The following is a 213,662-nucleotide window of genomic DNA, read 5'->3' as shown; positions in this document are numbered from 1 at the left end:
CACAAAAAATTTAAAATGGGAATGTCCCATCGTGTTCACGTTCAAGCATGTCTGATGTGTCTGTAATGTTACACCCTGTCATAGCCACAGCAGAAATTCTATTTGATTCTGGTTTTAAAAAAAAAAAGTTTAGTTATATAACGTCAATCACAACAGCAGTCACCTGAAGGCAAATCTGAGCTGGTTCTTCAGTTCTTTAAATCTCATCTTTGACCTTTTGTTTAATCTTTAGGAAGTTTATTTTTTTGTTTTCTTTGTTCATTTTGAATTTAATTTAAGAAGTTTGCAGTGCAGTAAAAAAAGTGCAGGCTTTTGTTATTTTTCCTGTGGAGACGTTTGTACATTGCCATGTGAGGTCAAAGGTCAATGTGACATGACATATAAATGCAAACTATAATGTGATCTGTGATGTTTAAAATCCACCCAAAATCCATCCATTTTTAAAACATTTTGCCAACACACAAAGGCAGCAGAATTTTAAACATAGATTTAAATATAAGACATTTTATGTACATTCAGTCATACTTGACCTTGAAGAAGAAGTCAGAGGTCTAAAGTTCTTTGACTTTTAGAATCCCCATCATTTCTATATTCCAATATCATGTCAGTACAAACAATGGCAGTAAGAAACATAGTTTTAAGTAGCATTATGTAGCATTATTATTACTTTGACCTTCAAACAAATCTATTGGCCTTGAAGGAGAGGTCAGATGTCAAATGTGACACGATCTTTTAAATAGTTTGGTATCTTTCTATATGTTGACAATACAAACCAAACCTGTCCGAATCATAGTTTCTATGGCTTTTTGTCAATTTTTGACCAATAAATCATTAAGTTGACTTTGAAGGTGGATGTAAGGCAAATTTTAATGGACTGTTAACATGTCATGAACTGAAGGAATGGATTCAAATGCAGACACCAAGTATAGCTATTTACAGAAGTGTTTATTTGAAAACAGAAAATGTATAGAAGAGTGTGATTCAAGTTAATAATGGCAACGGGGAAATGGCGACAGAAGCAGGGAAGGATTGAAGGAGGTCATGGCAGGAGGAGTGCAGGTGAGGTGCTGTAGACTGCCACTGGTGGAAGAACTCCCAGACACTCCCACAGACCATGACACCTACAAAGCTTTATTAATATTAATTCAAAATTTTTCCAATTATCATGTTTACATAAGGAATGACACACATGCAAACACTACCAAAAACTCCTTGGTGGAGTCTAAGGAGCTTGGAAAGAAAAGCGTCTGGACTTCTTTAAGTTGCTTGAAGACGTTTCACCTCTAATCTGAGAAGCTTCTTCAGTTCTAAGGGTCAAATGGTGGAGAGTCCCAGATTTAAACCCAGTGGGAGTTTCCCCCCAAAGAGGGACAAAGGACCCCCTGATGATCCTCTACCTAATCACATGAGCCATGGTGTGAAAACGGGTGTGCGACACAATCAGCCAGGGTTTCGGGTGAGCTCATTGTGAAACCTGGCCCCACCCTATCATGTGATTTCCTGAGGTCAGATGGCCCAGGATGTGAGTGGGCGTTATTGTTACATTCGTATGTGTGGAGGACTGCACTGGCAGCATAGATTGGATAGGTCAGCTGGTCATAGTTGGATATTCTTAAAGGTTACTGGCAGGTTTCCTTGACTCCAAGAGCCTCTGACATTTCTGCATTCGTCACTCCTGATCATTTTATGCAGTACACTTTCGTGGCATTTGGACTGAAAAACACTCCTGCTACATTTCAGCATTTGATGCATGCGGTGTTGGGGGATGTGCCCCAATATAATGTGTATCTGGACGATGTGGTAATATGCACACATTCATAGTGCACATAGATCGCTTCTTCATTCCTCTTTCAAACCATCTGTCTTCTCTGTCCAAAATGTGAACTTTGGCATTCTCGAAAGAGTGACCTTTGACCTTTAGGTGCAGACGCACAGCTGAGTCTTGTCCTGTCGAGGTGGCTCTTCTATGTTGTGCCATGCCTTTATGAAGTGGCTGTTTGCTTTCTCCAATGAAGATGTCTGAGCACTCCTCACTGCACTGCACAACATAAACTAAGTTGCTAAGTTTGTGTTTAGGAGTTTTGTCTTTGGGATGAACCAGTTTCTGTCTGAATGTGTGGCTGGGTCTGAAGTACACTGGGAGAAGACTTTCCTGAGTTTTGTCTGACAGACCTGCTACATAAAGGATGACAATGTTGTTCCATTTGTCCTTCTGATTCTCCCTAGTTGGTGTCTGATCTTCTTTACTGTGATGAAAGCCCAGTTGGAATAACCACGTGTTCCTTCTTTTTCCCTTCTGGCTTAGAGGGAATGTTTTCTGCCCGGTGTTGCAGGATCCTGATCACTCCAAGTTTGTGTTCCAGAGGGTCGTGGGTGTCAAAGAGTAGGTACTGGTCTGTGTTTGTGGGCTTCCAATAAACTTGAATAAGTCAGTGGAGTTTTTGACATGACTGGGTGTGTTCCCCACAAGGAGTGCTAGGATGGTGGCTGAGTTTATACTGCAAGCAATGGGTCTGAGTGGGACTCTTCTCTGTGGATCCATAAATACAGGGTATAGCATCCCCTGGTGGTATATGGTACGGTCAATGACTTTATCCTTTAAGTTCTTGTAGGCAACTGATAACTTTCTTTTTGTACTTGCTTGTGGGTAGGGGTGGATTTTGATTATCGAATAAAATCGATTCTAACTTGGATAACGTAAAATCGATTCATTAAAATCCTGAATTGATTTTTTAATATAAATTTATTTTGCCCAAAACTCCAGAATCTCAGGTTAAACCTCACAAAATTTCAACAACCGCCAAACAGCTAAAAGAGTAAATGAGAGCAGGTACACGGATTCTGCACAAAGACATAAACACAAAGCGCGGATCAGAATCAGTGAGATGTCGCCTTTCTCACCCAACGGCAGGGACACGGTCGGGGCTGGAAGCCGACGGCTCACTGATTCTGATGTTTCGGCGGGTCCGCGCTTTGTGTTTACGCCCTTTTTGTGCTAGACTCAGAAGCTGTAGGTTTTATCTCTCTCCAAACAATATTGACTGAACCAGCAGCAAAAGAAGATCCAAACTACGCTTCACATAAACATTGTCATTAATTCCCTCTGACTTTTGCTGTTTAGCTTCCACCACGATAAAATCACACTTCATGCACAGCGCTCTCTCTCTCTCTCTCAGTATACTTCAAAAACAGTTTCCAATCTAAAAATCTGTTTTCTGCATTATTCGCTTGCTTATTACGCACAAGTCTACTGTTGTTTACAGCGCTGTCGGTCGCTGTTTTTTTCCTTTTACTCACTTCTGAAAAGAAAGCCTCATTTCTGCTGTTCAATACTGAACAAATTTTTTAAAATTATGCAAAATTGCAAAACGCTTAGCTGTGTCTCTAAGAAAACCTCTAACTTTGCTCTGCTTCACTCCAGCAGCATCAGGTAATGTTCATATGTTGATTAATGGTTTTCTTTCATTTTTGATCTACTGCAGAATATTTTTTATAAAATACCAGGCCAGGATAATCGCCTTCATGTTTTTCTGTGTTTTATCCTCAGTTACTTTGACACAAAGGAATCTGCTGTGATGCTTACACCTTTGATAAAGTCTGGCAAGTGTCAGAAGCTTCTTGCATGAGAGGTGAAATGTGTTAAAGAAACTCAAGAAGTCCAGTCGCTTTTCTTTTCAAGGTCCTTAGATTACCATGACCTGAATGACTGAGAGACCTACACAGACGTAAAGCGACAGTTACACACTTAGGTAAGCAGGTTGGCTTTGGACAGGTTCATCTAGTGAAGGCCAAAGTCGCTGTAATGCTAAACTATCCAGTTCCAACAACTTTGCGGGAACTAAAACGGTTTCTAGGGATGACTGGATATACATCCATGCCTCTTATCTGAAGAGTGCCAATGTGCATTTGAGTTGGCAAAGTCCCTACTCTGTAGTGCCCCTGTTCTGGCTGCTCCTGACTTCTCTCACCCTTTCAAACTAGATGTTGATGCCAGCACCACAAGGGCTGGCGCCATGTTACTCCAGGATGTAGAAGGTGCGCCACCCTGTCAGCTATTTCTCAGTGAAGTTTAAACCCCATCAACGAAACTTCACCACTGTAGAAAAGGAGACACTGTCCTCGCTTCTTGAGCGACAGGTATTTTGTAGTCTATGTTGCCTCTAGCTCTCCCTCAGTAACAGCGTTCACAGACCACAACACTCTTGTTACTGGATGTTCAATCTGAACCAGCGACTAATGCGCTGGGCATTGTTGGCACAGAATTACAACCTTGTGATCAAACATAATAAAGGTGCTGACAATGTAGTAGCAGATGAGCTTTCATGCATCTAACAAAGTGCCGATGACTACCTGATAGTGCTCCCTCATTACCTGTACCTCCTGGGTCATGTATGTCTTCCTTCCAAAACATAAATTATGTATAAGAGAGGGAGCTGGGTAGGTCTACATGTGTGTGGTGCTACTCTCCCTTCTGCTCTCTCTTTCCCCCTTTGAGACTGCCGCTCGTTATCCCCGGTCGGCACCTAGGCTCCCTCAACAGTTAACTCTGACACTGTACAGAGTGAGGACATGGGAGCGGTGTGGATTTTGTTTTGTCAGTGAGTAGTGTGAGCATGTAGGTTGTTGCTTGTGGTTTCCATCCCTTTAGATAGGTGAATTTGTGTTGTAGGCTCTCTTTTTGTTTATTGACATAGCGGCGTTGCTGTGTCTTTGTAATTTCATAAGAATAAAGTTAATAATTTAACTATTTCTGCATTGTTTTGCTTTGACACACAGTATTGTAATATCTATATAAAGCCATTTTAAAGAGGCTGCTTTAGATATGTGATGTTTGTCTCTGTAAATAAAGATACTTGACTTGTTGTTCTAATGACAAAAGTGTCACTTTAAGATGGCTTAAGTTTTTTTCTGGCAATGACATGTTAACATATAAAAAAAGAAAAATGTCAAAGCATTTAAAAAGCACACTTATCTCAGCGCTTCTGACTACAAAAAGTTCAGCGGTTAGTGAATATTTTTTGAACTTCTGCTTTTTGGTGAACCCAGAGACTTCTTAAAGGAAGTGGCTAACTGCTACTGCAAACAATGGGAATGATGAAAGGTCATATGGAGGCAGTAAACACCAGTGACAAATTAACACACTGTATGGGGTTATGTTAAAATGCCACATTAGCGCTCACTGGAGTCATGCTTCCAACCAGCTACTGCGAAATTCTGGCACAAAAACCACCTAGTACACCAACGCTAAGTTCCTTTTTTTTTTTGGAGAGCAGCAAGTGTAAAGTGGATAAAAAAAGAGGTGAAATAATGTTTTTTAAAAATAGCTCTGTAGAACTCAGCAATAAAAGGCCCTGCAGAGGTGGATGATAATCTGTTTGCTACTTTGAAAAACTTCTTTGTTCGTTCACATTTTTCATCCAATCATCGGTTTAAAAACAGTGACCAGTGCGACGCTAAAAGATGGATAGAAGGATTAACATGGAGGCTAGAAAATCTCAGAAAGCACGAATAATCAGAATTAATAGGAAGATAAGCAGCTCTTTGACATGTTTATAGTCCAGTGCTTTTGTGTTGTATGACTAATCTGACTTTTTAGCTCAAGGGTTTTTTTTCGACACTTGACAGAGCATTGTATGTAAATTTTAGGTGTTAGACTTCTTCCCCTGTTCATCAAAAGCAGAAGGACTCTTTAAAGGCTCCTTTCACTTCTTTAAACTTTGTCCTTTAAGAGCCACAGGGCAGTCTCTATCAGACTTAACCTCAGTGCTAAGCAGTCGTACTGTGATACACTGGAAAAAGAGGAAATGAGCTGAAGCACAAACAACCAATAGCAGCTTTTCACTTACAAAAACTTTGAGGGTAGTTAGCGTTACCGCTTGCCACAAGCTTGTTATGGCACTTTTGGTTGTTATATCCACTAGTTATTTCCACGAACATTACAATTGCAGTTCATTGAATGACCTCAACTGAATAATGACACAAAGACACGTGTAGAGAGGAAAGTTCCTTTGATTTTTTTTCTTTAGAAAAGCAGAGGAAAATAAGCAGTTTTGTTGAAGAAGCTTAGAAAGAGAAAAGCAGTTGATCCCCCGAGCCAAATTACAGAGACCAAGCCAGACAAACCCATCGATAAGCCCCTCCCCCCAAAAGACAAGAATCAATTAAAAAACATGGAGACACATGATAGAAAAAAAACAAACAAATGAGAAAAGGATTGCAAAGTGAAGCATCACTCCTATGAAGACTACACGCCTAAAGCAATATTACACTACATGCAGCTACAAAAGGTTAGAGCTCAAATCCCCAACTAACTGCTGAATAACTCTGTCCTGAACTCGACGTGGACACAAGGCAGGCAGTGATTTGTGATCAGAAATGTAGCAAAATTATATCACACATACAGACATCAACTGGCCTACTGGTTAGCTCCCCTAAGAATACAGACACCAAAAGATGCAGGAAGGAGTAAATTATTTTTCATGTGTACACCAAAGTACGGTGCACATCTTCATCTTTAGTCTTTATAATGGATAACTTTGGTCATCTCCCTGCAGCAGGATAATGGATGCTAAAGTGTCGGGAGCACTACGTTATCTAGGTGTCTACATTCCTGTCACTTACAAGCCAATCAGCTGACTGTTGTGAGAATCTAATTTTGTCCTAATGTTTGTTTTTAAAGGGCTGAAGTGATGGAAGTGGCCCTGGTTGTCATTACAGTTAAGGTTTGTGTGGCTGTGGTTGAAGCTCCTAACGAGCCTTTGACCAAACACTTCCAGTTGTTTGATTGTCAGGAGCAGCAGTGCAGTGAGGCAGATTTAAAACAATATGTTGTGCTCCTATTTACAACAAAAGGTGCTAGACTGCATAATTATAATTATTCAAGAGAAATAATTTCAGCTATATAAATGTTCATAGTCTAGATTGCACTGTTTTTAGGTTGTGAGTAGCAACATTCGCAGTCAGCTGGGAGGTGATGGCATCATTAATGGCAGAGTGTTTTCCTTAATATAGTGCTGACATGGTCAGTACATATTAATCAGAATTAATCAGGAATTAAAAAGCTACAGCCCGATTATTTGTTAAAATGGTTACAATCATCAAAAGGACTCAACTCACCACCAATGTGATGTGTAAGTCAACAACAGTGGTGTCCTTTTTGCTTTTCTCCTTAGGTTTAGGGTTTAGAGCTGATAATGACTTAGACTTCAGAAGGCTAAAGCAAATACTTTTTAAAAATTCAAAGTGTTTGGTTTTTATGAACTAGATAATTAATATAGTCTGATAGCACAGCGAAGGCATCGAGGTTTTAAGACCTCCGAGCACTGAATATTGCACAAATACAATATTTATCAGGACTAAAAATCCAAATTTGCAATAATAATTTTTCTCCTCTACAAACATGTAAATACGAGTCTTTTGGTGAATAAGCCAAAACCTTTACTTGAGACAGGTTGATGCATTAAAATTTTAAGACTTTGAATTGATTCTGAATTTTATTTTTTACCTGTATGTCCGTCTCAGAACACCGTACCATTTATCCTTTTCATCCAGAGGTAATGAAAAGTAAATGGGCTCAGTTTCAATCTCCTATCAAAGTCTGGTAGTGAGATGTACCAAAACACCTCCAAAAACCATATTCATCCTTAGTTTAGAATATCTGTCGGTTTATTTTCTGCACATCACTGTTTCATATTAACACTTAACTCTGGGAGACATTAGCATTGTTTTTACAGTCTGTTCTAATATCAAATGAAAATAGGCGCATGAAGTGACTTTAGAAAGTACTATACTTGTTCAATTTGTTTTTATAAAGGATTTGATCTTTGGTTGTTTCAATTCCCTATTGTAATTATTACTACTCATTTATTTATTTGATGTCTGCTAATTTCCACATTTTTGGAGTTTCGAGATCATGGGTTTTATCTTCCAGTTAAATTTGAAAATGTGTTTTTAATGTTCAGGAAATTTGATCTGGAAGTAGGACGTGGAGTTGGGGGAGAGGAATTTATTGACTTGTAATAATAATTTTGTGTGATGTTAGAAGAACCGCTCATACTGATGACCCACAAAAAAGGATCTACTTCTAATCACTACAACAGAGATCTTGTCACCAGCATATATCTTCCATCAGTTTTGGAAGATAAAGTGGACATGTGCTATTTGTCCATCTTTATATACAGTCAGCGGTTGCAAGCTGTAGTCAGTGTGCCTGCCCAGCACCAAACAGCGGACCAGTTTAAGAGCATTAAAGTGGCCCAGAAATTGAATTTAATGCCACTTAAATTGAACCACACTTGAGCATTTTTCTCTTCACCAGCCTAACAAACTGCTTAGAAAGAGTTCACAGGAATACACAACAGGATGAGTTCATATTTGCCTCCAACTGCTAAGTTTACGTATGAGTGACTGAAAAGTCACCCAACTGCAAACCTGAGGCTTGGTATAAACCCTCAACACCCGCACAAACCAACACTCTCCTTTGAACTTTAAATCAGAAATATTAAAAATAACACAGAAGAATTAGCAAAACAAAATAAAATCCAAATATAATATCAAAAACCTTCACAGTCCAGCTTTAAAATAAGACGTGTTACACTGTTTGTCTGTCCATTCTTACAAATGAACTGTTCGGCAGTATTCAGATTTTATGCAATAAATACAACAGTTGAAAAATAAAGGTTTATAAATAAATGTTTACATTGGCTAACACAGTACTTCTCCAAACCTTTAATTTATTTATACCTCATAGCAGATGCTCACCGTGGCACCTTTCCTTTACTCATATAGTGTATTTACATGACTATTTACCAAGTGCTCTTGGGTGTGTGATGTTACCCTAAGCAAAGCAATGATTATTCTCAAATTCACCTGACTTTGTCTCAGAAAAATCAAATAAAAAGGAACACGGTGAAGCACAGACTTGGTAAAAAGAAGAACGTGTCAGTCATAATAATACCATGAGTAATATAGAGAGTCAAATGACAGATGGACTCATACTGTATGCAAAACTGTAAGCTGAACATACATAACAGGATGACTGACAAGTCCTGTGCACACACACGCACACACATGCACACACACTCACAACAGACTGCTGATACCATGCCTGTAAACATACTATAGTGCACTGGCCACCCTGGGTTATCATTCAGCACAGTTTTTATTCAGAGAAATGCCAGCTAGCACTTTTTAACTGGGGGGAAAATACCACATGAAGTTGCCCCAACATATTCATATTTGCACTGATGCTGAAAGTGATGCTTGAAGTGAAACGTTTCCTCTGAAGTGATTACGAGACAGGTAGAAAGGTCACAAAACTGTTGTAAACATTGTTTACCCTGCAGATCATGGTATACAGACAGTATCTGCAAACTTAACTATCACCGTAAAGCATGTTTTGTTCAGAGCGAGAGGTGTTACGGCCCATATTGACCGATGGCAGTATGGGTGTAGTTCCTGGATTAACAGAATGGTAGAAGATTAATCTGGAGTTTACTGCATTTACTGTTTACAGGTTAGCATGTGTGGTGCTACACAACAGGTACTGTGGAGAAAATACGAATCTAGCATTTGGATGCAAACTTGACTTGGCTTGATATGACCATTAGCTTGTGATGGCTAATGTTTGCCTATTTTATATTCAAGGTATTTGCTGTATGAATGACAGTTGTAGTTTTTCCAAGCAGAACTGTTTAATTTGGCAGCATCTCATTTAAGAATACTGATAGTTTAAAAACTGCTTCCTCGTTTCTGAAAGTTCAAGGTAACAAGGTCACTCGCCCACAGCACTCTGAGTTCACAGCACCACAGCTGCATGTCTGGGGGGTATTTAAGGACAGTTTAAGTAAGCACATGTCTCTAAACACTTCTCAAAGTTCCAGCTCCTGTTTGATACCATGGTCTGTTTGGCTCTGTAACACACAGAGAGTTGGTGTAATGGCTTTATAATGATTTAGTATTTCAAAATTGTCCAGCCAGTTTCTCCACATTGTAACACAGTACAGCAGAAATCTGAAGGTGCATTTAGGCTGAAGGTAAAGCAGTTGGTGGGAATTTGACTGAATTTGCACAAACAGCTAAAATACTTGGGATTTTTTTTTCATTAAAGAGAAAAAGTCTCAAATGGGCTTTCAGTCTGAACACACCTTCAGTTATGTTTTGTTTTTTCACTTCTACACTTCTCCATTTAAAAAGAAAAATGAAATCCAGGAAATTATAGAACATTTACTGGCAAATCATTCCCAGGAATTTGTGCTGCAATAAAAACAAACAAACAACAACAACAACAACAACAACCAGAACATGTCCTGCTTTTTGAAAATATTGGATACATTGTAAAAAAACCCCAGGATAGTTTCTGTTATTTAAAGGTATTTGTGAAAAAAGTGAAAAAAGAAGCGTTTGATGCAATAAAATCTGAATTCTGTGTCTTCTTGGTCGGTCTGTGCTAATCTTTGGGACTGTTTTGAACTTTATATTGAGTTTACGTGGCATATTGCACAGCCTGTAGGTGTTTAAAATGTTACAGAACAATGAGGTTTTGCAGTTGCGTCGCAATATGGCTGTCAACGTAATAATCCACTGGACAACTTGCTGTGCTAATAACTGGGCTTCATGCTGGAATTTACCGAGTGAACCAAACAGATGTGCTCACAATACAGTGATGGTTTGCCAACCAGATAGCTACTACGGTTTGTTTGCTAACAAGTTGACAATATCTAGTCTTTCAAAAAGATCGCCATGTTTCGTGTTGGACACGTGAAGAGGTCCAATTTGGCTGCCAGAGGGTTTGTTACATCCACTGAAAGCCCTCCTTATGTCATGTGTGTAGCTGTGTGCCTGCATTAGGTAAATCCTCTGTATGTGTGTTATTAGCATTAGCATGCACAAATGCCACACAGACACGCAGGTATGTTTTTGAGAGCCAAAATGCCCCTTCAGGCATCCAGACTCGTATAAGTATGTGTCAAGCCTTTATATGAATGTTGTAAACTAACACCATTTCCCATCATGCATCAGCAAAGCTTCGCCAATGGTTTCACCAAACATGGCTGAGAAAACATGCTGTAGCGTCGCATCGCATTCAACCGACAACGTTTTCTCTCCAGTTTCATGTCCCTTTAAACAATACCTCTTTATAGAAACATACCACATAATATTAAACAGGCATTTCAACTCCTTATAAAAATTGGTGCGGCCATAATAGAAATTGTACATTGATTTCATCCTTTTAGAAAGACTTGGTTTTTTTTAGAAAAGAAAAGACACTTGTTGAGGTTCCTGGGACTGACTGTGAGAGCAGTAAGGTGAATAACTGACCAAAAGCCTTTCAGCAAGGAACACGACACAAAGACACAGACGGTCAGTGTAAAGGCCAGTCTGTAGCTGTACGCTTCTCCCCAATAATGTGTTTGTCCCTTCTGTCCCTGAAGGTAGAATAATAATAACAATAATTATAATTAAAAAAAGAAATCATACTAACACTACGGCTAAAACAGATCTGATAAAAGGAGTGTGTGTATTGGCTACATGAAACCATTCACTGAAAATAAAACCCTTTGGACTCAGTTCCAGAGGGAGCGTCGGAGGAGAGGCCAGGCGATACTCAACAGTCGAGAAGTCGATCTCTTGTGGGTGGTGCTGTATTTAATGTGTGTGACTGAGTGGGTGATTTACCCAGGAAGATGAAAATCTTTCTGGTTTCCTAAACTGAATTCCCCTGCTTATCTCTCCCACTCAGAGTCTCTCAGAGTCTCTCTCCCCTCTGGTGGTCCTCTTCTCTACCTTCATTAATCCTCCTTCGTTCATTCATCCATCTATTTGCTGCCCCATCAATCTTTCCTTGAGCACCTCCTTATCTGTAACATCTTCTTCTCATCCTGGCTGTCTGCTCTTCTCCATGGCAGTATTTAAATAAAAAGCTCAGGTGATGAGTCTAAGGCTCCTCTTCCCCAGTGGAAACAGCCAAGCGCATGGCCACAGACAGGTGGTCGGTGAGGCCGGCCAGCTGGGTGACGAAGCTGAACTCCTCGATTTCCTGCAGGATGAAGAGTAGAAGAGAGCATCGTCAGATCATGAAGGCGTCACAAAGCTCACAGTTAATTCTGCAGCAACTTTCAACCAAACCCGCCCTAACCTGTAGAGGGTTAGGGCGGGTTTGGTTTTTGTTTTCAGAAAGTAAAAGACGTTTCAAATAAAGTCACGTGCATTAATTTTGGCATTGCTGGTTTTCTGTTACAAGCTTTTCAGTTTAGGAGTGATAGTTAGGAGTGTTGGGAATCAGTGTCTTACAGCCTTGTTTTAGATAAGAGGAAGCACCACTGCACATGACATCTTCGGGCAGCCTATAATATTACCAAAACCAACATCCTCCAGTATAAAGCAAGCATTAGTGTAATCACTGAAATGCTGAAATCTTTAGTTAGATGTTAAAAGAGAAATTACTTTACCACAAGCTAATGAGGCAGCTCTCTGCTGGTGCTTTTCAATTTGGTATCGGAGCATTTGTTCCCCTCTGAAGGGGTTTATTCATTAACCATAATCTCAATAACTGAGAGTCCAAAATATCCCACATTTTTAAGTATACATTTTACAGAAAGAGGCCATCTAGATTCATCATAGCTGCTTGGTGCTTTTTGAATATGAGGGGCTCCCTCTCCTGAAAAAAAAATCAGCTTTATGAATGGTGACATTGTCATGTTGGAGCAGGAAGGGCCTTCCTGCCAGCTGCTGTCACTAAATGTCACTGGAACTCTGGGGACTTGTCCAAAACCATGATAAACAACCCTGACCAAAAGTATGTGGACTGTAATGTCAATAGAAGGTACTTTCCACAGACAACAACTGCTAATGTAGCTGCAAGTACTACTAAAACCTTTGTCGTGACCATCAATAAGAGTTCATTTAATAAAGTTGATATGTTTTATCAATAGTGCAGTTTTAAGATGAGATGTGACAATTTATGAAATTTTTTAATAGTACTTTGTACAATCTAATTGACAGGAAACTTACATTTGAAAATGAAACATTCTTTTAGTATAGATTTGTATGTTAGTTTACATTTTTATGGTAGCGTCTTTTTAGCAAAAAAACCCCAACATTTTACAAAATGTATAAAATCTTTTTTCTTTTTTTGGTGTAAGAGATAAACAGAGAGAAATCAACATCTCTACAAATAAATCCTCCCTCTGTACAAAATCCATTCACTGAAACTAGTTAAAAGCAATATTTAGTATGTAAATTAGGTCATACTTTGATATATCGACTCATTTAAAACGTAATTGTCTTCATTAAGGTAATCCGCTAATCTCCTTCCGCTAGTTGTGTCTCCACTAAATAATTATTGCAGGACAATCTAAACCTAAGAGCGGAAACATTTTTATCCAAGTATGTTCTTCAAAAAATAATTTAAAGTAACATGAAGAGATAAAGAGAAACAATACAAGATTAAGGTAAACATGTAAATAAATGAGACCCTTCAAGTGACGGGAGGTTAGCGACATGCTTGATCAGCTCCACTTAAGGGAAATGATGTTACAGTAACTGTACTTTGACAGAAGGTGGCGTCAGGCGGCTGCCTTCAGAGAGCTAATAGAAAGAGTCAGACAGAGAGACGGAAAGGAAGGAGAGAGGTGTAAATAGTATGATTTGGTTTTCCAATCCTCTCCAGTCCCTCACACAGACAGCCCTGCCCTCATTCCTTTTCTTCCCCACTTTTTTTTGTTGTTGTTTTTGCTGTGTTTCATTGTTCACCTCTCCAGATTTTAGTCAAACATTCTCCCGTGGTGTGACATAATTTCGCTGGCAGCCAGCCCTGCTTCACATGGCTCGGGAAAATGAGCTTTTTAGCTTTGTTGCTAGGAAATTAATCAGAGGAGAATTAAACATATCACCTCCCTGCTGATAAGAAAATGCCACAATTCTGTGCCCCCTGTTAGCAAACTCTTTTGTGTTGGTGTTTTAAGCATGTAATATTTGGAGATGCTTTCACACATCCAACGCAGTAGGAACACCGATTTAAAACATGTGTTGCCTTTTTTCAGTGAGCGATAAACCCTTTTGACATGCCAGTGTATCTGAATGAACGCTGCATTACCTAAGGAAGGTTTCGCTTTTGTCCACTTAATGGAAGGGTCGCTCTTAGTGTTATTAATCACACCTGTCCTTCTCGTGCTGTGATAAATCTGAATGTCTGCTGTGAAAAACGTGCACTGTGTACTGAGTCTGTGTACCGTGTAAGACGTCACATTGTTATTCTCAGCTTCTTGTATAATCAAAACTTTATTGATTCCTGCAGGGAAAAAGTGTTGCTCAAGATTATGGAAGTTGTAAAATTATATTAGAAATACAATACTTTGAGGATACAAAAAGCACCAGGTGTACACAGTCCCTACGATAGCTGCATGTTCAAATGGTGATCTGTGAAAGGTACCTTTGTCCCTCTTTGGGGGGATACTCCCACTGGGTTTAAATCTGGGACTCTCGGCCATTTGACCTTAGAACTGAAGAAGCTTCTCGGATGAGAGGTGAAACGTCTTCAAGCAACTTTAAGAAGTCCAGACGCTTTTCTTTGCTAACTCCTTTGACTACGATGACCTGGATGACTGAGAACCTTCACAGACATGTGAAAGGTACCGTTTCTTTTCCCTTTATTTCTTTTCCATGTAACGCTAAATGTGACGACACTGAAATCTGGGAACACCTTTGTAGTTCTGTATTGGTAAATTTGAATTTCCTGAGTAAAGGTGAAAGACTGGCCTGTGTGTGTGTGTGTGGGTGTGTGTGTGCAGAAAGCTAACATGTTTGCAAGCTAAAGAACACAATCAGAAAGGACTTCCACTGGCGACCTCTCCAGGAGATACCCCACCTCTTGTCTCATGACTGCTGCGATACACCCCCACCTCCTGTGACTCCACCTTGGATAAGTGCTTAAGAAAATTGTAAAATGAATGGAATTGGTTTCCCTAGCGCAGCATTCCCAAACCTTTTCTGCGCCACAGACCAGTTTAATGTCAGACAATATTTTCACGGACCGGCGTTTAAGGTGTCGCTGATAAATACAACAAACTAAAATGATACGACCAAGACAGAAACTGTGGTGTTTTGTAAATATAATAATAAACGCGAATTCACTGTATAATTGTGTAACTTTATTAGCAGTGTCCTCCTGAAATGCGCCAACAACACTGAGAGTAACATCCTCCTCTCTGTCCCTTAATGCTCTCTGGTCGCTATGGTAATGCGTAAATATTTCTTTCAAAATAAGATACAACTACAACACGGGAAAAGACCCAGGGAAACCGAGTTAATTATAAAAACCCTGAAAACCATAAATGTCAAACTCAAGCCTCAACTCTTGCAGCCTGGTACCAAATGACTCACGGAGCGGTACCGGTCCATGGCCTAGGGGGTTGGGGACCGCTGCCCTAGACAGCAGTGTGAAAGGTTTTGGGTAGCTGGTTAACATTAGCATGCAGCTGATTAGCTTAAAACAAAGTATTGGCTACAGTAGGTTAGCACTGCTTAGATAGCTAACATCAGTTAGCTCAAAGCAGTGCTGAATGGTAGAGCACCCAAATGAGCTGTTGGATTTTGAATATAGGAAAGGATGACGTCACTTCACGTCAGTGTTAGCTGTGGGGTTTACGTCTGTGAGCCCGAACTGTCTGAAAGCGCTTGTACATGCGTGATTCAAAGGAATTTCTTGTAGTCTTATCTATATGACATAAATAAATGGGCAGTTGTGAGCATAAAAGTTCACATTTCAGAAACTCACTAATTGACAACACTTTGCGTTGACACCATCGTTGAACAATGATTTGCCAGTCTGCAGTTATGGAAGTCTGGACTTCCATAAAGACTCATAAAACAAATGAAAGGCACAAAATTAAAATCATAGATTTATCTGCTTGTAATATGTTGTTATTACTGTGAATTTGTGGTTGAAATAATCCCTTCAGAATACAATAAAAATGGCATGTTTTTAATAACGTTTCAATTATGACTTGACCGCTAGCATGACCTCATTTAAATAATGCTTTCAATATAGCCATCTACTCTATGACTGCATTCAAACAACGTAATTAAAATTTAAACTGGTTATGGTCAATGGAGCGAATTAGAGGACCTCTTAAAAGCACTTAGATGTCCGGTCAAAAGTTTACACTCATCATGGGAATACACTTCTTAGTATAATATTGGACTTAATTTTATGAACTGTTGTTTTTCTGAGGCTGACTGAGTAAACAGCATATATCTTTAAGATTAAAAATAAATAAATACTTTGAGGCTTTGTAAATTACTAAGCACATTGCAAGCTAATTAGTTCAAACACAAATAAAAGGACAGGTTATTAAGAGGTGTTGCCAGTTTTCTAAGGTCTAAAAAAGTCTCAAAGTGTCACAGTTAGCTGAGGTGACGTTCAGATGGTCAAAAACAACCAGGAAACCAGGTCCAACATCTTCAACCTGATGTTTGTAGCTGTTATCATGGTCAAGAATGTGGCTTCTGGATCAAAGTTTTATGGTTTTATGGTCAGGAAAAGGTTTGTTGTGAGGAGTAAAGAGAAGACAGCCGAGCACAGTACATGTAACATACTGGGCTGTTTTGCCGTGAGTGGCACATTTAACAGAGTGATTGGAAATTTTTTACACAAATTGACAATAAAAATATGACACTGAGTGTTGAGAGCGTCATCCAGCAAGACAACAAAACCATACCAGTTTCCAGTCCTGTTGGAGGCCCTCGTCGCTGTAAAGGATGTAGTCAATACGGCGTCCGTTGCCCTTCAGCGGGATTTTCCTTCCCTTCTGACTGCTGGCAGGACACTGGCTCTTACTGGGAGGAAACACCAGGTACTCCTTCCTTCCCTCTTCGTTCTCCATAAGTCTGAAAACAACACACAACATACTGAAGTTTAGATGCTGTGTTGTATCCAAATGCATATAGTTAATTGGAATTCTGTCAGGACCACTATAACCAAAAAGATTATTATTTCAGTCTACAGTCATTTATATTTAGGGATATTGGCTCTGTTCTCCAACCTCTATAGACTTCTGTGTGCATACGTGGAAAGTGAAGAGAGTATTAACAAGACTCCAGAGCAGGCACTGAAGATAAATATGTCAGACATTGAATGATAACGAGCAGTTGGGGTGGAGATGGTTTGCAGGGTATCAGCTGAGCAACGATCAAGTGTGGGTTTGCACTCCCATCATCTAAATTTGCTGAGATTAGGGCTTATCTTGACTTCGTGGCCTGCCTGGTGATGTCATGACGATGCTTCATTGAAACACATGGTTTCCGAAGAAATTATAGTAATTACAGCAAATTGCAAACATGAGCACTGGGTCAATGGTAATTTCAGAGCTTTAAATCTCAGATATGTTTTGGTACACATATATTATGGGTACACTCGTAAGATTTGGGAGCAAAAGTTAGACCGCTGTGATTTATGATTGACATGCGAATATAAGGAGAGGTAATTTGATTTTTCAGGGGATGAGACTCACTTTTGTAAACTTTCCGGTGAACTGACATCTTCATCATAAAGGCCACTGGGATCCAGCAGAGTACCTGTTTAAAGACACATTACAATGCATTAAAGTGGAGACGTGCACAAGTAATTTCAGCCTGCATTTCTCTCCTTCCCTCCCCCTCGTTCTCCCTCAACCTTGTAGTATCAGTCGATGGCTCAGTCTTTTAGCTAGCATCATCACATATTTTCATAATGGACTACTTAGCACATCCATTCATTCACATTGATGTGTTTACATTAGCAAATAGGTTGTAGAAAATGACTTCTATTGTAACCGTTTTCAATTTGACTATGGGACAGCTGAGCAGTCTGTCCAGTCGTCCAGTTTAGCTGCAGAGTTTTTAAAGAATATAGCTTGTGTGGATGAAAATGCTGTGTAAGCATCCCTTGATGGAGGTGCCTAATAGAGAAAAAAGGTAATTCTCACAGCCAGTCATTTTCATGTTTGATTTTTAGACACACACACACACACACACGCACACACACACACACACACACACACACACACTTTTGTTCTAAGTGGTATATATGTATATACCACTTAGAACAAAAGTCATCATATGACCGCCAAGAGATTGAATGCTGCTTATTTTTGACTGTGAGGCCTTTTTGTCTTTTTGGTTAGTTTTAGGCATTAAATAATGTGGCTTAGACACGGAGACTACTTAGATACTTAGATTTAGGGAAAAATAAAATACAACTTTCACAAGATTAAAACATTTCAGTCAAACATCTAATATCTCCACTATTCTTGGTTTCCATGATTAAGTCCTTGACTACAGTTAACACACCAGCAGAGTGCTTCTGCTTGTGCTTATGGTCCAGGTCAGGTGTTAAATCCTATCAGACTAACCTGGTGAAAAATCTCAGTAAAAGAGTGCCCAGTGCATTGTAATAGAACACCTACATGTCCTGATTAAGCATCATTATGTGAGCAGGGAGTGAGAAAAGGTTCAGGTGGTTCATTTCCATGTTTACTTTAGGCGAGAATGAAAAATGATTTATGCAAAAACATTTTTTGGGAAGGCAGCGCAGAGCTTGCACTTTCTACCCTGATACTGAAGGTATGAAGGTACGGAGTGATACAAGTTAGCATGATCCACAGGTACATACACTGATGGAGGTCAGGTTTAGAAGAAAAAAAAGAGGAAAAATAGGATTACCTTTTAATTGCTGGCTGAGCTTTTTTTCCTTCTCTGAATTCATGAAGCGTCACTTTCATGAAATGTGTCAGCAGGAGATTATCAGTGTGCATGATGCTTTTATAAAGTGCACAATGCTCATATGACTCTGCAGTTGGAGGGCAACAAAAGCTCTTAATGGAAGGTTAAAATAACACAATGAATTTAGATGTTTGTCTCAAATCATTAGACTAGAAAAAGTTGTCCATCTCTCAGCGTTTGGAGTGGTACTTAAATACTTTTTTCTACTCTGAGAACTCAAAGTGCTTTCTTACTACATTTTCTATGACTAAGCAGGTTTAACCTAACAACCACACACTCATACTCTGATGGATGAGTTAAAGCACCAATCTTAAAATGACTAGACAGTCTGCTCTTGCTCCTGAGCTGCAGCCTTTGTTCATCTAATTTACCCATTTCAAATGTTATCAGATAATGGGAACCAGCTCAGAAGGTACCCGATAGGCAATTTGGTGGTTTGACCCCTGACTGCTACAGTCTGCGTGCCTAAATATCCTTGGACAAGATACTGAACCCCAAGTTGCTCTTCGAGATGGAAAAGATCCAGGTTTAGAAAAAAGTACTGGCATGACTGGGTGTGAATAAAGCTGAATAAAGTGCTTTGAGTGTTTAAGTAAAGTGGAAATGTGCTATCTAAGAACCAGTCCATTTACCAGTCACTGAACAAAAGTTATCACTTCTCTATACATCATCAGCTGGCGCCAATTTCATGTTCATAAAATAATATCCTATTGTAGCTTTAGAAGAAGAATAGTCTCCTTTTATAATCATATCTTTGGTGGAGGGTACTGTGGTTTGTCCCAGTCTTAAACTTTTAATGACAATTTTGTACTTTAATACACAGGACCAAAAATGTACAAGCTACAGGAGTTTCCATTAATAGATTTTATATAAATTTATTTTTGTTCACTAAGTCATTAAAACCATTGGTGATGGCCCTAACCTAAGAACAAAATATATTATAGTATATATAGTATATAGTATATATACTAGTATAGTATATATATTAGTATATATATTATATATAGTTAGGGATGTGTACCGATTAGAATGACTGAACAATTTTCACAACACTCTAATGGCATAAAATTCAGGTTAGGCTCATCGCTCATGATTTGTTAGTGGATTAATGTACTTCTGCTTGTGCTTCCCTTGTGCTTTTCTATTCTTACTGACCTCTTAAAGGTTTATCTACCTGTGACCAATGAATTGACGTTCATCCTCCTGACAGGCATGTCTCTGGGCACTGGGAGGACATTGGCGCAGCTGAAAATAAACAACCAGACTTCTTGCTATTTGGTAAATCTCTGTTTTTCATTGTTTTGCCCTTTGTAGACTGAAACTTGTGAGCATGAATCGAATTATTTCAATTAGCTTAAATAAAGATGAAAACAGCAAAACACCAGTATCTGATTAAAATCTGGCTCGTGAAAAATATTCATACAAGTGCACCAATGATTCATCTCCACTCTGTGTATTTCATTTGCAGTGACATACTGCAGAAACCATTTCTGCTCACGCTTTATTGATGTAGTTTACACTGTACAGTCCTCCCCCTCACTATGTCAAATAACATCTAGCTTCCAGTATAGCTATTCTAAAGGGTCAGAAACCCTCTCCGCCTTTCTAATCCTCAGACTACAATCTACTGTCATAAACCAGTGGAATAAAACAGCAAGAGAGAGAGAAGCACTCAGAGATGCTTTTGAGAATGAGGATTCAAGGCCGTGGGCTGGATAATGCGTTTAAAATGCTCCGCATGACGAGCGCAGCACTCTGAAGTTACTCCAGTCAATTCATGAGTGTTGGGAGCCCTTATGAAGAGTAGGCGTCTGATGCGCGGACAGTGTTTTTCACAATTCTAAGAGCAGGTTTTAGATCAGTGAAAATAAAGATGGCGGGGTGTCCGGTGGGCATACTCCGCTACACTGCTGCCGTTTTTAGCCAACCCATTCTCACTCGGTCAGGACCTGTAGGTGTCGCCCACTGGGTACGCTGTTAGCAGCTCGACAGAGTCGGTGGGAGTCCCTCAAAGTCAGAAATAACCACAGAGAGACTTCAAGAAAAAAAGTGCTGCTGATGTCATCAGTACCATGGGACACCATGGTAACCAAGGATGCTGAGCACGGCCACTGTGTGGAGTCGGGTTGTTCGCCCTGTACTGGTGCAGAATTTGTCCAGGAGCTCCAACTCCCCATAAGAAATGCCAAAGCTAATGCAACCAAACCTGGCCAAGTCAAACAAAACAAAACTTCCACATCTTTTGCTAATCAACTTTCCTTAACTCAGATAGCTCAAGGAAAGACATGAAGGAGAAGTCAGAAAGAGAGGACTGTGGTACTATATATGTATATCTGACAACACTTACACAACGAGGCTGTTGATGTGGATCCTCGAGATAGATAAGAAAACACATCGTATGTACTAAGGCTACTCCAGGCTGTATAAACATGGACTAAAATATAATTTCACTGCCAAGGCTGGAGTTAAAAACGGAAGGGTGCAGGCAGTCTCAACAGTAAAATGAAACATAATCTTGCTAACCCTTCTGTCAACTCACATTTTCTTTTCCTGCTACAGAGATGATCCGCTTTAACTCTTGCTTTTATTATCATCATTCAAGTCAAATAAATTCATGAGACTATACTATACAGTGGTTTGGCAATACAGTCAACATCAAAATGAGCACATAGCCAATGCAAACAGAGTTAGACTACAGCCTTCGCTTCACTTTGATTACTTTAATACAGCTCATAGCAGATTTTAACAAAGCAGCATGAGATTGTTTGCCTGAGGCATTAAAAAGTCGCTGAAAGTTCAAAACAAATCAGTGTATTAGTGAGTTGTGACATTAGAGGCAAGCAGAACTGATAACTGAACAACTCTAAATCTTAAGACTTTCACTACGTAGTAAGATAAAGGTTAAGGAAACAAGGAAAGGAGAAGTCTGCCTTTCTACTGGGTGTTTGACATAATGAAAGTCTGCATTTAAGCTAACTGTATGGCAACACCAATGGTAAGGTCAAAAAAACGAGTTAAATGAATCTGCTTTTGTCTTCTGGGTTAGGCTCACCCCCACCTGGTGACCCAGATAGACTTAGATTTCATGGTATTTTTGCCCATTTGGCACAACCAAATGGAAATGCTTCTAAATACTACAGGGCCAAATTCCATGCATGTGGCTAAAACACCAACAAACCTTAACCCTAACCTTAAATTAGTTTCCAGACACCTGTCAAATGTAGGATTTTGTTACTCCTCCTCTTGGAAATCAACACTAAATGCCACCCCTGAAATGGAAAAACACACTAATGTGTTTAAATATAAAAGGAAGGAGTTCCTGAGCATGAGCACGTGTTGGGTTGGGAGTGAGAATGTGTTGCTTCAGCTCGCTTGGGAAAGTACAGATATGCACCAGCTTCCCTGTTTTGAGTGGTTAACATGACCTCAGTTTTCTGGTCTCATAAATTCTGAAAACACCAACAAGCTGTGAAGGGAACAAAATAAATATTCTTTCACACCAACTCTGGCCACAGCTCCAAAAATACACCGAAGACCACAGTGAGTGTACTTGCTGGCTTTGGCGGTTGTTTAATCTGCCCTCTAACATGAACTAAAACGCATCATGAAAAGAGACGTGACATTTATGAGTGGGGGAGATTTTTCTTTTTTTGCTGAAACTTCAGTCGTGTGAACATATTGCCACGGCTTTTTATGCCAAGTTGGTCTCATGCTTTTCCTTCTTTTCCAAAAGATTTAAAAGCAGTATGAAATCCTGCCGTTTGCCACCAGAAGAGTCAGGAAATTACTGCACACTCTGTCAGTACAACATCTGACAAAATCTGGCAGCTTCAGCTCTCTAGCTGTGACTATTGTATCCATTCAGGTCTAATCTTCTTTGGATAAGCTTTATGAAATGGGATAATCTTCTTTCCCTTTCTTTCATTGATTCATTGATCAGTTTTTTCTTTCCCCTCCAACCCCCCTATGTCTAATAACAGCGAAACAGGCAGTGCCAATCTGTTTCCCTGGCTTGCAGTGGAAAATATGCCTGTCCAAATAAATAAGCCCTTCTCTAAACAAGCCCTTTCACTCGGTCCTGCCCACACTGTCCCTGAAATACCGCTGGCCTAAAAAACGCTCCATATCCAGACCAAAACCCTCCAGTCTTCTGCGTCACTAATGCCCATGTATCAGCCTGCTGTACTGGGTGCATTCTGACTTAGCCAGCCTGAGCCAGATTAATGCCTGCTGCACTCTGCAGACACCGCATGTATCCTTGGTGCACGCAGCAACACCTGCATTTTACAGTCAGATTGTAACCGAAGCCGGTGGTGAACATTTTACTACAGTGCGTATGACGCGACCCTAGAGGAAGATGTGCGTGGGCATGTGTTGGGTTGTGTGTTGTTACCCAGAGCCCATGGTTTGTCCTCCCCTGGCCCCAGGCGACATGGGTCCTTGTATTGAGTAAAAAGTGCGTGCTGCTGCTCCAGCTTGTCCTCTGGAAAAATACAAGTGTGCACACATACACAGTGGAAGGTTATACACACAGTCAGGAAAGTCAGTTTTACTCCAAACACGGCAGAAAAGTCACACATTACTGATTCTTCTTTAGGAGGTCATAGTTGCTAAGCTGCTAGCATGCTGTGGAGGACAAAAAATGAGTTAAGTATAATAAAATAAATCAGTTTCATTATTATTTATTCATTCATTTCCCCTTTACCCTCCACAGCTCTACACTTTTTTTTTTTCTGTTCATTCTCTTTACAGACCTTTTCCCCTCCCTGAGCCTGCTTGTGTGGACTCTTTCTGTTAAAAAGGGAGTTCTTCCTCCCCACCGTTGCCAAGGACTTGACCTTTAGTGCTTGCTATTTCTGATACCAACTGCAGCTGGTTTAGTTATCATGCTTGTGTTTGTGAGATAGCTCTTTTGTATGAATGCTTTTTATTATTGTGGTCTAGCATTTATCTAATTTAATGCAAAAATTAAATGTGGTGAATAGTTAGTCTTATATAGTTATTAATTAGCTACTAAAAATCAATTGTTCCATTCTTTTATTTTTCATACCTTTTCTCCCACTCTATCCTTCTTTTTAATCCACTGCGTTGCTTTTTATCGCTAAGTCTGCTTTACAACACAAACACTTTTTTGCACTGGGATTTAAGGGATAAAGAGACAGCAATGCTTCTTTCTGTCTTTTATGTTGGTGCTGTTGATGGTGGTTATATAAATAACACCAGTGCAGAGCTCTGGTTAAAGCTGTGGGTATACAGGAGGCCTTCAGGTACAGTACTGAGCTGCTATTCAGTCTTACTGAAGCATTCAGAGCTTAATTCACATTTTATTTTTGCATGTACAATTGCAGTGTGAAGTACAAAGATCTGTGAGCTGAGCCATGAGCTTTACTGACACACTGTCATAGAGGTTCACTGTTTCAAGGCTGTTTTGATTAATTATAACATGCATCGTGGTCACATTCAATGCCTCATTACGGAAAGCTTTCAAAGAAGAATTTAACAATATGACTAATAAGAACAATCAATTGTCTATTTGACAGCAGGAGCCTATCGAGTTAGTACATTAGTCAGTTAAACAATGGTTTTCTTTTGGAATTAAAAATTGCAGCTTTGTTCTTTACACACTATTATTACAAAGCAAAGAACTAAAGCTGCAGTTTTGGGTAATTAGTCGAACCTCAGATTGTTTATAACTGAATCATAAGGTCAAATGCATTTTAAAACACAAAGTGCATGATTTTCAGAATTTTCCGAGTGCTAAATGGGAGACTCGATGTTAACAGCAAGTTAGAGAACATGTTGACATTTTGAGAAATGACCTATTTCAATATCTACATCAGTGCATATCCAAAATTCAACCCCACTGTACAGCTTTTCTCCAGTTCAGCATGCAATCAAATTTTGAGGTGGGTGGAGAACATCCCAGCTACCCCTGTGTTTATCCTGGCAATATCAATTTAGACATACCTGAAGAGCAGTTGTCAAAGTTGAGGTCTCCCAGGATGACGTCAAAGGCCACCAGGTCTTCCAGCACCTTCTCTCCTTCCGGTGGTATGGATGATGACTGGCGAAACTCAGCCCCCCACTGAAGCAACCGGTCCAGCTGCTCACACCGTACTGATGCATCACCTGAGATAATGCAGTGAAATGAGTAGCAGATTATTACTGAAAATCACTAAAATATGCAGAAATGGGTGTAATCAGAGCATAACATCACAGATTAATTCAGCATTAGTACTGTGGGTTAGAACCTGAATGTGAAAATTTGCATCGTGTAGATTACAACGTAATATGACACCAAAGAATGAGCTACAAATTGGTAAGCTAATGAAGTTGTAAAAGGCTATCTTAAACCTATAAGTTAATTTGGGGGCTGGCCCCTCTGGTGATTGCCTTCCACTATTTACATTGCTTCAGCCTGCCTGCAGTTTCTTCTGCCTCTGCAAGCCGCTCTGTAACCCACCGCCACCCCAGCTCTTCCATTTCATGTTGTTTCTGACTTAATCTGTGCTCTGTGAGAAGGTCTTGCTTTTGCCATCTGTCACCCACTGTGTCTAATACTGTAACTACGGAGCAGTTATTACAATCCTGCTTAAAAAAGTCCAGTCCCTTTAAGTAATTTCTGGTGCTGTTTTGCTTTGGCAGCATTTGTGTCTGTCCGCTGCTGCCAGTACATCTGATAAATTGGCGTTAGTTATGGATCGGAGGGAGGAGGTGAATAGAAGGAGGCGGTGGGTGAAAGCATGCGATAGAAATATCAGCTGAATAGTGGAGAGTGCGAGAAACAAAGAGGTGTCAAGATATTGGTGGGTGAGTAGGTGGCTTTGGCTTTGATTACTCTCAGCTTCAGCTCAAGTACATGTGAAATGCTATTTCTTTTCTTTTTGTGTGACTGCATCTCTTAGAGATGGATGGATCTGGGAGGGGGGACGTGGGGGAGCGTTTGCCTGCGTATGTGCATGAAAACTAAATGTTTCTTCAGATCAAAATAATATAATGATTTGTATGCTTTTATCAGAAAAAAGGAACAATCAGGTAAATAGTCTCACTCTGAAGGGGCCATACATACACAGAGAAATTAGCAAGAACTAGTGGATGTCCATAGCAAACAATCATCAGGTTTAAGGTGATGCAACAAACAAATCCTTTGATGTGTAGACAAAGTTTAACCTTTTAAAATCCACCAGGCGACTCAAAAAGAGTAATGTTTGAGTTTGGCTAATGTTAAGAAATGTGCTTATTTAGCATGTGTCTAAAACCAAACCGAACTTATCCCTCTCATAACTAGATGGGTAAGTGCAGACCTGGTGCATATAGAGATGTTTCACCCAGGTGAGTAATGCAGCCGTTTATGCGGGATGCACCACCCTCCTTAGTTTCCAGGCACTGTCAGAGCTTTAAAACGTGGTCTTTGTGAAGTTTACGAGCAGGAAGTAATGATGGTAAATACCAGCGGGGAATTTGGAACTTCAACTGAGCTGTACCTCAGGATAGTTCAGAGTAATTGAATCTCTGTTAATTTGCAAAGAGATTAGTTTTGTTCTGAGTTGGGTAAGGGACTAAAACTAACAACACAACTATATTTAAGCCTCTCAAAGGGGTTTTATTTTAGGCAGGTGGTCCAGGTCTCTGTAGTCACCTCAGTTCCAGCTACTCCTTTCATACATTTTTATTGATTCTTTACAGAAATATGGTTGAAATAGATATTTTTGTTTAACGGTTAAAAATATAAACGTTAGGGGTAAATGAAAAAGATATCATTATTATCAGTTTTACACAATCCATATGCTCTATGGTGCTGTGCACTCTGCAAAGATACATTCTTTGTCCAGTGCAATCAGTGTTTTACCAAAAATATTAATGCTGAGATCAAATTATTTTTATCCTTGAAATGGAAACACGGGACAGAGATGCCCAAGTAAAAACTGAGTACATGTATATGCATCTCGACCGCTTGTGACACCGGCTGTGATGCAGCAATATTAGAGCAGACAACAAATCAGTGAATTGAGGTCTCAACAGTTTGGCTGCTGGCTGCAATTCTTCTTTCAACAACAGCCTAAATGAGGCTCTATAAAACATTAAATCTTATTTTTTTTGGGTGTGAGTGAAGTAGCAACAGCAATAGAAAACTGGTGCCTTTTGTGGTCGTCACTTTAGTTCATTCAGTCATAAAGTGATTATATATATGTCCCTCACAGCAAGAAGGTTTGGGTTACTTAGTACTTTGGGTATTCTGGTTTCATCTCATAGTCCAAGCACATGCATGTTGAGGTAACTGTGTTTGTTCTCTCTGTAACAGATTGGTAACGTGTCCATTGGCTTTTGGCCTAGGACCTCCATCCTCACCAAGCTGGCAACAAGTCAAAGAGGAACAAAAATAAGGGCACATTGAACTGAACTGCACTGAAATGGAACAAAGCCAAGAGATGAGGTAGCCACTGCATTACTGAGTTCAGTATGTACTGTATATCTATATGCTGACAGTCCCGCTGCATCATGAATTGAGCACTCAGCCTGGAAAGATTTCTCATATAGTTCTCAGAGAATCAGGTCTCTGCACTCCTCCCCTGTTTCTTCCTCTCTGTTCTCCCTGACTTACCCCACCAGCCCAGCCCCCTTAACCTCCAAAGGCTTTGTGTTTGATGTATCTTTAGAAACAGCCCTGCCACTGCTATATTTAGGTCTGAGAGAAGCGTAGGAGAAGCCCAGAATAGCAGGCGAAAAGAGGTGGGGAGGGTATGTCTATGGTAAAAAATGAGGGTGACATCGACCAGGGGCTTTAAATAGGGCTGTGACGCCTTAAACAGCTTGAGGCAGTCACCATGGGAACAGCAGGAGGAGGCATGCTCGGGTTTTGATGTGCCCATTTATCTAAGTATCTGGACAGAGAAGCGCGCGCACACACACACACACACACACACACACACACACACGCACACACACACACACACACACGCACACACACACACACACACACACACACACACACACACACACACATAAAACTGTCTTTGCAGATCTTCTAGAGAAAGACAATCACATTGGGACCTGACATGTTTTCCATCCTGCTTAAGAAACAACCCTTCAAAAAAAGGCATCATGGGATCCTTACTAATACACTCATGTGTGCATGTGCAGAGACAGAAATGACAAAAGACAGAAAGAGAGAGTTGTAGAACATATAACCCTACCTTCTATGGCGTGGAGATGCGTACATGTGACGTATCCCACCACCCTCTGCTCTTGGTGTGAGGTGCCCACGTGAACCTGTTGGGGAGGGGGGCGGGACCAGAGACAAACATGTCACTCCACCGTGTTCAAACAGGCAGCATCAAAGCCCATTTAACGAGTGTGTTTGTGTATGAGAAACAAGCCAGGTAACAACCGCAGCAATTAGATCATACAAGGCAAGGTGAAACTTTATTGATCCCTGTGGGAAAACGGAGTCATTACGCTGTAATTCGATCACTGCACTTAGGGTGTGCAACATAACAGCAGTGGGGCAGAGAGCCCATGAAAACCTAAAGAAGGCATCATTGTGTAATGTCATTATGAAATATTGGTGCATGTCATGGATATAACAGAAATGTGAGATAATAATTCATGATTATAAGATCTGTAAGCCTAATAAAACAGTATGTAACAGTTACGTAATGGAATAATGATGAGCTCTACATCTTTGTAATTAGGAGACTGTTTTTCATCCTAACATGTTGAAAGAGCCGCAGTTATGATCATATCTCTCTTATTTGGCATGTAGTGCACCACTGCCATTTCAATCATTCAGAAAAGAAGAAGAACGACTGCCTCTCACCAGGGTAACCTATCTAACGTCAAGGCAATTTTTCAGAAACTATATGATGTGACATTTCTCAAAAAATGTTCGCATTATAATGTTTTTAATACAGCTTCTCCATTTGGATGTTTAACAACAAGAATAAAAATAAACATCTGGTAGCCAGTGACCCACAGAGTTAGGGTTAGAGTTGGGTGATACATAATAACCTCAAGAGTTTAACATACAACACTTTTTAAATGTCATTTTTCCCTATTTGAAAAGGCATATATATATATATATGGATCTACTTTTGAAAGGAAACATTTTGTAGTTTCTGAAAATGCATATATCTAGCAAACCCTAACCCTACTAACCCTAAACACATGTCTGGTTCCCTACTGGATGTTAAAAGGTTAGCTGATAATCAATGGTGCTAATGATTAGTGCTTGAGCACACCCTTCTGGTTATTCATGGTTATGTCAGACAGTTTATAAGAGAAAGACATGACACTCACATAAACCTCAGCAGAGGTCTATGGAACAGTTCTGTAATGGAAAAGATTGTTGCTGTTCCACCTCTGGACTCAAGAGCCAAAGATGCTGTTGCTCTGATATCTGACACAGTTTCACCTGTGTGGTGTTTGAAGCAAGTAGATGTTATTCATTTTATTTCCAGTTATGTAGGCGATCCATTACATTACATAATCCAAAATGGCTTTTTCATAGTTGTTTGTCGGATGAGCCAGAAGCCGCATTGAGGTTGGCACGCCACATTGAGTCATTAATGAAGCTGTACAAATTGTTATATAAAAGAAAAAAAATTGTATGTTCAATAAGAAGCTCTGCAATCACTCATCTGCCTGCTTTGCTGTGTGTTTAGTCTTCTAGTCTGTTCTTTACATCACTTCCTCTTTCCCACGCTGTCAAACTCAATACTGACATCATTACTCAAGTCCAATCATTTTCTTGCCCGTGTTCTGTGAGCCAATCAGCCTCTGCTCAATGTGCTTTAATGTGAGCGCTCTCTTCTCATTCTGCCTTTCAGACTCTAATTCTCCTCCCCATCTCTGCCTCATCCTGGTCACTGGAGTCCCATTCAAGCCTCCACCTTCATCATCATCAGCAACATCAGCACCTAGACTCGGGGGTCCTGTCCTTATTCCTATCACTGCTGGGATAGGAATTATACTCCACTGTGCTATGATGGTTCTTTAAAGTTTTACCTCCTAACAGCTTATCAGCTGAATTCTGCATCCCAATAAATCATTTTCCAAATTACCTCTCCTTATTCAATTACGATCGTCTGTAGTAATATGTAACCAGCAGTTTAACTAATAAGCTAACTTTGCTTTACTTGACAACCATCCCAATGTTTGTAAAAGGATTTCATTTGAAAAAAATCATCATTCCTTTCATAAAGGTTAGCGAGTAATTTTATTGCCTAAACTTACCCAAAGAGTGAATGAAAATTAATTTTAAAAGTGGTCCCACACCTGTGGACTTCATGATGGATGAGCAGAGGATGGAGGATATAACAGTTTAGAGCCAGGACTTGTTGCTCATGAGTGTGAAGAAAATGATACGTATATGTAGCATATAAAAACTCATATTATAATTGTGTACGTGACTAAAAACTAACTGGACTGCAAAGTGAGCCTGTTTTAAAGCGCTCCTCTTTCCGTGCAGAGGTTATGCTCTGATAGCTGATCTAATTGCAGGCTTATGCAGTTGGAGCTTTAGCATGTATTTCTCTGCAGCTGACTGATGTAGCTAAAAAAAGCTGAGACTCAATGAGCATTGCTTGAAACCCGCTGTCTACTGTGAGTCTTGTTGGCTCGACTACATCCGGATCCACTATTTATCTCTTGTGTTCAGTTTCAGACTTTGTGGTGCAAACATGAGTGGGTTGGATCATAAATATACTGCAGGTTCAACTGACGCAGCGTTTTGTCTCAGTATACGTCAGAAAAACCTATGAAAAGAAATATGCTTTTAAGGAACCGTGGAGCCTTACGTCCTAAATTTAATCTAACGTTTTGATTCATTTAGCAGCCAAACAACATGTGGCATTCGGTCTACAATGGAAATGAATCATTGTTTGGAAAGTTCTTTACAACACTGTTGCAGACGCTGCCACAAATGTGTTGCACTTGTTGGATGCTTTGTTTTCACCCTTCTGTTCAGTTCATCTTGGAATACAATTTAAGCCTGAAGACTGTGTGGCTAACTACCATAACCTTCTCCAGTCATTTGCTCCCTTTTTGTTAACGTTTTGATATCCCTATAGACTGCTACATCCCACAGTACAGTGTTTTCCTAGTAGTGGACCATAGATTGCAGATAGTGTAGTTACTGTCTTTAACTTCCATTGCTGCAGGAAGACTGTAAGTTCAATTCTTGCATATTCCCTGAAAAAGGCCTGTTTTCTATTACATCTAAATGCCTTTTCACTTATTGGTGACCTTTGGTTTATAATTGCACTTCCATTTTCTGCAGTAAGTGCACACTCCTGTGGTTTTTCTATCTTCCACAGATATTTTAAGAGGTTTTGCTTAAACACTCCTGTCTAGACGCACTGTTATGATCAACCACTAATACCCAGTTCTTCTTTTGCATGTGGATGAAATACAAGCTCATCATTTGGAGGGATGGCAATGTTCCACTGTGAGCTTTTCACGTAAGCTTCTAAGACTAATATGAATATGTCTTGAAATGTGGTGTGGTATAAGATATGGCATGGCATACATGTTACAGATTTAGCATTATAACCATTGGCATCCTTATTTTTGGAGCCAGAAGTGAACATGTCAGAACAAATGGAGTCAGCTAATGTTAGAAATGGTAAATGGCCTGTATTTGTATAGCGCTTTACTAGTCCCTAAGGACCCCAAAGCGCTTTACACATCCAGTTACCCACCCATTCACACACACATTCACACACTGGTGATGGCAAGCTACATTGAAAGAGAAGCTGGATCCATAGAGTGCATGGGTGCACACACTGCTAATCACTGAAGTATATACTTATTGGGCACTCTGTACCACAAAGCTGGCAGATTATTCAATTTAAAATCTTTTACTGACAGGAGAAAGTGGCTCAAATTAGCAAACATACGTTATTGGCTCCACCATTTTATCCCTTTTTTCTTTTCCAGTAAGTCATAAAACAATTCTGAGAGGCATTTTAAATTCTGAATGCTTTATAAAACTCAACAACTACAGCAGTTCAGACCCCAACTCTAATTATGATCCTAATGGTAACCTTAGGCAATTAGAAAATGCAACGTCTGCCTTTCAGGAACACCTGTTGATCAAAACTGCCAGTCCTATAACCAAACATACGAGTTAGAAAATAGTACAGCTGTTAAGAAGAGGGCAAGAGGTGGGGCTACACACTCACCAGAGTGGAAAACACGAGGAACGATAACGAACGTTGCGACAAAGAGGAAGGAGAAAACCGAGGCTATAAATACACAACGGCTAATTGAGGGAATGTGGAACAGGTGGGTAAACAAACAGATGCAAACATTTAAAAGATAACAAGATAAAGGAAGCAAAACTAAATGCAAGGCACTGAGAGCTGGAAGGATATGGGGAACACTGCAGGGTCAAATGAAACTTAAGAACTGAGTCAACCAGAAAGTAACCGACCCACAATAATTCAACAACAACTCAAAACACCATGAATACAATTGAACTAAAAATAAATGCAAAATTCAAAACCCAGGGCCCTAACAGTAGATTCTGCAAACTCCACCTGGAATGTCCTCAGGCTAGGCTAATCCCTAACCCAGGACCTTCTTGCTGTCAGGCGATAGTAACCTCTGCAACACTGTATCACAAACTTTATCTTGATGCATTATCTAAATATTAGGAAATTAGGAAATAAGCAACAAACATGGTGCTATTCTATATTTGAAAAGGTTTTTGCCCTCCCCCACCGCAGCAACAGCAGTCCTGACATTGTGCAGTATTTTGAATGGTCTGTCATGTCCCAGGAGGGTAAAACATTTATTATCAGAAGGAAAAACACATCAGCTATTGATCACTGTAAACACATTAGAAGAAAGAGACACCAGACTTCTTCACTTTTACAGAAAATAATATTTTTTGTCACTATTACAAGTTTCCGTACGGTGTTACAGGCACAGAGTCTAACATTTTCCACGTGGGTTGGAGTTACGTTAGAGCATTTTCATCAAGAGAATCAAGCACGACTACGAGTGAGCGATGTTCTGTTCAAGAGGTAGGCTTATTCGATCAATGTGAAGCCTAAAACAGTGCTGAGGATATTATTTTTTCAGCATGTCTTCATATGCTTCATACATATTTTACTACTTCTTACATCAATTTCTCCATTCCTGAAGCATGAGACAGGGAGCAGAGCAGCAATAACAAAAGCTCACTTGAGATTTAATAAGACACCTTTAACATCAGTGTTGAAGGAGTCCTCCGGCAGCACAGAAACGAGGCACGGAGCGAGGTGGACGCTGGCAGCTCTGAAGAGTTGGTGGGTGGATGCAGACTGATGAGGAGGAGGATGAATAAAGGGTTGCAGAGAAGGAGGATGGTGATTGTGAGGTGGTTAGTTTGAAGTGGGAATGAATATGGGTGGAGTAGATCTATAACGAGACAAACACCCCTGCTAGGGGCCAGATAAGAGATAGTCCAAGGCTGGAGTGGTACATAAATCGTTCTCCAGCCTCAGAATTATATTTATAGCACTGCTTGTTAGTATACAACTTAGATTAAACAGCCATACACAATGTAGTTATTTTTAACATAGATATAAACTAACATGACTGTTGTCACATAACAGTGAATCAGCATGCTGTCAGTTCTGTTAATAACAGTTTCTACTTTTGCCCTTCTAAAAGCTCACTGTCTGGCTCAGTTTTCATTGGAATAATCCAGGGAAATGATACTTTCACCACTCAGTTATTTATTTACTTATTTCCTTTTGAACATGGTATCCTGTCACTGCACCTGCATTGGACGTCTGTTTTGCTTCCAAGCAGTCCAGCAGGGTTTGGAAGTGTGGTGGGTTCCTTCAGGTGACCCAGTCCATGTGACCTTAAATAAGGTTGTATGAATAACAATGCAGGTTATCAAAACTACAAAGAGGTGATGACTGTCAAGCTTCCAGCTTGTTGCTAATGAACCTTTTCTGCCTTTTTGATCACATGTTGTGTTCGTGTATTTTGAACTATTCCAATGTTGACCCTTCACCTTTTGAGTTCGATGTCGTTGTCGGTGACGACCCCAGCACTAACTGTAATCGGCTGGGCCACAGTTATCAATAGGCTATCAGAAAATGTCATTTCTGCTGTTAGTAAACAGTTGTCTTAAGTTTTGCAACATATCACTGTCGCCAGTTTCACTGTGTGACTGCAACAATTTTAGCAACTTTCAGTTTTTATACAATGAAAGCCTGTCCACAGTATAATCATTAAAACATAAATACAGTGTTTATACATCTGAACTCATCATAAAAGGTTGTACAGATAAAAATCAGGAACTATAAAGGAACAAAGTAAGATAAATGTCTCTCTCTAGTATGACTTAAACACCCCGTTAGCTGCTTCTGATATTTCTACTCCTGGACTCAAAAACAAAATTGCTACATGACCTTTCCTTCAACTAAGATGTGTGTTGTTTATAGGAAATCATGCTGTAATCCAGAAAGAAAAAAGATTTTCCCTGTGCCAAATAAACAGCATTAGAGCACCCAACCTAGGAGCGACAGACTAGAATGGATATGAACGGCCAATAAAGTGATGGCTGTTTTGGCTTGGTATCCGTGCAGAGCCAATAATAAGACATTCTAAAAGCCACAATAAAGCATTAGGCTGATTAGCCTGACTTTAATACCAAACACAAAGCTCACGTTGTAGGCTGAAATACAGTAAATACACTTCACAGCAAGGGCCATAGATTTCCCTCTGAATATTCGGGGGACTAATTGAATTACTCTTAATGGAATGAGTGTTTTGTGGGAGAGTTAGAGAAACAGAAAAGACTGGTCCAATTTTACTAAATGCACTATCTGATGGTACATTAACTTTTCTAATAATGTTGCATAAGCTGTGCATCAGTGAACATTTGGGATGTTGTATTGGTTTTCTAAGGACTACCACCTGATCCAGGAATGCACCTGAAATCCAATTTGCAAATTTTTCCTCTTTTTGCTAATTTAGTGATCTTCAGTTAAAGGCGATAGTTCAACAGCTTTAGGTTTTTCTTGACATTTAATTTTGGATGATTGATATCCCTCATATTACTCTGCTAACATAACTCGCTTTAGTCCAGCTGAGGTTAATGTAAAGTAATGTAAACTTAACGTATAGTCATGTGAAAAATTAAGCAAGCTCCTACTACTTTCATAACAATTAAATCAGTAATTAGCAGCCAGATGCTGCTAATTACTCGCGCAAGTGTGCAAGTATGAGCACCTGTATGAAAGCAGATGTTTTGGCAGTTTGCTGATCGAGTGCGTTCAGGTGTTTGTTAATGCCAAGAAAGAAAGACAGCCATAATCTCAATGAAGACACTGCTAGAAAGGAAAGGTTGCCAGGAGAAAGCCTGTTCTCTCTACAAAGGACATGGCAGTGCGGTTTAGGTTTTCAAAGTTGCGTCTGAACAAATCACAGAACTTCTGTGTTTTTCGGACCGATGAAACCAACTGGGTCACATCAGCAAATCTACTACAGAATGTGTGAAAAAGAAAGGAATCAAAGTGTTGCAACGGCCCGCTCAAAGCCAAGATCTCAGTCTGATGACTGAGTCTTAAATACTGTGGTAGGACCTTAAGAGAGCTGTGCATAAACCCATGCACGCAAACCTCAATGAAGTGAAGAAATACTGCAAAGGAGAGTGGGTCCAAATTCCTGCACAACAATGTGAGAGACTGATAGAGTCATACAGGAAGCCATTACTTCAAGTTATTACTGTTAAAAGTGCTTCTACAAGCTACTGATTAATGGAATGAACGGGATATACCACATCTGGGCTTGTAATACACATCTGCCACTGACATTTTACTCAGTGTGCCCTAACAGGTTGCTATAAAAATAACAGTTCTGTTGTTACTAACGTGTTACTAATGTAATTACATGATTAAAAAAATCTCCTTTTTATTAATTAACACAATTACTTGCTTTGCAGGTTTTACCTATCCTCACATCTGTCAGAAATTCAAAAAACCCTTTTTTTTTTAATAGAAAAAAGATTTAATATCTGATATCTTAATACCACATTATTGCTCTCAAAACTGCCTTAAAAGTAAGTGTGTGTATGTGAGGGGAGGTCTCGTTATTGCCCATGAAATCAAGCTTTCATGTCAGTAGAAGCTCATTTGGGATCTTGTTAATTTGTAAAAACTGAGCAGTTTCATTAATGGAACATTTCTCAATCTTCCAAAATAAATTACCTTTAAATTTAGAAAATGAGAAAAGGATTCTAGATACTCAGAAAAACGTTTTAGCAATCACCAAGTCACCAGCGACCTCAAAGTATTCTTCTGCTGAAAGCTTTTTTAGATGCTTCTAAGCAGGAGAACAGTCTATAAACAGGAGGTGTAAATAAACTGAACCCAAAGCACACCCCCATATAAGTCTGCTATGAACCTGAATTATAGCTCCAAAAATCACACAACAGAGCTACAGAGCATCAACTTGTTCTGTATGTAAATTCTCCAAAAGATGAAATTGGAGCAGATGTAATGACCACAGCACATCTGCAATGTTCAACTCGGACAGTAGCTTAAATATGTTAATATGCTATATAATCCTGGCAGCTTCGACATTTTAAACTCAGTTTTTAATGCAGAATATCTCCAAAAAGCAGTCAATGAATTGTGATATTTATTTTAAGATTATATTATAACAACCAGTGCAGCAACTGCATGTATATAGTGGTTCTATAAACGAAAGGCAAAAATCCGCAAATGACCACTTCTAAGGTTCATTAATCATGTTTCTAATCTGCACACATACTTCAAGTTCTTTTAATGGAGCCCATAACTTCTTAAAAAGCACATAAAAGCAGAACTTACTATATTTGCACTTTTTTTTTGCCATAGCAGGGTTGTTCACAAATGAGAACTTCATCAGCAACTGAACAACAATATATTTTTAGCAGTTATTTCACATTATGAATCACTTGAGTTTCCTATTATGACATTATTGCCTTCATTAACAAATGAAAGTAAAAGCATTTAGTGAAGAAATGACCTGTGATTTTCCATGCAAATAAAAAAAAAGAAATGATCTTGTTCTGCTGTAGCATACATCCACGTCTTACCATAGACCCAAAGGTACCTGCTGTAATAAACAAATAAATGTTAATAACTGCAACCTAATCAGCTTAATCCACCGTATTAACATTTGTAAAAGTGAGACTAATTATTTTTGCTACTATTAAATTTTTGTTGCTCGAATGAATTTTATCGATAAACTTTTAATCCAGACAGCTCATTCTTTCTTTTGTGTCACCTGCCTCACTCTGTCCTCCTTTCTTTTATTTGTGTCTCCTTCTGTCTTCCACTCTGCTCTATCTCAGTGCCACACTGTGTATTAATATTTCAGGGGCTTATGTATGCTTGAATAGGTGTGTGCACACCCTGAAACTGACAGGAGACCTTAGGGGAGTCTAGTGTATGTGTGCACACTCGTGCATATAAGAAAGAGTGGACTTTTAACATGTTTCCACAGACCTCAGATGATGCCAGCACAAACTGGAGTCTCTGCAGAGATGCAGGAAAACCTTGACTAGAAGCAATTATGCCCCCCCCCCCCCTTTGTGCTCTGTGTGAATAAAAATAACATGTAATGAAATTAACTGAATTTCTTTTAAAATTAAAAAACAAATGAGTCAGAACATGCAGGATATGAGATGCTAAAACTTCCCAAGACTTCCTCTCATTACAGAGCACTGAGACAAAACAGAGCGGAAACTGAAACGAGCTGCGAGAGACGATTTCACACTGGGAGCCAACCGAACCAGGCTCGTCTCATTATGAAGGCTCTGAGGCTGCTGTATCTAATTGTCCTAACTTTAAAATCAGATGAGGAGCCCACATTTCATCTTGCATTACTCGCATAAGTTTGATCGCTTCACTCAAAGACAACAGCAGAAAGCAGAAAGCTGTGGTCTTCTTCCATTTGCCTTACCAGATGAACCAAAACATGCATATTGTTTCATATCAGGGTCTTTTAGTTACAAGTCTGCATGCTTGATGCTCTTTTTAGGAAATATTGTGTGTTTTGTTACTGTTTCGATTTGTGCAACATATTAAAACCAATCAGTCATACATAAACCTTGAAATCAAACAATGTAAAAAAAATATGTGTTCCATTTGGACTTTGCTATGCCATGCACTACCTGTGTGTACAACCTTTCCACAATGCAATAATGCCTAAAGTGCAGTGTTGCCTTTTCTCATGCATGATAGTAACAAGTGACAAGTTGACCGTTAGACACAACAGACCCTTTGATCTGAGGTATTTTATAGCTATAGAAGAATTATAAAAAAAGAAAGTCTAATAACATATAACAACTTTTATAACATAACACTTTTTTTTTTTAACTTACGGGTCTTTAGCTGGTATCTGTGAATTTATAGTCAGTATATTCCTTTGTAGTCAAATGTGCATATGATTAAGAACATCATGCTTCATGCTTGAAGTTCCAGTTAAACTCCCCCACTGTCTCTTGTGTGTTTTCACATGTACCCATTTCTGAATCAAGCAAAAAAGTCAAGGTTTTAGGCAGCTGAGATAAAACTGGGTCAAGACTTAAGCCATTCAGTGTTAAGTAAGTCAAGGCATGTTTTACTCATATCTCAAAGGAGAAGAGTCACAAATCAATTGAGAGTCAAGCTGTGAGTTTGTCAATATCAGCTTAAGCTAATTCAGCAGTCAGATTAGTTTAAAGTCTTTACAAGTCTACATCACGTCTTGAATTGAGATATGATGTTGAGGAGTTCAGACAGAGACAAGTGAGGCAATGATAGCTATCTGGAGTTAAGATCAAACAAAATCTTGATTGAAACTGCTAATCAAGATACTTGGGAGTGTTATTTATTAAATGGCTAATAAATAAAACAGCCACAGGTAAAGTGATGTTTTGAGACAATTAAAGTCAAGTCTCAAACATTTAAGTCAAGTTCAAGCCAACTTTCAATTCAGCTATGACAAATAAGAGTCAAACCAGACGTTAAGAGAGTTTAGGTCAAGTTACAAACAAATTTCTATCACATAACGTCTTGTGACTTCATTCAGTACTGTGCTGCTAAGTACAAGGTTTTATTGAATCTGGGCAGGTTTCAGTCCTGCTTCCAGTTAATTGTCATAGTTCCTGTAGAATGGCCTGCCATTTATACAAAACATAAAACCCTTTATTACATGCACTTTGTGTGTCTCATATTCATACCTATTCATGTTTAATTTATCACCAATTAAGCAAACATCGAATTTTAGATTGTGGAAGTAAGCTGGAGTACCCAAAAAATCTCTCGCAGTCACAGGAAGAACATGGAGACTGCATGTAGAAAGGCCCCAGCTGACCTAAGATTACAACCAAGCTTCGAGTAGCACCTGTATAAATCAAGATATACCGATTTCAGTTCTTACAAACAAGAACATTCAGGTCAAATGTAAAAACACTGAGCGAGTCCATTTTGGGTTCTGAGTTAATCAAAACAGATCCATCCTTGTTCTCATGGGGAATTCTACATTCAGATTCTTGGAAAGTGAAATCGCGGGTCTTAAAAGTGGAACACTTGCAGCTGAGCACTGCATTTAAATGATCTCCCATCAATTCTGTTAATCTCAAAAATCATCAGCAAGTTTGTCAAACTGGCTCAAGTCTAAGGCTGTGTAATCGAATTAATCTGTTAACTATTGGACAAGTCTGGCGATTACAAGCCCACAGTTAAAGAAGTGTATGAATAAAATAAATACAAGCTATATTTTGTGAATCTTGGTCAATTAACAAAGGACCATTGATTGAAATATGAATACTACAAATGTCTGGCAAAGATGAGATGAGCTGAGACCTCTGCCACCTTCTGTTTGGCATGTAGAGATGGGATGAAATTCCTTTGACCTGGATAGGAAATCAGTTTATGTCAGTGAATTGGTTGACCTTCATAGTGGCGAGGTTTCCTTTTGGTCATTACAGATCAGGGATGGATTTGGGGAATTCTCCCATTGATCTTCATTCTATTCAATCCAGATTTGAGCAGGTTCCTATTTTAAAGCCTAATCCGTAGTAATGCATTCAGACTGCGTATCTGCACACTCACAAACACACACACACTCACAAACACACACGCAGACACATGACTTTTCAACCATGCACTTAGCAGCTTGAAATAATTGTAAGAGGGGATAAATGTTGAGACTGAAAAGCTTTAATTATGGAGCCAGCCCTGGCTCTCTCTTTAGGGAAACATTTTTAATTAATATTCTATCTCTTCCTCTCTCCCTGCCTTTCTCTTCCGAGTGCGTCACTTCTCCACAAGGGATAATTCAGATTTATGTTGCTGACCTGTCGCGGTTTTCCAGGTAAGTATCCATTGGGAAATAACGAGAATAAGTGTGTTCTTCGAGGTACATTTGTCTGAGTCTAAATTTATACAAGAAATAATTGATAATTAATAATCGATGTAATTGAAATAAACGTGTCTGGAAACAATAGCAGAGGATGGCTGGGGACAGATTACTGATATAATGGCCTCATTTTGTACAGAGCAAAAAAAAAAACAACTCATAAATCACGGGCTTGACAGTTTCACCCAAAGTAAATGGAATTGAAATGATAATATAAACCAGTCACTGTAATATGTTGCCAGAAAAATGAGACCAACCTGATTGCCAGACTAAAATGCCAAAACTAATTATGCAAAATCATGAATAATGTTAACTCGGAATTAAAAATTTCCACCTCCTCCACATCTATGAATGTTATGAAAATGCTAGGCTATGGTAGGTGTTAGCGGTAATGTCGCCTACCTTTAACATCTCTATACGTTTAAACATAAGTATGCCTGTTACCTCTAAGTTAACAGAATTTAGATTTAGTAATTAGTCTGAAGTGTGATGGCATGCTTTGTAAATATATTATTGAATTAAGTTTACTGACGCTGAGAAATTACATTAATTCCACTTTTGATTCTAAAATAATTTGAATAAACTGTTTAATCAGCTGTTGCTTTTACATTTTTTTATGCAAAGAGTTGGTGTTTTTACCAGTATTTTCACAAACATAGTATGAGAAAACTCCTGCAAACCAATTATTTGCAATAATTTCTTATTTATCAGCTTTACTAAAAATAAAAATATTAAAAACATATTATTTAACCTGTAACAACTTGCAATGCAGAACAAAAACGATAGTAGTTTGCTTAAAAGTCAATGTTTGAAACAATCAAAAGGACTTTAACCTCCTAAGACCCGAACTCTTTCATGGCATGCATTTTTAATTTCTCTTTGCTATTTGGGCTGATTGGGACCTGATGAATGTAAAAACAAAGAATTACCAGATTTTTTATTTGTTTTATTTTTACTTGATATTTGTTTCTGAGAAAAATGAGATCCACATATGAGGACATTCGTTTTAATTTTTGATAGGACAGTGGCAGAATAACGTCCTCATAAGTGGATATCAGGCATTTGTAGAGCAAAATTTAGTATTTTGGTCTAGACAACCCAAAATGTGATGTCCACATATGTGGACGCCAGGTCCTAGGAGGTTAAAATAAACACAGTATTTAGCAGCTGAATGTCTTACACTGTGTGCTATTTATATAGTCTTTTGCACATTTCTATTGCACTGTCTTGTGTCTGTATCGTTCTGTTCTGTCTGGTGTTGCGCTGTCTTTGTTTTGTTTTGTTGCACTTTTTGCACATTACACTTTCGTTGATAGTCTGTTATATGTAGCACCATGGTCTTGGAGTAAGGTTGTCTCATTTCACTGTGTACTGCACGACTGCACTTGGTAGAACGACAATAAAGCCACTTGACTTGGCAAGGAAGAGCTGACTGGAAGGTTTCACATGTTCAGACATATAGAAGACAGAAGAACTGATGTGCTTATCTTGCAGCCAGTGACATGATGAAAAATAAAGACCATCCAGCTACAAGCAAAGTAGCTCTAGGAAATACAACACTTATATATGAAAAATAGGGAAACCCGAGCTCTGGATATTTATGGTAGATGGTGTTACTGCACTGCCCACAATGTTTTGACTGACAGAAAATGTGAAGAAAATAAAGTGTAGAAGCCCAAGAATAACAAGAATGTAGTATCAAGCCTCACAAAATGCAAAAAGCAGAGATGCTAAGAATCACCTGTTTAAGAAAGACTTCAGACTTAGCATCCTGCTTTTTGTTTGATATGAAAGAAACACGATAATGTGTATGGAGAAACGCAGTGTGAACATCAGGTAGATCAAATGATGTGCGCCTAATGAGATGCGTCCCAGCTGGCGGCGAAATGAGCTGCAGTGTTGAGTAGTAATGAATGAGAATGGCCAAAGGTTCGTGGAGGGGAAGCGAAGGTTGCCAACAAGATTCTGCCTTGGAAAGCTGCCAAGATGTCTGGAGGTAGGAGAAGCGCGAGGATTAAACAGCAGGCACCTCAAAGCCTGCAGCAGCCTGAGAGACAGACAGGATGGGCAACAGCAAAATGTGATTTGGTTACCCAAACTGATTGTAATAACAAGTCCTAATTAGTATGTATTCTGATATAGCTGATGATAGGAGAGGTTTTAACTGGCAACATATTCTTTATCTTAATATCTACATTTTACAGTTGGAGAGGAAAGGAGCAGCCAGAATGGATTTGTGAATGTCAGGTTACAAGTTGGACCCAAACAACAATAAACGCTAAAAGAAAACATCTGACTGATGGCGCTAACAAATATTACCAGGTGTAAAAAGTGACTCTTACACGTGGTAAAAACTGCAGGGAAACATCTGTGAAACAGAAATGAATGAGCCTTTAAAAATAGACAGCAGCAGCAGTCCACAAGGAAGTGAGTGGACAGCCAAAGAAAGATCAAGGCGGGCATTCACATGTGACACACCCACTAATTATGACCATGAAATCCAGAAAAAGGAATAGGTGGACTTTGATTTGAGGTTATTCAACCCAGTGTTAGAGAAAAATGTTGATCCACTGCACAAATATGATCGAGTTTCCCAACAGAGGCTCTGAAACTGTGACGGTCAGTTTGTTTTTGTCCTGTTGTTTTACTGATTAAGTTTCTTTCTCATTGCAAACAGGAAAAAAAAAAGTAAGGAAGAATAAGTTTTTTGTTATATTTTAATAATTTTTTCATGCTTTTCATTTCATTTCATTCTTTGGTTGCAGTAGTTTAAATAGCCTATGTTTTGGTTTATTTTATAATTCAGTGAAAATGGTTTCCATCCATTACTCATACATCTGGGGACATATGCTTTCTAGATGCAAAAAATACTGCATGCATCTATGGTCATGAATTTCAAAAATCCTACGTGACCTTGTGAAAGTTAGAGCATTAACAACATTTTCAGACACTTGACCTTTGACCTTGAGATCAAGATAACTAAGATTCAAACTCATCTGAGACTTTTAGTAGATGCACCAATTTGAAACTCCTACGTTGCTTCGTTCTCAAGTTCTCACATTTACAAACTTGGATGTTCCCAACCCCGAGCAAAAAATGAGCAAGAATATTTCTCATAGACGCAGCTGTCCAAAGTTAAAGCCTGAATTCACTGGGTAAAAAAAACAATAAAAAGAGTTCTCAGGTAAGGAATGTTTCCTGGCGTCTTGGGCCAATTATGAATTCACCAGGTACTCAGCAAATGTCTTTACTTTTATTCTTTTTTATTCAATATAGAAAGAGGTTACTACAAATTGTGATTGCTGTTTAAAAGTCGCATTTTGCTATCGGAGGGTGAAGCAGGGGGTGTATCACAACAATATCCATAAAACTAATCAATAATAATTAAAAAAACAAACAAAAACAATCCAAGGTAATTTCCCTCCATCGATGGGCTGCTTTTAGTGCAGCTGATATTTTTAGATTGTCTATTTTTTGGTACTTCAGACACGGCACAGTTTCTTAAGTGAATCCATGGGATTTACTTAAAGGGAACATTGTTGTTTATTATTGTTTGTTTTTTGTCAGCTGGGAGTGTTAGCAGCTTGCTGCCAGCTGGCTAACAGCCAGCTTGTCATGAGACCTGGAGTGACCTCCTGCGCACTGAGGTGGTGAAACAGGAATGTGAAGGCAGCTTGTAAGCTGCAGCGACAGTCAGCAGGCAGCAGGACTAACAGGATGCGACTGTCAGTAGGCAAGCTGTGACAGCATGTGTCTTTATTAGATCTTGCAGATGTAAGGGCATAGGTGGACATAAACAAATACATCCATGTAGCATCGGGCCACATAAAGCAGACCCGGGAACTGGATCAGATCCAGACTCCTGATAGTTACAGTATGAGGCTGATTAATGAATTCACATACTCACAACACACATCATCACAAACATGCACACAAAAAATGGCACATATGCACCTGACTGTTGTACTGCCTTTTCTCTCCCAACATTCTGTGTGTTTGGTTATGATGCAGAATAAAAAAAGCCAAAACAAAGGAAGAAGGACATCAGCAGCTACTATAGCAACCCGATCGCTCGTCATGTGCTCGCATTAGTACATTAGTAACCATGTCATAAACCCATACAACTTCCTGCTCTTGCATGTATGCATTAAGAGAACACATAGTCATGTAATGTCTTATTAGCTGCTGCCTAATGGACTCTCCAACTTTGCACTTATGGAGTAGAGGAAAGGAGTCGACAGAATCATGGGCGCTCTGTTGGGAGGTGAAACAACTCCCCATAAATAATGTGCAATGCAATAAAGTGCACTAGAGAAACAAATATTAGCAAAGGCAATGTCCCACTGCAATACAGCCCATTCAGCGCAGTGCTGAGCTGTTTCCCGAGCCACCGAGCAGACACCCCAACAGGCAGCTGAGCAAACCAATCAACTGCACTTGTTCTGATCATAAACACACCAAAATGTTGTAACAGCTGTGCCAGATATGAAGGCATTTTGCAGGGTTCCATTTGCAGCAGTGTGTTTTGTTTCCAGCTTTTTTATAAATGACTTGAGTAAAGATATTAAAGCAAAACTACGCCTTTATGCTGATGATGAAGTCATTCTCACACATACATCCTCTATAGTAATGGCAGGGAAAGAACTTTGAATCCTAAATGCTCTGCTGAGTTTAAACCACAGGGCAAGCTACAGAGCTGAAAAATGAATCTTTGCAGAAGTGGCAAAAATCCCATCTGAGGCTGGCTCCAAAAGACCTTCAAGTGAGTACCAAACATGTCCAGATTTACAGCATTAGGAAGCTTGTTTGCAGCCTGGGAAAGATACAAGTTTGGCCTCTCTTGCATAGTTTCCCCCCTCATAAAAACTCTGAGTGGGGTGATTTTTTTTTAAACTGAGTTGAAGATGTGGCTGTTTGATTGACAGGTGTGCCATCACAGGAGTTGATCTCAGTGGAACTTTCTGGTAAAATAAAGTAATGGAATAAATTTCTTTTTGATGTGAGTTTTTTTTAAAAATTTTTTATCACAAGTCATCCTCAAAAACTTGTCCTTGTGTTTTGACATATAGATATTTCACAGTGGAAAATTAAAACAGCCATTTTCTATATTTTATACATTCAAATGCGGGTTAATTGGAAATACATTATGCATGTTAACTGAAAATGAGCATACTAATTGCAGTCCTAACGGAATATAAAATTGTAGAGTGTATTGTTGTTCTTTCTCACATTTTGGCAATAAGTAATCTCAGCAGATGAGGCTTACAGGCTTTGCTGATAGCAAATCCATTATCAGGTCAAAACTAATGATATCAGCCAATAAAACCAACCAAACAAAAAAAATAGAAGAACAAAGGTTGTATGTTTCCTTTGCTTGCTAGGATGCGGGTTTTAGCATTTGGCCAATTTTCTATTTAGAATTTTTTATATTATCCATATCTGTTTGTTACATTTTATAATTGTTTGCAATCAATACATTTTTGCTTTTTATGTTCTTGATTTCCTACTGACTCAACTGTTTTTGATTTCATATTAAACGCCCCTTAAAACCTATGTAAAACTATGCAAAACTATGTAAAACTATGTAAAACTATGCAAAATCAGGATCTGGAAAGACTCAGTAATTGCAAAAGAATTCATACAATTATACAAGTGCAGCCCACAGTGATTGGTAGTTGTATTAAATTACCAACACATGAAAAATGTGATTTGGCAGTGTTTAAAAAAATTGAATTACATTTGTAAACAATGCTTTCTCTCGTTAATTACCAAAGCCATATCATTATGCTTATCGTTATCATATCTTCACTGAAAAACAAACATTATGATAATTCTTCAACAAACATTAATAAAAAAGAAAACAAAATCTCGAAAGCATGTGACGCCTTTTTGTCGACACTACAGTGATCGATGAGGAAAGGCTGAGTGATCACTAATTACTGCGGTGCATTCACTCATCACCGTGACAGATGTTTGATGTGTGAATGAGTGTGGGTGTAAGCAAATGCATTTAGTAAGTACTTTAATTTGTGTTTTCTACCTCAGTGCAGCATTGTTGCAAATTTGTAGAAAACGTGTGTGAGTTGCATCACACATGGGTTATGCAAAGTTTGTTACACCTGGAAGAATAACAGAAACATTTCAAAAATGTTCCCCATACAATCGCTACGATGCCACAATACTGAGATCTATAATTAATGTACATAACTGACAGGTCATTTTAGATCTGATTCTCTGGCCTTCTTTCACACTCTCTTTCACAAATGTATAATAAGTTAATTTAGTTTAAATAGACATAATGGGCAGATTCAATTACTGCCATGCCAAAGTCCCAGAGCAGCATCAGTGATGACAGGATTACAGCTGAAGTAGCGCCAAGCAGTTGTCAGAGCAGAGACACGTCTCTGCTGCGAGAAATATTAGGTCTGCAAGTGAATTTCAGTTCAGATGCAAAAAAAATGCTATGTGGGTGGGAAAATGATTCCAGGAAAAGAGGTGGAGAGATTCTAAGACTCCCAATCAGAGAAAAAAAGGATTGCTGAGGCACCGTTCAGGATAAAAATATGTATCAAGTTTATTCTTGGAGGAGTTCAGCAAGTAAAATAGACCCTGATGAAGACTTGGAGTTGATTTACTTTGGCCTATTTTGCTTGCCGAATTGCTCCAAGAATAAACATGTTACATGATTTTATCCTCAGCAATCCTCTTTTTTTTAAATATTGAGCTTGTGTTTGCTATACTGATGGTGGATAAGCCAGTTCTGATTAACTCCCAATAATACCTTATTAGAATCAAAGACTAATTTGTAAGATAGTGACAACAAAATGGTCAGCTGGTGGGTTCTGCTTTTATCCTGATGCATTTAGCCAACTAAAAGAACTCTTAAATGCTGCTGATAATAACACCTAAAACCAAATGCTCTGCCTCCTGGAAGGAGTCTAAATGTCCTCAAAGGGAAGTGAAAAGCATTTCAAGAAAGGTCAAATACATGAAATATTAGAGGATCTCTTGAAGAGTAAACCGTCCTCTCAGAAACCAAACCAGTGGTCACGACTCTGAAGCTGAAAATCTGCTACTTCACACAGCTCAGCAGACCAACTAAAGAGAAACCTGTGCCTCATAACAGTAACAACAAAGCAGAAAAAGAGAGAGATAATGAAGTCAAACCTTGGCAAACAGCGCCCCCTTGGCCGCCAGTGCATCTTCCCCTCTGCCATTGGGGTAGCACTCGTATCGTGCATCCAGGATTGGGTAGCGGCTTGCCAGCATGAGCCCACTGTTCAGGAATTTGAACCTGGAGCAGCAGCCTTTCCAGCCATACCGCCCAACATCGCTCAGGATGTAGGGAAAATAGCGATGCAGCTGGCGCCGTAGTCTAGTGGTCGATCCATGGTCAAATACCTCCTGTAGAGCCAGGAAATCCAAGTTGGCAGGGAAAAAGGCAGAGATCTCATGGTCGAATGTTTCATCTCCGTGGCGGCGTTTTCGACCTGGGCGCTTGAATATTGATGTGCGTGGGACATGAGAGAGAGTATTGTTGGAGGATATCCCTATCCCGCCGTCACTTCCATGGTAACGAGCAAGGGACTCACGAGAAGCAGTCATGCTGCCTGTGTCTGCCCCTCCGTGCTCTCCAGGCCGGTGGTTCCCTGTCTCCGCCTCCTCTTCCTGGGGGTCCGGCTCTGGAGCACTGATGCTAATTTGAACCCCTGAGGTGTGAAGCGGACAGTCTGTTGCGGGTTTTGGCTGGGTCCCATCCCCATGCATGGGACAGTCATGATGACCAGGAGCACTCTGAGCTACTGTGGAATGCACGGGGCAGTCTGGAGCCTCCCCTGAGGTGTGAATGGGACAGTCTGAGCTGCTTTTAGTCCCCCCTTGGTGGAGAGGGCATTCTGCTGTAGTATCTGCCCCATCAGGGTGCACAGGGCATTCAGCAGAGCCCTGGTCATTCACAGAGGGGTGAACGGGGCAGTCAGTGGCACCTGAGGGGTGAATCGGGCACTCGGTGGCAGGTTCAGTTTCGGTGTCGGCTGGGCCATTGGTTGTGTGTGTTTGGTCTGGACGTTGGCCCAACGATGAGGTACGACGGAAACCTGTGGCAAGGCTGCTGAAGGACGTCGCACTGATAAACATAACAGAAACAATATGAACATAGAGGCATTTACTGCAGATACGCGCAGAAGGAAGTTTGGATTGATCTCTTCATACCTGATAGAAGTGTTGGTAGGTGAGTCAATGTAGATTTTAATCTGAGGTCGGCTGGCACCATTGCGGATCCTCTTCCCTACCTCCCGTGCTCTCCGGTGGGTGTCTGACAGGTTGTTAAACCTTGCTAGGGAGTCAGGCAGAAGGCAAACATTGGCACTGCAGAAACAGAAGCTTCTGCCCTGTGGCCTCCATTCCCCAATTCCAGCACCTGCTTGACCTTGTTCAGCCTGGTGTTTGTCTGGCCTAGACAAGACAGAAAGAGAAAAAAACACCTTTAAATGCAAATATAATACCAGAAGAAAAATAGGGGATTAGGAGCAAAAGCATTTTTTTAAAAGAAGCAAGGTAATTCTTCCCAGATTTCTTTTTTCAAAAGATATACTTAGAGAACCATTTTATTCTACCTTCATCTTGAGCCTACACTCATTGAGAGTAATATCATACTGGTCATCTAACTCTGAGCAATATTAAAGAAATCCAGATACTTCAAACACAGGATCCTATAGCCATAAGGAGGCTAATCAAATGCAAATACTTTTTTAAGCAGAATCTCTCAAAGCAATTAGCTGCTGAGCAGTTTTGAGGTTTCTGCTTATTAACCTTATTATCTCAGTAATGTAGTCTAAAGAAATAGATTACATTTCTGCCACTTTGTCTTTTTTGACTTAAAGAGATGTGTCTACATAGACATATGCAGTTAGGACCATTTGTATTTGGGTATTAAAACAGTTTTTAAAATTTTGTATCTGTGCACAAGCACAGTGAATTTAATAAATAAATAATAAAATAAATAATTTCAGAACCTGAACCATTTACTTTAGTTTTTTCTTCAGTAACTGTAAAGCTTCTCTGTTGAGTTCTGATCAGTTGGCTGACTTGTCATTCAAGAATATCCAATTTATTTGCCTTGAGAAACTCTTGGGTTTGTTTTGCATAACACATTGGGTCAATATCCATTCGGACTGTGAGGCAACATCTGATGAGTTTTGCAGCAGATAGCTGAACCTGCGCAAAACCTATGGTTCTCACTATGTATGCCACTTAAACACCGCCTTAAGTTTTTTTTTTATTTATTTTTTTTTTATAAACCTGTCCCGTTTGGTTCTTTTGCCATCAGAATTATTGTCTAAAGGCGAAGAAAGATGCCCAACGGATTTACTTTACCAAATGGACCATCCCAGCCTTGCCGTAATGGTCCATTTGATTTACCTTTTATTGTTCATTTTATTTTATTTTTTTTTTTACTTGCTAGATACGGGACAGGGGAAAAGAAAAGGGAGAAAGAAAGAGGGGGGAAAAAACAAAACAAACAAAAAAAAAAAAACAGCGGAGAAGAGGGACGGGGATAAAGGGCAAAAAACAAAAACCAACAAAATAAGCAGACAAAAAATACATATATCGATCACCTGGATCACCTGTTGAGAAAGAAAAAAGAAAACAAGCAGAAGAAAACGAGAGTAATAGAATAAACAACATCACAATGATATATGGGAATATAACACTACATACTTAATATTAAACATTATTGTGCAGCACGTAAGATCGACAGCGCACAGTGTGCTTTGAGGTAGGAGCCAAAAAGGGTGTAATTTGTGTGTGTGATCACCTGTGTGTACACCTGTGAGCATGAGCGCGCTTGTATTTAAAAGGTTCCTTAATGTAATGATCTGCTAGAGGGTGTGGGGGGCCACAGTCCCATCCTCCAGGGCATGAAGCAGGTATGGAGGAGATCAAAACTCCAGACATCCAGAGGCCCCCAGAACACAAGAGACCAAGGAAGACCAACAGAGGGGCAGCCGCGCCACTGTCCCAGAAAGAGCTGAGGAGAGTCCCAGATGAGGGGTCACTCAGCAGCCGCGGAGCAGAAGCCAGGGGGGGTTGCAGTGACGTGCCCGTGAGCTCCGCCGGCAGCCAGCTGTGCCTGAGTGACCGAGCCCCAGGCCGAGAGGCCGAGGGCACCCCACCCCCGAAGTGGCCCGAGCGAGCCCCAGGTTCCAGGCCCCGATAAGCAGTCACCAAGGAGTGAGCCGGTGTGTACCCGGACGCCCACCCCCGGACACAAAGAACCACCAACGCATCGATGTCTGAGGGCGTCTGCCACCGGCAGGGGAAGTGGTGGGGGGAGATAGGCCTCCAAACCTTGGAGGGCCTGAGATGTCCCCAGAGAGGTGGCGTCTGATACCCAACCTGACATATAGACACAGACATACAGGCACACTCAAATACAAACATCCATTCCCACCCTCATGCTCTCATAGGCAATTACTCCACACTCAACCAACGTGGAGACAGACATAAAGAGACGCTGTACACACAATCACACTCCCCAAGCGTACTCTAAGAACCGGGTCTAGGTACCCTTGCCCCTGGAGGGGGAAACTGCACCCAGACCCAGGTGGTGTTACCCTTTTCCCTGCAGTGGGGAGAAGCAGACTGCCCCGACTCCGCAGCAGCAGGGAGGCCCCACACCCCAGACCCCAGTCGGACGGCCAACTCCTCCTCCTAGCCCCCCCGCTCCAGCAGGCCGCAGAGACCGGGGGTGTGAGAAGACTCCAAACCTCCCTCTACCCGCTCATATGTAGTGTTGATGTATATGTGTTCTAAGGTGCAATTAAAACCCAGGAGGGCATGGAGCTACCTGCCAGAGAGCAGCAGGTAAGCGCATAGCCCCTCCTGATAGCCCTCAATGTCTACGTGTATTTAAAATTGAGAGGTGGGCAACGACGCCAGGGGTGAGGTGTACACCCTGATGGTAATTTGGAGTCCGTGTTGTGAGCCCACCCCCAAGATCCTATATGTATGTGTTATGAGAGTGTGAGTAATGTGAATGTCTAAGTTGTGAGATAAAATTGAGGCAGAGGCAGCCAGAAGGGGACAGAGGGGGGGGATGCCTCCTCTGCACCCTGGTGACACACCCCTACCCCAAGGCCCTGCATGTGTGGGTGATTGTGGTGGAGCGGGAAGAGGGAGGCAGCTGGAGATGGGGAGGGAAGAAAGGGAGGGGCAAGTGACCCCTCCCTGGGGCCAGCTCCCCCGCTGACCCCAGTAGGCACCCCCATGTTCTGCAACCCGCCAGGGAAAGGGGGCCCAGGCCCATCCGGACCAGGGCCCAGTGCAGCAGCGCCGCCCGGCCCCACAGAGCCCGGGACAGCCCACCCGACCCCACTACAGAGAAAACTGCACCCACCCCATCATCCACTCATCTTCCAGACTACACAAGACAATAGACGCCCAGGCTGAGATCTTCCTCCACCTCTCCTATATCTCCCCCTCCTGCAGAGAGAATTCCTGAGGAGAGGAAAGCTCCTGCAAGATGTGACAACCTCCCCCACCAGTTGAAGAGTCCCCCAGGTGGCTCGATGCACTGGCGGCGCCCTGCGCCAGGACTGGGCCCCCATATACCCACCCGCCCACAACCCCAGCAACACACCAACCAGGACCCGAGCCCCCGAGGCCCGGCCAGGGCCCCAGCCCAGAGACGGAGCGCCCCCAGAACCTCACGCCCGTCCCGGACCCACCCAGGGGCAGCCAGGCTACCAGGTCAGTAACCCACGTCCGTCAGCACAGACCCTCCCCTAGCCCCGCTGCACGCAGCCACGAGGAAACCGTCACCTAAGAGCCAACAGAGCCCTTAATTGGCCATGACCGCTACCCCGGGTTGAGCCCCCCAAGGAAGATGCTCCTGGGGAACCCCCCGACGCCCTAAGCCTGTCCCTACCCCCACACCAATCACAACAGTAAAGGTGGGACCAAACTATGACCCCCCACCCCCACTAGGTGATGGAGCTGATCAAAGGAGCCCAGAGCAATTGATCTGATGTGGTGGCAGAGGCTGTATCAAGACTAATGTAATCTAATAGATAATTTCTATACTGGTTAGAATTAAGATTATTTTTATTTTTCCAGTTCATGAGGACTGTTTTCTTGGCTATGCATAGGGCAGTGAAAACCATGTGGGCTATATTCTTTTCCGTAGTGACATTATCTAAGCTGCCCAACAAACATACTAAAGGAGAAGTTGGAATGTTACATTTCAGACACTTCGATAAGTCTTCACATATCTCACGCCAAAACTTCTGAACTGGTGGACAGAACCAAAGAGCGTGGATATAATTGTCCAGTGAATTGGTTTGGCAGTGTGAGCAGTTGTTGGTAGACGTAAAGCCCATCTTGAACATCCGATGACCTGTATAGTGCACTCTATGTAGTATTTTGTATTGAATTAATTGAAGACTGGGATTTCTAATTAGATGAAAGGTTTTTAAGCAAATCTGAGACCAGAAGTTTTGGTCTAAGTTAACTGATAAATCCGCTTCCCATTTTGCAATAAACCGCCTGAAGTTTTGAAATCATACACTATCTGAAGAACTTCTCCACTTGTGCTTGAGCCGTAGTAGTTGACTCCATGATACTAAGTTTTATTCTAACACGATCAACATTTTAAAAGTGATCTATTTAACCCAGACCAGGTAGTTTTGGTGCCTAAAGCACAGCTGGTGTCATTAGTTTGTGGGAGCATATCAGTGAAGACCTGAACACAGATGCTAAAAGCAAACTAACTGAGCTGCAAACAAAACTTTTATTAGGTTGATGCGATGTCCAGAAATGTAAAGATCCACAAGAAAAGAAACAGCAGGAAAGGAGCAGACAAGAACAGAGAAGCAAAAGAGACACTAAGAGAAAGACTGAGTGGAAACATTGGACTGTTTATTCACAGTAAGGGTAACTGGGAGGGTGGAAACCAAAGGGTAATGAGACACAGCTGAAGGAAGTCTAGACAATGGAACAAAGCGAGACAGTGTACCACACAGAGACAATTAACTGCCAAATTAAAGCAATGAAACTGAAACAAGGACAGAAATGAACCTTAACCCTAATCTTGAATGTTCATGTAAGACAAAAGTGCCACAGTGCACATAAGCTCCATAAACACAATCAGTAACTTAAACTGACAAGAACTGAAGGCTCATAATCAACAATGTTAGCTACGAGTAAAACTAAAAACTAAGAAAACCTAAAACAACCAAACAGACCAGAAACAGATAAAAAAATTTCGATTCACATCTTCTTCTTAAACGGTCCTTTGTTGTCAATTTTTCAGCAGGTGTTTGTGGGGGTGTGATGAGTAGAATTATACTCATGTGCTTTTAAAAATCTTTTCTATTTGGAATTTATTTTTCCCCAATTCTCCAAAGGTCTCACCAACATCAGAGTGTGAAAGTTTTAGATCTATGAGCAGATGTTAACTTAAACTTAACATCTGCCCTTCCTGGGGGGAAAAACTCATCAAATAATAGGAAATTAAGACAAAAAGTTTAGTTACTGTACATATTTCCTCACATTGTGCCAAACTGTTTATTTGTTAATTGGTAGAATAAACGTATAGCATTCTTGATCATATCTAACTCTGTTAAGGTAGAAAAATAGTGCATCCAAGTTGGATTTAAGTAGATTCTTTTTTGTTGTTGTATCTTGAAACCCTTTGCTGGTGAGATGGGGTTATAATACTACTACTACACTACCAGTCCAAAGTTTGGACACATCAAACCATCCAAACTTATATTGGTGCTGTATACTTTGATGCAATGAAATGTTGAATTGTAGAGCCTGGTCTTTGATGAGTGTTATGAAAATACTGTTGAGACAAACTTCTTTTCATGCAGAAATCTTTCAGGAGTTGTCAGTAGCATGAAATACAAATACATTTATTATGTGAGATGTTTTTGCAGCATATCAAGAATAACAAAGCTATAAAGTAAATTCAGTAAGTTCTTAGGATGTCGTGTTATCCAATTTTCTTTTTACCATCTTTCAGATAAGAACACAGTGAATTCTGTACTATCACCAAGCAGCTAGGCTGTCCTTGAGACTCTGTGGAGAAAAATAAACTGTATCAAACAGTTATGTCAGTGTACCCCACAAGGTGCAACCAGGCCTTACAACTTTTAGCCCTTCTCATAATAATAGTGCGATTTTAATTATAGAGGGTTTAGGAATAAAAACAGACATGCACACATCATAGCAGACTGTCTGTTTTTTGTTTTTCTTTATCTGTTTTACTCTCAAATGATTATTATGTGATGTACACATGCTATGTATTACATTTTCTATTTTCACTCTACCATTTCTACTCTACCCCCTCTTTATGCTTATGGCCCTGAACTCTACTGCCGTCGGTGCTTTTTACCTTTTTAAAGATATTATCCATGAATATACAATAAACTGTTACTAGGTGACTGTTGAAACAATACTTAAAATACTAGAAACTCACATTTTACATTTGCCATCTCTAAACTGCTAAATTATAGGAAGATCGTGCTGCTGTCCCACAGCAAACAGAGCTAAATACTGTATTTCCCATTATGTGGTTATGGCGGGTTGCCACTTGGGTGGGTGTTTGGATAACAAAACACCCACTGAGAGCCGATGGAGTCTTGCAGCTGGAAAGCAGACCCATGAGCAAACTATTTACACAAGATAATGACTTCATTTTCTCCTTCTTGAAATATCCAACCCCTGTGAACAACTGGCTTTTTAGATAAAAAATGAAGCATGACTCTACAACTGCTCGGCCCATTTTTCACTTTACATTGATCCAGGGTCTCATTTTCATTCACAGTTTAGTTGAAAGCCAGTCTAAAATGTGTAAACCAGTATAAAGTGCGTTCATCCAGTCATCTTTAAACTGAACCACTGCAAGGACAAAGAAATGCCTACATGGTTGGCTGTAGGTCTGCCCTCCTCACCTGTAGAAACCTTAAGCAGGAAAAGAGGTTATTCAGATTGTGTTACCTTAAAACAGTTAGGTCACTCTACATAATACTGTCTAAAGATGGTCTAAAGTAAAAGACACTACATCCTTACAAAATCAGATATTATGTACAGTGCTGTGAAAAAGCATTTTTGCAGTTTTGTCACACTTACATGTTTCAGATTAAACAAATAAAATATAAAACAGAAGTAAATACAAAAGGCAGTTTTTAAATGGTGATTTGATTTGTTAATGGAAAAAAAACAACCCAGCCTACCTGGACCTATGTGAAAAAGTAATTCCACCTAAATCTAATAACTGGTTATGCCACCCTTGGCAGCAAGAACTAGTATTAAGCATTTGTAATAAGTTCAAATAAGTCTTTCATATCTCTGTGGACCTGTTTTAAGGTCATGCCAAAGCATCTCAATTTGGCCAGGCCATTATGAAACTTTCACTCTTGGAGTAATTTTGCTAGGCCGGCCACTCCTTCACTACTATTCCAATTATTTTTTTACATAGGGCTAGGTAAGGTTGGATAGCATTTTTTTCCTTTAATAAATGAAATCATCTAAAAACTGTACTATGTACTTGTTTGGGTAACTTTGTCTATTAGGATTTGATTAATGATCTAAAACATTTAAATGTTTAAATCAAGTTTGGTAAAAATACTTTTTCAGAGCCCTGTAAATTCACAGAAACAGCAGTAGTAATAAATAATATAGCCAGGTTGGCACTAACCTGCAGTAGGTGTACAGGTAGGGCTGGCGGATTGCCTGCAGGGGAGCCCAGATGATGAAGCCCAGCAGAGCAAAGGGCAAGGAGGCGAGGAGGAGGAGCAGGTAAAGGGGTGCGGAGATCAGCACACATAACGTGAGGAAGGAGCAGGGGTCCTGGGAGCGCTGTCGCTTCTCCAGCGAGGTGGCCACACAGGACGCCAGGAGCCGGTCCAGGAACCAGTAGCAGGGAAACACCAGGCTCCACGACAAGCCATCCAAGAAGTGCAGACAGGCACTGGAATACGGGGTGATGTGGAGGACCATCTCTTTCCTTCTTTCTCTCTCTTTCTGTCTGTCACTTTCTCCTCACCTTGCACGTCCACGCCCACATACACTATAATCAGTCACAAAATCTCTTCCACTAATTACATAAGCAGAAATAAATGAAAAAAGATCAGACTCAAATGTAGACCCTCCCCCATTCCTTGGAGAAAGGAACACTACATGGTTTGGATGATTTCTATCTTCACAGGAAAGCTTATCTCAGTCTCGCTGCCCCTCCCTCAGTAATTACACCCTCCACAGGAGGGGTCAAGGAGCGCAGTCTCGAGGTAGGCAGTTGTCATGATGAAAGCTATTCCCTTGATGGCGGATCTATGATTGCGAGGACTCAAACCACCTCTGGAGGGGGTATCCACTCAACATCAGCATTTCCTCCAAACCTGAAGAAAGAAGCACATCGATAGAGGAAAGGCGGGAGAGAAGGAAAAAGAAGCAGGGGATCAGTAATTGACTTTATTCCACTGGGAGTGAAACTCATACATGTCAGAATGACTGTAATTGCATAATAACTGCACATCCCCACAGAGGCTTGTAAGCCTGCAGGCAAAATTATTTACTGTAGTTTGTCTCGTCTTACAAGAAGAAAGAATAGAGATAGTCAATTTGATGTGCAGAAGGAGCAATCGGCTGATGTGGGTTGGCACTAAAATCAGCTGATTTGCATGGATGGCAGCTAAACTTGACTTTGTAGCCTGCTTACACTTAAGTTGCATCTACACTGGAAGTGATTTCTTTATCGGACATTGCTCTGAAGCTACCGCCAGGTCGCTTACCGACATTCCAGTTACCTAGAAAACAACTTTATGTATTTACTACCACGTCATGAGCCAATCAATGGCATTTGTCATTCTCACTGGTAGCTGTTCCAGTCACTTGCCTGCAAGTTTAGAAAAGTTTATCTCAGGTCTGGCCCACTTTCCTTGTTAGCAGTGCTGCTGTAACAGGTCCACTTAAAAGTGTTGTGTTTGATTGTGAAAAGATAACACATTTATATTCCTCATGGAAAAGTAAGTATATACAAAAAAAGGAGAAAAGGTGACTTGCATTTGAGTATTTCTCAGAACATAAATATTATATAAACTAAAGAGTTGAAAGATACGATGATATTAATGACTACAAAGCTCCTGAAGGTGAAACAAAGAGATTTCTTAGTGCACGAGCACACACAAATCCACTACCACGGAAATTTTTAGCCCGCAGTGTTTAAATAATTTAAAGTCTATGTTTAAATAGGAGAAGGGCTGCAGAAACAGCTCATCGTGGAATCAGTAATTGTTGTTACAAAAGGGTATCACAAAGGAAAGGACATTAACCACGTCGTTCTTCCTGCCCGCAGATGACTTAACCAGAAATTCCAACCCTAAATGCTTTTTAACCAACTTTAATATCAGCATAGGCAACAGAGGGAAGAGAATCAATCCCACCGACATGAATAAGTAATGACTAGATTAATTCATTCATGTCAACAGACGAGTTTAGGAAGACAAAGAGAGTGCTGACCTTGGTGTAACATCATATGCCCAGCAGAGAAGGGCAGTGGAACAACCCATGCTTTTGAATGAACCTTGTCTCATTTGCTATGCAACAAGACAACTATAAACTTGCTGAAACCGTGGAGAAATGCTGCGTGCATATTATACTCACAACCCATATTAAAGCAGAAAGTAGGTAAAGCAATTCTGACAAAGCTCACTAAATGAATGAAACTTTTTATTCTGTATTTGGACTGTATAATCACACCTCCACAGTGGTCCAAAGACAGCGCAGGCTGTCACGTATTCATCTTTCTTTTTGTCAAGGGCCTGCTTTTTTAAATCTATTTAGGATAGAAGACTTTCCAGCAAAACATGTCTGTGGGAGCTGTTTGTCACCACTGTCTACTATTTTCTCCCCAAATGAAGCTCTTTTGTCAGACAGGCTCATTCTCTGAATAGGACATCTCTCTCAGAATTACCACCTCCTCCATCCTTGTAATCTTCTTGTGTAGGGTCGAAACCTTTGTATACTGTAATGATTCATATTATGACAGAGGAGCTGCCTGTGCTACTACTTGCTGACTTCCTGCTGCGATGGTTGACCTGAAAAGATATAAAGAGATGACCTGCTGACTCACCAGTGGGCATAAGGGGCATATGACGGCAGTGTTTTACTGACTGTCTTTAAGTCTAACATGTGGAGGTCCACACTTCAATTCTCACTGGACATATGGAGAAAAGAGGTAGCACTTTTTGGGATTAAACTTTGAAGCACTTTTTAAAAAATCTTTGGTCGGCCATAAACTAAGCATTAGATCTTAAAACTGTAAGCTAACCTGTCCATAGGCTGAATGGCACCGGTGAGGCAGACTTTAGCCATTATTTGCTAGGCCTCACCTAGTCACTGAACAGGACCCATCTTCCTTGGTTTTGTTTTTGATGAAATTATGTGATAAATAACGTGACCTTCAGTGCTATAGAGCATATTTTTAGTATTTTTGTATTGTGGGTGTGACATCCCTTGGCATCTTGTATGTCTGGTTAAGTATGGTTTAAAGTGAGTTTATATGATTATATTTTGAAATAACAAGCAAAATAAAAAACATTTATTATGCTCCAAATACTAGATTTCCATATCTATTTTTAGATCACTTTCTCAAAAAAGCAAGCAGACAGAAGATAGCACCCTCACCCCTTTTCATCCATCCATCATTCATCCATCTATCATCATCCATCCACCCATTCATTATTTATCCATCTATCATCCACTGATCCTTCATTTATCTATTTTTCTAGCCATTGATCCATCCATGGACTGGTAAATGGTAAATGTTTCTTATAATGACAAATGATTCTTATATAGAGCTTTTCTACTCTCATGGAGTACTCACAGCCCTCTATACAACACGCTGTATTCACCCATACACACAGACACTGTTGTCTATACCAGTGGTCCCCAACCCCCGGGCCTCGGACCGGTACCGGTCCGTGAGTCGTTTGGTACCGGGCCGCGAGAGTTGAGGCTCAGGTGTGAAATGTATGGTTTTCAGGGTTTTTATCGGTTTTCAGCGTTATTTTGTTATCGTTTTTATCGTTAACTCTGTTTTCCTGGGTCTTTTCACGTGTGTTATGAATAAATCTTCTTCTTTTTCGGTACCGGTACTAGTTTTATTTTGTTGTATTTATCCGCGACACCTTAAAGACCGGTCCGTGAAAATATTGTCGGGCATAAACCGGTCCGTGGCGCAAAAAAGGTTGGGGACCGCTGGTCTATACTTTTCAGTGCTTTCTAACTAACATTCATACACATTTATACTTCGATGGATGCATCCTTGAGCAAGTGGGGGTTAGTATCTTGCCCAAGGATATTTGGCATGCAGACTGGGGAGCCAGGGATTGAACCACCAACCTTCTGATCAGCAGCTGGCCTCCTCTACCCCCTGAGCTACAGCCACTCAAACCCATCCATCCATCCATCCATCCATCCATCCATTATTCAGCCATTGATTCATCCATCCATCCTTCATTTATCATTCTCTAGCCATTGATTCATTCATCATTCACCCATCTCTCTGTCCGTTCATCCATCCATCCATCCATTCATCCATGACCTCATCGACTCATTGAAGAGGTATGATTTTAGTCACCAAACTTTTTAAACCTTGTAATGTTACAGCACACATTACAACACTGTTTACTGTATTTTTAAGATACACGACAGAAGGTAATTATTTCATTGTTCTCAAATATCGATGAAACTCTGATATGCATTTAGAATAAGCAGAAGGAAGAGCAAGCAGAGAGTGAATTAACAAAAAGGAAGCAAACAGACAGCTTACCCCCTGCACATAAACTCTAATCCAGACAAATTCACTCACTGCACTGACTCCATGCCGCCTGGCATTTAAGCTGCAATTTGCAGCCGCTGCTCATTAAAATGTGCTATTTCTGGCTGCTCGTTTTAGGTTTCAGGAAGAAAAAAATACATAGATAATTCAAAACTCACTCATGCAAGAAAATCCTCCCACTACTGTCTGCCAGACTTGCTCATGTTCAAATTCAGATTCATCAGCCTCTCACTGGCATAAGCAAGTCAATATTAGCAGGTTTAAGTATCATAACTCAACTCCAAACAATTCAATATTAACAGTTTCATAATAAAACTCAAGCAGCACAGCTAGGAAGAGAGGTGCAAGTACGACAATCACACAGAGAAAGTTACAGTCTACAGCAGTTTATATGAAGAGATGCTGGTGTGCCAATACAATGAACACAGAAATCATAACATTCAAAAACCCCATCAGTAAATTATGATGATAGTGCTGTGTAATGATGATTAGAACAGGTATTTTCTGGCTTTAAGTTTGTATCATAATTATACCTCACACAGATGAAGACAATGTGATTTTATGTAAAAATAGTGTTATTATCACCTGTGGGGAGATTAATGCTCTTTCGATTGGATCCAACAGAGCACCGGGATCTTAAAAAAAAAAGGAAGAGAAAATGAGCAAATGCCAGCTAAAAACGCTCATTCATTTCAAAGAAGGACGTTTTTGTACTGCATATTTTCATTTGTTTGTTTCTAATTTTCACATTTTCTTTTCCTGCTGCAAAATGACCTTGATGGTTGCTTGATGGTGATTACAGCTCACAAAGTAGAAAATGATATATTATAGGCACATCTTCTTAGTGTATGTGTGTCTATATGTCTGTATGTACCTTCTCTCCTCAAACACTGTCACACATACAGCGATTATCAACATCTACTTTTTTTTCAAAAACATTTATTATAAATATCAATCATTTTGATTTCCCTTCATATTATGCTTATTTCATTCCCTGTAAATGCAATTTTAGATTCTCTGGTTGCATTTTTTTTTTCCCTACGTCACTTAATGAGCACCCAAAATTTGAACCAGCAACACAACTTTATTCAATGAATTATATAATGACTTGAGAAAGCGCTGGAAGTCTGGCAAAAGCTTCCATAAGGTGGGTTTGAGATTGATAAGTAAAGACTTAAATGAACACCATAAGAATTAGTTTTTGTCCATAACTAAAGTATCCACACTGGCTTGATTATCAACCTTTAACTCTGCTGCAGTCTTTGCTCATTGTATTCATCTTTTTTTGCCCCTTTAAGCATTAAAATCCTCGATCCCATGGCCTTTAAAAGCTTCCACTTTCCTCAGCTTCAGTGGAGAGTTTACCTTTTGAAAGCTGCATCAAGGACCACACCCAGAAAAACAAACCTCAGTCACAGCTGATAGAGCAACGAGCACAAACCATCACATTTGGCCTTATCAGGGGAAGCTCAGCGGTGCATAATTTATAGCCAAATACGTCGCCTTGCAGAAAGAGACAGAAATACAGCGACGGAAAAAGAACAGCGACAACGTCAGCAGACACACACACGTTGGAAACACACACATGTTAAGGTACAGGCACACAATATTTAAAAAAAAAAAGGTATACATATGCAGAGTTAGATATTCTGTACATGTAGTAAGTCAGCTTGTACTGCAGATAAATCCTTTGTTAGGGGAGCTGATGTCTGCTAATTAGCACTTCTGTTTGTTTCTAAAATCCTGCTGCCGCCGAGATTTCACCAGAGAATCAATGTCGACTAATGAGGACAAATATTATATCTGTATTTTTATCTCTCGCACAGGAAAGCTTGAATTTACACAACCCCCCTTGTGTTTAATGACACTGCTCAACTCTCACTTAAATAAAATCTAGAAAATCATTTCTTGCTCCATAACAGGCTGCAGAGGCAGGTGGCACAGGTCAGGTGGCCAAGCAGCTGAAACATTTTAATTGATCAGCGTTGCACAGATATTTTTGTGCTGTGGGCCAGAACAATATGAAGTAAACCAGGGATCAGTAATAAAGCCTTCAGTCCAGCTTTGTTTTAGAGGTGCTTCAAGTAAGAAGCTGTCTGTGAGGTGCAAACCAGGGATAGCAGAAAGAGATGCAAGCCGCTGATGACAGATCATTTCCTGTTCTTCTTCAGACTCTGAATTTTAAACTGTGCTTGAAGGAACAGAAACAGCACTCAAATCACAACTTATGTTTATATTTTCACCATACGGCTGCCTTTCACAGACCTGTACATGAGTTTCGTGATACAGGCTCTGAAATTATGAGCTTGTGGCTTTTTTTTTTCTGAGTCGCTTGATGGTCATGTTTTTTTTTTCTATATGTATTTTGAATAAAGCCACATTAGTAGGTGAACTGGTAAAATTGCATTTTCAACCACTATTTGGTTGGTTTCAGTAACTGTGTGGTACCATTATCTCCACAGATTATTATTTTTGCAACATTAACTAAGTGGAGAATATTAGCGTCAGCCTGCATTCACTAAAATGCGACTGACAAAGTTTAAATGAAGATTTCTTGTTTCTCTTTAAGAATTTGGCAGTTTCAATCAGTAGAGCGAAAGTCTAGCATTATAAACTGATGGAGACTGGGAGATGTGGAAAATCTAACATGACAGGGAGTGCAGGAGTTTTCTATAGAAGAGCTGCTTCGTTATCAAATAAAATCTATTTATAAAAAGTACAAAAACCAATAAATACTGTTAAAAGTCGAGCAATCTGCATGTTAATAAACACCACTTTGTTCGTGCTGCTATTTTTTGTGCTTATTCTGTTTGCAGTGTGAGTCAAACACAGGAATTTGATCCACAGCCAGGTGTGACCAGCAAACAAACAGCTTCTGCACAGTTGTTTTTGTTTTTAGACGTTATAATAGACACTTTAACAGCAATAAACATGCTGCACTTTAAAAGCTAATTCCCCGTTTGGCTAGGTTACCAAAATATTTTAGTTTTATGATGTTGTTTGTAAAAATCGAATGTTTTGCGATGTGGAGTTGCTCCGCTATTAAACATGTCACTGTGGCAGTGATCTGCTTTCTGTCATTCAGTATCGGGTTTATATGAGGTACACATACGCTTTTATGATGGCAGCTGAATTTGTGGGTCAGATAACCAAAACAAGCACTAAAAAAGTCTAACAAACAGATGATCATTACTGTTGACGTCTTTTGTGTTAAATTAACCTGCTTTTTAATGTAAAAATGTGCACTAATGCACCTTTAAAATCTGACCGCAATATCCAGCTGAAAATATGAACTGTCGTAGCAAACACACAAGTTATGGTTATTTTCATAACAGTAACCATTTAAAATGACTTTATTAATTTCTGTGCCAAAGGATAAACTATGTGACCTCGATTATTTTTTTTACTAAAGTGGCTTTTTAAACTATTTAGCGCCTCCTGCCATTAATGAATCATCGGCGAGTGCCCTGTTTTACATTAGAGAGATGAAAACTTGCAGCAAGAGTGCAATGTCAACACAACGCGCTGAGTGGTGCTTTAATCAGAGAGCAGTGTGGGAGTTTATCCCTTAATGAGACAAAAACAATGACACTTCAAAATTACCTTCACTCATTTACATACTTAATCATCAGTGCCATTAAAATAAGGCAAAATACCATTTATGACGCAATGTGGGGGATACTTGGAAGAATATCAGGACTAAATTTTGATATTTTCTTTGTTGTTTTCATCTCCCTGGCTTCACAAAGCCAATATGATGAAGGAAAAGCAACACTGTATAGTAATGTAGCTTTGGAGTACAGCTCAAGCTAACAATTTCTTCAATCACACGCTCAAACAATCACCTAATAGGATGCGCACCTCGCTGTACTGTGAGCTCATTAGGACGCTCTGATTGACAGCCAGGATGTCAGTGATAAATGAATATGTCAGCTTGGGACCTGCAGTTTGCTAAAGTTCACTCAGAGAGCTTCCTTTCAGAGAATTCCCCCCTCAGCCCCGATCAATATCGTCTGTCTGGATAAACAGGAGAAAAACTGTGTGCGAGCGCCAGCAGTTTGCGTGGACAATATGGAAGGTCAATAATGTCGTGTTCACTTGTGATTGCTCGAACTCATCAGCAGTATGTGCGCGTGACGTGTCGTGCATGTGTTCTGTGTGAGGCACAACCCACTGTGCTTTTGTTGTTTGAGTGACACACACAAAAGTGTGTGTTTAAGCATTTCTCATGTGATACCCGCTGCAATAACAATTATTTGTAGTCATTTCTGCAGTGTTCGGATTGGAATACCAAATATAGTCCCCCCTTAGTTTGGAGAGTATATCCTTTGAAATTTAGGAACTATTCAAGATTCAATTCCCAATCCACTTTTACATACTGTAGCACCAATTCATTACAAAAGTCTTGTCATTTATCTTTATATTACAAGGTGATGAGAGAAAATCTTCAACAATGAGATGACCCACAAAGCAACCACATTACCCGCCTTCACAACATTAAGCCTGGATGATGAAAAGTGATGCTTGCATTTCCAGGTGACCCTCAGTGACGAGTTGAGAGTAAAATGCGCCTCGCTTTTCCCATAAACTTGATACTTGAATCTAAAGGGTACCCTGTGCATGCCGGAGACATGACCAACCCTTGACAGAACCTTGTCAGCATTTGACATCCAGGGTGTCAGACCGGGCTGACACAAAAGAAGATGCCACTTACTGCCATGGACAGTATAGATGAATGGGGCTGCTGTTTAGACTAAAGATTTTGATCCCAGGTTGTAAGACCAGCCTACCCTGTAGCTATAATTCTCCCTTGTGAAGCATAGTATGACCAGGATTTAAATGAAACTTGGTATGAACCAAAATGAGTGACTGAGACCACAAACTCAGCAGCAAAGTGTTTACATATGTAAAGTCAGAGAGCCATTTTCTCAAACTTCTATAGGAAATCATTTTGGAACCACAGCTGTTGCCCCTGGTGGCCATTAAATGGGATTAATTAGATTTAACAGACTTTTCAGACCCAGAAACTACGTGCAACTTTTATTCTACCTATGATTACTGCAAAGACACAAAAAGGAGACACGAAATATTGATAAATGGGTACAATATGACCTATATTTTACCCAAAGTGACCTAAATTGACACATGAAGCATCAAAAACAGATGTAAAACACACAATCTGAACGATATGGAATATGAGCAGCAAAAAGAAAGAAGACAAATGATAACAAACAAATAAAATGACAAAAAAAATGTGACGAAAAGATGTAAAACAGTCCAAAGTTTTGCCCTCAAACCCACTGTAATGACCTAAAATATTAAATCAAACCAAAATCTGAACAAACTGAAGCAAAACCTCTGAAAAACAAACTGTTTATGACACACAGAGGTACAAACAGACATCACTGGTCGTTGTGCTGTGCAGGTCTTACAAGCAGGACTGTTTTTTTACACGTCTGTGCTCATTTGAGACGGTTATTTTCTAATCCACCCGTGATTGTTGGGCAGCACGGTGTGGTGCAGCAGCTGAATGGAGCCTATCAGTGATAAATGCCCTTTTGATATTTAGGAGAAAGAACAGAGCTCTGAGTGACACACAAGGACAACACACACACACGCACATCCACTACACAAACAGCTCAGGGGTCTGTAGTGAAGAAATAGTGATAGGAGCAATAAAGCCATCTGGCAGAAACTAAAATAGTGTTGGAGTGCACATCAGAGCGATTACACCCTTCGTGCATCTACGCATCTTTTAATTTTCCTCGCTGTCAATCGTTTGTCTCATCTTTGTCTTCTGTGCTCATTTCCTGCTTCTGGTTCTCACACACAGCAGCCTGTGCAGGACCAGCACTCGATTCAGCGAGTGCCACACGAACGCAGACACACAGGAGCGTGCAAAGGCCAGTGACGTCGCTCTGCTCACAGCATGCTCCAGGGAGTGCTGTTGTCATGGTGACCTAGTCACATGCACTTAGTAACTGTACTACTGTGGCTGCCTGTCACTGTACAGGGAGCACAGATATGACACAGCTTTCACTCTCACATACATGCTGAAGCCTCTTATATAATGCAGGGGGGTTGGTGTGTCAGTTTATTTGCTCATGTTTCATGGCCCATCAGGCGCTATAATAGATGCAAGTAATACCCCAGTCACACGTTTTGCCCTGGATGATTGTTTTCCAATCAATTAAGAACTGCGGCTACATGTTTCCATCAACAGCAAAGCAATCTAGGCTGAAATCGGGCCTTTGGGAAGAGTTGGGGAGAACAACAACTCCCATGAGCGCCCTGACTTTTCTTCTGGACTCGATAAACCGTCAAATTATTTATAATCAGCGGGAGGAGAGCCTGCAGCTGATAACCTCAATAATTCAGAGTATAGCTGATCTCAGGAACTTCACATGTGTGCCTTTGTGTGACACATATATGTAGAGAACAGTGAGAAAAGCTTTTACTTCTTGAAGTTAAGTGTTTTCAAAATAAGGCTGTGAATATAAGATTGCAATACTATGAATGTGGAACTGGTGTTGGACTTATGTTTGGACATAGTTTGGGGAAGGATTTTACAGTACTTTAAAGCTAACTTTTACCTTCTTTCTGGCAAATTTAGAACCATTTTAAACTATTTTGGGGTGATTTACACTGTTTTTGGCAAGTTTGGTTTTTTTAATTTGCACAGTTTGGGGTTTTGCTTTCAGACAGGGTTTCAGAAAGGACTTAAGTGGTTTCCAGAGTGTAGAATCAATTGGCAAAATTTCAGAATACTTTCAGGCTGATTTTGCACTGGTGTTAATGTGGTTTGGGACTTGATTTCAGACTGTTTAGATTGGGTTTTGGACTTGATTTGCACCACTTTTAGGCTGGATTTGGAGATGGTTTCAGAATGGATTTAATTGATTGTCCCGTCACTATTAGACTGGCTTTGGACATAAAATATGGGTATTTCAGAAAGTTTGACTTGTTTATGAATTACTGCACTTGATTGTCCACTGATGCTGTGTAAGGATCACATGTACGTCTGGTCCGGTATTGCACTTTGTCCCTTGACTGCCTGTTACACAGATATTAGTGATAAGTGATAAAGGTTTAATTTTCCCACTTTCTGTCTTGTCAAATTGAAAACAAATCCTGCACTTCAGAAATCTATGATTATCTTAAGCTATAGAGAGATCACTCCCTCCTCTTCTCATTCCGTTGTTGCGTCTCTTTTTTCAGTGCGATTGTGCTGCTGTAACATGGTTAGTTGGAGACATATAATACCATCACTATGAGGTACACTAGAATCAGCAGGGTAATTTGATCAGGGCCCGCTGCCACCTGCTCTTGAGCAACATTTCAGCTCTCATGATAGCAAATGAACTGAGCAAGGCTGGCTCAGATCAGGAGGTTTGTTTTTGATTTGTAATTCTGAACATTCAGCTTCTGGCATTGGAAACGCTGCAAACATGAGATATGAGGGGGACAGTAACTGTTCAGATTCATACAAAAGCTTCTGAAAGCACCACTGCAGGCAGCCAACGGTCCACACTTTCAACAACAGCTTGGACCAAAAATGAAAGCAAACAGAATATTCATTGTGATGGATGACAATTGCATAAAAAAGTCTGCTTTTGGAAACACTCAGCAGTAACATAAACATATATCATTTGGAGTAAATGGGTTGGAACATCACCACGATGGTCCTTCAGCAGAGTGACACTATAGCTTTTATTTTAACCCGTGACCTTTTGTTTCATGTCGCCCTCTCCTTCATGTCTGGCTCTCCCACATTTACCGTCTCTCTTTGCAGTAGATGATCTAATAAATCGCTGTGCAGAGCAGCGCACACTCACCTCTGGACTTTTACATAACACAAAGGCTGCTATTAGAGCCTCTCTGCCATTAACCTGCTTTTGATTTAGGGCCCACGTCAGTGTGTCATCAACTGTGTATGACAGCAACTGTGACTTGTAAGCACAGAAGAGTACTATGCAGTGAAGTACAGTGATATTTTTACTTGCTACAAACTGCATCCACATTGTAAAATTTGTTTTCAATGCTAAAGTTTAAAAATGCATTTTTATGAGGATTATAGAAATTGCCCCTGTTAACATTTTATGACTGTCACACTCATCGAAACTCTTTTAATGTTTTAAGCGCTGCCAAAACGAATGAGCAAACAACAAAAATGTACAGAAGGATGAAAGTTCGTAGAGCGATCATTATTCTGACTGACATCTAACACATACAGTGTAGGTAAGGTCGAATCCAGTCAGCCACAACAATGATTAACAGCAACGTTTTTGCTATAACATCACTGATCAGTTTCTGTGGTTTTGCAGGAATTTCCATTCCTCACAGCTCGTGTACTGACAGAGTTGTTGGTCTGCCCTTTATTGAGGCATTCAGAGAATTACTGGCCCACTTTTTAATGTCCCAGATGCCAGTGTCCATCTCTGTGCATGGCAAAAAGTTTATTTTCATTTCAGCCTCTTTTAAATTAGTTCTACTACGTCATACGCTTGACCTGATCAGGCTGCAGGGTTCCTGAACTGCAGCATCATAAACTAGCAGGTTTATTATATAACAGTGTGCTCACATGTCATGCATTTCCATTCACACCTTTTGTACGTGGGCTTTGTTATTTAGATCACAAATCTGACTGAGGTTTTGTCTTTGTTTCACCAGTTAAATGTAAAACAGGGCTGCTATCCACCAAAAAGCAGGTAAAGTGCACCTGAAACAGTTTTAACTGACATTACCAAGAACAGGAGAATGACATAGTTATAAAATCGCAATTAAATGCATACAATAAATAAAATATTGACTACAATTTACTCTTCTGAACCATATAATCAATTTGCCAATGACGTAATGTGCTGAAAAAATATAACCAAGTAGTCAGTGGTGTCTGGCTAACTGCAGCTATCTCAGGCCTTAGCTCAAACTAGTTTCTCTGCATATTTCCAGATTTATTATCTTTAAAGGTTTCATGACTGAAAAACTAGAAACAACTTTGTTGACTTTTTGTAAACAAACAAAAGGAGAATCAATTTGTATTAGAGATAAAAAGTAGTCCTAAAAGATCGCTAGCTAAGCTTAACAGCAAATCTTCTGGAAATATGTGTGTTTATCCTTATTTAAGTTAAAATCCTAAATTTAAATGAATTAAAACAATTATTTACACTGATACTTGACACATTACCTTTAATAAATATTAATAATATAATATTAATATATAAAGAAACTAATATATATTTGTTATATATGTTATATATTTTGGTTAAGATTTATGAAACTACAGTCTTATGGATGAGGTCAAATACTGTAGACAATGTTCTTGGGAGCTATTTTGAACAGTTCATTTTAAAGCATCTTTTAGATGCTCCTGAAATGTAATAATCATGCAGATGCATGCATACAAATATAAACACACGGTGTTTGAGCAGTTTGCAGGAAGTGAAGTAAGCTAATGTTTGCTTAGGCGAAAGGAAGAAGTAAGCTAGTACTAGCAGCCTTCTTTCCTTGCAGGTTAACATCCACTTGCCTGTGCACAATGTATTGTTTAAATGCCAGACACAGTCAATATACAGTCATTCACTTTCTAGATCAGTTTTAAAAAGCACTGCATCATCTATTTCCACCTAGCTTTTTATGTCTTCCATCAGAGAGAGAAGGTGCAGTGGAGCGCCACCGTCTGCATAACCAGCTAGTATTTCTGGTGCTGACCAATGTTCCCTCTAATTTTTCATGTGTCTAAGCAAACACACAAACTCCCTGAGCGATCCCTTGGACCACTGTGAGCAACATTAGACGTGTGCACTGTGGTCACGCCAGCATCGAATCCATCCAAGTTACATGGTTTATTAAAATAATCAAATTACAGCATTTACATTTATGTTAGACTACTTTTAATTAACTGCTTTATCCCACTTACAATGAAAATTTTAAAAAAATCTTGTTCATGACCTGTGTAGTATGTTAACACTATTGGAAGTAAAAATAACTTGAACTCCAATTTTGAAAACACAACTTTCTTTTTCTTTTTCTTTTTTAAATAACGCTCTGACTTGTATTATGACTCTGAGTCTGTGGTCTGGGAGAGAGTCCTGTAACTCTCTGTCTGCAAAATACAGTATATAATGACCAGTGTTGGGCAATTAATTATATGGTATCTTCTTCAAAAAAGTAACTGAGTTTTGCAAACAACTACGTTTTTTGCAGCTATTTACCTAAAAATGCAGCCAAGGTGTTTTTTTTAAATAAACATTTCAAACTATTTACAGAACAATCAGCTGTTCTGCATCAAATTTGATGCCACACAAATTATTTGTGCCACTCCAAAAAATAATTACTAACTACACAACACACTAACTTTAGACTCCAAACATGCTAAACGTCGCAAATCTCTTGCATCTCAAAACACCGCCGTCACTCCTAAAACTTCCCCCTTCCTAAACAACTAAATGCCATGTTGCCATATCATTTTTTGATTGGTCGACATGGTACATTTTTCCACCAATAGGAAAGGGTCGGGATTTTTTGGTTTTGTCTTTGCTCACAGGTGGAGAGTGCTTTCGAGCGCTTTCCTTATAAAATGCCATGTTTACCGTTTCTTCCCGCAGTAAATATAAACAACGATAGTATTCAGGAAAAAAACAAACAAACATATATTTTTTTATCATAACTCTGGTTTTACGTGGCCTATCAACACAATTTAAAAACTTGCACAGCTTAGAGGGAACATTGGTGCTGACTACAGAGGGGAGCAATGTTAATGTGTTTAGTAGTTATGTACATCCCCAAATATAACCTTAACACATGAATGAATAAATCAAAAGCTTTATGGTCCTCACACGCCGCTCACTCATTATAAAACAGAATTTTGCACTTCAGACTTTAGTTCATGTGAGATCTTAGATACGATCCATGTGAAAGAGGCTCCAGTTCTCACACAGATAATTTTCATGCTCTTTTTTGTTTTTATTTCCTCCAACTGCCTCTTTTAGAAACAAAGTTTTTCATAAAGATGGACGTGCTTGTGAGGACGAGGAGAAAAGCTCAGACAATGATTTTCTTTGCACTCTGTTCTGTTCTTTACTGACTGTTTAACACTAATTGGCGATGCAGTTGAGCAAGAAGGTTTAAAAAGTAGCCTATGTACAGTAAGGTACACAGTTAAGCCACTCAGCTACTCTAATGACTTACTAATGTCTTCCTTTCTGCAAATCATCTCTCACCTCAGTCACAGCTGCACTTTTATCTGACAGCCATTGTAAGGCAGTTCATTCAGACCTATACACTGCGAAACGTGGGTCTATTAGCTACATTCAGATTCAGTGGATTACAGTCATGACTTGCAATTACCCAGCAGCCCTCTGGGCACTCATCCATGTGGGTTCAGGGTAGGGGGCAATGGAGCTCGGTCAAAAAATGTGCGTGCATGTTTTCTGCGCATGCCTATATGTACATTTGCATGCGTGAGCTGCTGCTGGGTGTGCTCGCTCTCTAATCCAGGGCAGCCAGTTTGTAGTGGATCAATACCTCAGTCTGATGGAGGTCAGTGTAGCAGTCTACTCAGTATAACAGGAGATAAGGCAGCACTCCACACTGCAAAAACTCCCTTACTAAAAACATCCGAAAATACTATGTTAATAATATGTATATGTGTTAACTTCAAATAAAAAAACAAACAAACAATGCTATGCTAGTAAATAAAAACACCCCATCCATAATCACAGCTGAACCAGGGCCAAAAACTGCAGTTCCTCTAATGGCCAATTGAGGCTGGTTCCACAAGCGGGTCATTCCCCATAGACTCCACTGTAAAATAAGTTTTGTAGCATTAAAAGCATGTTTAATGCCTGCTGCAAAAAATAAATAAATGTCTTTACGGGTAATTTTTAAATTCAGAACTATCATACAGTGGCTCAATTTGACTGACGGGTGTGCGGACACAGCCAAATTTGAGCTGGTCGCCATCACCTCTGCTAAATGAAGTCACTGAAATGGACCTCTCGACCATGTTTGCTTTATTGTTGCTTTTTAGAGCATTTTAATGGAATTATGTGACAAACAGGCTGTCCGAGCAGTTCATGCTTTACTTCTGAAGCAGATTCTTAGCCAGGCTTTCTAGTATTAGCTAATTACTCTCATCCCACAATCTCATCCTAACAAAGTAATTTTTTACCTCAAAAAAACTAACCAAAATACTCACACTGAAGTCCACTGAGCCCAGAAACCAATGGGTGATGTCACCATCTTTTAGGAAAAAGAAAAAATACGTATAGAAATGAATGATACCAGCAGACGAAGAGCTCCAGCCACACTCATATTTTTTAAATCTTACTCACCCTTTCTCTGCATTCACTCCTCTCCTCCCTTCTCTGTTTCCTTCCACCCACATCACTGCAAACAGCATAGACTCTTTCACATAATGCTATCGCAGGCATGGAGGCAGACACACGAGAGCTTTCATGTTCGGTACATTAAGTCATCAATACATAACCGGAACACTGAGAAGCATATTAAACACTCACATGTGCATCCAACACAAACACACACTGTGCTTTCCCCTTTGGCCCTGCTGCAGACAAAGCAGCACAGCTTACTCAGCTGTGTGCTGATCCACCGTCAACACACAATCATGTAAAAAGAGTTTCACTCCCTTTAAACCACCAAAGTACATCTAATGTTAGGACTGCTGCACTCTCTCCCGAACACGTTGTGGTGTTTCTGATGATCTAAGACTTTAATTATGTTTGGGTTCCTGCCCAAAGCAGCCTGTGGTCATCTCCCCACCACGCTCCCAGTAGCAAGGTCATATTTTCTGATCCCTCTCAAAAACCCAGTAGAGAAGATCAGCTTTGCCATGCTTTAGAAACACTGTGGGAAATTCACACAGAAAAGCATGGTCCTAACTTCTACGACAGGTTGCTGAAAACATTCACACGGACACTCAAAGCTGAAAATAAGTTTCAGCCTGGCCTTGGCTGCGCTTTGAGGGGAAATGTATGTTTGCCTAAGCCGAGCAGCTAGAAAAATGACTGTCTTTGAACTCAAATTAGAACGGCAGACAGCCTCGAATGGAAGAGGAACAAAAAGAGAAGAAGGGGAAATGTGCTAGCAGCCCAAAGGAGCTGATGTGTATTAGCAGGAATTCACAGTCAGTTTCCACAAGCAGATCAGATTACTGGCTCCGAAAACAGTTTAGTGTCTGTGCTTTAGTCAGTCGGTCAGTCACACTACATCCATTGTAATTTGGCTGACTCTCCTCCTAATGGACATGTGTGAAGGACATGCAAGCAAGCCAGTCCCTTATAACGAGTGAAAATGAAACTCTGTGCTCTCGCGTGCCATCTGAACGCACAACATTTTTAGCGAGACAAAACCTGCCAGAAGACAAAGGGGGTGTGTATACAAGCACGTTTTTTCCCCCAGCTGAAAACACTGGACGCTCTCTTGTAAATGCCCAGCTGGGAGTGTTTGAGAGCGCTTCGAAAGCACAGCATTTTTTTTTCTTCAGCTGCGATGCTTTGGTTGCTATGATACAGAATATTCATGGAAAAAATGTATTGCAAGCTCAGTGGTTTTCAAACTGTGGGGTGCACTCTACTGGTGGGACACAGACAACCAGTGGAAAAGTATGACGTGAAATCAGTTTGAATGATTATGATTTTTATCATTAGTTGTTATTCTTAACTTAACTGGTACACCAGCAGTAAACAAAATGTTTTTTCAAGCAATAATTTTCATATCGGTTTTGGTTGTTTGGGCGATTTCATTTGGTAAAGACACAAATGCTTGGATAGCAGCCGAATTAAACTCAGCTCTGTTGTTTTTCAGCACTTGGTTGGTCTTCCATTTGGCATCCTCTTACACTGTAATTGGATGGCCGGGTAAACAGCAGCCACACTGTTGGCATTTGCGGTAAAATTGTGGCGCTGCTACTGAAAATGACTAAAAAAATAACAACGATGCTTTGGTGTACAAACCCACAACCTCTTGTAAAGGTGCCGGCTACACATGAGGCTAACATGCACTGTGCCTGCAGTGATATACCACCAAAACCCTGGTTGGTGTGGGGTTTTTATACATGTGAACATCTGCTTACAGAATAATAGACGATCTATTTTTGCAAAAGAGAAATAAAACAAAAGTTAACCTGTCTTTTTGTAACCGCAGGGCCACATGTGCATACACATTAAAGGCAACGACACTGGTCGTCTTCCGATTCTCATCTATATATGTTATCCCAGCTCTACAAGCTGTTCATTCTCGTTTACATGCCCCTCCCTCCCCTTTTCAATTCTTTAACTTCTTCACTTCTATTTAGCACATGGGGATCCGCCAGGCCCAGGAACCGCCGCCAGTCCCCTTCGAGGCCTTCCCCAAACTGCAGCTCAATTCATGTCCAAGCCATTCACCTATCTACTAAAATGCTGTCAAACCTAAAATGAGGACGTGGGCCCAGCGAGTAAACAGTCTATTAAACCCTCTTCGCCTAACACTAAGAAACAAAAGAGTGCAGAGGAAGATTTAGACAAATCTGAAGAAAAGTAACATGAAAATTATTGGTTTGCTGAGATAAAAAGCAAGTAGCATGAATTCTGATTGAAATTAAACCATTAGAGAGAAGATAAGAAAGGAATCAGAATAATAAAAACTCTGTTAAAAAGCTTCAGCAGACATTTAAGTAACTGCTAAGGGCAACATATAATGACCCCTTTTCCATTTTACTTTGTTGCTTTTTTTTTACTTTTATTGATATGCCAACTTTTCTATCTGAGCAGGATACAAAGGCTGCTCTTCGTTACTTCTCATTTGTGTTAATTATGTTTTTCTTTTCAAGCCATCCCGCGTCTTTGTGGTTTTTCTGAATCTCCATGTGTGGCCTTTTCCTGACAGTCTGTGATCTTCTGCAGTTACTTGATTTGATTCACTTTTCGACAAAAGCACAGTTAGCACAGCTGCCTCAGAAAATGGATTTGAATTCCCTCCAGGCGTATGGGGAATGTGTGGTGTGGGGTTCTCTGCATGTCTTTGTGGGTTTTGTTCATATCCCAAAAAACATGCATGTATTAAGAAATATCCCTGCCTTTGCCACTGAGCTAGAACTTGAGGACAGGAACCATGTTGTAGCCTCCCTGCATGCTGATACTGCCTGTACCGGGCTTGTGCATCATTTCTGCCTAAGTCATGTCACATCATATTCTGTTTTTGTGTTTGCATCCTCGTGGAGAGCAGTGCAAAGGCATCAGCTGCAACTCTGGGTCTGAATAATCTCCCTGGTGATTTTTTTTTCTTCTCCTCAACTTTCAGGGTGAGCTTGGTGAGAACCACTAACCCGTTACAAATAAACCTGAGGTGGGTAGACGCTCTCATCCAGTCTAACTGTATAGATGCTTAGGGGGAGGATGTTGGAAAGGAAGGAGAGGCGGCGAATGCTGAAAAATGACACAAGGAAATGACCGCAGCTGGCTGTCACCATCATTAAGTGCGATGAATGTTGCTATGGAAACAGCCCAAAGTTCAGGCCCCGGCAAACACAGGTGAACGTCTGTGTGAGAGAGAAAGAGTAAGAGACTTCAAATGAGATGACCTTTTGAATTTTCGTCTTGTGCTGAACATTTGAAGAAGTTTTTTTCTTAATTAACAAAAACTGAGACTCCAATACTTTTTCTTTGAAAACCGAGTAGATACACTATGCTAATAACATGAAGGGTGGATCCTGTGGTGGCACGCTTATGAAGAAGGAAACCCAAATTAAGTTTTTACTTTAATGAATGAAAACATGATTTTTTTATTCACTTAGGGTTTTTTGTCAAGTATTAAAATTTGTTACAAGATCTCAAATGTGACAAATATGCAAAAAAAAACAACAACTAGGAAATCTGGAAGGTGATGAATATTTGTTCACAGCACTAAACATAAAGTACTTTGAATACATGATAAGCATAATAGAAAGATGACATTCATTGCACTTTGTGTTCCACTGGCATTGCTTTTACCATGCACCATGGTTTTATGTTCAGTATTCTTTCAGCTTTATTTACACAGCACAAATTCATAACAATTGTAATATCAATGCACTTTCTAAAGCACTTTAAGGGACTATATGATAGACAGAAACTTAGCAATCCAATAATCCGGTTCCCTGTGCTTGTATGGATGCTCTGGCTTCCTCCCACAGTCCAAAGGCAAGCATGTGAGGTTAAGAGGTGCTTCTAAATTAGCTGTAGGTGTGAATGTGAGTGTAAATGGTTCCCTGTCTCTATGTGTTAACGCTGTGATGGACCTGCGACCTGAATAAGTACATACTACACAAAGAAAGCATAGTTATTTTACAAATGTTAAAATAAGTTACTCCTCTAACACAGACACATTAAAAAATGCAGTTTTGATTTCGAGTGTGAGACTCCACATTGTACCAATGCTGCTCAGGCACTAAAGCTGTTTAATTTTATGTGCTTACTTTATTTCCAATACAAATTTCCCTGTTGGTCTCATAAAGTGATCTTAAGTTATGAATCTTGTGGTGCTTTGTTATCCTTGCTTTCAAAGGAAATGTTAACAGGGACCTATTGCTGATATTTTCTGTCATGTATGTGTGGCAGCACTGTGATCACCGGTCTGTATTCTGTGTTTCACAGCTGGAACTCTGGGTGAGAGTTTCTTAGTAATTCAAAGCTTTATTGCTTTATTTATTTGTAGAGGTGATATCAGATGTAGGCTATGAGAGCACTGCACCATGGGAATAATCTGTGAGTCAGTTTTTAACAGAAAGCTGTGATTCATTAAATCATCAGTACATTTAAAATTCATCGTATCCTAAAGCACACACGTAGTACTATTACTTGTTCTGCCTGGGTCATTGTTTAATGATTGAAAGCTTGATTTAATTATGAGTGACAGATTACTACTTGGCTTCAGGTCAGGATGGAGCTCTCACTATAAATCACTGGAGGCTTTGCAATATGATCCTCTTTATGGTCGGAGGCGAAGGTAGAAAATGTAAAATGTCAACTAGAGAAAATAAACTCATTTAAATATCGTGTGTTTATGTGTGAGTATATGAAATGCCCATTTTTGAGGTCCTAGCACTTAACAGCATTTAGTTTTTGAACTGTGGCTCTTTCAGGCTTGTGCTTTAGAGAAGATGGATGTGTTACTGTGGCCTAACATGTGTTTTGGTTTTGCTGACTTGAGTTCAATGGTTTGGATAGAAGGTTGAAATTGTCAGAGTTTATGTAACATATAATCCTCTTGGTTCTGCTGGTGATTTACTGGTAGGTGCCCTGTATTTTTCCTGGTCCCGCATGATTGTTTACATATGTGTGATATTAGGTACTGTCTTAGAGCAAGGCTGGGAGATGGAGCTCAGTAGCTCTAGCAGCTTCTGCTGGTTTGTAACATAAATATTTTGAGTTTTCATGGTCTTCTGCCCCGAATTTGCCCTTGACTATTTAACCAGTAAAACCAATCCAACAGCTATATTTTTATTTTAAATCCTAGTGAGGTTCAGTATTGGCCTGATGTTTTATAGCACCACAGTGTTGGACAAATATAGTTTAATTTGGAAGCATTTAATCAGTGGAAAAAGCTATTTAAGGGACACGTTCAGTTCATTTCTAGTTCCTTACTTTTATTTTATACCCGGCTAGAGTAGCTTTGCATGATATATAGTTAAACAAAATTATATATTTCTCTTGCTGAAGCTTGTTGCAGCCCCTCAGTTCATAAACTGTTTGAAACAAGCTCCCTTCCCTCTCCCTTTAAGAAAGCTGTTTCTCGATTGGAAGCCCGTCGTAAACAAACCAGCCATTTGAAGCTTGAGCTTATGACTCATAACTCTGTACTTACACAAAGAACTTCTGGTTACATTCAGCCCCTATTATCTGCCAACACCAGACAAAATAATTGGGAATTTAATTTGATTCCACTGTTTGTTGATGACAATAACCTCTATCTTTCAGCAGACATTATAAACCTCTCCATTCTTACAAACCGTTTAAAAAAATGACTGTCTGCTAATTTGCACCCAGTCCTCCTTTGGTCCTTTGTCATGCTATTCAATACTAACCTTGCTTTTGAGAAATATACAAACAATGCTGCACACTCCTGCTACAACCATGTAAGGATATTTGAAAGGACATCATTTCATTTCATTTCATTTATTTATTTATTTCACACTTGGTACAACAGTACAAACAAACCAACCACACTTTCTATCAAAAAGCACTACAACCATGTGTGAAAAGGAGCAGGAAGAAGAAATATTCTTATTAAACCCTGCCCCCTATCTACAATCCAACTTATATTACAAGTGGGCACCAAAAATCAAGGAACAAACTAACATTAACATTTATCTCCGGTCCTAACCCAAACCAAACAACACATTTACAATCAAAATATACAAATTTACAATCAGAATATACCACTCCACATAATAACAAGGAGAAAAATAAAATTAAAATAAATAAAACAAAAAAAAAAATTATAATGGATCCTTTTTCAATGAACCCCAATTTCATTCACATTCTTCATATTGAGTTATCGTTTTAAGCATGTAACACTTTTTAAAACAATGTAAATTCATACAATTCTTTAAATTATAATGAAGAGAGTTCCACAATCGTATACCCCTAACCGTTGGACTCATTAATCTTTGTGTAGTCCTAGCTAACTGATGCTTAAAATAAAATTTCCTTCTACTATCTTCTCTCCCTGAACACAATAAAAATACTCTTTGTAACTTAAAGGGCAAAATATTATTTTTAGCCTTAAACATAATTAATAGTGTCCGTAATTTCACTAAATCTCCTAATTTTAATAATTTCGATTTTATAAATAATTTATTTGTATGTTCTCTATATTTAACATTATGAATCATTCGTATCACTTTCTTCTGTAATAAGTTTAAAGGTTTTATAGTATTCTCATATGTATTCCCCCAGATTTCAACACAATAACTAAAATATGAGAAAAACAATGAAAAATATAAAATGCGCATTGTTTTATAGTCTAATAAATCTCTTACATTACCCAAAATATAAATGTTTTTAACCATCTTCTTTCTAATATACTCAATATGTGATTTCCATGTCAAATTTTCATCTACTATTACACCCAAAAAACGAAATTCAGTAACTCTTTCAATCAATTCTCCATCAATGGACATAATGACTTCATCCTCCTTTACACGATTGCCAAATATCATGAATTTCGTTTTTGTCAAATTCAAGGATAATTTATTTACATCAAACCATTTTTTTAATCTTAACATCTCAGAAGTCATAATTTCAACCAAATCTTTCAAATTCTCTCCAGAGCAATAAAAATTTGTGTCATCTGCAAATAAAATAGAATTTAAGCTTTTGGATACATCACAGATATCATTAATATATAAATTAAAAAGTTTAGGTCCCAAAATAGAACCTTGAGGAACGCCACATACAATCTTCAATCTTTCAGAGGTGTTACCAAGATAATGTACATATTGCGATCTATTTTCTAAATAACTCCTTAACCAATTCAATGCCACTCCTCTCACACCATAATTATACAATTTAGAAATCAAAATAGAATGTTGTAAGGTATCAAAAGCTTTCTTTAAATCAACAAATACCCCAACTGTATATTTATTATTATGGGTTGCCGATGAAATATCATCAATGAAAGTCAACAATGCTAATGCCGTTGATCTATTTTTACGAAATCCAAATTGATTTTCATTTATTAGTTGATATTTTTCAATAAAACTATCAAGTCTTTGCGCAAAAAGTTTTTCAAGCACTTTTGAAAACTGTGACAAAAGAGACACTGGCCTATAATTGTTAAAACTATGCTTATCTCCTGATTTATATAAGGGTATCACTTTTGCCACTTTCATTTGATCAGGAAATACTCCTGATTGTAACGAGAGATTAAAAATATAGCACAGAGGAATACTTATACAATCTAAAGTCTTTTTAATTACAACCATGTCTATACCATCACAGTCAGTTGATTTTTTATTTTTACAATTTTCTACAATTGCTACTATTTCTTTTATGGTAGTATCAGCCAAGAATATAGAATTAACCATTCTATTTTCTCCTTTCCAGGCTTCCTCATATTCTGGGTCGTCATTTTTTCTAATTAAATTTGCTAAAGTGGGTCCAACATTTACAAAAAAAGAATTGAATTCGTTTACTACTTCAGTCTTGTCTTCGACAACTTGATTATTCTTAATGAAATAATTAGGCCGATCTAAGGGTGCGTTCTTGTTACCCAATACCTCCTTAAAAATATTCCAAATGCCCTTAATATTATTCTTGTTTTCCTGAAAAAGTTTATTATAATAGTCTTTCTTGGCTTTCCTCAATATTAATACCAACTTATTTTTATAAACTTTGTATTTCATTTCCGCATTCTTAGTTCTCTGTGTTATATAATCCCTGTATAAATTATTTTTCTTTTTACATGCATTTGCAAGACCCTTAGTTATCCAAGGTTTCATATTCTTATTCTTTTTCTTATACTTAAATGATACCACTGGACAATGTTTATCATACAAGGCCAAGTAAGTTTTTAAAAAAGCTCCATATGCAACGTTGACCTCATTTACATAAACTTCCTTCCAGTCCACTTCCATGAGATCTTGTCTAAACTTATTAATTGCCTCGTTATTTCTTAACCTCCTATGACTCACGAAACCAACTTCTTCCTTTCTTTTCATATTTAAATCAAAAGTAAAAAAGACTGGTAGATGATCGCTTATATCATTTATGATGAGGCCACTCATAATATTACTCTCCAAACTATTAATGAAAATATGATCAATTAATGTTTCTGATTTATCCGTTATTCTACTCGGCTTCATAATTAAAGGATAAAATCCTTTACCAAGTAATAATTCAAAAAAATCTGACGCAGCCTTATCATTTGCCTCTTTACAAAGATCAATATTGTAATCACCACACAAACATAAAGTCTTATTTCCCTTAGCCTTACTCAATAAGTCTTCTACTGCCTCTGTAAATAACTCAATCTGTGACCCCGGTTTCCTATATATACACGTTACAATTATATTACTTCTTCTTTCTATGTCCAGTTCCACTGTCACAGACTCCATTAAATCGTCTATAGCCACAGACATACATTCAACTTTTTTACATTTCAAATCACAATTAACAAAAAGTGCCACCCCTCCTGCCTTTTTCTTAATTCTATTTACAAAGTATAAATCGTACCCTTCGATACAAAAATGACAACCCCTCTTCTCATCTAACCATGTTTCAGACAGAGCAATTATTTGAAACCTGCCTCTCAAACTATACAAGAAATCTTTAATCGAAGCAAAACTTCTATAAAGACTTCTGCAATTAATATGAATTAATGAAAATGTATTAACTATTTCAACCGTATCCCTGAATTGCTCCTCTGTATAATATTCACATGTGACATTAATTGTATTAAGCACATTCCTTTCAGGGTCAATACCTACTTCAAAATCATATGATTTATAATCTGAGTCGTCGAGCATTATACATAATTATTCTAAAACTATCTGTTAACCTCAAAAAAGACAGGAATCCTTAGCAATTGCACATTCATTTATCGACATATTTTAAAGTCCGTTGATCTTGTTTTCTTCCATGTCCGATTTACGATTTCCTTTTGTCCTTTTCCACCTGAAGTAGCATCTGTTCTTGTAAAGGATGAACTAATTGTTTTTAGGCTCATAGCCATGATTGGTCGTAACCGTTTGCCTACCTTGATAATGTTATCTTGAATAAATGTCCAATTCCTCAAGATCTTTAATCGTTATAACCTTAGCTTCTTCTGGCGTTCCATTCAGTTTAATCATCACTTTACAGTTCCTGGTCCAGGTTGCTTGAATCTTTTTCTCCTTCCGTAAAATGCGAGCTTGTCTAGCAATATCTGCATTTCTTTTTGTAAGATGTTCATTCAAATATACTCCACTTCCTTTCAAAAGGCTAGACCGCCTCAGCAAATCAACTTTGTGTTTACGGTTTACAAATCTCACTACAATTGCTGGAGGAGCCTTAGTGTGCCTTCTAGGAAGGGTATAGCATGCAGATATATTATTACTATGCAGGGGAAGTTTTTTATTCGAAAAGAATTCCACAACCTGCCGTTCCAACGTCTGTAGCTCCTCCATCGGGGGCTCGTCTTCTCCTCTTTTTGCACCGGTCCCAGACTCGGCGACTCTCGCATAACTCCTGTGTTTAGTTTCCAGACCCGTAATAATCACTTCCTCAAGTCGAGCCTGCTGTTCTAGATCGTCCACCTTCCTTTCCAAAAACTGGATTGTCTTATCTTTCTCCTTAATCAGGTTTTTTAGGTCTTTGATTTGGTCCATCATCGACATTAATATTCCTTGTTGCTTATTTACTTTTTCAATTTCCGACGTCAGCGAGTTAAGTGAATGTTTAATCTCCTCCAGATCTTCTTCGACTTTCTTCATCTTTGCCATTTTGTCTCTTATAAATGTCAATCTTAGTTTATTTATTTGCCCAAACGAAGTCTATATCTGAAATTGTTTTGGAGTTTTAACACCAAACATCACAACACCACCGCGAGGACGCCAATCCGGCTGTAATCACGCCCGCCATGTTGAATCATGAGGGTAGAGGTGCAGCACCAGAATCCACTCTGACTGGATTCTGGATGCTGGTGCAACTCAACATTGAGTTGCTGAAACTCAATGTTGAGTTTCAGCAACATTCAGACAATCGATCATGGTTTAATTTCCTCTTGGTTATATTATTGAAAGGTCTTTTAAACAGGTATCAATCAGTCAATTAACATACTTTGGATGATTAAAAATCCAACAGAAAGGCTTTTTATGGGACTAGTATAATAATGTTTTTTTAAGGCTGGAGCTGCTAACGGCCAGACGGTGTGCTGGGACGGCCCCATGTGCAACAACCTGCAGCTTCTTTGTCAACATCTTCACCCCTATCTGACATAAATTAATATTTAAAAGTAGCTTAAAAAGACTTATTTACCCTTACAGAGCTTATTTTTCTTATAACTTTATTATAATTATTATTATGATATGCTAAAACTCCCATCCAAGCTTTACAACCATCTGGCATGAACTTTCTATAGAACCCTGGTTCCTTTAAGTTCTTAATGACCGAGGAAAGTGTAAAGTTTAAGTTCACAGGGTAAGCGACCTCTCCAGCATCAGCCACTTACAGGTTGAGGACAGCAGGTTTAGCTCCCGTCCGTCTCTGCTCCTTCCGCTACAGAATCTGCTTGCAGCAACTAAATTGATGCTGCCAGATGCACTGGTTCGTCTTTAATGCTGCATTTAGAATCTACTCAGCCAAACTAACTCTTAGAATTTACCACATGGCAGGCTGAAAATAGAAGGAGAATTAGGAGGAAGTTGAAAATCAGGTTAGCATGCAGCACAGAGCCACAGCCCACCCAACCTCAATGTCATCTTTAACCTCAGGTCCTTGCTAATTACCGTACATGGCTGCCTCTCATCCTCTCCCCACCCCACCCCTTCTGACATCACACTCACACACACACTCATCGAGGTCAGAATGTGGCCTGTAGTCCCTGCAGGTAATGAGAGGCCGTTGTGCGTAGCTGCCTCACATGCACTTGTTTGTTTGAGCTGGTTCCCTCTGTTATCAGCATGTGGTCGCTTTTTCATGAATCGCTAAAGCCACATGCTTTGACTGCATCAACCACATCTGACACACACACGCAGCTCCACCCAAAGCACCTCTTTCCAACCTCACACAAAAAGTAGATTAAGGCCTTTGGGCACAGTGGAGCACCTCTTGGGCAGACAGAGTGGCAGCACAGCCACAGCTGCAGCTAACATGATTGCTTGTGTTTAAGAATACATAAAGCACTATCAACACAGCTAAACGTCTGAATGATGTGGGTGTGATTTTATCAGTTAACCGCTTGGATGACTGACAGCACACACTCACGTGGTTTCCAAATATAAACCTCAGACTAAAAGATTAACTGAACCAAACCCAAATCCGGCTCTGTGCTACCTCTCAGCAGAGGTAACCAGCGGTGGAAACATAATCTCTCCGTGTTCACCCAGTCTGTTCACAATGACCTGCCAACAGCAGCAGGCAGGCAACCAACCCCCTCCTCAGCCCCAAACACACACTCACTAGTCACTGCACAGCTGTCCACTCTAAATGTTGCTTTAGAGAGATGCAAATATTCCAACCAAATGAGTGTAATCCAGAGTAAATGTCATCCAGCCAATCTAATTCAGATGGATTATAAAGGGGAACCATTCCCTTTCCTCAGTCTTTCACCTAAAAAACTCAACTTGACCACGCTGATGCTATTTATAACCTTTTGGGAAGTTCAGTTCAGAGTGCCAAATGTCACTTACCAAAGCCTGGGTAAAGGCTGACTATAATTAAACATAAAAATTAATATAATGCAAGAAGCTCTTTATAACCATCTGTGTGACTTTCAAATAATAGTTCTATTTTTTTTTGTTTCCCTGCTGAGTCAACAGACATGCAGGCTTTTCTGCATTAGCTTTGAGTTTTTGTGGTTATGATGTGGTTATCAGCACTTTCAGATTGTGATCTGCATTCATACAGAAAACATCCACATGTTTCAGGACCTGGACCTGCAAACCATGACCTCCTCCTGACCCAAAAGTACCCTCACATGGTCTCTGGTGTCTGTGTAAAAGGTTTATGCATTTGTATTTGTAGCCCAGTTCCCTAAATACTGGCTCAGTGGTACAGATCTGTGTGTGGAAGAACAGGTGGTAGCTGTCAGAGGCAGGCAGCATGCATATTTAAACATTTTAAAACAGATAAAGGAAACAGTATGAGTTGGCAACCCGGTGGCAACTTCTGGCCACTATAGGGAAAAGTATGCTACTAGAGATGTTGGCTGCTGCTCAGAGAATTCAGGTGCAAATAGGATACTGCAACAAATCCTCAATGCTGCAGCATTGAATAACAGTTCAGAATCAACTGCCAGCAACCACCAGGTAAGGGTCCCTGTAGCTCAGGAAGTAGAGCAAGCCATCTACTAATTGGACAGTTGGGGGTTTGCTCCCTGGCTGCTCAAGTCTGCAGGCAAGATACTGAGCCCCAACTTGCTCTCTGATGCATCCATCGACATGTAAATGTTAGATAGAAAGCACTTAGGTAGAAATAGCATAGCATCGGTGATCGAGGCATGTTGTATAAAGCTTTGTGTGCTAAGCTGGAATAGAAAAGTGCAATATAAGAACCAGCTCATTTACTTATCAACTATTGGTGAAATACCCATTTTTCCCTGGTGAACAATGGTTACTCTGGGGTCACTCACACCCTACATGAACTTGTGACCTGGGGCTTAATAAAATAGCTCAACCACTCTATGGTTAAAGTATGGACAAATATCAGGATTGGTCCCTGATTGGTCATTTTTTATTTGTAATATATGTTGTATTCAGCTTAATTTTTTTTTAAATAGCATTGTCTTGTAAGCCTGTTCACAACAACAAAATAATTTCAAATCTATCTCATTTGACACTGATGTGTCCCAGGAGGACATCTGGACTAAGTAGCAGACAATAGATGAATGTTTCCATTCATGTAAATAGGAAACTATAGTAATTTATAGGGACCGATGTTCAACAAAAAGTAATCCATGCACATCCTCCTCGTGTTGTGAGGCAGGTGCAGAGCTGAAAATCATGGGAGATGCCCAGATTCCAGATGCCCATCCTGATGTGACACCAAAGAAGAGTTATGTCTGTGGGTGAAATTGAACCAATGTCTATTTGCATGCTAAACAAATGTGTGAACCACTACACTACTATATTACATCTTTTAATTTGTCAATAAGGACAAATCAAATACCCTTCTTTAAGTAATACCTGAATAAAATATGAAATATAAATGGTAACACTATGAGTAATAATGTTTTTACAGTCCCTAAAATGTGCAACAACCTGTGAGATACTGTCACTGCTGTGGTGGATTTTAGTTCTGTACAGTCAGCTCCACTGATCTGTCTTGTATTTTAATCCTGCCTCTGTTTTTTTTATCAGCAAATGTTGGAAATCTTTCATAACCAGTGAACAAGAATGACGGTTGATTTACGGCTCAAACATTTTCTGTGACAATATGATCAAACTTTTTGGATATCTTCCAAAGAGCTTTCCATTCTCAGCAATCCATCAAAGAGTCGTCATGTTTCAGTCAAAACATTCAGAGAAGTGTGGTGTAAAATAATGCTGAAGATACACAGGAGCAACAGGAAGAAAATGAAAAGGTAACAAGGTAACAAGGAAGGAGGGACGCGATTTCAACCAGTAGTTGTAGTAACATCTCTCCTTTCCTCTCTGCTCCTCAATTACATTTCAGATTAGGACAACAGAACGATTTATAATACAGGCTGAGGAGAAGCGAGAGCAGTGTGTGTGTGTGTGTGCTACTATTTATGACGCACAAGATGATTTATATAATCTCCTTTGTGTGTCACAGAGCACAAGTGAGGTTAATGTGTATCTGAGCTCCGAGTGTGTGGTAAGTCATCGTCCCTGCAGCCCATCTTGGGTCTGTTCTTTCTCTTTCGCTCTTCTGCGACCCTTCGTGTTACCCCAAATTCCCACTGACAGTATTTTCACCTGAACTCCAAATCTGCTGTGATGATGGCCTTTTAAAATGCTTGGTAGTGTAATACAAGTAATGCGAATATTCACATGACCTGTTTAGTGTGATGAGCTGTGTTGCAGCTACCGCCCACCGTCATGCTGGACGTCTGTTGACCTCTGTCATGTTTATTTTCTCAAACAGGAGGGAAAGATAAGAGAGCCACAAACCAGTGATGACCTGAGCGAGATGATTCAGGTATGATGGTTCTGTGCCAGCAGCTTGAGTCACTGAAAGTATGATTTTTATACTGCAGCATGCGAAGCACCCACCGGTGATGTGCACGGCATTCTAGAGTAATCAGAGCTTTTCAGTGGATATTTAAAAAACCTCTAGTATGTCTTTGATTTTGGGATAAAAAATATTTGATTTGTCTTGGCCTGCCTGATGTACCAAAGCTTTAGAGTGGCTAAATCCCAGAAAACACCACAAAATGAATGTTTCTAAAAAATCTGGTTGGTGTTAAAGCTTGGAGTCTCTTTCCAGTCATTTTAATGTCTTAACCTTCTGAGGTCTAAGTAAAGGTCATCAAAATGTAACTCTTTTGGGAAAAAAATGTAAGTTTGGGGTTGTTGCCTGTGATGACTCAGTCAGGCCTGAGGCAAACCATGAAGGAGCAAGGTTAGGGTTCAATTTTGTTTTGGCCTCATGCTAAATAGCCAAGCTTTAAAAAGCTAACGATGTTACATTTTATATGCTGTCCCATCATTTTGTCAGTAAGGGTTTTCTAAACATGTTAACCACACACGTTACATGATCACCAATGGTGTGGTGTTTCTTTAGGAGGCTAAATCCCTGCAATTGCAAGAAGTGAGGGGAGTCTCCTGATTCTCCACAATCTGCCACCATCCATCCATCCATCCATCCATCCATCCATCCATCCATCCATCCATCCATCCATCCATCTTCTTCTGCTTGTCCAATACAGAATTGTGGTTGGGCTAGACACTGTCCAAGATGTCACTAGGTAAGAGGCAGGGTACAACCTGGTCAGGATGCCAGTCTTGATAGGCAATCATTCATACTCACATTCACACATAAGGTCAATTTAGAATCACCAGTTAACCTAACATGCATGTATTTGGACTGTTGGAGGATGCTAGAGTGCCTGGAGTGAACCCACGCAGGCACACAGAACCTGCAAATTCTGCACGAAAAGGCACAGCCCGCTGATGCACTGGCACCCAGGACCTTCCTGCAGTCAGGCAACACTGCTGTTCGCCACGCTCTGTGCCACCCCACATCTGTATAGATCACAGTGTTTTTAAAAAACAACACTGAGCAATTACAGAAGATGAAAGTAAATCTACCAGCAAAGGAGTGTGCTGAACAAGTGCCACCTGACAGACTCAATTCGTTTTTCTTGAATCTCCAAGCTCTCTAACAGTGACATTTTAATTTCTTAACCGCCCACTATCCAGATGGATGTTGTAAAGCCAAAGCTTATTATCATATATTATGACATAAACAGTAGATCCTGAAATAAAGTAACTTGCTGAGTGGGGATTTTCTACAAAGAGAATGTCGTGTCTTTGTAATAGAGATGCTTTCCTGTTTCAGATTCCTGCTACAATGGACTGGAGGGTTTGCTTCAAAGCTTGCATGCGACCATGAATTCTGAGACACCAAATTTAAAATATCATGAGAACAGGGCTTCAAGCCGGGTTCCTTTTAGCATTATACTTTTCCTTTTTGGACAGTGCACAACCAAAAGCAGTAGAGTTTAGCAGACATCCCACCCGTGCTGGCATGCTGGCATACAAACCTGCCAGCATGGATGTAGGGAAGGAGATAGACAGATGGAGGGTACAGAGAAGACGGGAGGATGGCAGACATACAAGAGTGAAAGGGGGAGAGAGAGAGATGTAATGGACACACGGCCACATGAAGGTAGGACGAAAACATGAAGCCCAATCAGTCTGGGCAGAAATGAAAGAGAAGAGAGTTGAGAGGGTGGAGGAAAGATTGGTGAGTGAACGGTTATACATGGTCTGGTCTCTAATCAGCTTTGCAGGGTCTAATTACTGCAGTAATCATATAGTTTACCTATACTATAAAATAGTGCCTGTTAAACACAGCCTACATCTTCTGGTTCAGGGTGGATACACTCCCTGACCCTCAAATCTATCTAAGTAAAGCCTTAAGGTTTAGGCTGAATTTGAAGCTTTCACCTGGAAAAAAAAAAACCCACAAACTGTAACAAATATTTGGTAGAACTTTGAAATACCGCAAACCTCCGCGTTGCATTCAACAGGTCAGAGTGAGTTTTGACAAACTCCAGCAAAAGTTGTATTTTTCTTCTGTATAAGGATCAAAGAGTAAATATTTGCCTCATAAAGCTTTGGAACAGTTTCAATAACACTGACTAACATCACCAAATATAGCTTTACAAAATTGGATACAAGAAATATGAAGCACAACAAATTCCCACATCAATTTTAATTATAGTACCATGGGTCAGGGGCACATGTTTTTTGATCCATTACAATACAAAGATAAGACATAATCCAGTATCACTAATGCATTTTCCAGTGTTTCCCATCCATTTAGATTTAGATCACTGGCTGCTGCTGCAGATTCTGCTTGGAGTCACTAAAACAGCGAATCTGCAGAGCAGGAGACAGAGTACCATCGCTAGCTGCAGTCCTGGACCATCAGGTATGGATGTGTCCAACTGTGGACGAGGCTGAGGAAGCAGCTAATTGATATGGAGGACCACTACAACAGCAACCTAGCCTGCAAGCCAGCTGGTAGGGAAAATAGGAGAGGGACATAAGCAACTGAACTTTCACAAGAAGAGCGAGAAGATTGTCACTAGTAAATAAATGTCAGAGGGTGTCGTTCTAACACATGAAGAAGAAGAAGAAGCTACTTTCGGCAGAGTCACCAAGTATACCTTAATTTTCCTTGGTCATTAAAATACTTTAATAAACCAGTACTTTGCAACACATAAATAAGTCATTTTTTGATCATTTTTCTTTCCACTGAGTTTCTCACCCAAACGATGCAGTCTTAGACTTTAGCTGCACATGACCAATGGGAGAACTGCTCGCTCTGGGTTCATGAACCAGGTCTCCACCTACTGCGTGTTCCAAATTCGGTCAGCAAGCTCACGAGTGATTTCCAGGCACAAAAAAGGGCTCGCGAGGACAGTCACACAAGTCAGTAATCCAGTGAGCCGAACTCTGTGAAGAGCCAGGGCAGCTAGCTGGCTGCTACTGGACTTTCAACATAAAAGCAAGGAGACTGTCAGCTAGTGAAACAATAGTTGATGTTTTTGGTCTGACAAAATAAAACAAAAAAATGAGTCGCCAAATATACCTGGTGGCAATAAAAATCCCTTTTTTGCGCCACGGACCAGTTTAATGTCAGACAATATTTTCACGGACCGGCCTTTAAGGTGCCGCGGATAAATACAACAAAATAAAATGATTCGACCAAGACAAAAACTGTGCTATTTTCACGTGAATTCACTGTGTAATTGTGTAACTTTATTAGCAGCGTCCTCATGAAATGCGCCAACAACATTGAGAGTAACATCCTCCTCCTTGCCCCTTAATGCCCTCTTGTCACTATGGTAACGCATAAATATTTCTTTCAAAATAAGACACACAACTACAACACGGGAAAAGACCCCGGGAAACCGAGTTAACGATAAAAACCCTGAAAACCATAAATTTCACACCCGAGCCTCAAATCTCGCGGCCAGGTACCAAACGACTCACGGACTGGTACCGGTCCGCGGCCCGGGGATTGGGGACCGCTGAAATAAGACATCATTGTTGGGGAATATCATTGTTAAAAACCTTCAGAGAAGTTTAATATGCCAAGGCTTGAACTCAGTATTCTGAATTGTTCACTCAGTTGCGCACTAACAAAGGTCGGTGCCAATCTCTTCATCTAACTTTCAGACAGAAAACAAACGGGGAAAACGTTCCTCAAGCTCGACACAGTTTCGCAATCACATTTACCCAGCAGACTTACTATTTATGTCCTGCTATGAATAATGAATTATTTTAACTGCATTATCTGGATGTTGTGCAGGTTCAAAAAGATTCAAGGAAAATTCAGTTGCTTTGTTGTTGTGAAAGAAAAACAGGCCATAGGACTAACGGAAGTAAACAGTGGCTGTAGCATAGCTTTGTTTGGAACCTTGTCCTGACCACATAGACCTCATGTTATATAGGTTAAACAGCTTTTTTAGCACTCCTGCATAGCATCACACTGACCAGATGTGGCCTTTAAGTAGGCCATGCTAACAAAACATTAGAGGATCAGGTTGACAATCCTGTGAAATAGCTAATCCCACAGGCTTTCAATGAGTGGCTGCCTGTGTGATCTGCTGCAGCGCACAGACGCCACATCACCAATCCATGTGTGCGGTATATTGGCAGGCAGTGAAAAATGGTCCTCTGAGAGTCTGCAACCTGAAAACCTGGCAGGGGTTTTTTAATCTTGCTCACCATAAGGTGCAAGTCTGCTGAAAAATATGTGGTAACCAGTCACACCTGCCTTCAGACACTCACACACTCGAAACTTCTGCGTCTATATATAAATAAAAGGCTCTCAGCTTGGATGTTCAAGCTAAAAGACTGCCAGTAAAACATATCTCCATTCTCCTCTGTCTCGTTCAGAAATAAAAGCGCTCGCAGTCCTTTTGTCCGAGTCATGTGTGTCTTTGTGCATCTGTGTGTGTATTCGATTGCTGTGCTAAAGGCGCAACAATAGATAATGCTTTTCCCATATGGAAAAGATATATATAAATCTTATAAAGTTTGTATCTGTCTTGTGTGAAACTTGTATGAAAAGCATACAACAGTGAAAACACATATAAGATCCCTTGAAAAATTATATAATGAAACTTGTATGTTTTGGATACTTACTAAAAAAATATATGAAAGTAATGAGAAAGTGGCCACTTTCATGAGTAAATCATGTAAGCCTTATATGATTTACTCATGAAAGTGGCCACTTTCATGAGTAAATCATATAAGTTTTTACTATTTCTTTTCCATATGGGTTAGCACAACCTAAAATACCATAGGTTAGCTGAACAGAGCAGTGGAAAAGCTACAACGTAAGTGGCAAACATATGTTGATTCTAAACTTATTCCACAAAACAAAAATCCCCTGAATCATAATTAAGAATGCCTTTCTTAATTATGTGCTGCAGCCCACTCAGGCACAGGGAGAGCATGCAAGCACCACACATAAAGGCCCAGTGGATCTGAACCCAGGCACTTCCTACTGTGCAGCAATGCTAACCACTGCATCCAAAATGTTCTCTCTTATTTAGACAAATTATGATTCATTGCTGTGTTTAATAAACAAACAAAAGCTAAATGAATAAACCTGCTATACTGCAAAAACAGCAGTCTCCAATGGAGCTGCTAATGTAAAGACGTTGATCCTCTCACCTTATTTTTGCACCTTATGATCAAATCATCAACATATATTGTATTTTAAAGTACAATATACTGTGCTACCAGTGCCAGTAAGGTCTGCTGTAATAAAGAGTGAGCCATGGCAGCCACGTTTCACACCACGATTCCATCCTCATGGTTTGAAATTGACAGCATAAGCCCACAGGTATCACACGTCCTACAAGGATCTCAGTGGCTAATTCAAAAGACAGCAGGCCTCCACTTGACTGTCAACAACAAGCCTCTAATCTCTGCTGCAGACCACTCACTGCTGCACAAGGACAGATAAAGATTCCAGTTTTAAAATGAGATTTGGAAAGAGAAGGAAAGTGTACAAGCTACAGTCGAGGCTTCCTTTGTGTGTTTACTTTGGCTGCTTGCTGGATCTGCCACCGGTGGCTGTGGGGATACGCTGTATTCAGGGTCATATGAGAGTAGCCGGTAGAGGCAGGGGAACCGACAGACGTATGAGAACTGTGAAGTCTCAGCCCAACACATTAAAAACAAAAAGGAAGGACGTCTCAAAATCACGTTTACATCTCAATTTTGATTATAATTGTGCAGGGCGCAGTCGGCTCATGGAGACGTAACGTGCAGCATCTTTTGACCTGGCAAGATGAAAAAATTGGACTTGAGTGGAAAAAAAAGCAATTGCATCATCGCTAAAAATAAAGCAGCAAATCTGGCAGCCCAAAAATGACCTGAATGAAAAACTGTAAAGCAAAAGCTAGTCGGGATAAAGCTAGTATGGGAACAGATTAATGAGCAATGGAAGGAGGATGGAGATGTTCGACTTTTACCTCCTGTGCCACTGCAAGGTTTAATTTTAGTGCAGTTCATGATAAAATACATTTTTACTCTGAGCAAGAGAGAAACACTTGGCAGCACTTTATAAAATGTTGCACGTTTTAAATAAATAGAATTTCATTGTGTTCTATTTGAAATTACAATGTAATTATTTTTACATAAAAAGGTAGATAAAGTAGAATAAGGAGGTAACAAGTCAGGTTATTACAGAATGTACACTGTGTACTTCTGACAGGTTGCTGCTTCAAAACGTTTTGCACGTTTGGGCTCATGTGAAGCTTTCGAACGTGTAACAAGCTGCTAATGGTTCAGAGATACACTCACAAGTAGGGATGGGTACCGGTTTCCGGTGCCATCATGGCACCGGTTCTGACATAAACGGTAGCAACCAGACCGAAAAGCAGCGCACATTTCGGTGCTTTATTTCGGTGCTTTTTTTTTTCCTGAGATGTCATACACTTTAGATTCTAGCCAATCATTTTACGTTTCCGAGGATAGTAGGCGGGCCCGGGTACGTACGTTCTTTTAGAGCAGAGCTACAGATAAAAAAATGCCCAAGGCGAAGCGGTCAAAAGTCTGGCTGTACTTCACAGCAAAAGATGCAAACTTAGCAGCCTGCAACAAGTGCTTTAAGATGATACTGTGCAAATGAGGTAAAACCTCGAATCTGATGAAATACCTGGCGACGCATAGCGTTTTTTTAAAAGCCGAGACATGCACCGTATTTGATAGCTTGCTGCGAGACCTAACACCGAGCACATCTACTGCGGGTGTGTTGCCTGTTATCGGTGGTGCACGTTATTAAATTAATGCATGTAAGGTGAACTAGCAAACACCGTCGTAGTTACATGCGCCTGTCTTCTTGTTTGATGACAGATACTCCCTTCACCCTGGCCAAAAAGGCTAAAATGACCAAAGAAAAATTGGAAAACAGTTAAACATGAGAGGTTTTTGGACAAAGTTTGTGTTTTTTCCATTGATTAAGCACTGCTTCCAGCCAAGAGTGATACCATATATGCCCTATAGCTGCAGAAAAGGCTAACATTGTTATCTTTTTACAAAAAAACAGCTGAACATGAGAGGTTTTTGGACCAATTTTGTGTTCTCCATTCTTTAAGCACCGGTTTGAGCACCGTTTAAGCACCGGCACCGTTTCAAAAGTACCGGTTTGGTACTGGTATCGGATAAAACCTAAACGATACCCATCCCTACTCACAAGGCATCCCTTCTTGATTCCCCCATAAAGATGACATTTGATACCCTTAATGACGAGTTTATATATCAATAAAGACGTGGTTTGGCGAGCACTAGAGCAGTTTCTGGATAGGCAGAGACCCCCCTCTCTAACTTCTGATGCAAAGCCAGTGATTTTGCTCTATAAGCAGACCTGAAACCACCCAGTTTAGAAAAGAGCTTCATGGGTTAGTCCTAGTAGGCTTTCACGGAGTAAAGAGTGAACAGAGCCCGACAACCAGCTGCAGCAGATGATCAGCTCAAGTCTTAGCTTCTGTAATGATAAACATCCATCTTAGTCATGTTTTTCACCGAGATGACCTCTGACCTCCTTGAGGCAATTTAGAGCAGGTGGATTGTTCCATTCACTGTGAGAACCAAATATTATTCCATCTATTAACGAGTATTTATGATCTCTCTGTACCTGCCTGCAGGGAAAGAAACCGGATCCTGCACTATCAAGTATCTCTGAACTCCCATGAGAGACCCCCACACCTCCCTCTGCTATTGACCAGCCGGGTCCGCTCAATCACCTGCTTTGCCTGTCAGGAACAGATAGCCCAGACTGATGGACACCCAGGGCCATGACTAGTTGAACTTCTTCTCTTCACATTTTCTGCCAGTAACAGAAAGGCCACTGGAAGAGGGGGGAGTCCTAGTTAGCTTTTTCGGGGGATTTTTGAACACGCAGCAAATCGGGCCATCGAACTGAGCGCAGATCACGCCTCCGGCCTCGTTCTGAGATGTTAATCATCAAAGCTCTCAGCATCCACTGAATTTAATAAAGACATCAGGACATTTGTTTGAAAGATTACACATCTAAAACCACAATTAGAAAAAAAAAACATTAACAGGCACTCACCAAAGAGGGTTATGACTCACAGTTTTCATTTCTAAATATCAAACAGAAGGTGATGATTTAAGCAATCAAACTGGCAAACGCGGAGATGTTGTGCAAGCCAGACTGAAGATGTTAGTCTCGGGATTGTGTTTAAAGATGCAGGCATATTGTGAAGACTTCTGCTGCGCTGGCAACCACGGGCCCCATTAAATGTGTGACAGAACTGAAAGCAGACATGGTGTTTTGACTAAAGGCACAGGATTACTCTAATTCTGAGATAACTGGGGAACTACAAAAAGAGGCGGGCTACGAGAACAGATCTAAATGCAAAGAGATGCAAAGAGAGGGCTTAAACTGCTTTCTGTGTACCTATATTTACATCCACATGAATGCAGAAGTATACGTTATACAGCACTCTCATATTGTCAGAAAATACAAAGAACATTTTCCAAACTTACCTGGCTATGTAGGTCATTTCCCCCCTAACCCTAATAACTGGTTGTGCTCCGCTTGGCAGCAAGAACTGTAATCAAGTGTTTGCGATAATTGGAAATGAATCTTTCATGTGCTGTGGAGGATTTTTGTCCTAGTCTTCTTTGCACGAAAAGCCACATTGGAGAGTTTTCTACCATGAATGGTGCCTTTAAGGTCATGCCAAAGCATCTCAATCTGATTTGAGTCCAGACTTTGACTTGGCCACTCCAAATGTAAAACATATACTTAAAAAAATGACAAAAAAAGGCAAAAAAAAAAAAAAAGCAGGAAGGCGGAAAAATGCTTTTTCACAGCACTGCATGTAGAACCTCAAACATGTGCAGGTCTACAGGAAGAAGAGCAAAAACAACAATCTGTACAGTTAGAAGAAACTGTACAGATTAAACACATAGTGTGCAATATAAAGCATCACTGCTGGAGCCAGTGTAGAAATGTGTATGTGTGTGTGCATCTAACTATAGTACAACATCATGCTGTGTCAATGTTTGAATGTGACTTCCGGCAAAGTACTTTGAGTGAGACTAAAAAAACGAATAAAATTAAAATCCTTTTAAAGTCTGGACACAAAGAGAAAAGCCATCTGTTTCAGTTAACAGACCTATAAGTATCACCACGCCATCATCACAAAACAGGAGGATCTAACCACATCCATCCTTAACGTAGACCTCGACAGGTCTCCACTTAAAATCAGCAGTTTACCTGAACATGCCACAGTCAGCCAGGACATCTGCTCCCTGTCAGCACAGCTAGCTGTTAAGAAGCTTTACTTGTTGCATTGATATAAAGTTAACAAATGCAACATTTAGGCACCCTGTTTTACGACTATATATTCCTATTTTAAGCCTTTAAGAACAATGAAGTGGCTTTAAAATTGCCTGAGGCCAACAAATGTTAGAAAAGAACAAATAACAAAATTGTTCCCAAGAATCTATACTTCTTGTAGGTATTCCTAAAGGAAAGACAAAGGCTATAGATGGCTGAGAGGGATCGTTGAAGATCATTGATGCTTTTTTTTTCCAGGAAATTGATTGCTTCTTTTTTTCTGAAGCAGGTTAGGTCTGCAGCATAAGTTACCATGGCGATGTGCCCTGGTAAGAAGTGAACAACATTTGTAAGCGTGAAAACCCAGGGTTAAACCTGCCTCATAGCACAGGCAGTACAGCAGAGTGACAGAAAAACAGATGGATGAATAAACAGCTACTGTAACCAAATGATTTTCTCACACAGCATCTGTTTCTTTACATTTCATTTTTCCAGCAGCTGCAAAGCACAAGTCCTGATTCCCAGCAGTCATAAAGATTTGGAACACAGCACGTCCTCACATCTGTGATGCAAGCAGTGTTTAAAATACATTTTAATGGGCTATATTTCTGTAAACATGAGGTCTTGGTGATTCCTGTGACACCACATGTGTTTATTGAAAGGGAGTGATGCAGTGTGGCAAGTCCTTAAAGGGATCTTTCCAAATTTGGATAAAAAGATGATGTCACAGTGGCGTGATCAGGGTCATTATCTTGATTTAGGAAGTAAAAATAAGCACCCCTCAGCTTCTGAACTTTCAAATTGGACCCTTTTTGAAAATGATCTTAAAGCTTTAATGAGGAGATACAGAAAATGGGCAAACTAGATGGAAAATGAGTCCTAATGGGAAAAAAAGGTTTCAGACTTTGATGTCTTCTACAGGGCCGCTGTCACATTGGATGGTGTTTATGCTGCAAGGAGAGCAAAATCAAAAAGACAGTAGAGCTGACTGCCGGTTGCTTTACTTTGGATGTGCATATGTGTGGAGGCTGCACTCCCTTTCACCACATCAGCAATGCCAATAAAAAACTGAGAGGAGAGGAGAAGAGTGGAAAGACCAAGCTATAGAAAAAAGATGCGAGAGAAGAGGATGAAAGGAAATATGATGAGATAAGGCAAGACTAGAATAAATGTCGACCGAGAGAAAAAGAGAAGAGGTGGGAAGAAAAGTTGCAGGACAGCAAAGGAAGAGAAGAAATGGAGAGAAAAAGAAACAATGTGGGGTAAGCTAAGAAAAGAAGAGAAGGAAAGAAAGGCAGGGAGGAAAGTAAAATAACAGGAGAGAACAAAAAGGGGGAGATTAGAGCCAAATGGGGGTACAAGAGGGCATGATATTGATTTAAAAAAAAGAAGGAAACAGAAGAAAAAAAAAAGTGGGCGATAAAGCAATACTGCAGAGGAAGTGAAAGATTAAGATAAAAGAAGGAAGGTGGGAAAGAGAAGAGGAAAGGAAACAATATGAGATAAATGAAAGAAACACATGTGAGACAAAAAAAGGAGAGGAGAAAGTGAAGGAAGGAAAGGAGAGAACACAAAGCGGCAAAGGGTGTAGGCAAGGACAAGTAAGGCAAAAGAAGTAAAGGAAGGAGGAAACAAAAGACACTAAGAGATGATAAAACAGTGAGAGATGAAAGGAAGAAATGAATAGGAAAGGATGTAGTGGAAAAAAGTGGGAAGAAAAAAGAAAGACCAGATTACAAGAAAGAGGGAGAAGGGGAGGAGCAAAAAGGGGAGGACAGAGGACGTACAAGAAAAGGATAAGATGGATGAGAAGGGAGGAAAGGAGAGGTAAAAAAAGAAATAAAAAGAAGATAAGAGAGACCTGATGAGGAAGAGGAAATTAAATGTCTGACAACTTAAGACACCACAGATGGAAAAGACAAGACGAAGAAATATTAAAAGAGGGAGGGAAAAAAATCCATGATGAGAAGAGTGTTGGAGAAAAGAAGAGGAAAGGAGGACGAAACAAAAGACTGAAGATAAAACAAGCTATCAGACTGATGAGGGCATAAAGAGGAAAAAAGAAAGAAGGAGAAGGAAGAAGCAGGGGCAGGAAACTGAGGGAAGGAGGTGAAAAAGAAGAACCCATAAAAGGAAATGAGGAGAGGAGAGGAGACCGGCCAGGCCACACCTAAACATATACTCTGGAATGAAATACACACACACACACACACACACACACACATACACACACCTCACTAACAGAGAGTCTGGTGCACTTTCTGCCACACACTGTGATGCTGTATCAGCTATCAGAAGACACAGCAGCAGGCCTGCCCACTAAAATACCAGTCCTCCCAGTAAGATGCCTGCTGGTGTAAACCACTCAAACCACAAAACCACTGCATCAGGCGGCAGCTTTATGAAAAAGCACAGTCAGCCAGTGAAGTGAACACCACGTTTAAGTCCAGCTGAAAACATCAGAGTTACCGTTCCAGTCGTGTAGCTCACTGAAACAGCGAGTACGAGGGGGAGACTTTCCATTCACTTGCACCGCATCTCATCCCAGACATCCAGGCAAGGAAAACAGTGTGCATGTGTGAGAGAGCCACACATACACACACACACACACACACACACGGAGAGAGAGAGAGACAAAGAGAGAGAGACAGAGCATGTCTGACCATTGGTTCATGCAAATGTGAGTCAAATGTTTTACCCCGGGCAGGCACACAGACTAAGATTTAGGCGCGGCTGGAACACACACACACACACACACACACACACACACACACACACACACACACACACACACACACACACACACACACACGTGCTGCTGTTACAAAAGGATCACTCGCGATTTACCAACATCTCTAGCCCCGTATAAAAGTATTAGTCCCTGCTACTACTGCTGCTGCTGAGGAAAGAGCCGACTTACTTGTTGGAAATCGCTCCCACATGGGCTTCTCCTCCTTCTCTGTCCTCCTGCACTACGCGCTAATGAACGCTCTTCAGGGCGGTGAAATCCAGCGTCCCCGGACCAGCTGCTGGCCGCGGAACAACCGACCTAGAGCCGAGCGAGCGAACGAGCGAGCAGGCGTCTGGCTGCCTGACTGAGCGGCCGGGAGAGTTGTCTTTTCAGCACCACACCACTTTGAACAGCTCCCGCTGACGTCACTGCCTGGTTACGACGCCACGCCCACTTCCCTAGCGACTGAAAGAGAGAGAGAGAGAGAGAGAGAGAGAGAGAGAGAGAGAGAGAGAGTGGCTATAGGTGTTTGATTTATTGATCAATTAACATCTATTAAAGTACAGTGAAGTCGGTTTTTGGGTTACTCCAAGCATTTTAACACCTGGTTGGGTCATGCATTGCATTTTTTTGAGGGGACAGTTTCAATGGAGGACGGTGCATTTAAAAATGTATTTTAAAATAGAGACTTTACCTTATTCTTGTTTTATTACAGGATCAAATTACAGTCAAGGTGACGTTGGACAGTTTCTGAAGTGAAATCTATGTGAGAATTCTGCAATAGCAAAGATGGGGTACAAACACAATATTCAGATATGTTTATATTATATTTTGGCATAAAGTCAGCAATTTTTGAAAGATTTCATTTGTTGAATCTATGCATGTATATTTTGGCATATGTAGTCTGCACCGGTAAAAGGACTTTGTGCCTCAAACCTGATTACTGCCAGACATGCTGAGTACAAGAAATCACTTAAATACAACCTGTCGACTAAGTGAAGCAAAAAAAAAATCTCAAAAAGCAACAGCTCATGCCACAATCTAAAGAAATACCTGAAAAGTCAATGACAACTATCTGGAAAGGGGCACAACACTATTTCTAAGGCTTTAGGAGTTCAAAAGCCTTAAATAAGAGCCGTTATCCACAAATGGAAAGAGCTTGGAACAGTGGTGAATCTTTCCAGTCTACCAAAATTCCTCAAAAAGCACACGGACGACTAATCCAGGAGGTCTCAAAAGAAGCCAGTGTCATATTTAGGAATGTAACAAAAATGAGAACCCAAATGCAGAACAACACTGGAGAGCAGACAGGCTTAAAAACTGTATGACACAACAAGGAGCACAAAGGTAAACTAAGGCTACTTATACAGACAATAATGAGTGAGTGAGAAAGGACAACTAAAAGAAAGAATGCATCACTAAACAGAAACTAGGTGGCAAAACTAATAAACTCAAATACAGGATTACTAAAAATAATAACCCCAACATAAAAATAAACCCTGGAAACTTTGAGTTCATGATTCAACAATAAGTCAGAGACGGGGCTAAAATAGCATTAACGGGAGAGTTCAGGGAGAAAACCACTGCTGACAAAAATAACTCAGTGGCTCGTCTCACATTTGCACAAAACATCTTCATAATCCCCAACTCTTTTGAGAAGATATTTTTTTGGATGACAAGACAAAGGTTGCACTTTTTGGAAGGTCTGATTCCTGATATGTCCACCGGGAAACTAACACAACATTTCATTACGAGAACATCAGACCAGCAGTCAAACATGGTGGTAGTAGTGAGATGGTCTGGGGCTGCTTTGCTGCTTCAGGACTGGGATGACTTGCCTCAATTGGTGGAACCATGAATTTTGTTTAGGAGAATGTATGGACATCAGCTCAAGCCCTGGTGCTTAAACACACTTGGGTTATGCATCAAGAAAATGACCAGAGACACACCAGTAAGTCCATCTCTGAGTCTAAACTGATTGTCGTTCTTGCAAGTAGAGTATAGCTCGACCAGTTATTAGGATCAGGGAGCGCACAGGTAGGTGTGGATAGTTTTTTCCCCTAATAAATGAAATATCAATTTGAAATGCATTATTGTATCTTTGTGTAATATTAAAAGACTGTTACTCTGAGTAAAGATGGCCTTTCTTAGCATGAAATCATGGCTGGAGGCAGTACATGCAGCTCTACAGCTCTGGATCGGTTGTATCCAAAGCACAAACCTGAGAGACATGATTCAGAGACATGATTTGGACATGCAGCCTTGAAGAACTATCTGAAGATCAAAGAGGATCAAGAAGTGTTGATTGTCATGAACTTTGTCCCTCATTCATTTGACCACAACCCCACCGAACATTTACAGAGTCAACTGAAGACTGAGAAAGCCAAAGATTTCAGATTTTCTAAGAAGCTCCTTGTCGAACGTCTGTTATTGTTTTAAGATTAAATATCAGAGACTTTGTGGAATCTCAGTCTCTTATTGAACCAACTCCCCTGCTGTATCGTTTAGCTGTTTTGATACAAAGTGAGGCTGACTTATCAGAAAGATGGATTAAATCACAAGACAGACACTTCAACTCATACTTGCCCGTAAATATATAATTTTCTGTATTCAAACTGTTGTTTTGAGGCAATGTGTGTCAGGAAAAGATACAAGTCTCGTCAGTCATAGGCTGCTACTTCATTTTGCACCTCAAATGTGGTCTGTTCACTGGATGCCAGAGGATTTACAGAGTTTGGTTGCAAATCAAATGAAATATAGAAATTGTGTCACTTGCTCTCAGGTGTAAAATATAAATCCTACAAATGGTGGCTGTGAAACTTTCTGGAAAAATATGATGCAGCAGAAATGTTGTCTCACCAGAGACACAAATCACAGAAACAAAGAGAAAATGTTAGCAGTCAGAGCCGGGAGGCAGATGATTGGTACTGAAAGAGAGAGAAAAACACAAAAAACCCGGAATATATTCTTCTTTAACAGGGCCTGTAAAATTATATATTTATAACACAAGTCAAAAAGACTGCTTGACATCTCTCACATTTTATTGTGTTATGCATTTGGCCCTCTGTAAATACACCGCATAGACACTTTGCATCGCCACAGGGTTTCAACTTCACTGACACTTTAAAACATCAAGAAAGTTTGTGCAAAAGACACAAATTGATCCAAAATCTGATGCAAATACATGCTCGAGCAAGCTGAAAACACACTTTTCCACAGTTTTTGGAAAACACTGGTATTTGTGCAAGAAATGCAGAGCTGAACATTCCCAAATTTTTGGTCTTCTAACGCAGCTCACCACAGGCTTCATACACCTGCAGTACATTAAATGGTATTTTCCTATTTTAGTCAGTTACATGTACAGACTCTTTACTAGAAACAAAATCCTCTCCATGAGCTTATACATTATATAAAAACACAGATATCAAAAATGGAGAAGCATTTCTCAGACAGAATCGTGCACTTCTGTAAAAATATATTTGTGGAGTTCACATTTATCTGTTAGAAAAACAGCAGCAATGAGAACTGACTAATCAAAAAGAAAAACACTCAAAACTTTCATAGAAAGTGCCTGATGGTGGGGGTTTTTGTACTACATCAATTATGTGTTGTCTTTCATTTTGTTGTTCTTCTTCTTTGTTTCACTGAACTGAATTCTGTTTTTCTTATCTCGTTCATTTTATGCCAAAAAAAAAAGGAACCTACGAAAGAAGCTGTGAGATGCAGGTGAGGATAACAGGAAAGGAGGGAAAAGCCCAAAAGCAGATCTTTGTGTTGTGTTGTTTTCCACTCCAGTGGCAGTAGGAATGAGTGTGTGAGCCTCCTACACACTGTCGGGTTTATCCCCAAATGAGATGCAGCTGCTGCCAGTAAAATCACTGCCCATCAGGCAGCGTTAGATACTCCCACAGGTGCCTTCATTTCCCCTTACTGAAAGTTGTCACGTTTAAAATGTCATGAATGACAATTTTAAGGACAGAAAGACAGCAGCAGGGGAAAACAAAACAAAACAAAGACATTAGTTGTTTAAAGCCCTCTAGATTTCTGGACTTTTCCTTTTCTCAAGGCCAGACTAACTGCTATAGATAACAAATGTTAGCTTCCAGGTTTAACACATAAAAATACAACAAAAAAATTCAGCAGTTTTATTGTGTGCCAGGGAAAGGCTGAGTGTAGAGTCGCTGCTACTCCAATGAAAAGAGCCAGCTGGGGTGGTTCGGCATTTATTAAGGAAGCATCCTGCATGCTACTGAGGTAATGTGTTTCTGGTACGTCCACCTCAGAGCAGACCACCTTGGAGAGATTGAGGCTCTTGGCTGCCTTGGGAATCCTTCAGCGTTCCCACAGAAGAGCTGGGGAGAAGGAGGTGTAGTAATGGTTGGACTGATACCTCACAGCCTGGGCTCAGATGAGGAGCAGGGGTGGATGGATAAATGGAATTTTATTGTGCTGATACGTTTTATCTGAATCTTAAAAACAGTTTGACCCCTCATTGTGGAAAAGTGCATTATGAATAAAGATTTTAACAAAGAGCCAACCCAAATTCTTTTGACACATTTGTTGACGCCATGATCAGGACAGATCAGTTTTGAAAGAAGCCCACTGACTCCTTTCATTCACTTTCATTTTATATACTGTAGTTTACCACTTACTGTACTGGAAACATGATAAAAATGTTTTCATGCTTACATCATTGCAAATTGGCACTGGAGCCAATGACTGGTGTAGTCACTGAGTCATTTAACCTGGGAATGAACAATGTACCCTTTCCCACTGAGGCAAAAGCCTAGCGATGTTAGCATGTGCTGGTGGCCTTTTTTTGTTGAGTATCAAAGGGGCTTAAGAGACCCTCCACAGCTGCAAGCGTACCTCCACAGTGAGTAAAGGGGCATATAGGCCATATTGGAATTGGGCCTGAGTGTGTTGTGGTACTCGGCTTTTTGAGTGTCCTCAGTCTACCACCAGGCTCATCTTATTTGCACATTCATACATAACCAGTCCGTCTGAGGATCCACCACAAGCATGCTAACTAGATTAGCATGCACTTGTTGGTGGTGAGTGGCGTGCTTGATTTGGGTTACTTAACGTGCTCGTTGTGATGAGAGGATGACTACTTTCTCTTATTAATGTATCACAATTGCCTGTGGTTACAATTTATGTGGCAACAAAGTAATCAAACTGAAATTCTTGACTGAAATTTTTTATTTAATGCACCAAATCTGTGCATCAGTTCACGGTTGGGGTTTATGAAAAAATGTTTTAATCTGAAACACAATGCTAGAAAGAAAAAAGAAAAAAAGAGCTTTGTTAAAGCATATTTTTGTGCTTCGCATAAAATACTCTCTTTGTATGATTCACAATTTATCAACTTTGATAACATGCAGGTTTAAAAAGCACAGTTAGTCATTGTTTATAAAAATAAATTCAATAATCCTGATGTGGTTTTGTTTATGCTTCAGATCCAATAGTTGAAAAAAGGATAGTTAATCATGAATAAGTGTTTGATAACATGGATTTCTTAAACTCAATAAGAAATTGCGCTTGTTTTAATGCATCTGCATCTGCAAAAGTATAACAAACTGTTAATTTGCCTACAGTTCAATCCTAATAGTAGTTAAAAGTGAACGTATTAATAGATTTATTAACTTTAGTGAAGCATAATTAATTGTTGATAAATGAATAGATGGCTTCTAATAAAGTATGTGTTCACCTCAATAAAGAAACAACAAATCTCAGTGAAGATTTAACAACTTTAAATGTGCCACTTCTTACTTCTTATAATGGCTCACTTGCTGAATCTGCATTTATATCAGATGAAGCACAGACGTTATTGCTCAGCTTTTTCAAGTAAGGCTCATTAATGTGAGTTCACCGTTAATGTGTAGTCAGTGATATATTTAAAACTCACTGGCTTTTCAGTGAATCTAATGTGGCATGAATGGGACATAATTACTTCCCCATACGATCTGGCAATGAAAATGAACACATGTTAATCAAAATGTTCTGACTGGTTGGCTTTGCAGTACATCTCACATTTATTTCAAACCCAAACGATCTCTGTCTTAACTCGGGATGAAGCGTCTTCGCTTGAGAGGTTAGACGGGTCCGGCTCTGACGTCTGAATGAAGTGAGGATTTATTGGTTACATACAGAGAGGAGAAGACAGAAGCCTTAAGACTTTGTTGCTACGTGATATTTGAGCTGTGAGCTAAGAGCGTGACCTCTAGAGTCCTCAGCAGGCCTGCAGAGACAGAAGCAAGGGAGATTAGAGAAGGCTGAGGAAGAGAGCTGTAACAATGAATTTGGGACATGGGGGATTGTGGGAGCTTACATCAGGGTGGTTGGGCGATCTGTGAGTCAGATAGCATCTAAAGTGATTTGCCATGCGGTATGCGAGCCGCACCTGGCTTCAGTCAATGGCAGAGGGCACAATAATCCTTTGCAACAGAATTCATTTTGCTAGTGAAAATCATTTTGCTAAAAATGACTGAGCAAGGAAAAGATGTTACACATGTTCAAACATTCAATTTTTAGAACACCACAGTATTTTATTTCTTGACAGAGTGAAGCACATGAAAATCATTTACATTTGTTCCAACGAAGAATTCAGTTTATTTTCCTCCAAAACACGAGATTATCGTTACTTCTCATCAACCTTGATGGTTTAGATCCCACAGGGTTTAGTGGGATCTCAGATACCTGTTTGAGTACTGCCTCCCCATAGTGGTCAAAACTCTTTAAGAGCAGTGTTGAGGGGTCACCAGAATGTTTTGGCCTCTAAGTGGATATAACTTGATCATTAGTCAGGATTATTAGTCAGTTTTTGGCTATATATAGGTTCCCGAAGAGGAATAATAAAATATGACACTTTTAAGAGTGATCCTGAAATTTCTCTTAGTCTCTATCTTCACAGTAGAGAGGAGACATCAAACTTGGTTTAATGACACAGGCAGCGGAACAGGTGCAGTTATCACTTTTTAGTGTCACGTGGCTGTGTGCAGGCAGGCAGTATGGAGGACCCAAAGTGCAGACACTCGGAGGCAAAATGTGAACTCAAAAGTAAAACTGAAAATACAAAATCAATTTACGCAGGCAGGCAGAACACACAGCATAGGATGAGGGAGATCGCAACACAGACCGAAGAAAACCCAGGGCTTAAATGCACAGAGGGAGTGATCAGGGAATGGGAGACAGGAGGGAAACACAGCTGGGACAAATCAGGGCTAACGAGACAAGGGAAGCAAAACCAGATACATTAACATGAGACACAGACTTTCAAAGTAAAACAGGAAACATAACACAGACACACGAACTTGACAAGGGGATACAGCTGACAGGGGAGACAGAGCAACCATGGAACACAGAGACAAAATCAACGTTCAGTTCAGTTCAGTTCAGTTCATTTTTATTTCAAACATATACATTCACCAACATTTCATAAAATCATTCCATGCAGTTGTTTGAAAAGGAGTAGGCTGAAGTATATACTTATTTAGCCCTACCCCCTCAGGTTTACATCCTCATCATCTAAATTTGAACAACAAAACGTTTACAATGCCTTCAACTTAGAACATAATAACATCACAAAAAAATAAAATAAAAAAAAATTGTCATGTTCAACAAGAAAATCAAGAAAATAAACATCAGTTTGACTGCTGTCTTGGGTTAATTGCATTTTCTTCATTCTTATACTTATTTAAAATTTCTTTTTTGAGTTTTATTTTAAACTGGTTTATATCACTACTGACCTTTATTTCTTCTTTTAACTCATTCCAAAATTTAACTCCCGCTATTGAAATAGACATCCTTTTCAATGTTGTTCTTACTTTTTGTAATTTTAAATTCCACTTCCCTCTAAAATTATACCTCCCTTCTCTTTCTAAGAACCATTTACTTATTTCGATTGGGAGCATCCCTTTCCTTGCCTTATATATTATTTGCACTGTTTTAAACTTCACCAGATCCTGGAATTTTATAGCTTGCGTCTTAATAAAGAGCGGGTTTGTGTGAGCCCTATACCCCTCCTGATTTATTAGTCTAATAGCCCTTTTCTGCATTATAATTATAGTCTGAATATTACTTTTATATGTATTTCCCCAAACCTCTACACAACAACTCATGTATGGTAATAGTAAAGCACAATATAACATATACAATGTTTTCCTATCCAAAAATTGTTTTACTTTCCCCAAGACAGCAATGCCCCATGCTAACTTTCCCCTCACATAAGTGATGTGTGATTTCCAACAGGCCTTATGATCAATGATCACACCAAGAAATTTTATGGTATTAACCCTTTCTAGATATACATTATCAACACAAATTTCAATATTAATGTTTTTCTTATAGTTTCCAAATAACATAAATTTTGTTTTATTTAAATTTAAGGACAATTTGTTTCTATCAAACCACTTCTTTAACATCTTTAACTCCTGTGTGATCACCTCCAAAACCTGTTGAAATTCCACACCTGAACAAAGTATATTGGTATCATCTGCAAAAATTACAAACTTTAGTATCTTCGATACTTTACAAATATCATTTATATACATAATAAACATTTTTGGTCCCAATACTGATCCTTGAGGTACTCCACATTCAATATCCATCAGTTTAGATTTAAACTCATTTATTTGTACATATTGCTGTCGATTCATCACATAGCTTTTTATCCAATCTAATACCACACCCCTAAACCCATATTTTTCCAGTTTGATTATTAGAATTTTGTGGTCAACAGTATCAAATGCTTTTTTTAGATCTAGAAAGACTCCAAGTACATACTTCTTCTTATCCATACATTCAGTTATTTCTTCCATTAAATCCATCAATGCCAAAACTGTTGATCTGTTATTTCTAAACCCATACTGGCAATTTGCCAACAATTCATGTTTATCCACATGTTCAGTAATAATGTAAAACTGAAAACTCTGGGTCGACGACCCAGGCAACCTAACATTTAGATTAGCATCTGCGAGAAATCATGTGGTTAACCAAATCTGCAAAGTTCAAACAGCTGTTCTGACAGATATTGTTTTAAAACGTCTCCCACCACTCTCTGTTTCCAATTAACAGTAAATAAAAAGAAGAAGCCAAACGATAATACAGTACAAAGAAGAAGAACCAGAATGGCGAAGACGTCTGTGCAGAGTGCAGCAAGCTGTGGAAAGCTGTCAGAATACTGAAGAGACTAAATGACAGGCAGCACAAAACAATGTTTTTATGTGGTCCACGTCCACTTGATAGCTGTTCAGGGGACTAAAAATTATTCTTCACCATGAACCTCTAGCAGGTATTGATGCCAACAGTTTTTAGTTAAATTTTCTATAGTGGTCGTCTCACTTTATTGATGGTGGCCACCGAGCACAGAACTTTCCTCAACCATTCAGTTTTTCCCTGTTTGTCAGCCGTGCACAGCGAGGACCTAAAGCAGGATTTGCTGAGGTAACTGTAAGGCCAGATGTAGCAATACTCTATTTGTATTATGAAGTTCAGTGGAAAGACTGTGATCAGCTGATACTGTTTTTTGTGGATTTAATGAAACAAATTAAACTACATACCCGTGGAGTTAAATGGGCTACGAGCTAATATCTCCATCACATCAGCTGGAAAGAACATCAGGCAGCAGCATATGGAAAATGAGCTGCCTTGATATTATTATGTGTTGAATTGTTTGTCAGATTTAATTACTCATTAGCTGAAGGTCCCAGAAAGCCATTCTGTTTACAGATGTAAACACGATAACAAAAAAGAGGAACAATGTAGCTGGTGCGGCCAGGCAGAACTGTGAAAATGAGTACAGTTAGAATTATATATACGCTGCTTTGTTTGCTGTGTACATTGACCTGGTGGTAATTACATTACACTGCCCCTGTTTTTGACCTGAGAATCAAATGCTACATTTTTACAGACAAACCTACCGAGTATATAATATATATAGCAATAAAATACAATATAATAGCAGTATATAAATAATAAAAATCATCTCCACCTGCTGCATTAAAACACGTAACGCTGATTCAGCGGTAACAATAATCCAACAACAATTCAGGTGTAAAAAGGTTTTTTTTCTGTGTTTAGGCTTTTCAAGTGTATTTTAATCTAAAATTTACTTAGGCTACGTCCACACGTACACGGGTATTTTTGAAAACGGAGATTTTCCGTTTTCGTTTTAAAAAATAATCCCGTCCACACGTAAACGCAGAAATGAAGGAAAACGCTGCTAGGAACATGCCAAAGCAACAGGTGGCGATATATTTCTAACCTGTAGAAATGTTGGCCAATCAGAAGTCTAGAAGCCTCGGTGGGAAATAGTAAACAAAGATGGGGCAAAGAAACAGAACCGAGTCGTATGTGTGGAGGGACAGTAACTGTGTGTGTATATGTAAGCATTTAAACACTGCAGAGAGTACAATTAACAGTAACAGTATTGTAGAAATTAATTTCACCGAAACAATAACGTGGCGCACAGTGTGACGTCAAAAAAGGCGCACACCTTTGACGCTGCGTTTTCTCCGTTTTTCTCGTCCACACGTAAATGCAAAAACGGAGTTTTCGAAAATATCCACCCTCGCAGGCGTTTTTAGAAATCTCCGTTTTCAGTGACCAAAAACGCCGTTTACGTGTGGAAGAAAGGTGCAAACGCATAGAAAATCTGTGTTTTCAAAAATACCCGGGTTCGTGTGGACGTAGCCTTAATCTAGGATTATTTTACTTGTCATGTTTCACCAGTTTGCACTTATTTGATATAAAATGATCCTTGAATACTAGTAGCACAGATACTTTTCAGGTAATATCATGAAATTCAAAATTATCCGTTTTTAAAAATAGAATTTTTTTAATCAGATATTTTTCTTGATCCTGCCTATTTTTTTAAAAAAAGTCCTGGATCCGAGTCGCTAATATGCTGCATTTCATTAATGCATTAAAACTAAATAGATTCTTTCAGTCTGTTACCATTTCAACCAAACAGATTACTTTCTCCAATATCAGATGCTTACATACTTTTGCAGAATCAATCGTGTCAATGAGTCTAATCAGAATCTTTTTTTCAGGCTAACAGTGTAACAGCATCTTCATCGCTCTGTGTCAGCCTGCTGCTGTCTTTGGCATGAGACACAACCTGCTGTGTGCAGCTTTCTGTACAGGAACATTTGCAGCAGCCAGAGATTAAAGTCTGAAAATAAACCCACTGCTAAAACAAGAAATACTATTAGATGTGACGACAAAACAAAGCTGAGGAGTCACCTGAGTGACCTGGCAATGATGCATGCTGGGTACTTCATTCAGCATGCGTAGTGCAAAGTTCAAAATAATTTGTGGGGGTGGGAGGATTTGTAAATGTCAGACAATGTGCAACATAATGATGACTGGGAGCTCTTTACTTTTATGTGTTGGGAGGTTACAGTTCAACATCAGTCACCTGCCCACTCCTGCACAGCTCTGGCCAGTGAGAGTGTAGGTATTGTCTGATGGGAAACTCTTTACTGTTTAAAGCATCCATCTGGCTCAGAATCAAACTGACACTTCCAGTTAATTTCCAAATCCTCCACCCAGCATGACGTCTAGCTCAAAACAGTTTTTTGCAGCTGTGGCGTTCCAACTGGGGGAGCACCACAGAGTGCTTTTAGATGATTTTATGATTGCTTTTTAAATGCAAATACTCTTTGAAGAGACCGGACAGAGGCACAGGTACAAGCTGAATAATGATGAACTCGAGTTGCAGGCATTCAGATGAATTACGTAAAGTAGTCCAAAAGCCGCCTCTTGTCCCGTGAGCCCATTATCCATGACAGTAATTCCTGCTCCTGCCAAGACCAGCTCCTTGGTGTGTCTGAGTGGGGATAAAGTTGGCAAGCACATATTTGCTGAGTAGCTCATATTCAGGACACCAAATGGAGGCCTGTTACTCTCTGACTGATGATCAGAAGAAGCGCAGCGCAGAATCAAAATGAGGGAGTCAAATTTAACTGCTTGGAGACTCTGCTTTGTTTTGTACATGTGCGCGTGCACAGTCTTGTATAGCTGGCATTGTAAGAACCAGCTTGACTTTTAAAGAATGAGGAGTGCAGCTTGTCAGCCTATCAACAAGGGCAAAATGGTAGAATTAGAAGTGAGTGCTGCAGAGGCAGAAATAAAACTGGACATCAACACTGGCTGCAGCAGATGCTGTACAGAGAAGTACTGTGCATCACTGTAAATCACAGGGTTGAGCCAATGCCTCAAGTACAGCACATTTTTTTATTACACCCCCAAACCACAAGAACTTTAGATACTCTTTTAATCTATTGTAGACAGATAATAACTTTTTTTGTCCAACAAAATCATCAGAGCATGTAAATGTACTCCAATGCTTACTTTTGCAGCAAGCAAGGCTTGACAAGGTTGCTAACTGATTTGAAACAAACAAATGGATCATTTGGAAAAGACAAACCACTCGTTGCTGCAACAGATGTTTTTGGTCACTGTCATTTTTTGCAGTAGAATCAGATGTTAATTTATTCAGATGAAAGGGCGGCGTGCTAAGTTACTCTCTAACGTTAGCAAACTCGGTTGTCAAACTGCAGCCGTTAAACTGTACAGGTGCAATGCACAGATACAAATACATATAATTTATTATACCATGATCCAATGCAAGTTTTATTCCAAAGCTGCCCTAAATTAAAAGTAATAAAATTATTGATAATGATCAAAATAACTGTTTCATGTTTCTGGTTAATCCACCAGCATGTACAAGCTCTTTAACTGAAATTATATGTTTAATGCAAAAATATAATTATTGTTGTTATCTATGAATTTCCAAATGTATGGTTTTACAAATAAGGTACATAAACATAATAAAGCACATTATAATATTTTAAGATGACAAATTATAATTATTTACTTTTTCTGCTTATTTTCTCATTTGAATGGTATTCTTCATTAATTTGTGATTAGTCAAGAAAGGGCAGTGTGCTGATCAAATACATATGAATTACTTATGAAAATGTGAATTATTTCAAACAAGTTTTTTGTTTTTAACAGATTTTTGAAAAAAAGAAAAGGATCAAAACTGTGTTACTGTCTATTTATAATGACAGGGGATTTAATAAATTTAATATGCAGTGTATATGGTAACCAGATATGAACATATTCAGATGAGAGAGCAAAGTGCTAAGTTATTTACTACTGTTAGCAGCTTGGTAGTCAAGCTGCAGCCATAAACCATACAGATGCAGTGCAAAGATACAAATATCTGTTATATATATATAACAGATATATATATATATATATATATATATATATATATAAGGTAAATAAGAAGAATTTTACTCATTAAAATGTCTTGGACTGCCATGTTCATATTCATCAAGACATATATGAGCTGTTACATAATTCTGTAAAAATGCTTCAAAGGTTACCAAATATAAAGATTCGGTTCAGCTGCTTAGCAGTAAGCTCAATATAATGAACTAAAATAGCAGGTAAAATATTTGGCTAAGAAATGGATAGCTACAATTAAAAGGCTCCTTATACAACAGCTATACCAGACAGATAATTTGATTATATAACAGTGTTCCAGTAGTGCTTGCATTGGGTATGACCTAATTTTGCCTTCCAAATGTGCAGGTATTAATCTGCCTAACGTGTTTTCCCCAGTTAGTTGAGGAATACTCATTGTATCAACTCCAACATTTTGGAAAAGTGTCTTGATGCATGCTCAATCATCCAGGTAAGAAAATCTGAAAAAGTTGAATGTTTGGGATTTCGGAAAAGTGTGCATGACATCACATGAGAAATCCCAATAAAGTATTTCTTTACTAAAAGAGAAACAATGAATGACGTTAGTGGTTCTTCATAACGTGGTTGTCGTATTCCCTCTTTGATGTTCTCCTAAGAACATGACGTGAGTCTGTGATACATGGTGATAGGTGGATGGTTCATCCAATCACCAGCCAGGTGTACTTCTTTTGAAATTTCTTGCCTTTTTCCAAACAGTTTCCAGGGTTTCACATGGTTCTTATGACAAACCATCTGGCATGGTAATAACCACCAGGTCATGACTAATGAGCTCTTTCACAGTCTCAGACTGTCATTAGTCCTTCATTGTTCATTACTGCTATGACTTTCCTGAGAGATGCAAACATAAAGACATGCTTGTGAAGAACAGATACACACAAACTTGCACAAACAGTATCACCTTGTCTTGTCTCGTGTGCTATGTGAGCTGACTGGAGCCAAAACTACACTTACTGTATTGTCTATCTCACGTCACTTCTCATTACTGGTAATAGCAGTGCCTCTGGTTTCCTTTGTCTGTATCTATTTCTCTTCTTCCCCTAAACACTCAGCTTTACTTTGCTTCACTCCATCATTTGTTCTGCCCTTCTTTCCATTTCCCCTTCTTCTATTGAGAAACTTTGGCCTAAGTCTTTGGGAGCTTTCATATTCTCCTCCAGTTACGACCTAAAGCAAAACTGTGAGTCCTCACTAGCTTCTGTTCAAATGCCTTCTGTAAGCCAATGTAATATTTCATCATCTCAAGATCTCTTTCATTACAAGTATTCAAATGTTTTAGAGTGTTTAGAAACCTGCAGTGGAAATACAGTTTGATGGCAAGACCGATAATAAACTCCGATGTCACGTTTTCCCACCGTTACAATGCTTCAGCTTTAGCTAAAAGTCAATTGGGCTGCCATGAAATTCTGACTCTGTGTCGAGAGTAAGAGGATTTGATGGATGATTTCAGAATTTTCGAGCAACAGGTCAATAAAAATGTGATGCTCCTTTGCACCTCTCAGCATACTAAGCTCCAACTCAGCAGGAATGAAAGGCAGTTATCCCCTCAGCACCATTTCAGCAGTTCAGACTTACATCAGCTCTCAGCTGTTAAGAACAGAAGTGTGTTTGTCGGCAGAAAAGCCTGAGCTGCCGTTACGCAGGAGTTTGTCTCGGTGAAGTCTGTCTACCTGATGTGCTCTTATCTCTCCAGGCAGTCATTTGGTCCACAAAGCTGCTGTCAGTGCCCGGCTGCTGGCTGCTCTCCTTAATGAGGCCCGTTGATCCTCTTATACACAAACTCGACTACACACACGAGCAGCTGTTTTTCCTTCACTTCAGAGGACACTACAAAGGTTTACATACATACATACAGAGACTTTTAAAATTTGAGGTGCTCAAACACACACTTTCATTAGGAAATTTTATATTTAGGCTGTGGTCTGCACTACAAAGCAAGTTCAACCTACTCAGGTAATCGTTTCCAGATCTGGCTTCTCTGAACCTAACATCAGCAATCAGACTGAGCGATCGCACAAAGGTGGTTATCAACTCAGTAAGTCAACAAAGACTTTCCCAATGGCCAGTTCACATGAAAGCGGCAGAGTCGGCGGCATAAAAACAATCCACAAGCACGTCTGCTAGCAGAAAAGTGGTATAATTTATATCAGATTAAACTATATTATTAGAAAAATATGAAAAGATTTACACGTAATACAGGTAATACAGGTTTTTCATTCCTGGCACCAGGGAGGAGACGGGTGAATGAAGCTACTGTAATGTTTTTTAAATGATGCATAAATGTGAACTTTATGCACTTTGACTGGACATGCATTGTATTTATTTACATAGTGCTTTTCTAGTCTTAATGATCAGTCAAAGGACTTCAATGACTTGTGATATTTTAACCGCACATTCATGCACCACTGCAATCTAAACAGTGCAAAGTGCTACACTAAGCTGTGCAAGATAATAGAGTTGTCAGTTCTATGAGGACAGTTCGTGAGTACTCAGTCCAATTAACTTACATGTGTTCATGGTGTGTAAGACAGTTTCAGCCACTTTGTTTTAGGTCCAGTCCTGTTGGTTTTCTTCGGTCTGAGAGTAAGAGAGACAATAATATATAAAATAAGATATATAGTGTTTCAGACCAGTAAGTAGGCATACTGGCAAATGTCATATAAGGTCAACAAACATAAGGCTTTGGTTTAATTTTAAAAGTTTTTAAGTTGCTCAAACCCATAATGGAGAAAAACAAGGAAGAAGTACAATTGTTGTGTGTCTCTAAAAACTACAGGAATGCTTTAACCAGAAACTAAGTAAGTGGTGGTTTTGTTAATACCTTATCTAGAACATCACCTGCCCTGGAACAGGTTACTTCTGTAGTACAGGTTACCATGGTGATGTATTTAGTTAAGAATTGAACCACCTTTGTAACTGTGAAAACCCACAGGTTGACCTGAAGTTACTTCTCTAAACAGCTCTAATCTTTACATATTGCCCAGCCCGACACCATCACGCTTCCTGCTTACTTTAATTCAATCAGGTCTTCACTTCACATATTGTCTGATCATATGTATGAACTGGGGGGTTCAAACAGTTAGAAAAGTGCAGCTAAAGACTGCAAAAGCTTGTCTAAGATCATGTAATTTGAGAATGAATGGAATAAAAAACTAAAATTGAATTGATTTAAAGATTTAGTGCTACACATAGAAAAACAAAAGAAAGTGGCATGTGCTCTTCATCCATAATAATACTGTTGCTATTACCATGAATAATAATAATAATAATAATAATAATAATAATAATAATAATAACAATAATAATAAACATATAGGTTGGCATTTTTACTCGTTTAACCACAAAGAATTAATTATAAAGACCCTCTCACAGTCTGTCTCACTCAGACTAAATCTGTGAATGAACAATGCGTCTGTGGTAATCATCTTCACCGATTACCACAGACTAGCTATTGGCTGATAGATGTCCTCATCAATGAGAGCAATGATATGCCGCTGACCTCGGGGGTGCTGCAGACATCTAATAGGACCAAATGATGACTGTAATTTGATTGGATAGGATTGGATTGTGTTTAACTGTTTTCTTATTAGAAAGCAGAGCCGGGGATTGACGGTCATGAGACACGACAGAAACAAGAGAAACATCTTCTCTGCGTTAGTCGCCTAAATGGTTTAATTAAGTCCAACACAATTCATTTTTGATGAGGAATCCAGCTGGAGGTTGTTGGCTGATATTTGGCTTTTTCTGTCAGCCTAGCGCATCATTTTGTGTAAAGTGCACATGTGTGATCACTGCTGTCAACTGACTGTCGATGCATGTTGGAGTGATTGTAATAGGCAGAAAGGAGCAGGGGCAGCGTGGCGTTTTCCTCTAGGGCTAAAACCAGCTAACAAGAGCTACTCTATTAAAGATTATAAGATTAAAGAGGCTTTGAGCTGATCCACTCCCTAAGTGCTTTCACTCTTCTGCCTGCTTTAGCTTATCATGCATAACTGACCCTCGCTGGTTTGAAAAGCCTTTGGCAATGGATGCTGGCAGTATTTTGAATGCTGATTATACTGCATATTTACTACATTGTTAATGGTTTCTCATCTGCCTAATTATCTGTGCTTTATACACTGTTTTTTGCATCACACAGTGCTATCAAACTGTCTGTCAGCCATTCCCAGTTTTGGAAATGGTGTGACCTTTAAATGCCCACTTCCAGCCCACCAGACAACCACAAATGACTGCAATATGGTTTTGTTATAATAAGATACTAAATGATTACATACCATGACATAATATTGTATATTACTGTATATTATCTAATACCAATAATATGGTGATTATTATGTTTCCTGGAGCCACTCTTCCAGCTTCAGGGTTTTAGCTCCTCTGTTGTTTACCACTGTGGACTTTAAATTATGCTCCAGTTGTTCCTTCAGCCTCTGGTATGTCTCGATTTTCTTGTGCTTCTGATGTTTCTTTCCTCTGGGATTGCTACATCTATAAAACTGCCCTCTTCTGCTTTTTGTCAACCACCAAAAAGCTTGTGCGGTTTCTTCAGCAGGTGCTTGTCTGTTTTAACCTTGGAGTGCTGCAGGAACTTAGCCTGTAGCCTTTGCTGGTGTCTCCCATCAGGACTTGGGGACTTCTAGTCTGTGTGTGGCAGAGATGTTCTTGTACACTGTGCCAGGTACTTGGATGAGCTTTTCAGTATACAGTATGTGGCCCCAACTTTATTCTTATATCCTGTTACTATGTGCTGGACTTCTTTCACCTTTACACAGATTTACTGATCTGGTCTTGTGATCTTATGCTGCCATGATCAGCTCCTCCAGCTGGCCTTTTCTAGCCACTGGTCGGATTCAGTATTTGATATCTTACATTAATTCATATACACACTCACACTCCAATGGATACATTGGGGGCAGCTGGTTTGGTATCTTTCCCAAGGATACAGGGACAGGAGATCAGTCCACTGACCTGCTGATGGGTAACACCTGAAGCACAGTCTCCCCACTTTGCAATGATACAGCCCATGCAGGGGCTTGGTCCTCCATGACAGTTCCTCCTTCTTTCTCCTGCTGGAGCGCTGCAGTTAATGAGTCAGCAGAGTGTTCACAACTCTTGTGCACTGTGTGCCTCAGCACTACGGTCTGTAACTTTGCGCGGCCTGCCACTTAGTGTCTGAATGGCTGTGGTTTCTAAACATTTTCATTTTGAAATATCACTACTTACATATGATCATGGAATATCGAGGAAAGAAATTTCACAAACTAACATTGTACCAGTGACATCCTATTACCAAACTCGACTTCAGTGAGCTCTCTATAATGATCTATTCTTTCACAAATTTTTGTAAAAGCAGACTGAATGGAGAAGAGCTTAAGTTTATATATAACTGTCACAGTGGGACTGAAAATACCTGAATACAACGATTAAGAGGATTTTAATTACTAGCACAGCTGCTACATGTATTACCCTCAAGCAGTGTGTGCCAGGAACTCCAATAACATTAATAATAATACTTAATTTTGATATCTCAAAATTAGATATCAAAAGGCTGGTGTAGGCTTTTCTAGGTATCAAAATAACTGCCCAAATAATCGCCCAGCATGGTTGGTCTCCTCGCGGGCTATTTTGATTCGCTAGTGCTAGGAATGTTACTAGCTAGCTAACCACTTTGAGTTAATCATCACAAGGAACAGTCTCAGGGACATTTGTGAAATAGTCCCCAACTTTTCTCTGCTCATTCATGTTCCTGGTCCTTTTTATTTATTTATTTATTTATTTTGAACGACCTGGGTGATCCAAACAAATCACAAGACATCTGGAAGAATGTAAAACTGGACAGACAAGAACGATCCATAGCACCACATTTACAGAGTGTAGAGAACCTTCGGTGGAGCAAAATCAGAAGTACCTTAAAATCACCAAATATGGTCACATCTGGTTAAAACAAACAGATGTCAAAGCGATGCCACACTTTGTTTAATCAACAGTCTGTGAACAGTATTCTAGCTTTGATTCATTTAAACCTTACTTAAGAGCTTAATAATTTGTGTTTAGTTGCCTTTTGTATAAGTTCCAAAGACATCTTTATAAATGATGATCATCCTGAATTCCCGAATAGTAGATTTTCAAAATACATTAACTTCCAGTATGATGGCGCCTGTGTTTGGCTCTGCTCTGTTATCTAAAAAACTCGATTTTTTATTCCTGACTGAGACCTGGCAGCGGGATGTAGACTACTCGTCACTTATTGAACTCTGCCCGGATGGCTATACTTTTATTACCCAGCCTCGGTTGTCTGGTCGGGGTGGTGGGCTTGCCGTGGCTTTCCAGGACCGTTTCTCCTGCCGCTCCGTGAAAACTGGACTTTTTCGCTCGTTTGAGCTGCAGCTGCTTAAAATTGGTAACAAGGATCCTTTCTACTGTGCTGTGGTGTATCGTCCACCTGGATATAACAGGTTATTTTTATCGGAGCTCAGCGACTTCTTATCCGCTACTGTGAAGCTGTCTAGGGTGCTTATAGTTGGGGACTTTAACATTCACGTTGATGATGACTCGGACCCATTCACCAGAGACTTTATGAGCATTATGGATTCTTTTCATTTGACTCAGCATGTGTCCGGTCCTACACACAGCAAAGGCCACACACTGGACCTTGTTTTTTCTTTCGGTTTGAATATTGATTTTATTTGCTCTGAGGACATTTTTATTTCTGATAACTATGTTATTGTTTTTAACTTGTCTTTTAATGAGCCTTTGTCCCCTGTCAGACGGATGGTTAGCTCTCGCATCTTAAACTCCTCCACAGCAGAGAAAATTGTGGATGCTTTTAACTTACAGCTATCTCCTCAAAATGGTGTTGATTTCTCAACCAGTCTTTTTAATAATTATTGCCGTTTTATTTTAGATGAAATCTGTCCGGTTAAGACGAGGAGTGTTTCTGCCTCCAAATCTTCTCCTTGGCTAAATGACAGTATTCATTGTCTAAAACGTGATTGTCGTAAAGCGGAGCGCAGGTGGAGGAAAACTCATCTAAATGTTCACCTCCTCTATCTTAAGGACCTTTTAGCTTCTTTTAATAATGCGATCAGAGATGCGAGGGCTGCCCATTTCTCACACTTGGTTACAAAGAGCAGAGGCAATCCTAAGGTGCTATTCAACACTATTAGTGACATTGTTACTCCTGCTCTGCCTGCGGCCCCTATTTTTTCTAACGAGGACTGTGAAAATTTTCTCTCTTTTCTGCTTGCAAAAATTCATAATGTGAGAATGAGTTTTACATACTCAGCACCTGTTATCTCAGTCTCTACCCCATCCCGGCCCATTGTCTTGGATACTTTCTCTCCGGTTTCACTACCTGAGCTAGTGAAATTAGTGAATTCAGTGAAAGCATCCTCCTGCTCACTTGACATTATACCTGCATCATTATTCAAAAATGTCTTCCAGTCTATTGGCCCATGTGTGCTCACTTTAATCAACTCTTCACTGGGATCTGGTATAGTTCCGGTTTATTTTAAAAACGCTGCTATTCTCCCACTTTTAAAAAAACCTCAGCTTGACCCCTCTCTTTGGAGCAGCTACAGACCCATCTCTAAATTACCGTTAATCGCTAAGCTTCTAGAAAAGGTTGTGGCTAAGCTGCTTATGGCAGCTCTAGATAAACATGGCATTTACGATAAGTTTCAGTCCGGTTTTCGTCAATTTCACTCCACGGAGACAGCTCTTCTTAGGGTCTCAAGTGATATCTTGATGGATAATGATGCAGGAAAATGCTCTGTTCTACTCATGTTGGATCTCACATCAGCTTTCGACACAGTTGACCATCACATCCTCATTGAAAGGCTGAAAAAATGGGTTGGTGTATCTGGAACTGCATTAGAGTGGTTCTCCTCTTATCTCCATCATCGATCCTTTTCTGTGGCAGTCTCCGATTTTAGGTCATCCTCTACCTCCCTTACTTATGGTGTCCCTCAAGGGTCAGTTTTGGGGCCTTTATTGTTTTTAATTTATCTTCTCCCCCTCCAGCATATAATGGGCTCTTTTGAGGACATTTCTTATCATTGTTATGCTGATGATATTCAGTTGTACGTTTCTTTTATGCCCGAGGATTTATCTAAGCTTCAGCGTCTGAATGATTGCTTAGATTTGATCAAATGTTGGATGGCTGCAAATTTCCTCCAACACAACGAGGGGAAAACCGAAGTCCTCGTATGCGCCCCTGATAGATTTCTATCGCAGATAGGGAAAGCCCTTGGTCCTCTCTCACTCTATGTTAAATCCTCTATCAGGAATTTAGGTGTCACCTTTGACTCGAGTCTCACATTGGATGGGCATGTCAATTCTCTGGTTCGGTCTTGTTTTTATCATTTAAGAAATGTGGCTAGGCTAAGCCCGATTTTATCTCACTCTGAACTGGAGATTGCTATACATGCATTTATTTCGTCACGCTTGGATTATTGTAATTCGCTGTTTATGTGTCTAAGCAAAGGTTCTCTGGATCGTCTGCAGGTTGTGCAAAACGCTGCAGCTAGGCTTTTGACAAAATCCTCCAAGTACTTGGAGGATTTTGTCAACAACTGAGATAACTGAGATAACAACACCGTTGTTAAATTTAGAGTCGATTTTAAGATCCTGGTCTTGACCTACAGAGCTGTGCACGGACTGGCACCTGCCTACATCTTTGATCTGCTACAGCCCTATGTCCCTAGCAGGTCTTTGAGGTCATCTGATCAGGGCTTACTTGCTATAAAAAATACTAAGAGGAGGACTAAGGGTGATAGAGCTTTTGCCACTGTGGCCCCTAGACTGTGGAACTCTCTCCCCCAAGCATTAAGAACTGTGGACTCAGTAGCTGTTTTTAAAAAACAACTCAAAACTCACCTTTTTAAAACTGCTTTTGGTTAATTTTTTGCCTGTTTTATTTTCTCTTTTTAAATCTTTTTATGACTTGTAATCTTATGTGCAGCACTTTGTGATTCTGTCTTGAAAGGTGGTATATAAATAAAAATGTATTTATTTATTTATTTACTTTTTAAACCTCGAACAGCTGAAATAGCTATTCATGCTGCAGAAATCCTCTGGAGTAGGAGAAGGCCACTAGCAATGATGCAAATGGTAAATGGCCTGTACTTGTATAGCGCTTTACTTAGTCCCTATGGACCCCAAAGCGCTTTACACTACATTCAGTCATTCACTCATTCACACACTGGTGATGGCAAGCTACATTGTAGCCACAGCCACCCTGGGGCGCATTGACAGAGGCAAGGCTGACGAACACTGGCGCCACCGGGCCCTCTGACCACCACCAGTAGGCAACGGATGAAGTGTCTTGCCCAAGGACACAACGACCGAGACTGTCGGAGCCGGGGCTCGAACCGGCAACCTTACAATTACAAGATGAACTGTCAACTCTTGAGCCACGATCGTCCCCTCACTGTAATTGGTAGAAATTGTGTCATTGTGGATAACAAATGTCAAAACTACAAATGTTAAAACTACAAATGTTAAAACTACAAATGGAAATGCTAATGTGAATCTGCTAAATGTCATCATTGCAGTAAGATGCTTACCTTCAGCATCACTGATACAGTTTCAAGATAATGTAAGTCTGAAGTATGGAGGAAAATCAGGAGAAGCAGACTGAAAGCAGGGGTGAATGTGACCATACAAAATGAACAGAAATATTTGCGCCAACAGGCAAATAGTTTCTGGTAAAGAGTGAAAAAGACTGCACATTTATGAATCTGCAAAATTCAAGAATATAAACACAAAAAAAATGTTTGCTGAAGGAAGTTCTGTCACACCAAGGTAAATAAATAAATAAATGGGAATTCTTGTGTCTCAGTAAAACGGCTCCTCTGTCTAAATGTGGTGTATGTTATTTTACCAATTTACTGCAAGCCCTGCCCAGTCTTGTGTCAACATAAGACCAACATCAGGGCCAGCATTTGGTCAGCAGAAATGCTGGCTTTGACTTATGGGCTAAACTCAGTGTTTGAGACTACTGTAGCTCCTTACAAGACATGTAAGACAACACATTCTGAACATAAATCAAGTGCAATTATACAGTATGGGATCGTGTGTGTGTTTAATGGGTGTTCAACATGAGAAACATCTGTGACACAGTAGTACAATGTGGAGCAAAGAACAAGTTCAACAGTAAAACTGTCCACCCAGTGTGTGAATTAACTGGCTCTGAAACACACAAACACACACTCCCACCCACACTCCCACCCACACTCCCTTTCCATCCACCCTGTCATTTCAGGACAGGGTGGTGGACTGAACAGCTCTTTAAGAAACATATTTATATCTTCAAACTCTCGGATGCCTTGTCATTAGACCGCTTTATATAGCTGCGAGGATGGTTCCACCCATCGCAGCTCTACTCCCACACCACTTTTTATATCTCCATTTCTCATCAAGGCCGGCACCTTTGTGGTTTTAGTTTAACAGGACCAGCACAAAAGTCTCAGAACATTTTTAGCAGGAGCAAACATCTGGCTGTGCCACTGTAAGATAATAGGTGGCCAACTTTTCCATCAAGTTCCTGCTTTCTCCTTTTTGATTCCCCTCAGGGAGTCTTAGCATCTGAACATGCACCATGTAACTGGTTAACCGATTTAAGATTAGGGTTAGGAGCTTTGTTTGTAAATGTTGTTTTTTCACAATAGTCTAAATTTAAGCTTCGAAGTAATGCCAAAATTGACGTAAGCGATATAATAACGTGATTTAAAAAACAAAACAAAACAAAAAACACCCTAAACTTGGAGTTTGAGTCTTTATATTTAATTTTGATATCTCAAAACTAGATATGGTCTGGGCTTTTCTAGGTACCAAAATAAAAAATAATCGCCCAGCATGGTTGGTCTCTTTGTGGGCTATTTTGATTCACTAGTGCTAGGAATGTTACTAGCTGGCTACCCACTTTGAGGTAATCATTACAAAGAACTCAGTGTTACAAGAAGCAGTCTCAGGAACATTTGTGAAATAGTCACAAAATTTTCTCCGCTCATTCATGTTCCTCGTCTTGTTTTTGTTTGACCACCCGGGTGATCTGAACATATCACAAGACTTCTGGAACAATGCCAAATTGGACCAACAAGACCGATGCATAGCACCACATGTAGTGAAAACTAAACATAACATATCAGTTCATACGCTTCATGCTAACTGTCAGCAGGCTAATATAGACCTACTGGTTTGGTCCTGTTTTGCAGCCACAGGACCTGGGCAGCTTGCAGTCAGTGAATGACCATGAATTCCTCTATAACCTGAAGTGTTCAAGAGTCAAATGTGAGGCCATTTGTACAACAGTGGAAGAGAGACAGACCATTCAGTTACCGTGAACTATGTAGCGGCAGATTTGTACTTGAACTAAGCTCCACACAGCTGATGTTAACTTAAAAAACATTACAGACTGCGTCCCTTACTTCACACGGAGACGATCAACTGCGTCTTCTTCTTCTAAGTTTTATTGGCAGTTGACAAACAACCGAGTGGTGCATTACCGCCACCAACTGGTATGGGGTGTGGACTGGAACGTTGCCCATAATAAGTAAATGTATAAACTCAAATCCTCCCAAACAATTTACCCTCTTTAAAATTTGTACAACAGCTAAAGCTGTACTGAAAGACAAAAGAATCAAGGTGTTGAAATTTCAGAGCCATAGTCCAGATTTCCACCCTACTGAAGTGCTGTGGTTGAAAGCTGTTCATAAACAATGCCCACAAATCTCAATGAACTGAAGCAATGTTGTAAAGAATAGTGGGACAAACTTCCCCCACTATGATGTGAAGAACTGATAAAGTCAAACAGAAAACATTTACTTCAGGTTATTGCTGCTAATGGTGGTTCTACAAGCATGCACTTAGGTTTTCACAGGACTGTACAGGGTCCTGTGAAAACGTTATTTTCACAGGACTGTATCTATCTTTGATATACAGGAAGGTACAGTGTGGGTAAGGAGGCAATACGAGAAGGATAAGGATGGGTTGGGGTGAAGGGAAGAAGGCAGAAGAGGGAGGCTGGGAGGAGTTGCATGCATTGAGGGAGGAGGTAGAGGTAAAATTGGTGTGTAATTACTCTCCTACCCTCTGAAATTAGAGGGGAGGACATTTCTGCTGACCTTCTACTGGTGCCTGATGTCTGCACTGGCGCTGCTTCTCCGCTTCTTTCATTTTTGTTCCTCAGTTCCACCCATCTGGAGTATCACAAGGAGTTTGCTCTCAGCATATCATATTACTATGGGAATGAATTCAATCCATAAACTGCCAGTCATTATGCTCAAACGGGTTATGTACTCAAGTGATTCACAACTGTATCTCAAAGAAAATAAAGTCTCTGATACCAACAGGATGAGGGAATAAAGTGGAATTGATTTGTATGAATGTATTTTATTAGCAAACTATTGGGCAGAGATTTAAAATTTAAACTTCTTTACAGGTTCACAAACTCCTGCATGACAAAACACTGGGCTAAACTCAGGGGTTAGAATGGAATTTGGCGAAACCTCAAGAACTGGGTTGTTCTAGTGAAGCAGATTGTAATGAAAAACTTTATTTTATAAATGGAGCGACAAAATTTGGGGTAACGCAGTAAGATATAAACATTATTTTGATTTATTTATCACCTAACTTGGCAGCTATGGTGCCCAATGGCAGCTGTGATTGCCTCCAGCCCCCCTGAATTGGATAAGCAGAAGAAAATGGATGTTTGACCTTACTTGTTATGCACAAGCAAAAACAAATGTGGAACAGCATTTACTTGTGTTTTTGGCTAACAATTTAAATCAAGACCAATTCACTGTTTTTAGCTCCGCTTTGGTTCTTATCAGCTTTAGATAAATCTACCTGCTCTGTCACCTTTAATCTTTTAGCTATTCGGGTTATTTACTACCATTTTAAGTTATGGACTACTAAGTTTTTCTTTCTGGGATGCAAGTCCAAAGGACCAAGTCTAAAGCAAAAAAAAGTAAAAAGGGCTGTTAGTGGTGACCTGCACCACCAACAGCCCCTTTTACACATCACATCATTATCTTATTAATATAATATATAATATGGAGCAATGCAGCTCTAGTTGCTTCCATCATTGGTGTTGGAACAAACCAGCTTTACTCTGTCTGCAAATAAGCTTGACAAATAGTGCAGAACAGCACCAACCTGAAGTGATTCACTGTGTTTTGTCCAACACATGGAAGCAATACATTTCTCTTTCCTCCCTCATGTATTGTCCACTGCTTCTTCACACATCACGCACTCCTCACATTGGAGTGTCTAGTGTTTCTCACATTTCAATCACATCCACAGTTATTACTACAGATGACCGCCTCCACGTTATATAGTATATGTAAGCATATAAAAGCTTGCAAAGCTAACATCAGGTCTTGGTCAGTTTGTTCCTTGCGGGGAAATTTGTTAAGATTACACATTTCTTTCAGAATATATTACTGTGCACACACAGCAACAATAGCAAAGGCAGGATGTTGAGCTGGTGAAGAGGAAAACTCATTTTCGTGATCCTCTTTTGGTACAGTGTGTGCAGCTCTGTTTTCACTCCTCAGCTTCTGGCAGACTGGATATTTTTGCTTCACAAATAATACTTGAAGGCAGAGTCTCTTTTGAGGCAGAAGAAATATCTTTTTGGTTAATTAAAGTTTCACACAGCCAAAGGGCCCCTGCTTACATTTGGCTGACAAAACCACTGGATGGGAAGAAACTGTAAAGTTTGCTATCAGTACAACCTGAACAAGTCACAGCAGAGCTCAGATTTAAGTTGGGTTTGTTTGTTTTTTACTGGTATTGGAGAAGCAACAAACTGCTTTGCTGTGAGTAGCCATTAAAATGACCAAACAAATGATGCCTTCACAACTAGACTGGCCTGCTTGATACTGAAGTTTGCTATTCATGCTTACATTCTTGTTTGGCCATCAAGAGCAAATTTGCTGATAAGGGGGGAAACTAGCTATGTAGTGCAAATCCTCTCAGATCACAAAGTATTGTGATTCTGAAAACTGTCTTTTGTACCAGGCTCAAAAAAAACTTTAAGTTGAACATTTGAAACTTCCCTTTTCCCTTACCATCAACCACTTGCAGCAGATGGCCTCCCCTCCTTGAGCTTCCTTCTCCTGCACGTCTCTTCCTGTAAAAAAAAACAGTTCTTCCTTCCTACCATTGCCAAGTGTTTAAGGTATGATATGGGATCCTCTGCTCTTTGGGGTTCTTTCTCTAATATTGCAGAGTCTTTATCATCCAGTACAAAAGGCCCTGTTGTCGTTGTTGTTGTGAATTGAACTGGAACACACTCACAGTCGTGGGCATACACACTACAGCTGTCTTCATTCACACAATAATCCAGTGCAGTGCTACTATAATCTGATTAACTTCTCATAGTCTTACTGTACTCCACCTGTCTATTCTGAAGCTCCATACTCTTCATTAATAAAATGTCACCGTTGTTACTTATTCAACTTTTTAAAGTTTAATAGTAGGACTAGAGTGTCATCTAGTCCTACTACAGTCCCTATTAACAACAATAATGGAGACAGCATTTGCTGATCCCAGGATAGAAGCAGAACCTTGGTACTAATGCTGATGGGAGGAGAGGGGGTGCTGGAGGGATTAATACTCCTGAGACATCATGTATGTGCTGTAATACAGACCTGCCTGTGGAAAACTCTGCTCAGCATTCTTTCAAAAGCTACTCCATAAGTGATGCCATTTCCTTATGCTTAAGCTAAGACATGGAAACTTCCAGGGACAGGAACGGTTAGATTTTATGCCAAGTGTTTGCATTTTTAAACCTTGTAATATAAAAAATGTAACAATTAACGGAAAATATTACTACTTTTTAATTTATGTGAACAATGCATGTCATTTCATAAACACTCTTTGTGCGCAGATGCAATGCTTAAAATCATAAAGTGCTTCGTACAATGTAGAAAATATTGATATATTTGTCATTCTTTGTAATATCAGTAGTAGTAGCAGCAGTAGATAAGAGGCCATAAGTTTGTTAAAATTCAAATAGATATCACGCTCAAGTCTTTACCTTACAATATAAAGTGCCTTGGGGAAACTGGTGTTGTGTTTTGGTGTCATATAAATAAATTAACTAATGACAAGACAAAAAAAATAACATAACTGGCCCAAAAAATTAAAAAGTCAAACAGTAAAGGGTGAAAACAGGAGCCATAAATTCACAGCAAACACACCGAGAGGACAATAACTCTTTGGCATTTTTTTCCCTTGAGTTTAATGTTTTGTTCCTTTTATCCTAGAAGTCACATGGAGAAGCTGGAAGTGATGTCACACCTGATTTGACTGCATTCTAGTAGTATTACTTGGAAGGTCGAGTCACTCATCAACTACTAATGATATTTATTTGTTTAAAAATCAGCTACTGAATGAACGGCACCTTAAACCATGCATATATAAAATATTAAACATGTCACACATCAATCTGTAGCTGCCAGTTGGTCATTTTGGGGCATTTCAAGATATGGTTAGTGACCCTCAGGTGTTGGCATGTCAGTCAGCAGTTTTGTTCAGTTCCTTACCTCAAAGTTGAGAAAAGTTTAGCCAATCAATGTTAGCCCACTGTCTACTCCATGCTGTCTGCCCAAGTTATTCAGACTTCTGCCAGAACTCCATAAAATTGAAGCTCATTAGATGCCCTTTGTATGCATAAAAACTCTAAAGGTAGTTTTTATGCACATTTTTCCGTTAGCCGACGTCTATAAATGAATGATTACTGAAGGACCTACGCATAGCTTCTTAATGATACAGGAGCAGATAAGTGCTTATTATTATTAAATGTCAGTGAATATATATATATACATATATATATATATATATAGACATATACAAACCCCTTTTCACCCAACATACTGTCATGTAAGTTTCCGGATGACTCAATGCAGTCCTGTGAAATTTCAATTACAGCAACGATTCAGTAGCTTGTAGAACCACCTTTGGCAGCAATAACTTGAAGTAATCTTTTTCTGTATGATTTTCAGTTATCTCACATAATTGTGGAGAAAATTTGGCCCACTCTTCTTTATAACTAGCTTCAGTTCATTGTGGTTTGCAGGCATTCATTTATGCACAGCTCTCTTAAGGTCACACCACAGCATTTAAATTTTTTTCAGCCACTCTGTTGTAGATTTGCTTCAGATCATTGTCCTGTTGAAAGACCAATTTGGGCTTTGGTTGTCAGACAGATGGCTTCACATTTGACTCTAGAATTTACTGGTATACAAAAGATTTCATGGTCAACTTGGAAACTGAAAGACGGCTGGGTCCTGTGGCTGCAAAATAAACTCAAATCACCAGCCCTCCACTGCCATGCTGTCAGTTAGTAAGTTAGTAGGCTGTGTTTTTTTTTGGGGGGGGGGGGGGGGGTTGCTGATATGCTGTGTTTGGGTTTCTCTAAATGTGGGGCTGTCGATTATAGTCAAACATCTCCACTTTGGTCTCGTCTGTCCAAAAAAGCATTGTTCCAGAAGTGTTGTGGTTTGTCCAGATGCAACTTTGCAAAACTAAGCCATGTTCCTTTTAGAGAGAAGTTTTTTTGGTTGTTGTTTTATATTCTGGCAATCCTTCCAGACAAGCCACACTTGTTCAGTCACTTTCTAATTATGAACTTTAACATTTAACATGTTAACTGAGGTCTGAGACTCCGAGGATTGGCAACACGTCTGACCCTGGGATGAATTTTCTGGAACAAGCAAACTGCACAATGTCTGCTTTTATAGAGGTGTTCACACTTGCTGATGATCACTAAATCAGATGCATTGGATTAACAATACCTGAGTGCCTCTTACCTTCATATTTCCTATGTAAGTAGTAAACGCGTTCTCAGCTTTTAATACGACTTTTTAATGCAGTTTGTAACACAGATTTTTCTAATTAAACTCCATTATGTGCTTTTGTGACCTATGCATGATCACAAAAGGGCTCTCTAGGGTTTGCAAATTTATCAGCAATTTGCAAGTAAAAACAATCACTGAAACGTGATGCTGGCACCACAGTGCCTTTGTGGCCAGTGTTTGTTTGAAACAGAAACTGTCTACACACTTTTGAAAAGCTTTGTTGTGGCAGACTCAAGTAACAAAAGGTTAACATATTTCAAACCCAGTACCTCAGAGTTCTCCCAGACTCTGCCAGTAAACAGGACACAGCTCATGTTCACTAACCCAGTCTGTCTGCAAAGGAAGTCCAAAGGAAACCAAAAGGCGAAAAAAGCAGCCAGTGTGTGGGCTCTATTTTGCACCAGCCTGTGATTTAAGCTGAAAACATGGCCTGGTGGTGCTGTAAGGAAGATCATCCGGTAGCTCTGGATCAGCCAATGTCAGTGTTTGCTGGTAATCATCTGTACTTGATACCGGTAGCAACTTATAATGGCTGTGCACATCAGATGGACTCTTTAATGCAACATTACATATTTATGAGTAATAATGCGATGATGACTTAAGGTGAAACTGACAGGCAATCATCGTGCCTTGTGGACACAATGAGAACTTCCTGGCATAAAGATGAGCACGCTCTGTAAGTGATCAATTAAGCCTCAGCCCAAAACAATTAGTGACAATGTAATGAAACCAGGATTCAAGAACTTCAGCTTCACTTCCTGCTTCCACAAGGTCTTCACCTTATTTGCTGGAATCGAGTCAGTGTCTGCCTCTCTGCAGGAAAAGCTGTGGTATGAATAGCCAAGCTGAAGGTAGTGACATTGGTGTATTCATGCAATCTGCAATGCTCATGCGAATGTTTCTCCAACTGGATTCTGCAGCTTTAAAGCCATGCCTGTTGCTCTGTGTTCAGAGGACTATAAACACCAGCGTAAATGGTAACACGCTCATGTTTAGCATGGTAATTAGCAAAACTGAATCAAAAAGCTGTGAAAAAGGAGCAATGATTTATGACAGTTTGCTGTCTTTCAAATAAGAGACTGAGAGTAAAATCTCACACTTTTAGCTTTATTTTAAGGTTGGTTTAGCTAAAGGTGTCTTAAAATATGACTGTAAATCGTTATTAATACAATATCTGAAAGATGCTGTGTTATAGCTTTCGATTCTCTCTACTTCAGTTACCATTTTATAACAAGATCATTAAAGTAATATAACAAGAGAGGATTGTTTTTTACTGATTCATTAGTAACACTTACAATTTGCCTTAACAATAAAGTTAGTTTTAATGAAAACGTGATCACCTGAGGCTGGCAACAAATGGAAAACAAAATTATTTCATTTATATTGAAAACAACAACAAAAACAACCTCAACGGCAAAAAACACAGGCGTTAAAAAGCATAAAAATATACCAGCTTTAATGCCCACAGAAACTCAGAGGGCATCAAATAGCAAATTAAACAGTTGTGCCTGGACACTTGGCTCCTGCATTCATTTGTAATTTTGAAAAATTATGGAGGTCTTCTGGAGGGTCAAAAACTAGCTTCACTACCTCAATTTCATTTTAATAGTAATTATTATTAAGCACACTACTAGAGCAAGGTAGTGTGAAATTGCTGGGCACTCCTACGCAAAATTGTAATTTTTATCTGATGCAGTGATTTTCCACAGATATACAAAAAAGGAAAATTGTTAAAAGGGTTGGAGGCGTCCACTGTGATATATATTAGTAGATATTAGCATAATGTCTGCAATTATATAGTTTTTAGTCATTTATTATTTCCCATATGTGTGTGACAGTGTTAGTAGACCAACAATGAAAGGGTGGATTTCAGAAAGAAAAAAACAAGTTAATCTGTAAAGGTTACCAAAATGTTCAGCATCCAGCATGTCATTACAGAACATGTAGATTCTGCCCAGCCTATTTTAACTGCACAGAAACATGAGCTCGGTCCCACCGCATACATGGTAAAAAGCAGACCGCAGAGTTTTGTCCTGAGCCAGCAGGCTGCTGTTTGGCTTCTTTAAATCTGCAGGGCAGCAGGTCTGTCATTATGCGAGCAGAGCTTTGGGTGTGTCTAAGAGGCAGCCAGCCAGAAACTGGAAACCGTGGCACAGCAGTGGAAACATCTGTCCTCGTCCACTCCAGAGTGGGATCCCACTGCCACCTACTGTAGACACCTGGTACAACTGCAATCTGTTTCCTTACTGCATGAGCAAATTTTTTAAAATGATACATTTTCTTAGTTTAAGCTGTTGATTTGTTTTCTATGTTCTATTGGGAATCAAATCTGGGTAATTTACATTTTACATAGTAATAACACTCTTGGGGAATTTTTAAGATTTGGAAATGTTAACATGCCTGTTTGTCACCTGATAAACATTAATACATTAACTAGCTGGTCACAGTCAACAAGAAAAATGTGAGTGTTTGTGTGTGTGTGTGCTTTGAAATTGATTTGCATAAATTGTAAAGGTGAGGATTTTTGTTCATTCATTTTAGGTGATTATCTGTCAAGATATAACAAGTGGAAATTTTTACAAATGTATATATTGTGATAAATATTTTTAGTCATATCACCCTACTCTAGTTTGCAGCACGTGTTCGAAATAAACTTGACCCTTCACCAGCAGGCTGGCTGTGATATTTTTCTTTGCCTCTAAAGATCGTACTTAAAGAGAACATGATATGTGAAAAGCACTTTATCTGTGCTTGACAGCATATATTTGGGTATCTTAACTTATTACCAATTAAAAAACTAAAGATGCACAACCCTGGAGCTTTTTTGGGCCCCCTAGATCTGAACATTTGTGTTTCAGTGAGGCTTTCTGATATGGAGGGTCCATATGAAGTTACTAAAAGCAAATTCTCATCAGCAGTTGTATAACTCAATTCAGTTACGGAAGATATGAGCTTAATGTTCTATATCCCAACAAGGAGATCCAACCTCTAATTGCTAACCTTTAACATTTTTCTAGGCTAGACTTGTAAATTCATGGTTGAAAAGTTACCTGTGGAACTCTTATCCCTGTACTACTTTGACTTAAGCATTGGGCATTTTATAAAGACTATAGGGAATTGTGTCAACTTGTGAAGAAAGAAGAGTATATGTCTCCTTTTAATGTGGATCTATCAGATCCTTGAATTTACAATATAAATATGTGATGGCTCCAATACAAATCTAAGAATAAGGTTTATCTTTGCAAGTTGCATTGAGCTGGTTCTCAAATTCAGGTCTTTGTGGTTTGTGATGTTCGATTTCTGTCATAAGACCACATGTTTTGTTAACTATTAATTTTAATACGCAGTAGTAGTGTATGAGTTTAGCCATGTCCCACTTATTCATTTTTGGCCCTATAATATACTTTGGTGACAGGTATGTGTGTTGTATAGCCAGTGTCCTCACAAATCCTGTTGGGTGTTAAAATGTCTAATATTTTCATAGGCGGGGCTTCTCACCTAATTATCTATGTCCTAATAAGGTTGCAAAAAAACAGGTTCTTATATCTCTAGTTGTGTTGCGTGTATAGGAACTTTGAAGTGAGATCTGTGCTCTGTGGCTCAAAAAAGATTTTTTGACGTATTCAGCATCTCTCAGGGGCAAGCGGAAAGTGGTGTCCCCATAGTCCACCACCTGGGCTGGTTTGGAAAAAGTGTACTTACAATACATAGAAACCCGCATATGTGTGTGTGTGTGTGTGTGTGTGTGTGTGTGTGTGTTTGTGTTTTAAAAAATTACTAGTAAAGAGAACAAAAAGGGCATGAAGAGTTTTCATCTCATTGTTACTTAAATCTTTATTATGGTTGTTCTTTTGTACATCATACATGATTTATCTTCAGCATTTGCAAGACCTACTAAGATTGCTGCTGCACAAAACAGCCATTGCTTTTTTTGTTTTGTTTTGCTTGGTCATGTGACAATAACTAGCTACAAAGCTTCAGATCAGAAGTAAACCTGGTAGGCCAGCAAGTATCCATCGTTGTACATGTAGATCTGCTTGTTGGTGGGATTGTAGCTCAGACTAGCCACTGCTTTAGCTACCTTCTCCAGTGGTATTGCTAGTGAGTTGTCTTCCTTGCCTGTGGCTGTGTCGAAGGCGTAGAACACCTCCTCCCTGTACTCATTAACGTAACGAGTTGCGTACATCACACCGCACACCATGAAGGCGTTGCTCACTGCCTTCTTGAACAACCTCGTTTCCCACGTCTGTGTCACGTTGAGACTCTTCACCTCGCTGTCCCAAACTAAGCGGCTGATCACAAGGTTACCATGGTTACCTAGAGTGGCATAGAGAGCCCACAATCCTGTTTCATCTGCCTCTACATCAATATCACTATTGAGCTGGCAATTGTAGTAACAATAGGGGAACTTGTTGTTGAAACCCACACCGGTGCCTGGAAGAGTCACCCGTTTGACCTCGTTGGCCTCCAGGTCGTACCGGCACACGTCTGCAGAGCGGAAGCAGTTATAGTACAGAGCCTTACCGTACAGCACAGCACTGGGACCCTCAATGGCATTGGGATGGCTGTACGATGAGGCGAATGTAAAGTCCCTGTGGTTTGTTGAGGCCATGAGGTCTTCGTAGGTTTGGTAAAGGCGCACAGTGTTGCCCCAGATGTAGCTGCTGAGCAGAGGTTGAACCCAATAACTGTTCTCCTTCCCCTCGCTCTCTTTCTGGGCTTGTTTTCCCCACGAACCAGAGACACAGCTCTTACCATAAGGACTGACTTTAGCTGTGATAGGGTCACTGATGTTGGTGATCAGACCTTTGAGGCAGTGCCTGTCCTGACCTAGAAAGACAGAAAGATCAGAAGGTTTCTGAAGCAGATTATAAGATACAGTCAATCATTGTCATTTATCAACATCAGCTGTTTATTATCCCCTGAGGGTGTGTGTTTGGTTTGAAAAGGGGAAGGAGCTCAAATCTGATTTCAGTCACGATCAGTGAAAATAAGCTTTTTATTTCTAGTGTGGCATGGCTCTGTATTGGGTTCTCTCCACCCCTCCATGCGTAGGCAGAGCCAAAAATCCAAATCTGAATTCTGTGAGGATCGGTGAAAATACGTTATTTATCGCACATGTTGACAACCCAAGGCAGGTTCAGCAGAACAACATCAAGGCTCTAGCACAGAACAGAACAGGAATAACTCATGACAGATATGACAATGATTAACCTCCTAGGACCTGGCGTCCACATAAGTGGACATCACATTTTGGGTTGTCTAGACCACAATACAACATTTTACACACATAGGTGTAAACATGTTTGAAGTAGCAGTTTGGGAGAGAAAAGTTTTGTGTTTCATTCAGTGTTCAGAAATCTTTTACTTTTTTTGCTTTGTTACAGAAATTTTACTAAAAGGGGCACAATTGTTGTTTCTCATTTTGTTTTTGTACTGAGGAAAAAATATTGCTGTGTTCAGACAACAAATAAAGAGTTCGGGTCTTAGGAGGTTAAATCAGATAAGGTGGAGTTGCCATGGACGTATGTGGCAAAGGGTCTTGTAGATGCTATTCATGCTAAGGTACTTTGAAAAGTACCCCATTTATTTAACAACTGGGAGTATAGAAGGACATCAGTTGTCTTATCAACTTAAGTTGGCTGGTACTGCCATCATGGGAATGCAACTCAATCTGACTGAACAAACATTATGCTCCATTTGGGGTGTGGATGTAACCTGACCATCACCATTTTCTGCCACAGAATTTTCTAAACTCTGTTTTTCTAACTGATGAATGCACACATAAATCTTAAAAACAAAAACTGTGTTTCTCATTAGTTTCATTTAAGAATCACTGTCTTTAGGGATCATTGATTGTGACATATTAACTGATAACTGATTTATTCCTGTCTCTCTATGTCTCTCACACACACACACACACACACACACACACACACACACACACACACACACACACACACACACACACCTCTGAAGTCTTTGGGGATTGACTTGCAGGTCTCCAACTTATTCTTTAGGTAGCGCAGTTTCTCCTTCACAGTCTTCATGTTAAGCGTGTCTATTGTTTGCAACTTGTTTACATTTTTATGTAGTTTCTCAGCCTTTCAAAGACAGATATAATATTATTCTATTGATAATTCTGTTACATCACAACAGTTCACTTGTGACCTGACATAGTATAGCATAAACTTATTTCTTTCTGTTGTATTTTGCTGCCATTTGCTATTTTAACTCTACCTCTTTGGAGAGTTTCTGTGTCTCAGAGTTGTTAAGCTGGCTGTGGACAACATCGATGTCCACCTGTAACTGGCTGAGCTCCTGGCCCAGCTGGCGCAGGGACAGTTCTGTATACAGGCCCTGGGAGTGCAGGTAGTTGTAGGGCTCCAGCCGAGCAGTAAAGTTGGTAAACTGATCCTGGATCAGAGGGAGACGTTGGCTGGAGAACGACAGCTGCAAGAAATGCAGACAAAATTATCCTTTGTTCAAAGACATGGCTTTTTTTTTCTGTAGGAACTATGTAAAAATAAACCCAAATTTAAAAAAGTTATTGTTTCGAGGGGAAAGAAAAAGTGGTTGGAGGAATGATATAAAAAATAAAGTAACTTTGATAAACTGTTCATCTTTAAATATCTAAACATTGATTGATTGATTGATTGATTATACCCATACTCAATATTCATTATGGTAATAATAATTAATGAATTACTAAATAATGTTTTCTTGATTATTGATTGATTTTTACTTGTATTTTAGTTGTTTAATAATGCGATGTTAGTTCCTGAGAGCTTACTTCAGTACAATAATGCATATAGATAAGTTCTTACCTCTTTTTGTAGGTTATTCAGAGATTCTTCACAGGTGTAAACTTCCTCCAACACGTACTTAAACTTCTGAGCAGGGAACACCCACATGGTGGAGTTTAGCTGGCACACACATGCATTTGCCTTCTTGTAGCCCGACACTTGCTGACTCTGGCTGTCAGCCTGATTTTGCAAACAGGTGCATAAATTCTTAAGACTTATATGCATGGTAAACGAACAACAGAAAAATACTACATATAATACTGTGTGACTTACTGTGGATGACAGCAGCAGCAATAGAAGCAGCTGCAGCATTCTTAGAGAAACTGAGACGGGACCAACACAGACACACAGTCTTCTTCTGTTTTCTTTAGAAAAACTCACTCACAACAAACACAGAATTTGCCGGTTTGCTTCCTGTCACTGACGAGTTGCTCCACAGCCTTAAAACCACTTGGACAAATGACACAACTAAGAACATCAAACTGCCGTTTTGTAAGACCCCACCCGCTTTCTTTATGCATTGTTATTTTATTGGTTCTCATTTTCACTTTTTCATTCTAGAGGAATATTTCATTTTTTTAAATGTTGTTGTTTATTTCTCATTAATTTATCTATTTTTAACTATGTAAAGCAAGTGGAATGAACTGCCCACTGATTTTAAAGCTAAATTCATGTGAAAAACAACTATCCAATAGCAATTGAGTTTTTTATCATATCTTAGTATGAAAATCAGATTTTTGAAAAAGCTGCTTGCAGAAGAAAATGATTCAAACAATTTACCTTGTAGTGTTGAAGTTTGTAGTTATTAGCTGTTTTATGGTTAACATTTTTTTATGATTAATAAATAAAGTTAAGCTTTAAAAAATGGGCATCTACAGAGAGGTATTACTATGTATTGGTTGATGTTAAAGCTTATGTTTTTAAATAAAGTGATATAAATATACATACATACATATATATATATATATATATATATACACATAATTATTTGGAAACATCTAAAAACTTTTTACATTTTTTCCAATAAGGTCTTTTTTTGCTTATCAGAGCTAGGGTTTGGGTTGATGACGACTCAGGCCTCACAGGGTTAACTGCTTACTAATTTATGTTCAGTGGGAGGCTGGAGTCAAGCTCAGAGATGAGGTACTACCAGAGAAATAGACACACATGCATATTTTTGGACTGTGGGAGGATGCTGGGTGTCCAGACAAAACCCACTCAGCATCTGCAGCATGTAAACTCAACAGAGAAAGACCCCAGCTGGGTGGCATATTTCATATATACAATCATGTAATATATGTGTATTTAAACCAGAAAAATGCATGTCAGTCTAGTTGAAGAAATTTTAGATGTAACTGTACCGAGCGATAGCAATATCGGAAAGAGGGAACACAGTTCCTCTTCTGTTTTCCCTCCTGTTGGGTTTCTTAGTTGTTGATTTCTAGTTGTTTTTTTCGGCTCCTCTGTATTTCCTAATTTTTGCCAATAAATAAGTAAGAGAATATGATAAAGGATATCCAATTTAGTACAGTTAATCAATCAATAAGAAAGTACAAATAAATTAAATAGCTTGAACCTTTTGGGGAACATATCAGTTTGTGTGGACAAGTAGATGTGAAGACTGCATTATTTTAACAAATATTTACACATTATGAAACTCACAAAGCTTACCATGCACAAAAACGTGGTAGTAGCTAACACATTGCACAGGTAGAAAACCTCAGAAATTAAAATCTATTTCAAATGGTTCAGTTGTACCACGTGGCTATTTTACGCGCTCAGTGCAGAATGCTCACTTTCTGTTCCCAAAACCTGCATCGATTACTCTTAGAGTGATGAAAAACAATCAAATAAACATGTTTCTTTTTCTTTCTTCTAGTGAAGATGTGGCTATTACTTTTTCTTTTTATTGCACGAGAAAACAAGAGCATGATGGGAAAGTGCAAACGGTGTCCAGGAAAGAAACAAAACTCTATTAACTTTGTTCCTTGTTCCTTTTCAAGCATCTGCACAAAGCTGTTTGTGTTGGCTGACCCGATCCAAGCTGTCGGAGCCTGATCTTCGACATGTAACCAAAGACATTCAGTATTGTAGTCTTGTAGTCCGATCTTGTAGTGTGATTTCTACCTGGACCAGGAATTCTTCTCTGTAGCAAGTGGTTTGAAATGTCTTTCGGCTGGTTTACAGCTCTTTTTTTGTCTTATTGTCTTCATATTCAAACACAAACACTAAAAGATAGAGCTTACCTATGCCCTCATTAGAACAAGAACTGTGTGAGTGTGTGGGACCGTCTGAGACAAAGATAAAGTCTGCACTGGACTATACATTTACATGTGGTATGATTAAAAGAGCACAGTGTGCACCAAAATGTGATAACAAAAGCCAGATTTAAATATAAAATTCAAATGGTGCAATTGGACACACTGTGGCTGTTTTGTGGCTATTCTTTGCATTCAGTGTACAAGAGTCACTTTTTGTTCCTGAAGGAATTTCATGATTTTTTTTAAATAAAAAAAATAGATGTATTAGTCACTGTTCCCAGCTTTTGGATTGGTTTTGCATCTTCCGGTCACCACACATAGACCGTGGGTTTCACAGTTTAACAAGCAACATTATGACATTATATTACATAGCATAAACTATACCACATGTAGGATGTAATATCTTATATAAAGTGTATTCTTGTGTTGTCATCGAAATCGGCGGCACCATATGCAGCGTGTGGACACAGCACCTGGTCCACGAGGCGCTGGAAAGTGTCAGGGGCTCAGAACTAGTGATGTGCGGATCGATACTGAAATATCGATTCCTCCGATACCAATCATATATGTTCTAGAATCGATTCTCACATTAAAATATCGATATTTTAGTAATTTAGGGTAAATTTGTAGTTTATCATTAACAGGAACACAGTGGAAAGAAACTATAGCATTCGGATTGTCTACATTGGAAGGAACTACTTCCTCTTCCGCCTTTCATAGTCATGTGCGAAATACGGCTGTGTGTCGCACTCACAACAATGGCTGAGCGCAATTGGAGTCATGTGCGGACGTATTTTACATCCACAAACAGCCGAGACGTGGTTTGCGATACATGTGGCAAGAAAGTGAGGTGTTGTGGCAACACCACTAACCTTGTCAAACACCTCAGAGTAAATCATATCACAGAATATGACGAGCGTATGTTGAGGCAAACTGAAGAGGAGGAGAGGGACAGGTGCTGCTAGGGCAAGAGAGACGTCTCGCAGTCCTTTAGTGCGGCAGGCAGGCAAGGTGTTCAAATAGCGCACAACTTCAGTTTTTTTAATTTCTATATGATGAATTCTGCATTATTAAGTGATAAGAACAAGTAATCTGATCATCTAATCATGATGATGCTATAATTTGAGATACAATAAATAAAATAAGTTTAATGCAAAGTATCGGTATCGGATCAGTATCGTCGATACCACCCTGAATTTTACTTGGTATCGGATCGGAAAGGAAATCAGTGGTATCGCACATCACTACTCAGAACAAGCCAAACGAAAGTGTGACAACTGTTTTATAGTCAATTATTTTGAACAATTTGCCTCTTATGCTCAGGTAACCTCTAGGGCCGTGAATGCGCCATCACGCCAGGCCGCGTTTCGAAATGGTGCTCACCAGAGAAGTGATTTCTGTCATGATCCAAGTGAGTGGTGGGTGTATCTTCGGGGCTTCCAGTGTTTTTTCCTGGGTCCACCCTGGGTCTCCCAGCAGACATGTCCCAGTCGCTCGCACCTCTGACATGCCTGCACTGGCGCTCGTGCAGCTCTCTGCAAGTAAGGTACAGTGTCTGCAGCCGCCAGGACCTGTGGAGAAATGGCAAAGGGAAATGGGTTAATGTCTGCTCATGCCCTGGAGCCTCCCTCTCGTAGCTGGAATGGGCCAGCCCCCAGGCGGCATTCTTGGTTGCGCTGCCTTGGCAAGCTGGCTGGACGGTGCACTGGACCCACACTCGGGTCTGTGGGAAGCCACGCGATGATCTGCTCCAACCAACATCATGATAACAGAAGAGAATTGTCTTCTGCAAACATAAGAGGGAGTACATTTTTACAGACATTTTTTAAAATCATTAATGTAAATTAAAAATAAGAGAGGGTCCAAAATGGAACCTTGGGGAACCCCACATACGTTAAGTTTATTGGAATTCTGGTTATTAATAGAGACATATTGTTCTCTTTTAAAAAGGTAACTATGAAACCATTTAAGAACAAAATTCCAATGTTATTAAATTTTATTATGAGAATTTTAAAATTAACTGTGTCAAATGCCTTTGGCAAATCTAGGAATATACCCAGAGAATATTTTTCATCATCTAAATCTGTTGTAATTTTAACTACTGTAGACCTGTAGAAGAGCCATCTTTGTAGGCATTTTTTCTCTGAATCCATACTGGTGATTATACAATATATTACTATCAGACAGATGTTTTGAAATTCTTGTGTGAACTAATTTTTCAAGTACTTTGAAGAGAACAGGTAACACGGAAATAGGTCGATAGTTATTAAAGAAACTAGTATATTCCAAGTTTGAATAAAGGAATTACTTTAACTACTTTTAAATCCCTTGGTACAATACTTATTTTTAAGAACAAAGAAAGAAAGTGTGTAAAGGGTTCAACAATAAGAGGAGCTACTTTCTTAATAAGACTAGCTCTTATCTCGATGTGGCCTGGAGCAACGTCTTTCATTTTAGTATTATTTGCAAAATTTCTTTAGGAGTTGGAGGGTCAAACACACCTAAACAAGAATAACTGTCATGGTCCTGGGTCTGCAACCCAGTGTTTTGTGTTTTTGGTTTAAGTTTCATTCTGGGAATTGTGGTTTTCTTTCTTGTATTTCCTGTTTTACTTTGAAGAGTCCCACGTCCGGTGTTCAGTGTTTTGGGTTTTGCTTCCCTGTTGTCTTGTTAGGTTCAGCTGTGTCTCCCTCCTGTGTGCCATTTCCTTCTTACCTTGTGTGTCTGTTTAGTGCATTGTTTCCTCTGTTCTTCATCGGAGTGTCTGCGTATAATTCTGTGTATCATGCCTGTCTGTCATCCCCAGTGTTTCATCTGCCACATTCCCGGTTGTAAGGTTCTGTTTTCTATGTTCCCCATGTTGTTATAGTTAGCTTCACCCAGTTTAGATTTAGTTTGCTTCCTTCAGTTTTCCTGTGCTTTTGTTTCTGTAGTGTTTCATCAGGCAAAATAAAGGCTTGTTTTCCATTTGAGACACTCTCTCCTGCATCATTGTCTGCGCTTGGGTCCACACCTCATCTCCAAACCATGACAATAATTGTGCTGAACATTTTTGTAAATAGCATTGCGTGATATTACAATGTTTTTAGCTAATGAAGGGTCAATATATAGGGTCAAAAAAGTATCAAGCAGATTACTGAAATTCTTAATGCCATTGGTGTCACAGTCTGGCGAGGGCAGACTGTATGAATTGCAAAAAAGGACCCAAAATGCAGACTCCAAGGAACAGGGAGCAAAGCGTGAATGTTAACAAAAAGCGAGCCGTTTAATGAGGCTGGTAAAAGGTACAAACAAAAGGCAAGGCAAACTGAAGCAAAAATTAACACAAACCTAAACTGGGAAATCTAAACAAACAATAAGAAAAACCTGGGCAAGAAACTTGGAGGCGAGGCGAGGCGAGGCGAGGCGAGGCGAGGCGAGGCGAGGCGAGGCGAGGCATGGCATAGAAAACATGGCGTGGACAACGGACGACCTGACAATGACACACTGAAAACAGAGGACTTAAATACACAGGAGGTGATTAGGGGAAGTGGGAACACATGGGGAAACAGCTGACACTGGTCTGACATAACGAGACAAAGGAAGCAAAGCTGACTACACTGACATAGGACACAGACCTTCAAAATAAAACAGGAAACATGAGACGCAGACATGACAATACAAACTTAATAACAAAAGACACGCAGCATGAAACACAAAGGTCGAGGGAAACTTAAATAAAGGGGAAGAAACACAAGGAGAATCTAAATAAACAAATGAGCTTAGATAACCTAATGAAGTAGAAATAAACCATAAACATCAAAATAAACTAAAACTGAAAATGCTGGGTCAACAGACCCAGGAACGTGACAATTGGATAGTTGAGATGGAATACTTCCAGAGTGTTCTTTATTTAGCATTTCATTAATGACATTCCATGTGTTTTGAACATTTTTACATGATTTCCCTAACAGAACAAAAATTTTCTTAGCTAGTTTTAATGTTTTAGTAAACTGATTTTTATATTTTTTATAATATGAAATATTAAAGGAAGAGATTTTAGAGTAAGGTGAATAGTAAGATCCTTATTATCAACAAATTCAACGTTGTTATGAATAGAAATAGAAACACCTTCCACATTTTTTTTCTCTACATAGATGTATATTATATTGAAGTAATGAGAAAAACTGTGCAATGTCATCTTTAAGCCAAGTTTCATTCAGTTAAACTTTGCATAAAGTTGTTCACTTTCTGTTCCCAGAATCTGTACTTTCCATTACTCTTAGAGTGATGCAAAACAATCAAACAAAAATGTTTTTTTCTTCTTGCACACCTGCCCTACCATCAGCTGATTTCAGTTTATATGCTGAGAGGAATAAAACAGCGGCGCTTTATTGCACAATAAAACAAGAGCATGATAGGAAAGTGCACTGTGTCCAGAAAAGAAACAAAACTCTGCTATATTTCTAACACAACTTTGTTTCTTTTTCAGATCTGCACAAAGCTATTTGTGTTAGCTGACCCCAGCACAGCTGCCAGAGCCTGATCTTCAACATGTAACCATAGACATTCAGCATTGTAGTCTTGTAGTCTGATCTTCCAGCCTAATTTCTAAATGGAGCAGTTTTGACAGGAGAATTGCTGTGGCAGGTGGTTTGAAAATGTCTTTGGGCTTGTTTCCAGCTCTTCTTAGAGCTCTTGTGTTATTGGCTTTATGTTTAAACACATAAGATATATCTTATCCATGTCTTCATTAGGACAGTGACAGTGTCAGTGTCTGGGACTGTCTGAGACAAGAAGAAAGTCTGCACAAGACTGTACATTTATATGTAATACAGTTAAAAGAGCTTAGTGTGCACCAAAATGTGGTAGTGGCTAACACACTGTATGAATAACAACACCCAGAATTAACTATAAAATTCAAATAGTTCATTTAGTGTATGACCATCACTTTCTTTTCCTGATGGAATTTCATGAAACAATAAAAAAGAAAAGAATAAAATAGATCTATTAGTCACTGTTCACAGCTTTTGGATTGGTTTGCATCTTCCTCTCATCACACATAGACCATAGGTTTAACAGTGACTCAGAGTTTGAGTCCTTTAGTTCTTATTTGGTACTTTATTAAATATGAGATATTTCTTTTGTATAGCTGAAGATGCTTTTACCGTCATTTCCCATGATTAGATGCAAATTCTCTGTGTTGCTGTAATCCAAATCAGAAAATAGAGAAAACAAAGTGATGGATAAAAATGCAAACACACCCACATCCACTTCATCGCATCCACAGGATAGTGGGAGTGTTTGCAAGTTAGAGGGTGCTGCTGCAGTCACAGTGCCACAGTCGAACACTCTAGAGAGGGTTTTGTGCAGCTCTGCTCTCTGATTCACCATGAAGCTGTACGTGATCATTTCACTGTGTGCTCTGCTCACATTCACCCAACAGGTAAGAAATACTGAAGCCTTCATTTCAATGACAAAATATCTATTTTGAATGAAGTAACAAATGTAAAATACCACTAAATGTGATGTTCTCCTTATTTCACTTGCCAATTAATCTATCTTTCAGGCACCTCCACTAGAAATATGTGCATGTGAGCTGAATATCTCTGAGAAGGCATTCCCTCATGAAAAGCTCAGGACAGTTGAAACCAATGTATCAGACTGCAACAGCAACATCACCCCACAGAAGGTAACTAGTCTTTTAAAGCTCTCATACTGTGTGTCTCCATTCCTGGTTAATCACTGCTGCCTCTGCAGACTGTGGAGCTGGAGAGTCTGCTGCTCGGGTTGGAGCGTCGTCTTTCCCAGCTGAACAAAGACGTGCTGATCCTGGAGAAGGAGGATGACAGAGAGCTGTATGGAGTTCTCAGCTTGTATGTTATAGAGAATGAAATGACTGAGATTAAGCAGCTAATTGACAGGCTCAACAGCACCACCCAGGAGCATCAGATCCTCACTGCTAACGCCACTAAACAGGTAGATTCACAACCACATGCTGCAAAACGCTGACATCATTCTAAAGATTACTACATCACTGTATCTTTGTCCCAGCTGGGTGTTTTCATGAGAGAAGTGAAAAATGCTCATATTATAAGTTTCACAATTTATTATCAGATGGTTGGAATTTCAAATTTTGCTTACATGGCACCATGGACCTCTGACTCAAAGAGAAAGGCTGCCGCACCCAAGCAGTAAACACTTTTATTGAATCTGGTAAAAACATGCAATAAAAACAATGTGGTAGCGCAGCTGCCTTCTCTTCTAAAACGCCACATCTGACCACCATGAGTGGGGCTTGCATGGGTGGTTGCTCAAGAATTGTGCCTTGATATGGTGGAGGTGAGCTTGCTGACAAAGGTGGACCAGAGTGGAGCCATCCAGAGCTGCTTTTCTGGCCTCAGTTACCTTGAGAATGAGGAATGTTCTTTGTTTGAGAGTGTTTGGGGAGGTATAAAATAGTTCAGGGCGGTGTCCTTCCTAAGAAAACTGTTTGGTGTTTGATCTGAACGCTTTCTGCAGTGTTTTTCTTTTTCTTTTAATAAACCTCACTTCAAAAGACGAGCTCACCTGGTGGTTGCAATTTTATTTAAGATTTTACACAACACAAGGTCTGTGAAGGTTCTCAGTCATCCAGGTCATCGTAGTCTAAGGAGCTTAGCTTCCCTTTAATCATTGTTTGACACATTGTTGTTACTGTCACCAGAAGCGACCTGCAGGCCCTCCCTCCTTCCACCAGATGGAGCCAGATAGCACTTGAGCTCAGTCCTACCACTAGTTGGCAATAATTTTTTTACCTGTAATATCCTCTTTGCACAAACGGTGTCGCACTCTAATGAATAGACCGTTTCTTACTACTTTGTCTTCACTTTTCCTCTGCGCTGTTCACTTCCAGTTTACCGGAGGTGTGCAATTCTCAGACAAAGACTTAAGGAGGAAAATCAGAAAGAAAGCGCAAGAACAACAATGAACAAAGACATACATTTACCCCAGGTCATTGTTTTTATGGGTAGTACAATATCTCAAACAGCTTTAACCACATGGGCTATCAAAGAATTATTCAAGATTTAAGAAGTTTATTGTCATATACACTGCAAAACACAAATGGTTACGCTGAGCAATGAAATTGTTATTTTGCAAGTTCCCTTCAAACAACTAAATAAAAAACTAACTGAAATAAGTTAGAATAAACCCCAACTGACTCTAAGCATGGCAAGGGTACTACCAATGTTCCCTCTAATTTTTCACGTGTCTGAGCGAACACACAAACTCCCTGAGCGATCCCTTGGACCACTGTGAGCGACATCAGACGTGTGCAATGTGGTCACGCCAGCATTGAATCCATCCAAGTTACATGGTTTATTAAGATAATCAAATTACAGCATTTACATTTATGTTAGACTACTTTTAATTAACTGCTTTAGCCCACTTACAATGAAAATGTAAAAAAAAAAAATCTTGTTCATGATCTGTGTAGTATGTTAACGCTATTGGAAGTAAAAATAACTTGAACTCCAATTTTGAAAACACAACTTTCTTTCTTTTTTAAAAAAAGCTCTGACTTGCATTATGAGTCTGTGGTCTGGGAGAGAGTCTGTAGCTCTCTGTCTGCAAAATACAGTATATAATGACCAATGCTGGGCAATTAATTATATAGTTACTTCTTTAAAAAAGTAACTCAGTTTGGCAAACAACAAAGTTTTTTTGCAGCTATTTTTTTTAAATGCAGCCAAGGCGTTTTTAAATAAACATTTCAAACTATTTACAGAACAATCAGCTGTTCTGCATCAAATCTGATGCCACACAAATTATTTGTGCCACTCCAAAAAATAATTTCTGTCCACTATGAGATAAAGTAGAACAGCAGCCTGATACCTGCAGGCCTGACAACAGGAGATGTATCACTCCTGTAACACCTGTAACATTCAGCAGTCGCCTCATTGTTCTGACACACACAACAAAACTATTGACTACACTACACACTAACTACACAAGATTTGCGCTAAACGTCTCAAATCACTCATATCTCAAAGCACCGCCGTCACTCCTAAAACTTCCCCCCGTTTCGTAACAACTAGATGTCATGTTGCCATATCATTTTTTGATTGGTCGACATGGTACTTTTTTGGACGAATAGGAAAGGTGGGAGGAGTTTGTTTTTGCTCACAGGCGGAGAGTGCTTTCGAGCCTTTTTCCTTATAAAACGCCGTTTTTACCGTTTCTTCCCGCAGTAAATATAAACAACGATAGTATTCAGGAAGAAAACCAAACATTGTATATATTTTTAATCATAACTCTGGTTTTACGTGGCCTATCAAAACAATTTAAAAACTGGTATAAAGTCCACACTTTTTCCGTAATTGTTCCGTCTGTCCTGCTCACCTCTCCAATGGTTGTACACGTTTCATTAATGTGGCTTCACTCCACATCAGGCACGCCGCTTTGCTCGCTAAAACACCGGTGTCGGCACATAAGTACGCTGTCATAGCCTGTCAACCACGTTGATTAGCTGCGTATATACGAATGTGAATCGCATCATTGGCTGGACTATGGGATAAGGTGGAATCGTTCTAATCCCATACAGGAGCAGCCAGTCACTTACTGACTAACACTGCAAAACAGAATTGTTAAAGTATTAATTTTAATTTCAAATCAGGTTAGATTTTTTTTTGTGCGCAACACAGATTTTCTGTGCACAGAGACCATGCCAGCAGTGCGCAATTGCGCACGTGCGCAGCTTAGAGGGAACATTGGGTACTACGCAGATGAATTGCGCCATTTTAATAACACGCTGGAGAGCCTTCCTGTCCTGAATGGTGCTATTTCCATTCCCGGAGTTTGTCAGAATACTCTCCACTGTGCATCTGTAAAAGTTGCTGAGCAGTTTGGAGGGTAATCCAAATTTTCTCAGCTTCCTTAGATAAAAGAGTTGTTGTTGAGCCTTCTTGATGATCTGCTGTGTGTTATGGGTCCAGGTGAGATCCTCACTGATGTGGGTACCAAGGAATTGAATGTCTTCACTCTCTCCACCTGAGTCCCGTTGATGTATAGTGGGGCATGCTGGTCTCTCCTCATCCTCAGGTCAACAATCATCTCCTTAGTCATCATGATGATCATCTCCCATCAGCAAACTTAGGCTACGTCCACACGTACACGGGTATTTTTAAAAACTGAGATTTTCCGTTTTCGTTTTAAAAAATAATCCCGTCCACACGTAAACGCAAAAATGAAGGAAAACGCTACTAGGAACATGCCAAAGCAACAGGTGGCGATATATTCCTAACCGTGTAGAAATGTTGGCCAATCAGAAGTCTAGAAGCCTCGGTGGGAGATTCACCGAAACAATAACATGGCGCACAGTGTGACGTCAAAAAAGGCGCACACCTTTGACGCTGCGTTTTCTCCGTTTTCCTTGTCCACGCGTAAATGCAAAAATGGAGTTTTCGAAAACATCCACCCTGGCAGGCGTTTTTAAAAATCTCCGTTTTCAGTGACCGAAAACGCCGTTTACGTGTGGACGAAAGGCGCAAACGCATAGAAAAATCTCCGTTTTCAAAAATACCCGGGTACGTGTGGACGTAGCCTTAATGATGGAGGTGTTGCACTGGGAGGGGACACAGTTCTGGGTGAAAAAGGTGTCCAGGAGTAGACTGACCACATAGCCTTGGGGGATCCCTGTGCTCACTATCTTTGTACCATTGAGTATCTTTGTGAGGAAGTCCAGGACCCAGCGACAGAGGGAGGGTGTCAGTCCAAGAGTGGAGAGCTTTCCCAACGGTCTGTTTGGAATGATGGTGTTGAATGCAAAACTCTAGTCTGTAAACATCATTTGAATGTAGGTGTCCTTATTTTGGAGGTCTGAAAGGGCTGTTTGGGTGGCTGCATTAATGGCGTCTTCAGTAGAAAGGTTCTTACCATATGCAAATTGCAGAGGATCTAGTGTGTCTGGGATGGTATCTTTGATATGGGACATGACTATCCTCTCAAAACACTTCATTACAATTAAAGTGAGTATGATGGGATGATGGTCAGACAGGTTATGTTATTTTTCTTGGGGAGGTGGTTGACTTGAAGCATGTGGGCACAGCTGACTGGGTGAGGGACAAATTAAAAATGTCTGTAAACACCTCACCGAAGTAGTGATGTTTGATTCGTGAACGAATCGTTCAATACTCGAGAATCACTTTACTGACTCGTGAATCATGATTCACAAGCGCAACTGACTCACTGACTCATCCCTGTTGCTCTTAGCAAACTAATTCCATTAGTAGAAATATATCTAGCTTATAATTAAAATTGTGGGGAAAAAAACAACAGCCAGTTTATTAACAAAAACATTCCTTCTCTGAACTGGAAGAAAAAACCCTGAGTAGAAGCTCACATCAAGACAATAGCTCCTCGGTTCACAGTAGCATCGCTCAGCTAGCATGCTAACAGCACATTTGAGGTACTCACCCCCTCCCTTGCTGTGCTGAATCATAGCATAAGCGAATCACTCAGGACTCACTAACCCCCTTCCTCCTGGCTCACAGCTCAAACGAGTTGAACGAATCACTCACTCACTCACCCCCTCCCTCCTCCACCGATTACACCGACAAGGTCCAGAAACTTACCCTGGATCCAGATGGAACCATGGTGTCCTTTAAGGTAGTCTCTCTCCTCACATGCATACCCACCACAGAGGCAGTGGAGACTGTAGCCTCAGGCCCTACCTTTTAATTAGGGCCATCAGTCCAGGTAGACCATCCCCCTCACACGTTCCTCAGAGAAGAAGGCTTCACTCTGTTTATGTCTTAGTATCTGAGTGTAGCAGTCTAAATCCCAAATTATTCTGCAATGCATGTCTGTTTGCGATGAAGGATACAACATAAATGTGTGATACAAATTATGAGGTAATTGTGTAATATAAAATAATGGGTGTACATGAGCCTTAAAGATAAAACATTAATTTTACACCCCACAAATCTATATCTGATACATTTTAAAATTTTGGGATTAAATGCAAGATAAACAGACATTCATTTGCTGTTACATTTAGTAATTGTTTAACTAAATTCTACAATAAAAATTGTAATATAGATATAGAAATAGATTATCAACTGATGCCTCTTGCTCTTTTCATGATTTTGTAAACAATCCAAAATTGTCTCAGCTGGAGAACTTGAAAACAGAGATGCAAGAGCTGGAGAAGTTCGACACCATGCAGGTGATAAAGGGACAACAAGCCATTGCTGCTCTGAAGGTTGATCTACGCAAGTGCAGCGAAAAACTGAACACTACTGTCACACCCACCGAGCCTCCACAGGGTGAGTCAATCAAGCAGTTTTTTTTAAAAAATTGATTGTTTATTTGTTTTTCTTTTCCTGGTGGGGGCGGGAACCAATTATTGGGGGTTGGAGCAGTTAATAATCTTTTCTTGTAAATTCATATTGCCTAGTAACATAAAATCATTTGTGTCCACACCAACTTGACTGATCTTTACATTAAGCCAAGGTAAGCTTAATTAAGCTAATGTAAGATAAGATAAATATGGAGAAGATCACTGAAGAAAATAACTTCTAAAGATGACAAAAATTAAGGGCTCAGTTGAATAGAAAATACAAAATAGGTGAAGCTCTTAATAAGTCCAAATCTTGATCTGTCGTTGAGTCAGAAAAGCTGAAACAAATGTGAGGAAAAGTGCTCAGCTGCATGTGATTTAAATTGTGGTGAGGATCCATTAATTATCCATAGCCTTTCACCAGAGTAACCAATCATTTGGATCGCCTGTGTCAGCTGATGAAAGAATCCAATCAGTGCACTGAAATTGGATTCAAATAGCTACAATGAATCACCTTGCACTGATAAACATGGCTATCAATAAGCTTTAAAATTAGGTAAATACAACCTCAAATGAAAATATGTGAAGTAAAAAGCCAGGTCCCAACCTCAACCGAACTAACAAATACACTTAAACTTCAGTGAAATTAAGCAACATTGCAAAGAAGAAGTCACCAAGATGTGAGAAACTGATAATGTCATACAGAAAATCATTACTTCAAGTTATTTGTTCAAAAGGTAGTTACACAAGCTATCATGAATTGAACTGAGTTCATTTAATAAATAATATAATAATAACAATTATTACTTTAAAGTTGTTGCAGTAAAAGAAAGCTCGATCGTAATATGATGAATAAACCCTAGCATGCATTGATAAAGGAATTTCTAGTTTGCCATACAAATAAATTTAAAAGACCTGTTATAATATGCATTTCCTCCATAAAAGTAGCCTCACGGAGAACAGCTAATACACACTATACATTTCCCCTCAGGTACCTGTCCACGCAGCCGGCTTCTGAATGTCACTGAGCCAAAGGTCTACACAAAAGGAGAATATCCTGGCTCGTATGCTTACTGAGCCTGGGGTCGTGATCCCAGATCAGAGAAAGGCAAAGAGAACTGGTACTGGCTGGTGATGCTGACTTTGAGTAACGTATATGCCAACTATGTTCTCTCATTATTGGACTGAGCGTCCCAGGTAAGGAACTGCTCTCTTCTTGTTGTTTATTCCCCTACGAAATGCAAAAAACCCTTACTGTTTTTACTGGGATCACTCTGAAGTTGGTAAATTAGTAGTTTATTGAATCATTTGAATTTTCAAGAAAGAATTAAATTAACCTGGACGTTTGCTGTACTTTGGGTTACTGAATGTCTATGGAAAGGACCGTTTAAAGTTTGTTAGGTAACTACAATACCTAACTGTACCTAAAATTGAATTATGCAGACCATAATAAAAGTGACTTTACACTTTAATATTATAAGAGAACACTGACATTTTTTTCATAGTTTCCTTACTTAAAGTGGAATAAAGTAAAGTGCACGATTGTCTTAATTACTGGCACATTTCTGTGAAGCAAATTATAGTTTTGAATTATTTATATACCTTTATTCCTCCTTTTTCTTTTTCAGGTAACGTCCAGATCCACTCCTCAAACCCAACTACCAACACCATCCAGGGTCCAAATAATGTTCTGTATGGAGGGGCTTTGTACTACAACTGTTACAACCAAGATTATGTTTGTCGATTTAATCTCACCACTAAAAGTGTCACGACCTTACAACTACCAAAAGGCACCAGGTTTGTTACTCAACTTTGAAAATGTTAGTTTGAAGAATAACTATGACAGAAACTTTCACTGCTATCCTCTGTTAACCAGGTATAACTCAAAAGGTAACTTCTGCCATCTTGAGGAATGCTACCCATACACTGACCTGGACCTGGCAACAGATGAGTCTGGTGTCTGGGTGGTCTACACCACCACTCAGGACTTTGGCAACTTGGTTCTCTCCAAGCTGGAGGAGGGTGAAACACCAACACTTAGGCGTACCTGGCGCACTTCAGTCTACAAGCGGGCAGTGACCAACACCTTCATGGCGTGTGGCGTTCTCTATGCAACACGTTACATTAATAGGGAAGTCGAGGAGATCTTTTACTCATTCAACACTGTGACGGGACAGGAGAGGTTCAACGTTGGCATCTTAATGAACAAGATGTCTACCAACATTCAAAGTCTAAACTACAGCCCTGTGGACCAGATGCTGCATGCTTACTGTGACTCCAACATGGTTTCCTACAAGGTGTTGTTTGGGTAAATTGATGTTGTTGTTTCATTTCTGCAAAACTGATTGATTTCTATAAAAGTCTGAAATTCAAAACAGTTTTTCCTCAAGATGTTTCATGTTTAATGCATCACATTTCATAAACAATGTATTTCTCCATTAAGCTAATTCAACCAGTGCAAATAAAAGGTTCATCTTTGCGTTGTACTCTCTTTATTTAATAAAATCAATAATTTCCAGTGTAGTGGTTTTAATGTTCAGGGTCACCCTAACTATGTTATTATATCTTTTTTTATGTAAACATACAAATGTCATATTCTCATAAAAGTCACAAGATTGTTGTTCTGACATTTGCAGAGACACATCCTTGCAGTGACATTACAGAAGCAGTTATCTAAATAAATAAATTAAATTCATAAATTCAACAGATTATCAACTCGTTAGTTGTTGCACCAGTGTATTAATCTAAGTACTGGCTCTTTTTATGTGTGACATTAAATCCTCTTTTTTTCTGAATGCAGAAAACTAATCTATGATTAGTTTTACAGACAACATTTTTTGAAATGGCCACATGAATAAAAACATTCCTACTTCCTAATGGTATCTACCATTCATGTTGTTTATTTTACTGGAGATATTTGTGAAATATTCTCCAGTGCATTTACAATGACTGAAACTAACATTGTGTAACATTTAAAAATTATCCTTCAAGTATCAGATAAAATATTACACATTTTATAGTTCATAATTCAAGTGCAGACCACCAAGGTGCAATGGCCTACACCCAACTGAAACGCTGTCATGGCCCTAACAGAGCTGTGGATAACAGCAAACACATACCTGCAAACCTTACCTGAATGAACCAATGCTGTAAAGAAGAGTGGGCCAGAATTTTTCAATAATAATGTAATCGATGAAGTTATTCAAAAAGATTATTGAAAGGTTCACGTGTCTCTACAAGCTACTGAATCATAGTGTACACTGCACTTAATTTTTCACATTGATCTTAATTTTGGTTAAACAACTAACATGTTGCAATATACCATGTTTTCATCTTAGTTTGTATTTAAATAATTTTGGGCCCAATGATTTCGTTAATATTTGCTAATACCCAAAACCCTAAATTTGAAATAGGGTTTAACTTCTCATTTACATTACATAGTTTCTACAACACCAAAAACCTTTCCTTTGAATTCGGTTCAGTTTTATTTATATAGCACCAAGTCACAACAACAGTTCCCTCAAGGCATTTTATATTGTAAAGTAAAAACCCTATAATAATATAAAAAAACAGAGAAACCCCAACAATCATATCGCTCCCATGAGCAGGTGATTTGGCGACAGTGGAAAAGAAAAACTCCTTTTTAACAGGAAGGCACCTCCAGCAGAACCAGGACAGGAGAGGGACATCCATGTGCAGCAATGGGAGCAGATATGGAAGGTAAAGTCCAAAGTGGCCCCAATGGTATATGGCGATTGATTTTGATTTCCACCACTGATTCGATTCAATTTTGACACAGTCAATATTCACAGAAATATTATAATTCTCATCATTTATCTACAGGAAAGGGTAGAGCAGGCTGTACCTGCTGGGGAGACTCAGGTCTTTTGGAGTGAAGGGCCCACTCCTGAAGACCTTCTATGACTCTGTGGTGGCCTCAGCCATCTTTTACTGTGTGGTCTGCTGGGGCGGCAGCATCTCTGCTGGGGACAGGAAGAGACCGAACAGGCTGATCCGGAGAGCCAGCTCTGTTCTAGGATGCCTTCTGGACCCAGTGGAGGTGGTGAGTGACAGGAGAATGGTGGCTAAGTTGTTGTCCCTGTTGGACAACATCTCCCACCCCATGCAGGAGACTGACAGCATTGAGCAGCTCCGCAGGCTGCGGCACCCAGGCTGGGATGGAGAGATTTCGCAGGACTTTCCTCCCAACTTATGTCAGACTCTACAACATGGTCTCTGAAGATGGCCACACACGTGCAGACAGACACACACACACACACATCCCATACACAACTGTAACTGTCTCCCTGATGTGCAATATTACCAAGTGCAATTCTTTCCTACTATAACAGAGCATTTTATTCTATTTTGTACAGTATTTTCATCTATTTTGTATAGTACTTTATTCTATTGTATATAGTATTTTTATTCTAATTCATCTTATCCTATTCCATTGTGTTTATCTTAATTTTTACTGCTCTTAAACTTGTACTTTCTGCCGTGACCCAAAAATTTCCCACTTCTGGGACTAATAAAGGTTTATCTTATCTTATCTTATCTTATCTGATCTTATCATTACATATGCATTATTTTATATCTATGTATATCTATATATAAAAACAAATCTAACACTAGTGAGACCTTATCAGAGGTCACATCTTGTAACTGGAAGGTTGCCGGTTCGATCCCCCAGCTCTCTCAGGTCGTTGTGTCCTTGGGCAAGACACTTCACCCTACCGCCTACTGGTGTTGGCCAGAGGGGCCGATGGCGCGATTTGGCACCCTCACTTCTGTCAGTCTGCCCCAGGGCAGCTGTGGCTACAACTGTAGCTTGCCTCCACCAGTGTGTGAATGTGAGAGTGAATGAATAGTGGAATTGTAAAGTGCTTTGAGTGTCTAGAAAAGTGCTATATAAATGCAATCCATTATTATTAAAGTAACTGAGAATAAAACAAACAAATATGAAGGAGATTTTTCTGGCTGGCTTTTTATAGCAGATAAACACCTTAAAAATATTTTGCAGTACATCAAAAACTGAAGAAAACCATGAATCAGCATATAAACATTACCTGATCCTGCTGAAGTGAAGCAGAGCAAAGTTAAGGTTTTATTAGCAACACAGCTAAGCGTTTTGGAATTTGGCATAATTATTAAAGTTTAAATTTTTTTAGTATTGAACAGCAGAAATTGGCCCTTCTTTTCGGAAGTCTGTTTTGAAGAAAAAAGTAGCGGGCAGCAGCACTTTACCCAATGGCAGACTGGTGCGTAATAAGCAAGTGAATAATGCAAAAAACAGAAATTTTAGTACATTCAGAGAGAGAAAGCTGTGCATGAAGTGTGATTTTCTCGTGGTGGAAGCAAAACAGCAAAAGTAAGATGGAATTCATGAAAATCTTTTTCAAACGTGAAGCGTAGTCTTGATCTTCTGTTGCTGCTGGTTCAGTGAATTTTGGTCGGAGAGTGATGAAACCTGCAGCTTCAGAATCTGTGAGATGTTGGCTTTCAGCACCCAGTGGCATGTCCCCGTTGGGTGAATGGGGGGGATCCACGCTTTGTGTTTACATCTTTTTGTAAAATCCGTTTACCAGCTCTCATTAGCTGTTTGATGATTGAAATAGTTTTGTGAGCTTTAACCTGAGATTCTGGCGTTTCTAGCAAAATACATTTATATTTAAAAATTTATTCAGGGTATCAATATCACATTATTCAAACTAAAATCAATTTCTATGAGAAAATCAATTTTTTAAATCCACCCCTACAGTGGTAATAGTAACGTTAGAAGCTGTAACCCCAAAATAGTTAAAATATTGAACAGTACCCTCAAGCTCCTAGGCCTATGCTCAATGTTTTTGTTACTGAAGACTTTATTATGATTCTAACTAATTGATTGCATTCAATTTTACTAAATGACATTATAGTATAAGAACAACTTTTACAGCATACAAAACATATCTGTGGTATTTGTATTGCTTGCTAGCTAACATCACTGTTGCATAAAATAGTCCCTAAACTGTACTTTTTAAATCATTGCTTTATTTTCTTGCAACATGCATGCAGCATACATAACATATCTTCAGCATTTGCAAGACCTGTTAAGATTGCTGTTGCACAGAAAAAGCCATTGCTTTTTTTGGGCTTGGTCATGTGACAATAACTAGCTACAAAGCTTCAGATCTGAAGTAGGCCTGGTAGGCCAGCAAGTATCCACCGTTGTACATGTAGATCTGCTTGTTGGTGGGATTGTAGCTCAGACTAGCCACTGCTTTAGCTACCTTCTCCAGTGGTATTGCTAGTGAGTTGTCTTCCTTGCCTGTGGCTGTGTCGAAGGCGTAGAACACCTCCTCCCTGTACTCATTAACGTAACGAGTCGCGTACATCACACCGCACACCATGAAGGCGTTGCTCACTGCCTTCTTGAACAACCTCGTTTCCCACGTCTGTGTCACGTTGAGACTCTTCACCTCGCTGTCCCAAACTAACCGGCTGATCACAAGGTTTCCATGGTTACCTAGAGTGGCATAGAGAGCCCACAGTCCTGTTTCATCTGCCTCTACGTCAACATCACTATTGAGCTGGCAATCATAGTAACAATAGGGGAACTTGTTGTTGAAACCCACACCGGTGCCTGGAAGAGTCACCCGTTTGACCTCGTTGGTCTCCAGGTCGTACCGGCACACGTCTGCAGAGCGGTAGCAGTGATAATACAGAGCCTCGCCATACAGGATGGCGTTTGGACCTTCATTTGTGTTTGGATGACTGTAAGATGAAGCAAAGGTAAATTCTCTGTGGTTTGTTGAGGCCATGAAGTCTTCGTAGGTTTGGTAAATGCGCACAGTGTTGCCCCAGATGTGGCTGCTGAGCAGAGGTTGAACCCAGTAACTGTTCTTCTGCCCCTCGCTCTCTTTCTGGGCTTGTTTTCCCCAAGAACCAGAGATATAGCTCTTACCATGAGGACTGACTTTAGTCGTGATAGGGTCACTGATGTTGGTGATCAGACCTCTGACGCAGTGCTTGTCCTGAACTGGAAAGACAGAAAGATCAGAAGGTTTTTGAAGCAGATGATGATATAAGATACATTCAATCGTTGTCATTTATCATCATTAGTTACTTATCATCCCCTTAAGGTGTATGCTTGGTTTGAAAAGGCGAAGCTTTTTATTTCTAGACTGGCATGGCTCTGTACTGGGTCTGACAGAGGGCTGGGTCGGTGACCCAGCATTTTGAGTTATTTTGTATTTTTGATTATTTATGAAATAATATAAAGTTCTCGGGTTATTATTAGTTGGTATTAGTTGAAGTTGAGTCTAGTTTATGTTATCGTCCATGTCTCCTTGCTTATAAGTCTTTTTCTGTTTAAAATGTGTAATCTCCTTGTCTGTGTAGGTTCCCCTTGTGTCTCTGTCCTCTGCCCCCCCACCCGTTCCCTCTCTCTGTCTCTCTGTGTCAAGCTTGCGTGTCTCAGTTTATGTCTCTCCATGTTCCCCGTTTTAAGTCTTGTGTTTCTATGTTCAGTGTGTTTAGTTTTGCTTCCCCTGTGGAGTCATGTTCCTTTGTGCCAGCTGTGTTTCCACTTCCCTCATTACCCTTCTATGTATTTAAGTCCTCCATCTTCCTCTGTTCAGTGTAGGGTCGTCTGTTTGTCTGTCTTAAGTCACAAAATTGTTTTCAAGCTTCGGTTCAGGTTCATGTTCATGTCTCTCATCATAGTTTTTGCATGCACCTGTTCTGATTAATGTTCATGTCCCCTGTCATAGTTTTCCATGTTAGTGTTAGCTTATCCCATTTTAGGTTTTAGTTTAGTTTTGCCCCAGCTTGCATTGTCTTTATTTTTGTTTTTTGCCAACAGCCCAGCCCGGCTCGCTTTTTGTTACATTTTAGTTCTGCTCCTATGTCTGCTCCGTGTTTGTGGTCCACACCACAAACACACCGACTGCTCAGCCTTAACAGGACGACCTGAGCCTGTGAGGGTGAGCATGGACCTAGTGAGGTCTCGACACTCTTGTTGAGTTAAACGAGGAGACGGAGAGACTGGTGAGGATCACCGCTCATATCCACACGTCTCAGGATCCATGGACTGTTTCCATTGTTTTAGCAGCCATGGAGGCGATCCTCGAGAGGGAGCCGCGGCTGACTCAGTTTACAGTGATTTTGGATGCTCGAGAGCGGCTCCTCTCCATAGACGAGGAGTACTAAGCCCAAGCCTTGCTCAGGCCTTCCTGAATGCCTCTTCTGCTCAGTGTTCTCCACCACAGCCTCGGGGCCCCGAGGAGTTTCGGGTTGGCTCGCTGAGGTTCTCTTCCAGGCCTGAGTCACCTTTATAAACCTCTCTGCCACGGACAAGACGCTCACCCTCACAGTCTCGGTCGGACCTCTCATCTCCTGCCTCATTTCTGGCGAGGATGTGGTCAGATGATGAGGAGTCGGTCACTGCAGTTATCCAGGCTTCACCTGTTGTCTCTGCAGCTACCACTTCCAAGGGGAAGCAACGGTGATGCTACAGATGATCAGGGCCTCAAGCTGAGTCACAGACATCCCCTGAGCGGTGAGTCACGGGGATTTCTTGCCACCAGCTTTCTCAATATCCGAGAGGGCTGATATAAAAACATTACCCACGAACACTGTAAATTCTGAGTTAGCATCATGCGTGGATGTTGCTTGCAAGTTGAATAGTGAAGAAACTATGTTTCCAGTTTTCTTGCCTGAGGATTCACAGATTAAAAATGAAGTACTGTCATGAGGTTTTGGGAGCATCCAGGTTGAGGGGGGAGATTTGTGATCACTTACTGGTAACATCTCGGAACTCAATGAGGAGACATGTTGTGTTACGCAGACTGGTTATGGTTATGATGTATTTTGTGCTTCCAAGTCTGTGAACTCCGGTGTCCAGTGCTGATTTAAATGCTTCACTAGAATGTGAAATACCTGAACCTGTAATGAGTTTTTAAAACTATTCCTTCCATAACCACTAGCTCACTTTCTGGGAACTCTGTTACTATAGACAATGTAGAGACTGGATTTTCAGCTCTAATGCCAGCTAGGACTGTTTGTTGTAAGACAGGTTGCTGTGAGACCAAACTGGGCTCCTGTGGGTCTGAAATATGGGCCGGGTCGGATCCAGAGGCTGAGTCGAAGGATTCAGTGTGCTCTGGATCCCCAGAAGTGCTCGTTTCTACTCCTACTGGGGGCTCAGCAGAGGTTGCCCAGGTCCGCTGTGCCAGCTGGAGGGTCAGACCGGGCTAGCCAGCAACTTCATGCTTGAGCTGGGGGTACATGAGAACCCAGCCTGCAACTTCATGCTCCAGCTGGGGGTTCAGGAGACCGCAGCCAGCAGCCTCTTGTGCCACCCAAGGGCCCTCACTCAAGTTCACCCTAAGCCATAGCCTGAACTGGGGGTATGGAACTCCAGGCCTCAAGTGCCGGTGTCCTGCAGGTTTTAGATGTGTCCTTGTTCCAACACAGCTGACTCAAATGGCTAAATTACCTCCTCAACATGTCTTGAAATCCTCCAGAGGCCTGGTAATGAACTAATCATTTGATTCAGGTGTGTTGACCCAGGGTGTGAATTGTAACCCTGATACTAAAATCATATTTTGCGCCTCAAAAATGCCTTCAAACGCAAACAGGCATTCTGTCCCCATAAATGACTGTTGGTCCTCACAAATATAGTAGCATGACAATTTTCTGTCATCACAAAGATATCTAAACATGTATACACACACACACACACACAGACACACACACACAGACACACACACACACACACACACAGACACACACACACAGACACACACACACACACACATACCTCTGAAGTCTTTGGGGATTGACTTGCAGGTCTCCACATTATTCTTTAGGTAGCGCAGTTTCTCCTTCACAGTCTTCATGTTAAGCGTGTCTATTGTTTGCAACTTGTTTACATGTTTATGTAGTCTATCAGCCTATCAGAAACAGATATAATATTATTCTATTGATAATTCTGTTACATCACAACAGTTCACTTGTGAAATGACATAGTATAACATTAATTTATTCTTTCTGTTGTATTTTGCTGCCAACTGCTATTTTAACTCTACCTCTTTGGAGAGTTTCTGTGTCTCAGAGTTGTTAAGCTGGCTGTGGACCACATCGATGTCCACCTGTAACTGGCTGAGCTCCTGGCCCAGCTGGCGCAGGGACAGTTCTGTATACAGGCCCTGGGAGTGCAGGTAGTCGTAGGGCTCCAGCCGAGCAGTAAAGTTGGTAAACTGATCCTGGATCAGAGGGAGACGTTGGCTGGAGAACGACAGCTGCAAGAAATGCAGACAAAAAAATCCTTTGTTCAAAGACATGGCTTTTTTTCCTATACGAGCTATGTAAAAAATACATCCAAATTTTAAAAAGTTAATATTTTGAGGGGAAAGAAAAAGTGGTTACCCTATATTATAAAATACTGTACATATTTTCTGTTATAGATAGATGTCCATCTGTTGAAAGATAAGACATCATGGACCTCAGTTGTGTAGTCTAATATTATTAAGAATAACAACAATAATTTTAAACATTTGAATCCCAACTGATAAGATAAATGTAAGAAAGGCCAGTGAAGCATAGCTTTTTATTTTATTTTCAAAGACAAGTCTTTTGCAGGCGGCATATAAAATAATATATGAATGTTGTGAAAAAAAGAAAGTAACTTTGATACACTGTTTATCTTTAAATAATGAAACATCAATTAATTGATTATACCCATACTTAGTATTCATTATGATAATAATAATTAATGAATTATTAAATAATGTTTTCTTGATTATTGATTGATTTTTACTTGTATTTTAGTTGTTTAATAATACGATGATAATTCCTGAGAGCTTACTTCAGTACAATAATGCATATAGATAAGTTCTTACCTCTTCTTGTAGGTTATTCAGAGATTCTTCACAGGTGTAAACTTCCTCCAACACGTACTTAAACTTCTGAGCAGGGAACACCCACATGGTGGAGTTTAGCTGGCACACACATGCATTTGCCTTCTTGTAGCCCGACACTCGCTGACTCTGGCTGTCAGCCTGATTTTGCAAATAGGAGCATATAGTCTATTTACATGGTAAACAAACAACAAAAAATACTACATATAATACTTTTTTTAATTTATCGACTAGAAGTGTGACTTACTGTGGATGACAGCAGCAGCAATAGAAGCAGCTGCAGCATTTTTAGAGAAACTGAGACGGGACCAACACAGACACACAGTCTTCTTCTGTTTTCTTTAGAAAAACTCACTCACAATAAACACAGAATTTGCCGGTTTGCTTCCTGTCACTGACGAGTTGCTCCACAGCCTTAAAACCACTTGGACAAATGACACAACTAAGAACATCAAACTGGCGTTTTGTAAGACCCCACCCGCTTTCTTTATGCATTGTTAGTTTACTGGCTCTCATTTCCCCTTTTCATTCTTCCTTGATGATTATTTCATTTTTTCATTCAACTGTTGATTTCTCATTCATTTATTTATTTTTAACTATATAATAAAAGTGGAATGAACTGCTGGCTGATTTTAAAGCTAAATTCATGTTTAAAACAACAAATCCAGTAGAAATTAAGTTTTAGTATGAAAATCTAATTTTGAAACGCTGCTTAAAAAAGACACTCAAAAATAATATATACCTTTGCAGGTTGTAGTCGTTAGCTTTTTTTAATAGTGAACATTTTTATGATTAATGAAAAAAGTTAAACTTTAAAAAGTGGGCATTTACAGTGATGTATTACTATGATATAATGCCATGCTTGTTCAGAAATCCAGCTGCATTCAATGCAATCCATTGCATTAACAGCTGCAGTAGTCTGCAGTATAGACTAATGCTCAGGGAAGCACAGGCTTCTCTGTGTAATGAAGGCTACAACCTGTATTGAGTCAACATCTCTGTGTTGACTAACTGAAAAGGATACTAATGGGATTAAAGAATCCCATTAATAAATTAAACTGGAACTGAAGCCTGGAATTGCCAAAATTGCAAACAACCATGAGCTGCCAATCTTAATTCTCAATGATTTTAGCTTACTTTTTATTTATTTTACGTAAAAAAAAACAAAAAAACTGCAGTTTAACCTATCAAGGTCAGTATATTTTTATTTATTTATTTATTTATTATTATTATTATTATTATTATTATTATTATTATTATTATTATTATTATTATTATGTTTTATTCTTTAATCTTGTTATATATTCACAACCAGGGAGAGGGTATACAATACAATATTATAACACTTTCAGTTTCTTCAAAAAGAAAAAAAAAGGTCACTATTCTCTGAAAATATAGTGTATGCCTTAGTAATCATAGTGGTTTTTGGGCTCATCAACAATGATGGAAGTCCTCACAGGGTTAATAACAATCTTTTCAGAATATTACAAAATATACTATCATTTAATTAATTCGATGAAAGGCTGCAGTGTTAAGACATGCAATCAATTAAGACCACCTGATATTTCTAAGGTAAGCTTTTTCAGTTCTCACACTACAGTTAACTTTTTAACATCCAGTGGACTGCCAGTGGTCCACTTATTTTTACAGGTATAGTTTTGGAATTTTGCTGATGTGGAATGCCCAAATGGGAACACTTATGTCATAGTCTCTGCGTATATGACACCTCACTTAAAAAATAAGAACTTCTACTTTCTAAAAATGTGCTTCATGTTGGTAAAACTATACATTTGCCAAAAATGTATATTTGGAAACTTGGCAGATGATGGGAAGTTAAAAGAGCTTAGAATGCAAAATTAATCATCGGTGGTGAGACATGGTGTGCATAACAAAACCACAGAATAAAAAAAAGAATTCAAAAAATAAAATATCAGTCTGACTCAAAGTGGACACTTTCTGTTCCTGAAACTTCACCATTCCAGGCTCTACAACCACAACATCCTTGTAAAGCTTCAAAATAGTGCACGTATTAGTCATTTATATGGGTTACTATTGGAATATCCAGCTCTGAAACATGACCAGCAGACTGTAGCAGACTATAGCTTGTTATCACAATAGGTTAAGACTGTTACTGCTAGACAAAATTTAATAAAGACACATGTAAGACATGTATTTATCAACATAATTAAAATAATAATAATTTTGGTATAGACCAGGGGTGTCAAACTCATTTTAGTTCAGGGGCCTGTTAAAAAAAACAATTCTTTGATCTTCAGGCTGAAAGAAGAACAACGGTGTTTAATGCTCAATCAATAATCACTTTAATCAATGCAATTCTCTTTATTCCATACAAACACTTTGAGCAATACAAATGTCCAGGAGATATACACGGGAGGGGGTCCAGCAGATCTCGAAGTGTCTGACCATTTCACACATTCTTATAGCTCTATCTTTAATCAGAGGTACAATGTAACATAAAACAGGGTAATGATTTTACAACACAGACATCAACAACCTTTGTCTCTCAAAACTAGATGCCTGCTAACGCCCTTTCTATCTCCTGCCTCCCAATCTCGTGACCTTGCGGCCCACTTCTTTGCACACTATGTTCTCCTTGCTCTGGCTTACCAACTCCTTATCCTACTAACGGCAGCTTAATGTCGCCTCAGCTTCTCACATACACTTCTGACCTATTCTCCCAACTATGTGTGTGTGCTCTATCTGTGAATGTTTAGTAGCTTGACCTACGACCTACTTAAATGAATAATGAATATAATGGTTTACTATGGTTAATACAACTAAATCCCTAATACTACGATAATCTATTCTTATAGGCCACGTGGAGAAAAATCTATTCCCAAGTGGGCCCGACTGGTAAAATAACGGTATATATAACTTAAAAACAACAACTTCAGATTGATTTCTTTGTTTTAATGCGATCAACATAAAAAATAAAGCTGGAGCCTGAGGACAGTATTTTCAGAACAGTACAAACGCAACATAGCTATTAATTATGAAGCACCTCAAGTTATTTGAAAATTCTGAGGACAAAGAACACACAAACACACAAAGTCTCAGTGAATCACAGAAGTATATCTCAGATCACAGAGCTATATCAGCGTGTTTCATGCACCACTTAAAGTGGGGTTGCATAGTTTATTTGACTCCTGATACCTGGCATCTTTTAGCTTTCACCAGCTCAATATCAGGCGTCACATCCTGAGCAGCAGCCAACTTCAGGATGTGATTCAAGTGCTTGTGCGTGAGCCTTGAGCGCAGTTTTGTTTTATTTATGTTTATTACAGAGAAAACTTGCTCACAAACATATATGGTTCTGAACATGCAAGGGCTGTCAAGTTGGGGTAACTTGGCAAGAGATTCTGATAAAATGTGTTCAAGCTAGCTGCGGCAAATATGCCCTTCAAATCTGAGTCACACTGCAAGTCTATTATTTCAAGTTGGATGCTGAAGAGCAGATCAGAGGGATTCACGGTGAACGGCGAGCAAAACACTTTGAAGTCTTTCTCCAGTTCACCAAAAATCTGAAATCGTTGCTCAAACTCCCGTGACAATCCTGTTATTTTATCTTTGAATGTCTGCCACACGTTGGGTCGCGCACACATTTTGGCTGATTGATGTGATGTGGGGTGTTCCCCATAAGAGGTGCTAGGATGGTAGCCGGTGTATCAGAAAAACTCAGGAGAGTCTTCCACAAGCACGACATCCCAGTGTACTTCAGACCCAGCAACATACTCAGACAAAAACTGGTTCATCCCAAACACAAAACTCCTAAACACAAACTTAACAATGTAGTGTATGCTGTAGCGAGGAATGCCCAGACCTCTACATTGGAGAGACCAAACAGCCACTTCATAAACGTATTGCACAACATAGAAGAGACACCTCCACGGGACAAGTCTAGGCAGTCAATCTGCATCTAAAGGACAAAGGTCACTCTTTCGAGTATGCCAATGTACACATTTTGGACAGAGAGGACAGATGGTTTGAACGAGGAGTGAAAGAAGCCATTTATGTCTTGATGCATTCTCAATCATCCAGGAAAGTAAATCTCCAAAAGTTGAATCTGTTCATCTGGACGTAGCGTTTTGTGGGAGAAACGTTTCGTCACTCATCCAAGTGACTTCTTCAGTCTCAGCTGACTGCAGGTTTCCCCAACCCTTATAAACAGTACATTTGCATAATGACTGAAACCAGCCCACTGAAGGAACAATGGGCTGTGAGGTCAGTTCCTTAATCATAATTATGCAAATTCCTATGACCATTGATCAACAATCACTGACCAAAACCCACTGATCAAAGAACACTGATCAATGGCCATGAGTACCATTCAGAGAGAGTTGGGGAATTTGTCTGACAGACAGCTTACCCAAACAGAGAAAAACATCCTTGCCAAAGGGTTGAATTTTGCCGTCACACCGAGACAAATCCCGCTAGTGGAGCTGATCACAGCCACAGAAACAGCAATTCGCAACAACAATATTGCAGAAGTGGAAGCAGAGCAACTACGGACGAAAGTTTCGGCCTGTCTCAGCAATGCAAAGCCCCCAGCATCCAACATCACCATGGAGGAGAGGAAGGCACTCACTTCACTTAGTGATGACAACAACATTATCATCCTTCCGGCAGACAAGGGTAGGTGCACAGTATTGCTTAACCAGAAAGACTATCATGAGAAGATTTTGTCACTACTCAGTGATGAAAATACTTATGAGCCCCTGAAACGAGACCCAGGAAGTGGCTACAGGAAGAGGGTGATAGACTGTCTGAAGCAGTTGGAACAAGACAAGGCTATCGACCGGGCCTCATACCACAGGCTGTACCCAGGGGAGTCTACACCAAGTCTGTATGGTTTACCGAAAATACATAAGCAGGGTGCACCTTTAAGACCTATTGTCTGCATGATCAACTCGGTCACCTATAACATCTCCAAGTTTCTGGCTTCGATCCTCAACCCGCTGGTGGGCAGCTCTGAACACCACATCCAGAACACCCTGGATTTTGTTGAGAAGGTGAGAGATGTCATTATGGAGGCAGATGATACCATGGTCTCGTACGACGTTACATCTCTCTTCACTTGCATCCCAGTCACGGAAGCGTTGGAGGTAGTCCGTAAGAGATTACAGGATGACACCAACCTCAGCAACAGGACCACTCTCAGCATCGACCAAGTGTGTTTGCTTTTGGAACTGTGTCTTCATTCCACCTACTTCACATACAAGGGTCAGTTCTACAGGCAGAAACATGGGTGTGCCATGGGCTCCCCAGTTTCACCCATCGTGGCCAATTTGTACATGGAAGAAGTGGAAAAGAGGGCTTTGCTATCCTACCCTGGAACACCACCAAGCCATTGGTTCAGATATGTGGATGACACCTGGGTGAAAATCAAATCTCAGGACGTACTACATTTCACGGATCACATCAACTCGGTGGACCGACACATCAAATTCACCAGGGAGGATATGAAAAGTGGCAGGTTAGCCTTCTTAGACTGTGAGATTTCCATCAGTAATGGGGGACATCTAAAGGCTGACGTGTACCGGAAACCTACACATACGGATCAGTATCTAAGGTTTGACTCTCATCATCCACTGGAGCACAAACTGGGTGTCATCAGGACGCTACAACACAGAGCGAACACCATCCCCACTGACACAGCGGCCAGGGAGGCAGAAGAACATCACATCAAGAAGGCCCTGAGTAAATGTGGTTATCCCAGCTGGACTTTTGTCAAAGCGGGAAAGGCACCTAAAGAAAGCTCCAGTCGATCCAGGAGAGAAGGACAACCGCTGCCCAGGCGAAAACCTGTAGTGATCCCATATGTGTCAGGAGTATCGGAACAGTTGAGACGCATTTTTTCTAAACACCGTGTCTCTGTGGCTTTTAAACCCCAAAACACGCTGCGCCAAAAACTGGTCCACCCCAAGGATCGGGTCCCCCGACACAAACAGAGTAACATAGTGTACGCTGTTAAGTGCCAGGAGGATTGCCAGGATTTATACATCGGGGAAACCAAACAACCTCTAGCGAAGCGGATGGCACAACACAGAAGAGCAACCTCATCAGGCCAGGACTCTGCAGTCTATTTACACCTACAGGCCAGTGGACACTCTTTCAACAATGAGGATGTACACATCCTGGACAGGGAGGAACGCTGGTTTGAGCGCGGAGTCAAGGAGGCCTTTTACGTGAAAAGGGAAAGACCATCTCTGAATCGAGGAGGGGGCCTAAGGGTACATCTTTTGCCATCTTACAAAGCTGTGATTGCAGCCATTCCCCAACTCTCTGTGAATGGTACTCATGGCCATTGATCAGTGCTCTTTGATCAGTGGGTTTTGGTCAGTGATTGTTGATCAATGGTCATAGGAATTTGCATAATTATGATTAAGGAACTGACCTCACAGCCCATTGTTCCTTCAGTGGGCTGGTTTCAGTCATTATGCAAATGTACTGTTTATAAGGGTTGGGGAAACCTGCAGTCAGCTGAGACTGAAGAAGTCACTTGGATGAGTGACGAAACGTTTCTCCCACAAAACGCTACGTCCAGATGAACAGATTCAACTTTTGGAGAAGCCATTTATGTCCACTGTGAGCGACCATCTTTGAACAGAGGCGGTGATTTACGACACCAACTGTCTGCCATCTATAGTCCAGTTTTGAGATCCCTTCCCAGACGCCTTAACACCCACTCACATCCTGGGCCATCTGACCTCAGGAAATCACATGATAGGGTGGGGCCAGGTTTCACAATGAGCTCACCTGAAACCTTGGCTGATTGTGACCTACACCCATTTTCACACCTTGGCTCATGTGATTAGGTAGAGGATCATTAGGGGGTCCTTTGTCCCTCTCGGTGGGTTACTCCCACAGAGCTTAAATCTGGGACTCTCCACCATTTGACCTTGGAACTGAAGAAGCTTCTCGGATGAGAGGTGAAACATCTTCAAGCAACTTAAAGAAGTCCAGACGCTTTTCTTTCCAAGCTCCTTATTCTTACAATATTTAGTGCCTTGAGGCAGTTATTGTGATTTGATGCTGTATAAATAAAACTAAATTGAAGTGACTGTAGCCTTGGTTAAAATCACACATTATTGGAGTGGTTTTGTTTAGGGACCTCAGTCTGGAGCCAAGAGTCTTGTTTAAGTAACTAAAAATTGGCAATTTTTAGTTTGCGTTTTTGCTCATTCTTATTTTTTTTAATTGTCGTTTAGCAATCAGGTAACAGAGAAATAATTACAGTGATTCCTTGTTTACTGTGGGAGTTGCGTTCTAAAAATAACCCGTGATAGGAGGAATCCGCAAAGTAGCCAACTTTTATTTTTTACAATTATTATAGATGTTTTAAGGCTGTAAACCTCTCACTGCACACTTTATACACTTTTCTCAGACAGGCATGACCGTTTTCACACTTTTCTCTCTTGTTTAAACACTACGGAGCCCCGCAAGGGACATTGGAGAAAAAAAAATGAAGATGAACTTTTGCACTGAACTGAAGCGAAACTTTTTTGGAGCAGCAAAACAGCCTCAGACCATCACACTATCACTACCACATTTTACTGCTGACAAGATGTTCCTCTTCTGAAATGCTGGGTTAGTTTTACGCCAGAGGTATTGGGACATACGCCTTCCAAAACTTTCAGTTTTTGTCTCGTCAGTCCACAGAGTATTCTCCCAAAAGTCTTGAGGATCATCAAGATGTTTTCAGGCAAAACTGAGATGAGCCTTTATGTTCCTTTTGCTTAGCAGTGGTGTTTATCTTGGAGTTCTGCATGCCATATTTGTTACTTTTTCAGACAGGGCCATGTAGGTTTGGATTTTTTTCTCCTTAATAGTACACACCTTTATTTAGAAACTGCATTTTGTTTTCACTTGTGTTATCTTTGTCTAATGTTTACATTTGTTTGATGATCAGAAATATTAAGTGTGACAACCATACAAAAAAATAGGACATCAGAAAGCTGATTTTTCACACCACTGTAGCTAGTCGACCACCCTTGGTAGCAAGAACTGCAATCCAGTGTTTGCATTCGCCAGAAATAAGTCTTTCACTTTGCTGTTGAGGAATCTTGGCCTAATCTTCTTTGAAGAATTGCTTTCATTAAGGCACATTGGATTTGATTGATAAGCACAAGGTAGACAGAGGAAGGGGTCGACTACACCAGGCAGGACCCCAGGTGCAGGCTGTTGCCCCTGAGACAATCCAGCACATAACAGCAGGGTGCAAGATGCTAGCCGGCAGGGCATACATGGAACACCATAACCAAGTAGGCGTCATAGTATTCAGAAACATCTGTGCTAAATATGGCCTGAAAGTCCCGAGGTCAAAATGGGACAAGCCCCTATGGTGGTTGTTACTGACTGAGGTAAGATCCGGAGGGGCTTCCAGATACAGAAGGACAAACTGGTGGTGGCTAACCAACCAGACATAGTAGTGGTGGACAAGCAGAGGAAGACGGTTGTAGTAATGATAGATGTAGCTTTACCGAGTGATAGCAACATCAGGAAGATGGAACACAGTTCTTGTTCTGTTGTCCCTCCTGTTGGGTTTCTTAGTTGTTGATTTCTAGTTCTTTTTCTGGACTCCTGTATTTGCAAGTTTTGCCAAAAATTAAGTAAGTGAATATTCAATTCAATTCAATTTTATTTATATAGCGCCAAATCACAACAATAGTTGCCTCAAGGCGCTGAATATAACAAAGGATATCCAATTTAGGACAGCTAATCAATCCAAAAAAGTACATTACAAATGAATTAAATAGCTTGAACTTTTTGGGAAAACATATCAGTTATTTTTTCCACTATAGGACAAGTAGCTCTGAAGACTGTATTATTTTAACATAGTGAAATTCAAAAAGCTTACTGTGCACAAAAATGTGGTAGCAGCTAACACATTGCACAAGTACAAAACCTCAGAATTAAAAATCTGTTCCAAGTGGTTCAATTAGACATAACATGTTTTTTTCCCTGTGGCTATTTTATGCTCACAGTGCAGAATTTTTACTTTCTGTTCCCAAAACCTGCATCTTCCATTACCCCTATAGTGATGAAAAACAATTTTAAAAAAAGAACATGCTTTTTTCTTCTTGCACACCTGCCCTGCCATCAGCTGATTTCAGTTTGTATGCAGAGAGGAATAGCATAGAGGCGAAATCTGCAGCTTTAACCTCCCGAAATCTTTCATGGCATGCATTTTTAATTTTTCTTTGCTATTTGGGCTGATTTGGACCTGATGAATGTAAAAGCAAAGAATTACCTTTTTTTTTTTTTTTTACCTGATTTTTCTTTCTGCGAAAAATTTGATCCACATGCGGACATTCGCATGTATGTCTAGACAACCCAAAATGTGATGTCCACAAAGGAGTAAAGATGCGGACATCACTTTTTCTTTTTATTGCACAAGAGAACAAGAGCATGATAGTAAAGTGCAAACTGTGTGAAAAGAAACAACTTTATTATATGGCTCTTGTCAAGCATCTGCACAGACAAAATGCTAATACAAAGCTGTTTGTGTTGGCTGACCCCAGCAAAGCTGCCAGAGCCTGATCTTCATCATGTAACATAGTAGACATATCAGTATTGTAGTCTTGTAGCCCAATTTCTACCTGGACCTGTTTCTAATAACAATCTAAGAATTGCTGTGGCAGGTGGTTTGTAATGTCTTTGGACTGGTTTCCAGCTCTTCTTCTTGTTAATGGCTTTATGTTCAAACACAAGCACTAAAAGAGAGATCTTATGTGTCCTAAGTAGGACTGGGATTGTCCCAGTATGTGGGCCTGTCTGAGACGAGAAGAAAGTCTACACTAGACTGTACATTTACATGTGATATGGTTAAACGAGCTTACTGTGCACCAAAATGCGGTAGTGGCTAACACACTGCATGAAAAACAGAGCCCAAAATTAAATATTAAATTTCAAATGGTGCAATTGGACACATTGTGGCTGCTTTGTGGCTGTTTTTGCATTTCATGCAAAATGGTCACTTTCTGTTCCTGAAGGAATTTCATGAAAAAAAAAAAGTTAAAATAGATGTATTAGTCACTGTTCTCAGCTTTTGAATTGGTTTTGCATCTTCCAGTCACAACATAGACCTTGGGTTTAACAGTGACTCAGAGGCAACATTATGACATTGTATTATTTAGCATAAACTTTACCACATGTAGGATATAATATCATATATACAGTGTATTTTTGAGTGGTAGTTTCCAAAGTTTTACTATCACAGCCTTTGATAATCCACATTATCTGCATGCCCTCCAACTCAGTGCCGATGAGATGAAATAATTTTTTTAAAAAAAAGAAAAAAAAAGAAAAACAATTTTTCTTAAAAAGAGTTTGTAGTTTAAAAAAAAACAGTAAAAAACAGTGACAGAAGTCTGTGTTCCAGACTTTTTTAACAGAGTTTTAGGTTTCAGTACTTTAATTCTTATTTGTTACTTTACTAAATGTGACATATTTATTTTGTATACCTGAAGATGCTTTTACCGTCATTTCCCATGATTAGGTGCAAATTCTCTGTGTTGCTGTAATCCAAATCAGAAAATAGAGAAAACAAAGTGATGCATAAAATACAAACACACCCACATCCACTTCCTCACATCCACAGGATAGTGGGAGTGTTTGCAAGTTAGAGGGTGCTGCTGCAGTCACAGTGCCACAGTCAAACACTCTAGAGAGGGTTTTGTGCAGCTCTGCTCTCTGATTCACCATGAAGCTGTACGTGATCATTCCACTGTGTGCTCTGCTCACATTCACCCAACAGGTAAGAAATACTGAAGACTTCATTTCAATGGCAAAATATCAATTTTGAATAAAGCGACAAATACCAAATACCACTAAATGTGATGTTCTGCTTATTTCACTTGAAAATACATTTAAATTTCAGGCTCCTCCACGAGAAAAGTGTGCATGTGAGCTGAATAACTCAGAGAAGGCATTCCCTCATGAAAAACTCAGGATAGTTGAAACCAATGTATCAGACTGCAACAGCAACATCACCCCACAGAAGGTAACTAGTCTTTTAAAGCTCTCATACTGTGTGTCTCCATTCCTGGTTAATCACTGCTGCCTCTGCAGACTGTGGAGCTGGAGAGTCTGCTGCTGGGGTTGGAGCGTCGTCTTTCCCAGCTAAACAAAGACGTGCTGATCCTGGAGAAGGAGGATGACGGAGAGCTGTATGGAGTTCTCAGCTTGTATGTTATAGAGAATGAAATGACTGAGATCAAGCAGCTGATTGACAAGCTCAACAGCACCACCCAGGAACATCAGATCCTCACTGCTAACGCCACTGAACAGGTAGATTCACAACCACATGCTGCAAAACACTGACATCACTGTATCTTTGTCCCCACAAATCTACATCTGATATATTTTAAAATTTGGTGGGAAATAAACGCTGAACATACATTTACATTTTGTTACCGTTAGTAATTGTTTAAATAACTTCATGTACAATAAAAATTGCAACATAGATAAAACGATTTAGGCAACTTTATTAGATATAAAACTGTATATAAACCTCTCAATTTTACTAAGATCTGATCTATGCTTTTGAAAGGTTTACCTTTTAACATACCCAAAACTTGCTCACTCTGTTTATGATTTTGTAAACAATCAAAAATTGTCTCAGCTGGAGAACTTTAAAGCAGAGATGCAAGAGCTGGAGAAGTTCGACACCATGCAGGTGATAAAGGGACAACAAGTCAACTCTGCTCTGAAGGCAGATCTATTCAAGTGCAACAAAAAAATGAACACTACCGTCACACCCACCGAGCCTCCACAGGGTGAGTTCGTTTTTTTTTTTTTTAATGTGTTTGTTTGTTTATTTCTCTTCTGGTGGCAGTGGGAGTCTGTTCTTAGGGGGTTGGAGCAGTTAATAATCCTTTTTATTTTTATCCCCTCAGGTACCTGTCCACGCAGCCGGCTTCTGAATGTCACTGGACCAAGGGTCTACACAGCAGGAGAATATCCTGGCTCGTACGCTTACGGAGCCTGGGGTCGTGATCCCAGACCAGAGGAAGGAAAAGAGAGCTGGTACTGGCTGGTGATGATGACTTCGAGTAACAGATACTCCAACTATGTTCGTTTTTACAGCAGTCTGAGTTCTCTCATCATTGGAGTGAGCGTCCCAGGTAAGCAACTGCTCTCTTCTTGTTGTTTTTTTCCCTCCCACATAATGCAAAAAAAACCCTTACTGTTTTTACTGGGATCACTCTGAAGTTGGTAATTAAGTAGCTTATTAAATCGTTTGAATTTTCAAAAATGAAATAATTAACCCTGGAGGTTTGCTGTACTTTGGGTTACTGAAGGTGTTTGGAAAGGACCGTGTAGAGTGAGTTTGTTAGGTAACTACAATACCTAACTGTACCTAAAATCGAGCTATGCAGCCCTTTATAAAAGTGACTTTACACTTTAATATTAAAAAAGAATTTTAAGATTTTTTACAGTTTCCCTACTTAAACTGGAATAAAGTAAACTGCACAATTGTTTCAAACTGTTTTCTTCAGAAGAGTGAAAAACATTTGGTAGCAAGTTATACTGATACCAAGTATCAGTATTACCTGTTTTCAACAACCAGCCCTTGTGCCAGTGCTGGTCCTGTACAAGTGCATAGACAGTTCTGCATTGGTTCCCAGCCCATGTTATCCTGGAGTGTTTTTACTAAATAATACTCACCTGCCATAGTTCTTAAGAGCAATGTTTTGCAGTTTGTCTTAATTACTGACACATTTCTGTGAAGCAAATTATACTTTTAAACTATTTACATTTATTCCTCCTTTTTCTTCTTCAGGTAACGTCCAGATCCACTCCTCAAACCCAACTACCAACACCATCCAGGGTCCAAATAATGTTCTGTATGGAGGGGCTTTGTACTACAACTGTTACAACCAAGATTATGTTTGTCGATTTAATCTCACCACTAAAAGTGTCACGACCTTACAACTACCAAAAGGCACCAGGTTTGTTACTCAACTTTGAAAATGTTAGTTTGAAGAATAACTATGACAGAAACTTTCACTGCTATCCTCTGTTAACCAGGTATAACTCAAAAGGTAACTTCTGCCATCTTGAGGAATGCTACCCATACACTGACCTGGACCTGGCAACAGATGAGTCTGGTGTCTGGGTGGTCTACACCACCACTCAGGACTTTGGCAACTTGGTTCTCTCCAAGCTAGAGGAGGGTGAAACACCAGTGCTTGGAAAGACCTGGCGCACTTCAGTCTACAAACAGGCAGTGAGCAACACCTTCATGGCGTGTGGCGTTCTCTATGCGACACGTTACATTAATAGGGAAGTCGAGGAGATCTTTTACTCATTCAACACCGTGACGGGACAGGAGAGGTTCAACGTTGGCATCTTCATGAACAAGATGTCTACCAACATTCAAAGTCTAAACTACAGCCCTGTGGACCAGATGCTGCATGCTTACTGTGACTCCAACATGGTTTCCTACAAGGTGTTGTTTGGGTAAATTGATGTTGTTGTTTCATTTCTGCAAAATGGATTGATTTCTATAAAAGTCTGAAATTCAAATAGGTGCTCCAGTAAAACATGGTATAGCCAACACCGTTTTTCCTCAAGATGTTTCATGTTTAATGCATCACATTTCATAAACAATGTATTTCTCCATTAAGCTAATTCAACCAGTGCAAATAAAAGGTTCATCTTTGCCTTGTACTCTCTTTATTTAATAAAATCAATAATTTCCAGTGTAGTGGTTTTAATGTTCAGGGTCAGTCTAACTATGTTATTATATCTTTTTTTATGTAAACATACAAATGTCATATTCTCATAAAAGTCACAAGATTGTTGTTCTGACATTTGCAGAGACACATCCTTGCAGTGACATTACAGAAGCAGTTATCTAAATAAGTAAATTAAATTCAAACAGATTGTCAACTTGTTAGTACAATGTATTTACTAGCTTTTTTAATGTGCAGTGTTGGGCAAGTTACTTTGAAAAAGTAATTAAGTATAGTTACTAGTTACTTCTTCAAAAAAGTAACTGACTTAGTAACTGAGTTACAAGACTAAAAAAAATTCATTACTTGAAAAGTAACTATTGCCTTACTGGGCCTGGGCCCAGGGTATAATTGGCCAATTTTAACTACTTTTGATGTTTCCTCTACATTTTACCTTTAAAAACTATTTGCTTTGCCTTGTTTGGTATCATTCTTTTCAGCACAACCTTACGTGTCTGAATTTACAGTTATGTTTTCACTTTGACATACTGTATTAACAAAACTGATCTAAAATCAGACAAAAAACATAAAATCCAAGTAGAAAAAGTTATATTTTTTACTGTAATAACCACAAACATGTTTAATGAATCATATTTCATAACTTTAAATGCAAATATAAATTGTCAATTTTAAAATCATATGCACAAGTTTTGTGAACAACAAAGTTATTTGCAGCCATTTACCTTTTACCCCCTTTTTTAATAACCATTTCAAACTATTTACATAACAATCAGCTGTTCTGCCTTCAATAAGATGCCACACAAATTATTTGTGCCACTCCCAAAAAATAATTTCTGAAAAACTGGTATATGTCACCTTGTTGCTTTGTCATCTTGAAGTGGTCATGTGATTGGCTTACCACGACTACTTTATTCTTCCTCAGTCAAACAGCAGCACTCACGCGATTGTTTTGCCCCCTTAGCTACAGGTGTTTTCAAAAAGTGATCGTTGGGCAGAAAGTGATTGCACAGCTGCTTAAATCTGTAGCACCCAGATTACTTACAGCTGCTTCCATGCAACTGATATAAGATGCGGTAAGCTGAACACAGCTTCAACCGTCTGTTTGTTGAAAAATAGTAACGCGACCGCACTGCATTTTCTTGTTAGTAACGGTAACGACATTTTAACGATAGAAACAGTAATTAGTTAGATTACTGATTACTGAAAAAAGTAACGGCGTTATTCCCATCACTGTTAATGTGTGACATAAAATCCTCTTTTTCCTAAATGTAGAAAACTCACATAAACATTAAAATATTCCTATTTCCAAATGGTATCTACCATTTACATGGAGATATTTGTGACGTATTCTCCAGTGCATTTACAATGACTGAAATTTACAATGGTTAACATTTAAGTTTCTCCTTCATGTATCAGATAAAATGTTACGCATTTATAGTTCATAATACAAGTGCACAAATCAATGCCTGAGAACCTTAATCGAATGAACAATTTTTGTAAAGAAAAGAGAGTCAAAATGTGTCAATAATAATGTGACTGACTGATAAAGTTTTTCAAAAAGATTATTGAAAGGTTCACATGTCTCTACAATTTACTGAATCATAGAGTAAACTGCACTTAATTTTTTACATTGATTATAATTTTTGTTAAATAAGTAACATGATGAAATATGTCATGTTTTCATCTGAGTTTTTATTTAAATAACTTTCTTTTAAGGTCCCAATGATTTTGTTAATATTTGCTAATATGCAAAACCCTAAATTTGAAATAGGGTTTACTTTCTCATTTACATTACATAGTTTCTACAACACCAAAACCCTTTCCTTTGAATTCAGTTCAGTTTTATTTATGTAGCACTAAATCACAACAACACTTCCCTCAAGGCATCTTGTACTGTAAAAACCCTATAATAATATAAAAAAACAGAGAAAACCCAACAATCATATCGCTTCAATGAGCAAGTGATTTGGCGACAGTGGAAAAGAAAAACTCCCTTTTAACAGGAAGGAACCTCCAGTAGAACCAGGACAGGAGAGGGATGTCCATGTGCAATGGAAGCAGATATGCAAGGTAAAGTCCAAAGCAGTCCCTATGGGAGTGGAAGCATAAAGAGTTGTAGCCCCATAACAGCTAAAATATTAACGTGTACCCTCAAGCTAGGCCTAGATAGATAGATAGATTTTCTACATTTTTTACAGCATATATGACATATTTGTGGTATTTGTATTGCTTGCATAAAATAGTCCTTAAACTGAACTTTAAATCATTGCTTTTTTTCTTACTGTTCAACAAGCTTTAGATCAGAAGTAAACCTGGTAGGCCAGCAAGTATCCATCGTTGTACATGTAGATCTGCTTGTTGGTGGGATTGTAGCTCAGACTAGCCACTGCTTTAGCTACCTTCTCCAGTGGTATTGCTAGTGAGTTGTCTTCTTTGCCTGTGGCTGTGTCGAAGGCGTAGAACACCTCCTCCCTGTACTCATTAACGTAACGAGTCGCGTACATCACACCGCACACCATGAAGGCGTTACTTACTGCCTTCTTGAACAGCCTCGTTTCCCACGTCTGTGTCACGTTGAGACTCTTCACCTCGCTGTCCCAAACTAAGCGGCTGATCACAAGGTTTCCATGGTTACCTAGAGTGGCATAGAGAGCCCACAGTCCTGTTTCATCTGCCTCCAAATCAACATCACTATTGAGCCGGCAATCGTAGTAACAATAGGGGAACTTGTTGTTGAAACCCACACCGGTGCCTGGAAGAGTCACCCGTTTGACCTCATTGGTCTCCAGGTCGTACCGGCACACGTCTGCAGAGCGGTAGCAGTGATAATACAGAGCCTCGCCATACAGGACGGCGTTTGGACCTTCATTTGTGCTGGGATCACTGTAAGATGAAGCAAAGGTAAATTCTCTGTGGTTTGTTGAGGCCATGAGGTCTTCGTAGGTTTGGTAAAGGCGCACAGTGTTGCCCCAGATGTGGCTGCTGAGCAGAGGTTGAACCCAGTAACTGTTCTTCTGCCCCTCGCTCTCTTTCTGGGCTTGTTTTCCCCACGAACCAGAGATATAGCTCTTACCATGAGGACTGACTTTAGCTGTAATAGGGTCACTGATGTTGGTGATCAGACCTCTGAGGCAGTGCCTGTCCTGACCTAGAAAGACAGAAAGATCAGGAGGTTTCTGAAGGAGATAATGAGATACAGTCAATCATTGTCACCTTTCGGGATCAGTTATTTACAGTGTTGGGACTAACGCGTTATTAAGTAACGCGTTACAGTAACTACGTTATTATTGTGGTAACGAGCACGGTAACTAGTTATTATGCCAAAATCAGGAACGCGTTACTCGTTACTGGGATTTAGATAGGCTCGTTATTCGTTACTTCGTGTGGTGGATATCGCGGAGCTTCCACAGATTCAATAACATTAGCAAGTGGTGGAAGCCAGCAGGTGGATGAAGGAAAAGGGAGGCAAGAGGAGAAAGCCGAAGCGGCCGCCGGTCCGAGTGTCAGGTGAACTGAACTTCAGGTAAGAAGTTATGACCTGCAGTCTATCGGAGTCAGATATAAACCAAGTTTAGGTGGAGTTTATTTTCGGTATGCTGACATTTTCGTACTGCGTGCTAGCTAGCATGATGGAGTTTCTATACAGCTGGGTGGGTGCTATGATGTTACTGATGTTGAACTTTATTTTGTTCATACGGTTAATTATTAGAGTTGCCAACCGTCCCCTAAAAAACAGAATCGTCTGGTATTCAGAGAAAATATTACGCGTTTCGTACTGAGGTGAAAAGGAACACAGTTTGTCCCGGACTTCAGCTACAATGAAAAAGACACAAAGCTGGAGCTGCACAGCTGCCTCTTCTTCTCTCATTCTCTCCCGTTTCTACTTCAATCACGAAACTGATCAATGATCAGCTGATCAGCTTTTCTCTCTTGTTTGTTTATCGCCCACTTTGCGCCAGAAAGAGGAAACCAGCGGATGTCGCGTTAAACAACAGCAGCACGTTTAAGCTTTATCAGCTGTTGTTAGAATTTATTTAATATTAATTTCTAGTATCAGCTGATGTTTGCTGGAGCCACAGCTGTAAAGCTGCTGGTCATGATATCAGTTTGGTTATCTGGTGAGAGGGAAACATGCAGATGAAACCAGGAGATGTCCTTACTGAATCATCAGAGCTGAACAGGTGATGTAGAAACAGGTTTACCTTTTAGGTGACATGAATGAGTTGAAGGGAAGTTATGAGCTGTTTCTGAGAGACAAATAACACCAGCATCCTTTTCAATGTAGCTGACAGCTGGTAACTGTGCAGGGGCGGGTCTAGCAAAGTTTTGCCAGGGGGCCAGGTAGGGCATTAACAGGGAAAGGGGGGGGACAAGGAAGTACTTTTCTTTATTATTCTCATTTAAAATGTCTCGCTTTTAAAAAAATAATTATCTGAGTCTTACAACAAACAATTGATAGATTGATACATATATACCATCAGAACAGTGTACATCACTGTCACAACAGTGTTTGTTTTCATTCAAAGGCTTTATGATTTTTCCTATAATGTTGGGCCGGTCTCTAGTCAAAATGCCCGGGACGATTTTTTTGTCCCAGTCCAGCTCTGTATGCAGCTCATCTGCAGTCTGGTGTTACCTACATCTTCCTATTCAGAAGGCAGAATTTCCAAGTTCTGAGTACAATCAAAGCACCACGACTGCAGTTTTTGTGTTGGATGTAAAAAGCAGGCTAGAATCATGGCGGCGGTGAACGACAGTCCAGGCGTGGGATTTCTCTCGTGGAAATGTGCACATTATTTTTTCCTTTCTATTGGTAGGTGGCACAGTGCACTTGTGGCAAGTAAGCAAGCTAGAAGACTGGCAATCTTGCTGGGTATCCAGTTACGGAAGAAACACATTAACAAGAGAATTCTGAGTAAAACCAAAGTTACTTTCCCTAGTAACTAGTTACTTTGAAAGTAACGAGTAACTTGAAGTAACTGAGTTACTTTTTTAGAGAAGTAACTAGTAATGTAACTAAGTTACTAATTTAAAGTAGCTTACCCAACACTGGTTATTTATGATCCCGTGAGAGTGTCTGTTTGGCGCAAATATTATTTTCAGACAGGATCATTGAAAATAAGCTAGTTCTTGTAGTTCTTGAGTGACACAGCTTTGTACTGGGTCTTCTCCACCGTTCCTTGTGCATAGGCAGAGCCAAAATACAAAGAAAATCCAATACCCCATTCACTGAGAAATACTGTGTTCAGGAATAATTGATTATTACAAATTAATTGATAATTGTCTCTCACTGTCAATCCCACACACCCACAGTTTTTTCATATCATAGTGAGGATATCTAATTGACATAATGCTTTCCCCAGCCACCTAGTCTAAACCTAACCATCAAAAATTAATGCCTAACCCTAACCCTGTTGTAACCCTGACACTAAAACCACATTTTGAGCCTCAAACTCGTGTGAACGGGCATTTCGTCCCCATAAGTATAGCAGCATGCCAATTTTCTTTCGTCACAAAGATATCTAAACATGTACACACACACACACACACACACACACACACACACACACACAGACACACACACACACATACCTCTGAAGTCTTTGGGGATTGACTTGCAGGTCTCCACATTATTCTTTAGGTAGCGCAGTTTCTCCTTCACAGTCTTCATGTTAAGCGTGTCTATTGTTTGCATCTTGTTTACATGTTTATGTAGTCTATCAGCCTATCAGAGACAGATATAATATTATTCTATTGATAATTCTGTTACATCACAACAGTTCACTTGTGAAATGACATAGTATAACATTTAATCTTTTCTTTCTGTTGTATTTTGCTGCCATTTGCTATTTTAACTCTACCTCTTTGGAGAGTTTCTGTGTCTCAGAGTTGTTAAGCTGGCTGTGGACCACATCGATGTCCACCTGTAACTGGCTGAGCTCCTGGCCCAGCTGGCGCAGGGACAGTTCTGTATACAGGCCCCTGAAATGCAGGTAGTTGTAGGGCTCCAGCCGAGCAGTAAAGTTGGAAAACTGATCCTGGATCAGAGGGAGACGTTGGCTGGAGAACGTCAGCTGCAAGAAATGCAGACAAAAAAATCCTGTGATATTCTGATCCCAGACTGAAGTTGAAATATTATCTGGCAGACAATAACATAAAATTAATGGTAAGAGGAAATCAATTCTGTGGGTATTTTAGTGTTTTTACTTTTTAAACAGGCAATTACTTCCTGTCATTTTGTCCAAATATCTAATTTTTTCCTATAAGAAAAAGAATACACCTGAAATTAAAAAGTAAACAAATATTTAATATCAAATATTGCAACGGTTATGAAAAGTGGTTATTTTACATTATATTATTTTACAAATTTTACTGTGCATACTTTCTCATATCATATCAAATTTCAGTATAAGAGTATAATAAACGAGGAGGTACTTATAGAAAAGAGATTCCAAAAGGCCAATGTGGAATATAACTGAAAAATAAAACACCGTGGACCTCGGCTGTGTATTTAAATCCCAACTGATAATGTAAGTTTAACAAGACGAACAAAGCCTAGGTTTTCAATATGAAGCCCACAAATCTTTTTGGTGTTCAATAACAAATCTGTTGAAGGTGGCAGAGGAATGATATGAAAATATAAACTTCAGTAACACTTACATTTAAAAAATGCATACCAATATATAGTATACGTGATAATAAAAAAAATTATAAATAGTGAAACAATAATATTGCAATTAGTACTTCTGCTTAAGTAGCAGAGGTGAGTAAAATAACGCCACATGAGTCCTTACCTCTTCTTGTAGGTTATTCAGAGATCCTTCACAGGTGTGAACTTCCTCCAACACGTACTTAAACTTCTGAGCAGGGAACAGCCATATGGTGGAGTTTAGCTGGCACACACATGCATTTGCCTTCTTGTAGCCCGACACTCGCTGACTCTGGCTGTCAGCCTGTACAGCAGGTTAAATCCTGTAAATCCTGAGGAACTGTTCACGGGCTACTCAAATAATTTTTTCTCCTAAAATACTACATTAAATCATTAGCCTTGAAGTGTAACTTACTGTGGATGACAGCAGTAGTAATAGAAGTATCTGCAGCATGTTTAGCTGGAAAAACTGAGACTGGACCGACAAAGATGCACACACACACACACACACAGTGCTCTTCTGTTTTCTCTAATAAACTCACTGACAACAAACACACAGCCTGCTGGCCTGTTTCCTGTCACTGATGGTTTGCGCCACACACTTAAAAGCAATTGGATGACACAACTAAAAGCATCAAACTGGACTTTTGTAGGACCCCTCCCGCTTCCTTCATGTATTGTTAATTTATCAGCTCTCATTTCCAAAATTTTCATTCCTTCCTAACAGGATTATTTCCTACTTTATTAATTTTTTATTTTTTTTAATTATTATAGATTTTTGTATTTTTATTTTTTTTTTACTAAAACATGACCAAAACAATTAATCAACAAAATCTTAATATCGTAATACAACTACAGAACTGCGTATCTATGTAATATAAGTACTAAATACTGCTGGCAGATGTTATACATGTACTTATGTTAAAATGTTAAAACCTGTAGCCAATGGAAACGGCACTTTTAGCATATTGTAACAAAATAATCTGATTTTTGAAAGGGTGAACTTAGATAAAAGTGATACACTCATAGAAACTAAATAACAAGACACTTTTTAAATTCTATCACCTTTTTTATGTTAAACTATTTTTATCAGTTCTGAATAAAAACATAAAAAATTAAGCACTTCTAATCTCTGTTACGTACCCTAAAAGGTAGGCATTTACAGTGATATATTAATATGTAATGAAAAGTAGCAACTTCTAAACATGTACTTGCTTAGCAACAAAACCTTATACGTTATCATAAATTATCATTGGAAACTTGGAGACTGTTAAAAGAGCACAATAAATGATTTACTGTAAGATGTTGCATGCATAACACAAACCACAGAATTTAAAAAAAATCTAATTATTATTGCAGTCTGACTCAAAGTGGACACTTTCAGTTCCTGAAACTTTACCATTACAGGATCTACAACTAAGATTCAGCATGTATGTCTCTCTAAATCTTCAAAATAGATGCACGCATTAGTCACTGTCTGCCTTTATGTGCGTTTCTATTGCGTTATCCAGCCAGCGCACTGAATCATGGCCAGCAGTCTACCATAGCACGTTATTCCATCATGTATAGACTGCTACTTGTAGACAAAACTGAAATCATAGACAAACATTTAAGATGTGAATTTATCAACATAATTCAAATATCAGTTGCTCACATAAACCTATGGCCAATTACACATAAACAATTGTTATAACATGCATATGTTTGGATGATGAAACGTCCAAGCTCGGCAGCACCTTTAAATCTAGAAAGTCATTGCTGTGAGGCAGCAGTGATTCAACACATACAGTTATGGTATTTGTGTATGTAAGCAATAAAATAAAAATGTGTCCATGACAAGCAGCCATTCTGTTTTTGCTTGTAACAAAAACCAAAACATTTGTTATGTTTCTTGAACAAGTTTTAAGAACATGTTTTATTTGGAATGTTCTAAAAGTACGACAAAGGGGAAAAAACATTTTTCTCTCAGTTTTCTCTTTAACACAACAATTTTTTAAAATTTAATTTCCTTTGAATTTTTTATTTAGTCATGTATTCCAGCCCTAACCATAAACTTAATCCTAACCCTAAGCATAACCTTATCCCTAGACTTAACCACAACCTTAATCGTATTAGATAGATGATGATAGATGATTGATGAGAAAGTATAATAAATGTAAATGTCTAGATTCATTCCAAACGGTTCTCATGCTTCCAAACACATAACATACAGACAGGTTGGGTGGCTGAAAGCGTAAAATCCTGACGATTTGTCTTTTAAGCTGTGTCCCAATTCATAGGCCGCAACCTTCTGAGGACCCAGCCTTCACGGTCTACTTGGGCTGGGTCCTTTGAAGACCAAGAAGGCCGGGAGTGCGAGGCTGTGAAATGGGACAGTCTAGCAATCAGATTTGCATCACCAGCTGTCTCGATGGAGTTGAATAAACTCACCCGTCTGCTCCTTGCTATCTAAAATATAACAGGACGCTGGCGTAAATTCTCGACCATCTCATACTTCTGTTTAATCATTTTTCTGTTTGACGTTTATTCAGCTGTGTGAAAACAATAACCTTAATATCAGCCAAACCGATTTACTCACAAACAAATAAAACACTGAAAAAAGCCAAACAATAACATTTTTAAGTTATCTAAGTGACTTATATATCATGTTTAACCTGAGTAGCGAAAGACCACGGGGGATCTGAAAACGATGTGCCGGGAGTACACTGTTCTCTCAAGCTGATGGGTAACAGATGTCTCCGAAAACGTTGGAGCACTTTTGCAAAAATGTGGTGTCTTGATAAACCGAGTAGATATTTGAAGTTCACACAGCTACATTCTTGTCTGAAAAGATCTTAAAAGTTTATTTTGTGACCCAGAAAGAGTAATAAGAGTAATATTAAAACTAAGTAGCTGCCACGATTGTTGGAAACTGGAATTGGCTGGGCCACACTATGAGTTCTGGGATAGGTTGGGCCACGAAGGATACACCCGATCCTTCATTCAAATTCGGGGAAATGAAGGACAAATCTGTCGGCCGCATTTGGAGTATCCTTTGAGTTGGGACAGCCTTCGTCCCCTGGCTGTGACTTAATCGGCCTACAAATGCAGCAGGATGCAGCCTAGGAATTGAGACACGGCGATAGCGTCGGTATGTTACGTTTTGGGATGAGAATGTGTTGCTTTAAAATCTTTCAGTCTTTCTCCAGTTGATTCATTTGTGTTTGCTGGTTTTTGTCAATAATGATAAAAGACAACATGAGAATGGATACCTCAAATGTTTATCAGATATGTTTATCTGATATTCCATATATAAAAAAGGAAAAACATGATATGTTTTCAAAACTATACAAATTGTTTTCCTCACATCCTAAATGTTATTGAATGGTGAGTTAATCAGCCCATAAAAATACATTAGAAATCAAATCAGTTAAATTAAACTGAACTGGACAAGCCTACAGTATATCACCAATTCCAGTTGTGTAGCACGAGTAACAATAACAACTGCACAATTTGAACACTTAACAGGCACAAAAGCCACGTGGTAGTGACTAAAACATAGCATGGATAGCAACCTCTAGAGTTAAAAATTAATTGTGAATGGTATAATTGGACATAACATGATTTTTCTTTCTGTGGTATTTTTTGCACTCATGTACAATTTTCACTTCCTGTTCCTGAAACTTGTTACTACATCTTCCATTGAGAGATGCTGCATATGAAATGTCCTTAAAATCCTCAAAAAAGGTGCATGAATCAGTTGTTTGGATTATCTTTGCATATTCCACTATTCCAAGTTTTATTATCAGATGCGCAGGAAGGTGCTTATTCAGTTAAGGTGTAATATTTTTCTGCATTTTTTTATTGTTGCTTTTATTCCACTGTGTCGCAGTATCTGTGCCGTAGTAACAGTGCGTTTTTCTTTTTTCCCTCTTTGTGGCTATTGTTTCTTGTTTAAGTTGTTCTCTTTCCCTCTTTGTGTCATGCTTTCTCTCGCTTTCGTTCTGTGTCTGTGATTGTCAACATTTTTTATTTCTTCTCCAGAGGTTCGCACGATTCCTCACAAGTTTGATGTTGCTGCTTCAGTCAGACACAATTTTCTCTCTGGTCCAACATGAGGCTGTATGTGATCATTCCACTGTGTGCTCTGCTCACCGTCACCAAGCAGGAGTGTACATGCGAGCTGAATAACTCAGAGAGAATATTCCCCCATGAAAAACTCAGAAAAGTTGAAAGTAGTACATCAGACTGCAAAAGCAACATCATCCCACAGAAGGTAAGTTACCCTGCGACTCATAGTGTCATACTGTTTATTTGTTTAACCACTGCTGTCCCTGCAGTCTGTGGAGCTGAAGAGTCTACTGCAGGGGTTGGAGCAACGTCTTACCCAGCTGAGCAAAGATGTGCTGATTCTGGAAAAGGAGGATAACGGAGAGCTGTATGGCGTTCTCAGCCTGTATGTTATAGAGAATGAAATGACTGAGATCAAGCAGCTGATTGACAAGCTCAACAGCACCACCCAGGAACACCAGATCCTCGCTGCTAGCGCCACTCGCCAGGTACATTCATGTCCACATGCTGCAAAATGCTGACATCACCCTGAAGTGTACATCTACTATTATGTTTTCTCTATTCTATATTATAGATGGTGTTAACAGAACAGTGACATTTAATTCTGTTAAACATATTCTGTATATTCATTGTTTTGAATGCCCTTTTGTTGATTTGTGGAGTATCAAGCCATGTTAAGAAATACGTTTTTCTCTGTTTGGCTCCACATTTGAATGTCTTCTTTCTCTCAGCTGGAGATCATGAAAACAGAAATGAAAGCGCTGGAGAAGTTCGACACCATGCAGGTGATAAAGGGACGACAAACCATCGAGGTTCTGAGGACAGACCTGGACAGTTGCAAAAAGGAAGTGAAGGCACTCACCCAGCTTCCACAGCTTCCACAGGGTGAGTTAAGCCTCACTTGCAATTGTTAAGAGGTTGAAACCTCTATAGGACTAGTACGGGTCACAGTTAATACACAATTTAATTTTCCTTCAGGTACCTGTCCTCGCAGCCAGCTTGTTAGTGTTACCGGGCCAGTGTTCTACACAGAAGGAGAGTATCCCGGCTTGTATTCTTATGGAGCCTGGGGCTGTGATCCCAAACCAGAGAAAGGGAAAGAGAACTGGTATTGGTTGGTGATGATGACTTCCAACAACAGATACTCCAACTACATTCGTTTTTACTCCAGCCTGAACGCTCTCATTAGGGGGGTGAGCGCCCCAGGTAAGGAACTGCTGTGTAGTGTCAAAGGTGCCAGTCGTCCGTTTGAAGTGGCCGATGACAGGATCTAATTCCTTTCAGTTTTTTTAAAGACAGTGAAGACCTGCTTTCCTTTAACTTGTGTTACTGAAAGTAAATGAGAATGACAGTGACTGCAGAACTGCACAAATGTTGAAGTCGAGTGACACAGATCATTAGAAAGTTAACATGCACTTTAATTTAACAACAAAAAAAGACTGACTAAAGCAGCAGGGGTGCAGTTTCTAGCAAATATTACTTACTTTTTAATAAACTGGGAATATTCTTTGGAATAAATTGTAAAATGTTTGAAAGAAAGAAAGAACTTCACCTGCAGTGCAAGACTTCCTAGGAGATACTCTAGTAAATAGTTCTTATAAGAGAATAATTTAAGTCATTACCTGATAAAGTACTATTAAACAATGTTATGTATTGATGCTTTACTAACTGTGCATATTTTAATGTGTCATACTGTGTAGATCTAAACTGCTTATTCGTTCTCTAAAAACACAACCAATGATACTTAAATTTGAGTTTCCCCATCACACTGCTTCTTCTCCTTTCACTTCTTTTTCTGCCAGGAAATGTCTATATCCACACCTCTAACCCAACTACCAACACCATCCAGGGTCCAAATAATATTCTGTATGGAGGGGCTTTGTATTACAACTGTTACAACCGAGATGCTGTTTGTCGTTTCAACCTCACCACCAAACACGTTACTACCTTAGAACTACACCAAGGCACTAGGTTTTTTTCCACAACTTTTTATTTGAGCTCATTACTGCAAGAATATGAAACATAACTATGATGGAAACATTCATTTATAAATAAGAATTGCTTTGTAAGTGTAAAACATTCCCTGTTGTCCTCTGTTAACCAGATATAACTCAAAGGCTAACTTCTGCCACCTTGAGGAATGTTACCCATACACTGATCTGGATCTTGCAACAGATGAATCTGGTGTCTGGGTAGTCTTCACCACCTCCCTGGACTTTGGCAACATGATCCTGTCCAAGGTGGAGGAGGGTGAACCACCAGCACTTGGAAAGACCTGGCAAACGTCAGTGTACAAGCAGGCGGTGACCAACACCTTCATGGCGTGCGGCGTTCTCTACGCCACACGTTACGTCAACCAAGAGCTCGAGGAGATCTTTTACTCATTCAATACTGTGACGGGGAAGGAGCGGTTCAACCTAGGCATCTTCATCAGCAAGATTTCTCCCAACATTCAAGCCCTGAACTACAGCCCTGTGGACCAGACACTACATGTCTACTCTGACTCCAACATGGTTTACTATAAAGTGATTTTTGAGTAAATTCATAAAAGACTCGATTCAAATAACTGCTCCAGTAAAGTAAATGTTTATGAAGGTCAGAAAAAAGGGCTGAAAAACCTTAATATATGGGGTAACTTTTAAGGTTAATTTTCATAGTAATGGTCAGTGTTTAATAATTTGGTAATTTCATTAGTTAGTTTGCTAATTTTATTGTTTTTGTCTTTTATTGACTTAAGAGATTTTTTTAATGACATCTTTAACTGACTTTATATAAAAGTTTAAAAAAAATTCTAATGAGAGTCAATATTTTTGTGTTTGAGGTGACAAATACTTTTGTGTTTTGCCCCCTAACATTCTAATGAATTACATTAAACCATTTGCTGAAATGCAATATTGCCAAATTTATCTAAGCTGTATTTGATTTAAACCAGGGGTCTCGAAACTCCAGGCCTCGAGGGCCGGTGTCCTCCAGGTTTTAGATCTCACCGTGGGTCAACACACCTGAATTAGTTCATTACCAGGCCTCTGGAGAACTTCAAGACATGCTGAGGAGGTAATTTAGCCATTTAAATCAGATGTGTTGGATCAAGGACACATCTAAAATCTGAGTTCTGGAGTTCGAGACCCCTGCTTTAAACTACTTATTTTGTTACAGTTGTTACAAAATGAATAACTGATCCTTTACCCTCTAAAGTCTAAATCATCTTTGGTGCTGACCACAACTATGGCCCCAAGGCCTAAGAAAAGAGCACTTCTTTGGAAAACATGTTATGAGCTGTGCAGTAGATGTCAGTTGAAATGACCATTTGTGTTGTCCTGTAATTGCCAAGACCTACTTTTGAACCAGAACATAAATTAAATTTTCTAATGCACATCTGCACAGCAAATTAATCAAGTTTAACATTTCCAATTCAAAATGAAAATATGAACAAAGCATATTGATTATTAAGTCTAAGCATAACTAAGTTTAAGCCCATTCTTTTCTTTTAGTGCTTATATTTCCACTAAAATATATCAGTGCCCAACTCAGACTTCATTTGAAAAAATAAAAGAAACCTTTTAATTTCTAAAAATGTGATTGCAATACTTTAAAACATAATCAAACTCTGTGTTAAAGGTATTACTGGAGACTTGGTGTATGTAAAGCCGTTAAAGGGCTTAGAACACAATAAATTCAGCCATTGCTAAGACATTGTATGCATAACACAAACCACAATATAAAAATAAAAATTTATTATTGCAGTCTGAGTGCAAAGTGGGCACTTTCTGTTCCTAAAACTTCACTGTTACAGGATCCACAACAAAAATTCTGCACGTAAGTCTCTATAAAGCCTAAAAAAAACAAGGGTACATATTAGTCACCGTCTGCCTTTATGTGGGGTCTTATTGCATCATCCAGCCACAGCACTGAGCTATGAATGCTTATTGACTAGCAGACTGTAATAGTGTTAACAGAGTGTTATTACAACAGACTGCTACCTGTACACAAAACGTTATCTCTGGTGATTATTCAATAAATAAAGGTTTAAGAGATGTCTGTATCAACACAGACAATTATCTCCGTGTTGTCAGATAGACTGTACTTGGTTCTTGACATCCACTGCCTAATATTACTGTTGCTATGTTTGCTTAACCTTCTGTTTATCTGATGTCTTTAATATGGTGGCAAAAAATAGACGGACTCCTTCCAGTTGGAGACCTCAGTCTTGTATAAGGGACAATTTCAAATGGCCTTGAAATACCCATCTTGTAATCTGGATTCCTATTCTTTGTCCACTCTTGTTTGATTGATTTCATTGTGGTTTTCCACCTGTTGTCTTTGTGGTCTCTAGTTTTTGCCAGAAAAGTCAGGATCTGTGTCTGGCACCCGAGAGATGCCTTTATCATACTCCACAGAACAAAACTGTGGTATGAACAAATACATTTTTAATTTCTTTAGCAAATTCATGACAGCTTCCTTTGATACATTTTTTTAGGGAAGGTCCAAATCACACGTTACATCATAAATTGTCTACAGCATATTGTGAAAAAAGTCCTTTGTTAAACTGACCTGCCTGCAGTTTGTAATATTATTCAACACGTTCTCATCTCAACACGTAACATTCTGACAATTTGTCATAGTCGTCAGCATGAGAGCGGGTTGAATCTATAAATGTGTTTTACATGTGACATGAAAATCAAATCGGTTCACTTTCAGATCCTGAATCACTTTGGAAAACACTATGTGTATGGCTAAGGTTAAGGTTAAGGTTATGGTTAGGGCTGGAATGGATGGCTGGAGCCTGTGCTTCAAGCGTGTCTTACCACCACAAGTGGGTTTCTGCTGGATTCAGTTGAGAACCCAGAGCGTTTCATAAGGACAGAAGGGTACCTTTTACGTTACTATGAGACGCCTAGGGGAGTGACAAATGTTATGCATTGGGAAAATTAAATAGATAAAAATAATAAAATAGTTTAGATTTGACAGTGGCAGAGAAAAGGACACTAAAGAAACTGCTGGACATTATGGACAATGCTGGGCATCCTCTGCACACGGCCATAAACACAAATAAATTCTGCACAGACTGCTCACGTCATATGGTTAAAAGAGCTTAGCATGCACCAAAATGAGGTAGTGGCTAACACACTGCATGAGTAACAAAGACCAGAATGAAATATAAAATTCAAATGGTGCAATTGGACACATTGTGATTTTAGTCTCTGGCTATTTTATGACTTGTCTCATTTTCAAGTCACCGCAGGTTTAGTTGTGACTCATACAGATTATAAAACAAACAATGTTCCTAGCATAAACTTTACTGTATGTAGCACATACAGTAAAATGATAGTAAGTAAATATATTGTATAAAGTTTATTTTTGTATTATGTTTTTTGTTGTGTGTTCTAATAGTGTTTAAGAGTGCATTTGAGCAAACTGTTGCAAAGACTCAGATTGCACTGACAGGTATAAATCTGCAAAGAAACTTGTTGATGCAGTGGGTTTGCTAAAACATGTGCATGTCAGTAAACACAGAAAAATCATATCTTGAAGAATGCAGTGTTGTGTTTTGTAAGTCATTACTGCCATTGGCTCTTGATTAAATTCATATATGATTAAATGTCCTGTGCTGAACAGCTGTGAAAAGGGGAAAACAACTTAAAACATTTTTGTAATTAACAAAAACTGTCATGAAAAACAGTGGCAAATGTCACTGAGATGCATGATGCATGAAATACAAACACACCCACATCCACTTCCCCACATGCGGAGGTTAGTGGGAATGTTCACAAGCTGCTGCAGCAGTTTACAGATGGTTTTGTTCAGCTCTGCTCTCTGTGATTCACCATGAAGCTGTACATGATCATTTCACTGTGTGCTCTGCTCACCTTCACCCATCAGGTAAGAAATACTGAAGACTTCCTTTAAATGATAAAATGATATCCATTTTGAATAAAGTGACAAATACAAAATCCCACAAAATGTGACCTGCTGCTTATTTCACTTAAAATACATTTAAATTTCAGGCTCCTCCACGAGAAAAGTGTGCATGTGAGCTGAATAACTCAGAGAAGGCATTCCCTCATGAAAAACTCAGGATAGTTGAAACCAATGCATCAGACTGCAACAGCAACATCACCCCACAGAAGGTAACTAGTCGTTTAAAGTTCTCATACTGTGTGTCTCCATTCCTGGTTAATCACTGCTGCCTCTGCAGACTGTGGAGCTGGAGAGTCTGCTGCTGGGGTTGGAGCGTCGTCTTTCCCAGCTGAACAAAGACGTGCTGATCCTGGAGAAGGAGGATGACGGAGAGCTGTATGGAGTTCTCAGCTTGTATGTTATAGAGAATGAAATGACTGAGATCAAGCAGCTGATTGACAAGCTCAACAGCACCACCCAGGAACATCAGATCCTCACTGCTAACGCCACTGAACAGGTAGATTCACAACCACATGCTGCAAAACACTGACATCATTCTAAAGAGTACGTTTACTATTGTTTTTACACTGTCTTGTAAAATCATCATCACAGTTATGTTATGTTATGTTATGTTATGTTATGTTATGTTATGTTATGTTATGTTATGTTATGTTATGTTATGTTATGGAAACAAAAAGTATTTGATATTGATAAGTGTGTTGTATTCATTTTTCTATTTCTGCTCGATCTTTTAACATCTGCTGTGTCCAAGCTGGATAACCTGAAAGCAGAGATGCAAGAGCTGGAGAAGTTCGACACCATGCAGGTGATAAAGGGACAGCAAGTCAACTCTGCTCTGAAGGCAGATCTATTCAAGTGCAACAAAAAACTGAACACTACCGTCGCACCCACCGAGCCTCCACAGGGTGAGTCTAACAACCATGTGGGGTTGGGGGTTGGATGGGTGCTACTGAGGCCCTGAAGGGGTTAATAAACCGTTTTACAGAAGACCGAACATGAACAAAACTGAGCTCAATACAATGAAACTGAAAACCATCAAACTAAGAAGAGTTATGAAGGCATTACCAAACTATTTGAAGGCCATTATTGTATAATGTGAAGGATTATTGACATGTGGTCAACATTTGCCTTATTTACCAAAAACGTATTAAGTACTTTCCAGGATCCTTACTTGTCAGAATCGATTATAAATGTAAATGTGTTAATAATGTCTGTTTAAACTTTTTCCCGTGATTATCTTGATGTTGGCTTGAAATGAAATATCTCCCTCTGCTGTTACTGGAGCTTACTGCAACTTCTGCATGCACGTACATTTCACATTTTGGAGAGACAAAGCATGAAATGGACCGGTGTGTCTATTACACGCTTTGTTGTGATATCAGGTTGCCTCGGTATACAAAAGTATTCTAGAGACAAGTGGGAGGTCATTTGTCTGACAGCTGGCTGTACTATGCACTGCATCCATAAAAGTAGCAGCAGAAAGAACAACTGTTACATACTTCTCCCCTCAGGTACCTGTCCACGCAGCCGGCTTCTTAATGTCACTGGACCAAGGGTCTACACAGCAGGAGAATATCCTGGCTCGTACGCTTACGGAGCCTGGGGTCGTGATCCCAGACCAGAGGAAGGCAAAGAGAGCTGGTACTGGCTGGTCATGTTGACTTCCAGTAACATATATGCCCACTATGTTCGTCTTTACAGCAGTCTGAGTTCTCTCATCATTGGAGTGAGCGTCCCAGGTAAGGAACTGCTCTCTTCTTGTGGTTAATTGTCAGAGGTACAATTTATGTAACAAAGCATTTTGGGTTTTATTGCAATCACTTTGAAGTGGTTTATTGATTTTATGTAAAAAACCATTCACCCTGCAGGTTTACCATATTTTGTGGTAAAACTTGAAGGAAAGCATAGAGAATATAAAGTAATTTTATTCGGCATATCTACAATACCTAACTATTTGAGGCATTCAGCTCAACAGGTCATCAATCTTTAAAAAGATTAATGTGCACTTTAATTTGTAAATGAAGATTGAGAGAGACTGATAAGCATTTGGTGGACTAGCAACTACTTCTTGGTGCAGGATAGTATCTTTCTTTTTCACCAATGAGTGCTGGTCCTGCACAGGTGCATACTCAGTTCTGCCTTGGTTCCTTCTGAGACCTACATTTAGAAAGTCCTTATGAACAATCTTTTGGAGTTCTTCTTTATTAATGACACATTTTTTACATACTAGAAATTGTTAAACTATTTTCTCACATTTATTCTTCCTTATCGTTCGTCTTCTTCTTTTTCAGGTAACGTCCAGATCCACTCCTCAAACCCAACTACCAACACCATCCAGGGTCCAAATAATGTTCTGTATGGAGGGGCTTTGTACTACAACTGTTACAACCAAGATTATGTTTGTCGATTCAATCTCACCACTAAAAGTGTCACGACCTTACAACTACCAAAAGGCACCAGGTTTGTCTTGGGCCTCATTACTGCATGAAATGCTGAATAACTATGACAGAAACTTTCACTGCTATCCTCTGTTAACCAGGTACAACTCAAAAGGTAACTTCTGCCATCTTGAGGAATGCTACCCATACACTGACCTGGACCTGGCAACAGATGAGTCTGGTGTCTGGGTGGTCTACACCACCACTCAGGACTTTGGCAACTTGGTTCTCTCCAAGCTAGAGGAGGGTGAAACACCAGTGCTTGGAAAGACCTGGCGCACTTCAGTCTACAAGCGGGCAGTGACCAACACCTTCATGGCGTGTGGCGTTCTCTATGCAACACGTTACATTAATAGGGAAGTCGAGGAGATCTTTTACTCATTCAACACCGTGACGGGACAGGAGAGGTTCAACATTGGCATCTTCATGAACAAGATGTCTACCAACATTCAAAGTCTAAACTACAGCCCTGTGGACCAGATGCTGCATGCTTACTGTGACTCCAGCATGGTTTCCTACAAGGTGTTGTTTGGGTAAATTGATATGTTGATGCTTAAAGCCAATTTTCACATAAATGAAATAAACATTAAAACCTCCCTACTTCCTCCTTGTGATATTTGCCATTTAGGTGGTTGATTCTACTGGAGAGAATGGAAGCTTTCTCCAATGCATTTACAGTTAAATTTAATTTGTGCAACATTTTAAATTCTCCTTCAAGAATCAGAGAAAATCTTCCACATTTTAAAGCTCACAATTTAAGTGCAGACCACTGAAAGTGGAAGAGCTCTTGCAAAGAAGTTGCAGTCTTTGAATCAACCATGAACTCTGTACACCAAAGTATTCTGGAGTTAATAGTGAATCCAATTGTCTGACAGCTGGTGCCCAAATGGGGTCATTCAACGGGAAAATGATGCCACACAGCAGCAAATCTACAACTGAATTATTAAAAAAGCAAAGAAAAAATCAGGGTGTTGCACTGGCACAGTCAGTCCAGCTCTCAACCCAGCTGAGATCCTGTGTCGGTTCTGAGCTGTACATACTAAAAACCTCCATAGCTTAATGAACCAAAGCAATGTTGTAAATGAGAGCTGCAGCGTGCAGACACCATGTGCGCTAGCAAAAAGGTCGCTGGGTGGAGACCCAAACTGCAAACAACTGTACCCTCCATAGTTCACCACCAGATGGTGCAAAAGAGCAAAATCTGGACATAAAGCTCAACAAAACATCGAATGCAAAAGACCGTTACGGTTTACTCTCTCTTTCCCATGACTACAGTTGGAGTTGCTGCAGCACCATAACCCTTTCCTATGTCTAATATAAAAGGGAAAAACAATAAGTGAGGCACAAAAGTAGCAAGTATGACTTGTGAATACTAGATGATTACTATATGAATGTTCTGTTGAAGTGTGCCTTGAACTTATGAAATGGACACATGAAATTTTTTCTGTAAGTACATTTTCTTATCCTCTAAGGTCTGTGTCATCACTAGTGACACTAGCACTCACCCACCCTCACAAAACAAAACAAAAAAACGATTAAGTATTATAAAACTGGGATGATGAGGTCCATAAGACGATGTTAAGAAGTAAAAAGTTGATGCTAAGGGTGCCATGGGGTCAAGGAGTCACATGGGAGGGTGTGAGTTTGTTATGTGAGTGAGTTCATGGAATCCCAGCATAATGTCACCATCTACAGGTGGCTTCTTAGAAACAATGACACTCCTGCAAATGTCACCTGCCAATCGTGTTTCCACAGCACGATTATAGCAATAAGAGCACAGAGGCCTTATGTGCATTGCTTAAAAATGAAAGGAAGATGCTATAAGGGGAAAGGAAAAGGAAAACAGCATCCAGTGCACCAGCAAAGGGTCTGAGAGTGGGTCCTAATGGTATGGCATGAAAATGGTGCCTAGCCTATAGTGGTCTTTAAAACACTCTATGAATATGCCTACCAGACTATAGTTGCCCCACCACCAAACTGGTCATGCTGAACAATGTTACAGGCAGCATAACATTCTCTACAGCTTCTCCAGACCTTTTCACATTTGTTACATGTGCTCAGGGTGAACATGCAGGACCCCTATGGTGGACCATGGTGCAGGGCAGTGATCACAGGGCCTACCAGAGGATGTCAGCCTGTTCTAAATGTTCTAAAAATTGTGCTTATTTCAGAGGAATGACCAAATTTCTTATTCAAATATTATGATCTTATAAATGAAGGAGCCCTATCATCTTTATCTAAAGCTCCATAGTATCATTATCAATCTACAAGTCTACCTTTTCATGAGTCTCAGGTCTAAATAAGTTTTTGTTTGTTTGTTTGTTTTATACTGCACCTTGATTCGGATCATTTATGCCAATTTTCTACTGACTGTCTACACAACTTAAAGTTTTGAAGAGCACATACATGAGACATCTGCCCGTTTGCCACCTTCAACCATACATAGTGGTAGTTGAAAAGAAGCAGAAGACAACAGCTGAGGTGTATATGGCAATCCCACAGGACAGCAACATGAAGAAAAAAGGAGCATGGGAAAAATGAGAATTACGAGAGGCTGAAGGAACAACGGGAACAGATGTGAAAGGTAAAGTCCAAAATGGTCCCATTGCTAGTAGGAACATTATGAGCTATAACCCTGGCTCTAGCAGGTTGTAGGCACAGCACTGTAGGTCTCTGTCCAGAGTGCAGTCCTAGGAACAACTAAGATAATGTGCAGAACCCTCAAAATCCCAGGAATCTGTTCGAGGACCGAAGCTTGAGGAACACAGACACAGAGAATAATAACAGAGAATGAACAAAGCATTATGCAGACGAGCAAGACTTTGATCTGTTTATCACCCTATAAGTCGTTGCTGGAACAAAGCTTTTTTGAAGTTTGTTGTTAATGATCAAGGAAGAAAGCAAAACTCACTATGCAAACGATGCAAGCTGTCAAGTAAAATCAATATATATGTGACTGTGTGTCACAAATAACAACAAAAACATTTTTTTGTGTGAAATAAGGCCAGCAAAAGATCGATCTAATGTTATCGTTACCAAAGACTTTATTATGATCTCAGCTGATGTTTCCATTCAGTGTTACTAAAGTACATTATGTTAGAAGAACAATCTTAATAGTCTATATGATATAACTTTAGCATTTGTATCATAAATCATTGCTTTTTTTGTTGCTGTATCATATTTCATTAACTGTTTGATCAGGAGATCAGAAGTAGGCCTGGTAGGCCAGCAAGTATCCATCGTTGTACATGTAGATCTGCTTGTTGGTGGGATTGTAGCTCAGACTAGCCATTCCTTTAGCTACCTTCTCCAGTGGTATTGCTAGTGAGTTGTCTTCTTTGCCTGTGGCTGTGTCGAAGGCGTAGAACACCTCCTCCCGGTACTCACTAACGTAACGAGTCGCGTACATCACACCGCACACCATGAAGGCGTTGCTCACTGCCTTCTTGAACAGCCTCGTTTCCCACGTCTGCGTCACGTTGAGAATCTTGGTCTCACCATCCCAAACTAAGCGGCTGATCACAAGGTTTCCATGGTTACCTAGAGTGGCATAGAGAGCCCACAGTCCTGTTTCATCTGCCTCTACATCAATATCACTATTGAGCCGGCAATCGTAGTAACAATAGGGGAACTTGTTGTTGAAACCCACACCAGTGCCTGGAAGAGTCACCCGTTTGACCTCGTTGGTCTCCAGGTCGTACCGGCACACGTCTGCAGAGCGGAAGCAGTTATAGTACAGAGCCTTACCGTACAGCACAGCACTGGGACCCTCAATGGCATTGGGATGGCTGTACGATGAGGCGAATGTAAAGTCCCTGTGGTTTGTTGAGGCCATGAAATCTTCATAATTTTGGTAAACACGTAGAATGTTGCCCCAGATGTGGCTATTTGCCAGAGGCTGAACCCAGTAGCTGTATTTCTGGTCCTCGTTCTCCATCTGGGCTTGTTTGCCCCATGAACCAGAGATGTAGCTCTTACCATAAGGACTGAGCTTGGTTGTTACAGGGTCACTGATGTTGGTGATCAGGCCCTTAAGGCAGTATCTGTCCTGGCCTGGAAACAGAGAAATCAGAAGGAATGCCAAGTGATGACTTCAGAAATTTAAAAAAAGAAACATCCTCTATATATACTGAATTATTTACTGGAAAACCAAATGCTTGGATGTCAGTACATTTTTAGTATGTGCAAAACAGACAAAGAGGTGAATCACTGGATTTTTTATTTCCACACAGTGTCAGATTGTTATCAGAAAGCTGGGTACATGCTTTGGAAACTTTTTTCTTCTCCCCCTACACAAGCATAGCAATATATTTGCAGTAAAACACTGAAAAACTGTCAGACTGAAAAACATATTTTTAATATCATGTCAAACACACATATGAAGAATTATTTTTTCTTAACTGATTAAATGAAAGGTTAATAACACTAATGGTTTTCAGTTTTCTAGGCTGCAGCAGTTTCAGTGTCACACACACTGAGAGATTAGAGTAAAACAGACTCTCTGAGTCAAGCAGTGGAGAGTTTAAAACATGAGGATTTATTCCTCAGTTTATCCCTGATTTGTTGTCTGCTCTTGCTCCTTTCTGTTTCTGAGATAACACTAGCTAATACTAACCAGTTAAACTAACAGCCAAATATCTAAAACATGGACATAGCTTCTGAGTCGGAGTGGTAAATCCAGTGTGCAAGTTTTAAACCTGCATTCTCTTTAATGACCAGCAGGGGGTGTCTCGTGGTTGCAAAAAGACTTGTAGGAACTCTGTGGTTGACAAGCTGGTGATGAGTGTGTGGTTTCATTCAACATTTAAATACAATATACAAAACAGAGTTAAGTTCGTATTCAATATGATTCAAAATTGGTGACTGAGCCCATAAACAGTAAAGTGTTAACAGAGGTTAAATAAGTTAAATAAAGTAGAACACTTTTTGGAGCCACAGCTTCATTCTATCATTCAGATAGAATCCAGGTTTTTCTGATATTTATATATACTGCTGTATTTGAGCAGTCACAGTGCTTTCTTACTACAATACACAATACTTACACAATTCACACAAGTGATTTTTTTTATGTCCTTTATTAGCGACGATAGCTAACCACATTATGCTTACAGTTGGCGCGCACACACACATACCTCTGAAGTCTTTGGGGATTGATTTGCAGGACTCCACATTATTCTTTAGGTAGCGCAGTTTCTCCTTCACAGCCTTCATGTTAACTAAGTCAGCTGTTTCTAACCTGTCCACATGTGTCCGCAGTTTAACCACCTGCCACACGGTCAGAAGGTTAATTCATGTGAACACCCATAACATTTCATTTTTAAACAGACTTACTTTTTAATTTTCATTTTATCATGACTAATCGAATGTAATTAATTTTTTTCTCATTCTTCATCTTTTTTCTTGTTCTAGCTTGTGACTGATATATTGTAGCATATTTCTTGTATTACAGATTTGTTTTTGTTTTTTTAATGTGTTGTGTTGCCACTTGCAGTTTCACAATACCTCTTTGGAGAGCTTCTTTGTCTGTGCATTGTTCAGCTGGCTGTGGACAACACCAACATCTGTCTCTAGCTGGCTGAGCTGCTGGCCCAGAAGGCGCAGAAACAGAGCAGAGTACAGGCCCTGGTTGTGCAGGTACTTGTAAGGCCCCAGCCTTGCTGTCAAGGAGGTAACCTGAGCCTGGATCTGAGGGAGACGCTGGCTGGATATCTTCAGCTGCAAGGAACAAAGAAACATAAAAAAAACTTCTGTGCCACATCTTGATAACTGAATGACCAGAAAGACCGTGTGAGAGGCTTAACTCAAGCAATTTTGTGCGACTTTATATCTAGTGAAATAAAAATACAATTTGTTTTCACAGCCTGCCTTGAAGCTTTGGTTCACTTGTTTATTGAGATTACAGATGTGTACCTTGAAAAGTGTTTAAGAAGTGCTGTTAGTGTTTTATCTGTTCTGAACATGTGAAAAATATCTTCCTGAATAAATTACATTTAATTAGCTAAATTAGCTAGGGTAAAAAAAATTGCATATTGAACAACAGAAAATAAACTGTGAAGCACAACAATGATAAAACCATTTTCACAGTAATAGTTACTTCATGCAGCAAATTTCAGGGTTAAAACTGAGGCCAGTGCTTAAGTGCCTAACTGCAGTTCCTCTAATGACCACTTGAGGCTGACCATTAGAAAAAGACTGAACTAGCACGACTTGTTTGAAAGGGATGCCAGGAGAAAGCCTCTTCTCTCCAAAAATAACATGGCAGCGTGGCTTAGATTAGACAAAGTTAAATCCAAATAATCTACAAGATTTCTGGAACATTTTCCTTTTGACAGACCACAGTCCACAGCACCACAGTTGGAGAAAAACAAACACAGCATTGCGGTGTCAACCATGAACTCCTCTGTATAGCAGAGTAGTCTAGAGTCAGATGTGAGGACATTTGTCCAGCAGCTAAAGCTTGGCCCAAACTGGGGCATACAATGATCCCAAGCACAGCAGCAAACTGTGCCTGGTTTGCTGCTTCGAGTTGCTGAAAGAGAAAAGAATCAATGACTTGTAATCCACCAAAGTCCTGTCTTCAGCCTGATTGAAATGTTGTGGTGGGACCTCAAGAGATCTGTGCAGAAATAAATGTCTGAACTGAAGTAACGTTGTAGACAGAGTGGGACAAAATTCCTCCACAATGAGGCTGATAAAGTCATGGCATGTGCTTAGTTTTTGCGTTTTGACTTTGTTTTTGTTAAATAAATAATAAAATGATGTAATGTGACATGTTGCAGTTCATTTGATTTTTGTCTTAACCTCCTAAGACCCGAACTCTTCCACAACATGCATTTTTAATTTCTCTTTGATATTTGGGCATATTGGAGCCCGATGAATGTAAAAACAAAGAATTTCCAGATTTTTTTTTTTACCTTATTTTTGTTTTTAAGAAAAATGAGAGCCACAAATGAGGATATTCATTTAAAATTTTGATAGAACAGTAGCAGTATAATGTCCTCGTAAGTGGATATCAGGCCCATGTAGAGCAAAATTGAGTATTTTGGTCAAAATAACCAAAAATGTGATGTCCACATATGTGGACGGCAGGTCCTAGGAGGTTAAAAGAATTGGTTGAGGACCAGATAGGGCTGCACGATTAATCGTTAGAAAATCGCGATCTCGATTCATACTTACGTGCGATCTCATTTCCAAATGACAACGATTTAAAAAAAAAAAAAAAAAAAAAGACGACGACGATTGTACCGCATTTTGATCCGGGACATAACCTGCATGAAAACAAGCGCTCACTCTTCCTGCTCAACAAATGACAAGGGCGGAGCCTTATACCACGTGATACAGAAGCTGTGCCGTGATGCTCAAATTGGCAGGAAAGAAACAACGGAGAACACGTCAGGGATGACGAGAAAGTGACAGGAGAAAATCTGTCCCGGTCAACCACCCAAACATCAATAACGGGAACCTTATACAGCGCTTCCCTATACACGTCGAACTCCCGCAGGCACAAAGAAATTACGGAGGCTATTACTTATCACCTGACCAAAGATATGGCTCCCATCAACACTGTGCAAAACGAGGGATTTAGGAAAATGATCAACACCCTAGACCAGGGGTCGGCAACCTGCGGCTCCGGAGCCGCATGCGGATCTTTAGTCCTTCTACGGCTCCGCGTGGTTTGGGGAAATAAATAATTTTTTGTAAGTAATTAGCTAAAGTCTATTTTATTTATATTAGTTCTTTTTTTTAACTCGTAGTTCTAAATTGGAAGATTATTGTGATATTGAAATATAAATATAAAATTATATTCTATTAGTTTTTGATCGATCAAAATAAGCGTCACACTTGCGGAAGCCGATATACCCGCCGAAACGCCGTGCGAGACTTTCAACCCCAGGCAGGCCAATTATGGATCTTCGGATCCACATTATGTCAGCAGCTGTTCTCCAAAAACAAACACGTTCACCCCTCACAGACGACAGCTTACAGTCGTGCGTAAAGATGAAAGTGACTTCGTACAGCCCCGATCGTACAGCAGACGCTGTGCGCAGAGGTTCAGGAGCGGAAGTCCCATTGTAAACATATCACGGCAGACCCGACTATGTTTCCATGAACACGCTTTTCAGCATCTTTTTATTGACCACTTTTCACACACGGTTGCTTTACGCATACAGCCGGTGTTAAAGCTCGCAGCCCGACACACACCAACACAACAGCATAGGTGGCACAGACGTTAAGGCGGCGAGGCGTGATTGCGGGTACCGCTAAGGTGCGTCCGCCTCCCCTGCAGCGGCGCTGCAGTCCACGCCCCGCCACACATATTAACCAGGTAAAATACATACTTAGGCAGAATTTTGCAAAGTTCAAAATGTGTTAATTACAAAATTAAAATGTAATTTTCTCTGTAGCACTTCATGCATTTAAGCAACACACCTTAGTTGTTCACTGTTACGAACTTGTATTTTCATGTGTTTGTTCTGGGCAGGTAATATCTGTTTATGTTAATTCAGCTGTGCCAGGGCTCGGCTCCGATTGGTGCGTGGATACACCGGCCCGACGCGACTGGTTCCAGCTGGAGGACCCGCCCATTAAAAGGAGGCTGGAGCGCTACGGCTTGAGAGGGCCTCGCATCTCTCCTCATTACCCAGCAGCGTAACTGTGGCAGCCGTTGGCTGCAGTGTGGCTTGAAAGTGTTGGAAGTGGAGTGGGTAGGGGTGAGCTGCCGTTTCTTTTGATCACCCGTTTTTTCTCCTGTTTTGAATTAGTTAAGGAGGTTAGACTCTGTCTTTATTTTTGACTTTGTTTTGGTAAGGTCAGGGGTGCGGGATTTGTGTAGATTTGTTCTGTTTCTTATTTTGGCCTTGGCTCACCCTGAAGTGTTGACACTCCCGTTTTGTTGTTCCTCTTTTATTTATCACTTTGTAAATAAATCACTATAACGAACGGATTTGTTTCCTGTGGCTGCTTGGGTCTTGGGGGGGAAGCGAGTGCCTCGCTCGTGTTATGGCCTGGCCCTAGACGGGTCGTAACATGAATTGGGGGCTCGTCCTCTGCCTTGTTCTGTGGTTGTTCTCGTGTGTTTTGGTCTGTTTGGCAGTTTTCTTGGTGTGGGGGTGTAGTGGGTGTGTGTGATTATGGAGTTTTCTTTGGATGGTTTTGTTACTTCGCCCTCATGGGATAAGTTGCAGGAGTGCAAGAAAGCGGATTTGCTGATTATTGCTAATTTTTATGATGTTCAAGTGTCCTATAGTGCCCGTAAAGCGGAGGTTAAGGACGCTTTGTGTGCAGGGCTGGTGGAGCGAGGCATCCTTTCTGCCCCGAAGGCAGCTGTAGAGCAGCCTGACGGCGGGGGTGTGAAGGTGGCTCCGGAGGCTAAGCCGGTGCCGGATTCCAAAGGGCCTGTTAACGTGCTCCCAGCTGAGGTGGAGTCTGATGCGGCTGAGGTGCAGTCTGGTGCAGCTGAGGCGGGGTCTGAAGCGCCTAAGTCTGGTACGGCCGGGGACCCCCTGGCGGGGCGGTCTACGGAGGATCTCCGTTTGACCCTCCGTATAAGGGAGGTGGAAACCCGTGCTAAAGAGCTTGAGGTACAAGCAATGCACCTCCGTGTCAGAGCTTTGGAGCTGGAGCGAAAGCCCTCCACCCCTCTCTCCACAAGTGCCTCTAGTCGTCCTAGTACGACCACAAGTGCCTCTAGTCGTCCTAGTACGTCCACCACTGTCCCAACTGGTTTTGACATCACTAAGCATATTAAACTGGTTCCTCCGTTTCGTGAGGCCGAAGTGGACTCCTATTTTAACGCTTTTGAGCGTATAGCGGCCGCGTTAAGCTGGCCGAAGGAGTTTTGGCCACTGTTGTTGCAATGTAAACTGGTCGGGAAAGCCCAGGAGGTGTGTACCAGTTTATCAATTGAGGACAGCCTTGATTATGACATCATGAAGAAGACTGTGTTGCAGGCATATGAGCTTGTCCCGGAAGCCTACCGTCAAAAATTTAGGAAGTGTGAAAAAACTGCCAATCAGACGTTTGTGGAGTTTGCCCGTGAAAAGAGTCGCTTGTTTGAAAGATGGTTGCAGGCCAGTAAAGTGAAGGATCTTGAGGGGCTGAAGGAGCTTCTTTTGTTAGAAGAATTTAAAAAATGTTTGCCGGACCAAGTAGTCATTTATCTGAATGAGCAAAAGGTGACGTCACTTGCCAAAGCTGCAGTGATGGCTGATGAGTTTGCTCTCACTCACAAAACTATATTTTCAGCCGCTGTCGCACAAAATATCAGGGTGGGACAGGAGAGGAAAGCAAAGTCACCAAGGCTGGGACGGAAGGATAGACAGGAGGATGGTGGAAATCGCGAATGTTTTTATTGTCGCGAACCCGGACATCTGATCGCTGTCTGTCCCGCGCTCCGGAGGAAGGAGCAGCGCAAAGGCTCTAAAAATCCAGCCGGCGTAGGTCTCATTAAAGTTGTGCCTTCGCCCAAAATGCGTTCCACCCATGATTTGCACCATGCGAGTGCTGAAATAGAGCCACGTTTTAAACCGTTTATCACCAAAGGCTTTGTTTCTGTGACGGGGAAAGAGAAGGATAAGGTGCCTGTTACTATTCTTCGGGACACAGGTGCGCATCAGTCGTTTATGTTGGACAGTGTACTGCCATTGTCAGATAAAACTGCTTGTGATTCAGATGTATTAGTCTGGGGAATTAAGATGAGCGTTCTTCGGGCGCCGCTTCACAAGGTGCATTTGCATTCGCCCGTGATAACGGGGCATGTTAAAGTTGCCGTGGGTTCCCAGTTGCCTATTAAAGGGGTTTCATTTATCCTGGGAAATGACTTAGCTGGTGGGACAGTTTTTCCACCGCCCGAAGTGGTGGAAACGCCTGTTGCTTCTGTCACTGATGCCGCCACCTCTATGTCAAGTGTGTTTCCTGTTTGTGCTATCACTCGTGTGCAATCGCGCAAATTTGATGATGTTATGGGTGTCGCTGACACATTTATGGCGACGCTAGATGAAAGAAAGTCTCCCAGCTGTGAGAGTTGGAGAATAGAAAGCGGAAATGATGTGACAAAACTGATGCCAGAGCTGGATGAAAAGTTAAATAGGGATGCATTGATCACCGCTCAGCAGAATGACTCCTCACTGGCTCCCTGTTTTATATCCGCAGCCACAGGTGCAGAAAGTAGATCCTCCACTTCTCTTTTTGTACAAGATGGAGTTCTTATGAGGAGGTGGTCCCCTGACCAGAGTGGTTTGCGCGGTGCTACGCAGGTGGTGGTGCCGAAGCCACATCGAGGGCAGGTGCTTAGCTTAGCGCATGATGCCAGCATGGCTGGACATCTCGGGGTGAACAAAACTTATCATCGGGTGTTGCGCAACTTCTTTTGGCCGGGGCTGAAAGCTGATGTGGTGGCTATTGTCGAGTTTCCGGTCCCACAAACGAGAAGGGCGCTGCGCCGATTTCTAGGAATGTGTGGTTATTACAGAGGTTTTTGTAAGAACTTCGCTACTGTTGTCGTTCCTCTCACCGATTTGATCAGCCCGGTGAAGCCTTTTGTGTGGACGCCTGTTTGTCAGACTGCTTTTGAGTCTGCGAAAGCATTGCTGTGCAGTTCCCCTGTTCTTACGGCACCTAATTTCACGTGCCCTTTCAAGCTCGAGGTTGATGCTAGTGCATCTGGCGCAGGAGCTGTCCTTATGCAGGAAGACCCTCGCGGCGTGGATCGCCCAATTTGTTATTTTTCCAAAAAGTTCAACAAACATCAGATGAACTACAGCACTATTGAAAAGGAAGCCCTTGCCTTGTTGTTAGCCCTGCAGCATTTCGAGGTATATATTGGATCCAGCTCTATACCTGTTCAAGTATTCACTGACCATAACCCATTGGTGTTCCTCTCCCAGATGCAAAACTCAAATCAGAGACTTATGCGTTGGTCCCTTCTTTTGCAAGATTTTAATCTGCAAATCAAACATAAGAAAGGGACGGAAAATGTTATCGCTGATGCCCTGTCGAGAGCGGTCTCTTAGTCTGGAAATTAAACAATAGGAGGGTTGTTTAATTCTTATGGAAGGGGGTGTTACGAACTTGTATTTTCATGTGTTTGTTCTGGGCAGGTAATATCTGTTTATGTTAATTCAGCTGTGCCAGGGCTCGGCTCCGATTGGTGCGTGGATACACCGGCCCGACGCGACTGGTTCCAGCTGGAGGACCCGCCCATTAAAAGGAGGCTGGAGCGCTACGGCTTGAGAGGGCCTCGCGTCTCTCCTCATTACCCAGCAGCGTAACTGTGGCAGCCGTTGGCTGCAGTGTGGCTTGAAAGTGTTGGAAGTGGAGTGGGTAGGGGTGAGCTGCCGTTTCTTTTGATCACCCGTTTTTTCTCCTGTTTTGAATTAGTTAAGGAGGTTAGACTCTGTCTTTATTTTTGACTTTGTTTTGGTAAGGTCAGGGGTGCGGGATTTGTGTAGATTTGTTCTGTTTCTTATTTTGGCCTTGGCTCACCCTGAAGTGTTGACACTCCCGTTTTGTTGTTCCTCTTTTATTTATCACTTTGTAAATAAATCACTATAACGAACGGATTTGTTTCCTGTGGCTGCTTGGGTCTTGGGGGGGAAGCGAGTGCCTCGCTCATGTTATGGCCTGGCCCTAGACGGGTCGTAACATCACACAAAGCATAAAGGTAAAAAAAACAAACAATATATACAGTGTTATGTTCATTTTAGATGTCAAAAAGTATTTGCGGCTCCCAGAGTTTTCTTTTGTGTGGAAATCGCGTCCAAATGGCTCTTTGGGTGTTAAAGGTTGCTGACCCCTGCCCTAGACAAACGCTACACAGTGCCGTCCCGCAACTATTTTTCTATTGTTGCACTACCTGCTCTGTACACGCAGTGTCGAGCAACGGTGGAGACGGAATTTCAAGCAGTACGACATTTTGCGGCAACAACAAAATGTGAGGCATTTATTGTTTTTATGTTTATTTATTGTTTTTATGTTCAGTTTCAACTGTTACGAAGTTGATGTGCAGTTAATAAGTGCTATAAATATTTATATTGGAAAAGAAAATCGTGAGAGAATCGTGATCTCAATTCTAAGCAAAAAAATCGTGATTCTCATTTTTTGCAAAATCGTGCAGCCCTAGGACCAGATATATATTTCTTTTTTATTATGACAGAGGTTGTACTTTTTTTTTCGAGACATGAGTCTCAGCAGTACACTCATACATTTTCTTGCTAATACAGCTTACTAGCATAAGCTATTAACATTCACAACTGTCATCCAAACAGAGTCACTTGTGGTTCCAAAAAGTTAACATGCCTGTGGCCAAAACGCTGACACTCAGGTTTCTTCCAAAGCCTGTGGAAGGTATCACGCTACTCACTTCCAACTTTTATGTACATTATTCCCTTAACTCCCTGCAATTCCTTGTCAATCAGTGCTCCATGCACCACAGATACCGCAAAATGACACCTTTACACACACATACATGTATATATATACTTAGGCATTCTATGCTATCCAGAAATACTCCCCTGCTCCTTCACACTCTATTTCCACACTTTGATGCATTTACCTCCTCCTCTGTCCTGCCTTCCAGTATCATAATTTACACTTTATTATTTTAATAAATAATAGAGGAAAGAATAAAGACAAAATATATATTATAAAGAATGCATCATTGATGTATATGGAAACTCTTGACATTGAACAGAATGGGGTCATTTTATTTATATTTTTGTTAGTCAGGGTGGAATAGATTGACATTTCCAGTCTGACATTCATGAAATGTACTGACAACAAAAATCTGAAATGCAAGTAGTAACGATGACACTAAAATAAACAAATTCCTACCTGTTCCGCCAGGCTGTTCAGAGATCCTTCACAGGTATGAACCTGCTGTAACACAGTCTCATACTTCACAACAGGGAACGACCACACGGTGGAGTTTACCTCACACACACACGAGTCGTTCTTCTTCAGGCCGAGCACCCGCTGAGCCTGGCCGTCACTCTGCAGTCACACACAGTAACACTGATGTAATATGCAATAGATATTCATAAAGTAGTATACATTCCAACTTTATGTTCTGTTTTCAAGTGTAGGATGTCAGGTACAACTCACTGTGACTGTGAACAGCAGCAGAATCAGCAGCACCATGTTTACAGTTGGAGGAATGAAGCCAGGACTGATACCAGCAACTTTCTGCTTCTCTTTTCGCTAATACGCCAGATCTGAATGGACACACCTACCAAGTTTGGTTTTCGTCACTACTTCAGAGCCTTCAAAACATCTGCACAGATGTGAAACTCTAAAGAGGCCAAACTCTAGAATTTCACAACAGCTATGGTCAACTCAGGAGTTTTCCATTTCCTCACTTCTTTTATGCAATATCTTTTTTTTTTGCAATATCCTCTGCTTATACCTCTGTTTACAAAGTCATTTATGAAACTTCTCACGCAGTTCTCAATAATGCCAGAAAGAACTCGACACCTGGGCAAACAAACCCAAACATGTTTTATACTTTAGATTAGGTTGTTATTTGAACCTTCTGAGGTCTACGTCATAATTGGTGGTGACCCCTAACCCTAAGCATATGTTTTCCAGCAGCGATAGAGTGAAAATGCAAATATTTTTTGTTGCATGTAGGAAAATTTAAAAAAATATTTTTGTCAAGATTTGGGAGAACAATTTTGATAAAGAACAAAATTCACGTCTTCTGACTACATAGAGTTTGGGTCATCAGTAATGATGACGTCAGGGGTGACAGCGTGGCAGGTGAGCTTGTCAAAGCTAAGAGGTAGAATTTCTTGTTTTCTTAGTGTATCGTGTTAAATTAGTGTTGATATGTAGCAAACTGTGATCTATATTATAGCAAGAGCTCTTCGACCAAACTAAAAGAAAATCCGTCATTACTTTAAGACATGAACATCATAAATTAGTCTCATCTCATCTGGAACCCAACTGTCGACTCTATCCAGGATTAAATTTCTAGTTACAGATGTGCAAAATACTCCAAATACTGTAAGCATGGGAAACTAACTGTAACACTAAGTGTAAGGGTACCACAGTTAGAGAAGTTAAGCATCTATTTGTATTTAAGATGTAAACAATGAACACTTTTGAGTGAAACTGGATGGCTGGACAAAGCAGTTAAGGTCAGTTCAAAGCAAAGACCAGAGCAGAGCAGATGGTGACGGTCCTGGAGTAAATGGTACATTCTCTAACGTCCAGGATGACGTGAAGATGGAAACCAGGTAGCAACAATGACCACCTGAAAGCCAGAATAACAGAAGAGCAGTAGATTTTAAAGAATGGGGAACAGACACTGATTGGAGTGGGGAGGGTGTGGTAATAAACAAAGTAGTAGGGAAAGTCCACACATCCATGAATGCAGATGTGAGAGCAAAGATTTCCACTGTTGAATTTAACAAAGGCATCATTCCATCAAATGTCAAATGTTGCCAGCACAATAAAAAGACAAGCACTAGTGTTGTCACGGTTCTGGGTCTTTGACCCAGTGTTTTGTGTTGTTTATTATTAATAGTCTTTGCTTTTGTTATATTTAGAATTGCTAGTCTTTGGTTTCAGTATTATTTAGAGGTCTTAATCTTTTGGTTACTGTCTCTATGTCTCAGTGTCTAGTCTACGTCTTTGTGATTGTCTCGTGCTTCCTGTTTTACTTTGATAGTCCCTGTCTTATATCTGTATATTCAGCTTTGTCTCTTCCCTGTCTTGTAATGCCTGAATAGCCCCAGCTGTTTTTCCCTCCTGTTTCCCATTCCCTCGTCATCCCTCTGTGTCTTTTTCTGCTTGTTGGTGGTTCGTCTGCGTGTTCTCATGCATTTCTCCCGTGTATCACCTGCTGAGTTCTTCATGTTCCCTGTCCCGTGTCTCTCATCGTTGGTCTGCATGTTTCCCCATTTCAGGTTTTTATGTTACATTTCTAGGTTTCTAGTCGAGGCTTTTTGTAGCTGCTTTCAGTTTAGGTTTTTGTGTTAGTCTAGTCGCTGCCAGCTGGCGTTTGTATTTCGCTTGGCCACTGTAAATAAAGCTCACTCTCAGTAAAGTCAGTACCTGCACTTGGGTCCTTCTCGCATCTCTCCACACGTCTAACACCGCAGCCGTGACAAGTTTCCTTTGCAAGAGTTTATCAGAGTTACCTGTCTGAGAAATTATAATTTAAAGCACCCATATCATGTCACTGGAGCCCATATGACTGTTTCTCTATGTGCAATCAGCAGTCATAGCTGTCTGAAGAAGACTGTGAATGTGGCCTTCATGGTGAAAAATCCATGGCTCTGCAATGTTGTGTTTTCCCAAACAGCAGAGCAGTAAAGTACTGCAACAGATCATCAACCATTACAATCACTGACCTAAACACAGCTGAGATGGTTTGGGATGAGCTAGAGTACAAAGTCAAGGGAAAACAGCTGTCAAACAAGCTCCAGGTGAAACCTTCATGAAGATATTTAAGGTATGCAATGCTGTTAACATCGGTCCAGTCAACAGTGACCTGTTTAGGGTTAGGTTCACATTTACTTCTTTATAGGGAATTGTTAACCATCTCGCACCACTGAAAGGGAAATCTTTTAACAGGACTGCAACCTATTTTAACCACATGCTTGTTTGGCATGTGGCTAAAATGCAACCTAACCCTAACCAGTGTTGGGTAAGTTACTTCAAATTAGTAACTTAGTTACATTACTAGTTACTTCTATCAAAAGTAACTCAGTTACTTCAAGTTACTCGTTACTTTCAAAGTAACTATCTACTAGGGAAAGTAACTTTGGTTTTACTCAGAATTCTCTTGTTAATGTGTTGCTTCCGTAACTGGATACCCAGCAAGATTGCCAGTCTTCTAGCTTACTTACTTGCCACAAGTGCACTGTGCCACCTACCAATAGAAAGGAAAAAATAATGTGCATATTTCCACGAGAGAAATCCCACGCCTGGACTGTCGTTGACCGCCGCCATGATTCTAGCCTACGTCACAGCGTCATGTGTGCTTTTTACATCCAACACAAAAACTGCAGTCGTGGTGCTTTGATTGTACTCAGAACTCGGAAATTCTGCCTTCTGAATAGGAAGATGTAGGTAACACCAGACTGCAGATGAGCTGCATACAGGGCTGGACTGGGACAAAAAATCGGCCCGGGCATTTTGACTAAAGACCGGCCCAACATTATAGGAAAAATCATAAAGCCTTTGAATGAAAACAAACGCTGTTGTGACAGTGATGTACACTGTACTGATGGTATATATGTATCAATCTATCAATCGTTTGTTGTAAGATTCAGATAATTATTTTTTAAAAGCTAGATATTTTAAATGAGAATAAGAAAGAAAAGTATTTCTTTGTGACCCCCTCTCCCTGTTAATGCCCTACCTGGCCCCCCTGGCAAAACTTTGCTAGACCCGCCCCTGCACAGTTACCAGCTGGCAGCTACAGAAAAGGATCCTGGTGTTATTTGTCTCTCAGAAACAGTTCATAACTTCCCTTCAACTCATTCATGTCACCTAAAAGGTAAACCTGTTTCTCCATCACCTGTTCAGCTCTGATGATTCAGTAAGGACATCTCCTGGTTTCATCTTCATGTTTCCCTCTCACCAGATAACCAAACCGATATCATGACCAGCAGCTTTTACAGCTGTGGCTCCAGCAAACATCAGCTGATACTAGAAATTAATATTAAATAAATTCTAACAACAGCTGATCACGCTTAAACGTGCTGCTGTTGTTTAACGCGACATCTGCTGGTTTCCTCTTTCTGGCGCAAAGTAGGCGATAAACAAACAAGAGAGAAAAGCCGATCAGCTGATCATTGATCAGTTTCATGATTGAAGTAGAAACAGGAGAGGGAGGGGGAGAGAATGAGAAAAGAAGAGGCAGCTGTGCAGCAAAGACACAGAATAACTCCAGCTTTGTGTCTTTTTTATTGTAGCTGAAGTCCGGTGTTCTGAGAAACCATCCTACTCTGACAAATCGTCCTACCCGTATTATAATTTCACAGTGACTTGTGACTAAACCTAACCCTACCCCTAACCATAACCCTAACCATAACCATAACCTTAAGAAGTATTCTGGATGGGTGAGAGAAAAAGAAGTCAATGTGGGTTTGGTGTTGTGCACATGCGCCGCGTCTGCGCAGAAACATTGGGTAGGATGTTTTTTGAGGTATGAATTCCCAGAACACTGGGACAAACTGTGTTCCTTTTCACCTCAATATGAAACGTATAATATTTTCTCTGAATACGAGACGATTCCGTTTTTTACGGGACGGTTGGCAACTCTACTAACTAACCTTATGAACAAAATAAAGTTCAACATCAGTAACATCATAGCACCCACCCAGCTGTGTAGAAACTAGCTACTCATGCTAGCTAGTACGCAGTACGAAAAAGTCAGCATAACGAAAATTAACTCCACCTAAACTTGCTTTATATCTGACCCAGATAGACTGCAGGTCATAACTTCTTACCTGAAGTTCAGTTCACCTAACACTGGGACCGGCGGCTGCCTCGGGTCTCTGCTCCTCCTCCTGCCTCCCCTTTCCCTCCTCCACCTGCTGGCCTCCACCACTTGCTAATGTTACTGAATCTGTGGAAGCTCCATGATAGCCACCACAAGAAGTAACGAATAACGAGCCTATCTAAATCCCAGTAACGATTAACGCGTTCCTGATTTTAGCACAATAACTAGTTACCGTGCTCATTACCACAATAATAACGTAGTTACTGTAACGCGTTACTTAATAACGCGTTAGTCCCAACACTGACCCTAACCCTAAGTGGTTTGCTTGTGACCAAGTGGCTGTTAGTACTTAACAAGATGGCTATCACAGATTTGCTATAAAAAAACATCTTGATGATCCTCGAAGCATTTGGGAAAATATTTTGTGGACTCGTGAAACATAAGCTTAACTTTTTGGAAGGCTTTGGAGTCACATCAGAGCTGGTATCAAACTTGCAAAGCAATTCATAGAAATATGTAAATGTGACAAATATACAAAAACTATGAACTCATCACTGCAAAATCTCCAGTGTTAAATTAACACTTTTGACAGTGTTATATTTCTACCAGTAACCTAGTCAGTGTTAAAGATTAACAATGACTAACATTAGCAGTGTTGTTTGTCTAACACTGAAATATTACTAGCATTTTTAGTTATTTTCCAGTGATAGAAAATCAGCACTGCTCAGTGTTAGTCATTGTTAATCGTTAACACTGACTAGCTTACTGTTAGAAATATAACACTGTCAAAAGTGTTAATTTAACACTCAAAAGAGTGGACACATATAGACACTTTCTATTGTCAATTTAACACTGGAGATTTTGCAGTGCATGAGGGGGAAAATACTCAGAATAGTTTTCCACTGCATTGCCTAAATCAGGTTTGCCTGTTCATTAATAACGTTTATATAATTGACAATAAAATGACACTAGAGTTCTGTGTAATTGACATGTATTCTCAGATTATCTGGATTATTTGGAAATTTAAGATACCGAAATTAAATGTTGTCAGCACTCTTAATGGGTGTGATATTTCCTGAGTTCAATGCCAAGTGGTCACTTTCTGTTCCTAATTTTTGTGACATGTTAAATACAGAAGCTGTTTGCACATCTCAGGAAATCTGAAAGGTTCAAACACATGTTAATCACACTTCCCTCACAGGATTTCCCAACAACATGCCACAGAACTGCATTTTGAAGGCCCTCTGTACTTTTGAGTGTATAAGTTGTGTTGCTATTAACCCTCTGAGGTCTGACCTTAACCTACCCTAACCCTGTATTTTGGAGAAGAGCAAAGCAGACTTTCTTTTTTTGGGGGGGGGGGAGTAAAATCGTTTTCCATGTGTTGCAGTTAGAATGGTTATTTTCTGTGTTGCCCAATTGCCAAGTCTTGGAGAAAAAAGTAATAAAAACCAAAATGATATATTCTGATTGCAGAGGTTCAGAGTTCAGAGGGTTATGGTTGGGGTCATCACCGACAATGGCTTGGACCTCAGATGGTTTAGTCTGCCTAAAACTAATGTGTTTAAAAGGCAAAGTACTACATAACTCCAATCCCATGCTACGTGATATTTTTGGCTTTTGAGAATTTTTCAGGACTTAAAAAAAATCAACATTGTAATTTTTACACATTTTTACACATAAACCATAAACCAGAACAAATATTTTTTTGTTTGTTTTTTCTGTAGTGTGTTTAGCTTGTAATAAAAAGTGCCTTGATGCAGCTGTTGTTGTGATCTGGTGCTGTATAAATTAAACTGTATTGAAGTGAAGAGCCCCAGGAGGAAAACATGTCACCGAGCATGATAATATTTTAGGGATGTGATAAAAGTGTTGCTCTGACAAAGTAGCTCTCCCAGGATCTCCAACTCAGTATCTGGAGGATGTGCAGGAGGTCCAACCTCTCTATGTGAAATGCATAACTGGAAATGTATGCAAGGTCCGTAAGACAAAGTACAACAGATAAGAGTTCATTTTGAAGTCAACATCTTCTAGTTTCTGAAAATATGCTTGTTCAGCATGTAGCTCAAATGCAACCCAACCCTAG

At 39.8% G+C, this 213,662-nt stretch overlaps 8 protein-coding genes and 1 pseudogene across 13 annotated transcripts; 4 read left to right on the top strand and 5 right to left on the bottom strand.

Annotated features, from left to right (window-relative positions):
• Positions 1-5,976: 5,976 nt before the first annotated feature.
• smpd3 (sphingomyelin phosphodiesterase 3) lies at positions 5,977-126,500 on the bottom strand. Of its 6 annotated transcripts, XM_063477621.1 has the most exons (14): positions 126,286-126,500; positions 124,336-124,410; positions 117,179-117,287; positions 114,718-114,787; positions 99,122-99,397; positions 55,856-56,555; positions 48,364-48,606; positions 47,320-48,277; positions 27,954-28,029; positions 24,727-24,888; positions 23,153-23,242; positions 17,511-17,574; positions 16,719-16,887; positions 5,977-12,037 (listed from the first exon to the last, which is right to left on the bottom strand). In XM_063477621.1, exons 6-14 carry the CDS (start codon positions 56,155-56,157, stop codon positions 11,936-11,938), a joined length of 2,166 nt encoding a protein of 721 aa, XP_063333691.1. In that variant the 5' UTR covers positions 56,158-56,555; positions 99,122-99,397; positions 114,718-114,787; positions 117,179-117,287; positions 124,336-124,410; positions 126,286-126,500; the 3' UTR covers positions 5,977-11,935. The 6 variants fall into 6 exon arrangements, with proteins under 6 accessions (XP_063333691.1, XP_063333693.1, XP_063333690.1 ...); XM_063477623.1 differs by lacking the exon at positions 117,179-117,287 and having other exon boundaries at positions 124,336-124,451; XM_063477620.1 differs by lacking the exon at positions 117,179-117,287.
• Positions 126,501-133,060: 6,560 nt separating this feature from the next.
• On the bottom strand, positions 133,061-136,196 carry LOC134630489 (olfactomedin-like). Its single transcript, XM_063477800.1, has 5 exons — positions 136,158-136,196; positions 135,906-136,064; positions 135,319-135,531; positions 135,050-135,182; positions 133,061-133,908 (listed from the first exon to the last, which is right to left on the bottom strand). Exons 1-5 carry the CDS (start codon positions 136,194-136,196, stop codon positions 133,061-133,063), a joined length of 1,392 nt encoding a protein of 463 aa, XP_063333870.1.
• A 7,320-nt stretch (positions 136,197-143,516) lies between these two features.
• Positions 143,517-151,756, top strand: LOC134630487 (olfactomedin-4-like; annotated as a pseudogene).
• Positions 151,757-155,602: 3,846 nt separating this feature from the next.
• On the bottom strand, positions 155,603-160,672 carry LOC134630486 (olfactomedin-like). The gene is made up of 5 exons (XM_063477796.1): positions 160,596-160,672; positions 160,331-160,489; positions 159,518-159,730; positions 159,250-159,382; positions 155,603-156,465 (listed from the first exon to the last, which is right to left on the bottom strand). The coding sequence occupies exons 1-5, from the start codon at positions 160,632-160,634 to the stop codon at positions 155,603-155,605; spliced, it is 1,407 nt and encodes a 468-aa protein (XP_063333866.1). The 5' UTR covers positions 160,635-160,672.
• Positions 160,673-171,071: 10,399 nt separating this feature from the next.
• On the top strand, positions 171,072-173,837 carry LOC134632238 (olfactomedin-4-like). Its single transcript, XM_063480893.1, has 7 exons — positions 171,072-171,125; positions 171,249-171,371; positions 171,440-171,658; positions 171,993-172,146; positions 172,267-172,494; positions 173,154-173,322; positions 173,402-173,837. The coding sequence occupies exons 1-7, from the start codon at positions 171,072-171,074 to the stop codon at positions 173,835-173,837; spliced, it is 1,383 nt and encodes a 460-aa protein (XP_063336963.1).
• Positions 173,838-176,369: 2,532 nt separating this feature from the next.
• LOC134630481 (olfactomedin-like) lies at positions 176,370-181,172 on the bottom strand. Its single transcript, XM_063477789.1, has 5 exons — positions 181,134-181,172; positions 180,864-181,022; positions 179,931-180,143; positions 179,662-179,794; positions 176,370-177,217 (listed from the first exon to the last, which is right to left on the bottom strand). Exons 1-5 carry the CDS (start codon positions 181,170-181,172, stop codon positions 176,370-176,372), a joined length of 1,392 nt encoding a protein of 463 aa, XP_063333859.1.
• A 3,639-nt stretch (positions 181,173-184,811) lies between these two features.
• On the top strand, positions 184,812-187,308 carry LOC134632263 (olfactomedin-4-like). The gene is made up of 6 exons (XM_063480925.1): positions 184,812-184,973; positions 185,038-185,256; positions 185,500-185,653; positions 185,747-185,974; positions 186,571-186,739; positions 186,873-187,308. Exons 1-6 carry the CDS (start codon positions 184,812-184,814, stop codon positions 187,306-187,308), a joined length of 1,368 nt encoding a protein of 455 aa, XP_063336995.1.
• Positions 187,309-190,551: 3,243 nt separating this feature from the next.
• Positions 190,552-193,662, top strand: LOC134632105 (olfactomedin-4-like). The gene is made up of 7 exons (XM_063480700.1): positions 190,552-190,648; positions 190,774-190,896; positions 190,965-191,183; positions 191,439-191,592; positions 192,199-192,426; positions 192,979-193,147; positions 193,227-193,662. Exons 1-7 carry the CDS (start codon positions 190,595-190,597, stop codon positions 193,660-193,662), a joined length of 1,383 nt encoding a protein of 460 aa, XP_063336770.1. The 5' UTR covers positions 190,552-190,594.
• Positions 193,663-196,170: 2,508 nt separating this feature from the next.
• On the bottom strand, positions 196,171-207,303 carry LOC134631904 (olfactomedin-like). The gene is made up of 5 exons (XM_063480473.1): positions 207,226-207,303; positions 206,956-207,114; positions 198,628-198,840; positions 198,258-198,390; positions 196,171-197,178 (listed from the first exon to the last, which is right to left on the bottom strand). The coding sequence occupies exons 1-5, from the start codon at positions 207,259-207,261 to the stop codon at positions 196,331-196,333; spliced, it is 1,389 nt and encodes a 462-aa protein (XP_063336543.1). The 5' UTR covers positions 207,262-207,303; the 3' UTR covers positions 196,171-196,330.
• Between the last annotated feature and the right edge of the window lie 6,359 nt (positions 207,304-213,662).

Source organism: Pelmatolapia mariae, linkage group LG7 (genome assembly GCF_036321145.2).
Source record: "Pelmatolapia mariae isolate MD_Pm_ZW linkage group LG7, Pm_UMD_F_2, whole genome shotgun sequence".
In the NCBI taxonomy this organism is placed as follows: domain Eukaryota; kingdom Metazoa; phylum Chordata; class Actinopteri; order Cichliformes; family Cichlidae; genus Pelmatolapia; species Pelmatolapia mariae.
This window is presented reverse-complemented; position numbering and strand designations above follow the sequence as displayed.

What these genes read in the sequence shown, in the direction of transcription:
- LOC134632238 (XM_063480893.1), top strand. Translation starts at nt 171,072, where the DNA reads ATGAAGCTGTACGTGATCATTCCACTGTGTGCTCTGCTCACATTCACC. An exon ending in CTGCTAACGCCACTGAACAG is followed by an intron (nt 171,659 to 171,992) that starts GTAGATTCACAA and finishes AAATTGTCTCAG; the next exon opens with CTGGAGAACTTTAAAGCAGA. An exon ending in CAACTACCAAAAGGCACCAG is followed by an intron (nt 173,323 to 173,401) that starts GTTTGTTACTCA and finishes TCTGTTAACCAG; the next exon opens with GTATAACTCAAAAGGTAACT.
- LOC134631904 (XM_063480473.1), bottom strand. Translation starts at nt 207,261, where the DNA reads ATGGTGCTGCTGATTCTGCTGCTGTTCACAGTCACA. An exon ending in TGCTGCTGTTCACAGTCACA is followed by an intron (nt 207,115 to 207,225) that starts GTGAGTTGTACC and finishes GTGTGACTGCAG; the next exon opens with AGTGACGGCCAGGCTCAGCG. An exon ending in AATCCCCAAAGACTTCAGAG is followed by an intron (nt 197,179 to 198,257) that starts GTATGTGTGTGT and finishes CTCTGTTTCCAG; the next exon opens with GCCAGGACAGATACTGCCTT.
- LOC134630489 (XM_063477800.1), bottom strand. Translation starts at nt 136,196, where the DNA reads ATGCTGCAGCTGCTTCTATTGCTGCTGCTGTCATCCACA. An exon ending in TGCTGCTGCTGTCATCCACA is followed by an intron (nt 136,065 to 136,157) that starts GTAAGTCACACA and finishes TTGCAAAATCAG; the next exon opens with GCTGACAGCCAGAGTCAGCA. An exon ending in CACAGAAACTCTCCAAAGAG is followed by an intron (nt 135,183 to 135,318) that starts GTAGAGTTAAAA and finishes TGTCTTTGAAAG; the next exon opens with GCTGAGAAACTACATAAAAA.
- smpd3 (XM_063477623.1), bottom strand. Translation starts at nt 56,157, where the DNA reads ATGGTCCTCCACATCACCCCGTATTCCAGTGCCTGTCTGCACTTCTTG. An exon ending in TACCTGTACACCTACTGCAG is followed by an intron (nt 48,607 to 55,855) that starts GTTAGTGCCAAC and finishes TGTCTTGTCTAG; the next exon opens with GCCAGACAAACACCAGGCTG. An exon ending in CTTTGACAACTGCTCTTCAG is followed by an intron (nt 23,243 to 24,726) that starts GTATGTCTAAAT and finishes GTATTTTTCCAG; the next exon opens with AGGACAAGCTGGAGCAGCAG.
- LOC134630486 (XM_063477796.1), bottom strand. Translation starts at nt 160,634, where the DNA reads ATGCTGCAGCTGCTTCTATTGCTGCTGCTGTCATCCACA. An exon ending in CACAGAAACTCTCCAAAGAG is followed by an intron (nt 159,383 to 159,517) that starts GTAGAGTTAAAA and finishes TGTTTCTGATAG; the next exon opens with GCTGATAGACTACATAAACA. An exon ending in AATCCCCAAAGACTTCAGAG is followed by an intron (nt 156,466 to 159,249) that starts GTATGTGTGTGT and finishes CTGTCTTTCCAG; the next exon opens with TTCAGGACAAGCACTGCGTC.
- LOC134632105 (XM_063480700.1), top strand. Translation starts at nt 190,595, where the DNA reads ATGAAGCTGTACATGATCATTTCACTGTGTGCTCTGCTCACCTTCACC. An exon ending in GCAACATCACCCCACAGAAG is followed by an intron (nt 190,897 to 190,964) that starts GTAACTAGTCGT and finishes CTGCCTCTGCAG; the next exon opens with ACTGTGGAGCTGGAGAGTCT. An exon ending in ACCCACCGAGCCTCCACAGG is followed by an intron (nt 191,593 to 192,198) that starts GTGAGTCTAACA and finishes TTCTCCCCTCAG; the next exon opens with GTACCTGTCCACGCAGCCGG.
- LOC134632263 (XM_063480925.1), top strand. Translation starts at nt 184,812, where the DNA reads ATGAGGCTGTATGTGATCATTCCACTGTGTGCTCTGCTCACCGTCACC. An exon ending in GCTTCCACAGCTTCCACAGG is followed by an intron (nt 185,654 to 185,746) that starts GTGAGTTAAGCC and finishes ATTTTCCTTCAG; the next exon opens with GTACCTGTCCTCGCAGCCAG. An exon ending in GAACTACACCAAGGCACTAG is followed by an intron (nt 186,740 to 186,872) that starts GTTTTTTTCCAC and finishes TCTGTTAACCAG; the next exon opens with ATATAACTCAAAGGCTAACT.
- LOC134630481 (XM_063477789.1), bottom strand. Translation starts at nt 181,172, where the DNA reads ATGCTGCAGATACTTCTATTACTACTGCTGTCATCCACA. An exon ending in TGAATAACCTACAAGAAGAG is followed by an intron (nt 180,144 to 180,863) that starts GTAAGGACTCAT and finishes CATTTCTTGCAG; the next exon opens with CTGACGTTCTCCAGCCAACG. An exon ending in AATCCCCAAAGACTTCAGAG is followed by an intron (nt 177,218 to 179,661) that starts GTATGTGTGTGT and finishes CTGTCTTTCTAG; the next exon opens with GTCAGGACAGGCACTGCCTC.